Source organism: Schistocerca cancellata, unplaced genomic scaffold (assembly GCF_023864275.1).
Source record: "Schistocerca cancellata isolate TAMUIC-IGC-003103 unplaced genomic scaffold, iqSchCanc2.1 HiC_scaffold_1147, whole genome shotgun sequence".
Lineage (NCBI taxonomy): Eukaryota > Metazoa > Arthropoda > Insecta > Orthoptera > Acrididae > Schistocerca > Schistocerca cancellata.
In genome coordinates this window covers 1116385-1404742 of record NW_026047146.1, presented here as the reverse complement: position 1 = coordinate 1404742, position 288358 = coordinate 1116385, and the positions used below count along the sequence as shown (strand labels likewise).

Below are 288358 nucleotides of genomic sequence, written 5' to 3'. Positions count from 1 at the left end.
TAGAAACGTTCCACGATTTAGAAGGTGAATTCCTATAACCCATAGTATTTCATAGCGACGCAATTTCTGTGTCAATTCGTCAATGTGAGGGAGCGAGACATGCAGTAAAGAAGGAATTGTGCATCGGATCGAGATACCCGTATCGCAAAAGATAATCCGGTCGTTTCCATATAATCGTTCCTCCATTTTGAAGGAGATGTTATTGAACCCATAGTATTTCATAGCGACGCAATTTCTGTGTAAATTCGTCAATGTGAGGGAGCGAGAGGTGCAGTAAAGAAGGAATAGCTCATCGGAAAGGAGATACTCGTATCCCAAAAGAAAATCCTGTCGTTTGCATAGAAACGTTCCTCGATTTAGAAGGAGAATTCCTATAACCCATAGTATTTCATAACGACGCAATTTCTGTGTTAATTCGTCAATGTGAGAAAGCGAGAGATGCAGTAAAGAAGGAATAGTGCATCGGAAAGGAGATACCCGTATCCCAAAAGAAAATCCTGTCGTTTCCATTGTAACGTTCCTCGTTTTAGAAGGAGAATTCCTATAACCCATAGTAATTCATAGCGACGAAATTTCTGTGTAATTCGTCAATAAGAGGGAGCGAGAGATGCAGAAAAGAAGAAATAGTGCATCGAAAAGGAGATACTCGTATCCCAAAAGAAAATCCTGTCGTTTCCATAGAAACGTTCCTCGATTTAGAAGGAGAATTCCTATAACCCATAGTATTCCATACGGACGCAATTTCTGTGTTAATTCGTCAATGCGAGGGAGCGAGAGATGCAGTAAACAAGGAATAGTGCATCGGAAAGGAGATACTCGTATCCCAAAAGAAAATCCTGTCGTTTCCATAGAAACGTTCCCCGATTTAGAAGGAAAATTACCATAAGCCATGGTATTTCATAGCGACGCAATTTCTGTGTTAAGTCGTCAATGTGAGGGAGCGAGAGATGCAGTAAAGAAGGAATAGTGCATCGGAAAGGAGATACTCGTATCCCAAAAGAAAATCCTGCCGTTTCCATAGAAACGTTCCTCGATTTAGTAGGAGAATTCCTATAACACATAGTATTTCATAGCGACGAAATTTCTGTGTTAATTCGTCAATGTGAGGGAGCAAGATATGCAGTAAAGATGGAATAGTGCATCGGAAAGGAGATACTCGTATCCCAAAAGGAAATCCTATCGTTTCCATAGAAACGTTCCTCGATTTAGAAGGAGAATTCCTATAAACCATAGTATTTCATAGCGACGCATTTTCTGTGTTAATTCGTCAATAAGATGGAGCGAGAGATGCAGTAAAGAAGGAATAGTGCATCGAATCGAGATACCCGTATCGCAATAGATAATCCGGTCGTTTCCATATAAACGTTCCTCCATTTTGAAGGAGAAGTCATAGAACCAATAGTATTTCATAGCGACGCAATTTCTGTGTAAATTCGTCAATGTGAGGGAGCGAGAGATGCAGTAAAGAAGGAATAGTGCATCGGAAAGGAGATACTCGTATCCCAAAAGGAAATCCTGTCGTTTCCATAGAAATGTTCCTCGATTTAGAAGGAGAATTCCTATAACCCATAGTATTTCATAACGACGCAATTTCTGTGTTAATTCGACAATGTGAGAAAGCGAGAGATGCAGTAAAGAAGGAATAGTGCATCGAAAAGGAGATACTCGTATCCCAAAAGGTATTCCTGTCGTTTCCATAGAAACAATCCTCGATTTAGAAGGAGAATTACTATAACCCATAGTATTTCTTAGCGACGAAATTTCTGTGTTAATTCGTCAATAAGAGGCAGCGAGAGTTGCAGTAAAGAAGGAAGAGTGCATCGGAAAGGAGATACTCGTATCCCAAAAGAAAATCCTCTCGTTTCCATAGAAATGTTCCTCGTTTTAGATGGAGAATTCCTATAACCCATAGTATTTCATAGCGACGCAATTTCTGTGTAATTCGTCAATAAGAGGAAGCGAGAGATGCAGTAAAGAAGGAATAGTGCATCGGAAAGGAGATACTCGTATCCCAAAAGAAAATCCTGTCGTTTCCATAGAAACATTCCTCGATTTTGAAGGAGAATTACTATAACCCATAGTATTTCTTAGCGACGAAATTTCTGTGTTAATTCGTCAATAAGAGGCAGCGAGAGTTGCAGTAAAGAAGGAAGAGTGCATCGGAAAGGAGATACTCGTATCCGAAAGGATAATCCTGTCGTTTCCATAGAAACGTTTCTCGAGTTAGAAGGAGAACTCCTATAACACATAGTGTTTCATAGCGACGCAATTTCTGCGTAATTCGTCAATAAGAGGGAGCGAGAGATGCAGTAAAGAAGGAATAGTGCATCGAAAAGGAGATACTTGTATCCCAAAAGAAAATCCTGTCGTTTCCATAGAAACGTTTCTCGATTTAGCAGGAGAATTCCTATAAATCATAGTATTTCATAGCGACGAAATTTCTGTGTTAATTCGTCAATGTGAGGGAGCGTGAGATGCAGTAAAGAAGGAATCGTGCATCGAAAAGGAGATACTCGTATCCCAAAAGGTATTCCTGTCGTTTCCATAGAAACGTTCCTCGATTTCGAAGGAGAATTCCTATAAACCATAGTATTTCATAGCGACGCATTTTCTGTGATAATTCGTCAATAAGAGGGAGCGAGAGATGCAGTAAAGAAGGAATAGTGCATCGGATGGAGATACCCATATCCCAAATGATAATCCGGTCGTTTCCATTTAAACGTTCCTCCATTTTGAAGGAGAAGTCATAGAACCCATAGTATTTCATAGCGACGCAATTTGTGTGTCAATTCGTCGATGTGAGGAAGCGTGAGATGCAGTAAAGAAGGAATAGTGCATCGGAAAGGAGATACTCGTATCCCAAAAAAAAATCCTGTCGTTTCCATAGAAACGTTCCTCGATGTAGAAGGAGAATTCCTATGACCCATAGTATTTCATAGCGACGCAATTTCTTTGTAAATTCGTCAATGTGCGGGAGCGAGAGATGCAGTAAAGAAGGAATAGTGCATCGGAAAGGAGATACTCGTATCCCAAAATAAAATCCGGTCGTTTCCATATAAACGTTCCTCGATTTAGAAGGAGAATTCCTATAAACCATAGTATTACATAGCGACGCATTTTCTGTGTTAATTCGTCAATAAGAGGGTGCGCGAGATGCAGTAAAGAAGGAATAGTGCATCGGATGGAGATACCCGTATCCCAAAAGATAATACGGTCGTTTCCATATAAACGTTCCTCCATTTTGAAGGAGAAGTCATAGAACCAACAGTATTTCATAGCGACGCAAATTCTGTGTAAATTCGTCAATGTGAGGGAGCGAGAGATGCAGTAAAGAAGGAATAGTGCATCGGAAAGGAGATACTCGTATCCCAAAAGAAAATCCTGTCGTTTCCATAGAGACGTTCCTCGATTTACAAGGAGAATTCCTATAACCCATAGTATTTCATAGCGACGAAATTTCTGTGTTAATTCGTCAATGTGAGGGAGCTAGAGATGCAATAAAGAAGGAATAGTGCATCGAAAAGGAGATACTCGTATCCCAAAAGAAAATCCTGTCGTTTACATAGAAACGTTCCTCGATTTAGAAGGACAATTCCTATAAACCATAGTATTTCATAGCGACGCATTTTCTGTGTTAATTCGTCAATAAGAGGCAGCGAGAGTTGCAGTAAACAAGGAAGAGTGCATCGGAATGGAGATACTCGTATCCGAAAGGATAATCCTGTCGTTTCCATAGAAACGTTCCTCGATTTAGAAGGAGAACTCCTACAACACATAGTGTTTCATAGCGACGCAATTTCTGTGTTAAGTCGTCAATGTGAGGGAGCGTGAGAATCAGTAAAGCAGGAATAGTGCATCAGAAAGGAGATAATCGTATCCCAAAAGAAAATCCTGTCGTTTCCATAGAAACATTCCTCGATATAGAAGGAGAATTCCTATGACCAATAGTATTTCATAGCGACATAATTTCTGTGTAAATTCGTCAATGTAAGGGAGCGAGTGATGCAGTAAACAAGGAATAGTGCATCGAAAATGAGATACTTGTATCCCAAATCAAAATCCTGTCGTTTCCATAGGAACGTTCCTCGATGTAGGAGGAGAATTCCTGTGACCCATAGTATTTCATAGCGACGCAATTTCTGTGTAAATTCGTCAATGTGAGGGAGCGAGAGATGCAGTAAAGAAGGAATAGTGCATCGGAAAGGAGATACTCGAATCCCAAAAGAAAATCGTGTCGTTTCCATAGAAACGTTCCTCGATTTAGAAGGAGAATTCCTACAACCCATAGTATTGCATAGCGACGCAATTTCTGTGTTAATTCGTCAATAAGAGGGAGTGAGAGATGCAGTAAAGATGGAATAGTTCAGCGGAAAGCTGATACTCGTATCCCAAAAAAAAAATCCAGTCGTTTCCATAGAAACGTTCCTCGATTTAGAAGGAGAAATCCTATAACCCATAGTATTTCATAGCGACGCAATTTCTGTGTCAATTCGTTAATGTGAGGGAGCGAGAGATGCAGTAAAGAAGGAATAGTGCAACGAAAAGGAGATACTCGCATCCCAAAAGAAAATCCTGTCGTTTCCATAGAAATGTTCTTCGATTTACAAGGAGATTTCGTATAACCCATAGTATTCCATAGCGATGCAATTTCCGTGTTAATTCGTCAATAAGAGGGAGCGAGAGATGCAGTAAAGAAGGAATAGTGCATCGGAATGGAGATACTCGTATCCCAAAAGAAAATCCTGTCGTTTCCAAAGAAACGTTCCTCGATTTAGAAGGAGAATTCCTATAACCAATAGTATTTCATAGCGATGCAATTTCTGTGTTAATTCGTCAATGCGAGGGAGCGAGAGATGCAGTAAAGAAGGAATAGAGCATCGAGAAGGAGATACTCGTATCCCAAAAGAAAATCCTGTCGTTTCCATAGAAACGTACCTTGATTTAGAAGGAGAATTCCTATAACCCATAGTATTTCGTAGCGACGCAATTTCTCTGTTAATTCGTCAATAAGAGGGAGTGAGAGATGCAGTAAAGAAGGAATAGTTCATCGGAAAGGAGATACTCGTATCCCAAAAGAAAATCCTGTCTTTTCCATAGAAACGTTCCTCGATTTAGAAGGAGAATTCCTATAACCCATAGTATTTCATAGCGACGCAATTTCTGTGTTAATTCGTCAATGCGAGGGAGCGAGAGATGCAGTAAAGAAGGAATAGTGCATCGGAAAGGAGATACTCGTATCCCAGAAGAAAATCCTGTCGTTTCCATAGAAACGTTCCCCGATTTAGAAGGAAAATTCCCATAAGCCATGGTATATCATAGCGACGCAATTTCTGTGTTAAGTCGTCAATGTGAGGGAGCGAGAGATCCAGTAAAGAAGGAATAGTGCATCGGAAAAGAGATACTCGTATCCAAAAAGAAAATCCTGCCGTTTCCATAGAAACGTTCCTCGATTTAGAAGGAGAATTCCTATAACCCATAGTATTTCATAGCGACGAAATTTCTGTGTTAATTCGTCAATGTGAGGGAGCAAGATATGCAGTAAAGAAGGAATAGTGCATCGGAAAGGAGATACTCGTATCCCAAAAGGAAGTCCTATCGTTTCCATAGATACGTTCCTCGATTTAGAAGGAGAATTCCTATAAACCATAGTATTTCATAGCGACGCATTTTCTGTGTTAATTCGTCAATAAGAGGGAGCGAGAGATGCTGTAAAGAAGGAATAGTGCATCGGATCGAGATACCCGTATCGCAAAAGATAATCCGGTCGTTTCCATATAAACGTTCCTCCAATTTGAATTAGAAGTCATTGAACCCATAGTATTTCATAGCGACGCAATTTCTGTGTAAATTCGTCAATGTGAGGGAGCGAGAGATGCAGTAAAGAAGGAATAGTGCATCGGAAAGGAGATACTCGTATCCCAAATGAAAATCCTGTCGTTTCCATAGAAACGTTCCTCGATTTAGAAGGAGAATTCCTATAACCCATAGTATTTCATAACGACGCAATTTCTGTGTTAATTCGTCAATGTGAGAAAGCGAGAGATGCAGTAATGAAGGAATAGTGCATCGGAAAGGAGATACCCGTATCCCAAAAGAAAATCCAGTCGTTTCCATTGATACGTTCCTCGTTTTAGAAGGAGAATTCCTATAACCCATAGTATTTCATAGCGACGCAATTTCTGTGTAATTCGTCAATAAGAGGGAGCGAGAGATGCAGTAAAGAAGGAATAGTGCATCGAAAAGGAGATACTCGTATCCCAAAAGAAAATCCTGTCGTTTCCATAGAAACGTTCCTCGAATTAGAGGGAGAATTCCTATAACCCATAGTATTCCATACGGACGCAATTTCTGTGTTAATTCGTCAATGCGAGGGAGCGAGAGATGCAGTAAAGAAGGAATAGTGCATCGGAAAGGAGATACTCGTATCACAAAAAAAAAATCCTGTCGTTTCCATAGAAACGTTCCCCGATTTAGAAGGAAAATTCCCGTAAGCCATGGTATATCATAGCGACGCAATTTCCGTGTTAAGTCGTCAATGTGAGGGAGAGAGAGATCCAGTAAAGAAGGAATAGTGCATCGGAAAGGAGATACTCGTATCCCAAAAGAAAATTCTGTCGTTTCCATAGAAACGTTCCTCGATTTAGAAGGAGAATTCCTATATCACATAGTATTTCATAGCGACGAGATTTCTGTGTTAATTCGTCAATAAGAGGGAGCGAGAGATGCAGTAAAGAAGGAATAGTGCATCGAATCGAGATACCCGTATCGCAATAGATGATCCGGTCGTTTCCATATAAACGTTTCTCCATTTTAAGGAGAAATCCTATAACCCATAGTATTTCATAGCGACCCAATTTCTGTGTTAATTCGTCAATGCGAGGGAGCGAGAGATGCAGTAAAGAAGGATTAGTGCATCGGAAAGGAGTTACTCATATCCCAAAAGAAAATCCTGTCGTTTCCATAGAAACGTTCCTCGATTTAGAAAGAGAATTCCTATAACTCATAGTATTTCATAGCGACGAAATTTCTGTGTTTAGTCGTCAATGTGAGGGAGCGAGAGATGCAGTAAAGAAGGAATAGTGCATCGGATGGAGATACCCGTATCCCAGAAGATAATACGGTCGTTTCCATATAAACGTTCCTCCATTTTGAAGGAGAATTCCTATAACCCATAGTATTCCATAGCGACGCAATTTCTGTGTTAAATCGTCAATGTGAGGGAACGAGAGATGCAGTAAAGAAGGAATAGTGCATCGAAAAGGAGATACTCGTATCCCAAAAGAAAATCCTGTCGTTTCCATAGAAACGTTCCACGATTTACAAGGAGATTTCGTATAACCCATAGTATTCCATAGCGATTCAATTTCCGTGTTAATTCGTCAATAAGAGGGAGCGAGAGATGCAGTAAAGAAGGAATAGTGCATCGGAATGGAGATACTCGTATCCCGAAAGAAAATCCTGACGTTTCCATAGAAAAGTTCCCCGATTTAGAAGGAAAATTCCTATAGCGAATGGTATTTCATAGCGACGCAATTTCTGTGTTTAGTCGTCAATGTGAGGAAGCGAGAGATGCAGTAAAGATGGAATAGTGCATCGGAAAGGAGATACTCATATCCCAAAAGAGAATCCTGTCGTTTCCATTGAAACGTTCCTCGTTTTAGAAGGAGAATTCCTATAACCCATAGTTTTTCATAGCGACGCAATTCCTGTGTTAATTCGTCAATGTCAGGGAGCGAGAGATGCAGTAAAGAAGGAATAGTGCATCGACAAGGAGATACTCGTATCCCAAAAGAAAATCCTGTCGTTTCCATAGAAACGTTCCACGATTTACAAGGAGATTTCGTATAACCTATAGTATTCCATAGCGATGCAATTTCCGTGTTAATTCGTCAATAAGAGGGAGCGAGAGATGCAGTAAAGAAGGAATAGGGCATCGGAATGGAGATACTCGTATCCCGAAAGAAAATCCTGACGTTTCCATAGAAAAGTTCCCCGATTTAGAAGGAAAATTCCTATAGCGAATGGTATTTCATAGCGACGCAATTTCTGTGTTTAGTCGTCAATGTGAGGGAGCGAGAGATGCAGTAAAGAAGGAATAGTGCATCGGAAAGGAGATACTCGTATCCCAAAAGAAAATCCTGTCGTTTCCATAGAAACGTTTCTCGATTTAGAAGGAGAATTCCTATAACCCATAGTATTTCAAAGCGACGCATTTTCTGTGTTAATTCGTCAATGGGAGGGAGCGAGAGATGCAGTAAAGAAGGAATAGTGCATCGAAATGGAGATACTCGTATCCCAAAAGAAAATCCTGTCGTTTCCATATAAACGTTCCACGATTTAGAAGGAGAATTCCTATAACCCATAGTATTCCATAGGGACGCAATTTCTGTGTTAATTCGTCAATGCGAGGGAGCGAGAGATGCAGTAGAGAAGGAATAGTGCATCGGAATGGAGATACTCGTATCCCAAAAGAAAATCCTGTCGTTTCCATAGAAACGTTCGCCGATTTAGAAGGAAAATTCCCATAAACCATGGTATTTCATAGCGACGCAATTTCTGTGTTAAGTCGTCAATGTGAGGGGGCGAGAGATGCAGTAAAGAAGGAATAGTGCATCGGAAAGGAGATACTCGTATCCCAAAAGAAAATCCTGTCGTTTCCATAGAAACGTTTCTTGATTTAGAAGGAGAATTCCTATAACCCATAGTATTTCATAGCGGTGCATTTTCTGTGTTAATTCGTCAATGGGCGGGAGCGAGAGATGCAGTAAAGAAGGAATAGTGCATCGAAAAGGAGATACTCGTATCCCAAAAGAAAATCCTGTCGTTTACATAGAAACGTTCCTCGTTTTAGAAGGAGAATTCCAATAACCCATAGTACATCATAGCGACGCAATTTCTGTGTTAATTCGTCAATGCGAGGGAGCGAGAGATGCAGTAAAGAAGGAATAGTGCATCGGAAAGGAGATACTCGTATCCCAAAAGAAAATCCTGTCGTTTACATAGAAACGTTCCCCGATTTAGAAGTAAAATTCCCATAAACCATGGTATTTCATAGCGACGCAATTTCTGTGTTAAGTCGTGAATGTGAGGGAGCGAGAGATCCAGTAAAGAAGGAATAGTGCATCGGAAAGGAGATACTCGTATCCCAAAAGAGAATCCTGCCATTTCCATAGAAACGTTCCTCGATTTAGAAGGAGAATTCCTATAACTCTTAGTATTTCATAGCGACGTAATTTCTGTGTTAATTCGTCAATGTGAGGGAGCAAGATATGCAGTGAAGAAGGAATAGTGCATCGGATCGAGATACCCGTATCGCAAAAGATAATCTGGTCGTTTCCATATAAACGTTCCTCCATTTTGAAGGAGAAGTCATAGAACCCATAATATTTCATAGCGACGGAATTTCTGTGTAAATTCGTCAATGTGAGGGAGCGAGAGATGCAGTAAAGAAGGAATAGTGCATCGGAAAGGAGATACTCGTATCCCAAAAGAAAATCCTGTCGTTTCCATTGAAACGTTCCTCGTTTTAGAAGGAGAATTCCAATAACCCATAGTATATCATAGCGACGCAATTTCTGTGTAATTCGTCAATAAGAGGGAGCGAGAGATGCAGTAAAGAAGGAATAGTGCATCGACAAGGAGATACTCGAATCCCAAAAGAAAATCCTGTCGTTTCCATAGAATCGTTCCTCGATTTAGAAGGAGAATTCCTATAACCCATAGTATTCCATAGGGACGCAATTTCTGTGTTAATTCGTCAATGCGAGAGAGCGAGAGATGCAGTAAAGAAGGAATAGTGCATCGGAAAAGAGATACTCGTATCCCAAAAGATAATCCTGTCGTTTCCATAGAAACGTTCCCCGATTTAGAAGGAAAATTCCCATAAGCCATGGTATTTCATAGCGACGCAATTTCTGTGTTAAGTCGTCAATGTGAGGGAGCGAGAGATCCAGTAAAGAAGGAATAGTGCATCGGGAAGGAAATACTCGTATCCCAAAAGAAAATCCAGCCGTTTCCATAGAAACATTCCTCGATTTAGAAGGAGAATTCCTATAACACATAGTATTTCTAGCGACGAAATTTCTGTGTTAATTCGTCAATGTGAGGGAGCAAGATATGCAGTAAAGAAGGAATACTGCATCGGAAAGGAGATACTCGTATCCCAAAAGGAAATCCTATCGTTTCCATAGAAACGTTCCTCGATTTAGAAGGAGAATTCCTACAAAACATAGTATTTCATAGCGACCCATTTTCTGTGTTAATTCGTCAATAAGAGGGAGCGAGAGATGCAGTAAAGAAGGAATAGTGCATCGGATCGAGATACCCGTATCGCAAAAGATAATCTGGTCGTTTCCATATAAACGTTCCTCCATTTTGAAGGAGAAGTCATAGAACCCATAGTATTTCATAGCGACGCAATTTCTGTGTAAATTCGTCAATGTGAGGGAGCGAGAGACGCAGCAGAGAAGGAATAGTGCATCGGAAAGGAGATACTCGTATCCCAAAAGAAAATCCTGTCGTTTACATAGAAACGTTCCTCGATTTAGAAGGAGAATTCCTATAACCCATAGTATTTCATAACGACGCAGTTTCTGTGTTAATTCGTCAATGTGAGAAAGCGAGAGATGCAGTAAAGAAGGAATAGTGCATCGGAAAGGAGATACTCGTATCCCAAAAGAAAATCCTGTCTTTTCCATTGAAACGTTCCTCGTTTTAGATGGAGAATTCCTATTACCCATACTATTTCATAGCGACGCAATTTCTGTGTAATTCGTCAATAAGAGGGAGCGAGAGATGCAGAAAAGAAGGAATAGTGCATCGGAAAGGAGATACTCGTATCCCAAAAGAAAATCCTGTCGTTTCCATAGAAACGTTCCTCGATTTAGAAGGGGAATTCCTATAACCCATAGTATTTCAAAGCGACGCAATTTCTGTGTTAATTCGTCAATGTGAGGGATCGAGACATGCAGTAAAGAAGGAATAGTGCATCGGAAAGGAGATATTCGTATCCCAAAAGAAAATCCTGTCGTTTCCATAGAAACGTTAATGGATTTACAAGGAGAATTCCTATAACCCATAGTATTTCATAGCGACGCAATTTCTGTGTTAATTCGTCAATGTGAGGGAGCTAGAGATGCAATAAAGAAGGAATAGTGCATCGAAAAGTTGATACTCGTATCCCAAAAGAAAATCCTGTCGTTTACATAGAAACGTTCCTCGATTTAGAAGGAGAATTCCTATAAACCGTAGTATTTCATAGCGACGCATTTTCTGTGTTAATTCGTCAATAAGAGGCAGTGAGAGTTGTAGTAAAGAAGGAATAGTGCATCGGAAAGGAGATACTCGTATCCGAAAGGATAATCCTGTCGTTTCCATAGAAACGTTCCTCGATTTAGAAGGAGAACTCCTATAACACATAGTGTTTCATAGCGACGCAATTTCTGTGTTAATTCGTCAATGTGAGGGAGCGAGAGATCCAGTAAAGAAGGAATAGTGCATCGGAAAGGAGATACTCGTATCCCAAAAGAAAATCCTGCCATTTCCATAGAAACGTTCCTCGATTTAGAAGGAGAATTCCTATAACTCTTAGTATTTCATAGCGACGAAATTTCTGTGTTTAGTCGTCAATGTGAGGGAGCAAGATATGCAGTGAAGAAGGATTAGTGCATCGGATCGAGATACCCGTATCGCAAAAGATAATCCGGTCGTTTCCATATAATCGTTCCTCCATTTTGAAGGAGAAGTCATAGAACCCATAATATTTCATAGCGACGCTATTTCTGTGTAAATTCGTCAATGTGAGGGAGCGAGAGATGCAGTAAAGAAGGAATAGTGCATCGGAAAGGAGATACTCGTATCCCAAAAGAAAATCCTGTCGTTTCCATTGAAACGTTCCTCGTTTTAGAAGGAGAATTCCTATAACCCATAGTATTTCATAGCGATGCAATTTCTGTGTAATTCGTCAATAAGAGGGAGCGAGAGATGCAGTAAAGAAGGAATAGTGCATCGAAAAGGAGATACTGGTATCCCAAAAAAAATCCTGTCGTTTCCATAGAAACGTTCCTCGATTTAGAAGGAGAATTCCTATAAACCATAGTATTTCATAGCGACGCATTTTCTGTGTTAATTCGTCAATAAGAGGGAGCGAGAGATGCAGTAAAGAAGGAATAGTGCATCGGATCGAGATACCCGTATCGCAAAAGATAATCTGGTCGTTTCCATATAAACGTTCCTCCATTTTGAAGGAGAAGTCATAGAACCCATAGTATTTCATAGCGACGCAATTTCTGTGTAAATTCGTCAATGTGAGGGAGCGAGAGATGCAGTAAAGAAGGAATAGTGCATCGGAAAGGAGATACTCGTATCCCAAAAGAAAATCCTGTCGTTTCCATAGAAACGTTCCTCGATTTAGAAGGAGAATTCCTATAACCCATAGTATTTCATAACGACGCAATTTCTGTGTTAATTCGTCAATGTGAGAAAGCGAGAGATGCAGTAAAGAAGCAATAGTGCATCGGAAAGGAGATACTCGTATCCCAAAAGAAAATCCTGTCTTTTCCATTGAAACGTTCCTCGTTTTAGATGGAGAATTCCTGTAACCCATACTATTTCATAGCGACGCAATTTCTGTGTAATTCGTCAATAAGAGGGAGCGAGAGATGCAGAAGAGAAGGAATAGCGCATCGGAAAGGAGATACTCGTATCCCAAAAGAAAATCCTGTCGTTTCCATAGAAACGTACCTCGATTTAGAAGGAGAATTCCTATAACCCATAGAATTTCATAGCGACGAAATTTCTGTGTTAATTCGTCAATGTGAGGCAGCGAGAGATGCAGTAATGAAGGAATAGTGCATCGGAAAGGAGATACTCGTATCCGAAAGGATAATCCTATCGTTTCCATAGAAACGTTCCTCGATTTAGAAGGAGAACTCCTATAACACATAGTGTTTCATAGCGACGCAATTTCTGTGTTAATTCGTCAATGTGAGGGAGCGAGAGATCCAGTAAAGAAGGAATAGTACATCGGAAAGGAGATCCTCGTATCCCAAAAGAAAATCCTGCCATTTCCATAGAAACGTTCCTCGATTTAGATGGAGAATTCCTATAACTCTTAGTATTTCATAGCGACGAAATTTCTGTGTTAATTCGTCAATGTGAGGGAGCAAGATATGCAGTGAAGAAGGAATAGTGAATCGGATCGAGATACCCGTATCGCAAAAGATTATCCGGTCGTTTCCATATAAACGTTCCTCCATTTTGAAGGAGAAGTCATAGAACCCATAATATTTCATAGCGACGCTATTTCTGTGTAAATTCGTCAATGTGAGGGAGCGAGAGATGCAGTATAGAAGGAATAGTGCATCGGAAAGGAGATACTCGTATCCCAAAAGAAATTCCTGTCGTTTCCATTGAAACGTTCCTCGTTTTAGAAGGAGAATTCCTATAACCCATAGTATTTCATAGCGACGCAATTTCTGTGTAATTCGTCAATAAGAGGGAGCGAGAGATGCAGTACAGAAGGAATAGTGCATCGAAAAGGATATACTCGTATCCCAAAAGAAAATCATGTCGTTTCCTTAGAAACTTTCCTCGTTTAGAAGGAGAATTCCTATAAACCATAGTATTTCATAGCGACGCATTTTCTGTGTTAATTCGTCAATAAGAGGGAGCGAGAGATGCAGTAAAGAAGGAATAGTGCATCGGATCGAGATACCCGTATCGCAAAAGATAATCTGGTCGTTTCAATATAAACGTTCCTCCATTTTGAAGGAGAAGTCATAGAACCCATAGTATTTCATAGCGACGCAATTTCTGTGTAAATTCGTCAATGTGAGGGAGCGAGAGATGCAGTAAAGAAGGAATAGTGCATCGGAAAGGAGATACTCGTTTCCCAAAAGAAAATCCTGTCGTTTCCATAGAAACGTTCCTCGATTTAGAAGGAGAATTCCTATAACCCATAGTATTTCATAACGACGCAATTTCTGTGTTAATTCGTCAATGTGAGAAAGCGAGAGATGCAGTAAAGAAGGAATAGTGCATCGGAAAGGAGATACTCGTATCCCAAAAGAAAATCCTGTCTTTTCCATTGAAACGTTCCTCGTTTTAGATGGAGAATTCCTATAACCCATACTATTTCATAGCGACGCAATTTCTGTGTAATTCGTCAATAAGAGGGAGCGAGAGATGCAGAAGAGAAGGAATAGTGCATCGGAAAGGAGATACTCGTATCCCAAAAGAAAATCCTGTCGTTTCCATAGAAACGTACCTCGATTTAGAAGGAGAATTCCTATAACCCATAGTATTTCATAGCGACGAAATTTCTGTGTTAGTTCGTCAATGTGAGGCAGCGAGAGATGCAGTAATGAAGGAATAGTGCATCGGAAAGGAGATACTCGTATCCCAAAAGAAAATCCTGTCGTTTCCATAGAAACGTTCCTCGATGTAGAAGGAGAATTCCTATAACCCATAGTATTTCATAGCGACGCAATTTCTGTGTTAATTCGTCAATGTGAGGGAGCGAGATATGCAGTAAAGAAGGAATAGTGCATCGGAGAGGAGATATTCGTATCCCAAAAGAAAATCCTGTCGTTTCCATAGAAACGTTAATGGATTTACAAAGAGAATTCCTATAACCCATAGTATTTCATAGCGACGAAATTTCTGTGTTAATTCGTCAATGTGAGGGAGGTAGAGATGCAATAAAGAAGGAATAGTGCATCGAAAAGGAGATACTCGTATCCCAAAAGAAAATCCTGTCGTTTACATAGAAACGTTCCTCGATTTAGAAGGAGAATTCCTATAAACCATAGTATTTCATAGCGACGCATTTTCTGTTAATTCGTCAATAAGAGGCAGCGAGAGTTGCAGTAAAGAAAGAATAGTGCATCGGAAAGGAGATACTCGTATCCGAAAGGATAATCCTGTCGTTTCCATAGAAACGTTCCTCGATTTAGAAGGAGAACTCCTATAACACATAGTGTTTCATAGCGACGCAATTTCTGTGTTAATTCGTCAATGTGAGGGAGCGAGAGATCCAGTAAAGAAGGAATAGTGCATCGGAAAGGAGATACTCGTATCCCAAAAGAAAATCCTGCCACTTCCATAGAAACGTTCCTCGATTTAGAAGGAGAATTCCTATAACTCTTAGTATTTCATAGCGACGAAATTTCTGTGTTAATTCGTCAATGTGAGGGAGCAAGATATGCAGTGAAGAAGGAATAGTGCATCGGATCGAGATACCCGTATCGCAAAAGATAATCCGATCGCTTCCATATAAACGTTCCTCCATTTTGAAGGAGAAGTCATAGAACCCATAATATTTCATAGCGACGCTATTTCTGTGTAAATTCGTCAATGTGAGGGAGCGAGAGATGCAGTAAAGAAGGAATAGTGCATCGGAAAGGAGATACTCGTATCCCAAAAGAAAATCCTGTCGTTTCCATTGAAACGTTCCTCGTTTTAGAAGGAGAATTCCTATAACCCATAGTATATCATAGCGACGCAATTTCTGTGTAATTCGTCAATAAGAGGGAGCGAGAGATGCAGTAAAGAACGAATAGTGCATCGAAAAGGAGATACTCGTATCCCAAAAGGAAATCCTGTCGTTTCCATAGAAACGTTCCTCGATTTAGAAGGAGAATTCCTATAACCCATAGTATTCCATAGGGACGCAATTTCTGTGTTAATTCGTCAATGCGAGAGAGCGAGAGATGCAGTAAAGAAGGAATAGTGCATCGGAAAAGAGATACTCGTATCCCAAATAAAACCCTGTCGTTTCCATAGAAACGTTCCTCCATTATGAAGGAGAAGTCATAGAACCCATAGCATATCATAGCGACGCAATTTCTGTGTAAATTCGTCAATGTGAGGGAGCGAGAGATGCAGTAAAGAAGTAATAGTGCATCGGAAAGGAGATACTCGTATCTGAAAAGAAATCCTGTCTATTCCATTGAAACGTTCCTCGTTTTAGCTGGAGAATTCCTATAACCAATACTATTTCATAGCGACGCAATTTCTGTGTAATTCGTCAATAAGAGGGAGCGAGAGATGCAGAAAAGAAGGAATAGTGCATCGGAAAGGAGATACTCGTATCCCAAAAGAAAATCCTGTCGTTTCCATAGAAACGTACCTCGATTTAGAAGGAGAATTCTTATAACCCATAGTATTTCATAGCTACGAAATTTCTGTGTTAATTCGTCAATGTGAGGGAGCGAGAGATGCAGTAATGAAGGAATAGTGCATCGGAAAGGAGATACTCGTATCCCAAAAGAAAATCCTGCCATTTCCATAGAAACGTTCCTCGATTTAGAAGGAGAATTCCTATAACTCTTAGTATTTCATAGCGACGAAATTTCTGTGTTAATTCGTCAATGTGAGGGAGCAAGATATGCAGTGAAGAAGGAATAGTGCATCGGATCGAGATACCCGTATCGCAAAAGATAATCCGATCGTTTCCATATAAACGTTCCTCCATTTTGAAGGAGAAGTCATAGAACCCATAATATTTCATAGCGACGCTATTTCTGTGTAAATTCGTCAATGTGAGGGAGCGAGAGATGCAGTAAAGAAGGAATAGTGCATCGGAAAGGAGATACTCGTATCCCAAAAGAAAATCCTGTCGTTTCCATTGAAACGTTCCTCGTTTTAGAAGGAGAATTCCTATAACCCATAGTATATCATAGCGACGCAATTTCTGTGTAATTCGTCAATAAGAGGGAGCGAGAGATGCAGTAAAGAATGAATAGTGCATCGAAAAGGAGATACTCGTATCCCAAAAGAAAATCCTGTCGTTTCCATAGAAACGTTCCTCGATTTAGAAGGAGAATTCCTATAACCCATTGTATTCCATAGGGACGCAATTTCTGTGTTAATTCGTCAATGCGAGAGAGCGAGAGATGCAGTAAAGAAGGAATAGTGCATCGGAAAAGAGATACTCGTATCCCAAATAAAACCCTGTCGTTTCCATAGAAACGTTCCTCCATTATGAAGGAGAAGTCATAGAACCCATAGCATATCATAGCGACGCAATTTCTGTGTAAATTCGTCAATGTGAGGGAGCGAGAGATGCAGTAAAGAAGGAATAGTGCATCGGAAAGGAGATACTCGTATCCCAAAAGAAAATCCTGTCTATTCCATTGAAACGTTCCTCGTTTTAGCTGGAGAATTCCTATAACCAATACTATTTCATAGCGACGCAATTTCTGTGTAATTCGTCAATAAGAGGGAGCGAGAGATGCAGAAAAGAAGGAATAGTGCATCGGAAAGGAGATACTCGTATCCCAAAAGAAAATCCTGTCGTTTCCATAGAAACGTACCTCGATTTAGAAGGAGAATTCTTATAACCCATAGTATTTCATAGCAACGAAATTTCTGTGTTAATTCGTCAATGTGAGGGAGCGAGAGATGCAGTAATGAAGGAATAGTGCATCGGAAAGGAGATACTCGTATCCCAAAAGAAAATCCTGTCGTTTACATAGAAACGTTCCTCGATTTAGAAGGAGAATTCCTATAACCCATAGTATTTCATAGCGACGCAATTTCTGTGTTAATTCGTCAATGTGAGGGAGCGAGATATGCTGTAAAGAAGGAATAGTGCATCGGAAAGGAGATATTCGTATCCCAAAAGAAAATCCTGTCGTTTCCATAGAAACGTTAATCGATTTACAAGGAGAATTCCTATAACCCATAGTATTTCATAGCGACGAAATTTCTGTGTTAATTCGTCAATGTGAGGGAGCTAGAGATGCAATAAAGAAGGAATAGTGCATCGGAAAGGAGATACTCGTATCCCAAAAGAAAATCCCGCCATTTCCATAGAAACGTTCCTCGATTTAGAAGGAGAATTCCTATAACTCTTAGTATTTCATAGCGACGAAATTTCTGTGTTAATTCGTCAATGTGAGGAAGCAAGATATGCAGTGAAGAAGGAATAGTGCATCGAATCGAGATACCCGTATCGCAAAAGATAATCCGGTCGTTTCCATATAGCCGTTCCTCCATTTTGAAGGAGGAGTCATAGAACCCATAATATTTCATAGCGACGCAATTTCTGTGTAAATTCGTCAATGTGAGGGAGCGAGAGATGCAGTAAAGAAGGAATAGTGCATCGGAAAGGAGATACTCGTATCCCAAAAGAAAATCCTGTCGTTTCCATTGAAACGTTCCTCGTTTTAGAAGGAGAATTCCTATAACCCATAGTATTTCATAGCGACGCAATTTCTGTGTAATTCGTCAATAAGAGGGAGCGAGAGATGCAGTAAAGAAGGAATAGTGCATCGAAAAGGAGATACTCGTATCCCAAAAGAAAATCCTGTCGTTTCCATAGAAACGTTCCTCGTTTAGAAGGAGAATTCCTATAAACCATAGTATTTCATAGCGACGCATTTTCTGTGTTAATTCGTCAATAAGAGGGAGCGAGAGATGCAGTAAAGAAGGAATAGTGCATCGGATCGAGATACCCGTATCGCAAAAGATAATCTGGTCGTTTCCATATAAACGTTCCTCCATTTTGAAGGAGAAGTCATAGAACTCATAGTATTTCATAGCGACGCAATTTCTGTGTAAATTCGTCAATGTGAGGGAGCGAGAGATGCAGTAAAGAAGGAATAGTGCATCGGAAAGGAGATACTCGTATCCCAAAAGAAAATCCTGTCGTTTCCATAGAAACGTTCCTCGATTTAGAAGGAGAATTCCTATAACCCATAGTATTTCATAACGACGCAATTTCTGTGTTAATTCGTCAATGTGAGAAAGCTAGAGAAGCAGTAAAGAAGGAATAGTGCATCCGAAAGGAGATACTCGTATCCCAAAAGAAAATCCTGTCTTTTCCATTGAAACGTTCCTCGTTTTAGATGGAGAATTCCTATAACCCATACTATTTCATAGCGAAGCAATTTCTGTGTAGTTCGTCAATAAGAGGGAGCGAGAGATGCAGAAGAGAAGGAATAGTGCATCGGAAAGGAGATACTCGTATCCCAAAAGAAAATCCTGTCGTTTCCATAGAAACGTACCTCGATTTAGAAGGAGAATTCCTATAACCCATAGTATTTCATAGCGACGAAATTTCTGTGTTAATTCGTCAATGTGAGGCAGCGAGAGATGCAGTAATGAAGGAATAGTGCATCGGAAAGGAGATACTCGTATCCCAAAAGAAAATCCTGTCGTTTCCATAGAAACTTTCCTCGATTTAGAAGGAGAATTTCTATAACCCATAGTATTTCATAGCGACGCAATATCTGTGTTAATTCGTCAATGTGAGGGAGCGAGATATGCAGTAAAGAAGGAATAGTGCATCGGAAAGGAGATATTCGTATCCCAAAAGAAAATCCTGTCGTTTCCATAGAAACGTTAATCGATTTACAAGGAGAATTCCTATAACCCATAGTATTTCATAGCGACGAAATTTCTGTGTTAATTCGTCAATGTGAGGGAGCGAGAGATGCAGTAAAGAAGGAATAGTGCATTGGAAAGGAGATACTCGTATCCCAAAAGAAAATCCTGTCGTTTCCATTGAAACGTTCCTCGTTTTAGAAGGACAATTCCTATAACCCATAGTATATCATAGCGACGCAATTTCTGTGTAATTCGTCAATAAGAGGGAGCGAGAGATACAGTAAAGAACGAATAGTGCATCGAAAAGGAGATACTCGTATCCCAAAAGAAAATCCTGTCGTTTCCATAGAAACGTTCCTCGATTTAGAAGGAGAATTCCTATAACCCATAGTATTCCATAGGGACGCAATTTCTGTGTTAATTCGTCAATGCGAGAGAGCGAGAGATGCAGTAAAGAAGGAATAGTGCATCGGAAAAGAGATACTCGTACCCCAAATAAAACCCTGTCGTTTCCATAGAAACGTTCCCCGATTTAGAAGGAAAATTCCCATAACCCATGGTATTTCATAGGGACGCAATTTCTGTGTTAAGTCGTCAATGTGAGGGAGCGAGAGATCCAGTAAAGAAGGAATAGTGCATCGGGAAGGAGATACTCGTATCCCAAAAGAAAATCCTGCCGTTTCCATAGAACGTTCCTCGATTTAGAAGGAGAATTCCTATAAACCATAGTATTTCATAGCGACGCATTTTCTGTGTTAATTCGTCAATAAGAGGGAGCGAGAGATGCAGTAAAGAAGGAATAGTGCATCGGATCGAGATACCCGTATCGCAAAAGATAATCTGGTCGTTTCCATATAAACGTTCCTCCATTTTGAAGGTGAAGTCATAGAACCCATAGCATATCATAGCGACGCAATTTCTGTGTAAATTCGTCAATGTGAGGGAGCGAGAGATGCAGTAAAGAAGGAATAGTGCATCGGAAAGGAGATACTCGTATCCCAAAAGAAAATCCTGTCTATTCCATTGAAACGTTCCTCGTTTTAGATGGAGAATTCCTATAACCCATACTATTTCATAGCGACGCAATTTCTGTGTAATTCGTCAATAGGAGGGAGCGAGAGATGCAGAAAAGATGGAATAGTGCATCGGAAAGGAGATACTCGTATCCCAAAAGAAAATCCTGTCATTTCCATAGAAACGTACCTCGATTTAGAAGGAGAATTCTTATAACCCATAGTATTTCATAGCAACGAAATTTCTGTGTTAATTCGTCAATGTGAGGGAGCGAGAGATGCAGTAATGAAGGAATAGTGCATCGGAAAGGAGATACTCGTATCCCAAAAGAAAATCCTGTCGTTTCCATAGAAACGTTCCTCGATTTAGAAGGAGAATTCCTATAACCCATAGTATTTCATAGCGACGCAATTTCTGTGTTAATTCGTCAATGTGAGGGAGCGAGATATGCTGTAAAGAAGGAATAGTGCATCGGAATGGAGTTATTCGTATCCCAAAAGAAAATCCTGTCGTTTCCATAGAAACGTTAATCGATTTACAAGGAGAATTCCTATAACCCATAGTATTTCATAGCGACGAAATTTCTGTGTTAATTCGTCAATGTGAGGGAGCTAGAGATGCAATAGAGAAGGAATAGTGCATCGAAAAGGAGATACTCGTATCCCAAAAGAAAATCCTATCGTTTACACAGAAACGTTCCTCGATTTAGAAGGAGAATTACTATAAACCATAGTATTTCATAGCGACGCATTTTCTCTGTTAATTCGTCAATAAGAGGCAGCGAGAGTTGCACTAAAGAAGGAATAGTGCATCGGAAAGGAGATACTCGTATCCGAAAGGATAATCCTGTCGTTTCCATAGAAACGTTCCTCGATTTAGAAGGAGAGCTCCTATAACACATAGTGTTTCATAGCGACGCAATTTCTGTGTTAATTCGTCAATGTGAGATAGCGAGAGATCCAGAAAAGAAGGAATAGTGCATCGGAAAGGAGATACTCGTATCCCAAAAGAAAATCCCGCCATTTCCATAGAAACGTTCCTCGATTTAGAAGGTGAATTCCTATAACACATAGTATATCATTGCGACGAAATTTCTGTGTTAAGTCGTCAATGTGAGGGAGCGAGAGATCCAGTAAAGAAGGAATAGTGCATCGGGAAGGAGATACTCGTATCCCAAAAGAAAATCCTGCCATTTCCATAGAAACGTTCCTCGATTTAGAAGGAGAATTCCTATAACACATAGTATTTCATTGCGACGAAATTTCTGTGTTAATTCGTCAATGTGAGGCAGCAAGATATGCAGTAAAGAAGGAATTGTGCATCGGAAAGGAGATACTCGTATCCCAAAAGGAAATCCTATCGTTTCCATAGAAACGTTACTCGATTTAGAAGGAGAATTCCTATAAACCATAGTATTACATAGCGACGCATTTTCTGTGTTAATTCGTCAATAAGAGGGAGCGAGAGATGCAGTAAAGAAGGAATAGTGCATCGGATCGAGATACCCGTATCGCAAAAGATAATCTGGTCGTTTCCATATAAACGTTCCTCCATTTTGAAGGAGAAGTCATAGAACCCATAGTATTTCATAGCGACGCAATTTCTGTGTAAATTCGTCAATGTGAGGGAGCGAGGGACGCAGTAAAGAAGGAACAGTGCATGGGAAAGGAGATACTCGTATCCCAAAAGAAAATACTGTCGTTTCCATAGAAACGTTCCTCGATTTAGAAGGAGAATTCCTATAACCCATAGTATTTCATAACGACGCAATATCTGTGTTAATTCGTCAATGTGAGAAAGCGAGAGATGCAGTAAAGAAGGAATAGTGCATCGGAAAGGAGATACTCGTATCCCAAAAGAAAATCCTGTCTTTTCCATTGAAACGTTCCTCGTTTTAGATGGAGAATTCCTATAACCCATACTATTTCATAGCGAAGCAATGTCTGTGTAATTCGTCAATAAGAGGGAGCGAGAGATGCAGAAGAGAAGGAATAGTGCATCGGAAAGGAGATACTCTTATCCCAAAAAAAAATCCTGTCGTTTCCATAGAAACGTACCTCGATTTAAAAGGAGAATTCCTATAACCCATAGTATTTCATAGCGACGAAATTTCTGTGTTAATTCGTCAATGTGAGGCAGCGAGAGATGCAGTAATGAAGGAATAGTGCATCGGAAAGGAGATACTCGTATCCCAAAAGAAAATCCTGTCGTTTCAATAGAAACGTTCCTCGATTTAGAAGGAGAATTCCTATAACCCATAGTATTTCATAGCGACGCAATTTCTGTGTTAATTCGTCAATGTGATGGAGCGAGATATGCAGTAAAGAAGGAATAGTGCATCGGAAAGGAGATACTCGTATCCGAAAGGATAATCCTGTCGTTTCCATAGAAACGTTCCTCGATTTAGAAGGAGAACTCCTATAACACATAGTGTTTCATAGCGACGCAATTTCTGTGTTAATTCGTCAATGTGAGGGAGCGAGAGATCCAGTAAAGAAGGAATAGTGCATCGGAAAGGAGATACTCGTATCCCAAAAGAAAATCCTGCCATTTCCATAGAAACGTTCCTCGATTTAGAAGGAGAATTCCTATAACTCTTAGTATTTCATAGCGAAGGAATTTCTGTGTTAATTCGTCAATGTGAGGGAGCAAGATATGCAGTGAAGAAGGAATAGTGCATCGGATCGAGATTACCGTATCGCAAAAGATAATCCGATCGTTTCCATATAAACGTTCCTCCATTTTGAAGGAGAAGTCATAGAACCCATAGTACTCCATAGGGACGCAATTTCTGTGTTAATTCGTCAATGCGAGAGAGCGAGAGATGCAGTAAAGAAGGAATAGTGCATCGGAAAAGAGATACTCGTATCCCAAATAAAACCCTGTCGTTTCCATAGAAACGTTCCCCGATTTAGAAGGAAAATTCCCATAACCCATGGTATTTCATAGCGACGCAATTTCTGTGTTAAGTCGTCAATGTGAGGGAGCGAGGGATCCAGTAAAGAAGGAATAGTGCATCGGGAAGGAGATACTCGTATCCCAAAAGAAAATCCTGCCGTTTCCATAGAAACGTTCCTCGATTTAGAAGGAGAATTCCTATGAACCATAGTATTTCATAGCGACGCATTTTCTGTGTTAATTCGTCAATAAGAGGGAGCGAGAGATGCAGTAAAGAAGGAATAGTGCATCGGATCGAGATACCCGTATCGCAAAAGATAATCTTGTCGTTTCCATATAAACGTTCCTCCATTTTGAAGGAGAAGTCATAGAACCCATAGCATATCATAGCGACGCAATTTCTGTGTAAATTCGTCAATGTGAGGGAGCTAGAGATGCAGTAAAGAAGGAATAGTGCATCGGAAAGGAGATACTCGTATCCCAAAAGAAAATCCTGTCGTTTCCATTGAAACGTCCCTCGTTTTAGAAGGAGAATTCCTATAACCCATAGTATTTCATAGCGACGCAATTTCTGTGTAATTCGTCAATAAGAGGGAGCGAGAGATGCAGTAAAGAAGGAATATTGCATCGAAAAGGAGATACTCGTATCCCAAAAGAAAATCCTGTCTATTCCATTGAACACGTTCCTCGTTTTAGATGGAGAATTCCTATAACCAATACTATTTCATAGCGACGCAATTTCTGTGTAATTCGTCAATAAGAGGGAGCGAGAGATACAGAAAAGAAGGAATAGTGCATCGGAAAGGAGATACTCGTATCCCAAAAGAAAATCCTGTCGTTTCCATAGAAACGTTCCTCGATTTAGAAGGAGAATTCCTATAACCCATAGTATTTCATAGCGACGCAATTTCTGTGTTAATTCGTCAATGTGAGGGAGCGAGATATGCTGTAAAGAAGGAATAGTGCATCGGAATGGAGATATTCGTATCCCAAAAGAAAATCCTGTCGTTTCCATAGAAACGTTAATCGATTTACAAGGAGAATTCCTATAACCCATAGTATTTCATAGCGACGAAATTTCTGTGTTAATTCGTCAATGTGAGGGAGCTAGAGATGCAATAAAGAAGGAATAGTGCATCGAAAAGGAGATACTCGTATCCCAAAAGAAAATCCTATCGTTTACATAGAAACGTTCCTCGATTTAGAAGGAGAATTACTATAACCCATAGTATTTCATAGCGACGAAATTTCTGTGTTAATTCGTCAATGTGAGAAAGCGAGAGATGCAGTAAAGAAGGAATAGTGCATCGGAAAGGAGATACTCGTATCCGAAACGATAATCCTGTCGTTTCCATAGAAACGTTCCTCGATTTAGAAGGAGAACTCCTATAACACATAGTGTTTCATAGCGACGCTATTTCTGTGTCAATTCGTCAATGTGAGGGAGCGAGAGATCCAGTAAAGAAGGAATAGTGCATCGGAAAGGAGATACTCGTATCCCAAAAGAAAATCCCGCCATTTCCATGGAAACGTTCCTCGATTTAGAAGGAGAATTCCTATAACTCTTAGTATTTCGTAGCGACGAAATTTCTGTGTTAATTCGTCAATGTGAGGGAGCAAGATATGCAGTGAAGAAGGAATAGTGCATCGGATCGAGATACCCGTATCGCAAAAGATAATCCGGTCGTTTCCATATAAACGTTCCTCCATTTTGAAGGAGAAGTCATAGAACCCATAATATTTCATAGCGACGCAATTTCTGTGTAAATTCGTCAATGTGAGGGAGCGAGAGATGCAGTAAAGAAGGAATAGTGCATCGGAAAGGAGATACTCGTATCCCAAAAGAAAATCCTGTCGTTTCCATTGAAACGTCCCTCGTTTTAGAAGGAGAATTCCTATAACCCATAGTATTTCATAGCGACGCAATTTCTGTGTAATTCGTCAATAAGAGGGAGCGAGAGATGCAGTAAAGAAGGAATATTGCATCGAAAAGGAGATACTCGTATCCCAAAAGAAAATCCTGTCGTTTCCATAGAAACGTTCCTCGATTTAGAAGGAGAATTCCTGTAACCCATAGTATTCCATAGGGACGCAATTTCTGTGTTAATTCGTCAATGCGAGAGAGCGAGAGATGCAGTAAAGAAGGAATAGTGCATCGGAAAAGAGATACTCGTATCCCAAAAGAAAATCCTGTCGTTTCCATAAAAACGTTCCTCGATTTAGAAGGAGAATTCCCATAAGCCATGGTATTTCATAGCGACGCAATTTCTGTGTTAAGTCGTCAATGTGAGGGAGCGAGAGATCCAGTAAAGAAGGAATAGTGCATCGGGAAGGAGATACTCGTATCCCAAAAGAATATCCTGCCGTATCCATAGAAACGTTCCTCGATTTAGAAGGAGAATTCCTATAACACATAGTATTTCATTGCGACGAAATTTCTGTGTTAATTCGTCAATGTGAGGGAGCAAGATATGCAGTAAAGAAGGAATAGTGCATCGGAAAGGAGATACTCGTATCCCAAAAGGAAATCCTATCGTTTCCATAGAAACGTTCCTCGATTTAGAAGGAGAATTCCTATAAACCATAGTATTACATAGCGACGCATTTTCTGTGTTAATTCGTCAATAAGAGGGAGCGAGAGATGCAGTAAAGAAGGAATAGTGCATCGGATCGAGATACCCGTATCGCAAAAGATAATCTGGTCGTTTCCATATAAACGTTCCTCCATTTTGAAGGAGAAGTCATAGAACCCATAGTATTTCATAGCGACGCAATTTCTGTGTAAATTCGTCAGTGTGAGGGAGCGAGGGACGCAGTAAAGAAGGAATAGTGCATCGGAAAGGAGATACTCGTATCCCAAAAGAAAATCCTGTCGTTTCCATAGAAACGTTCCTCGATTTAGAAGGAGAATTCCTATAACCCATAGTATTTCAAAACGACGCAATTTCTGTGTTAATTCGTCTATGTGAGAAAGCGAGAGATGCAGTAAAGAAGGAATAGTGCATCGGAAAGGAGATACTCGTATCCCAAAAGAAAATCCTGACTTTTCCATTGAAACGTTCCTCGTGTTAGATGGAGAATTCCTATAACCCATACTATTTCATAGCGACGCAATTTCTGTGTAATTCGTCAATAAGAGGGAGCGAGAGACGCAGAAAAGTAGGAATAGTGCATCGGATCGAGATACCCGTATCGCAAAAGATAATCTGGTCCTTTCCATATAAACGTTCCTCCATTTTGAAGGAGAAGTCATAGAACCCATAGCATATCATAGCGACGCAATTTCTGTGTAAATTCGTCAATGTGAGGGAGCGAGAGATGCAGTAAAGAAGGAATAGTGCATCGGAAAGGAGATACTCGTATCCCAAAAGAAAATCCTGTCTATTCCATTGAAACGTTCCTCGTTTTAGATGGAGAATTCCTATAACCCATACTATTTCATAGCGACGCAACTTCTGTGTAATTCGTCAATAAGAGGGAGCGAGAGATGCAGAAAAGAAGGAATAGTGCATCGGAAAGGAGATACTCGTATCCCAAAAGAAAATCCTGTCGTTTCCATAGAAACGTACCTCGATTTAGATGGAGAATTCTTATAACCCACAGTATTTCATAGCAACGAAATTTCTGTGTTAATTCGTCAATGTGAGGGAGCGAGAGATGCAGTAATGAAGGAATAGTGCATCGGAAAGGAGATACTCGTATCCCAAAAGAAAATCCTGTCGTTTCCATAGAAACGTTCCTCGATTTAGAAGGAGAATTCCTATAACCCATAGTATTTCATAGCGTCGCAATTTCTGTGTTAATTCGTCAACGTGAGGGAGCGAGATATGCTGTAGAGAAGGAATAGTGCATCGGAAAGGAGTAATTCGTATCCCAAAAGAAAATCCTGTCGTTTCCATAGCAACGTTAATCGATTTACAAGGAGAATTCCTATAACCCATAGTATTTCATAGCGACGAAATTTCTGTGTTAATTCGTCAATGTGAGGGAGCTAGAGATGCAATAAAGAAGGAATAGTGCATCGGAAAGGAGATACTCGTATCCGAAAGGATAATCCTGTCGTTTCCATAGAAACGTTCCTCGATTTAGAAGGAGAACTCCTATAACACATAGTGTTTCATAGCGACGCTATTTCTGTGTCAATTCGTCAATGTGAGGGAGCGAGAGATCCAGTAAAGAAGGAATAGTGCATCGGAAAGGAGATACTCGTATCCCAAAAGAAAATCCCGCCATTTCCATAGAAACGTTCCTCGATTTAGAAGGAGAATTCCTATAACTCTTAGTATTTCGTAGCGACGAAATTTCTGTGTTAATTCGTCAATGTGAGGGAGCAAGATATGCAGTGAAGAAGGAATAGTGCATCGGATCGAGATACCCGTATCGCAAAAGATAATCCGGTCGTTTCCATATAAACGTTCCTCCATTTTGAAGGAGAAGTCATAGAACCCATAATATTTCATAGCGACGCAATTTCTGTGTAAATTCGTCAATGTGAGGGAGCGAGAGATGCAGTAAAGAAGGAATAGTGCATCGGAAAGGAGATACTCGTATCCCAAAAGAAAATCGTGTCGTTTCCATTGAAACGTCCCTCGTTTTAGAAGGAGAATTCCTATAACCCATAGTATTTCATAGCGACGCAATTTCTGTGTAATTCGTCAATAAGAGGGAGCGAGAGATGCAGTAAAGAAGGAATAGTGCATCGAAAAGGAGATACTCGTATCCCAAAAGAAAATCCTGTCGTTTCCATAGAAACGTTCCTCGATTTAGAAGGAGAATTCCTGTAACCCATAGTATTCCATAGGGACGCAATTTCTATGTTAATTCGTCAATGCGAGAGAGCGAGAGATGCAGTAAAGAAGGAATAGTGCATCGGAAAAGAGATACTCGTATCCCAAAAGAAAATCCTGTCGTTTCCATAAAAACGTTCCCCAATTTAGAAGGAAAATTCCCATAAGCCATGGTATTTCATAGCGACGCAATTTCTGTGTTAAGTCGTCAATGTGAGGGAGCGAGAGATCCAGTAAAGAAGGAATAGCGCATCGGGAAGGAGATACTCGTATCCCAAAAGAAAATCCTGCCGTATCCATAGAAACGTTCCTCGATTTAGAAGGAGAATTCCTATAACACATAGTATTTCATTGCGACGAAATTTCTGTGTTAAATCGTCAATGTGAGGGAGCAAGATATGCAGTAAAGAAGGAATAGTGCATCGGAAAGGAGATACTCGTATCCCAAAAGGAAATCCTATCGTTTCCATAGAAACGTTCCTCGATTTAGAAGGAGAATTCCTATAAACCATAGTATTACATAGCGACGCATTTTCTGTGTTAATTCGTCAATAAGAGGGAGCGAGAGATGCAGTAAAGAAGGAATAGTGCATCGGATCGAGATACCCGTATCGCAAAAGATAATCTGGTCGTTTCCATATAAACGTTCCTCCATTTTGAAGGAGAAGTCATAGAACCCATAGTATTTCATAGCGACGCAATTTCTGTGTAAATTCGTCAGTGTGAGGGAGCGAGGGACGCAGTAAAGAAGGAATAGTGCATCGGAAAGGAGATACTCGTATCCCAAAAGAAAATCCTGTCGTTTCCATAGAAACGTTCCTCGATTTAGAAGGAGAATTCCTATAACCCATAGTATTTCAAAACGACGCAATTTCTGTGTTAATTCGTCTATGTGAGAAAGCGAGAGATGCAGTAAAGAAGGAATAGTGCATCGGAAAGGAGATACTCGTATCCCAAAAGAAAATCCTGACTTTTCCATTGAAACGTTCCTCGTTTTGGATGGAGAATTCCTATAACCCATACTATTTCATAGCGACGCAATTTCTGTGTAATTCGTCAATAAGAGGGAGCGAGAGACGCAGAAAAGAAGGAATAGTGCATCGGAAAGGAGATACTCGTATCCCAAAAGAAAATCCTGTCGTTTCCTTAGAAACGTACCTCGATTTAGAAGGAGAATTCCTATAACCCATAGTATTTCATAGCGACGAAATTTCTGTGTTAATTCGTCAATGTGAGGGAGCGAGAGATGCAGTAATGAAGGAATAGTGCATCGGAAAGGAGATACTCGTATCCCAAAAGAAAATCCTGTCGTTTCCATAGAAACGTTCCTCGATTTAGAAGGAGAATTCCTGTAACCCATAGTATTTCATAGCGACGCAATTTCTGTGTTAATTCGTCAATGTGAGGGAGCGAGATATGCAGTAAAGAAAGAATAGTGCATCGGAAAGGAGATATTCGTATCCCAAAAGAAAATCCTGTCGTTTCCATAGAAACGTTAATCGATTTACAAGGAGAATTCCTATAACCCATAGTATTTCATAGCGACGAAATTTCTGTGTTAATTCGTCAATGTGAGGGAGCTAGAGATGCAATAAAGAAGGAATAGTGCATCGAAAAGGAGATACTCGTATCCCAAAAGAAAATCCTGTCGTTTACATAGAAACGTTCCTCGATTTAGAAGGCGAATACCTATAAACCATAGTATTTCATAGCGACGCATTTTCTGTGTTAATTCGTAATTGTGAGGGAGCTAGAGATGCAATAAAGAAGGAATAGTGCATCGAAAAGGAGATACTCGTATCCCAAAAGAAAATCCTGTCGTTTACATAGAAACGTTCCTCGATTTAGAACGAGAATACCTATAAACCATAGTATTTCATAGCGACGGATTTTCTGTGTTAATTCGTCAATAAGAGGTAGCGAGAGTTGCAGTAAAGAAGGAAGAGTGGATCGGAAAGGAGATACTCGTATCCGAAAGGATAATCCTGTCGTTTCCATAGAAACGTTCCTCGATTTAGAAGGAGAACTCCTATAACACATAGTGTTTCATAGCGACGCAATTTCTGTGTAAATTCGTCAATGTAAAGGAGCGAGAGATGCAGTAAACAAGGAATAGTTCATCGAAAAGGAGATACTTGTATCCCAAAAGGAAATCCTGTCGTTTCCATAGAAACGTTCCTCGATTTAGAAGGAGAATTCCTATAACCCATAGTATCTCATAGCGACGAAATTTCTGTGTTAATTCGTCAATGTGAGGGAGCGAGAGATGCAGTAAAGAAGGAATAGTGCATCGAAAAGGAAATACTCGTATCCCAAAAGGAATTCCTGTCGTTTCCATAGAAACGTTCCTCGATTTTGAAGGAGAATTCCTATAAACCATAGTATTTCGTAGCGACGCATTTCCTATGTTGATTCGTCAATATGAGGGAGCCAGAGATATGGTAAAGAAGGAATAGTGCATCGGATGGAGATACCCATTACTCAAATGATAATCCGGTCGTTTCCATATAAACGTTCCTCCATTTTGAAGGAGAAGTCATAGAACCCATAGTATTTCATAGCGACGCAATTTCTGTGTCAATTCGTCGATGTGAGGAAGCGTGAGATGCAGTAAAGAAGGAATGGTGCATCGGAAAGGAGTTACTCGTATCCCAAAAGAAAATCCTGTCGTTTCCATAGAAACGTTCCTCGATGTAGAAGGAGAATTCCTATGACCAATAGTATTTTATAGCAACGCAATTTCTGTGTTAATTCGTCAATGTGAGAAAGCGAGAGATGCAGTAAAGATGGAATAGTGCATCGGAAAGGAGATACTCGTATCCCAAAAGAAAATCCTGTCGTTTCCATTGAAACGTTCCTCGTTTTAGAAGGAGAATTCCTATAACCCATAGTATTTCATAGCGACGCATTTTCTGTGTTAATTCGTCAATGTCAGGGAGCGAGAGATGCAGTAAAGAAGGAATAGTGCATCGAAAAGGATATACTCGTATCCCAAAAGAAAATCCTGTCGTTTCCATAGAAACGTTCCTCGATTTACAAGGAGATTTCTTATAACCCATAGTATTTCATAACGACGCAATTTCTGTGTTAATTCGTCAATGCGAGAGAGCGAGAGATGCAGTAAAGAAGGAATAGTGCATCGGAAAAGAGATACTCGTATCCCAAAAGAAAATCCTGTCGTTTCCATATAAACGTTCCTCGATTTAGAAGGAAAATTCCCATAAGCCATGGTATTTCATAGCGTCGCAATTTCTGTGTTAAGTCGTCAATGTGAGGGAGCGAGAGATCCAGTAAAGAAGGAATAGTGCATCGGGAAGGAGATACTCGTATCCCAAAAGAAAATCCTGCCGTTTCCATAGAAACGTTCCTCGATTTAGAAGGAGAATGCCTATAACACATAGTATTTCATTGCGACGAAATTTCTGTGTTAATTCGTCAATGTGAGGGAGCAAGATATGCAGTAAAGAAGGAATAGTGCATCAGAAAGGAGATACTCGTATCCCAAAAGGAAATCCTATCGTTTCCATAGAAACGTTCCTCGATTTAGAAGGAGAATTCCTATAAACCATAGTATTACATAGCGACGCATTTTCTGTGTTAATTCGTCAATAAGAGGGAGCGAGAGATGCAGTAAAGAAGGAATAGTGCATCGGAAAGGAGATACTCGTATCCGAAAAGATAATCCTGTCGTTTCCATAGAAACGTTCCTCGAGTTAGAAGAAGATCTCATATAACACATAGTATTACATAGCGACGCATTTTCTGTGTTAATTCGTCAATAAGAGGGAGCGAGAGATGCAGTAAAGGAGGAATAGTGCATCGAAAAGGAGATACACGTATCCCAAAAGAAAATCCTGTCGTTTCCATAGAAACGTTCCTCGATTTAGAAGGAGAATTCCTATAACCCATAGTATTTCATAGCGACGTAATTTCTGTGTTAATTCGTCAATGTGAGGGAGCGAGAGATGCAGTAAAGAAGGAATAATGCATCGAATAGGAGATACTCGTATCCCAAAAGCAAATCCTGTCGTTTCCATAGAAACGATCATCGATTTACAAGAAGAATTCCTATAACCCATAGTATCCCATAGCGACGCAATTTCTGTGTTAATTCGTCAATAAGAGGGAGCGGGAGACGCAGTAAAGAAGGAATAGTGCATCGGAAAGGAGATACTCGTATCCCAAAAGAAAATCCTGTCGTTTCCATAAAAACGTTCCTCGATTAAGAAGGAGAATTCCTATAACCCATAGTATTTTATAGCGACGCAATTTCTGTGTTATTTCGTAAATGTGAGGGAGCGAGAGATGCAGTAAAGAATTAATAGTGCATCGGAAAGGAAACATTCGTATCCCAAAAGAAAATCCTGTCGTTTCGATAGAAACGTTCCTCGATTTAGAAGAATTCCTATAACACATAGTATTTCATAGCGACGAAATTTCTGTGTTAATTCGTCAATGTGAGGGAGCGAGACATGCAGTAAAGAAGCAATAGTGCATCGAAAAGGAGATACTCGTATCCGAAAAGAAAATCCTGTCGTTTCCATAGAAACGTTCCTCGATTTAGAAGAATTCCTATAACACATAGTATTTCATAGCGATGAAATTTCTGTGTAATTCGTCAATAAGAGGGAGCGAGAGATGCAGTATAGAAGGAATAGTGCATCGGAAGGGAGATACTCGTGTCCCAAAAGAAAATCCTGTCGTTTCCATAGAAACGTACCTCGATTTAGAAGGATAATTCTAATAACCTATAGTATTTCATAGCGACGCAATTTCTGTGTTAATTCGTCAATGTCAGGGAGCGAGAGATGCAGTAAAGGAGGAACAGTGCATCCAAACGGAGATGCTCGTATCCCAAAACAAAATCCTGTCGTCTCCATAGAAACGTTTCTCGATTTACAAGGAGAATTCGTATAACACATAGTATTCCATAGCGACGCAATTTCTGTGTTAATTCGTCAATAAGAGGGAGCGAGAGATGCAGTAAAGAAGGAATAGTGCATCGGAAAGGAGATACTCGTATCCCAAAACCAAATCCTGTCGTTTCCATAGAAACGTTCCTCGATTTACAAGGAGAATTCCTATAACCCATAGTATTTCATAGCGACGCAATTTCTGTGTAAATTCGTCAATGTGAGGAAGCGTGAGATGCAGTAAAGAAGGAATAGTGGATCGGAAAGGAGATACTCGTATCCAAAAAGAAAATCCTGTCGTTTCCATAGAGACGTTCCACGATGTAGAAGGAGAATTCCTATGACCCATAGTATTTCATAGCGACGCAATTTCTGTGTAAATTCGTCAATGTGAGGGAGCGAGAGATGCAGTAAAGGAGGAATAGTGCATCGAAAAGGAGATACTCGTATCCCAAAAGGAAATCCTGTCGTTTCCATAGAAACGTTCCTCGATTTTGAAGGAGAATTCCTATAACCCAAAGTATTTCATTGCGACGCAAATTCTGTGTCAATTCGTCAATGTGAGGGAACGAGGGATGCAGTAAAGAAGGAATAGTGCATCGGAAAGGAGATACTCGTATCCCAATTGAAAATCCTGTCGTTTCCATAGAAACATTCCTCGATTTAGAAGGAGAATTCCTATAACCCATAGTATTTCATAGCGACGCAATTTCTGTGTAAATTCGTCAATGTAAGGGAGCGAGAGATGCAGTAAACAAGGAATAGTTCATCGAAAAGGAGATACTTGTATCCCAAAAGGAAATCCTGTCGTTTCCATAGAAACGTTCCTCGATTTAGAAGGAGAATTCCTATAACCCATAGTATCTCATAGCGACGAAATTTCTGTGTTAATTCGTCAATGTGAGGGAGCGAGAGATGCAGTAAAGAAGGAATAGTGCATCGAAAAGGAAATACTCGTATCCCAAAAGGAATTCCTGTCGTTTCCATAGAAACGTTCCTCGATTTTGAAGGAGAATTCCTATAAACCATAGTATTTCATAGCGACGCATTTCCTATGTTGATTCGTCAATAAGAGGGAGCCAGGGATATGGTAAAGAAGGAATAGTGCATCGGATGGAGATTACCCATTACTCAAATGATAATCCGGTCGTTTCCATATAAACGTTTCTCCATTTTGAAGGAGAAGTCATAGAACCCATAGTATTTCATAGCGACGCAATTTCTGTGTCAATTCGTCGATGTGAGGAAGCGTGAGATGCAGTAAAGAAGGAATGCTGCATCGGAAAGGAGTTACTCGTATCCCAAAAGAAAATCCTGTCGTTTCCATAGAAACGTTCCTCGATGTAGAAGGAGAATTCCTATGACCAATAGTATTTTATAGCAACGCAATTTCTGTGTTAATTCGTCAATGTGAGAAAGCGAGAGATGCAGTAAAGATGGAATAGTGCATCGGAAAGGAGATACTCGTATCCCAAAAGAAAATCCTGTCGTTTCCATTGAAACGTTCCTCGTTTTAGAAGGAGAATTCCTATAACCCATAGTATTTCATAGCGACGCATTTTCTGTGTTAATTCGTCAATGTCAGGGAGCGAGAGATGCAGTAAAGAAGGAATAGTGCATCGAAAAGGAGATACTCGTATCCCAAAAGAAAATCCTGTCGTTTCCATAGAAACGTTCCTCGATTTACAAGGAGATTTCTTATAACCCATAGTATTTCATAACGACGCAATTTCTGTGTTAATTCGTCAATGCGAGAGAGCGAGAGCTGCAGTAAAGAAGGAATAGTGCATCGGAAAAGAGATACTCGTATCCCAAAAGAAAATCCTGTCGTTTCCATATAAACGTTCCCCGATTTAGAAGGAGAATTCCCATAAGCCATGGTATTTCATAGCGTCGCAATTTCTGTGTTAAGTCGTCAATGTGAGGGAGCGAGAGATCCAGTAAAGAAGGAATAGTGCATCGGGAAGTAGATACTCGTATCCCAAAAGAAAATCCTGCCGTTTCCATAGAAACGTTCCTCGATTTAGAAGGAGAATGCCTATAACACATAGTATTTCATTGCGACGAAATTTCTGTGTTAATTCGTCAATGTGAGGGAGCAAGATATGCAGTAAAGAAGGAATAGTGCATCAGAAAGGAGATACTCGTATCCCAAAAGGAAATCCTATCGTTTCCATAGAAACGTTCCTCGATTTAGAAGGAGAATTCCTATAAACCATAGTATTACATAGCGACGCATTTTCTGTGTTAATTCGTCAATAAGAGGGAGCGAGAGATGCAGTAAAGAAGGAATAGTGCATCGGAAAGGAGATACTCGTATCCGAAAAGATAATCCTGTCGTTTCCACAGAAACGTTCCTCGAGTTAGAAGAAGATCTCATATAACACATAGTATTTCACAGCGACGCAATTTCTGTGTTAATTCTTCAATGTGAGGGGGCGTGAGATGCAGTAAAGAAGGAATAGTGCATTGGAAAGGAGATACTCGTATCCCAAAAGAAAATCCTGTCGTTTCCATAGAAACGTTCCTCGATTTACAAGGAGATTTCGTATAACCCATAGTATTCCATATCGATGCAATTTCCGTGTTAATTCGTAAATAAGAGGGAGCGAGAGATACTCGTATCCAAAAAGAAAATCCTGTCGTTTCCATAGAAACGTTCCACGATGTAGAAGGAGAATTCCTATGACCCATAGTATTTCATAGCGACGCAATTTCTGTGTAAATTCGTCAATGTGAGGGAGCGAGAGATGCAGTAAAGGAGGAATAGTGCATCGAAAAGGAGATACTCGTATCCCAAAAGGAAATCCTGTCGTTTCCATAGAAACGTTCCTCGATTTTGAAGGAGAATTCCTATAACCCAAAGTATTTCATTGCGACGCAAATTCTGTGTCAATTCGTCAATGTGAGGGAACGAGGGATGCAGTAAAGAAGGAATAGTGCATCGGAAAGGAGATACTCGTATCCCAACTGAAAATCCTGTCGTTTCCATAGAAACGTTTCTCGATTTAGAAGGAGAATTCCTAGAACCCATAGTATTTCATAGCGACGCATTTTCTGTGTTAATTCGTCAATGGGAGGGAGCGAGAGATGCAGTAAAGAAGGAATAGTGCCTCGAAAAGGAGATACTCGTATCCCAAAAGAAAATCCTGTCGTTTCCATAGAAACGTTCCTCGATTAAGAAGGAGAATTCCTATAACCCAAAGTATTTCATTGCGACGAAATTTCTGTGTTAATTCGTCAATAAGTGGGAGCGAGAGATGCAGTAAAGAAGGAATAGTGCATCAGATGGAGATACCCGTATCCCAAAAGATAATCCGGTCGTTTCCATATAAACGTTTCTACATTTTGGAGGAGAAGTCATAGAACCCATAGTATTTCATAGCGACGCAATCTCTGTGTCAATTCGTCAATGTGAGGGAGCGAGAGATGCAGTAAAGAAGGAATAGTGCATCGGAAAGGAGATACTCGTATCCCAAAACCAAATCCTGTCGTTTCCGTAGAAACGTTCCTCGATTTACAAGGAGAATTACTATAACCCATAGTATTTCATAGCGACGCAATTTCTGTGTAAATTCGTCAATGTGAGGAAGCGTGAGATGCAGTAAAGAAGGAATAGTGCATCGGAAAGGAGATAATCGTATCCAAAAAGAAAATCCTGTCGTTTCCACAGAAACATTCATCGATGTAGAAGGAGAATTCCTATGACCCATAGTATTTCATAGCGACGCAATTTCTGTGTTAATTCGTCAATAAGAGGGAGTGAGAGATGCAGTAAAGAAGGAATAGTTAATTGGAAAGGTGATACTCGTATCCCAAAAGAAAATCCTGTCGTTTCCGTAGAATCGTTCCTCGATTTAGAAGGAGAATTCCTATAACCCATAGTATTTCATAGCGACGCAATTTCTGTGTTAATTCGTCAATGCGAGGGAGCGAGAGATGCAGTAAAGGAGGAATAGTGCATCGAAAAGGAGATACTCGTATCCCAAAAGAAAATCCTGTCGTTTCCATAGAAACGTTCCTCGGTTTGAAGGAGAATTCCTATAACCCAAAGTATTTCATTGCGACGCAATTTCTGTGTCAATTCTTCAATGTGAGGGAGCGAGGGACGCAGTAAAGAAGGAATAGTGCATCGGAAAGGAGATACTCGTATCCCAAAAGAAAATCCTGTCGTTTCCATAGAAACGTTCCTCGATTTAGAAGGAGAATTCTTATAACCCATAGTATTTCATAACGACGCAATTTCTGTGTTAATTCGTCAATGTGAGAAAGCGAGAGATGCAGTAAAGAAGGAATAGTGCATCGGAAAGGAGATACTCGTATCCCAAAAGAAAATCCTGACTTTTCCATTGAAACGTTCCTCGATTTAGATGGAGAATTCCTATAACCCATACTATTTCATAGCGACGCAATTTCTGTGTAATTCGTCAATAAGAGGGAGCGAGAGACGCAGAAAAGAAGGAATAGTGCATCGGAAAGGAGATACTCGTATCCCAAAAGGAAATCCTATCGTTTCCAGAGAAACGTTCCTCGATTTAGAAGGAGAATTCCTATAAACCATAGTATTTCATAGCGACGCATTTTCTGTGTTAATTCGTCAATAAGTGGGAGCGAGAGATGCAGTAAAGAAGGAATAGTGTATTGGATGGAGATACCCTTATCCCAAAAGATAATCCGGTAGTTTCCATATAAACCTTCCTAAATTTTGAAGGAGATGTCATAGAACCCATAGTATTTCATAGCGACGCAATTTCTGTGTCAATTCGTCAATGTGAGGGAGCGAGAGATGCAGTAAAGAAGGAATAGTGCATCGGAAAGGAGATACTCGTATCCCAAAAGAAAATCCTGTCGTTTCCATAGAAACGTTCCTCGATTTAGAAAGAGAATTCCTATAACCCATAGTATTTCATAACGACGCAATTTCTGTGTTTAGTCGTCAATGTGAGGGTGCGAGAGATGCAGTAAAGAAGGAATAGTGCGTCGGAAAGGAGATACTCGTGTCCCAAAAGAAAATCCTGTCGTTTCCATACAAACGTTCCTCGATTTAGAAGGAGAATTCCTATAACACATAGTATATCATAGCGACGAAATTTCTGTGTTAATTCGTCAATGTGAAAGAGCGAGAGATGCAGTAAAGAAGGAATAGTGCATCGAAAAGGAGATACTCGTATCCCAAAAGGAAATCCTGTCGTTTCCATAGAAACGTTCCTCGATTTAGAAGGAGAATACCTATAAACCATAGCATTTCATAGCGACGCTTTTTCTGAATTAATTAGTGAATAAGAGGGAGCGAGAAGTGCAGTAAAGAAGGAATAGTGCATCGGATGGAGATACTCGTATCCCAAAAGATAATCCGGTCGTTTCCATATAAACGTTCCTCCATTTTGAAGGAGAAGTCATAGAACCCATAGTATTTCATAGCGACGCAATTTCTGTGTCAATTCGTCAAAGTGAGGAGAGAGAGATTCAGTAAAGAAGGAATAGTGCATCGGAAAGGAGATACTCGTATCCCAAAAGAAAATCCTGTCGTTTCCATAGAAACGTTCCTCGATTTAAAAGGAGAATTCCTATAACCCATAGTATTTCATAACGACTTAATTTCTGTGTTAATTCGTCAATGTGAGAAAGCGAGAGATGCAGTAAAGAAGGTATAGTGCATCGGAAAGGAGATACTCGTCTCCCAAAAGACAATCCTGTCGTTTCCATAAAAACGTTCCTCGATTTAGAAGGAGAATTCCTATAACCCATAGTATTTCATAGCGACGCAATTTCTGTGTTAATTCGTCAATGTGAGGGAGCGAGAGATGCCATAAAGAAGGAATAGTGCATCGAAAAGGAGATACTCGTATCCCAAAAGAAAATCCTGTCGTTTCCATAGAAATGTTCCTCGATTTACAAGAAGAATTCCTATAACACATAGTATCCCATAGCGACGCAATTTCTGTGTTAATTCGTCAATAAGAGGGAGCGAGAGATGCAGTAAAGAAGGAATAGTGCATCGGAAAGGAGATACACGTATCCCAAAACAAAATCCTGTCGTATCCATAGAAACGTTCCTCGATTTAGAAGGATAATTCCTATAACCCATAGTATTTCATAGCGACGCAATTTCTGTGTAGATTCGTCAATGTGAGGAAGTGTGAGATGCAGTAAAGAAGGAATAGTGCATCGGAAAGGAGATAATCGTATCCCAAAAGAAAATCCTGTCCTTTCCATAAAAACGTTCCTCGATGTAGAAAGAGAATTCCTATGACCCATAGTATTTCATAGCGACGCAATTTCTGTGTAAATTCGCCAATGTGAGGGAGCGAGAGATGCAGTAAAGAAGGAATAGTGCATCGAAAAGGAGATACTCGTATACCAAAAGAAAATCCTGTCGTTTCCATAGAAACGTTCCTCGATATAGAAGGAGAATTCCTACAACCCATAGTATTTCATAGCGACGCAATTTCTGTGTTAATTCGTCAATAAGAAGGAGTGAGAGATGCAGTAAAGAAGGAGTAGTTCATCGGAAAGGTGATACTCGTATCTCAAAAGAAAATCCTGTCGTTTCCATAGAAACGTTCCACGATTTAGAAGGAGAATTCCTATAACCCATAGTATTTCATAGCGACGCAATTTCTGTGTTAATTCGTCAATGCGAGGGAGCGAGAGATGCAGTAAAGAAGGAATAGTGCATCGGAAAGGAGATACTCGTATCCCAATAGAAAATCCTGTCGTTTCCATAGAAACGTTCCTCGATTTAGAAGGAGAATTCCTTTAACTCATAGTATTTCATAGCGACGAAATTTCTGTGTTAATTCGTCAATGTGAGGGAGCGAGAGATGCAGTAAAGAAGGAATAGTGCATCGGATGGAGATACCCGTATCCCAAAAGATAATCCGGTCGTTTCCATATAAATGTCCTTCCATTTTGAAGGAGAAGTCATAGAACCCATAGTATTTCATAGCGACGCAATTTCTGTGTCAATTCGTCAAAGTGAGGTAGCGAGAGATGCAGTAAAGAAGGAATAGTGCATCGGAAAGGTGATACTCGTATCCCAAGGGAAAATCCTGTCGTTTCCATAGAAACATTCCTCGATTTAGAAGTACAATTCCTATAACCCATAGTATTTCATAACGACGCAATTTCTGTGTTAAACCGTCAATGTGAGAAAGCGAGAGATGCAGTAAAGAAGGTATAGTGCATCGGAAAGGAGATACTCGTATCCCAAAAGAAAATCCTGTCGTTTCCATAGAAACGTTCCTCGATTTAGAAGAATTCCTATAACACATAGTATTTCATAGCGACGAATATTTCTGTGTAATTCGTCAATAAGAGGGAGCGAGAGATGCAGTAAAGAAGGAATAGTGCATCGGAAAGGAGATACTCGTGTCCCAAAAGAAAATCCTGTCGTTTCCATAGAAACGTACCTCGATTTAGAAGGATAATTCTAATAACCTATAGTATTTCATAGCGACCCAATTTCTGTGTTAATTCGTCAATGTCAGGGAGCGAGAGATGCAGTAAAGGAGGAATAGTGCATCGAAACGGAGATGCTCGTATCCCAAAACAAAATCCTGTCGTCTCCATAGAAACGTTTCCCGATTTACAAGGAGAATTCGTATAACACATAGTATTCCATAGCGACGCAATTTCTGTGTTAATTCGTCAATAAGAGGGAGCGAGAGATGCAGTAAAGAAGGAATAGTGCATCGGAAAGGAGATACTCGTATCCCAAAACCAAATCCTGTCGTTTCCATAGAAACGTTCCTCGATTTACAAGGACAATTCCTATAACCCATAGTATTTCATAGCGACGCAATTTCTGTGTAAATTCGTCAATGTGAGGAAGCGTGAGATGCAGTACAGAAGGAATAGTGCATCGGAAAGGAGATACTCGTATCCAAAAAGAAAATCCTGTCGTTTCCATAGAAACGTTCCACGATGTAGAAGGAGAATTCCTATGACCCATAGTATTTCATAGCGACGCAATTTCTGTGTAAATTCGTCAATGTGAGGGAGCGAGAGATGCAGTAAAGGAGGAATAGTGCATCGAAAAGGAGATACTCGTATCCCAAAAGGAAATCCTGTCGTTTCCATAGAAACGTTCCTCGATTTTGAAGGAGGATTCCTATAACCCAAAGTATTTCATTGCGACGCAAATTCTGTGTCAATTCGTCAATGTGAGGGAACGAGGGATGCAGTAAAGAAGGAATAGTGCATCGGAAAGGAGATACTCGTATCCCAATAGAAAATCCTGTCGTTTCCATAGAAACGTTTCTCGATTTAGAAGGAGAATTCCTAGAACCCATAGTATTTCATAGCGACGCATTTTCTGTGTTAATTCGTCAATGGGAGGGAGCGAGAGATGCAGTAAAGAAGGAATAGTGCCTCGAAAAGGAGATACTCGTATCCCAAAAGAAAATCCTGTCGTTTCCATAGAAACGTTCCTCGATTTAGAAGGAGAATTCCTATAACTCATAGTATTTCATAGCGACGAAATTTCTGTGTTAATTCGTCAATAAGTGGGAGCGAGAGATGCAGTAAAGAAGGAATAGTGCATCGGATGGAGATACCCGTATCCCAAAAGATAATCCGGTCGTTTCCATATAAACGTTTCTACATTTTGGAGGAGAAGTCATAGAACCCATAGTATTTCATAGCGACGCAATTTCTGTGTCAATTCGTCAATGTGAGGGAGCGAGAGATGCAGTAAAGAAGGAATAGTGCATCGGAAAGGAGATACTCGTATCCCAAAACCAAATCCTGTCGTTTCCGTAGAAACGTTCCTCGATTTACAAGGAGAATTACTATAACCCATAGTATTTCATAGCGACGCAATTTCTGTGTAAATTCGTCAATGTGAGGAAGCGTGAGATGCAGTAAAGAAGGAATAGTGCATCGGAAAGGAGATAATCGTATCCAAAAAGAAAATCCTGTCATTTCCACAGAAACATTCATCGATGTAGAAGGAGAATTCCTATAACCCATAGTATTTCATAGCGACGCAATTTCTGTGTTAATTCGTCAATAAGAGGGAGTGAGAGATGCGGTAAAGAAGGAATAGTTAATTGGAAAGGTGATACTCGTATCCCAAAAGAAAATCCTGTCGTTTCCGTAGAAACGTTCCTCGATTTAGAAGGAGAATTCCTATAACCCATAGTATTTCATAGCGACGCAATTTCTGTGTTAATTCGTCAATGCGAGGGAGCGAGAGATGCAGTAAAGGAGGAATAGTGCATCGAAAAGGAGATACTCGCATCCCAAAAGAAAATCCTGTCGTTTCCATAGAAACGTTCCTCGATTTTGAAGGAGATTTCCTATAACCCAAAGTATTTCATTGCGACGCAATTTCTGTGTCAATTCTTCAATGTGAGGGAGCGAGAGATGCAGTAAAGAAGTAATAGTGCATCGGAAAGGAGATACTCGTATCCCAATAGAAAATCCTGTCGTATCCATAGAAAAGTTTCTCGATTTAGAAGGAGAATTCCTAGAATCCATAGTATTTCATAGCGACGCATTTTCTGTGTTAATTCGTCAATGGGAGGGAGCGAGAGATGCAGTAAAGGAGGATTAGTGCCTCGAAAAGGAGATACTCATATCCCAAAAGAAAATCCTGTCGTTTCCATAGAACCGTTCCTCGATTTAGAAGGAGAATTCCTATAACTCATAGAATTTCATAGCGACGAAATTTCTGTGTTAATTCGTCAATGTGAGGGAGCGAGAGATGCAGTAAAGAAGGAATAGTGCATCGGAAAGGAGATACTCGTATCCCAAAAGAAAATCCTGTCGTTTCCATAGAAACGTTCCTCGATTTAGAAAGAGAATTCCTATAACCCATAGTATTTCATAACGACGCAATTTCTGTGTTTAGTCGTCAATGTGAGGAGCGAGAGATGCAGTAAAGAAGGAATAGTGCATCGGAAAGGAGATACTCGTATCCCAAAAGAAAATCCTGTCGTTTCCATTGAAACGTTCCTCGTTTTAGAAGGAGAATTCCTATAACACATAGTATTTCATAGCGACGCAATATCTGTGTTAATTCGTCAATTTCAGGGAGCGAGAGATGCAGTAAAGCAGGAATAGTGCTTCGAAAAGGAGATACTCGTATCCCAAAAAAAAATCCTGTCGTTTCCACAGAAACGTTCCTCGATTTACGAGGAGAAATCGTATAACCCATAGTATTCCATAGCGATGCAATGTCCGTGTTAATTAGTCAATATGAGGGAGCGAGAGATGCAGTAAAGAAGTAATAGTGCATCGGAATCGAGATACTCGTATCCCAAAAGAAAATCCTGTCGTTTCCATAGAAAAGTTCCCCGATTTAGAACGAAAATTCCTATAACCAATGGTATTTCATAGCGACGCAATTTCTGTGTTTAGTCGTCAATGTGAGGGTGCGAGCGATGCAGTAAAGAAGGAATAGTGCGTCGGAAAGGGGATACTCGTGTCCCAAAAGAAAATCCTGTCGTTTCCATACAAACGTTCCTCGATTTAGAAGGAGAATTCCTATAACACATAGTATTTCATAGCGACGAAATTTCTGTGTTAATTCGTCAATGTGAAAGAGCGAGAGATGCAGTAAAGAAGGAATAGTGCATCGAAAAGGAGATACTCGTATCCCAAAAGGTAATCCTGTCGTTTCCATAGAAACGTTCCTCGATTTAGAAGGAGAATACCAATAAACCATAGCATTTCATAGCGACGCATTTTCTGTGTTAATTCGTGAATAAGAGGGAGCGAGAGGTGCAGTAAAGAAGGAATAGTGCATCGGATGGAGATACTCGTATCCCAAAAGATAATCCGGTCGTTTCCATATAAACGTTCCTCCATTTTGAAGGAGAAGTCACAGAACCCATAGTATTTCATAGCGACGCAATTTCTGTGTCAATTCGTCAAAGTGAGGAGAGAGAGATTCAGTAAAGAAGGAATAGTGCATCGGAAAGGAGATACTCGTATCCCAAAAGAAAATCCTGTCGTTTCCATAGAAACGTTCCTCGATTTAAAAGGAGAATTCCTATAACCCATAGTATTTCATAACGACGCAATTTCTGTGTTAATTCGTCAATGTGAGAAAGCGAGAGATGCAGTAAAGAAGGTATAGTGCATCGGAAAGGAGATACTCGTCTCCCAAAAGACGATCCTGTCGTTTCCATAAAAACGTTCCTCGATTTAGAAGGAGAATTCCTATAACCCATAGTATTTCATAGCGACGCAATTTCTGTGTTAATTCGTCAATGTGAGGGAGCGAGAGATGCCATAAAGAAGGAATAGTGCATCGAAAAGGAGATACTCGTATCCCAAAAGAAAATCCTGCCGTTTCCATAGAAATGTTCCTCGATTTACAAGAAGAATTCCTATAACCCATAGTATCCCATAGCGACGCAATTTCTGTGTTAATTCGTCAATAAGAGGGAGCGAGAGATGCAGTAAAGAAGGAATAGTGCATCGGAAAGGAGATACACGTATCCCAAAACAAAATCCTGTCGTATCCATAGAAACGTTCCTCGATTTAGAAGGATAATTCCTATAACCCATAGTATTTCATAGCGACGCAATTTCTGTGTAGATTCGTCAATGTGAGGAAGTGTGAGATGCAGTAAAGAAGGAATAGTGCATCGGAAAGGAGATAATCGTATCCCAAAAGAAAATCCTGTCCTTTCCATAAAAACGTTCCTCGATGTAGAAAGAGAATTCCTATGACCCATAGTATTTCATAGCGACGCAATTTCTGTGTAAATTCGTCAATGTGAGGGAGCGAGAGATGCAGTAAAGAAGGAATAGTGCATCGAAAAGGAGATACTCGTATACCAAAAGAAAATCCTGTCGTTTCCATAGAAACGGTTCTCGATATAGAAGGAGAATTCCTACAACCCATAGTATTTCATAGCGACGCAATTTCTGTGTTAATTCGTCAATAAGAAGGAGTGAGAGATGCAGTAAAGAAGGAGTAGTTCATCGGAAAGGTGATACTCGTATCTCAAAAGAAAATCCTGTCGTTTCCATAGAAACGTTCCTCGATTTAGAAGGAGAATTCCTATAACCCATAGTATTTCATAGCGACGCAATTTCTGTGTTAATTCGTCAATGCGAGGGAGCGAGAGATGCAGTAAAGAAGGAATAGTGCATAGGAAAGGAGATACTCGTATCCCAAAAGAAAATCCGGTCGTTTCCATAGAAACGTTCCTCGATTTAGAAGGAGAATTCCTATAACCCATAGTATTTCATAACGTCGCAATTTCTGTGTTAATTCGACAATGAGAGAAAGCGAGAGATGCAGTAAAGAATGAATTGTGCATCGGAAAGGAGATACTCGTATCCCAAAAGAAAATCCTGTCGTTTCCATTGAAACGTTCCTCGTTTTAGAAGGAGAATTCCTATAACCCATAGTATTTCATAGCGACGCAATTTCTGTGTAATTCGTCAATAATTGGGAGCGAGAGATGCAGTAAAGAAGGAATAGTGTATCGGAAAGGAGATACTCGTATCCCAAAAGAAAATCCTGTCGTTTCCACAGAAACGTACCTCGATTTAGAAGGAGAATTCCTATAACCCGTAGTATTTCATAGCGACGCATTTTCTGTGTTAATTCGTCAATAAGAGGGTGCGACAGGTGCAGCAAAGAAGGAATGGTGCATCAGATGGAGATACTCGTATCCCAAATGATAATCCGGTCGTTTCCATATAAATGTCCTTCCATTTTGAAGGAGAAGTCATAGAACCCATAGTATTTCATAGCGACGCAATTTCTGTGTGAATTCGTCAAAGTGAGGTAGCGAGAGATGCAGTAAAGAAGGAATAGTGCATCGGAAAGGTGATACTCGTATCCCAAAAGAAAATCCTGTCGTTTCCATAGAAACATTCCTCGATTTAGAAGTAGAATTCCTATAACCCATAGTATTTCATAACGACGCAATTTCTGTGTTATACCGTCAATGTGAGAAAGCGAGAGATGCAGTAAAGAAGGTATAGTGCATCAGGAAGGAGATACTCGTATCCCAAAAGAAAATCCTGTCGTTTCCATTGAAACGTTCCTCGTTTTAGAAGGAGAATTCCTATAACACATAGTATTTCATAGCGACGCAATATCTGTGTTAATTCGTCAATTTCAGGGAGGGAGAGATGCAGTAAAGAAGGAATAGTGCATCGCAAAGGAGATACTCGTATCCCAAAAGAAAATCCTGTCGTTTCCATAGAAATGTTCCTCGATTTACAAGAAGAATTCCTATAACCCGTAGTATTCCATAGCGACGCAATTTGTGTGTTAATTCGTCAATAAGGGGGAGCGAGAGATGCAGTAAAGAAGGAATAGTGCATCGGAAAGGAGATACTCGTATGCCAAAATAAAATCCTGTCGTTTCCATAGAACCGTTCCTCGATTTACAAGGAGAATTCCTATAACTCATAGTATTTCATAGCGACGCAATTTCTGTGTTAACTCGTCAATGTGAGGGAGCGAGAGATGCAGTTAAGAAGGAGTAGTGCATCGGAAAGGAGATACTCGTATCCCAAAAGAAAATCCTGTCGTTTCCATAGAAACGTTCCTCGATTAAGTGGGAGAATTCGTATAACCCATAGTATTTCATAACGACGCAATTTCTGTGTTAATTCGTCAATGTGATGGAGCGAGAGATGCAGTAAAGAAGGAATAGTGCATCGGAAAGGAGATATTCGTATCCCAAAAGAAAATCCTGTCGTTTCCATAGAAATGTTCCTCGATTTAGAAGGAGAATTCCTATAAATATAGTATTTCATAGCGACGCATTATCAGTATTAATTCGTCAATATGAGGCAGCGAGAGTTGCAGTAAAGAAGGAATAGTGCATCGAAAAGGAGATACTCGTATCCCAAAAGGAAATACTGTCGTTTCCATAGAAACGTTCCTCGATTTAGAAGAATTCCTATAACCCATAGTATTTCATAGCTACGAGATTTCTGGGTTAATTCGTCAATGTGAGGTAGCGAGAGATGCAGTAAAGAAGGAATAGTTCATCGGAAAGGAGATACTCGTATCCCCATAGAAAATCTTGTCGTTTCCATAGAAACGTTCCTCGATTAAGAAGGAGATTTCCTATAACCCATAGTATTTCATAGCGACGCAATTTCTGTGTTAATTCGTCAATGTGAGGGAGCGAGAGATGCAGTAAAGAAGGAATAGTGCATCGGATGGAGATACCCGTATCCCAAAAGATAATCCGGTCTTTTCCATATAAACGTTCCTCCATTTTGAAGGAGAAATCATAGAACACATAGTATTTCATAGCGACGGAATTTCTGTGTCAATTCGTCAATGTGAGGGAGCGAGAGATGCAGTAAAGAAGGAATAGTGCATCGGAAAGGAGATACTCGTATCCCAAAAGAAAATTCGGTCGTTTCCATAGAAACGTTCCTCGATTTAGAAGGAGAATTCCTATAACCCATAGTATTTCATAACGACGCAATTTCTGTGTTAATTCGACAATGAGAGAAAGCGAGAGATGCAGTAAAGAAGGAATTGTGCATCGGAAAGGAGATACTCGTATCCCAAAAGAAAATCCTGTCGTTTCCATTGAAACGTTCCTCGTTTTAGAAGGAGAATTCCTATAACCCATAGTATTTCATAGCGACGCAATTTCTGTGTAATTCGTCAATAATTGGGAGCGAGAGATGCAGTAAAGAAGGAATAGTGCATCGGAAAGGAGATACTCGTTTCCCAAAAGAAAATCCTGTCGTTTCCACAAAAACGTACCTCGATTTGGAAGGAGTATTCCTATAACCCATAGAATTTCATAGCGACACATTTTCTGTGTTAATTCGTCAATAAGAGGGAGCGACAGGTGCAGCAAAGAAGGAATAGTGCATCAGATGGAGATACTCGTATCCCAAAAGATAATCCGGTCGTTTCCATATAAACGTTCTTCCATTTTGAAGGAAAAGTCATAGAACCCATAGTATTTCATAGCGACGCAATTTCTGTGTCAATTCGTCAAAGTGAGGTAGCGAGAGATGCAGTAAAGAAGGAATAGTGCATCGGAAAGGAGATACTCTTATCCCAAAAGAAAATCCTGTCGTTTCCATAGAAACGTTCCTCGATTTAGAAGTAGAATTCCTGTAACCCATAGTATTTCATAACGACACAATTTCTGTGTTAAATCGTCAATTTGAGAAAGCGAGAGATGCAGTAAAGAAGGTATAATGCATTGGAAAGGAGATACTCGTCTCCCAAAAGACAATCCTGTCGTTTCCATAGAAACGTTCCTCGATTTAGAAGGAGAATTTCTATAACCCATAGTATTTCATAGCGACGAAATTTCTGTGTTAATTCGTCAATGTGAGGGAGCGAGAGATGCAGCAAAGAAGGAATAGTGCATCGAAAAGGAGATACTCGTATCCCAAAAGAAAATCCTGTCGTTTCCATAGAAATGTTCCTCAATTTACAAGAAGAATTCCTATAACCCCTAGTATTCCATAGCGACGCAATTTGTGTGTTAATTCGTCAATAAGGGGGAGCGAGAGATGCAGTAAAGAAGGAATAGTGCATTGGAAAGGAGATACTCGTATGCCAAAATAAAATCCTATCGTTTCCATAGAAACGTTCCTCGATTTACAAGGAGAATTCCTATAACCCATAGTATTTCATAGCGACGCAATTTCTGTGTTAACTCGTCAATGTGAGGGAGCGAGAGATGCAGTAAAGAAGGAGTAGTGCATCGGAAAGGAGATATTCGTATCCCAAAAGAAAATCCTGTCATTTCCATAGAAACGTTCCTCGATTTAGAAGAATTCCTATAACCCATAGTATTTCATAGCTACGAAATTTCTGTGTTAATTCGTCAATGTGAGTGAGCGAGAGATGCAGTAAAGAAGGAATAGTGCATCGGGTGGAGATACCCGTATCCCAAAAGAAAATCCGGTCCTTTCCATATAAACGTTCCTCCATTTTGAAGGAGAAGTCATAGAACACATAGTATTTCATAGCGACGCAACTTCTGTGTCAATTCGTCACTGTGAGGGAGCGAGAGATGCAGTAAAGAAGGAATTGTGCATCGGAAAGGAGATACTCGTATCCCAAAAGAAAAACCTGTCGTTTCCATAGAAACGGTCCTCGATTTAGACGGAGATTTCCTATAACCCATAGTATTTCATAGCAACGTAATTTCTGTATTAATTCGTCAATAAGAGGGAGTGAGAGATGCAGAAAAGAAGAAATAGTTCATCGGAAAGGAGATACTCGTATCCCAAAAGAAAATTTTGTCGTATCCATTCAAAACGTTCCTCGATTAAGAAGGAGAATTCCTATAACCCATAGTATTTCATAGCGACGCAATTTCTGTGTTAATTCGTCAATGTGAGGGAGCGAGAGATGCAGTAAAGAAGGAATAGTGCATCGGAAAGTAGATATTCGTATCCCAAAAGAAAATCCTGTCGTTTCCATAGAAACGTTCCTCGATTTAGAAGAATTCCTATAACCCATAGTATTTCATAGCGACGAAATTTCTGCGTTAATTCGTCAATGTGAGGGAGCGAGAGATGCAGTAAAGAAGGAATAGTGCATCGAAAAGGAGATACTCGTATCCCAAAAGAAAATCCTGTCGTTTCCATTGAAACGTTCCTCGAGTTAGAAGGAGAATTCCTATAAACCATAGTATTTCATAGCGACGCATTTTCAGTTTTAATTCGTCAATAAGTGGCAGCGACAGTTGCAGTAAAGAAGGAATAGTGCATCGCAAAGGAGATACTCGTATCCCAAAAGGTAATCTTGTCGTTTCTATAGAAACGTTCATAGATTTAGAAGGAGAACTCCTATAACACATAGTATTTCATAGCGACGCAATTTCTGTGTTAATTCGTCAATGTGAGGGAGCGTGAGATGCAGTAAAGAAGGAATAGTGCATCGGAAAGGAGATATTCGTATCCCAAAAGAAAATCCTGTCGTTTCCATAGAAACGTTCCTCGATTTAGAAGAATTCCTATAACCCATAGTATTTCATAGCGACGAAATTTCTGCGTTAATTCGTCAATAAGAGGGAGTGAGAAATGCAGAAAAGAAGAAATAGTTCATCGGAAAGGAGATACTTGTATCCCCAAAGAAAATCTTGTCGTTTCCATAGAAACGTTCCTCGATTAAGAAGGAGAATTCCTATAACCCATAGTATTTCATAGCGACGCAATTTCTGTGTTAATTCGTCAATGTGAGGGTGCGAGAGAAGCAGTAAAGAAGGAATAGTGCATCGGAAAGGAGATATTCGTATCCCAAAAGGAAATCCTGTCGTTTCCATAGAAACGTTCCTCGATTTAGAAGGAGAATACCTATAAACCATAGCATTTCATAGCGACGCATTTTCTGTAATAATTCGTGAATAAGAGGGAGCGAGAGGTGCAGTAAAGAAGGAATAATGCATCGGATGGAGATACTCGTATCCCAAAAGATAATCCGGTCGTTTCCATATAAACGTTCCTCCATTTTGATGGAGAAGTCATAGGACCCATAGTATTTCATAGCGACGCAATTTCTGTGTCAATTCGTCAAGGTGAGGAGAGAGAGATGCAGTAAAGAAGGAATAGTGCATCGGAAAGGAGATACTCGTATCCCAAAAGATAATCCTGTCGTTTCCATAGAAACGTTCCTCGATTTAAAAGGAGAATTCCTACAACCCATAGTATTTCATAGCGACACATTTTCTGTGTTAATTCGTCAATAAGAGGGAGCGACAGGTGCAGCAAAGAAGGAATAGTGCATCAGATGGAGATACTCGTATCCCAAAAGATAATCCGGTCGTTTCCATATAAACGTTCTTCCATTTTGAAGGAGAAGTCATAGAACCCATAGTATTTCATAGCGACGCATTTTCTGTGGCAATTCGTCAAAGTGAGGTAGCGAGAGATGCAGTAAGGAAGGAATAGTGCATCGGAAAGGAGATACTCTTATCCCAAAAGAAAATCCTGTCGTTTCCATAGAAACGTTCCTCGATTTATAAGTAGAATTCCTATAACCCATAGTATTTCATAACGACGCAATTTCTGTGTTAAATCGTCAATTTGAGAAAGCGAGAGATGCAGTAAAGAAGGTATAGTGCATCGGAAAGGAGATACTCGTCTCCCAAAAGACAATCCTGTCGTTTCCATAGAAACGTTCCTCGATTTAGAAGGAGAATTTCTATAACCCATAGTATTTCATAGCGACGAAATTTCTGTGTTAATTCGTCAATGTGAGGGAGCAAGAGATGCAGCAAAGAAGGAATAGTGCATCGAAAAGGAGATACTCGTATCCCAAAAGAAAATCCTGTCGTTTCCATAGAAACGTTCCTCGATTAAGAAGGAGAATTCCTATAACCCATAGAATTTCATAACGACGCAATTTCTGTGTTAATTCGTCAATGTGATGGAGCGAGAGATGCAGTAAAGAAGGAATAGTGCATCGGAAAGGAGATACTTGTATCCGAAAAGATAATCCTGTCATTTCCATAGAAACGTTCCTCGATATAGAAGGAGAACTCCTATAACACATAGTATTTCATAGCGACGCAATTTCTGTGTTAATTCGTCAATGTGAGGGAGCCTGAGATGCAGTAAAGAAGGAATAGTACATCGGAAAGGAGATACTCGTATCCCAAAAGAAAAACCTGTCGTTTCCATAGAAACGGTCCTCGATTTAGACGGAGATTTCCTACAACCCATAGTATTTCATAGCGACGTAATTTCTGTATTAATTCGTCAATAAGAGGGAGTGAGATTTGCAGAAAAGAAGAAATAGTTCATCGGAAAGGAGATACTCGTATCCCAAAAGAAAATCCTGTCGTTTCCATAGAAATGGTCCTCAATTTACAAGAAGAATTCCTATAACCCATAGTATTCCATAGCGACGCAATTTGTGTGTTAACTCGACAATGTGAGGGAGCGAGAAATGCAGTAAAGAAGGAGTAGTGCATCGGAAAGGAGATATTCGTATCCCAAAAGAAAATCCTGTCGTTTCCATAGAATCGTTCCTCGATTTAGAAGAATTCCTATAACCCATAGTATTTCACAGCTACCAAATTTCTGTGTTAATTCGTCAATGTGAGGGAGCGAGAGATGCAGTAAAGAAGGAATAGTGCATCGGAAAGGAGATACTCGTATCCCAAAAGAAAATCCTGTCGTTTCCATAGAAACGTTCCTCGATTAAGAAGGAGAATTCCTATAACCCATAGAATTTCATAACGACGCAATTTCTGTGTTAATTCGTCAATGTGATGGAGCGAGAGATGCAGTAAAGAAGGAATAGTGCATCGGAAAGGAGATATTCGTATCCCAAAAGAAAATCCTGTCGTTTCCATAGAAACGTTCCTCGATTTAGCAGAATTCATATAACCGATAGTATTTCATATCCACGAATTTTCTGTGTTAATTCGTCAATGTGACGGAGCGAGAGATGCAGTAAAGAAGGAATAGTGCATCAAAAAGTAGATACCCGTATCCCAAAAGAAAATCCTGTCGTTTCCATAGAAACGTTCCTCGATTTAGAAGGAGAATTCCTATAAACCATAGTATTTCATAGCGACGCATTTTCAGTGTTAATTCGTCAATAAGAGGCAGCGAGAGTTGCAGTAAAGAAGGAATAGTGCATCGGAAAGGAGATACTTGTATCCGAAAAGATAATCCTGTCATTTCCATAGAAACGTTCCTCGATATAGAAGGAGAACTCCTATAACACATAGTATTTCATAGCGACGCAATTTCTGTGTTAATTCGTCAATGTGAGGGAGCCTGAGATGCAGTAAAGAAGGAATAGTACATCGGAAAGGAGATACTCGTATCCCAAAAGAAAAACCTGTCGTTTCCATAGAAACGGTCCTCGATTTAGACGGAGATTTCCTACAACCCATAGTATTTCATAGCGACGTAATTTCTGTATTAATTCGTCAATAAGAGGGAGTGAGATTTGCAGAAAAGAAGAAATAGTTCATCGGAAAGGAGATACTCGTATCCCAAAAGAAAATCTTGTCGTTTCCATTCAAAACGTTCCTCGATTAAGAAGGAGAATTCCTATAACCCATAGTATTTCATAGCGACGCAATTTCTGTGTTAATTCGTCAATGTGAGGGAGCGAGAGATGCAGTAAAGAAGGAATAGTGCATCGGAAAGGAGATATTCGTATCCCAAAAGAAAATCTTGTCGTTTCCATTCAAAACGTTCCTCGATTAAGAAGGAGAATTCCTATAACCCCTAGTATTTCATAGCGACGCAATTTCTGTGTAATTCGTCAATAATTTGGAGCGAGAGATGCAGTAAAGAAGGAATAGTGCATCGGAAAGGAGATACTCGTATCCCAAAAGAAAATCCTGTCGTTTCCACAGAAACGTACCTCGATTTAGAAGGAGTATTCCTATAACCCATAGTATTTCATAGCGACACATTTTCTGTGTTAATTCGTCAAAAAGAGGGAGCGACAGGTGCAGCAAAGAAGGAATAGTGCATCAGATGGAGATACTCGTATCCCAAAAGATAATCCGGTCGTTTCCATATAAACGTTCTTCCATTTTGAAGGAGAAGTCATAGAACCCATAGTATTTCATAGCGACGCATTTTCTGTGGCAATTCGTCAAAGTGAGGTAGCGAGAGATGCAGTAAAGAAGGAATAGTGCATCGGAAAGGAGATACTCTTATCCCAAAAGAAAATCCTGTCGTTTCCATAGAAACGTTCCTCGATTTATAAGTAGAATTCCTATAACCCATAGTATTTCATAACGACGCAATTTCTGTGTTAAATCGTCAATTTGAGAAAGCGAGAGATGCAGTAAAGAAGGTATAGTGCATCGGAAAGGAGATACTCGTCTCCCAAAAGACAATCCTGTCGTTTCCATAGAAACGTTCCTCGATTTAGAAGGAGAATTTCTATAACCCATAGTATTTCATAGCGACGAAATTTCTGTGTTAATTCGTCAATGTGAGGGAGCAAGAGATGCAGCAAAGAAGGAATAGTGCATCGAAAAGGAGATACTCGTATCCCAAAAGAAAATCCTGTCGTTTCCATAGAAATGCTCCTCAATTTACAAGAAGAATTCCTATAACCCATAGTATTCCATAGCGACGCAATTTGTGTGTTAATTCGTCAATAAGGGGGAGCGAGAGATGCAGTAAAGAAGGAATAGTGCATCGGAAAGGAGATACTCGTATGCCAAAATAAAATCCTGTCGTTTCCATAGAAACGTTCCTCAATTTCCAAGAAGAGTTCCTATAACCCATAGTATTTCATAGCGACGCAATTTCTGTGTTAACTCGTCAATGTGAGGGAGCGAGAGATGCAGTAAAGAAGGAGTAGTGCATCGGAAAGGAGATATTCGTATCCCAAAAGAAAATCCTGTCGTTTCCATAGAAACGTTCCTCGATTTAGAAGAATTCCTATAACCCATAGTATTTCACAGCTACGAAATTTCTGTGTTAATTCGTCAATGTGAGGGAGCGAGAGATGCAGTAAAGAAGGAATAGTGCATCGGAAAGGAGATACTCGTATCCCAAAAGAAAATCCTGTCGTTTCCATAGAAACGTTCCTCGATTTAGAAGAATTCATATAACCGATAGTATTTCATATCCACGAATTTTCTGTGTTAATTCGTCAATGTGACGGAGCGAGAGATGCAGTAAAGAAGGAATAGTGCATCAAAAAGTAAATACCCGTATCCCAAAAGAAAATCCTGTCGTTTCCATAGAAACGTTCCTCGATTTAGAAGGAGAATCCCTATAAACCATAGTATTTCATAGCGACGCATTTTCAGTGTTAATTCGTCAATAAGAGGCAGCGAGAGTTGCAGTAAAGAAGGAATAGTGCATCGGAAAGGAGATACTTGTATCCGAAAAGATAATCCTGTCATTTCCATAGAAACGTTCCTCGATATAGAAGGAGAACTCCTATAACACATAGTATTTCATAGCGACGCAATTTCTGTGTTAATTCGTCTATGTGAGGGAGCTTGAGATGCAGTAAAGAAGGAATAGTACATCGGAAAGGAGATACTCGTATCCCAAAAGAAAAACCTGTCGTTTCCATAGAAACGGTCCTCGATTTAGACGGAGATTTCCTATAACCCATAGTATTTCATAGCGACGTAATTTCTGTATTAATTCGTCAATAAGAGGGAGTGAGATTTGCAGAAAAGAAGAAATAGTTCATCGGAAAGGAGATACTCGTATCCCAAAAGAAAATCTTGTCGTTTCCATTCAAAACGTTCCTCGATTAAGAAGGAGAATTCCTATAACCCATAGTATTTCATAGCGACGCAATTTCTGTGTTAATTCGTCAATGTGAGGGAGCGAGAGATGCAGTAAAGAAGGAATAGTGCATCGGAAAGGAGATATTCCTATCCCAAAAGAAAATCCTGTCGTTCCCATAGAAACGTTCCTCGATTTAGAAGAATTCCTATAACCCATAGTATTTCATAGCGACGAAATTTCTGCGTTAATTCGTCAATGTGAGGGAGCGAGAGATGCAGTAAAGAAGGAATAGTGCATCGAAATGGAGATACTCGTATCCCAAAAGAAAATCCTGTCGTTTCCATAGAAACGTTCCTCGATTTAGAAGGAGAATTCCTATAAACCATAGTATTTCATAGCGACGCATTTTCAGTTTTAATTCGTCAATAAGTGGCAGCGAGAGTTGCAGTAAAGAAGGAATAGTGCATCGGAAAGGAGATACTCGTATCCCAAAAGAAAATCCTGTCGTTTCCATAGAAACGTACCTCGATTAAGAAGGAGAATTCCTATAACCCATTGTATTACATAGCGACGCAATTTCTGTGTTAATTCGTCAATGTCAGGTAGCGAGAGATGCAGTAAAGAAGAAATAGTGCATCGAAAAGGAGATACTCGTATCCCAAAAGAAAATCCTGTCGTTTCCATAGAAACGTTCCTCGATTTACAAGGAGAATTCGTATAACCCATAGTATTCCATAGCGACGCAATTTCTATGTTAATTCGTCAATAAGAGGGAACGAGAGATGCAGTAAAGAAGGAATAGTGCATCGGGAAGGTGATACTCGCAACCCAAAAGAAAATCCTGTCGTTTCCATAGAAACGTTCCTCGATTTAGAAGGAGACTTCCTATAAACCACAGTATTTCATAGTGACGCATTTTCTGTGTTAATTCGTCAATAAGAGGGAGCAAGAGATGCAGTAAAGAAGGAATAGTGCATCGGATGGAGATACTCGTATCCTAAAAGATAATCCGGTCGTTTCCATATAAACGTTCCTCCATTTTGAAGGAGAAGTCATAGAACCCATAGTATTTCATAGCGCCGCAATTTCTGTGTCAATCCGTCAAAGTCAGGAGCGAGAGATGCAGTAAGGAAGGAATAGTGCATCGGAAAGGAGATACTCGTATCTCAAAGGAAAATCCTGTCGTTTCCATAGAAACGTTCCTCGATTTAGAAGGAGAATTCCTATTACCCATAGTATTTCATAACGACGAAATTTCTGTGTTAATTCGTCAATGTGAGAAAGCGAGAGATGCAGTAAAGAAGGTATAGTGCATCGGAACGGAGATACTCGTCTCCCAAAAGACAATCCTGTCATTTGCATAGAAACGTTCCTCGATTTAGAAGGAGAATTCCTGTAACCCATAGTATTTCATAGCGACGCAATTTCTGTGTTAATTCGTCAATGTGAGCGAGCGAGAGATGCAGTAAAGAAGGAATAGTGCATCGAAAAGGAGATACACGTATCCCAAAAGAAAATCCTGTCGTTTCCATAGAAATGTTCCTCGATTTACAAGAAGAATTCCTATAACCCATAGCATTCCATAGCGACGCAATTTCTGTGTTAATTCGTCAATAAGAGGGAGCGAGAGTTGCAGTAAAGAAGGAATAGTGCATCGGAAAGGAGATATTCGTATCCCAAAAGAAAATCCTGTCGTTTCCATAGAAACGTTCCTCGATTTTTAAGAATTCCTATAACCCATAGAATTTCATAGCGACGAAATTTCTGTGTTAATTCGTCAATGTGAGGGAGCGAGAGATGCAGTAAAGAAGGAATAGTGCATCGAAAAGGAGATACTCGTATCCCAAAAGAAAATCCTGTCGTTTCCATAGAAATGTTCCTCGATTTACAAGAAGAATTCCTATAACCCATAGTATTCCATAGCGACGCAATTTCTGTGTTAATTCGTCAATAAGAGGGAGCGAGAGATGCAGTAAAGAAGGAATAGTGCATCGGAAAGGAGATATTCGTATCCCAAAAGAAAATCCTGTCGTTTCCATAGAAACGTTCCTCGATTTAGAAGAATTCCTATAACCCATAGTATTTCATAGCGACGAAATTTCTGTGTTAATTCGTCAATGTGAGGGAGCGAGAGATGCAGTAAAGAAGGAATAGTGCATCAAAAAGGAGATACTCGTATCCCAAAAGAAAAACCTGTCGTTTCCATAGAAACGTACCTCGATTTAGAAGGAGAATTCCTATAACCCATTGTAGTACATAGCGACGCAATTTCTGTGTTAATTCGTCAATGTCAGGTAGCGAGAGATGCTGTACAGAAGGAATAGTGCATCGAAAAGGAAATACTCGAATCCCAAAAGAAAATCCTGTCGTTTCCATAGAATCGTTCCTCGATTTACAAGGTGAATTCGTATAACCCATAGTATTCCATAGCGACGCAATTTCTATGTTAATTCGTCAATAGGAGGGAACGGGAGATGCAGTAAAGAAGGAATAGTGCATCGGAAAGGTGATACTCGCAACCCAAAAGAAAATCCTGTCGTTTCCATAGAAACGTTCCTCGATTTAGAAGGAGACTTCCTATCAACCACAGTATTTCATAGTGACGCATTTTCTGTGTTAATTCGTCAATAAGAGGGAGCGAGAGATGCAGTAAAGAAGGAATAGTGCATCGGATGGAGATACCCGTATCCTAAAAGATAATTCGGTCGTTTCCATATAAACGTTCCTTGATTTTGAAGGAGAAGTCATAGAACCCATAGTATTTCATAGCGCCGCAATTTCTGTGTCAATCCGTCAAAGTGAGGAGCGAGAGATGCAGTAAAGAAGGAATAGTGCATCGGAAAGGAGATACTCGTATCCCAATATTAAATCCTGTCGTTTCCATAGAAACGTTCCTCGATTTACAAGGAGAATTCCTATAACCCATAGTATTTCAAAGCGACGCAATTTCTGTGTTAATTCGTCAATGTGAGGGAGCGAGAGATGCAGTAAAGAAGGAATAGTGCATCGAAAAGGAGATACTCGTATCCCAAAAGAAAATCCTGTCGTTTCCATAGAAACGCTCCTCGATTTAGAAGGAGAATTCCTATAAACCATAGTATTTCATAGCGACGAAATTTCTGTGTTAATTCGTCAATGTGAGGGAGCGAGAGATGCAGTAAAGAAGGAATAGTGCATCGAAAAGGAGATACTCGTATCCCAAAAGAAAATCCTGTCGTTTCCATAGAAACGCTCCTCGATTTAGAAGGAGAATTCCTATAAACCATAGTATTTCATAGCGGCGAAATTTCTGTGTTAATTCGTCAATGTGAGGGAGCGAGAGATGCAGTAAAGAAGGAATAGTGCATCGAAAAGGAGATACTCGTATCCCAAAAGAAAATCCAGTCGTTTCCATAGAAACGTTCCTCGATTTAAAAGGAGAATTCCTATAACCCATAGTATTTCATAGCGACGCAATTTCTGTGGTAATTCGTCAATAAGAGGGAGTGAGCGATGCGGTAAAGAAGGAATAGTTCATCGGAAAGGAGATACTCGTATCCCAAAAGAAAGTCCTGTCTTTCCATAGAAACTTTCCCCGATTTAGAAGGAGAATTCCTATAGCCCGTAGTATTTCATAGCGACGCAATTTCTGTGTTAAGTCGTCAATGTGAGGGAGCGAGAGATGCAGTAAAGAAGGAATAGTGCATCGGAAAGACGATACTCGTATCCCAAAAGAAAAACCTGTCGTTTCCATAGAAACGTTCCTCGATTTAGAAGGAGAATTCCTATAACTCATAGTATTTCATAGCGACGAAATTTCTGTGTTAATTCGTCAATGTGAGGGAGCGAGAGATGCAGTAAAGAAGGAATAGTGCATCGAAAAGGAGATACTCGTATCCCAAAAGAAAATCCAGTCATTTCCATAGAAACGTTCCTCGATTTAAAAGGAGAATTCCTATAACCCATAGTATTTCATAGCGACGCAATTTCTGTGGTAATTCGTCAATAAGCGGGAGTGAGCGATGCGGTAAAGAAGGAATAGTTCATCGGAAAGGAGATACTCGTATCCCAAAAGAAAGTCCTGTCTTTCCATAGAAACTTTCCCCGATTTAGAAGGAGAATTCCTATAGCCCGTAGTATTTCATAGCGACGCAATTTCTGTGTTAAGTCGTCAATGTGAGGGAGCGAGAGATGCAGTAAAGAAGGAATAGTGCATCGGATGGAGACACCCGTATCCCAAAAATAATCCGGTCGTTTCCATATAAACTTTCCTCCATTTCGAAGGAGAACTCATAGAACCCTTAGTATTTCATAGCGACGCAATTTCTGTGTTAATTCGTCAATAAGAGGGAGCGAGAGATGCAGTAAAGAAGGAATAGTGCATCAAAAAGGAGATGCTCGTATCCCAAAGGAAAATCCTGTCGTTTCCATAGAAACGTTTCTCGATTTAGAAGGAGAATTCCTATAACCCATAGTATTTCATAGCGACGCATTTTCTGTGTTAATTCGTCAATAAGAGGGAGCGAGAAATGCAATAAAGAAGGAATAGTGCCTCGAAAAGGAGATACTCGTATCCCAAGAGAATATCCTGTCGTTTCCATAGAAACGTTCCTCGATTTAAAAGAGAATTCCTATAACCCATAGTATTCCACAGCGACGCAATTTCTGTGTTAATTCGTCAATAAGAGGGAGCGAGAGATGCAGTGAAGAAGGAATAGTGCATCGGAAAGGAGATACTCGTTTCCCAAAAGAAAATCCTGTCGTTTCCATAGAGACGTTCCCCAATTTAGAAGGAAAATTCCTATAACCCATGGTATTTCATAGCGACGAAATTTCTGTGTTAAGTAGTCAATGTGAGGGAGCGAGAGATGCAGAGTAGAAGGAATAGTGCATCGGAAAGGAGATACTCCTATCCCACAAGAATATCCTGTCGTTTCCATAGAAACGTTCCTCGATTTAAAAGGCGAATTCCTATAAACCATAGTACTTCATAGCGACGCATTTTCTGTGTTAATTCGTCAATAAGAGGGAGCGAGAGATGCAGTAAAGAAGGAATAGTGCATCGGATGGAGATACCCGTATCCCAAAAGATAATCCGGTCGTTTCCATGTAAACTTTCCTCCATTTTGAAGGAGAAGTCATAGAACCAATAGTATTTCATAGCGTCGCAATTTCTGTGTCAATTCGTCAATGTGAGGGAGCGAGAGATGCAGTAAAGAAGGAATAGTGCATCGAAAAGGAGATACTCGTATCCCAAAAGAAAATCCTGTCGTTTCCATAGAAACGTACCTCGATTTAGAAGGAGAATTCCTATAACCCATTGTATCACATAGCGACTTAATTTCTGTGTTAATTCGTCAATGTCAGGTAGCGAAAGATGCTGTAAAGAAGGAATAGTGCATCGAAAAGGAGATACTCGTATCCCAAAAGAAAATCCTGTCGTTTCCATAGAAACGTTCCTCGATTTACAAGATGAATTCGTATAACCCATAGTATTCCATAGCGACGCAATTTCTATGTTAATTCGTCAATAGGAGGGAACGAGAGATGCAGTAAAGAAGGAATAGTGCATCGAAAAGGAGATACTCGTATCCCAAAAGAAAATCCTCTCGTTTCCATAGAAACGTACCTCGATTTAGAAGGAGAATTCCTATAACCCATTGTATTACATAGCGACGCAATTTCTGTGTTAATTCATCAATGTCAGGTAGCGAGAGATGCTGTAAAGATGGAATAGTGCATCGAAAAGGAGATACTCGTATCCCAAAAGAAAATCCTGTCGTTTCCATAGAAACGTTACTCGATTTAGAAGGAGAATTCCTATAACCCATTGTATTACATAGCGACGCAATTTCTGTGTTAATTCGTCAATGTCAGGTAGCGAGAGATGCTGTAAAGAAGGAATAGTGCATCGAAAAGGAGATACTCGTTTCCCAAAAGAAGATCCTGTCGTTTCCATAGAAACGTTCCTCGATTTACAAGGTGAATTCGTATAACCCATAGTATTCCATAGCCACGCAATTTCTATGTTAATTCGTCAATAGGAGGGAACGAGAGATGCAGTAAAGAAGGAATAGTGCATCGAAAAGGAGACACTCGTATCCCAAAAGAAAATCCTGTCGTTTCCATAGAAACGTACCTCGATTTAGAAGGAGAAATCCTATAACCCATTGTATTACATAGCGACGCAATTTCTGTGTTAATTCGTCAATGTCAGGTAGCGAGAGATGCTGTAAAGAAGGAATAGTGCATTGAAAAGGAGATACTCGTATCCCAAAAGAAAATCCTGTCGTTTCCATAGAAACGTTCCTCGATTTACAAGGAGAATTCGTATAACGCATAGTATTCCATAGCGACGCAATTTCAATGTTAATTCGTCAATAGGAGGGAACGAGAGATGCAGTAAAGAAGGAATAGTGCATCGGAAAGGTGATACTCGTATCCTAAAAGATAATCCGGTCGTTTCCATATAAACGTTCCTCCATTTTGAAGGAGAAGTCATAGAACACATAGTATTTCATAGCGCCGCAATTTCTGTGTCAATCCGTCAAAGTGAGGAGCGAGAGATGCAGTAAAGAAGGAATAGTACATCGGAAAGGAGATACTCGTATCTCAAAGTAAAATCCTGTCGTTTCCATAGAAACGTTCCTCGATTTAGAAGGAGAATTCCTATAACCCATAGTATTTCATAACGACGCAATTTCTGTGTTAATTCGTCAATGTGAGAAAGCGAGAGATGCAGTAAAGAAGGTATAGTGCATCGGAACGGAGACACTCGTCTCCCAAAAGACAATCCTGTCGTTTCCATAGAAACGTTCCTCGATTTAGAAGGAGATTTCCTATAACCCATAGTATTTCATAGCGACGCAATTTCTGTGTTAATTTGTCAATGTGAGGGAGCGAGAGATGCAGTAAAGAAGGAATAGTGCATCGAAAAGGAGATACTCGTATCCCAAAAGAAAATCCTGTCGTTTCCATAGAAATGTTTCTCGATTTACAAGAAGAATTCCTATAACCCATAGTATTCCATAGCGACGCAATTTCTGTGTTAATTCGTCAATAAGAGGGAGCGAGAGATGCAGTAAAGAAGGAATAGTGCATCGGAAAGGAGATATTCGTATCCCAAAAGAAGATCCTGTCGTTTCCATAGAAACGCTCCTCGATTTAGAAGAATTCCTATAACCCATAGTATTTCATAGCGACGAAATTTCTGTGTTAATTCGTCAATGTGAGGGAGCGAGAGATGCAGTAAAGAAGGAATAGAGCATCGAAAAGGAGATACTCGTATCCCAAAAGAAAATCCTGTCGTTTCCATAGAAATGTTCCTCGATTTACAAGAAGAATTCCTATAACCCATAGTATTCCATAGCGACGCAATTTCAATGTTAATTCGTCAATAGGAGGGAACGAGAGATGCAGTAAAGAAGGAATAGTGCATCGGAAAGGTGATACTCGTATCCTAAAAGATAATCCGGTCGTTTCCATATAAACGTTCCTCCATTTTGAAGGAGAAGTCATAGAACACATAGTATTTCATAGCGCCGCAATTTCTGTGTCAATCCGTCAAAGTGAGGAGCGAGAGATGCAGTAAAGAAGGAATAGTACATCGGAAAGGAGATACTCGTATCTCAAAGTAAAATCCTGTCGTTTCCATAGAAACGTTCCTCGATTTAGAAGGAGAATTCCTATAACCCATAGTATTTCATAACGACGCAATTTCTGTGTTAATTCGTCAATGTGAGAAAGCGAGAGATGCAGTAAAGAAGGTATAGTGCATCGGAACGGAGATACTCGTCTCCCAAAAGACAATCCTGTCGTTTCCATAGAAACGTTCCTCGATTTAGAAGGAGATTTCCTATAACCCATAGTATTTCATAGCGACGCAATTTCTGTGTTAATTTGTCAATGTGAGGGAGCGAGAGATGCAGTAAAGAAGGAATAGTGCATCGAAAAGGAGATACTCGTATCCCAAAAGAAAATCCTGTCGTTTCCATAGAAATGTTTCTCGATTTACAAGAAGAATTCCTATAACCCATAGTATTCCATAGCGACGCAATTTCTGTGTTAATTCGTCAATAAGAGGGAGCGAGAGATGCAGTAAAGAAGGAATAGTGCATCGGAAAGGAGATATTCGTATCCCAAAAGAAGATCCTGTCGTTTCCATAGAAACGCTCCTCGATTTAGAAGAATTCCTATAACCCATAGTATTTCATAGCGACGAAATTTCTGTGTTAATTCGTCAATGTGAGGGAGCGAGAGATGCAGTAAAGAAGGAATAGAGCATCGAAAAGGAGATACTCGTATCCCAAAAGAAAATCCTGTCGTTTCCATAGAAATGTTCCTCGATTTACAAGAAGAATTCCTATAACCCATAGTATTCCATAGCGACGCAATTTCTGTGTTAATTCGTCAATAAGAGGGAGCGAGAGATGCAGTAAAGAAGGAATAGTGCATCGGAAAGGAGATATTCGTATCCCAAAAGAAAATCCTGTCGTTTCCATAGAAACGTTCCTCGATTTAGAAGAATTCCTATAACCCATAGTATTTCATAGCGACGAAATTTCTGTGTTAATTCGTCAATGTGAGGGAGCGAGAGATGCAGTAAAGAAGGAATAGTGCATCGAAAAGGAGATACTCGTATCCCAAAAGAAAATCCTGTCGTTTCCATAGAAACGTTCCTCGATTTACAAGGTGAATTCGTATAACCCATAGTATTTCATAGCGACGAAATTTCTGTGTTAATTCGTCAATGTGAGGGAGCGAAAGATGCTGTAAAGAAGGAATAGTGCATCGAAAAGGAGATACTCGTATCCCAAAAGAAAATCCTGTCGTTTCCATAGAAACGTTCCTCGATTTACAAGGTGAATTCGTATAACCCATAGTATTCCATAGCGACGCAATTTCTATGTTAATTCGTCAATAGGAGGGAACGAGAGATGCAGTAAAGAAGGAATAGTGCATCGAAAAGGAGATACTCGTATCCCAAAAGAAAATCCTGTCGTTTCCATAGAAACGTACCTCGATTTAGAAGGAGAATTCCTATAACCCATTGTATTACATAGCGACGCAATTTCTGTGTTAATTCATCAATGTCAGGTAGCGAGAGATGCTGTAAAGATGGAATAGTGCATCGAAAAGGAGATACTCGTATCCCAAAAGAAAATCCTGTCGTTTCCATAGAAACGTTCCTCGATTTACAAGGAGAATTCGTATAACCCATAGTATTCCATAGCGACGCAATTTCAATGTTACTTCGCCAATAGGAGGGAACGAGAGATGCAGTAAAGAAGGAATAGTGCATCGGAAAGGTGATACTCGCAACCCAAAAGAAAATCCTGTCGTTTCCATAGAAACGTTCCTCGATTTAGAAGGAGACTTCCTATAAACCACAGTATTTCATACTGACGCATTTTCTGTGTTAATTCGTCAATAAGAGGGAGCGAGAGATGCAGTAAAGAAGGAATAGTGCATCGGAAAGGTAATACTCATATCCCAAAAGAAAATCCTGTCGTTTCCATAGAAACGTTCCCCAATTTAGAAGGAAAATTCCTATAACCCATGGTATTTCATAGCGACGAAATTTCTGTGTTAAGTCGTCAATGTGAGGGAGCGAGAGATGCAGAGTAGAAGGAATAGTGCATCGGAAAGGAGATACTCCTATCCCACAAGAATATCCTGTCGTTTCCATAGAAACGTTCCTCGATTTAAAAGGAGAATTCCTATAAACCATAGTATTTCATAGCGTCGCAATTTCTGTGTCAATTCGTCAATGTGAGGGAGCGAGAGATGCAGTAAAGAAGGAATAGTGCATCGAAAAGGAGATACTCGTATCCCAAAAGAAAATCCTGTCGTTTCCATAGAAACGTTACTCGATTTAGAAGGAGAATTCCTATAACCCATTGTATTACATAGCGACGCAATTTCTGTGTTAATTCGTCAATGTCAGGTAGCGAGAGATGCTGTAAAGAAGGAATAGTGCATCGAAAAGGAGATACTCGTTTCCCAAAAGAAGATCCTGTCGTTTCCATAGAAACGTTCCTCGATTTACAAGGTGAATTCGTATAACCCATAGTATTCCATAGCGACGCAATTTCTATGTTAATTCGTCAATAGGAGGGAACGAGAGATGCAGTAAAGAAGGAATAGTGCATCGAAAAGGAGACACTCGTATCCCAAAAGAAAATCCTGTCGTTTCCATAGAAACGTACCTCGATTTAGAAGGAGAAATCCTATAACCCATTGTATTACATAGCGACGCAATTTCTGCGTTAATTCGTCAATGTCAGGTAGCGAGAGATGCTGTAAAGAAGGAATAGTGCATTGAAAAGGAGATACTCGTATCCCAAAAGAAAATCCTGTCGTTTCCATAGAAACGTTCCTCGATTTACAAGGAGAATTCGTATAACGCATAGTATTCCATAGCGACGCAATTTCAATGTTAATTCGTCAATAGGAGGGAACGAGAGATGCAGTAAAGAAGGAATAGTGCATCGGAAAGGTGATACTCGTATCCTAAAAGATAATCCGGTCGTTTCCATATAAACGTTCCTCCATTTTGAAGGAGAAGTCATAGAACACATAGTATTTCATAGCGCCGCAATTTCTGTGTCAATCCGTCAAAGTGAGGAGCGAGAGATGCAGTAAAGAAGGAATAGTACATCGGAAAGGAGATACTCGTATCTCAAAGTAAAATCCTGTCGTTTCCATAGAAACGTTCCTCGATTTAGAAGGAGAATTCCTATAACCCATAGTATTTCATAACGACGCAATTTCTGTGTTAATTCGTCAATGTGAGAAAGCGAGAGATGCAGTAAAGAAGGTATAGTGCATCGGAACGGAGATACTCGTCTCCCAAAAGACAATCCTGTCCTTTCCATAGAAACGTTCCTCGATTTAGAAGGAGATTTCCTATAACCCATAGTATTTCATAGCGACGCAATTTCTGTGTTAATTTGTCAATGTGAGGGAGCGAGAGATGCAGTAAAGAAGGAATAGTGCATCGAAAAGGAGATACTCGTATCCCAAAAGAAAATCCTGTCGTTTCCATAGAAATGTTTCTCGATTTACAAGAAGAATTCCTATAACCCATAGTATTCCATAGCGACGCAATTTCTGTGTTAATTCGTCAATAAGAGGGAGCGAGAGATGCAGTAAAGAAGGAATAGTGCATCGGAAAGGAGATATTCGTATCCCAAAAGAAGATCCTGTCGTTTCCATAGAAACGCTCCTCGATTTAGAAGAATTCCTATAACCCATAGTATTTCATAGCGACGAAATTTCTGTGTTAATTCGTCAATGTGAGGGAGCGAGAGATGCAGTAAAGAAGGAATAGAGCATCGAAAAGGAGATACTCGTATCCCAAAAGAAAATCCTGTCGTTTCCATAGAAATGTTCCTCGATTTACAAGAAGAATTCCTATAACCCATAGTATTCCATAGCGACGCAATTTCTGTGTTAATTCGTCAATAAGAGGGAGCGAGAGATGCAGTAAAGAAGGAATAGTGCATCGGAAAGGAGATATTCGTATCCCAAAAGAAAATCCTGTCGTTTCCATAGAAACGTTCCTCGATTTAGAAGAATTCCTATAACCCATAGTATTTCATAGCGACGAAATTTCTGTGTTAATTCGTCAATGTGAGGGAGCGAGAGATGCAGTAAAGAAGGAATAGTGCATCGAAAAGGAGATACTCGTATCCCAAAAGAAAATCCTGTCGCTTCCATAGAAACGTACCTCGATTTAGAAGGAGAATTCCTATAACCCATTGTATTACATAGCGACGCAATTTCTGTGTTAATTCGTCAATGTCAGGTAGCGAGAGACGCTGTAAAGAAGGATTAGTGCATCGAAAAGGAAATACTCGTATCCCAAAAGAAAATCCTGTCGTTTCCATAGTAACGTTCCTCGATTTACAAGGTGAATTCGTATAACCCATAGTATTCCATAGCGACGCAATTTCTATGTTAATTCGTCAATAGGAGGGAACGAGAGATGCAGTAAAGAAGGAATAGTGCATCGGAAAGGTGATACTCGCAACCCAAAAGAAAATCCTGTCGTTTCCATAGAAACGTTCCTCGATTTAGAAGGAGACTTCCTATCAACCACAGTATTTCATAGTGACGCATTTTCTGTGTTAATTCGTCAATAAGAGGGAGCGAGAGATGCAGTAAAGAAGGAATAGTGCATCGGATGGAGATACTCGTATCCTAAAAGATAATTCGGTCGTTTCCATATAAACGTTCTTAGATTTTGAAGGAGAAGTCATAGAACCCATAGTATTTCATAGCGCCGCAATTTCTGTGTCAATCCGTCAAAGTGAGGAGCGAGAGATGCAGTAAAGAAGGAATAGTGCATCGGAAAGGAGATACTCGTATCCCAAAACAAAATCCTGTCGTTTCCATAGAAACGTTCCTCGATTTAAAAGGAGAATTCCTATAACCCATAGTATTTCATAGCGACGCAATTTCTGTGGTAATTCGTCAATAAGAGGGAGTGAGCGATGCGGTAAAGAAGGAATAGTTCATCGGAAAGGAGATACTCGTATCCCAAAAGAAAGTCCTGTCTTTCCATAGAAACTTTCCCCGATTTAGAAGGAGAATTCCTATAACCCGTAGTATTTCATAGCGACGCAATTTCTGTGTTAAGTCGTCAATGTGAGGGAGCGAGAGATGCAGTAAAGAAGGAATAGTGCATCGGAAAGACGATACTCGTATCCCAAAAGAAAAACCTGTCGTTTCCATAGAAACGTTCCTCGATTTAGAAGGAGAATTCCTATAACTCATAGTATTTCATAGCGACGAAATTTCTGTGTTAATTCGTCAATGTGAGGGAGCGAGAGATGCAGTAAAGAAGGAATAGTGCATCGAAAAGGAGATACTCGTATCCCAAAAGGAAATCCTATCGTTTCCATAGAAACGTTCTTCGATTTAGAGGGAAAATTCCTATAAACCATAGTATTTCGTAGCGACGCATTTTCTGTGTTAATTTGTCAATAAGAGGGAGCGAGAGATGCAGTAAAGAAGGAATAGTGCATCGGCTGGAGATACCCGTATCCCAAAAATAATCCGGTCGTTTCCATATAAACTTTCCTCCATTTTGAAGGAGAACTCATAGAACCCTTAGTATTTCATAGCGACGCAATTTCTGTGTTAATTCGTCAATAAGAGGGAGCGAGAGATGCAGTAAAGAAGGAATAGTGCATCGTAAAGAAGATACCCGTATCCCAAAACAAAATCCTGTCGTTTCCATAGAAACGTACCCCGATTTAGAAGGAAAATTCCTATAACCCATGGTATTCCATAGCGACGCAATTTCTGTGTTAAGTCGTCAATGTGAGGGAGCGAGAGATGCAGTAAAGAAGGAATAGTGCATCGTAAAGAAGATACCCGTATCCCAAAAGAAAAACCAGTCGTTTCCATAGAAACGTTCCTCGATTTAGAAGGAGAATTCCTATAACTCATGGTATCTCATAGCGACGAAATTTCTGTGTTAATTCGTCAATGTGAGGGAGCGAGAGATGCAGTAAAGAAGGAATAGTGCATCGAAATGGAGATACTAGTATCCCAAAAGGAAATCCTATCGTTTCCATAGAAACGTTCCTCGAATTAGAAGTAGAATTCCTATAAACCATAGTATTTCATAGCGACGCATTTTCTGTGTTAATTTGTCAATAAGAGGGAGCGAGAGATGCAGTAAAGAAGGAATAGTGCATCGGCTGGAGATACCCGTATCCCAAAAATAATCCGGTCGTTTCCATATAAACTTTCCTCCATTTTGAAGGAGAACTCATAGAACCCTTAGTATTTCATAGCGACGCAATTTCTGTGTTAATTCGTCAATATGAGGGAGCGAGAGATGCAGTAAAGAAGGAATAGTGCATCGAAAAGGAGATACTCGTATCCCAAAGGAAAATCCTGTCGTTTCCATAGAAACGTTTCTCGATTTAGAAGGAGAATTCCTATAACCCATAGTATTTCATAGCGACGCATTTTCTGTGTTAATTCGTCAATAAGAGGGAGCGAGAAATGCAGTAAAGAAGGAATAGTGCCTCGAAAAGGAGATACTCGTATCCCAAAAGAATATCCTGTCGTTTCCATAGAAACGTTCCTCGATTTAAAAGAGAATTCCTATAACCCATAGTATTCCACAGCGACGACATTTCTGTGTTAATTCGTCAATGTGAGGGAGCGAGAGATGCAGTAAAGAAGGAATTGTGCATCGGAAAGGAGATACTCGTATCCCAAAAGAAAATCCTGTCGTTTCCATAGAAACGTTCCCCAATTTAGAAGGAAAATTCCTATAACCCATGGTATTTCATAGCGACGAAATTTCTGTGTTAAGTCGTCAATGTGAGGGAGCGAGAGATGCAGAGTAGAAGGAATAGTGCATCGGAAAGGAGATACTCCTATCCCACCAGAATATCCTGTCGTTTCCATAGAAACGTTCCTCGATTTAAAAGGAGAATTCCTATAAACCATAGTATTTCATAGCGACGCATTTTCTGTGTTAATTCGTCAATAAGAGGGAGCGCGAGATGCAGTAAAGAAGGAATAGTGCATCGGATGGAGATACCCGTATCCCAAAAGATAATCCGGTCGTTTCCATGTAAACTTTCCTCCATTTTGAGGGAGAAGTCATAGAACCAATAGTATTTCATAGCGTCGCAATTTCTGTGTCAATTCGTCAATGTGAGGGAGCGAGAGATGCAGTAAAGAAGGAATAGTGCATCGAAAAGGGGATACTCGTATCCCAAAAGAAAATCCTGTCGTTTCCATAGAAACGTTCCTCAATTTAGAAGGAGAATTCCTATAACTCATAGTATTTCATAGCGACGAAATTTCTGTGTTAATTCGTCAATGTGAGGGAGCGAGAGATGCAGTAAAGAAGGAATAGTGCTTCGAAAAGGAGATACTCGTATCCCAAAAGGAAATCCTATCGTTTCCATAGAAACGTTCTTCGATTTAGAGGGAAAATTCCTATAAACCATAGTATTTCGTAGCGACGCATTTTCTGTGTTAATTTGTCAATAAGAGGGAGCGAGAGATGCAGTAAAGAAGGAATAGTGCATCGGATGGAGATACCCGTATCCCAAAAATAATCCGGTCGTTTCCATATAAACTTTCCTCCATTTTGAAGGAGAACTCATAGAACCCATAGTATTTCATAGCGACGCAATTTCTGTGTTAATTCGTCAATAAGAGGGAGCGAGAGATGCAGTAAAGAAGGAATAGTGCATCGAAAAGGTGATACTCGTATCCCAAAGGAAAATCCTGTCGTTTCCATAGAAACGTTTCTCGATTTAGAAGGATAATTCCTATAACCCATAGTATTTCATAGCGACGCATTTTCTGTGTTAATTCGTCAATAAGAGGGAGCGAGAAATGCAGTAAAGAAGGAATAGTGCCTCGAAAAGGAGATACTCGTATCCCAAAAGAATAACCTGTCGTTTCCATAGAAACGTTCCTCGATTTAAAAGAGAATTCCTATAACCCATAGTATTCCACAGCGATGCAATTTCTGTGTTAATTCGTCAATAAGAGGCAGCGAGAGATGCAGTAAAGAAGGAATAGTGCATCGGAAAGGAGATACTCGTATCCCAAAAGAAAATCCTGTCGTTTCCATAGAAACGTTCCCTAATTTAGAAGGAAAATTCCTATAACCCATGGTATTTCATAACGACGAAATTTCTGTGTTAAGTCGTCAATGTGAGGGAGCGAGAGATGCAGAGTAGAAGGAATAGTGCATCGGAAAGGAGATACTCCTATCCCACAAGAATATCCTGTCATTTCCATAGAAACGTTCCTCGATTTAAAAGGAGAATTCCTATAAACCATAGTATTTCATAGCGACGCATTTTCTGTGTTAATTCGTCAATAAGAGGGAGCGAGAGATGCAGTAAAGAAGGAATAGTGCATCGGATGGAGATACCCGTATCCCAAAAGATAATCCGGTCGTTTCCATGTAAACTTTCCTCCATTTTGAAGGAGAAGTCATAGAACCAAATGTATTTCATAGCGACGCAATTTCTGTGTCAATTCGTCAATGTGAGGGAGCGAGAGATGCAGTAAAGAAGGAATAGTGCATCGGAAAGGAGATACTCGTATCCCAAAAGAAAATCCTGTCGTTTCCATAGAAACGTTCCCCGATTTAGAAGGAAAATTCCTATAACCCATGGTATTCCATAGCGACGCAATTTCTGTGTTACGTCGTCAATGTGAGGGAGCGAGAGATGCAGTAAAGAAGGAATAGTGCATCGTAAAGAAGATACCCGTATCCCAAAACAAAATCCTGTCGTTTCCATAGAAACGTACCCCGATTTAGAAGGAAAATTCCTATAACCCATGGTATTCCATAGCGACGCAATTTCTGTGTTAAGTCGTCAATGTGAGGGAGCGAGAGATGCAGTAAAGAAGGAATAGTGCATCGTAAAGAAGATACCCGTATCCCAAAAGAAAAACCAGTCGTTTCCATAGAAACGTTCCTCGATTTAGAAGGAGAATTCCTATAACTCATGGTATCTCATAGCGACGAAATTTCTGTGTTAATTCGTCAATGTGAGGGAGCGAGAGATGCAGTAAAGAAGGAATAGTGCATCGAAATGGAGATACTAGTATCCCAAAAGGAAATCCTATCGTTTCCATAGAAACGTTCCTCGATTTAGAAGTAGAATTCCTATAAACCATAGTATTTCATAGCGACGCATTTTCTGTGTTAATTTGTCAATAAGAGGGAGCGAGAGATGCAGTAAAGAAGGAATAGTGCATCGGCTGGAGATACCCGTATCCCAAAAATAATCCGGTCGTTTCCATATAACCTTTCCTCCATTTTGAAGGAGAACTCATAGAACCCTTAGTATTTCATAGCGACGCAATTTCTGTGTTAATTCGTCAATATGAGGGAGCGAGAGATGCAGTAAAGAAGGAATAGTGCATCGAAAAGGAGATACTCGTATCCCAAAGGAAAATCCTGTCGTTTCCATAGAAACGTTTCTCGATTTAGAAGGAGAATTCCTATAACCCATAGTATTTCATAGCGACGCATTTTCTGTGTTAATTCGTCAATAAGAGGGAGCGAGAAATGCAGTAAAGAAGGAATAGTGCCTCGAAAAGGAGATACTCGTATCCCAAAAGAATATCCTGTCGTTTCCATAGAAACGTTCCTCGATTTAAAAGAGAATTCCTATAACCCATAGTATTCCACAGCGACGACATTTCTGTGTTAATTCGTCAATGTGAGGGAGCGAGAGATGCAGTAAAGAAGGAATTGTGCATCGGAAAGGAGATACTCGTATCCCAAAAGAAAATCCTGTCGTTTCCATAGAAACGTTCCCCAATTTAGAAGGAAAATTCCTATAACCCATGGTATTTCATAGCGACGAAATTTCTGTGTTAAGTCGTCAATGTGAGGGAGCGAGAGATGCAGAGTAGAAGGAATAGTGCATCGGAAAGGAGATACTCCTATCCCACCAGAATATCCTGTCGTTTCCATAGAAACGTTCCTCGATTTAAAAGGAGAATTCCTATAAACCATAGTATTTCATAGCGACGCATTTTCTGTGTTAATTCGTCAATAAGAGGGAGCGCGAGATGCAGTAAAGAAGGAATAGTGCATCGGATGGAGATACCCGTATCCCAAAAGATAATCCGGTCGTTTCCATGTAAACTTTCCTCCATTTTGAGGGAGAAGTCATAGAACCAATAGTATTTCATAGCGTCGCAATTTCTGTGTCAATTCGTCAATGTGAGGGAGCGAGAGATGCAGTAAAGAAGGAATAGTGCATCGAAAAGGAGATACTCGTATCCCAAAAGAAAATCCTGTCGTTTCCATAGAAACGCTCCTCGATTTAGAAGGAGATTTCCTATAAACCATAGTATTTCATAGCGACGAAATTTCTGTGTTAATTCGTCAATGTGAGGGAGCGAGAGATGCAGTAAAGAAGGAATAGTGCATCGAAAAGGAGATACTCGTATCCCAAAAGAAAATCCAGTCGTTTCCATAGAAACGTTCCTCGATTTAAAAGGAGAATTCCTATAACCCATAGTATTTCATAGCGACGCAATTTCTGTGGTAATTCGTCAATAAGTGGGAGTGAGCGATGCGGTAAAGAAGGAATAGGTCATCGGAAAGGAGATACTCGTATCCCAAAAGAAAGTCCTGTCTTTCCATAGAAACTTTCCCCGATTTAGAAGGAGAATTCCTATAACCTGTAGTATTTCATAGCGACGCAATTTCTGTGTTAAGTCGTCAATGTGAGGGAGCGAGAGATGCAGTAAAGAAGGAATAGTGCATCGGAAAGACGATACTCGTATCCCAAAAGAAAAACCTGTCGTTTCCATAGAAACGTTCCTCAATTTAGAAGGAGAATTCCTATAACTCATAGTATTTCATAGCGACGAAATTTCTGTGTTAATTCGTCAATGTGAGGGAGCGAGAGATGCAGTAAAGAAGGAATAGTGCTTCGAAAAGGAGATACTCGTATCCCAAAAGGAAATCCTATCGTTTCCATAGAAACGTTCTTCGATTTAGAGGGAAAATTCCTATAAACCATAGTATTTCGTAGCGACGCATTTTCTGTGTTAATTTGTCAATAAGAGGGAGCGATAGATGCAGTAAAGAAGGAATAGTGCATCGGATGGAGATACCCGTATCCCAAAAATAATCCGGTCGTTTCCATATAAACTTTCCTCCATTTTGAAGGAGAACTCATAGAACCCATAGTATTTCATCGCGACGCAATTTCTGTGTTAATTCGTCAATAAGAGGGAGCGAGAGATGCAGTAAAGAAGGAATAGTGCATCGAAAAGGTGATACTCGTATCCCAAAGGAAAATCCTGTCGTTTCCATAGAAACGTTTCTCGATTTAGAAGGAGAATTCCTATAACCCATAGTATTTCATAGCGACGCATTTTCTGTGTTAATTCGTCAATAAGAGGGAGCGAGAAATGCAGTAAAGAAGGAATAGTGCCTCGAAAAGGAGATACTCGTATCCCAAAAGAATAACCTGTCGTTTCCATAGAAACGTTCCTCGATTTAAAAGAGAATTCCTATAACCCATAGTATTCCACAGCGATGCAATTTCTGTGTTAATTCGTCAATAAGAGGCAGCGAGAGATGCAGTAAAGAAGGAATAGTGCATCGGAAAGGAGATACTCGTATCCCAAAAGAAAATCCTGTCGTTTCCATAGAAACGTTCCCTAATTTAGAAGGAAAATTCCTATAACCCATGGTATTTCATAACGACGAAATTTCTGTGTTAAGTCGTCAATGTGAGGGAGCGAGAGATGCAGAGTAGAAGGAATAGTGCATCGGAAAGGAGATACTCCTATCCCACAAGAATATCCTGTCATTTCCATAGAAACGTTCCTCGATTTAAAAGGAGAATTCCTATAAACCATAGTATTTCATAGCGACGCATTTTCTGTGTTAATTCGTCAATAAGAGGGAGCGAGAGATGCAGTAAAGAAGGAATAGTGCATCGGATGGAGATACCCGTATCCCAAAAGATAATCCGGTCGTTTCCATGTAAACTTTCCTCCATTTTGAAGGAGAAGTCATAGAACCAAATGTATTTCATAGCGACGCAATTTCTGTGTCAATTCGTCAATGTGAGGGAGCGAGAGATGCAGTAAAGAAGGAATAGTGCATCGGAAAGGAGATACTCGTATCCCAAAAGAAAATCCTGTCGTTTCCATAGAAACGTTCCCCGATTTAGAAGGAAAATTCCTATAACCCATGGTATTCCATAGCGACGCAATTTCTGTGTTACGTCGTCAATGTGAGGGAGCGAGAGATGCAGTAAAGAAGGAAAAGTGCATCGTAAAGAAGATACCCGTATCCCAAAACAAAATCCTGTCGTTTCCATAGAAACGTACCCCGATTTAGAAGGAAAATTCCTATAACCCATGGTATTCCATAGCGACGCAATTTCTGTGTTAAGTCGTCAATGTGAGGGAGCGAGAGATGCAGTAAAGAAGGAATAGTGCATCGTAAAGAAGATACCCGTATCCCAAAAGAAAAACCAGTCGTTTCCATAGAAACGTTCCTCGATTTAGAAGGAGAATTCCTATAACTCATGGTATCTCATAGCGACGAAATTTCTGTGTTAATTCGTCAATGTGAGGGAGCGAGAGATGCAGTAAAGAAGGAATAGTGCATCGAAATGGAGATACTAGTATCCCAAAAGGAAATCCTATCGTTTCCATAGAAACGTTCCTCGATTTAGAAGTAGAATTCCTATAAACCATAGTATTTCATAGCGACGCATTTTCTGTGTTAATTTGTCAATAAGAGGGAGCGAGAGATGCAGGAAAGAAGGAATAGTGCATCGGATGGAGATACCCGTATCCCAAAAATAATCCGGTCGTTTCCATATAAACGTTCCTCCATTTTGAAGGAGAATTCCTATAACCCATAGTATTTCATAGCGACGCATTTTCTGTGTTAATTCGTCAATAAGAGGGGGCGACAGATGCAGTAAAGAAGGAATAGTGCATCGAAAAGGAGATACTCGTATCCCAAAAGAAAATCCTGTCGTTTCCATAGAAACGTTTCTCGATTTAGAAGGAGAATTCCTATAACCCATAGTATTTCATAGCGACGCATTTTCTGTCTTAATTCGTCATTGGGAGGGAGCGAGATATGCAGTAAAGAAGGAATAGTGCCTCGAAAAGGAGATACTCGTATCCCAAAAGAAAACCCTGTCGTTTCCATAGAAACGTTCCTCGATTTAAAAGGAGAATTCCTATAACCTATGGTATTCCACAGCGACGCAATTTCTGTGTTAATTCCTCAATAAGAGGGAGCGAGAGATGTAGTAATGAATGAATAGTGCATCGGATGGAGATACCCGTATCCCAAAAGATAATCCTGTCGTCTCCATAGAAACGTTCTTCGATTTAGAAGGAGAATTCCTATAACCCACAGTATTTCATAGCGACGCATTTTCTGTGTTAATTCGTCAATAAGAGGGGGCGACAGATGCAGTAAAGAAGGAATAGTGCATCGAAAAGGAGATACTCGTATCCCAAAAGAAAATCCTGTCGTTTCCATAGAAACGTTCCTCGATTTAAAAGAGAATTCCTATAAACCATAGTATTTCACAGCGACGCATTTTCTGTGTTAATTCGTCAATGTGAGGGAGCGAGAGATGCAGTAAAGAAGGAATAGTGCATCGGAAAGGAGATACTCGTATCCCAAAAGGAAATCCTGTCGTTTCCATAGAGACGTTCCTCGATTTAGAAGGAGAATTGCTATAACCCATAGTGTTTCATAGCGACGCAATTTCTGTGTTAATTCGTAAATGTGAGAAAGCGAGAGATGCAGTAAAGAAGGAATAGTGCATCGGAAAGGAGATACTCGTATCCCAAAAGAAAATCCTATCGTTTCCATAGAAACGTTCCTCGTTTTAGAAGGAGAATTCCTATAACCCATAGTATTTCATAGCGACGCAATTTCTGTGTAATTCGTCAATAAGAGTGAGCGAGAGATGCAGTAAAGAAGGAATAGTGCATCGGAAAGGAGATACTCGTATCCCACAAGAAAATCCTGTCGTTTCCATAGAAACGTACCTCGAATTAGAAATAGAATTCCTATAACCCATAGTATTTCATAGCGACGCAATTTCTGTGTTAATTCGTCAGTGTGAGGGAGCGAGAGATGCAGTAAAGAAGGAATAGTGCATCGAAAAGAGATACTCGTATCCCAAAAGAAATACTTGTCGTTTCCATAGAAACGTTCCTCGATTTACAAGGAGAATTCCTATAACCCATAGTATCCCATAGCGACACAATTTCTGTGTTAATTCGTCAATAAGAGGGAGCGAGAGATGTAGTAATGAATGAATAGTGCATCGGATGGAGATACCCGTATCCCAAAAGATAATCCTGTCGTCTCCATAGAAACGTTCTTCGATTTAGAAGGAGAATTCCTATAACCCACAGTATTTCATAGCGACGCAATTTCTGTGTTAATTCGTGATGTGAGGGAGTAAGAGATGCAGTAAAGAAGGAATAGTGCATCGAAAAGGAGATACTCGTAACCCAAAAGGATGTCCTGTCGTATCCCTAGAAACGTTCCTCGATTTAGAAGGAGAATTCCTATAAACCATAGTATTTCATAGCGACGCATTTTCTGTGTTAATTCGTGAATAAGAGGGAGCGAGAGTTGCAGTAAAGAAGGAATAGTGCATCGGAAAGGAGATACTCGTATCCCAAAAGATAATCCTATCGTTTCCATAGTAACGTTCCTCGATTTAGAAGGAGAATTCCTACAACATATAGTATTTCATAGCGACGCAATTTTTGTGTTAATTCGTCAATGTGAGCGAGCGAGAGATGCAGTAAAGAAAGAATAGTGCATCGGAAAAGAGTTAATCGTATCCCAAAAGAAAAACCTGTCGTTTCCATAGAAACGTTCCTCGATTTAGAAGGAGAATTCCTATGACCCATAGTATTTCATAGCGACTCAATTTCTGTGTTAATTCTTCAATAAGATTGAGTGAGTGGTGCAGTAAAGAAGGTATAGTTCATCGGAAAAGAGATACTTGTATCCCAAAAGAAAATCCTGTCGTTTCCATAGAAACGTTCCTGGATTTACAAGGAGAATTCCTATAACCCATAGTATTTCATAGCGACGCAATTTCTGTGCTAATTCGTCAATGCGAGCGAGCGAGAGATGCAGTAATGAAGGAATAGTGCATCGAAAAGGAGATCCTTGTATCCCAAAAGAAAATCCTGTCGTTTCCATAGAAACGTTCCTGGATATACAAGGAGAATTCCTATAACCCATAGTATTCCATAGCGACGCAATTTCTGTGTTAATTTGTCAATGTGAGGGAGCGAGAGATGCAGTAAAGAAGGAATAGTGCATCGGAAAGGAGATACTCGTATCCCAAAAGAAAATCCTGACGTTTCCATAGCAACGTTCCTCGATTTAGACGGAAAATCCTATAACCCATAGTATTACATAGCGACGCAATATCTGTGTTAAGTCGTCAATGTGAGGGAGCGAGAGATGCAGTAAAGAAGGAGTAGTGCATCGGAAAGGAGATACTTGTATCCCAAATGCAAATCCTGTCGTTTCCATAGAAACATTCCTCGATTTAGAAGGAGAATTCCTATAACACATAGTAATTCATAGCGACGAAATTTCTGTGTTAATTCGTCAATGTGAGAGAGTGAGAGATGCAGTAAAGAAGGAATAATGCATCGAAAAGGAGATACTCGTATCCCAAAAGAAAATCTTGTCGTTTCCATAGAAACGTTCCTCGATTTACAAGGAGAATTCCTATAACCCATAGTATCCCATTGCGACACAATTTCTGTGTTAATTCGTCATTAAGAGGGAGCGAGAGATGCAGTATAGAAGGAATAGTGCATCGGAAAGGAGATACTTGTATCCCAAAAGAAAATCCTGTCGTCTCCATAGAAACGATCCTCGATTTAGATAGAGAATTCCTATAACCCATAGTATTTCATAGCGACGCAATTTCTGTGTTAATTCGTCAATTTGAGGGAGCGAGAGATGCAGTAATGAAGGAATAGTGCATCGGAAAGGAGAAATTCGTATGCCAAAAGAAAATCCTGTCGTTTCCATAGAAACGTTCCTCGATTTACAAGGAGAATTCCTATAACCCATAGTATCCCATAGCGACACAATTTCTGTGTTAATTCGTCATTAAGAGGGAGCGAGAGATGCAGTAAAGAAGCAATAGTGCATCGGAAAGGAGATACCCGTATCCCAAAGAAAATTTTGTCGTTTCCATAGAAACGTTCCTCGATTTACAAGGGGAATTCCTATAACACATAGTATCCCATAGCGACACAATTTCTGTGTTAATTCGTCATTAAGATGGAGCGAGAGATGCAGTAAAGAAGGAATAGTGCATCGGAAAGGAGATACTCGTATCCCAAATGAAAATCCTGTCGTCTGCATAGAAACGTTCCTCGATTTAGAAGGAGAATTCCTATAACCCACAGTATTTCATTCTGACGCAATTTCGGTGTTGATTCGTCAATGTGAGGGAGCGAGAGATGCTGTAAAGAAGGAATAGTGCATCGAAAAGGAGATACTCGTATTCCAAAAGGAAGTCCCGTCGTTTCCATAGAAACGTTCCTCGATTTAGAAGGAGAATTCCTATAAATCATAGTATTTCATAGCGACGTGTGCAGGGAAGAGACCCCCCAAGAGGGATCATTGCCGACAAAATTTTATTTAAATAAATTTTCAGTGCACAATGTTCGGCCGTAGCCGGCTTAGGCATACTGTGGTGGAAGGTGCAGGCCGGAAGACCATGGTCGGCACATTCCTGCCACGTGCTCCTCGGTGAGACTCTAGTCCCACGGGTTGGTTGCGCTGACGGGGGTACGCTACTAGCAAGGTGCGTTGGCGGAATCAACCCTCCAATCAGAGACTAATCGTGTGATCACGTGGGGACGCGGCCGGGAGCGGCGAGGGCGGCTTGGAAACAGCTCCGCGCTCTCTTAGCTTCTGACCTCGGCCCCGAGTAGTCGCTCCTCTAGCCTCTGCCTCACTGATGAACAGACGGCAACCCCTCTTGGGGCTGCTCAGCCCTATGTAGGCACCCCTGTACCATCATTACCAGAATAAATTTGGTCCATTCCACTCAATTAATTGTCATTTTACAACGCCCTCCGCTCCTGACTTCTATCCTGACGAACAAATGGTGTCAGAAGTGGGATGCGACCCACCTTATGGTTGTAAAATTAACTCATCAGTTATGAGTGCTACAAAGGGGCCGAGTCTGAGCAAGTAAAGGAAACTAGACCGAACGTGGCGAGGCTGCAGCGCGCCATGCGCGTGCTAGCCGCTCGCCTGCGTTGCAGAATGTGCGTGGCCGCGCACTAGCGCGCCACAAGCGTGACGCAGTTCGCCGCCGGACGCGAGCCGAGGAGGGTCCGCGATGCAGTCCCGCTCGCCGACGCCACCGCCGCCGCCGCTGTCCGTAGCTGCCACGGGTCACCGCCTGCGCCAGGGTCCGGGGTGCGGCCCTCGCGCCGCCCCGCCGTCGCAGCTGTCCGTGCTGTGGCCCGCCGCCTGCTGCGCCCGCGCGTGATCAACGCGCCTGCCGCCGGTCGTCGACACCGCCGCTGTCCGTCGTCTGCACGCCACCAACTAATGTAAGTCGCTAGCGACGCTACGGTGGTGTAGTTGCCCGTACTATTGTAACATGCCGATCACCAGGCAGCAATCGGAGGCAGGTGCAGCCGGAGCGGATGAAGATCCCCTCTTGGCGCTGCAGTCCCAGTTAAATCAATTAATTCTAACTAACGCGGAGCTTAAGCAACAGATAGATGATCTTAAAATGGATTCCCCGCAATCTAATGTTGCTAAGCCAGTGCTAGTGGAAGAACAGCCGAAGCAGGTGATTCCACCACTCAATAGTGCAGAATCACCTGTGGCAGTAGCCACCTCTACTTTGGTGCAGAGCTTCCCAGCAGTAGCGTTTATCCCGGCGTTCGCTGGAAAGCCGCACGAGGATATTCAAACGCTTGTGCAGAATATCCAGGACATCGGAAAGCTTTGCGGTTGGCCAGATGAATTTCTCTTAAACGTGATGAAAATGAAACTCACCGGCGAAGCGCGGAACTACGTGCAGTCGGTCGAGAGCTTGAAAAATGCCCCTACCTTCCAGTCCCTTGCAACAGGGTTGATTGAAAGGTATACAGACAAACGTGGTACTAGTTACTATCGCGACTTGCTTTCCACCCTTAAGCAAAAAACGGGTGAAGATTTAGAAGCATTCGCGGACAGGATTAGAAGCGTCGCATGCCGCACGTACGCACTAAGTGCCAGTTCTGCTCGTAACGAAGTTCTGTTGGAGGAATCAGAATGTCGTGCGATAGACGTGTTTATTCGTGGCATAAACCCTCAAACAGGGGGTGAAATCGAGGTAGCTTCCCCCCGCACCTTACACGAAGCCGTGCGATTAGCACTCTTGAGAGAGGAGGCGAGCCGATTTGTGGCCGTCTCCGCGCGGCGAAGCGAGCCCCGACGTGTCTTTTCGAACGATACTAAGTGTGGGCGCTGTAACAGACAAGGACATGTGGCAGAGCAATGTCGCGTGCCATATTGTCATCAGTGCAGGAACATGGGTCACCAAAGCGTGCATTGTCCAAATAGTAGGCCACAACCGCCTGCAAATTCCAGGCGAAATGCAAACCAACCACAGAATTCGGGAAACGGCCGCGGGGCAGGAAGTGCCACCCCTCCCGGCCCCCGTTAAAAATAGTGACCCCCCTAGCTTATAAGGGAATCACGCAGGTGGCAAGCGTGGTTGTCGATGGTGTTAGAGGCCGCAAACCAATACGCGTGCTAATTGACACAGGCGCACAGATCAGCTTGGCATTTTTATCGAAGAAGGATAAAAGAACATTGCAACCGCCGCGGTACCATATCAGTGGTATTGGTCCCGGCATAGTGAAACCTGATGGCAGCTGTTGCGTTGAGTTCATGTTGGACTCCACAGAATATGCTTTTACGATGGAGGTTGTACGGAACAGGCGCACGGATTACGACATCATCCTGGGAAGTGACTTTCTGCGTCATTTCCAGGGGGTTATTGACTATAGGTTAAATACCGTCCAATTCGGCGACAACGTGCACCGTTTTGGACGTGACTGCACGTTGCGGGCGAGCGGAGCTGGGAAAAAAGGATCCGTTTCCCAAGTTTCGGAGTCTCCCGTAACGATGCTAAAAGCCGATAATCCCGTGGAGATACCAGAAGGCACAGGAAAGATCCTTTGGGTGCCTGTCGGGATACGTGAATCCGAAAAGGTTCATTTCTTGGTAGATCCACTCTGCCAGAATGAAACTCTTGACCAGATGCAGGTCCACGTAAAACGTAGCCTGTGCAAAGCGCAGCAAGTACAGAAAGAAAATTGCGTACCCGTGTGTTTAGACAATTTTAGTCATAAGCAAGCTTTAATACCGCGTGGTACAGTATTAGCCAGCTTACAGGTTATCACAGAAGATGAGTTGTCAAAGAGAACCCCTTCTCTGAAAAAGAAAAAGACTGCTGCCGCCTCTCAACACCTTTTGACAATCACGTCACATCTGACAGATAAGTTTAAAGCTAAGCTTAGTCACCTCCCATTGCATGAACAAAAGCTAATAAATGAAGTATTGAATGAGTATTCATGGTTGTTTGAAGACAGGAAATATTTACCAGCAACAGATCTAATCCAACATGAGATTCCAACCGGAAATGCTAGGCCAATAGCTCAAAAAGGGTACCGAATTCCCTACCATCTTCAGTCAGTGGTAGAGGAAACTATACAACAGCAACTAGAAGCAGGAATAATACAACCCTCTTCTAGTGCGTGGTCTAGCCCAATTGTAGTCGTTCCAAAGAAATCTATAGACGGAGAAAAATCCTATCGCCTCTGTGTAGACATGCGAGCAGTAAACAAAGTTACTACTCCAGATCATTATCCATTACCCCGGATCGATGAAACACTCGATCGTCTGGGCAATTGCCGGTACTTCACAACATTAGACATGCGCAGTGGGTATCATCAAATTCCAATTGCTCCTCAAGATCGAGCTAAGACAGCTTTTGTAGTTCCTGGTGGCTTATATGAATTCTTAAGGATGCCTTTCGGGCTTCGCAACGCGCCAGCAACCTTTAAGCGATTTGCAGATCTGCTGTTACGTGGGTTGAAACCTACTATGTGCCTTGTGTATCTTGATGATATAATTATATTTTCAAAATCCATTGCTGAACATGCTGAACATCTACGCAGTGTGCTGTTGCGCTTGCAAAATGCTAATTTAAGCTTAAAATTAGAAAAATGTTCTTTTGCTCAATCACAAGTGCAGTATTTAGGTCATGTCATCAGTTCCAGCGGAGTCAAGCCAGATCCACGATTAACTGAAGCAGTAGACACTTTTCCTATTCCAACAAATTTAAAGGAATTACAATCCTTCCTTGGTCTTGCAAATTATTACCGCCGTTTTGTTAAAGATTATGCTACTATTACCAAACCACTTACTAAATTGTTGAAAAAGGATACTCCTTTTGTTTGGACGGATGAATGTTCGACCGCCTTTCAAACAGTGAAAACTCTACTTGTTTACCCAGACTTCGCTGAACCTTTTATTTTATCTTGTGACGCATCTGATTTTGCTGTAGGATGTGTCCTAAGCCAAGTGCAAGATGGTGAGGAAAAACCCGTTGGGTATGCCTCTCGTCAACTGAATAAAGCAGAAACTAATTACAGTACTACAGAAAAGGAATTGCTTGCCCTTCTTTTTGGAATTAATTATTTTAGATGTTACCTTTATGGTCGCAAGTTTACAGTTCTTACCGATCACTCTGCTCTGCAGTGGTTATTGAATCTTAAAGACCCTAGCAGCAAACTTACGCGCTGGGCCATGAAACTGTCAGAATATGATTTTGAAGTTCGGCACAAGCCTGGTCGGTTGCATCAAAATGCTGATGCGTTAAGTAGAAAAGTGCGTGTCATTCAATCAGATGAGGTATCAATTGAAGAGTTAAAAGAAGCACAGCAGGTGGACGTTCAATGTCAAAGATACGCCACCTTGCCAGAATTTGAAGTAATAGACGACCTTTTGTATCGAAGAACTCCCCATGGAAATCGTTTGGTAATACCGGAATGCTTGCAGCAACGTATAATACGGCAATGCCATGATACAATCCAAGCATGTCACAGCGGAAAACGCGCTACGAACGCTCGAATTGCGACACGTTGTTGGTGGCAATACCGACAACGTGACGTGGACAGGTATGTAAGATCTTGCCTGCCGTGTGCACAACGAGCACAAAATAGGCATCCGCGAGTGCCGCTGCAAACACTTCCTCAGGCATCTTCACCCTTCGAAATTCTTGCTTTAGATTTCCAAGGTCCTTTTCCACAGTCGCAACAAGGTAACAAATACATTTTGTCAGTTATTGATCACTTTTCACGTTATCTAATTTTGATTCCCCTCCCCGACATGAGAGCTGAAACTGTGGCGAGAGAGTTTGTAAATCGTGTGATACTACCTTTTGGAAGTCCTGATGCCATTTTAACGGATCAAGGAACCAATTTCATGTCTGCTTTATTTGTACAAGTTTGTAAATTGTTAAGAATCAAAAAATGGCGTACAACTCCCTTCCATCCTAAAGCCAACGGTCGCGTTGAACGCGTACACCGTACAATTTGTAAAATGTTATCCTATTATGTTGCAAAAACGCATGCTGATTGGGACAGATATGTACCGTATATTTCTTCTGCATACAACACCCGAATACTTGAATCCACGGGGTATACCCCTTACGAAGCTGTGTTTGGACGGCCCATGAATTCGCCGTTCGAGATAGACAAACTACCTCAAGGTGTAGAAATAAAGGAAGTAAAAGGTTTAGCCCGCCGACTAAAAGCGATCTGGTATAAGGTAAAGAGGAATAATATCAAAGCTACCAACAAACAGTTGCACAGGCAGAACAAAAATGCCGTTTTACCGACTTATCAAACAGGTGATTTAGTGTTACTACGAAACCCGGCAATCAAAAAGGGACGAACTAAAAAGTTCTCTCCCCGCTTTGAAGGCCCGTATCGGATTGTACGGTTGACCTCACCAGTCAATGCAGAACTGCAATTAACCGATCGTACGGTGATAGTGCACTTTGACCGCCTGCAACCTTACCACGGTAGGGCTGTGTCACCACAACAGGTCGCAGCCCCCGATCCGCCTGTGTCACTTCCACCTCAAGTGGAACAAAGACGAAAGAAAAAACGGAGGAGATTACCTCCACAGGGTTGTAGATACCCTTTGCGGAATCGACACCCTTATGGGTTGAGGTCGCGTGATTAATCACGCCCAATTAGAGTTTATGTTATGTTTTATTGCAGCTTAGTTTAAGTCATTTTCTCCAGGGACTTGGAAGCAAGACGTGCCTGGCCACCACGGAGTTCCCAGCCATTCTCATTTGTCAATTTCCAGTCATGTCATGTAATTTTGCTCATTTTCATATGTATGATTATGTTTTATGTTTTGCAAGCAATGCCACTCATTAGACGTCACGCAACTGACTTGCTTCAAATGCAACCATTACGCTTGGTGTTGGCAGAACCGCGGCTGCTAACTCCGAATAATATTCTTCAATGTGCTCTATTGCCATCTATTTGGCAAACCAGTACATGTGGAGTATTTTTACTCCGAGCTTTTCTTAATACTTGTTACGTTGACGTCTAGTGTATTGTACTATATGTCGTAGTTCTGTATTTGCTGCAGCTGACCGTAAGTAATCGGAACAGATTAAGTCAGGACTTGAAATGCATACGCCTCGTACGCTTTGTTTACGGGACCAGCTGTTGGCGGGGCAACACATCAGCTGTCGCCTCCCCTCCTCTCTTCAGCGCTGTCCCTTCTCCTCGCCAAGTGGCCAGCGGCCATTATTTTTTCTCAGCCAGTAACAGCGCTCCGCGCGATGACGTATCTTATCACCACGTGCGCTGCCGCCTCCAGCGTCTCAACACGCGGCGCGTCCGAGTAGTTACAAAAACAAACCGCAGATTACTGCCCTATCTTCCGTGTATGACGGACTACAATGCATTTACCATCATTTTATATAACTAACAGCCTTTTTTTTAAAAAAAACTCTTATTCTAGATAATTAGCAATTTCTAATTCATCGTTATTTCTTGTACACGCTGAGCGCGTGATATTTGTCGCTGCAGTAGCGGCCGGTCTCTCGCGGCTACACGCCGCCTCACGTGACCGCTGGCGTGCCGGTGCCTACTCCGCAGCTGCGCGTGCGCAGCGCGCTCGCTAACAGCTCCAAGCTGGTTTCTTTCATGCAGCCGGAAGACACGGCAAACAAAATTCATTCAAACATCCCAATAAATCTTAACATAAACATTAAGTAGATGTGATTCATTGTTTAAATTCTTTTCCTTGTTTTGTTTCACATTAGCTGGATAAATCAAACGAAGTTCTTAACGATTTACATTATTCTGCATACCTTAGTCTGCCAGTCCTATAAGTGAAGTTTCACTACTGCTTTGATTCATTGTATAAGGTACAAACTACAGCCCTAACCCTCTTACACATCGAACTATGAGGACATTTAACGTTATCTTCCTTGGACAAGGCCAGATATGGGCAAACCAATGCAATGCCACGGGTTTTTCACGCTACTGACGAGACACAAACGACCAATCGTCCGGGCTGCCGTATATCGGTGGGCGATTGTTCCTTGGTTGCTACGCAGTTATTTTTTGCCCTCCCCATTTATTTTACTCTACCGCCGTGGTCATTGTTCTATCCTGTTTTCCTTCTTCTGTCGATGAGGAGGCCCCTACAACATGTTAAGTACCCTCTTCCGACAGTACCAGTCTTTTAATCTTACCACCTAATTACACCGAGATATTGCTCTCCCTTGTTGCAGTCTTGCCCCAAAATATCGGCTGATGATCCATTGTGAGATACGTACTTTGCCTCTAATTAGCCGGTGATGTAAGCCTAACTGTGCCTAGTTGTCCTTCCAGTTCAATTTGTTGTCGTCAGTTTTAAAACTAACACACACGCAGCCTAGCAGCCAGTCCCAGGTGGCCAGTATTACATGTTAACGTTGAGCGTTCCGACTACTTACAGCGTTATTATTATACATCATTGTGTTTTTATTTTCCTGTCAATATATGTCATTGTGTTTAATTATGTCATTATGCTAGCACTAGTGATTTATAGTTCATGATTTTCATTTTATGTAGTGTTATATACTGCGCGCACAAAAAGTGACGCTATTTATGCATGTATGCTATTCTAGCTTCAGAGCTATTTTTATTGCTTGAACAGTCGACATTTTCCTAGTACAGCAGGTCGCTGATAACGCCGCTGATACTTTTATTCCGTGCATCGCAGGAAACCCATGTGCCTACACTAATTCTTATTAAGTCAGACGGACGCCCTTAGGCCCGCTGAACCACGGTATCGCAGATAGCTCCAATGCACTGCCTACCCCTCAATTATTAGACAGGTTGCCTTAGCACTGTCCGCAGGTTGCTCCATTGCCCTGCAAATTATATAATCATCAATCCAAGTCTGCAGATTGCACTAATGCACTGCTGAACTTAATAGTCGAGTCACTCGCAGGTAGCTCATACGCACCGCGAACTTGTACTTACACGTCACCGAATCCTAGGCTCCTCGGTTGACCACAAAACAATTTATACATTAATTACCGTGAGATAATTTGCACTCACACTACGCCTTTGGCACTCAACCACAAATGAACTGAGCCCCAGACGCTCTTTTATTACATTTTATACAACACCACTTTCTTCTAGATGGCAATTCCGTTGCAAAATCATCGGATTCTGCCAAAGATTCAGATACCGTTCCCCAGATGGCAGCCTTTTCCGTTGCTGAACGGATTAGTTGCTTTGCACCATCTGACAGTGCAAACTGCACTTTCAGGAACAATGTTGTTATATACACACACTGTCGGATTCTACTGACGTAGTACCTTATGCACTTCGTCAACCGACTAAAAAAACAACATCCCCTGACGGATTTCGTATCCGATTCGGAAGTTATGTTCGGGAAATATTCCCTTTATTTTATTTCTTGTCAATTATTATTACTTCAATGTCATGTTTTATTGTTATCAACTTATAGTCATGATTAATGTTAGTACACTTTATGGTTATACGTTATTTTTGTGTCACATTCGGTATTCCCTTTTAACTTTCATTGTTTCTCGACTGGAAGTATCTCTGATAGCACCTATTGGCCTTCAATTCGTATCCGCCATCAGCTACCATTAGTCACACATTTACACAACACTTACAACACACTCACACTGTTCATATCCACACTAGCTTGGTGTAACTTGTTGATGTTACCAAACCTCTATTGTCATATACTAAGTACATGAACAAGGCTTTTATCGTTTATGCCCTCCGCTCTTCGGAAGGGGAAAGGGAAGTACGTACGTATGTACATTATGTTCAGTAGCAGTTTCTTTTAATCAACTGTTGAACACTTAAGTTATTCTGTTAAAATGGAATCAAACGTCTTTGTGACATCACCTATTCGTTTACTATTGCTTTGCAATAGACTGTTACTTTTAAGTTGCACTTACAATGTCTTAGTCTCGGACGCAGAGCCACTAGCGCTCTCCGACGCTGTTATCTGAGCTCAGCTCAGCTCTCTGCCGGCTCAGCGCTGATAAAGCTGCGCTGCGCCGCCTCCACTGCTTCACGCTCAGCCTCTGTTTTTCGCGAGCAACAGACTCGCTCTCGCTAACATTCATTTCCGACTTCAGTACAGTTAATCTCTCTATTGACCACTTCTGTAAGTAAAGATCCTATGATTACTGAGTTAACTCGAATCGTCCTACCCTCATTCGGGTTTTCTACAGCTGAAAAACCACTCAATATTATTTCTGAAATTTATGAAGTACTTCACCTGTCTCGCCGTGTCGAGCCTTAGCGGGGTGGGTGCCCCTGCGTAGTGGCCAATGCGTGGGAGGTACCTAGGCTGTGCAGGTTTACACCGCGATCACAGGATTCCTTCTCATTTTATTCATTTTTTTAAAAAAAAAAAGAACTTTCTTCGTACAAAATCTCCAATTAACTAACGACACTTGGCCTTCGTCCCGTAGCAGGTTGAAAAATTTTTCCAGCGAGTTACGCTTAGTCTGCGCTGCGTAGTACTGCCTCCGCGTTCAGCGTCTTTTTTGCTGACGTGTGATTGATCAGCGGATACTCAGTATTGAATTACACCATTGTCTTGCCGCCTTGCTACCCCCACGGCTGCCAAACTGTTGGTTGCCTGCCGTGGTTCTACTTCGTGGTCTTCTTCAGCAGTAAGATGACTGAACGGGTCCATCGTCGCTACTTACCAGGTAATTATTGCTACAACGTTGTACCCCCTCTGTCATCTCTGAATTACTCATCATGTAAGCCAGGATATTTTTACTTCTAGGGTCACTAATACTTTCTCTCGCAGTCGACCGTTATCAACATTGGAAGCTGAAAGCAACCTCCTCTTTTACTATACTGCGTTGGAGGTCCGACTTACCCGTAATTCGGACGGTATTCGGATGCGAATGAGGTTCCCAATCACGTGCGCAAATTGCGAACACGAATGCTATCAGATACACACTTTTCCAGTCTCTTGGGCCACCCTTCACCACCATGTTGTTTGGCAGACTCAGGAATTTTTAATAGTTAGTCGGGATCGACGAACTCACGCCACTCTCTCCCGCGCTGAACTATCCAGTTGCTTCCACACAACACATTACTTATGCTCCACGCTAATTTTACACACTAACACTACTGAGTGCGAGATGTCACTGTTTCTAACTGAAACTACTACACCTCCATGTCCTCGTGTTGTAGTCTCACTTTGTCAACCAATAATTCAACCTGTCGGCAACAGTTTTCTGTTCGCTGTCCCACAGACTGTCACCGCCACCCTGGTGTGTCACCGTTCAATGTCAGAGACTCAATCGTACCGGGTAACACTGAATAATAGTGGCCTAGTGTATAATAGTTCAAGATGTGACGTATACGCTGCTTCTATGAGGATATCAGCTCAATTGCACTCCGCCTTTCATGTCACCATTCCCACATTTACCTTATACCTTCCTGAACTCTCTTTTAAACTCCATCACAATGAGAAGCTAAAGAATTTACCGAATACCAATGATTCAGATCTCCTCCAATCGATCAATCATCTCCTTACCCAGGAACACAACCAAGTTGCTCTTGACCGAGTAGCCTCACATATTGCTGATTGGCACCAAACCAAGCGATTAACCACCGTTGTATTACCCAGCACTGGTTCGGTAATAATCATTGTAATGATTCTGATTATAGTATCCTAGATACTCTGTAAAAGAGGGTTTTGCAAATGTTTCACTTCCTTCCGAGAAGTAGTACCACCCCCACAACCTGAAGGTGAATATCACACCTGAAACTACCTGCCAACCTTGGTGCATGCGATCAGGCATGACCCCCCCCCCCCTTAGAATTAAGTTGTAGTCTAGGTGTCAGGTCAATGAACTAATTTTGTAATGTATTTGTATTTCTGTGTAAAGTCTATGGAATCACAGTTTAACTATCGAGTTTTAACCCACATGTAAGTAATTTTGTTTTTTCTTTAAATTTTTGTCATTTTGTAATGTTCTCATTCACCCACTTGGGCAATTACCATTGTAATCCTAGATTTAAGAACTCAAAGTAATATTATGGGGAAAAACCCCCTTGTGACTGTTAGGCCTGGGAGCATTCTCTCACCCCCACGAGGGTGGAGTGTTTCAGTGTGCTGTGCTCCGGTGCCCCACATCATCGCCTGGGTGCCCACCACCACTGATACCGCCGACACACACTCACAGCATGGCGCCGCCTCACTGCCGTCGCACCACAAGTTTGTTATTCAAGAGCCTTCCTTCAGGCCCTTCAGGCCACTTTGTAACGTTTGCACATATTGATCATATATATTTTTTTAAATGGAATAATCAACTAGAATAGGCTCATTCATTTTCATTCAGGGAGCCTTCTTCGGAAGGGGAAAGGATGTGCAGGGATGAGACCCCCCAAGAGGGATCATTGCCGACAAAATTTTATTAAGTAAATTTTCAATGCACAATGTTCGGCGTAGCCGGCTTAGGCATACTGTGGTGGAAGGTGCTGGCCGGAAGACCATGGTCGGCACATTCCTGCCACGTGCTCCTCGGTTAGACTCAAGTCCCACGGGTTGGTTGCGCTGACGGGGGTACGCTACTAGCAAGGCGCGTTGGCGGAATAAACCCTCCAATCAGAGACTAGTCGTGTGATCACGTGGGGACGCGGCCGGGAGCGGCGAGGGCGGCTTGGAAACAGCTCTGCGCTCTCTTAGTTTCTGACCTCGGCCCCGAGTAGTCGCTCCTCTAGCCTCTGCCTCACTGATGAGCAGACGGCAACCCCTCTTGGGGCTGCTCAGCCCTACGTAGGCACCCCTGTACCATCATTACCAGAATAAATTGGGTCCATTCCACTCAATTGATTGTCATTTTACAACGCCCTCCGCTCCTGACTTCTATCCTGACGAACAGCAGTATAATATTTCCTGTATAACTGTTTATTGTACTCACTAAATTCTGCTCGTATTTCCCTCAAACTAACAGGAACATCACAGATCTCAGGGATTCCGTTTGTAAATTTAGTGTGGGTGGATTCTGTACCTACCGAAGGAATAGCAGCTTCAGCACTGCATGGATACATTAACTGGAGAATAGTTCTAAGTCATTCACACTTATACTATGCATGCGAAGATAGTTCACAAAGGCAGTGTATACTGCTTAAATGGATGGCAACCAGTGGTTCACTGTCTCTGATACAGGAAATAGCACCATTCCTAGTCGAAATGAGTTCGTAACAGTAGAGTGACGTAAAGAACTGGATAGCTCTCTAGTTTCACTCTGAGCACTGTGCCGTATTACATTGATGTGATAGATAGCGTCAGAACATCACATCTAATGTCCAGGGGAGAAATGGATGGGTTATACTCTATAGTCATTTGAGCACTGATGTACGATACTGTGCCATCTACCTCCCACATTTTGATTCAGTAAACCGTCCTTCATCACATTCTCAATCTCCATCACCACACATCAGCCACTGTCTGCAGCTTCTATCCATATTTTCAGATGTACTGACCCACTAACAGTTAGATTACATGTAGAAGTGAATAGTAGTGGTAGTGCACTGGGAGAAACTGCCATCTTCTCATCCACTGCATCCACACTCTGTCCTTGCAGTACTATTGGAATGTCCTGAGTTTCAATGAATGGTGTGTATGTTGGAGTCCATTAGTCACCTGCACCACGCTGTTTGAGAAACCTGGTGCATTGCCAATGCTGCTCAGCAGGTTCTGGCTGCAGAAACTGAAAACCTCTAGTTCACTTCTGTTGCTCATGGAAAGGTATGTTCATACTCTGCTGTTGGGTGTCTTCATTGATGAGCATAGCAGATTCTGGTCCTGCTCCAACTTGCTGATCAGTTCCACTATAGGACACCACACTTTACAAGTCCCTGCCACGCTGCAGGTCTATAACTGTATCTACATCAACATGACTATTCTACAAATCACACTTAAGTAGCTGGCAGAGGGTTCTTCAAAACACTTTCGTAATAATTCTCTCTTATTCCACTCTCAAACAATGAGTGGAATAATGAACACCTATATCTTTCAATGCAAGCACTGACTTCCTTCTTTTTTCTATGATCATTGTTTCTCCTTACGTAGAGCTCCATTAACAAGATATTTTAGCCTTTGTAGTAGAAAGTTGGTGATTGAAATTTCGTGAGAAGATTCCGACTAGCTTGGCTGTTGTGCTGCTGGAGGGTAGTTGCGCCATTGAACAAAGCAGAAGAAGAACCATTACATGTGATGTTAATAATAGTAACTACAAACATAGATGTAATAGATACAGATGTAATATTACTCAGAAGTGGCACTTATTTCTCTGCTTCTTCTTATTCTGCAGGGAATTGCTGGACCATCTCGGCTCCTGCTGAGATGTTGAGGCCCTACCACTGACTGTAGCTGGAACTGGTGAAGTACTGTGCCAGCCTAATACCTCTGGTGTTGCCAGACTGCATGGTGGTGGTCTCCCACAGACATCAGTCGGCCTGTGTCTGCAGAAGAGGATGGTTGGCTGCAACACTGTCTGTTTGGCTCCATGGAGAGTTATTATTAGTTCAGCTTATTAGTACTGTCGGCGTGATCCTACTCACAGTAAAGTACCTAAGAGTAATATCATTTACCTGTTGAACTGGTAGAAATCGCTTCTTGTGCAGTGGAAGATATCAATTGGCTAGCCACCTCAAACAAAGTCGGCAGTTTGCGCACCAGCAACCATTGTTATCATTTGCAAAGTACATCTTCAAGCATCCCATTGCATCACCATTACCTGCTGAAAAGTATTCTCTTTACACATAATATCTTTCCATTGCTTACGTAGGGAGCTGTGGGCACAGGCCTCAGCCGTGTGCTTACAGGTAACACAGTTAGCAGAGCTCTCTCTGTCTGACACCAACATCTCATCAATATAACACATCAACAGCTCAATGCAGATTGATCTTTTCTCACCAGTTTCCAGGTGTAGCAGGATAGGGCATCGGGAAGAAGGAGGAGTGGGGATGAGATGGTGATGGAGCGGGGTGAGGAAGGCTAGGAATTTGCAGTTCTGGAGGTTAGTGATAAATTTGACAGGAACCAATACGAACACATCTACTGAGTGGTAACATGTGAAATTCCAGGTCTGCAAGTACAGACACGTTTTCGAAATGGGGTGGATCATAAGGTCAGAATTTTTGGCATGTTTCGGTTTGCAAAAAGCATTTGTCTTACCATCCAGGAATATCTTTGAAGCTATTGCTACAACCCAGAATGATTAACAGTTTACAGGTATTTGTGAGACATACATGGCAGGAATTTCGTTTGCAAAGGAAAATAGCTTTCTGGGAAGATGAACTGTTTGGTTTCAACAAGTTACCAGGTGAGGTGACGCATTGGTTAGCACACTGGACTCGCATTCGGGGATACGATGCTTCAAACCCATGTCCAGTCATCATGATTTACGTATTCTGTGATTTCCCTAAATCGCTTCAGGCAGGGCCCAGTATGGTTCCTTCGAAAGGGCACAGCCGATTTCCCCATTCTTCTCTAATTCGATGGAACTGATGACCTTGCTGTTTGGTCCCCTCCCCCATATCAACCAACCAACCAACGTTGACAAGTTGTGACGGGTACTACCTCTCTCTCTGCTGCAGATGCTGCTTGTGAAAGCCAAAACCTTCAGCATTATCCACAATTCTCAGAGCAACTGCATTAAGACGTATTATCCTATGTGGGGAGTTGCTTAAAATGCATTGATAGCTTGGAGTCTTAAGTTCTGAAGCTGACTGATCACCGATCTCATAAATGTTGGCTGCGACTGAGAATTAGATCTTATATATTTAACCACACACTTGCGTTGGATCCTATGGGGACGTCTGACTAGTGTGTGAACCGATGCTGCGGCTGTGACATTTCCTATAAGTGCTGGGCGTGCCAGATGAGAGGCAGTGTACCCGAAGACACAGAATCACGAAACACATACTTCTGTCGACAGTTCCTCCGATCTCCACTAGATCGTGTGCAATGACCGCTAGATGCGGTAGTGCCCGTTCCGAAGAAACGTATACAGTTTTTAGTTTAGAAATCCAATTTTAGAGTTGCATACCGCCTACTAATCTCACAAAAAGTATCATTTCCCATGTTCGTGTTGGTTCGATTGCGACTTGCGATTCGTATTTCTTTCCCCAATGATGTTGCTACATGACTCTCATATATAGGGGCAGGGATTTTTAGGAGCACTGGGACAATGGTTTGCTATTCTACTATTATTACCCACACTTATGTTCTTCCCAGCAACTATTTACTTGTTGATTGGCAGGAGGCCACACACCTTCTCTTTAGTGTCAGTTTACTGTCCTGTTGTCACCAATCCTTATGTCCTTCCTAACAGTTATGTACTTATAGATCGGCAGGAGGCTACTCCCTGTTCTTTAGTGATATTCAGCTGTCCTACTATCATCCACCTCTTCATAGTGCCACTATTGGTTCCCACTAATTTTTCGCCCATCAATGTCACAATTCCGATTGCCTTCCGGTGGTGGAATTGTGAGCTAGAAAGTCAGCCCTCGCACATCAAGGTGAACATACACAAAGCATTTCCCACAAATTTTTCACCCATGACATCACGAACATATGACTGAATTCAGTGTTGTCAGGTCGCGTTATCTGCGCTGTAATAGCTGTATTGTGAACTAGGTCAGTTGATCTTCACATGTCAAGGTGAACACATTTACAAGAAAAAGTTTAGGAAGCATTTTTAGCAGGAAAAATCCCAAAATATTAAATAAAGAAAAAGTCACCCTATGTCCTTCCATACCAACTTAGCGCAGACTGAATGTTTCCCTCCATATTTCCAGGTAGGGAAATAGAGGGTAGGGGATGGGTGTGTGGGTGAGGGGATACCAGAGTGGGAGAGAGGTGAAAAACCAGTGAAATCTCCAGTGACATCATCAGGTTACCTCATTAGTTCGACATTACGGTATCTATGGCCTTGATAAATTTGGCTACAATGCAAAAGTGGCTTTGTATTAGTTTTTTACTTCTTATTTTTACTTCTTCTTTGGGTTTCATGTTGAACACTAGCGCTAATGGCAGTAATGAAAAGTTCTTTATGGGGCCAACACTGCAAGAGCCATAATTTGACAAGTCATATGAAAGGATTTGCTCACTTCTATATGTTTTTAACCACTGAATCTCATTTCGCAAACCGAGTGAGGTAGTGCAGTGGTTAGCACACTACATTTGCATTCGGGAGGATAATGGTTCAAACCCATGTCCAGCCATCCTAATTTAGGTTTTCCTTGAATCCCCTAAATCACTTCATGCAAATTCTGGGACTGTTCCTTTGAAGGGGTACAGCTGACATCCTTCCGCATCTTTCCCTAATTCGATGGGACTGATAACCTTGCTGTTTGGCTCCCTCCCACAATTCCACCAACCAATCATTTCCCAAACTGTTTATAACGGTTTGGAGATTGGCAGTGTCACTCAGCTTGCATTTTGCCATATTGATAGATGTACTCCAACAAAATCACTCTAGTACAGAAAATGTTTTAAAAATCTATGACTGCCTTTCTCCTTGTAGGCAAATTTTACAAGAGCAACCTGAATTCCCACGCTGGATGACCCTTATTGTCTTATGATGCCCCTGTTGGTGCTGCTGCTTCTGATTCGCCATGGAGATATGGCAGGAACTCGTAATTGTGGGAATTTCACACATCGCTCAATTTCCTCGGGACTGCAAGATTTCCATAATTTATCACCATGATGATACCGTTTCTATAAGGTAGTTACAGCTTTTATGTCCTCAACTGACGGTCGCCTTTGATATTTGTCATGATTTTGCAGTTATTGGGTCCATGAGGTACAGAAATGCACGAAAACCGAGTTACTAACCACCACTACTTTATTTTCATAAGAACAATAATAATAACGCGCTAGCTACGTCGACCAGTCATAGCTGTGTCTAACAATTTACAATGAATAAATATAAATGCTTCAAGACTCCATTGTGAGCCAAGAAAGGCATAAATTCGACGTCAAAATCACACAGGTTGCGAACAGTTTTGACTGTGTAAGCAGCCAGAGATATGACACTGCCTGGCCTATACTGACACTCCAATTTGTCAGCATTCTGAAACAGTGTCAACCATTCGTTATTTATTATTTAGAGACAGAGGACCAAGTGGTCTCATTAATGATTGAAGAGATGCACATTTAATCATTGAATTATAAGGCAGGTAATGTTCTAAAGACAACATATAATGGAGACACTACAGCCAGCTATTTATATATTTTCATTATCCAGAGCCTTCTGTCTTCATTTAAAGTACTTGTACACAATCTGTCTGTAAACACTCTTCAGGCATATCATCTTTTCAGTTATGTTAAAAATGTTATAATCGACTTGGGCAATATTGATTTTTAAGTGGTTTGTGTTGTGAGTGGAGAGAATGTATGGCATATTTCTCAACACCACCAAAAAGAGCACTGTTTATTCCCATCCTTTAGACTTCTTCAGCATTATTTTTATCATTGATAGCATGTAGATGTTGAAAAGCACTCGGAAGACTTGGATAAACCAGAAAAATTTCCATCTGGCCTTCACATATCCTAATTTGGGAACACAGGAAAAGTCGTTTCATTTTCTACATTAAAGAAGGTCCATGCCTTGGAAAGTAAACGGATCATAAAAGACTGTAAGACTTTGTGTGTAATCCCTCTATTCATCAAAATTTGAAAGTCAGAATGTAATATAAGGTACAAATATTTTCAGTCCATATGTTGTACAGCTGCTTCTTGCTTCAGATGAGGAACACAATCTGTGTGAATATCAGAGTACTGCAGATATCATTAATTTAATGAAAAGTGGTAGTCAGTGGTGAACGTTAAAACAAAATATAAATGTCTGAGTAAGTTCTTCAACTGGTCCAATGTCTGGGACCAGAAGATGGCCTTGAAGTGCAACTGCCTGCCATGATATACTCATGAGGCATAATTACTCATAGCCAAATTGAAATTTCCAGGTACTGTGTCAATGAACTCAGCTTCAAGTGCTTTTTTGCCAGGTAAAGTACACACAGATGGTCTTGGGTCAAGGTTTGGTAGTTACAGGACATATGCAGATCCACAGTTCTTAGTATCCTTAAGTCAAGTCTTTCAAACAGAATGCAAGACCAAAGTTCAAATCCTTCTTCCATTTCAGTCCAGTATGTTTGGGAATGTACCTGTTCCTCTGACAAGTACTGATGAAAACAACTTCCTTACATGTCCAACCAACTGATCTGGAAACCACTATAGTGTCACCTTTATCTACCATTAGGGACACAGTTCCCATCGAATATTCTCCAGAGATGTGAAGGAGGTGGAGTAACTGCTTTCACCTATTATATATTTATGTTGCTACAGTACTCAGACTGCTCTGAAGAGACTGAAATGTGAGTTTTTGGACAAGGAAGTATTGAATAAATATAGTGCTGGATAGAATATTTTGATAGCAGATATGAGTAGGGAAGGCCTGCCATACCCACACTTAGGTATGGTGAGCGCTGTAGTGTACAACTGCGTAACAATACAGAAGCTAACTGAAAGTACAGGAAGACTGAATTCTTGTGACAAAGTAATCAGAGAGAACTTGTAATTAATTTGGCAATAGACAAAGTGAAGAGAAGAGATTTCATCGAACCACACTTCACTCGTAAAAATTTATATTCTACAGACAGTGAACTAGTCTGCCATCGATATCCAAAGGTGCCAAGGCCATACCCCTAGGTAACACTTTCGTCAGTGTCTCGCTAGGTAGCAGCAGAATCGGACTTGGAGGCTGTAAAGCGCCATACGCAGGCTTCCTCGTGGTCTTGTCACCTGCAGCCGAATGAAAGCGTTAGTGACTCTTGCTGTACATCGGGTAAGCTACTCACATGTGGAGTTGACGCAGCGTGTTCGGCACAGTTGTTACCTTGGACATAATCTCGGCGACATCATTTGCAGTATACGTTCGCAGCTTCACCTGTAAATGAAGTGGAATTTCAGGCTATGTCTTGAGTATAAACGAAGGGGTGAAAGTGCTACTCTTGGTGGGTGCGCTAGTTTTGCATTGAGGGTATGAGCTGTTTAAGCACTTTTGAATGCGCTGTCTGGATTACCTAGAGCTCAACAGGCACATCAAGTACAGCATTTGTCATTTGCTAATTTAGGCTGGTTTCCACAGTATTGCTTGTGGATTTTCATAATATGAAGAGAACTGAGAACGCAAAACAATACATGGCGAGTTCACTCTTTAGTATGGAAACACTTGTTAGCTTCTTGTATTAATGTACACTGCTGATTAACTTTGTTTAACACTCTGACAGTATGTGGGAGCGTCTGTGTTCCATTTGTACACTGCGAATGGTACACTCTGTTGTCAGACTGTTCAGCAACATCTTCAGTATTTAATTTTCACTATGTGACATTTTGCATTTTGATTACTCAGTTCGATGGTTACAGGTGCAGTGTTTTTTAATTACGTATAATCACCCAACTTCATTCATGCAAATTTTTTAAATGTCTTAAAAAGTAAATATGTTTTTATAACTTTCCTGTTTGTTAAGATTAGTAAACTATTTTTGTTTGTTTGTACACAGAGAGATCTTGGCTATCCTGTGATTCATTTGAACCTAGATGCTACTTAAATCATAATGCGAAAAGGTTCATTTTATTTTTTTATCTCTAGTATTTTCGACAAGTATTGGTTAAATCATTTTCATTTAAACCATAGTCAAAGGTTAAATTTTTATCTGATTTAAGTTCTGTTCTACCATAGTTACTTGGTTTTCAAATTATGTTACACAATTTTAAGATACATTTTATTATGATTGCTTCTTATGTGTGTTTTAGGTCAGTGAAGCGTGTCACCCCCACTCTTTAATAATTGGTATGTGTTCAAGAAGCGAACATGTTTCAATAAAGACGTCCAACAAAAAAAAGCTGCATTCTAAGTAGAAGTAAGTGTCCATAATGGATCGAAAATCAGCTGATAGTGAAATAGCCGAAACCCGCAGTGGTGTAATGAATCTCCTCACACTGACCTACGTTTTCTTCTAAAAGACACAGTAATACGATGCTATGACTTTCAGCTGTAGGTAGCGCATAATAATAAAATCAGTGTCACAAAAGAGAACAAAAAAACAAAAAAAATCTGAACTCTTTTGTTCAGAAGTAAGGAAAGTTTACTTGAGCAAGTGATGAGCAGCCCCCTCACGATAATAGTGGGATAGTGGTAGTATGAGGACGCCTTTGATGCCAATTTATATCAAATTAATTACGCAAATTAATAAAATTGATCAACTAATTACCCCCATCTTCTGATGATATCATGCGTTTTCTATAGCTAGTGTCTGTCCCCTTCCCCCAACAACCTTCTGGGAAATCCCTGTTCCTCCCCTCCCCTACTCAGAAAAAATTGTGAAAATTCAAATTTTGGTGGGAAATTTAATATTTCGAGGTAAATTGGAGTTTTAAACTCAAGTGCTAATTACAGTGTATTACAGAGGACATAATAATAATTAATAATAATGTATTCATTACAGAAATTTGGCCTCCTGCTGAGGTACAGGCGAGTAGTTTCTGGGAGGAACATGAGGATGAGTCATAACATTAGAGCAGCGACATGATTTTAGAACAGCGACTTGCTGTCCCAGTGAGACTATAAATCACTGATAATATATAAAGGAATCACGTTGCGACATCATTGGGGAAGGAAACATATTTGTACCTATTACATTTACTAGTCGAAAGTCTTATCTTATGGGAAATACATCGTACAAAATATTTTATGACTGTAGTGCTCATTATCTTACTTGAACATTGCATCTCAAGACGAAAAAGAAAATTGACAAGTCACCCTCAGTGCAGTCCAGCCCATTGAGTAACTGAATAGTAGGCCACTTGGGGTAGCCTTAAGCCACGACTTCCTGTCGCTGATCCCTCGTGACCATTCCTGCCACTGGCTGTGACACAATGCAGCTGGTGTGACATGGCCTAACTGACGTAGACTCCTTAGTTTAGAAAATCCAATTCACTCAGTCTTGTCAATACACCTTGAATATCTCACGACAATTGTGGATAGAAACTGGACCATACACGTGTTTTCACGTAGTTAAAGTATCGTTGTTTATTGTGAAAATCCTGTATAAAATTATGGCATAGGTTACATTTCCTCTAAGCATTATCTGATCAGGTAGAAAAATATGTTATCATCAGCTTAATATCTGCCATGTCCACCACCACAGGACTAGAATATTAAGTTCACTGTTGGTTCATGACGGAGTGATAAGAGCATGCTCCACGTCTGTCACAGGATGTATCCCCACTTTCTAACTAACTTGAAACAACCAAATGACCGTGTTGCCTATGAAGTCTTTCAAGATAGCAGCACAAAGGAGTTGTAAATACCAGATTTATACTACTATCACTTTATAAATTCGGTAATATAGCTGATTTTATTATGATTACCATCTCTCCCTGTGTAGGTGGGATATTGAAGTTCCATTCAAAAGGTCCCGCTGCAACACAAGAAACTCCTCATTGCAACTCCAACTCTCGAATGAGACCTGTGGTACTCTCCCCTCGCTTTCATCGGTCTGGCGGCAGTCATTGACATCAGATTGGTGGTCTAATTAATTAAAATCATGATGACAGTGCCTTTGCATGGTGAGTAATTTCTTTCTCTTGCTGTCGGGGAACAGTTACAGACGCTCCTGTGACATCTTGAGGCTCCCCACAGCCTAGGTAGTAATTTCCACTGATACCAAAATGAGTGCTGACCGCTGTAAAATAGCTGAAGACATCCACTGCTAACGCTTTCTGACTCTCAATTGCCTCGTCACACTTGTGGAAGTAAGTCACTTAGAATTGTGTTATACTGCTTCTGAACTAATCCTGCTGAGACATGGGGAGAGCAGGATGTTTCGCTCTCTTCTCCACCTCTGTGTCGCCTCAACCCCCCCCCCCCCCCCATCCTGCCACTGGGTCGCACGTGAACAGCTGCCGATGCTACATCAGGTCACGAACCTATGCCCTCGTGCCAGGGCTCTGCTGCTCCCATCCAAAAACAAGCACTCGCCATACCAGGCAGCTGTCAATGATTCCACCTCTCAAAAGTTGTCCCATCTTTCCCAGAAGAAGTGGTCGCTTGAATGTCACTGGGGTAAATACCAGGATGCTGAACAGCATGCTCCCCTTCATCCCTTCTGCAAATCGAAACGTTCTGAGACATGTTTTCGAAATATCCTTGAAAGGCTGACCCAGAGAACAGTAGTAAAATAACGAAATAAATCTCGGGTGAACAGCCTGGTATGAGTGTGCATAAGACACAATATTTCGGCAATCGACCACGTTGCCATCATCAGATGCGCTGATGTACTGACCCGCGGTGGGCCGGCGCCATGTATATATAGGACAATCCCCCTCCCGCTCCTCACTCAGACGCTTCCTATGAGTCGGTGCGGTCCTTGATCGTGACAGCGGTTACATCCTTAGCAAGGCGTGGGAACCCGCGATCACCCAGATTAAGAAGAAAAAGGATATTTCCCAGAGTGTACCGACTTCGGGGGAGGAGGGAAGACTAACGAGAGCGGTGCCAGCAGACCCTCCTGAACGAGAAGACCTAGGACGCAGCGCCCAGACGGCGGGAGAACGGACGCTGTACCTGGACGCGCGTGGGGTGCGGACCGCACCGACCCCTAGGCAGCGCCTGAGGGAGGAGTAGGAAGGGGATTGTCCTATATATACATGGGGCCGGCCCATCGCGGGTCAGTACATCAGCGCACCTGATGATGGCAACGTGGTCGATTGCCGAAATATTGTGTCCTATGCACACTCATACGAGGCTGTTCACCAGAGATTTATTTCGTCATAAAATACGCCTGGAGAAATTGAAGAATCACAGTAGCAAAGTACCTGTCTACTGACCGCAACAACCCAAATGTGTAAGAGTCTGCAGATCTAGGTTTCCACCAGAATACAGACCCATAGAAGTGTTTGTATTGGTCCCTGCCAAATTAGTGGGCAGATGCTTCAAGAACTCAAATGGGAATCCTTCGATGGAATATGATGTTCTTCTCAAGCAAACTATTGAGAACCAACATTTGAAGCTGCTTGCAGAAGGATTCTACTGCCGCCAACATATGTTCTGTGTATGTACTACAAAGAGAAGGTATGAAAATTTAGTTCTCATACAGAGCCATATAGATAGTTCTTTTCTTCCTCGCTCTGTTTACGAGTGGAATAGGAAAGGAAAGGATTAGTGGTGGTAAAGGGTACCCTTAGCCACTCGTCGTGCATTGGCTTGTCGGGTATGCCTAGAGATACAGATGAAAATTTAGTCTGCGTATTAAGATGTCAGTTCACGCATTTATAGGCACAAAAAACTCAAGGAAGAATCTTGTTTCTTACTTAGTGAGAAAACCAAAGTGGTAACTTCCGCTGCTGTTTTCCTCTGTGTAGAAACTTTCGTATTAGGTCCTGATTTTCGCACTGAAATCATTTCACGAGATCTACACTCCTGGAAATTGAAATAAGAACACCGTGAATTCATTGTCCCAGGAAGGGGAAACTTTATTGACACATTCCTGGGGTCAGATACATCACATGATCACACTGACAGAACCACAGGCACATAGACACAGGCAACAGAGCATGCACAATGTCGGCACTAGTACAGTGTATATCCACCTTTCGCAGCAATGCAGGCTGCTATTCTCCCATGGAGACGATCGTAGAGATGCTGGACGTAGTCCTGTGGAACGGCTTGCCATGCCATTTCCACCTGGCGCCTCAGTTGGACCAGCGTTCGTGCTGGACGTGCAGACCGCGTGAGACGACGCTTCATCCAGTCCCAAACATGCTCAATGGGGAACAGATCCGGAGATCTTGCTGGCCAGGGTAGTTGACTTACACCTTCTAGAGCACGTTGGGTGGCACGGGATACATGCGGACGTGCATTGTCCTGTTGGAACAGCAAGTTCCCTTGCCGGTCTAGGAATGGTAGAACGATGGGTTCGATGACGGTTTGGATGTACCGTGCACAATTCAGTGTTCCCCTCGACGATCACCAGTAGTGTAAGGCCAGTGTAGGAGATCGTTCACCACACCATGATGTCGGGTGTTGGCCCTGTGTGCCTCGGTCGTATGCAGTCCTGATTGTGGCGCTCACCTGCACGGCGCCAAACACGCATACGACCATCATTGGCACCAAGGCAGAAGCGACTCTCATCGCTGAAGACGACACGTCTCCATTCGTCCCTCCATTCACGCCTGTCGCGACACCACTGGAGGCGGGCCGCACGATGTTGGGGCGTGAGCGGAAGACGGCCTAACGGTGTGCGGGACCGTAGCCCAGCTTCATGGAGACGGTTGCGAATGGTCCTCGCCGATACCCCAGGAGCAACAGTGTCCCTAATTTGCTGGGAAGTGGCGGTGCGGTCCCCTACGGCACAGCGTAGGATCCTACGGTCTTGGCGTGCATCCGTGTGTCGCTACGGTCCGGTCCCAGGTCGACGGGCACGTGCACCTTCCGCCGACCACTGGCGACAACATCGATGTACTGTGGAGACCTCACGCCCCACGTGTTGAGCAATTCGGCGGTACGTCCACCTGGTCTCCCGCATGCCCACTATACGCCCTCGCTCAAAGTCCGTCAAATCCACATACGGTTCACGTCCACGCTGTCACGGCATGCTACCAGTGTTAAAGACTGCGATGGAGCTCCGTATGCCATGGCAAACTGGCTGACACTGACGGTGGCGGTGCACAAATGCTGCGCAGCTAGCGCCATTCGACGGCCAACGCCGCGGTTCCTTGTGTGTCTGCTGTGCCGTGCGTGTGATCCTTGCTTGTACAGCCTTCTCGCAGTGTCTGGAGCAAGTATGTTGGGTCTGACACACCGGTGTCAATGTGTTCTTTTTTCCATTTCCAGGAGTGTATATGAGAGATTATATGTTTGGCCACAATACTTAGAAGATAAGGTGCAGAGCTCACCTTTCGACTCCCCTTCCTCACAATATCTCATACTCTTCCATATTCTCAGGAATCCTCCAGTGCTTGATATATAGTATCTGAATCCACCTGATTTCGAAAGTAAGAGATTTCCCCGGCCTAGTTACAGACCCCTAATAATTATCTCAACAAATTCCAACAGCACTCCTCCATTAGTTACAATTCTGTCAAGTCCTCCACCTTTCGTTGACTCGGTTGAGAGCTATCACAACGAGAAAATTAGCACACTAACGTACAGAAAGAAATTCACAACCATGCAGAGTACATATGGTGTTATAAAGTCCCCAACTTTTATACGAAATTTACCAAAGTAATGTGAGTACAGCATATGCCTCTGGACAATGTACCGATAATCACACAAAGATCATAATGGGTAATTATTATGAATAGTTGTCAAACAAGGGCACCACTCTCTTTTCTTTTTTGCTCTGCTCTTTTGCTCTTTTCTTTTTGCCTTTGTGTTTGTCTCTCTTGATTACCTTGATTCGCATTAAGCAATTAATTCTGACGATTCGATGAAATGGTCATAGCAGACCTTTCTTAGACTGTTACTTAATTATTTACAACTGGAACTGTTTTAAGAAATCAGAATAACAAGTCAATCCGTTTAAATATAGCACGTTTCATGTAGAGCATCTTATGTTTTAAATATTAGGCTGTGTCGAATAGTGTAAGTTGACTTTTAATTTCATAAAATATCCTGTTGAAGTTTAACCATATTTCATTTATAAACCTGCCTTTCCTTTACACACAATTTTGTGTGTTTTCGTAAATACGGAAGCATTTATTTTTGTTATTATAATTTGCGTGCGAGACTTCATACGCCATTGTCCCGTGTTTGTGAAATACGATAGATCAGCACTCATTTTAATGTTAAGAAGTTCGATAATCAGTTTAATACTAAAACTTCCTGGCAGATTAAAACTGTGTGCTGGACTGAGACTCGAACTCGGGGTCTTTGCCTTTCGCAGGCAAGTGTTCTACCATCTGAGCTACCCAAGCGCGACTCACGCCCCGTCCTCACAGCTTTACTTCTGCCAGCACCTCGTCTCCTACCTTCCAAACCTAACAGAAGCTTAATACTAATTTCTGCAGGGAAACATAATTCAATTCACGGTCAGTAACCAATTTTACCAAAATATTTACTTTCCAAGCCAAATCTGTGGGCCATTGCTACTTTCAGAAGACATTGCATTAACTTTTGTAAAAGTTTGAATTATGTCAGTCATTTAATGAAAGAGGTCCCAGCTTCTTTTAACGTTGCTACCATTGCTTTTCGTTTTAACATAAAATAGTTTGCAACCCGAAATAGTTTTCATATTAACAACAAGTAAAATAATTAAATCCCAAATAACAGACAGTGGCGTTGAATTGACGACCTCAGACGAGGACTGCCAAGTAGTAAATCATAAATGAAATTTTTTTGTGTATATAATTGTTACACTTTCATGTTTGTAATTATGTGTATATCCTGTTCCATGTGTGCGACACATAACTAATGTCTGCAATTGAGAAACATCAAGGGAGTGAACCAATAAAAGTAATAATAAAAGCAACAACGCAATAAGAAGTTGCGACTGTAAGGTATGGAAAAACAGTTCAAGGCTAAATCTTGTTCTTCGTCTCAGAAAATAGATGGGCGTCAACTGCTTTCCTGTGTGAATTTATAAAATTATTTCGTGTGACTTTTAGGTATTTATGTATGAAAGTTTCGCGACACAAAATGGCGGAATTTATTTGTAGAATCGCGTAATGGCTATGCGTGCTTAGTTTGTTTAGCTTTGTTGGCAATTACTAAACCTGACAGTAATTTTCGGATGTAGGATATGTGTTTGTAGGAAAGTGTATTTTTGCGTTTACGATTTTGGTCTCTATAACTCATGGATACGGGGAAAGTAGGAGCAGATGCGACAGCTGAGGACGAGGTGAATGCACACGATTCGGAATTAAATACCGACCATCGGCAACTTCTGGAAGTTGAACCAGAGGTATAAGTTCTGCCACAAGCAAAACTGATATGCCAGCAAACGTGGAAGCCGAGACTGAGTGACCAACTCCTGTGTCTTGTTTTGTAGAATGGTATTAGAGACAACAGATCTTATACAGTAAAATTTCGAACAACTTGCAAAAAAATAAAAAAAAATGCAAATGAATGAAAATTTCATACATATTGCACGAGAGCAGACAGTACAAATTAGTACCCTTATTCAGGACAAAATGACCAAAGGTTTTAAGCAATTTGGAAACCAACAGAAGAAACAAATAAGTGGCGAAATTCAATACCAGATGAATGTTGATTTCGGATTCTTAGAGGAAAAGTTCAGTGCAGATTTTCGGCGGATAGCCGAAGAACAGTCTACTGAAATAAGAAAAATAAATTCGAAGGTAGAAACTGTTACCAATAACTTTGCTGAGTACAAATTGCACGAAAAGACATATCCGAGTCGGTAAGGCTAATGAACTCGGAAGGGAGCGACCTAAAAGAAATGCAGTCTGAATTGCAAACTACTGCACAACAGACTGTGTTGCAAAATGGCCAGCGGAATGCAGACTTTGTTACGTGGCTGCACGACAAAGACAACAAGTTTGCCGAGTGCCTAACAGCAGAAAGTGAAAGAATTAATAGCGACTTCGTCAACTGGTAGCATCAAAAGGATTAACATGTTAACAAAGCGCTTAGGATCATATTACACACCATAATTAAAAATTCTAGTGCTCAAGTGTTATCTCAGCCCAATAAGAGGAATATTTGTGCAAAAACAGAATTAGAACAAATTGAAGCTCTGCCGAAATGTGATCTTCCTAAGTGGAAGCATGACGTGGGAGAACATATAGGCAAATTGCACCATGAGTTGTCAGCCATGCTCAGTAATGCAGGTAGAAGCCCAGCAGTCGCAACGAACAATCTGCGTATGCATTTACCGTCTCCACAGACTTATATGTTGTACAGAGAAACACCGTACAATACTTACACGAATGGAGGATAACTCTCGTGTAACACGGGGGGGGGGGGGGGGGGGCGCTATGCTTTGACAAACATTTTGTTGCCAGAGAGTTTGCTCAAGCATCGCCAATTTCAGATGTTGTTGTTGTTGTTGTTGTGGTCTTCGGTCCTGAGACTGGTTTGATGCAGCTCTCCATGCTACTCTATCCTATGCAAGCTTCTTCATCTCCCAGTACCTACTGCAACCTACATCCTTCTGAATCTGCTTAGTGTATTTATCTCTTGGTCTCCCCATACGATTTTTACCCACCACGCTGCCCTCCAATACTAAACTGGTGATCCCTTGATGCCTCAGAACATGTCCTACCAACCAATCCCTTCATCTGGTCAAGTTGTGCCACAAACTCCTGTTCTCCCCAATCCTATTCAGTACCTAATCATTAGTTATGTGATCTACCCATCTAATGTTCAGCATTCTTCTGTAGCAACACATTTCGAAAGCTTCTATTCTCTTCTTGTCCAAACTATTTACCGTCCATGTTTCACTTCCATACATGGCTACACTCCATACAAATACTTTCAGAAATGACTTCCTGACACTTAAATCTATACTCGATGTTAACAAATTTCTCTTCTTCAGAAACGCTTTCCTTGCCATTGCCAGTCTACATTTTACATCCTCTCTACTTCGACCATCATCAGTTATTTTGCTCCCCAAATAGCAAAACACCTTTACTACGTTAAGTGTCTCATTTCCTAATCTAATACCCTCAACATCACCCGACTTAATTCGACTACATTCCATTATCCTCGTTTTGCTTTTGTTGATGTTCATCTTATGTCCTCCCTTCAAAATACCATCCATTCCGTTCAACTGCTCTTCCAAGTCCTTTGCTGTCTCTGACAGAATTACAATGTCATCGGCGAACCTCAAAGTTTTTATTTCTTCTCCATGGATTTTAATACCTACTCCGAATTTTTCTTTTATTTCCTTTACTGCTTGCTCAAAATACAGATTGAATAACATCGGGGAGAGGCTACAACCCTGTCTTACTACCTTCCCAACCACTGCTTCCCTTTCATGTCCCTCGACTCTTATAACTGCTGTCTGGTTTCTGTACAAATTGTAAATAGCCTTTCGCTCCCTGTATTTTACCCCTGCCACCTTTAGAATTTGAAACATTGTCAACATTGTCAAAAGCTTTCTCTAAGTCTACAAATGCTAGAAACGTAGGTTTGCCTTTCCTTAATCTTTCTTCTAAGATAAGTCGTAAGTTCAGTATTGCCTCACGTGTTCCAGTATTTCTATGGAATCCAAATTGATCTTCCCCGAGGTTGGCTTCTACTAGTTTTTCCATTCGTCTGTAAAGAATTCGTGTTAGTATTTTGCAGCTGTGGCTTGTTAAACTGATTGTTCGGTAATTCTCACATCTGCCAACACCTGCTTTCTTTGGGATTGGAATTATTATATTCTTCTTGAAGTCTGAGGGTATTTCGCCTGATTCATACATCTTGCTCACCAGATGGTAGAGTTTTGTCAGGACTGGCTCTCCCAATGCCGTCAGTAGTTACAATGGAATGTTGTCTACCCCTGGGGCCTTGTTTCGACTCAGGTCTTTCAGTGCTCTGTCAAACTCTTCACGCAGTATCGTATCTCCCATTTCATCTTCATCTACATCCTCTTCCATTTCCATAATATTGTCCTCAAGTACATCGCCATTGTATAGACCCTCTATATACTACTTCCACCTTTCTGCTTTCCCTTCTTTGCTTAGAACTGGGTTTCCATTTGAGCTCTTGATGTTCAAACAAGTGGTTCTCTTATCTCCAAAGGTCTCTTTAATTTTCCTATAGGCAGTATCTATCTTACCCCTAGTGAGATAAGCCTCTACATCCTTACATTTGTCCTCTAGCCATCACTGCTTAGCCATTTTGCACTTCTTGTCGATCTCATTTTTGAGACGTTTGTATTCCTTTTTGCCTGCTTCATTTACTGCATTTTTATTTTTTCCCCTTCATCAATTAAATTCAATATTTCTTCTCTTACCCAAGGATTTCTACTAGCCCTCGTCTTTTTACCTACTTGATCCTCAGCTGCCTTCACTACTTCATCCCTCAAAGCTACCCATTCTTCTTCTACTGTATTTCTTTCCCCCATTCCTGTCAATTGTTCCCTTATGCTCTCCCTGAAACTCTGTACAACCTCTGGTTCTATCAGTTTATCCAGGTCCCATCTCCTTAAATTCCCACCTTTTTTCAGTTTCTTCAGTTTTAATCTACAGGTCATAACCAATACATTGAGGTCAGAGTCCACATCTGCCCCTGGAAATGTCTTACAATTTAAAACCTGGTTCCTAAATCTCTGTCTTACCATTATATAATCTATCTGATAACCTTTTAGTATCTCCAGGGTTCTTCCATGTATACAACCTTCTATCATAATTCTTAAACCAAGTGTTAGCTATGATTAAGTTGTGCTCTGTGCAAAATTCTACCAGGGGGTTTCCTCTTTCATTTCTTAGCCCCAATCCATATTCACCTACCACGTTTCCTTCTCTCCCTTTTCCTACACTCGAATTCCAGTCACCCATGACTATTAAATTTTCGTCTCCCTTCACTATCTGAATAATTTCTTTTATTTCATCATACATTTCTTCAATTTCTTCGTCATCTGCAGAGCTAGTTGGCATATAAACTCGTACTACTGTAGTAGGTGTGGGCTTCGTATCTATCTTGGCCACAATAATGCGTTCACTAAGCTGTTTGTAGTAGCTCACCCGTGTTCCTATTTTCCTATTCATTACTAAACCTACTCCTGCATTACCCCTATTGGACTTTGTGTTTATAACCCTGTAGTCACCTGACCAGAAGTCTTGTTCCTCCTGCCACCGAACTTCACTAATTCCCACTATATCTAACTTAAACCTATCCATTTCCCTTTTCAAATTTTCTAACCTACCTGCCCGATTAAGGGACCTGACATTCCACGCTCCGATCCGTAGAACGCCAGTTTTCTTTCTCCTGATAACGACATCCTCTTGAGTAGTCCCCGTCTGGAGATCCGAATGGGGGACTATTTTACCTCTGGAATATTTTACCCAAGAGGACGCCATCATCATTTAATCATACAGTAAAGCTGCATGCCCTCGGGAAAAATTACAGCCGTAGTTTCCCCTTGCTTTCAGCCGTTTGCAGTACCAGCACAGCAAGGCCGTTTTGGTTATTGTTACAAGGCCACATCAGTCAATCATCCAGACTGATGCCCTTGCAACTACTAAAAAGGCTCCTGCCCCTCTTCAGGAACCACACGTTTGTCTGGCCTCTCAACAGATACCCCTCCATTGTGGTTGTACCTACGGTACAGCTATCTGTATCGCTGAGGCACACAAGCCTCCCCACCAATGGCAAGGTCCATGGTTCATGGGGGGGATTTCAGATGTACATCCCAGAAAAGAAAGGGAGTCAACACCCCGTTGTTTTCATAAAGAGTTTCAGAGGGATACTTCCCAGATCCTGGACAGATACCCGAAGAATACAAGGTGAAGGTGCACTGTGGGTACCAGAAATTATACAGGTATGTTAAACATATGAGCAATTCGAGAGAGCGTTTCTACCAAATTACTAAGAGAGATCAAGAAAAGAAGTGCACTCCCCTGAGGTTTACAACAGTAAACAGAGTACTCTACGAAAGTACTTTGAGAAACATATCAGTAAGACAAGATACTGGAATGATCCCACATCAATAAAAGATGTTATTCGAATTTTAAATGAAAAATTACCTTTAAATTTAATAGAAAAGACTATTGCATGCTCCTGAAAATGACATTGAGAAGTTTATGTCTGTTCTTGTCTCAATAGACTTGTTACATGAGTACACAAAGTAGACAATGGGCAGGCTAATAGTAAGGACCATGCATACCACAATAATAGTGCTAACAAGCACCAGAACCAAAACCAAAACAGTAACAGTGTCAATAATGGGAATGGAAACAACGAAATACACCCCAGCGAGGTTACAGAAGTGATCATGCACAGGAAAGTAACTTCCAATAGCACTACAGAATGAAAAGAAGGTATGATAATCAGTTTAATCCTGGTTATCAGAATGGCAATCACAGGAATAATCAGGATAACAACATAACGCCACCAACATGGCCAAACAAGAAACAAGCGAATTGGTAATCGAATACTGCACCATGAAACACTGGGCAACAGTAGAGATACAGAATACCTATCCAAACCAAAGTAATCAGAATAACAACAACAATATTGTGAACTGGTGGGTACAAAATCAACCCGTGAGGCTAACTGAAGTGGTTAAAGGTAATCAACCTTTAAACAGCCTGCCAGCAAACTAATTTCGATGACATCGAGCCCTCGGATAGTGGTCGAGAATAGTGTAGGGGGCAATGCGCAAAAACAGATCAGCCTGATCCGTTATAGTAACGGCGTTGATATACTTGATGACTTGTTCTCTGAGGAAGCTCCAGGCAGAGAGCAAAATAATGTAGTGTTACAGCCTGTAATTGAAGCTCAAGTAGGTGAAGTATCTGTAGTAGTAATAACTGACACCACTCCATTGGCGAACATTATTTCTTATATTTCAACACGTATGTGAGACGAGTATACCTCCCACGTTACCAGTCCAGAATTGTAGAATTATTGGTGCAATATGCATCAGGATGAAGAATATTAGTTGGCAGGCTCAGTTGGAAATATTGACAGGAAACGGAGCTTTTACTGCACGTTCCTGGTGATTGAGAATTTCTCAGCGAACTGTAATATTGCGATAGGATTTCTGCAAGAGGAGGACGCAAAAATCGACTTCTCAGCAGGCAAAGGCTATATTTTAGTTGATGGAAAAAATATAATTCTGGATTTGCTCAAACAAAAACTCGCCATGGCAAATTCAGCCAGCGAATGAAATCAAGTTTTTAGGTATTGGACGCCCACTGACAGGTGGTAATTCAACTGCTCTAGCTTACGTAACCAAGTGTGCTAATGTTGACGACAACAAGAATGATCTCGAGGCAATATTAGCAGGCAAGATTTTAGAATCAGAGAAATGAGCTATGCAGTCTCTTGTACAGATATCTACAGGTCTTTGCCGAAAAACCAGATATAATAAAAGGATACGTATATCGCATGCAAGTTAAGCCTCTATACCTGTAGCCAAGCCAGAAGGTAGTTTATGAATAGTGCTGAATGCATGAGCGATCAATAAGATTACAATACCTTTCAAAACAAGGCCAGAAAACCTAGAACAACAAATACCGGAATTTTATGGTGTGCAATTTCTATCTTCGATAGATTTACAAAGTTCCTTCTGGCAGAGGAATCATGAAAATATACAGCATACATTTTCAGTGGCAGGAGTTGTGAGTTTCGTATACTACCTTTTCAGTTAAATGTGAATGCTGTTGTGTTTATCACCGCTCTAGATATGGTATTAGGTCCCGAGTTACGGGGTAAAGTAACAGTATACGTAGACGATCTGCAGTGCAGATTTAAAGAAATCCAAATTTGGAATACACAAAATAAAATTCTTAGTTCATATCGTAACCCCTTGCGGTATTGAAGAAAATGTCAACTATTTGTACTAAAAAACAGCTAAAGACTTGATTATGATTAGCTTATTTCTTTCGTCGCTTAGTCCTGAGTCAGCTCCTTAACAGTGAAGGACTATTAAGCTTACATCGAAAAAACACACCTTGGTTTTGGACAAGCGGGGGCAGGACTGCATTGAATAAAATCAAATATGCTCCAGTAAATGCATAAATTCTACATTAACTCGATATGAGCAGAGACTTCAGTCTATCGACAGATGCGTCATTCCCCAAACTAGGAGCTTGCCTATTCCACGTGGATACTATTGGTAACAATGTTGACATTAGAGTCATAGTGTTTGCAAGTAGGACTCTATCGGAATGTGAGAGATCTTATTCTGCCACCGAAATCGAGACATTGGCCATAAAATTGTCATGAAATAAATTTCATTGCTATGTGTATGGTAAACACGACAAGGTGTTTTGTGATCGCCAAATCTTGCGTTCCCTCATGAGATGTAAGTTGTTGCATCAGCGTTTGGCGGGCTGGTCACTGTGTGCTTCATGAATACGACCTAGAGATTGTTCACATTAGCAGAAACGAAAACTTGGTAGCAGACGTGCTATCTTGCCAACTGCAAGGATTGCATGAGTATTTAGAACTTGTTGAACAGATTACTGAATTTAAAGTACTGTTGCTCAAAAAACCTAAATACTGGTGGTCATAAATCAATTTCAGTCGTAATGTGCGAGCCTTAAAGAAGGGTGACACAGGGTAGAATACAATGATTGAAGCAATAGGTCAGGGACTAGTAAATTCACATTTTACTTCCACACTTGCATTCTGTTCCAACGTCGTGATACAGGAGAAGATTAATGGTGCGTATGTATTCCATTGGAATATCAAGAGCCTTTGGTAAGGTATACACACTATTCGTGGAGCCACTATGGCATAAACAAATGTAATCACAAACTGAAAAGTTATTGTTATTTTCCCAATATGAAACGGTTTATTCACCAAATACTGAGAAAGTGTATAACATGTCAGAAAATCAAACGCATGAAAGTATGTTCTCTGATTCAATTGCATGCAATATTGCCAACTAAAGTACTCAAGACCATTGCTTCAGCAATAGTTTCTGACAAGGCCAGTAATTTTACCAGCCATAAGAAGAAATCCGTTTTGAAAGTACAAACCATTAAGCAAATTTTAATATCACGCTACCATCTGGAAGTCAATACCACTGCAAGAGTATTCAGGGAATCCAATAGATTTATCAGGACTTATAGACCTCATAGACAGACCAATTGGATAGAATATGTAGAACCCTTCACGGAAATTATCGATAATTTCCCACGCTCATCCACTACTTTTATACCTGCAGAACTTATGTTAAGATACATGAAAATAATGAATGGATTAAATCCCTTCCACAAATGCCTAGATTAGAAATAGCTTGGGAGGAAAAATTAAAATCTGCTGAAGCTTTGTTAGCGCACTAAGCACAGCTTAAAACATAAATATGATAAAACCTTGGGTACAGTACAGAGGTACCGACTTGGGGACAGAGTGTCACTAAAAGCAATTTTTAAACCCTCCCTGTTGAAAAAGAAGAATAAGAAGTGGCAGCTGAAGTAAAATGGTCCACACTAAATTGAGGACATTCCTCATGAAAGAAGCTATTTACCAACAAACTTTCTACCAAATAAAAATACCAACATAAACATCTCAAGAAATTTATTTCATAAATGTAACATTTGTATTGTATATATCTGTGTAAATATTTCATTTGTATTTTATGCATACAGTAGAGTTAGTTGTGAGAACAGATGTCTCAAAGCAGATATATGGATACTGTAAGTAGATAGTGAAATGCATTTAAAGAACACTAAAAAAATCCTGTTAAAACTCAGTTTTACTTGCAAAGCCAAAACCTATGTTATAAATATACCTTATGTAATCAATTGTAAATTGTAGTATAGTTTTCCAAACAAAATTTTTAGATAGTGTGTCAGTTTTAAGATTATTAATTTATACTTCAGGTGCAAAATATGTGATTAGTTGTAAGTAACTGTGTACTATTCATATCAGAAGTATATCTCCTACAAGCTACAAATAAAAGTTTTGAATAACACTATATGTACCCATGTACATAAATACTGCAGGACATATATTCTATAGGATGATGTCCTATGTCATTGCTTTAGCCAGTAGGCAAGGGGTTCAGGTCCTCTATCTTGAAATTAAACTATATGCATATGTTGGCACTTACTGATACCCTGGGGCATTAGTTTTCCATTTTAGAGTTGTTTTTATGCGTGCTTTTTTATCATTATGGTAGAAGACTGGAAATGACCCTTGAACTGGGTTTTCCTTGGGATAAAGAAATTAACCGGTCGCCAAATAGGAACAAAACAAATACATGTAACACGACCACACAACACATAAAATAATGGCCAAATAGTTTGCACAGAGAATTTTCAAACATATTGAAAAAATTGATACAATTAACATTCATGTGCAGAAATATTCCAAAATAAATGTGAAGCAAGTAGTATATAGTGATGTCCTATCCAACGATTCTCGACACAGCAATAAAACAAGCCAATCTGGACGTTAGATGAAATGTGTAGCTTCAGTATCAGCATAATTGACTCAAAAGACTGTATGTAACTGCAAATGAGTAAAAAAACGAATGCCAAAATCAGTGCTATTAAGGACTTTCAAAGAAAGTCATAGTAAGTGGACTTTATGTACAAATAAACAAAACTGTGCAACAGAAGTCGTCAGTGGGAAAAGTGAAAATACTAATGTTGCAAAGTGTGTGATAAAGTTGACACTTAACTTCACTGAAGTGTTCTATCACACGTGCGGCCGCAGCATCCTGTATGCTGCTGCATCCGTTTTTAGTAAGCTACCACAAGACTTTAAAAATCTTAGCAGTAATCCACGTGCTTTCAAATCGGAACTGAAGAGTTTCCTCATGGGTCGCTCCTAGTCTGTCAAGGAATTCCTTGAAAAATTAAGCTGATTCTTCTTGTATTATTGATTGCGTTTACTGAAACTTATGGCATGACTTTTTTCTTTATATTTATCTTCTATTACTTTTATGTTGTAATTTCATGTACTGACAATTTCCATGACCTTGGAGATTTGCTCCTCAAATTGGTCCTACGGGACTTGACGTGTAAATAAATAAAAGTAAAAAAACTGTTAGGTAAAACAGAAGTAGCTGTTCTAGGGAACTTGCACTTCTACGAGCCGAGTGTACACAGAGTGCAATGCAAACCACACCTCAACAATGTTCCGTATGAAGCTCTGGATTGTTGATGTCGAGTGCAAGCTACATGATCCCTCAGTACTCGCAGCAATTCAAAACATATACTTGTCACAACTAAGCTATGAACGCCCTTTTAGTGCAAATAGTGATAGCATGATATACCAATAAATAAACTGCAATGCTCATTGCAAACAAATAACAATCATGATGCAATCGAAAAGAAACGACAACATCGACAATAGTACAGGTATTAAAACCTCACGGCAGCAAACAAAATGCAAACAAAAGAAATAAATGGACAGAACGAACTGTAAACTATCACCACAAACAGAATATACAATCATTATGTCCATCCATAAGACAATATATGTACTAATATATCACGTTTCAGCCAAACTGAATAATTATAAGCTTACATATTAATGCTTAATATATTGTATTCCATGTACCCCATACCCGAGATGCCTGTCCTATGAAAGAGCAAGACCTGTATTCAGTAACTAGCTGTAGATCCTGGCATGTCTTCCAGTGTTCATGTGTGCATCTGAGGGTTATGGCATCAACAACTGTCTACCAGAAAGAACCATCTTTCCAACAATCTATTGGAACATCTATCATCGCAACTACATACGATTGTACTTGATATTCTAAAAATGTGATACTTCTTAATCCTACTCAATTTTGTAAAGACTTACGATTTTGATTTATGAAAAAGAATGTTTATGACAAACTCACATAATGTGACCTTTAAATGAAAATGCTGTATAAGAGACTCTTACATGATAGAACCGATTACAAACTGGACGTTTTATGTAATAATTCTGCTTGACATGTGTTATCATAAACATTTTATGGGTTTCAGAATCTAATGTGTTTTCAAAATGAGAGGACAAAATGCCTTTGAGTTTCTATAATATTTGTGCTGTCTTGTAACATGTTATATATTATTGTACTTTGCTATCCAAATTTCAAATGATTTTCAGTTAAAAAATAGACTGAGGGATGTACATCTATCCCTTGGTTTTTTTGCCCTGTTTTCCTTGGGACCACATCTAAATAGGAGGAATATTAAGTACAGTTGGGTACAAGTTAGAAGACAGGCTTCAATCAAATAACAAGGGCAACAGTAAAGTGTAAACGTAAATGTACTCAAATTATCACCCCTTTTCTGAAATGAAAGAAGTGGTATCCGTGTAACATGTAAAACTATGAATTTATGTACAATGAAAATATCAGATGAAGTGACATTAATGAAATGTTGATCTCCAACGGTTGAAACAGTATCATCTCAACATCTATGGAGCATTTTATAACGTCCACAACTCAAAGTAATGTAACTATGCCAGACACCTCTTGATAATACATCGACAATCATACAAAGATCATAACGTGTAAGTAGTATAAAGGGTCGTCAAACAAGGGCGTCGTTCTCATTTCTATTTTGCTCTGCTCTTTTGCTCTTTTCTTTTTGCCATTGTGTTTGTCTCTCTCGGTTGGCTTGATTCATGTTATACAGCTAATTCTGTGGATTTGAAGAACTGGTTGTAGGAGATCTTTCATACATTGATACTTAATTATTTTCTACTGTTATTAGAAATTAGAATCCCAAGTGTGTGCGTTTGAATATCTCTCATTTCATGTAGAGGATCTTTTGTTTTCAAAATTATGCTGTGTGAAATAGTGTAAATTGACTTTTACTTCCTTAAAATATACTGTTAAAGTTCAATCATATTTCATTTATAAACCTGTCCTCCCTTTACAGATTCACAATTTTGTGTGTTTTCTTAAATATGGAACTTTTCTTTTGGTTATTATATTTCATGGGCCTGAGTCTTTTGTTTGTGAAATACAAGAGATACTGCAATCATTTTAACTTTACAAAGTCTGATAATCAGTTTAATACAAATTTCCGCAAGGAAACATATTTAAATTTACAGTCAGTAACACATTTTACCAAAAGATTTGCTCTCCAAACCAAAGCTGTGGGCCATTTGCTGCTTTCAGACGACATTGCATTAACTTTTGTAAAAGTTCCGAATTAAATTAGTCATTTAATGAAAGGAGCTCCAGTTTCTTTTAATGTAGCTGCTATTGCTTCTCATTTTAATATAAAAATAGTTCACAACCTGAAATTGTCATTCATATTGTGTACATAATTGTTACAATTTCATGTTTGTAATTATCTGTCTCTTCTGTTCCGTGTATGAAACACACACCTTGTGCCTGCAATTGAGAAACATCAGGAGAGTGAACCAAGAAAAGGAATAATTAAAACAATATCACAATAAGAAGTCGCAACTGTAAGGTATGGGAAAACAGTGATTATCACGCTAGAAATACGGCAGTGTAATGTTGACAGCACAGTGCCTCCCACAGCTTTTCTCTCTCTCTCTCTCTCTCTCTCTCTCTCCCTCTCTTTCATACTTATTTTTGTAATAGCAGAGTAAGACTAAAAACTATAAAAACTACACAAACATAACCTGGTAGAGAACTCAACAACATTTTGCCACATTTCTTTCTCCCAATATATCCCAAACAAATTAAATCTGCTTATTAACATCGACCACATGTGGTGATCTCATTAAATATATATATATGTATTGGTCCACTGGTGCAGGCGACCAGTGATCGAAGTCGCTCCAATGGACCTGTGTATGCAGCTCATCTCCTTGTTGTAGCCCCCTGCAAGTTGCTGTTGGAATCAAGTCAGCATGCATAACTGTTTCCAGACTTCTGAGTTCCCATCAACTGTAGTACTACACGAGTGTGCTGACACATTCAATGATGTATCGGTGTCAGACACTGAAATATTTCCAGACTTCGAGTTTTCACTGTATCCTCCGCATGTTGCACTTGTCTCACATAGCTACAAAACAACGATTACTATGCTTTCAGCTATGTAGTTCAATTACTTTCATGCTCATCCCATTGGAAATGGATGGATGTACATCGGAAATAGGGAAATTCGTAGGTATAATTTTGTTAGGTTGATGTATAATACATGTACAAAATCAAACCACACCTGGTTATGTTAGCAACATAAGCATATGCATATAGAAGAAATGTGGAGAAAAGACCTAAAATGGTTAAAAAAAGAACGAAAATTGAGAGAAAGCACTTATAAACTCTGGGGAGATACGAAAAAATGCGGGAAAATTGGGGGAGAATGAGAGAGTACTTAGGTATCTGTTTACTGCTGCCAGAAAAAAATCGAAATTGAAGCACTGTGCCCCAGGGAAACAGTGATCACCGCCTATAGTAAGGCAGCTCAAATAGACTGTTTAACATGGATGACACAGACTTTTATAAAATGTCTGGACATGTGACTACGAAAATCTTTTACGTCCTCCTTAGGTAATGAGTATTGTACTACCAGATTTGGGGCTGTAATATGCAACTACTGAATGGATCGCATATTTGACCTTGTGCAATACTTACTACGTGTTTCAAACTCTAACTACCAGTATTTACAATGTGCTTATCTGTGTCATTTACCAATCATAACCATGTGATCCCGCTAACATTTACTGGTACCTTACAGAAAAGTTACTGAATAGTATTTTTAACAACATTATGCAGTATGTCTACTGAAGTTGTAGGAATACCAACAATTTGACTGCCATCATGGATAACTTTCTAGACAGTTCTGCAGGGAGTGAGTTAGAGTGCTACCTGCAATCATTAACAGCAAACCTCTCCATACCACAGCCAACAGAGAACTTCGAGCGCATGTGTGCCCATTCATGTCCACCAAACAGATGGAAAACCGATTTCAGCATCCTCTTTTAGATGAACGAATATGCACCTGAAGTCCGCCATTTCCTGATCAAAGTTTGGACATGAATCAATTCACCATTTCACTTTTTTTGAGGTACTGTAGACCCTGTGTATACATTTGCTTGCCAGTTGTGTGTGTATCTTTGTCAGAAAGAGAGAGTGTTCTGTATATACAGTTAGTGCAGCATGTCCACCAAACTGATGGAAAACCTATTTTGGACCCCCTCCTTCAGATAAATGAAGATGCATACGATGTACATCATTACCCCATCATGTTTTAGACATGAATCGAGTCATCAGTTTCATAGTCAGTTCTAAGTCACTGACATTGCTTTGTAAGATACGGCTAATCTTGCGTGTGCATTAGCATGACAGTTGTCCTGTTCAGAGAGTTAGTGCATGTTGGTGCATAATTTCACATCTCAAATACTGTTGATATGCATTTGTGTATTTCCTCATGAGATGCATTTTACATTGCTGGTGATCATTTCATAGGGCTGATGCAAGCATAGCATAATTTCTGAACTGTAATCAGTTGTGAACGGTGGGCCCTATACATTCTGGAATCCTATATTACGCATGTATCACAAAAAATCTATGTTTTCTTTGGTGTATAAGGAAGTAGTTTTATCATCATAAAGTCTGTGAATGTAGCAAGTGGGATAAAAAACTTGCAGGGTGGATGAATGTCTGATGTTGGACATATTTGTCCTGCATTAGAGCATTGAGAACATTCCATTCTGCATGACTAACATTTCAGAAACTACATGGTTTTAACATTATAGCATGTTTAAGTGCAGAACTGTATAGTCTTATGAGTGCATGTGTTTATGATCTACTATCATTTTTCTCTTGCCATTACCTTCTTGGTACTGACTCTGACACTAGATCAATAGTCCAGAATTGATATCACAGTTGATTTACATAAAATGTTTCAAACTCCATTCCTCTGGAGTTCCATCATGCAAAAACCACACATTTTTTGTTAACCGTCTGTTACATCACCACAGCACTCTCATATCTACCATACACTGATAAGGGGAGCTCAGCTCCTCGACATGTACACATTTGGAGAGATCTTGTGCACTTGGATGGGTGCTGAGAGTAAGACTGTTGTGGAACACTCTTCTTGAGCAGCTGTTACATACTCCGTTCGAACTCACTCTGTTCCTTCATGAGATGTGGAATGTAGTGTGTATAGTACCCTCCTACCTATGGCCAGTTGCAAATTAAATCGGCGACTGTGTTGCAGAGTGGGTTGGTCAAAGACAATGCAGGGAACTCTTTCAGTCTCCGACTTCGTCCTACAAGTGCAGAATACTTTGCGATTTTCATCCACATAGAATAAGATGGCAAATCGTAATTAAATCTTACAAAATTTATTAAGTGTTTCGCCTAAGGAACGTAGTTTTCGCACCTTCTCTCCGCTGATAGCTATTTCCTACACTCAGAAACAGTATTTGTCTTGTGATGTATGCAGTGTAACAGGGTTCATGATACATCCATATGTATTTAGCCCTCGCAGAGTAATGGCGGGGTGGTTTTGAAATGATACAGAAATTAAGAACCATACTGCAATGTCATTGACTGACAACACCGTGACAGTGACGTGATGAGACATATTGTTCACAACTCGTCGAGAGTGGTTGTTTGGACCTTGAGTAACTGGATAAAGTGTGTTGGAATTACGGAAAACGTGATACGGTTCCTAAATTGCTGGAGGATATGTAATCACTGTAGAAAATGAGATTAAATGTAGAAGACGTCTCCTTTGGACAGGTGTTTGGAAACATTGCACAACGCCACAAACACTTCCAGTTTCCGTATTTTGTAGTCTCTTCCACATTTTTGTCTGTAAGATACACCACCTCTGTCTCTTATTCCAACAAGCCCATGTATTGTGGTACCAGCATAATTTACAACATGGGATGTCTAGTTTTTTGTGTAAGAGTCTATGGATCAAAACGTGTTACTGTTGGATCAAACCTGACATGGACCTCGAAGTTTTGGTAGAAAAACAACATGTATGGCTGTGTACATAACTGTTGTCATGCACTGCTTCAATGTCTTACAGCAAAAAACAATGTATCAAACTGCTTATGAAACAACAACACAAGAACCCTCTCCTTATGACTGATAGTTTGTAGGCTATGGTCTTCCTCCAATACAGACTACAAAACTATACTGAGTTCCATAGAAACGACTTCATCACTGGCCACCTGGTCCCATGTACCAATACATGTAGGTATACATTTAATGGGATCAACACATATGGTTGATGTCAACAATCATATGGTATTTGTCTCTGATATAAAAGGAGAGAGAGAGAGAGAGATGAAGTAAAATGTTATGAGCTCTTTACCAGATAACGTTCGTTAAATTTTTATAGTTTCTGGGTTTACTCTACTGGATGTTACCAAAATAACAAGGACAGAGATGGAGAGAGAGAGAGAGAGAGAGATACACTGTGCCATCAACAATGATTCAGACACCATTACACTGTTGTATTTGTGATGTGGTAATCATCAGAATATGGTAAAAAAATTAGGACATATACAGGGAGATATGTGTAGACTGCTAAATTTCTTTGTGCAGTCCATGCATACTCTGCTTGGTGAGAGAGAGAGAGAGAGAGAGAGAGAGAGAGAGAGAGATACACTGTGCCATCAACAATGATTCAGACACCATTACACTGTAGTATTTGTGATATGGTAATCATAAGAATACGGTAAAAAAAATTAGGACATGTACAGGGAGATATGTGTAGACTGCTAAATTTCTTTGTGCAGTCCATGGTGGTTGTGAATTTCCTCCTGTGCATTAGTGTGCAATTTTTCTCTTTGTGATTGCTCTCTGTCTAGTCAGTGATGGGTGGAGGACTAGACAGCCTTCTAACTAATGGAATAGAGCTCTTGTAATGTGATGAGATTACGAGACAAATAGCAGATGTCTGTAACTTGGCAGACAACATTTCTTACTCTCGGAATCAGGTGTATCCAAACCCTATTATCAAAGACTGGAGGATTTATAATCTGACTAGACACGTTACAACCTCTCACATACATCTCGAGAAGCGACTGCTATGAAAAAATTAGGGGTCAATACAGAGAGACAATCAGCAGCAGATGATCTGTTTTCGTTTTATCGATATATTAGAGACGACGTTCTTCCTTAATTTTTTGTGTGCTTGTAAATGGATGAACTGGCATCTTAATATGTATATTAAATGTACATATACATCTATATTCATACATCACAAGCCATGGTACGGTGAGTGGCTAAGGGTACCCTGTACCGCTGCTGCTCATTTCTTTACCTATTACACTCCCAAACAGAGTGAGGGAGAAAAAGATGCTATATGCCTCCATTTCAGCGCTAATTTTTCTTATCTTATCTTTGTGGTCCATATGCAGAATGTATGTTGGCAGCAGTAGAATCTTTCTGCAGTCAGCTTCAGGTGATGATTTTCAGTAGTTTTCCTTGAAAAGAACATCACATTCCCTCCATGGATTTCCATTTCGAAATTACATCTCAGAACATTTGGTTTGCAGAACACGCGGGGGGAGCATATTGTTGAGCATCCTGGTATTTACCCCAGTGACAATTAAGCTCACACTCCTTTTGAGAAAGATATGACAACTTTTGCAGGTGTGGAATCATCTGCCTGACACAGCGAATAGCAGTAGAGCCCTGATACGAGGGCGGGGGTTCTCAACCCAGTGGTGGGAGTGACAGCTGTTCACATGCAATCCAGTGGCGGTGTGATGATGGGGGCAGAGGCGATGCGGGAGTGGTCAGAGGAGTGAAACATCCTGCTGCACCCGTACACTGACAGGTCTCAGCTTGACTGGGTTATGTGTGGCATACCTGAATTCTAAGTGACTTACTTCCATCAGCATGACAAGGCAACCAGGAGACAGACCATAGCTAGTGTTGGATATCTTCAACTATTTTAAGACAGTTAGCACCCATTTTGGTATCAGAGGAAGTAACTACCTAGACTCTGGAGAGCCTCCAGAGATGACACAGGAGTACCTGTAATGGTTCTCTAAAGAGTGAAATCTGACTACAGGAAAAAAATAATAATCACATTGCAAAGGGACTCTAATGGTCAATTTAATTAAGTAGTCAATCAATTTGATATCAATGACGAGCTACTGGGAGGGTGGAAGCGAGGGCGAGATTACTGCAGATATGATTCGAGAGTTGGATTGGTAATCAGGCGTTTTTTCCTTGTGGTGAAATTTTTTAACGGAATTTCAATCTCCCAACTACACGGGGAGAGAGGAACATATTAAATTTAGCTACAGTACGGAATTTATAAAGTGATATGTAGTATAAACCTGATATTTACAACTCCTTTGTGCTGCTACCTTGAGAGACTTTGAAGGTAATGTGGCATTTGGTTACTTTAAGAGAGTTCGAATATGAGGAGACATTCTGTGACACAGGTAGAGAATTCTTTCAACACCCCATCATGATCCAAAAATCAGCTTAGTGCTCTAGTCCTGTGAAACAGGATGTGGCAGATATTAAGCTGATAATAACATATTTTTCTACCTGATGAGAGGATACTTAGGGGAAATATAGTCTGTGCCAGAGTGCTGTAAAAGATTTTCAATACAAGTGCGGTGATGGTGTCGGAAACCACACAACTTATCCAATTTGTAGAATGATGGTGACTAGAACTGTGGTCCATGGTCCATTGTGATGTGTACCAGGCAGTCAAACCAAGTGGATCATGTAGAAAGAAAAGTCTTGGCTGGTTTTTCCACAGAAATATACATAATTGGAGTCCTATCAGCTCAACCGGTGTAACTCTCAGTTGCCTTGAGGACATACCAGAACCCTTCTGCTGGAGGCAGTAGGCACATAGAGTCAATGTGTACATAGGAAAAATGCTGTGTGGAATCAGAAAAATGACATATTGGCCATAGTGGTCGCTTTTGCTGCCTGAAGTGCAACACATGTTCTATTGGATGATCAACAGCCTTTCTTAGTACTCGGGCAAATGTATCTGTCCTTGACAAGTTTAATTGTGGTATTAGCTCCAAAATGAGTGTTTTTGTACAGCTTGATGAACCCTTGTTTGAGAAAAGCAGCAGCAGCCATGATAAGGTGTGGGACGTAGTTGAGAGGTACTGCACAACAATTAGATTTTTGACTCCCTAAAATACAGCTTTTTTGAGTGGATAAGGTGTGGGACGTAGTTGAGAGGTACTGCACAACAATTAGATTTTTGACTCCCTAAAATACAGCTTTTTTGAGTGGAATTCTCATGTCTCCACTCACATGCATGCTGACTGCTTATTCTGACACGAATTTGGCCAACCAGTGGTACAGAAAATTTCATTGACCTCACAAGGTAATTGGCCACCATATTTTCAGCCCCTTTAACACGTCTCACATATGTGGCAAATTGACTAATAATGCTTACTGCCAAAACTACGTCAGGGAAACGTTTCCTTTGGCCTTGTAAAAGTAAAAGTGATGGGCTTGTTGTCTGTATAACCCATAAATAGTGTCACTCAGGAGGGTAAGGCCAGCTTATTTGTTACCCAGTGACCAACTACCATCTTAGCACCATCACAAAAAGCGATGAGCAATTTCATTGACCCACAAATGACAGCAACACCTACGCCACGATCATATACACAGTCCCTGACACCTGCATGCATATGCATCATTCATCATGTATGCCACAAATTCCCACATATTTTGAATTCTGCTCTAGGACAGAAAAGGGGAGGGGGTGGGTTTGGGGAGTGGCCTTGTAGAAGTAGATATCTCTTGAGATTGACATACAGTATTTGTCAGGCACATTGCATCTCTGTTGTGTGTTAGAAAACTATCAGCTCACTTTGGTACATGTATCCAAACTGTCTCTCTCTTCTGGTACAAGTTAATGGCTGACACATATTTCCAGGTTGTGAATAAATCTTCGTTTTTGATTAGCATTCTTATACATGTTATCTTTGTTACGGTTAAAATACCTACAAGTATGGCCAATGACATGTGGTACATTAAGCATATTACATCTAATAACAGTCTGGTGTATTTAATAATATGTTACCATTACCTAACATGCACTTGATAAGTAACAGGTGATTCAGATTAATATTTCATTCCAGAATATGGCTAGAGTACATATACGGGGTTGGTGGCTCTTGCATTGTGTGCTGATGGAAATTTATTCATGCTGGTCATAGGCAATTGGATGACAGTATATGGAAGCCAATAAGAATCACTTAACATAATTATTCCTTTCAGTGGGTGAAATGAATTGATTACATTCTTTGTAGTATGTAGAGCGCAAAAGTAACTTTTATGTGTCTGTTTATTATGAATTTAAGGTTGGTCAGTGATTTTCATAGTTGTTTGATGAATAGTAAAAACTAGATGTACTGACACAATGACCTGTAGTGAAGCGTGAGGCCTAGGTTAGGGCTGCGCTTTGACCAGCTAACTGTGAGTTGGCGAAGCCAACAAATTTGAATGGATGGAAACGTATGTGTGCTGACAGACTGATCTGCAAAGTATTAGTAGCGTAAGGCCTTGAAACGTTGGAATGTGAAAGTTCAGTTGTGAGTTACAAAGCCAATGAAACACAAGACCGAAGTATGACTGAAACAAAAAACATATGTGTACTGTAGCCTGAGATATATGTTCAACATTGCAGTAATCCACTTGTGTGTCTTATTTCCGATTTTGCCGAAAACTGTGAGCAAGTGATTAAATTGTAACCTAACAGAATAAAATAGCAGCTAACTTTATTTAGGGGCCATAGAAAATTCCGAATGAGCTTCCAGATATGCAGCTGACAGCTACTTTTATCCAGTATTTTTAATTAATATGCTGTTGCTACAGCTGTCATGCTACAAAAAAGACATATTCCATCCAAACAGCCATTTTTATTTTCTTGTGTCTTGTATCAGCAGGTATGTTTTGTCACTAAATTAGTGGACACTAGAATCAACTTTGATTTGGTGTATAATTGAGACATACATTTCTCAGAAAGAAAACTTCATTTCAATTGTAAACTATATTTAGCCTAGTATGAGTAGCATTGCGGTATGTATTTTGCGCTGAGCTTGAACATGAGTCCTTTTTTAAACACTACAGAAGGAGGGAACTTATGGCCTTGCCAAGAAAAGGAAATTAGATAAGTCAGTATGGATGTAGCTTATGTTGCAACTTTCTGTTATTGTATTTTGATACTAATTAATTAATGAATAGACACTGTTGTAACATGTTATCTGTGCTATCATTAATTTGCAAGTATAAAATGTAAACAAAATTTTCGTTACGTGGCAAAATATACATCAACTTTGTGAAAGGAATCTGATTCTATATTTCTGCAATAAGTTTCAATAGATGCTTGTTAGTAAGGTAACACAATTCCGTGTTCCTTCCCAAAGAGTGACAATAATTTTACAGAAACCTCAGTATAGGCACGTAGATATTTACATTACTGCACAACTATCAGTATTTTAAGATTTCTTAGCTCCAACATAATAAATTTATTTTCGTTTTTGGTCACAAATGTTACAATGAAATGGCAACAGAAACTTTATTAGTGCTTTCAGATATTTAAAGCTGAATTGGAACTGAAATCAAATTCCATCAGAACGAAAAACTGTTCTTATAAACACAAACACCGATTTACTACCAAATATCCTATGCAAAGCACTTGCAACTTCCGAAAATTCTCAAAAATGCATTTTGCTTCAAGTTGATATACATTTAAATTCTGGATGAAAGATTTTTTTAACGAGGATGTGATTGCTAAAATGGTATCAAGCTTCCAGATAAAATGTTAAACTGGGATATCATACCTCAATACAGATTAAACTATGTGGAGGCTATTGCCTCTATTTTGTTCATTATATATTTTGTAAGTTATTATTTTTTGCGATATTTTTAATTGAAATTTTCAAATTTTGCTGGCTGCTTTGAAGAAGGTTGAGACCCAGGAAGGCAGGATTGGGTTACGATTGCAGACGGGGTTGTAATCAGTTACTGTTAGTTAATATTTCTAATCAATCAAGTACACTTTACTTAGAAATGACAACGAACTTAAAGTTGACCATAAATTAAACAGTATTCCATGGCTGAAGAACTTAGTAGCCATAAATTAATAACTTTTCATGGCTGAAGGCCCAATAGTAATAATTCCAAATGTTTCAAGGCTGAAGGCCTCATTATTAATCTTTAAAGCAGTTAAACATCTTCAAACTAGAAATTGTAGTTATTACAATATTTTTAACTAAAAACCAATCATCAAAATCTTACAACTCACTATTAGAATACAAATGTTTAAATAAAAATTTAAAACAAATAACACCCATGGATGAAAGCCCTAATGACAACAAAATGAAACTGTTTCTCGGCTGAAGGCCCCAAAAGTAATAATTTAAAACTATTTCATGGCTGAAGGCCTGACTAGCAATCTTTTAAGGAGCAGTTAAACATCTTGAAACTTGAAATTACGGTCATTAAAATATTTTTAATTAAAAAATTCATCAAAATCTTACAACTCACTACTAGAATACAATCGTTTAATTAAAATTTAAAGCAAATAGCACTCACAGCTTAAGGCCCTTATGACAACAAATTTAAACTGTTTCTCAGCAATAACCCAGAACGCCGCAACATCGCCCCAAAGATAGTACTACCATTACTAGATATCGATAACCGCCACTGCTGCCACTATCGGACAGACAATGGTTACAAACGGGGTGGCGCCAGTGAAGACAGAAGAAGATGACAAACATAACTACACCAAGTACAGGGTTATTACAAATGATTGAAGCGATTTCACAGCTCTAAAATAACTTTATTATTTGAGATATTTTCACAATGCTTTGCACACACATACAAAAACTCAAAAAGTTTTTTTAGGCATTCACACATGTTCGATATGTGCCCCTTTAGTGATTCGGCAGACATCAAGCCGATAATCAAGTTCCTCCCACACTCGGAGCAGCATGTCCCCATCAATGAGTTCGAAGCATCGTTGATGCGAGCTCGCAGTTCTGGCACGTTTCTTGGTAGAGGAGGTTTAAACACTGAATCTTTCACATAACCCCACAGAAAGAAATCGCATGGGGTTAAGTCGGGAGAGCGTGGAGACCATGACATGAATTGCTGATCATGATCTCCACCACGACCGATCCATCGGTTTTCCAATATCCTGTTTAAGAAATGCCGAACATCATGATGGAAGTGCGGTGGGGCACTATCCTGTTGAAAGATGAAGTCGGCGCTGTCGGTCTCCAGTTGTGGCATGAGCCAATTTTCCACGGGCTACGCGTGAAACTTGCCCGCACGCGTTCAACCGTTTCTTCACTCACTGCAGGCCGACCCGTTGATTTCCCCTTACAGAGGCATCCAGAAGCTTTAAACTGCGCATACAATCGCCGAATGGAGTTAGCAATTGGTGGATCTTTGTTGAACTTCGTCCTGAAGTGTCATTGCACTGTTATGACTGACTGATGTGAGTGCATTTCAAGCACGACATACGCTTTCTCGGCTCCTGTCGCCATTTTGTCTCACTGCGCTCTCGAGCGCTCTGGCGGCAGAAACCTGAAGTGCGGCTTCAGCCGAACAAAAGCTTTATGAGTTTTTCTACGTATCTGTAGTGTGTTGTGACCATATGTCAATGAGTGGAGCTATAGTGAATTTATGAAATCGCTTCAATCATTTGCAATAGCCCTGTACATGTTGTCAACCTACTAATGGCACCAATGCGAGCTGTAGCATGGCACAAAGGTTATTTTTACTATTGTGGTCATTGGGTCTTTATCTGCTGTGCAGTTATTCATAGTATTTCAACCATTCATTACAACTGCTACAAAATATTGTCACATTAGTTAAATACTAGGTTACTCGATCTTGTGCACCTGTGAGGCGTCACTATTACTCTTCCCGCTGCTACAGTTAGGTATCTCTCAGGATTTACTGTTTCATCACAATACTCACTTCAACAAATATGCAAATATTATATCAGTGAGCATTTCTCTGCTACAGTTAGCTATCTTGGATTGCCCAGATGTTCCTTAATAAGAACTGCCAATGATAAACTGAAATGCCGGAGGCAGAATCTTGAACTACACAAGTGTAACACCTAAACTTCATACACGGAAATTTTTATGTTGTCCGTGTGTGATGGTAACATTGTTTACATTGGTAGCACCGTTTGGTGAGCATATTTCCCATTCTTCCTGGTATTGTCCTGTTTATGCCATAAAGAGTGAAAAATCAGGTGTGTTTGTTTGATTTCAGAGCTCTCCTGTAATATTAATTTGTTAGTTATTAGTTCCAGAGGGAAAATATGATGGAATTTGTTCCATGGAGTATTCAGTCTCTTGCTTGTATGTATAATAATATTCTTCTGAAGGACTGTAGCTTTGAAATCAAATTTTAATGCTTCATTTCTCTTTTCTGTTTCCTTCATTTGCTGTGGACGCTGAGTGGAATTTTGTTTTTTAATTTTCGTCAAACTGACGATTAAGGAAAGTTTGAAATATAGAATACACAATATACCAGAATATGTTTGTAATCTTCTGTAAGTACCTTGATTCTTCATGTTTTCGTAAGTGATAAACCATTCAAATCGGTCACTTTCGCTGTACTTTTCTCACCAGTGACAATAATCGTGATTCATTTTCGCCATTGGGTATCTCTGCTTGTATTTTGGTATATCAACTGACATCTGGTAATGAATCAGATGAAGAGCCACAAAAATGAGCAATTGTTAATTTGAAGCATTTTAAGCCAACTGATGGTGGCAAAGTTCAGAGCTATTGTAGACAGCCAATCAAGATGACATTACTGATGTGCACCCGCTTTAAGGAACAGAATTTAGAGATATAGGAAGACATATTCACAGACAAGCAACACCATAAAAATATATAAACATTCAGAACACAAGGATATAAATGTTTCCAAAATCAGATACCAGTGGAAAGAATCCTACATCTCATCCAGGGAACTCCTTGTTCCAGGAGTTTACATGAAAGATCGATGTTGAGACAACTGCAGAAGAAAATGTCTAGAAGTTTATTCATGCAGAAAGGCTGAACATTATTTAAAGATATTACTAATTAGAGATGTATGAGAGAAGAGGAGGCTTTATTTACAGTAATTCAGATGAGATCTTTAAGAAAACTAGCACACGAATGAACTAAAAAAGGAACTTCCCTGTTATGTTCTACTTGCTATGAAGAACAGAATGAATCCAAGTCTGTAAGACCATGTTTCTGAGTAAACTTGGAATCTGTTAAGGTGTTATTGTTACAGTGATGAAGAGAAGAGCATTTGAAAACACAAGTGAAGTAGGCAGAAGGACCATCGTCTAAGGAATGATAGTTCACCAGAACTTTGTGATGGTGTGAGAAATTACATTGAAAGTTTTTCGGTGGCTCAGTCTTACTACTTCCACTCTGGGGGAAAAAAATCCTAAAATTGTCTCTTATCAAGACACTCATGTGCTCACTGTACAAATCTGTGCATACAGACCATATTTACAGGGAGATAGTTTCAGAGGATTATAGTCTCAGTCTTCAAAAAAAGATCAGTGACGTCTATACATAGCCTAAAGTGCCGCAGGGGTCAATAAAGATGCATTTACATATAATTATAATGCTCACCTTTTAGAAAAAGACAGGACTAGAGAAGAAACAAGAGATGGAGCGAGCCCAAAACTTATAAAGGACTTTTGTAAACTGCAACTTCTGTTTTCAGTAACTTTTGTCGACAACAACTGATCCCATCAAAAATGCTTTGTTTTATAAGCAGCAGCTGCATTTTTTAGTTTTGCAGACAATGACATGAAGTCAATACAAGAAGACTGTTCACGTGCTCGGAAATAGAGGGAAAACGAGGAAGATGTGAGACAGCAAGCTGTTTATATTGATTTTGAAGTCTCTACCTGCTATGATGAAGCTTATTTTAGCGATTGTTGTACAGGACAGAACCTAAACAAATTTGTTGTTGCAATGTGCTCCATCCACTATTCAGGAAATATCTAACCTAGAATTAATCAAACACTGGAAAATCTAACCTAGAATACATTGACTTGAAATTCATGTTTATTCATCACAGTGCAATGGAATGTATCTCATTGCATTTGGTAGTCACTAGAGAATTTTAAAAAAGTTGGTAAAAGTGAACTGGCCTGCTGACTGGAATACTATTGCTGAATATGCGACAAAAAGGGGGTGACAAACCTTATATTGTTCGTGAAACAACCCATGAGAAGATTATCAGTTGGCAGTATCATCTGATTCGCTATGTTGCTGTTACGAAAGATGTTAACAGGAAACCAGTCAGATGGCTAAACCGAGTGAGGTGGTGCAGTGGTTAGCACACTGGACTTGCAATTGGTAGAACGATGGTTCAAACCAGTATCTGACCATAGAGATTTAGGTTTTCCGTGATTTCCCTAAATCGCTCCATGCAAAAGACTGGACATTTCATTTTAAACGGTACGGCCCATTTCCTACCCCGTCCTTAACACAGTCCGAACTTGTGCACTGACTCTAATGACCTGGATGTCGATGGGTCGTTAAATCTAATCTTCCTTCCTTCTTCGAATGAGAATGTCATAAAACAGCGTCCATTTGTTATGTGATTTAAAGAAAACTTTGACGGAGAGTTTAGAGCTCATAACTTTAACAAGAAGACAAAAAAAAATCAACAAGCTATCACTGTCAAGCACCTTGTACATGCCGGTCCTGCATGTAACAAAGGAAAATTACAACGATGTGGTGTCCCTGTTCACATCAAGTGCTTCCCACACAGTAGAGTGAAGATTTAAAGTTCCAAGAAATTTTCAAACGCATTCCTTCAATAATTATTTAAAATTATCTGGTTGTTGTACGAAAATTGTGACAATGATTTACCAAAGGGATAGAATATCCTATGGAATTTAATTTTCGAATTTTATCTTTTCTTTTATTCCATATGCTTTTTCATAGCGCACGGCATAGTGCTTTGTCTTGTTGCAAGCTCTTTGGTTTAGTTCGTTGGTGTGTGTAATCAGCTAAAATGTTGTTTTGCGAAAATTTGTGTGTGACATTCTCCAGGTAATTTATAGGCGTTTATAAACAGTAAACAAGAGTTTGATGAGTGGATTATCCGCGAATATGTTGTGACGCTGTGGTAGTTATTTTTGAGGTTGCTGACTCGTTTTAAAATTTTTAGTGGGTACATTTACATGTCTTTAATTGTGATCATATCACCTGTAGTGTGCTTGGTGACATTTTCAGACGGTCTGTGAATGTTGTAATTTTTAGGTTATGTTCATGGCAACCAAATACCTGAGTTAATAGTGATTTCTGTTTTTAATCTGTTCGGTAAAATCGCTTCGTGTATCTTCGCAAAAGAAACGGCTGAGATTGTGACCTGTTGTTAGGAGCAGTTTGTCTTTGCAGTGATCTCCGTAATGTACTTCGGGACTGACGAGAAAAGGCGGACAGTGAAGTTCAAACATTCACTATGTTAATACGGTTATGGTGACTTACTTAGATGCAATTATCTTCACAAACATAATTTGCTGTTATCTGATATAGACTTATAGCGGCTCCAGATGGTAGGGCGAATGTAAGCATTTCTTCAAGTGCCCACAGCTACTACATCATTTCATGGTTTGAGTATGTTCACATGCAAGGAAAGGCTGTAGAAGATATTAAGTCTGTTGCATTGTGCTAATTTTCGCTGTGCTTTGATTATTCGTGTCGTTAGTATTCGCCTAATCATGTGTAAATACCAGTTTGTTGTAGTGTGTGGCCTTTAATTGGAGTTCTGTATAAGAATACTGTAACATTATTTAGGAACTGGCGAAATACGAGGCACAAATTAACTGTAATTTCTCTAACAAAAAGCATTACATGTCATGAGAACTCAATAGATCATTCGTCATAGTTACAGTTAGTAGAAAGATGTTTCTGGAAATCAGTGTTGTAAGAAAAAGCTCACCAATGTTTAATCTTTATGGTAATCAAGAGTAAGAACTTCCACATTGCAGTGTGCAATCTACAGTACAGGTATATGGTTTTCTTTAATAGCAGGTATAGATGCCAAAATGATGATGTTTACTGTGAATTGAGTGTAGAACTGTAAATGAATTCAGATAAAGAAAGTTTCAGTAATACCTATGTTGAAATTGCATATTCACTGATAAGCAAACAATCCATACGTCTGGATTTTCTTCATGTCCCTATCAGACTGTAAATAACACAACAAACAGTGTAGAATGAAATATTTGGTGTTATTAAGTAATATCACTGCAATCTATTGATTGCTTTGATTGTTTGTAATGCTGAAGTTAGTGCATGCACAAAAAAAGACATATTTTCCATAGTGGTCACAATAGGACAATATCTATAAAGTGTTACAAAGGAGCAGTAGTGACTGTAACTTCTCCGTTTCCAGTGCATATAATTTTATTATTGTTCTCACCCTTCATGACCTGAGAAATGTAAATGAGTTTATATCACTGAACACTCTTTTCCTCAGCCACTTTGAATCAGTTTCCTGTGTAATCACCCATTTACTGCACCCAGTAGATGAGTGAAAATACTGCCTTTGAGTTACACCTCATAGTAACAATGGAAACAGTGTACAGCTGTTCTTATCTGATTGCTTTTTTTTCAGATTGTAGAACTGAAGCCATGTTCCAGGAACCAACTATATGGATAAAAAAAGAGGAAACGGATGAAGTACAAACTGAGTTATGCTCTATGGTAAGTGGCTTATTTGTATTTCTTATAAGTGTCTCATTTTTTTCTGTGTGCAGTATCATGTGTGAATACATACAATTGATGTCATATTGCTGGAAACATGAGTAATACTGTTTACTAAAAAGCTGATGAACTCTCAGTCTTAAATATAACATTTTGCACAGTGCATTGAAATTAGCCTTATATTAAACCCCACATAGAACTGAGCAAGAGTTTCAATGTAATGTTCAGTAAACATGGAAACCTTCAATGCACAACCCAATTATACTGATGAAGTGGTTGCCATAAAGTGGGTATATTCTGCTCTGATACACTTCTTGTAAATGACAACCTTAATGTGCAACTTGAGAATAACTATTGTCATACTGAATGTTAGCAGTGCCATTAAATGTATAAATGGTATGGGTGCAGGTAATGCATGTGTCGTGTTAATGCAGTGTATCGTGCTATGGAATGAGAGTTGTAATTTATTTATTGATGATGTAAAATAAATTAATTGTAAATAATGTTGAAGTGACATTCGCATGGTCAATAATCTGAGAAGTACATTGGGAGTACTATTAACATCAGGTGTTGACTTTGAATATGTGAATAAAGTGGAAGTAGAACTGTCAGCAGTAAATATAAATTTCAGACAGGTGCAGAATTAATTTGTGTTTCAGCAACAAAGTTTTGATGAAGCCATGGAGTTATACATTAAATACTGACAGGTTTGTTCATAACAACTTTCTTCATTTGCTACACATTGTTACACATATTGTTTGTAAAATTACCAGGATGTGCAGTGCAACCATTTGTAGGGTATTCAGCTTCAGCAGGCAAACAGATTCACTTCATGCCACTAGTATTTTTATTCTGACAATCAGAACTGAGGATCCTGACACAATCACACAAACTACTTGTAACTATCTGTTTTGATACCCATTTTGGGTGCAACTGCAGAAGTACTGTGAAAGCACTAATGCTGCATTTGCATTTGAATATACGTGAGTGCTTCATTATAGTTTATACAAACTATGTGAACAGCTTGCAATTCATTTGACAGGCAGTATCACAACAGTAATCCTAAACCATCACTGTGAGGAAATGATAGGAAAGTAAATATACTACATTTTATTAAACACAGCAAAAGAGTGGTTAGACCCAACATAGTTCAGGCTTTGCCTTTGACCCCTGATGTAATGATAGTTTAGCATATAGAATATCTATGCACAACACATAGTGTGTGAATGAAAAGCAGTTTGAACAGTCATTGACCTTGCACCTGAATGTGAGAACTATTCAAAAGCTACATGGTTAAAATGTGGTGATAGATCCCAACCCCCCTTGAAATATATGTTGCGGTGAGAGACTGATCCATATTGTAATTCAAGGCCCTGCCTAGGTTGAAAGGTGGCAGTGTGGCTGTGAGCTGACAAAGCCAAGAAATATGAAAACCAAATCAAGGATGTGGTAACAAATTGACCAGTAGCACAGCCTAATGTTTACCAAAAAATCCAAATGGTGCCCAGAATGTAACTTACACCCACAAGAAGTTTTCTCTTACATTATGTACTATGTTAGTTGAATTTCCCTGTGACCTTAAGAGATGCATGTAGACATTATATCAAATGAAAGCCACCTTCTTTGTCAAATTAATTAATACTTAATTTTTATTGGTGTATATTTTGGGCATGAGGACTTGCTAGAAAGTAATGGCTCAAAATTTTTATTTGCAATTTATTGAAGCATTTTAGTCGAAACAAACCTTACTAACATTTTACATCTTTGTTCTTCATGTTTATATATTTACTTCAAACATAGTCACCATGGCACTGAACACCTTTCTCCCAATGAGACACATGAGGTTGTTGATGTCATCCCTGTTGAATGTTTGACTTTGTTGGCAGAACCCCAGCATCACCTCTGCTCACACCAATTCATCACTATCATCCTTGAAGGTGTTCCTTAAGTTTTGTAAACAGCTGAAAATTCATTGGGTCAAGCTGGGACATTATGGATGATGATCAATAATAATGAATCAAAGGTATCAGACTATTGCAAGTGCAAAAACACTTGTGTATGGTCTGGCATTGTCATGCTGAAGGAGAGGGTGCTCCATGTGTGTATGAACTATTTGAAATATACCCTGTTTACTGAGGGTTTTCTCATGGGCCAACGTGGTTAAGTAACACACACCCATGTTACACACTGCAGTTCAGAACTCTCCAGCAGGAGGGTGCTGCATATTGTGTCAGCAAAGTGGGAAACATCGACAGAGTAATACGCATGACAAGTCATACTTCACTGATATTAAGAACAGAATAAAAATTTTGGAGACATTGTTTTCCAGTACACACTTGTAATAAATTGATGCATTTGACAATTGCCTTGAATGTTGTGGAATGGTTCCCTTGGCATTGCACAGCATTTGTTTGGAAGTGATAATACTATATCCTTATACACATCAGCCAAAACATTATGATCACTGATCTGCTGTTGATATAAACTCATCGAGGCCATAGCACTTCACCTTGTCTGCTAGTCAGGCACACACGCATGGTGCATGAAGTGTCAGTGAGCGTGCTGTACATGTGTAGAATGGGGAATGCACACAATCTGAATTTGACTGAGAGCAGATTCTGGTGGCCGTAAGGCTTGGCATGAGCAGTTGAGCAGTTTGGAAACTGCACAACTTGTTGGGTGTTTGAGGAGTGCTGTGGCGGTTGTCTTCAACACATGGCGAAACAAAGGTGAAACCATGTCCAGACGTTGTGGGATTGGGCAAGCACCCCTCATGACAGATGGTAGACATCATAGGCTGGGCAAACTGGTAAAGCAAGACAGGCAACGAAGTGTGGTGTAACTAACATCAGACTTCAATGCAGGGCAGAGTAAAAGTGTGTCTGAATGCATAATGCTCCAAACACTCCTACTGATGGGTCTGTGCATCTGATGGCCCATGAATGTGCCAGTGTTAACGCCATAACATCGACAATTACAACTGAAATAGGCATGTAACTATTAATACTGGATGTTCGGCACAATGACAGAGCATTGCCTGGTGTGATGAATCGTGATACCTTCTTCATCATGCCTTTGGGAGGGTGCATTTCTGTCACTCACAATGGGAACAGCTTCTTGACTCGGGTACTGGCAGGGCCTCCATTATACTCTGGGAAACATCCATGTGGGCATCCATGGGTCCAGTGGAGCTTGTGTGAAACACTATGTCAGAAAAGGAGTATTGTAAACTGGTTGCAAACCACATCCACCCCTTCTGCTGTTGTGATCTTCAGTCTCAAGGTTGGCTTGATGCAGCTCTCCATGCTACTCTATCCTGTTAAAGTTTCTTTATCTCCAAGTAACTACTGCAACCTACATCCTCCTGTATCTGTTTAGTGCATTCATGACTTGGTCTCCCCCTATGATTTTTACTTTCCGCACTTCCCTCCAGTACTAAATTGATGGTCTCTTGATGCCTCAGAACATGTTCTACCAACTGATCCCTTCTTCTAGTCAAGTTGTGCCACAAATTCCTCTTCTCCCCAATTCTATTCAGTACCTCCTCATGAGTTACGTGATCTACCTATCTAATCGTGAGCATTCTCCTGTAGCACCACATTTCAAAAGCTTCTATTTTCTCCATGTCTAAATTGTTTGTTGTCCATGTTTCACTTCCATACATGGCTACACTCAATACAAACACTTTCAGAAAATACTTCCTGACACTTAAACCTATGCTAGATGTTAACAAATTTCCCTCCTTCAGAAATGCTTTCCATGCCATTGCCAGTCTACATTTTATATCATCTGCTCCCCAAATAGCAAAACCCATCTACTACTTTAAGTGTCTCATTTCCTAATCTAATTCCCTCAGCATCACCCGACGTAATTTGACTACATTCCATTATCCTCGTTTTGCTTTTGTTAATGTTCATCTTATATCCTCGTTCCACGACACTGTCCATTCCGTTGAACTGCTCTTCCAAGTCATTTGCTGTCTCTGACAAAATTACAATGTCATTGGCGAACCTCAAAGTTTATATTTCTTCTCCATGGATTTTAATACCTACTGCGAATTTTTCTTTTGTTTCCTTTACTGCTTGCTCAGTATACAGATTGAACATCATCAGAGATAGGCTACAACCCTGTCTCACTCTCTTCCCAACCACTGCTTACCTTTCATGCCCCTCGACTCTTATAAATGCCATTTGGTTTCTGTACAAATTGTAAATAGTCTTCTGCTCCCTTTATTTGATGACTGCCACCTTCAGAATTTGAACGAGAGTATTCCATTCAAGATTGTCAAAAGCTTTCTCTAAGTCTACAAATGCTAGAAATGTAGGTTTGCCTTTCCTTAATCCACCTTGTAAGATATTGCCTCACATGTTCCAACATTTCTATGGAATCCAAACTAATCTTCCCAGAGGTCGGCTTCTACCAGTCTTTCCTTTCATCTGTAAAGAGTTCATGTTAGTATTTTGCAGCCATGACTTATTAAACTGATAGTTCGGTAATTTTCACATCTGTCAAGACTTGCTTTCTTTTTGATTGCAATTATTATATTCTTCTTGAAGTCTGAGGGTATTTTGCCTGTTTCACACCTCTTGCTTCCTAGATGGTAGAGTTTTGTCATGGGTGGCTCTTCCAAGGCTATCAGTAGTCCTAATGGGTGTTGTCTACTCCCAGGGCTTTGGTTTGACATAGGTCTTTCAGTGATCTATCAAATTTTTTACGCAGTATCATATCACCAATTTCATCTTCATCTACGCCCTATTCCATTTCAGTAATATTGCCTGCAAGTACATTGCCCTTATATAGACCCTCTATATACTTCTTCCACCTTTTTGCCTTCCCTTCTTCTCTTGGAACTGGTTTTCCATCAGAGCTCTTGATATTCTTACTGGTGGTTCTTTTTTCTCCAAAGGCTTCTTTAGTATTCCAGTAGGCAGTATCTATCTTACCCCTAGTCATATATGCCTCTACATCCTTAAATTTGTCCTGTAGCCATCCCTGCTTAGCCATTTTGCACTTTCTGTCGATCACATTTTTGAGATGTTTGTATTCCGTTTTGCCTGCTTCATTTACTGCTTTTTTATATTTTCTCCTTTCATCAATTAAATTTAATATCTCTTCTGTTACCCAATAATTTCTATTAGCCCTCGGCTTTTAACCTAGTTGATCCTCTGCTGCCTTCGGTGTTTCATCTCTCAAAGCTACCCATCCATCTTCTACTGTATCCATTTCCCCTGTTCTTGACAATTGATCCCTGTTGCTCTCTCAAACTCCCTACAACCCCTACTTCTTTCAGATTATCCAGATCTCATCTCCTTAAATTTCTACCTTAACAATGATGATATGCAAAATTCTACCAGGCGGCTTCCTCTTTCATTCCTTACCCACATTCCATATTCACCTACTACATTTCCTTCTCTTCCTTTTCCTAGTATCAAATTACACTCCCGCATGACTATTAAATTTTCATCTCCCTTCACTATCTGAATAATTTATTTCATCTCATCCTTCGTTTTTTTTTTTTTTTTTTTTTTTTCTTCAATGTTTTCTTTATCTGTGGAGCTAGTTGGCGTATAAACTTGTACTACTGTGGTAGGTGTGGGCTTCGTGTGTATCTTGGCTACAACAGTGCGTTCACTATGCTGTTTGTAGTAGCTTACCTGCACTCCTATTTTTATTCATTATTAAACCTACTCCTCCATTACCCCTTTTTGATTTTGTATTTGTAATCCAGTATTCATATGACCAGAAGTCTTGTTCCTCCTGCCACCGAACTTCACTAATTCCCACTATATCTAACTTTAACCCATCCATTTCCCTTTTTAAATTTTCTAACCTACCTGCCCAATTAAGGGATCTGACATTCCATGTTCCAATACGTAGAACGCCAGTTTCATTTCTCCTGATTATGACATTGTCCTGAGCTACCCCCGCCTACAGTTCTGAATGGGGGACTATTGTATGTCTGGAATATTTTACCCAAGAGGATGCCATCATCATTTAACCACACAGTAAATCTGTATACCCTCAGGAAAAATTATGGCTATTTTTTCCCCTTGCTTTCATCTGTTCGCAGTACCAGCAGAGCAAGGCTGTTTTGGTTAATGTTACAGGGGCAGATCAGTCATTCGTCCCGACTTGCCCTTGCAACTACTGAAAAGACTGTTGCCCCTCTTCAGGGACCACATGTTTGTTTGGCCCCTCAGCAGATACCCCTCCATTGGGGTTGCACCAACAGAATGGCTATCTGTTTTGCTGAGGCACACAAGCCTCCCTACCAGTGGCAAGGTCCATGGTTCATGTTAGGTCCACCCCTTCACGACGAGCATATTTCCCACTGGCAGTGGCATTTTTCATCAAAATAATGCACCATTTCCCAAGGCCATGAGTGTGATAGAATGGTTTGAGGAACACAGTGGTGAGTTCCAATTGATGTGATGGCCACTCAACTCACCAACTGTGAACCTGGTTGAAGACATCTGGGATATGATTTAACATAACATCAGAGACCATCCCCCCTTTCAGAATTTATGGGAATGAGGTGACATGAGTGTATAGATATGGTGGCAACTTCCTTCAGTGATCCCCCATTGCTTCTGTGCCACAATGTCTCCCTGCCGTTATCTGTGCCAGAGGTGGACAACACCAGCTTTCAAATGAGTGATAATAATGTATGAGCTGATCAGACTATGGCAGTTACCATTATTGAAAGAAGATTGTTTTATTGTAGTGCTGGTGATAATGAAAGTGGCACAAAGTTCGACCAGACACCACGTGCTGCCCATGAGCCCTGCATAGCTCACACTCCAGTCCAGCTTCAAGACACCAACTGCTCGTGAGATCCACTGCTGTTCCTCTACACCCATTGTGGCTCCACAATGCCCACTGGCACCATGAGCCCCAAGCTGTGAGAAGTGACATCTGCCAAGCACATGGGGCTGGAATTCAAAGAGGGAGCCCACTATGGCTCAGCCTCCCCCACCAAACCAAATTCCCCCTTCCTCACCATTCAGGAGCCCTTTACATCTGACTCTCCTTGGGCTGTGTAGTGTGCATGCATAAGGCTTTACTGGTGCATACATTCAGAACCAGGAGCTTTGCCAGGCTCACCACCCTGACAATCTCATAGGGTCCCAAGAACTGAGGAGCTAGCTTGCTGCTGGCACTCTAACTCCCCTTTTTGAGCAATATTAGGGTTTAAAACTAACACTCTGTTCCCTGATTGTAGCAAATGGCTAGTCTGTAATGTGCAATTTTGGTATTATGCCTAGCCTGGCTCCAGTTGTGCTTTGTTATTGCTAGGGTGACTTGTTCTGGAAGCAAATCATTGATTGACCACAGGTTAACAAGAGGAGAATTGATTGGATGTTCTAGCACAAGGGATACTGGAGCAGCCTCCAGAGACTTGGGTTGTGCAGTGTGAAAGACAAAATTGAGACATGGTTGTGACATGTCCCACTTCGTCTGAGCCTTGTTGTGAAAGATAAGCACAGCCTTCAACTTGCAGTTCACCTGGTCAGCAAAGTATGCTGGTAATAAGGATTTGTGGTCACAACCTTAATTTCATCGTCAAAGCAGAATGTCATGAATAGCTGGGAAACAAAAGCTAACAAGCATCCTGGGTGGCCTGTAAACAGAAAAAAATTGTAACACATGCTGGATAGCTAACAGGATGGTTACTCCTCTGCTCGGAAAGAGTCAAAAAATGAGAAAAGTCATCCATGATAACTAATGGGTGACTAATACCCCCACACACATGAGGAAGCAGACCTACATAATCAATAAGAAATTAATGCATCAGGCATTCCTAATGGATAGACTCTAAAAGCCCATTGAGGAGATTTGGGTTGATCTTAGCTCTCTTATGGCTCTCACACTCCCCCACCAACCTCTGGACATCCTTATACGGGGAAGACCAGGTGACGTATTGTCTGATCGTGTCAACAGTTTTATAAATGCCCAAATGACTGCCTAAGAGGGTGTTATGGAAATAATGAGCCAAAACCTAACTAAGAACTTAATTGTCAGTCTCTAAACAAAATTCCTGGTGTTCCAAATACATTCTGAACTTCTCAAGGGCAAACAAAACAGCCAAGACTTCCCATTCATACATAGAATATTCCATCCCTGCAGGTGAAAGTTTCCAAGATGCATAGGCTATAGGGCATCAACTCGCAACACGTCCCCTCCCATTCTGTTCCTGCAGGAGAACAGCTGCCACTTTCTACTCCAGAAGAATTAGGTGTCTGTCTGCAAGAAGAACAGGAGCTCAAAATTGGGTATGGCTAATACTAGTGGGTTGCTAAGCGCCACCTTAATGACTTAAGAAGATTCCATATGACTTTCATCCCTTTGAAATTGCTGAAATTGTTAAGGCATCCCATTAATTTAGTGAAAATGGGCACAAAATTTAAAAAAAAAATTGTCATGCCTTTGAATCGTGCCACACCTTTCTTATTTCTAGGAGCTGGAAATTTTCACAAATCACTAGTATGCTCCTGGTCAATTCTAATGCAATCAGTGGAACTAAGGTGTCCTAAGAGTGAAACCTATGTGCCAGTGTCATTTTAGATGGTTTCACAGAAAGTCCCACATCCCTCTGGTAAACTAGGACTTCCTTAAGATGTTGCAGGTGTTCAGACAGACTAGAACTGTAAATAACCATGCCATCTAGCTAATTATACACACACTTGAATGCAAAATCACCGATAACACAATCTAGAAGGCAAGACATAATGGCAACTCCCATTGACAAGCCAAATGACACCCTATTATAATCGTGGAGGTTCCAATCTATCCAGAATGCAGTAGTATGCTTGGAACCCTCTGTTAACATGATATGATAATATGCGAAATTGAGATCCAGGACAGTAAAATACTGAGCCCGACTGAACAAAGTAAAAGAATTATGCAGATTGGGAAGTGGCACAAATTCCAAAACTACCTTCTCATTAACCGCATGATAGCCCACGACTGGATGAAACACCCCACTGCTGCCCATAGACACTGAGAATATGGGAGGAGCATAGGCTGAGGTTGAGGGCCCGATGACTCCATCGAACAACATATTATTAATCAAAGCACATATATATTTCATCTTTGATAGAGAAAGCCTGTAAAGATCCTGTCTCTCTGGAATGTCATTTGTAAAGTGAATCTTGTACTGGATTTTATTGGTCACGTTAAGTTTGTTATTTAACATCTGTAGTAACCAGTCAAGAACTTCCAGAACCTGCTTCACTGCTCTACTGGACCAAGGTGTCTCAGCTCAAATGGCGAACATTGCAGTAACACATTATGAATTCCTGACAGGAGCACAATGTGAATTTTTCAGCTCGGTTAAATTTAAAATAAACAACCTTGCCTTGACAATATAACACCAACCTACTACCACATACAAAAACACACCCCAAAATTGAGTTCACTGAAAGTTTTTTAAGTACTATCCACTTTAGAGGCCAAGAAAATTTTGCAACACTCAGTTTTGCCAATCAGAGGCTGCATCTGCCCAGTGACAGCTCGGCATTGGGAGGACAGATGCAAATGAGACAGTTCACAGATATGGCAGAACTCCAAATACCACAGATAATTGGAACAAGAAACTGAACTGCCAGAGTCGAGGAGGGTACACACTGGTTCCTGGTTAAGTTGTGCCCAAAGATAAGTCAGGGGTTCCCCTGCCTTGTACTTGGCACAGAGACAGCACTTTGGCAGTAGGACACTATCATGCCTCTTCCATTCCTTGTGATGTCAGCTGGTTTGACTCTCCTTCCATGGAACCAGACATTATCACACAAAATTCCCTTCTTTGTTACACCAAAAAACATCCTACACTTGTTCCTTATGGGTGGTCCCCTTTTAAATTGCCTGGAATCTTGATCCCCATCCTGATAATGACACTTAAACCCCCATTACTGCTGGTCTGCGGTAGCAAAGGTAATCAGTGAACAGTCCTTTGGCTGCATTTTCTCTAATATATTATTGATTATTTGTATCTCTGTGACTTGCAATTCCAAGGATGGAATAGCTGTAGGCATTCATCTATGTACGTAGGTTAAGGTTCATGAGGAAACTGCACTTGCCAAAAATGTTTAAGCTTGAGCAGCCTCTTAATATGAGGTGACAATGTCAGCCCAATAATTGATTTCCATAGCTCCCTCAATGTTGCACTTTTGTGTAAAATTCGACTAAAAACACGGCTTAACACAGGGGGTACAATGCCTGAACAACAACATTATTTGAGATGGCCAAAGTGTCAGCATGAAGTGTAAATTTGGATGGATTTCAACTGCCTTTAAATTCTAAATTGAAAGTTACATTATAGCTTGAAGTAGTAACATTATTTGTAAGGTCATTTCCCAAATGAATTCCCCCCTGGTCCTTAAAGGTGCCTGTATCATTGCTACTACTTCCAGCAGTTATCTGTTGGTGGGAGAATCTTGTTCACCACCTATTGCTCTTAATTTGTCTAAATCAAATTGACTGACCCCACTTCACAAGTCAGGCACCTACTCCTGTAACTGCAGAGCCAATGTAACCTGCTTAGAATGGAGATTACATTGTGGAATACCCAACAAGTGATTATCCCAATGGATAAATTGTGCCTGAATTGTGTGTATTTGCTTATGGTAGGGCTGACTACTTTCTAAACACTCTACGTTTTGACACAAGGTTGTCATGGCCGGAGCTCAGTCAGCTAGTGCAACTTATACCTCCTCAGTGCAGTTGGTACTAATCACCAAGGGGTATTCTACACCAGCATGCAGATGAGCATCAAGTTTGGCAAAACTCCCCTTACATGGAAGCTGAAACACTTTTAATTTGTAAATTAACTGTTGCTTCTTCAATAAGAACAAACTGGGACAGTCATGGGACCCCATGTTCAGCAGTGGATACTTACACACACACACACACACACACACACACACACACACACACACACACACACACCTCATTTCCTTCCAGGAAAATAACCATCCACTGTTACCAATCAAACATCCAGCAGGAATAGGGAAAATTAAGTGGAAGGACTGGACAGATTCCCCCTTTACTTCCAGGAAAATAACCATCCACTGTTACCAACCAAACATCCAGCAGGAATAGGGAAAATTAAGTGGAAGGACTGGACAGATTGGGATTCACATGAGTCACTATTGTTTATTAAAACATATTTATTTAAGAAAAATAACTAAAATCAGATACATTAGCAGGATTACAAACAACACTCTGAACTTTTCAAATTTAAGTCATTACACACCTGAGTTTAGTGACAATTCAAATAAGGCAATAGTTAAAGACAAAAGCTGTGTCTGACACCACTTCTTAGATTTTAGATTCAAAATTTCCGCCTTCACAAACTTAAACTCAAAAATGCCTCAACAAATGAACAAATAATTATTTGGAAACAGATGTCTCTTTAAGACAACACAGGAACATAACTCATCTCAAAGGTTAAAACTGAATAGCTATACTGGAAGACAGAGGAATTTATAGCTGCCTTGGGACCACTAGAAAAAGGAAATTTTTAAAATACTCTTTCAGGTGCATCTAGATAATTTAATAAAGTAAACAGGTGCACTGATTTCTAGAGCTGCCTTCAGGCAGACAGAGCAAGTCTATTTAAATCTTGCCCCCAATGAGCAGTTAAGTAATTAATAGAGAATGAGTGTGCACAGATTGATATAACCAGCTTTAGACACACAGAAAATTCTATTAAGGTATACTGTAGAAAATGTGTAAGTGATTCAGTAAGTGGATGTGCATGCATGGCAGCTCAAGAACGCCAATTGAAAAGGAAAACCACTAATTAGTATTCAGAACCAACTTTTAGCAGTAAATTAATAAAAGGTGAGAAAAGGTCACCTCATGACAACTTTAAAATAACAAACAGTTGAACAATTAGATCTAGTAAGCAGTAACTATCCCTGAGACGGAATAAATTTCTCTCACTCTCCAGCTCACAAAAGGCCAGTGAATGAACACACACAAAAATGTTCAGAGCTCAGTAACACTTGGCAGTTTTACACTCTTTTGCTGGTTCCAGCCCGTGAGCCTTAAATGTGTCAGTTACTTACCAGCAGGCTGTATTTCCACAAATCTGAATGACATCTCAATATGAAATGTGTGATTAACATAGAGCTGGCCTTCCAAACAGTGCTCAATGGTATGTACAAGAAGAGCACTCAACCCCACAAACCCCCAAACATCAAAATGTACAAAATTTTAGTGCAAATTTCAAATAGTAATTTACATAACTGGAGTGAAGGCAGCCCATTGGTAGCTGGCAGTGGTGCAGTCCATGAGGCTGATGTACAGAGGCAATGTTAACAGCCAAGGTAGATGAGCAAGCCCTGAGTCCAGGTGCCACTACAGCAGGAAACTGGAGCAGACTAAGGGAGCATCTAAATTCCACTGTCATTCTCACTTAATACAACAACATGACCACAGTTGTTGTGCGGATCAATGGACTCGTCAGATGATTCTCATCAAAAACTTGTCTAGGGCTGAACATGATCACACTTAAAACAGTGTTTGGGATTACCAAATCATCAAATCCACTGCTGAACATGCGGAATTGAATAGCAATAACAAGCTTGTCTGGTTGCTAGACATTACCCTAACTCCTTCCAAGGCAACACCACAAGGTATTAAGTCATGCAACACAACCCAAATCAGGCAGTTTTTCAGATGAGAAAGCTCCTTGCATATTGTGACTTCCACAGAGAAGAACCAACAGAAAATGCAGATAGCCAAGACCACACCAATGTTCCATCTTTTGTTAACACCTGTGCCTGCAACTATTAACGGTACAGAACTTTTAAATGTCTACCAGTCATTCCATTCCGTCAATTTTGGCTGAATGGCAAATACTGTCTACGTACCCTGCGTGGCTCTACCATGCCCCATGGCACCACAAGCTCCCAGCAAAAGCTGTGACGTACACCAGGTGCAGGGTGGGAATTCAAAGAGGTAGTCTGCCATGGCTCAGATGGTAACAATAATTAAATCATTACTATCATTACTTGTACTAGTATATTAGTATTATTGTAGGCAGTTAATTAATACAACAATCAGTTAATAAGAGGTTGCTGTATTCTTTCTGTCTTCTGCCCAGCATCTCTCTTCAAGGCATCCTCTTTGCATACACCGTGTTGCTTCATTATTTTGTCGATATGCTCTTTCTTAAAGTTAAGTGGTCTACTTTGTTTCTATCAGTAAGGTGATTTCCAATCAAAAATTATTCTTTGGCTGCTAATTATGTAACATTCTCAACAGATGCAGATATCAGTTTAATGATTTTCTGTCCATGCTATCACTGTTCCAGCACTTCAACATTATGGGTTTTTCAGTCTTGATATGCTGGTGCTGCTCCATAACTAATCTTTACAGAACTTTGTCTCGTTTTGAGATCAGCAAGTAAAACCTATAGTTTAGATCCATAGACTAGGACTGGTTCAGCCTGTAGCCTACGCCCTTTTAATGTACTATTAGAAACGTGCTTGTCCCACCTAAAGAAATTCATAAAGTTAGAATAGTAGTAAGTAGTGTGTGTGTGTGTGTGTGTTTGTGTGTGTGTGTGTGTGTGTGTGTGTGTGTGTGTGTGTGTTTAAATACTTTTATCATAAATAAGCATTCGGTGAAACAAAAGGTTTTGATGTAACTGCTCTAGACATTTTGATCCTGATTGTAAAAGTAGTATGAGTGATGTGGCACTTGACAGCCCAGTTTCTTCTCCCCCACACAGTTGGTGTACACCGCATTGTGTCATTTGATATGAACAACATTGATTTTATGAACAACATTGATTTCATTGTTTCAGGTAGTAGCTGTGTTATTTTATTTGATTACACTACCATTATATGCCTATGAAGATAACCAAGCTAGAAAATATGATTGAAAACAGTTGCATAGGGAGAAGGCTGGAGTTGAAGATCATAATGAATTTTCAAAGGCGTTGTCATTAATCAGTCTTAAAATTTTTGCTGCCTCCCATTGAAATATGCCATAGTGAACTTGTCACACAGAATTTCTGACCCAAAAGAGAACACTTTACAAGACCTACTATTTAGTTATTAAGTATAGTATGATGGTTGGGCTTTATATATGTGATACATTTTATATAATATGGGAGGAGTGTGACTGCTTAAATGTACTTATTACATATGTAGGTTGATTCTTATGCATAAGATTACAGCAACCAAACACATTTTATAATGATATTTATTCACTTAAATAGCGCCGTTATCGTTTTCAAACTGATAGGTCCATCTTCAGATGGTTAGTTCACGTTTTACATTATATTTTGAGTTTTGTTTCGCCATCTGACGAAACTTCTTTGGGGTGGTGAAGCTCTGCAGCCAAAAGAAGACGTGAGGCAGCGTCTTTTTAATTGTAATTGTGCCTCACAATGATTTTAAGTGATGTAAACAAATTGTTGTTATTAAATGGAAGATGTTTTGCTTACTTACAATGAAGAAACTGTACCATTACATTCCACTGCAGGTTGTTTAACATCTTGCAACAAAAAGAAATCGTATAATGCATTTTTTTGTGAATATATATATGCACATAATGTAATGCACCACTTACACAGAAGTTTCATCACATGCATGTATGCATACAAAGATGGTGATATTACAACCATAACAATGCCAAAGACTTCCACTCTTAGAGATATTACATTATGTACTTGCATGTGATGGATATTTACAAATTGCTAATGTTACATTACTTACTACTTACATTGAAAGAGAACTGATCAAAATGAAGATAAGCAAATAGAGTAGTCAGTTATAAAGTGTTACTGCAGTGATGTTATGTAAATATTATGATATACATTGGAACAAAAGTAAATGATAAGGGCGAGACGTACATAAATAAATGTTACAACTATGGACACATTATGGCCTACATTGAAAGCACAGTAAATGGTGTCGGATGGATGCGCATATCTAAATTTTACAAATATTAAAATGTTGACTTTTTTATGTATTTAGTTATTTATATTTATTTTGTACTTTAAATTGGAAAGCAGGCGAATGAAGTTTTGAAGAAAGGCTGCATTGGCTAACTCGGTTTGTTCATTGAGAAGATTTTGTGGTCATTTGCTTTTATGTACAAACATTTCCATCTCCTCAAGCAAAGCTGGTACATTTTGTCGATGATACAAGTATAGCTATCACACCCAACACAAGAATTAACTGGTGAAATTGTAAACGAAGTTTTTCAGAAAATCATTAAGTGGTTCTCTGCAAATTGGCTCTCATTAAACTTTGACAAAACACAGTATATACAGTTCCACACAGTAAATGGAATGACCCCATTAATAAATATAGACTTTGATCAGAAACGGTAGCTAAGGTAGAATATTCAAAATTTCTATGTGTATGCATTGATGAGGGGTTGAACTGGAAAAAAACACACTGAAGATCTGCTGAAACGTTTGAGTTCAGCTACTTATGCTATCAGGGTCATTGCAAATTTTGGCAATATACATCTGAGTAAATTGGCTTACCGCACCTATTTTCATTCTCTGCTTTCGTATGGCATGGTACTCTGGGGTAACTCATCATTGAGTAAAAGAGTGTTCATTGCATGTAATCAGAATAATTGCTGGAGCTCATCCAAGGTCATCCTGCAGACACTTATTTAAAGAGCTAGAAATCTTCACTGTAGCCTTACAATATATATATATTCACTTCTGAAATTTGTTGTTAACAATCCGAATGAATTCAAAAATAGTAGCAGTGTACATGGTTACAACACTAGGAGAAAGGATGATCTTCACTACTCAAGATTAAATCTAACTTTGGCTCAGAAGGGGGTAAGTTATGCTGCCACAAAAGTCTTTGGTCACTTACCTAATAGCATCAAAAGTCTGACAGATAGCCGTATAGCATTTAAAAGGAAATTAAAAGAATTTCTTAATGGAAACTCCTTCTACTCATTGATGAATTTTTGGATATAGTAAGTGGGTATCATGTAATATTTTGTCTAATGTAATATCTTGTATAGACACCTTTTATTAACCTGACATGTTCCACATCATTACGAAGTGTCATATTCATGATCTATGGAACAAGTACTAATCTAATCTACTGCGAACCATGGATGATGGGCAACAGGCTAGAATCCACATTCTTACATTTATGGAAAGAATTTAACACAGTGCCCCACTGCATACTGTCAATGGAGGTATGGGCATATGGAATAGGTTCCCCGATATGTGAATGGCGCGAAGACCTCGCAAGTAACAGAGGCCAGTGCTTTGACCTCAACATCGACTGTTTCTCAGAGACAAGAGTATCATTAATAGTGCCACAGAGATGTTTCATAAGGTCATTCTCATTATGTACACATGAAATGATCTGATGAACAGCATTTTGTGTCTGTTTGCTGATGGCATTGTGTGTGGGATAGGGTCATCACTGAGTGAATACAAGGATACAAGATGACTTGGACAAACTTTTTATTTGGTGTGATGAATGGCAGGTGTAGAAATATTCAAGTGAATGGAGATGAGTAGGAAAAACAATTACATAATGTTAGAATACAACATTGGTACTGTACGGAAAGAAGCTAATCAAGTTCCAGATTCCATGTGGAATGCATTCTCATGCTTTTTAACTTTGGAAAGCCCCTTTGTAAGACCAATAAGTTGTTCACTAGAGTATGTGACAGAGCCAAGGATTGGTCATCTTCTTTTGTCATGAAGGGAATACATGACATAAAAGTAAACATAAAATTAAACTAAAGGTAAAGCTGTCATCAGCCTGGAGGTTTTGAACACTGGAGTTCTCTACTACACACAGTCCTACTGCCTACAATATGCTGTTACCCTCTTTCTGCTTGTGAACTGATTTACCCAACCAGTTACAAAATACCTGATGTCCAATGATCAAGGACCTTTGGATTTGTAGTGTCACAGTTACCGATTGAACCACCAAATACTAGGAAAGGGCAGAAGCATTAAGCAATAAAGTCTAGAGTTATTCTCATTAGGCAATAATAGCGTTGGGGACATCATACAAAAAAGAAACCTGAATAAATAGTTAAATAATTTTGGATTCCATATGGAATGCACACCAAAAGTAGATGCTGAACACAGGGGAGGTCGCATGACCATAAAGTGTTGTTAGCAGATTCAGCTACACAAAAAACGGTGCTGAACTGTCCCCTCTCCGCCATCTGAATTGTTCATTTATGAAACAGTGGTTTGTCACATGTATAGAAAACGGCAAAGGTCATTCCAGTTTGTAAGGAAAGTCAAAAGAAATACATGCAAAACTACAAATATACCTAGTTGGTGTAAAAATCTTTTTGAATGAGTTTGTAATTCTGTATGATGGCTCTTGAAAAAAGTCAGGTCATCTGTAAGAATGGAAATAGATCCCATAATCACTGGTCATGTGAAACTGTTTAGTCTGCTTATTCACAGTGCTGCCACAGTGTAGTCAGCCTGTAAAATGAGGCCATAGTTCTCAAATAGTATCTGTGGGAAAGATAGTTGATGAGCCTTTCAATGACTCAGCACTTCTGCTATGCAGTTAGTTGTTACCTAATGCCTTTAATTACATGCAAGCAGTAAAATACATTAGAACTGAATGGTGCAAATGGATAGGTGTGATGTACCTGCCATTACCTTGCATAAACTGTACAAATACCTTCTCTTGTGATGATGTCCAACAGTCATAGCTATGGAATGAAAATGAATATTTCCATAACTGCCTAGTTATTTGTGGCAAAAAGTATTTTAAGAATAGTTATATGTTGGAAATATAAAAATATTATTGAATCGGAGAATCCTACTTTCACTGAATCGGAGAATCCTACTTTCACTAGTGTTAGAAGGGTTCCCACCAATAGCACGTGCTTTCATTTATAGCACAAATTTTATCCATATTCATTCTTTTCCTTCCTCTCCCCCTCCACTCTTCTGGCACTCCCATCCCAGTGGTGTCTCACCTGTCTGTTCAATGTACATTCATTGCCTTGCTAAATGTTTGAGGGGTTTCTGCTTCAGGTTTCAGCCAGCTTGGAGTTCCAAGAGTATTTTGATCATGACAACTTTCCTGAAGGGCATTAAATTCAGGAACTACAAATACATCAAGAATCTACTGTTAACATTTTGATGGTAGTAAGGTCTTTACTTTGTATGCAGTCTGATTTCTGTATCTCTGCACTGACTAGCATGCAAACTACTGCCTAGCCTAAAAAAAAGCGTGCTTTGTGTAGTGCACCTCTGACCCATCAAGTATTCCTACAATTCTCTACCTTATAATGCATGTTCAGCAGTCTGCAGTCTGGACACTCAAAGAATCGATGAAGCCTTTGGTTGAGACCCTCCAGTCACTCCAAACCAAAGGAATCGAAACAATTCTGGGAATGTTGATACAAAGTGTGTGTGCTGCATGCACTCAATGAGTGGCTCAGGGGCTCTTCACCATTTGTGCTACCTGTCCATATAAACTGAAGATGACCTCTGATCCCAAATGATGGGCATCATTGCATCATTGGTGCCAACATGAGCCACAACTTGCAGACAGCTACACACTGCATGTTTGATAGCCACAGGCAGAACATTCTCCACATCTCAGATGAGGCTCCCTGGCAGACATATTCAGTACACATAGGATTCATTGCCAGTTCTGGACACCATTTCCCTAAGAAGCTCCTTAATGCATTTAACATTGGAGCTCCTGATTAAATCCCAAACTGCTCTCCACTTGTAGCCGTTTCGACCCTAATGAACCTGCCACTCAACTCACTGTGTCAATGGGTGAGACCAGCCTCTGTATTCACTCTCTGCCTCAAACAGCGCTAACAGTTACCGCCCATCCCTCACCATTTGGTGAGGACAACTCAGCCACATTGGGTACACCACAAGGTGTCTTGACAGCAGATCCATTGAGCAAAATAGGTGACACCTCAGGCATCCCATGTGATGAGCCAGATTCTCGCCCACCGCTACTACGATAGGCAGCAGCCTGAACTCTGCTGAACATGGCAAAAAGCATCTTCAGCTGGTTGTGAACTGAGACCAGCTTCTCCAACTGCACACAGCGTGCACACGTTATATCCATTCCAGTACTACTGTTCAAGAATTAACTGTAAAACACACAGAGAAAGCAATATATAACTTGCTACTGCTCTGATATTTCACCAGAGGAGGCTAATGCATTACTGTGCTGTGTAGTCGTTCATTCAAAAGAATTGAGAGCTGTGCAGCAGACTGCAAATACACTTTAAAGTTACTAAAATATGAGAATGCACCTCTTGACTACAAAGACACAGAAGGAACGTAATCATAAAATTAGAGAGAGAGAGAGAGAACACTACATATGTAACTTGATTCTGAAACAACCCCGATTAAATTATGTCCTTGTTAGCAGTCAAATAATGTACCAAATTAATCTTTGTTTTAGATAATGGTAAGCTAATGCATACATGCTAATTGGTTTTGACTGCTATGGGTGTTGTTTCAGCCAGAATTTAGCTGCTCAATAATGCTACATTCAAGGAGCAGAGATTTTTGACTAAACAAGGTTATGAAACTTAGTCCGAAGTAAAGTTACATATTTTTCGTTAAACATAAATGGAAGGAGTCACTATCACTGCAAAATAAATTTTTATTCATGTCTAATCTTGACACATCAAATATGCATGTTTGTCTATTCTTTTGGACATGTCCAAGGGGACAGACAGTATTATGATCCTGCAGCCGCAATGACTCAGGGAACAAAGGAAGTCTGTGAGCATTAATTTACATCAATGGGGAGGGTTGAAAATTTGTGCTGGACTGGGATTTGAACCCGTCTCATGCTGACTAGCCAGATGCACTGACGACTATGCCATCTGGACACAGTGGTCATCACATCTGCATGGACTACTCTAGCATGCTTCCTGTCAGACCCAATTCTCAGCTTATTCATACACCACTGATGCAGTTCTCATGCTCATGATCCTCATTACACATGGTATCTCACTGGTTCCTGTAATAATTTAAGTGTGGTGCATCTACATTGAAAGGATTATTGGCAGACATCACCTTAATTATATATGTGGTGTCTGTTCTTTGAGACATTTCGATGTATCGTCATATCCTGTTCCAACAATCAGAACATATTTTCCTTACTGCAATCCTTTGGCAGTGTTGTGGACATCAATGTGTAATATTGGCATTCCATTTTTATGATCATTTCTTGGTAAATACAATTGTCACAATATGGTATAATTTTGCTTGCTGGGCTTAACCCACAACAATTGGGATAAACATTCAGGCAGTGCAATATTCCTCCTCTCACTGTGCCATTACAGTTAACACTGCATCTGGAAGAAGCAACAATGCATACTGGGAACATTAAGTTATTGACTATCGGTACCTGGTATCTTCTACTGGTGTGAATAAAATAAGCATTTCTTTCAGTAGGTAATTGTGCATCCTGTACAGTGCTCTGCTGGTGTTACATATTGCAGTTTGAAGGTCAGTGACAAGCAGTTGCTGGCCACTCAAAACAAACAAAAGACGACTGTGCAATATACTGCACAAATCCACACATTACAGTTTTGTAAACATGAGATTACTCATTGCCGCTACTTAACTACCCTACCATTTTCCACAGAATACGCAGTGGAGATTGCGAAACTAATAAAAGCTTTGATCTGAGCCTTAAGCTCTCCTCCAAATTAGGTGATAGTTGATCTGCAGCTAGACTCTACAAATTAAAAGATGTTCTGCTTCACTAAGAAATGTTCTTTGCCTCTTCAGCCAACAGCCAAAAAGTAAGCCTAGGATATCCTCAGAGCCCAGCCAACAGATTTCGTTGTTGCAAACTAGCTACAGTTCTGAGGAGGCCAATAGAACTTTCACCAGATCTCATATGAGACAGTGGCAGATACAGAAAAACCTGAAGGAGGTGGCACTAAAGATATCTTGAGCTACCTTTACTTTTACTGTGATTATTTTTTATTAAGTCACAGGGAAAGTTTAAGAAAGTTCTATTTAAACTGATTATACACATACACAAGGCAATGCGATTGTATGGTACAAAGAAGTTACAACTGTGGTTCTCATCCTTAAATGATCAAGTCTATGCACCTATCCTTCCTGGCAAATTGGTTAGGACAATCAGTGTCAGGGTGAGTGCTCAACAGAGCTAAGCCAATAAGTTGATCCTCCTCCATTGTTGAGCTCTGCCATGTCTTTGTACTCTACAAAGTCAAAAAACGTATTTCTACTGTATCAACAGATGTAGGTAGACAGGCAAATATTTTGTACAGCATGTGCAAAGTAGGATAGTCAGATCTTAGGTCACAGACACAATGCGTGCATAACAAAATCACAATCATTAAGGCGTTAATGCTCGTTTTCTTGTATTGAAGAATCTGTCCCATTAGTCTCTTTTTAATCACAAGGTGTGATTCTTCTTTGAAGAATGGTAGTTTAGTTAAGCACTGATTCAGTTTGTGCACCAGATCATTACCATCATGTTTCAGTAGTTGTGAACACAAAAGTATGCTGAATTTTAAATAATAAATATTTTCTTCAGCAAAACATTCTCTCATGCTTGTAACATTGTCCACTGTTGGAATAAAAAGTTTTTTCCCAGTATGTCATAGCATCATAATTATGATCGCAGTTTTCCCTGTGTCTTTGTCTGCCTGTAAGACAAGGAACACTCATCTCCACGTTTAACTCTTCCATAACTGCTTTTGCCTCTCATGCTGTCATACACACTGAACGTCAAATCTAATCTTGCCTTTGCCATTGCGACATCCAAGATAGAGACTTGTAAGATTTTGCTGACTAGATATGTTATGCACATAATGTCACTCAGTGGAAACAGAGTGATAAGAAACTCAATTAGAAAGAGCTCAAAGGAAAATATTTTGTTTTGGCAGCTGTTGTTCTATCCCTTCAACACTGTATTTCTTGAAGAACTTTGCAAAGTGTTCGGAGATCAGCTGTTAATTGAAAAACAGCATCATGTCACTCAACCCATTTCGTTTGACAGTGTGACTGGAGGGAGTGTTATAGGTGACTCCACAAGGTTGCAAACCACTTGCTAGACACTGTAAAGAACGATACTACTTCTTCAATAGTACCAAGTGAGTTTCTCACACTTGTAACTTTCCAACTGTGAGAGACAGTGAGGTTGAGCTGATGACTTCAATATGGTGCTACTTACATGTTGATAGCTTTCTTTATTATTGTAGCCACAGTTCCTTTCAATTCTGACATATTAACTGAGCAACCATCACAGCTTATACCCACTCAGTTCTCCAGGTACAGAGAAAGGCTTTCCATTCTCCTTAGAATCGTGGGTACCTAATACTTCGCCAGTAACACTATGCTCTTCATCTTGACACTCTTGAGGTTCATCATCATTGTTTCCACTATAATCCTTGTCGTCATTGATGTCAATAAAACTCAAAAACCTTTCGTGTAATTTGCCGTCACCATCAACATGTCTTGCAGCTAAACTCAGTTGGGCGATGTGCGCTATGTCCATAGTCTCATCGAAGATTATGCTGTTATAATGAGAAGTTTTGATTTCCTCCAGTAATCTCGATAACATCTCTATTTCACAGCATGAAATAAGTTTGTTATACATTGTTTTATGTAAGTGGCATTTGCTTTAGTGGTTTCTAGGTGATGTTTTAGTTGCAAGTCTCCAGTGTCTATTCTAAATCTTAGAAGAGCTCTCTCCCATCATCTGCATGCTCCCGCAGGGTAATATTTTTCTTTCCATGAAATATAGTTGTTTTTATTATAGGTACAAGACTGTCTCTGTTTTCCCTAATGCTTTCCATTATCTGTCTTGATAATTGATTTATGACCTCAAGTTTGCTTCGCGTTTCCAAAAATAATTTTGCACCTGTTGACACTTCAGTGTGGTACTTGAGCTGAGAGTGAGTCTCGAGGTCACCATCATCAAGTTTGGCAAACTTTGTTAGTGGTTCAGTCACAGGTTTCCTGGCGATAATGGATTTCTTTCCTCCAGCCATTTTATTATTCACAAAAATTGAACAGTTAATGCAAAGTAGTCCCTTTTTAACTCGTACAAACACCAGCCATGGATATTGTTCAAAATGAACCCGACCTCTCTTGCTATGCTCAGAAGTATGAAAGACATAACCTTTTCCAGGTTTCCTTGGGGCTGTGAGAAGCTTGTGTTTTATATCATCACTAATATTTACTGGTGATAATATATCCAAATAATTGCCAATATCCATAGGATTCAAGGAATCAATCGACGAACTTTGTTGTGGAAGTTTTGATGAAGTGCTGGGCTCCATCTTTACATCTAGTGGTATTCTTGTGGCTGACTGGTGACCAGAATCATCAGATGTTTCTACTTTTTTTCTTTATTACATACCGATCCATTTTATTATATTGTTACGATGTAGGTAAATTAGATGCCAATTATTCTCAAATAAACACTTTATTCGCACTGAAAAATGCAACACTGGTACACTTAGCATTAAAACACATTCGTCCATGCCCCCATGTTTCTAATATCACTAAGCACAATACTGACTGAAGTCCGTGGTAATAGCAATAGTGCAGTTGTTCACTTTTTATCACTTCCAATATATCTTGAAGATTGTAGCTTTCAAACTGACTACCTGGCAGCGACTCCGCTTCTCATATATATGTGGCTCAGTTGTTTTGAGAACATTTGCTGCCACAATGTGAAATGTACTTTTGGCCACTTGCAGGTCACACTGGTGATCTCACCCCCCCCCCCCCCCCCCCTCCCACCACAGCTAAGTTTTCAGCAGGTGCTTGTCTAAGTCACATGGCAGTGGCAGCTACAGCAGGGTTAAGATAAATGACAAAATTTGACAAAATTAGTAAATGAGGACACCGCTATCACATTCCCACAAACAAGAAAAAGCTAAATACAGATAGAGAAAAGCTTACAATATTGTGTGGGCTTACAATATTGGTTTCCACACAGGAGGACACACGCAGTAAAAGGAAATTATGAACACAAATATATTTATGCACCTGCTAATATTGCTACTGCAGAAGTGCTGTATTTGTTCCGCACACGTTGTACCACTCAATTAGCTTTTTTCCACCCAAACACCATGAGAATCTTTCAGTTGAATGGACCAAAAAATAAATTTGTTATGCCACTGCTTTTGTAGGGATAAATTTATGATACTGGATATGGTGGATGCAGAGAAAGTCCAATCAGGTAGGAGATTTCAGAAAAATCATAGAAGAACAAATATGGATGTAACAAGAGGGCAGTTGCTGTAAACTTAGCTTTGGTGGCGTGCATAGATGTTCACTGACAGCTATAATTGTACCAAGTGTGTGGCTGCATTACACCATTTGACTAGGGAAAGTGGTGGAGAGTAAACCAGCTGTGAATTTGTATTCTACTGCACATAAAACAATAAAACAAGTGGTCACTGCTTTTTACATCAAAGGCCATTTGTTGTGCTTGTTCATCATCACAGAAATTTTCTCTCTAGTTTTGGATTCCTAGGACAACGACCATATAAGTAGGTTGTTTTCCATGACTTCTGATGGATTGCTAGTGGTGCAAGCAAAACGATTACATTTATTTTTATTTGTAGAAATTTAGGTCTAATTCACAGTTACATTTAATTGTGAAATAAATAAATTTATAACTTTCATAGCACCCATAATTCACCACATCACTGTGACACTGGCGAGAAGCAGAAAGTTGTTACGATATCTTACATGTTTTCTATTTTGTACAATAATGATATGGTACTGTTTTTCAGAATGAAAAAACTTTTATTTAAGGAAAAGTAGTGGACTTCTTGGCTTCACCTGGGTATTCATTTACTCCCAGTTCTAACCTCCTTGACCTCAGTTACCTTTCACTCCATGCTCTGTCCATGTCCCCTCCCCTCCCCTCCCCAAGGGCCTTTTAGGGTGATTCAGTGACTGAGAAGGTCAAGGTGATGTATACTGATGTGATGTGAAATTGTAGGTCTCCCCCCCCCACCCATGTGGTGCTTAAAGTTTCAGGAATTTGGGCACATCTCTACATTGCAGCACTAACTTCATCTGTAGAGATTGTGGATGAGTATCACTTGCAAATGTCGTGGATGCCTCTCTCCCCATCTGTGTCCACTGTGGAAAGCACCACACTCCCTGCTCACCAGATTACACTGTTTTCTAGAGAATGAATCACTTGCAAATGTCCTGTGTGCCCCTTTCCCCATCTGTGTCCACTGTGGAAAGCTCCACACTCCCTGCTGACCAGATTACACTGTTTTCTAGAGAATGAAGAAGGTACAAGAATACAAGACTCAGGACAAGCATACTGACAAAGAGGCCAAAAGGAAGTGCAAACAGTTGCCCTCAGCATGTACATAATGTCATATGCTACAGCTACAAAGACATTTCAGTTACTCTTTCTGTAGTGCGCCCTCAGGGCCACTCAATCATCCCTGCCCCCCTGATGGTTTGGGGGCTCCCCTTTTACTGCTTTCTCTACACCTACTTTGGGATTGATAGCTTCCCATCCACCAGGGACATCTGTCCCCACCTCCCAGCCTCAGACAAATAAGTTTCTTCTGGCTTCTCTTGCCAGAAGGGGTCCTTGGGGACACATTCTTCCCTGGGTTGCACTGGTCTAAAACTGGACACCAGCAAGTGGCTGGAGGAGCCACTGGCTATTGGTTGCACTGCGTTATGATCGTCATCTTTACATGAAACTGATTCTGAGAAGCCCTTGGCATCGTCAAATTCGTCTAAGGATAGGAAAGACAAGAAAAGTGCTTCAAGAAGGAGAAGCTTCCAGTGGACCCTCACACTGGCAAAGCTCACCGGTTCAACTCCTGTGGCCCATACAGGAATCCAGAAACCCCTGAGGCCTCAGTTTGCACCACACAATGGAACTTGGAATGGAGTTTGCACATATGTTCTGGATACACTGTATAGCAAACTTCAGCCCCTTGATACACCTTTGGAGGCTGTGGCTGCTCGGGTAAGTGCATTTGAGCATAGTACTGTCTGCAGTATTTACTTCCCTCCTGATGATAAAGCATCTCTTGACATACTGGTTGTGTTGGTTTCTCAGCTTCCCCCCCCCCCGCCCACCCACCCCATCTTTCCTAATCTTGGACAATTTCAGTACACATAACCCTTTGAGGGTTTTAACCATGATCATCGGTCATCGTAAGGACCTTGGAAACTTATTGGCACAACTTTAACTTTGCCTCTTAAATACTGGTACCGCCACACTTCAGCATGGCACACAGAGTTTTCTCAGCCATTAACCTTTTCATGTGCTGCCCTTGGCTTCTCCCATCCATCCACTGGGGAGTTCATGATGACCTGTGTGGAAGTGACCATCCACAATATTCCTGTCCCTACATCAGCACCACTAGCCTGGATGAATGCCCACATGGGCCCTCAACATTGCTGATGGGAGTGCTTTTTCCTTTGCTGTTGGCCTTGACTCCCCGCCGCATGGAGGCATCAACAAGGCAGTCCAGAATATAATTCAAGCCATTCATTTGGGAGCTGATTTAGCAATCTCCTGTTCCTCAGGCCTGTTCTGACAAGAGTGTACCTTAGTGGTCATCAGAGATTGCAGAGGCCATTAGAGACAGTAGGCATGCTCCAGCACCATAAGTGGCACTGATCAATGGAGCATCTTATTTACTTTATGTGGCTTCATGCCCAGGTCTGCCACCTGATGACATGCCCAGGTCTGCCACCTGATGAAATCATGTAAACAATGACACTGGTAGCAGCATGTTTCAACCATCGGACCATATACCTGTCCTCCGCAGGTTTGACCGAAGATGAGACATGTCGACATATACCAGACACTAGTAGGGCATATCTGCTATTGCCTTGAAATTGCACTGTCTTCACTGACTCAGACACCATTGCCGAACATTTTGCTCTGCAGATGCTTGAGTCTCAGCGTCTGAGAATTATCAACCTGTCTTTCGTGTTCTCAAGCAATGGGTGGAGCAAAAGCAATTATCTTTTACTACATGCCACCTAGAGCTGTATAAAGCTCCATTCATTGAGTGTGAATTCATCAATGTCCTAGCCCTCTGCCCTGATACAGTCCCAGAGCCAGATCACATCCACAACCAAATGATAAAGCAGCTATGAGTAGATTGTCAGCATCATATCCTTGCCATCTGTAACTGTATATAGAGTGAGGGCCAGTTCCCATTGCAACAATACGAAAGCATCATTGTCACATTGCTGAAACTGGGTAAACGCTTTTAGAGTAGAGCAGTTATCACCCAGTAAGTTTCACCAATGTTCTCCGTAAATTACTTGAATGCTCAGCGAGCTGGCAGCTGTGTGGTTCCTTCAGTCTCAGAATCTTCTAACTGCATCCCACTGTGATTTTCGCCAAGGCTGTTCCGCTACTGGTAATCTGGTTTGCCGGCAGTCTGCCAGCCAATCAGCTTTTGCCCAATGCCAATACATTATAGCCGTCTTGTTCAACCCGTAAAAGCTCTGTGCCACCAGGAAGTGATACCATATCCTTGCTGTCTTACACGAGTGGGGTCTGTGGGATCCATTCCCAGTTTTTATCTAGAATTTCCTGTCACAGTGAATGTCCTGGGTTCTAGTTCGTGCTTCCCTCAACACTCCCCATATCAAAGATAATGGAGTCCTGCAGGGCTCTGTACTGAGTGTCCTTGTCTTTCTAAAAGGCATCAATGGTCACCTCCAGCTGTGAGGTCATCAGTGTCACCATCCTTGTATGCTGACTGTTTCTGTCTCTTACTATTGCTTCTCTAGTGTGCGTGTCGCTGAATGTAGACAGCAAGGCACCATATGAAAGACGCTGTCATGGGCACTCACCCATGGATTTTTGTTTTCAGCTGCCAAGACCCATGTCAGTTTTCTGTCAACATCATATGGTTCATCCACAACCAGAACTTTCTTGATGACAAACTACTCAAAGTGGCCGGAACTTAATGCTTTTTAGGACTGGTCTTTGATTCTTAGTTGACATGAATTCCCAGTATTTTGCAGTGTAAGTGAAAGTGCTTGCTGCACCTCAGTACACTTTGTCACCTGAGTAACACCAGCGGGGGTGCATAGTGCACTACCCTGGCTTGGTTATGGGAGTCTGGCATATGGTTCAGCATCATCCTCAGCATTGCGGATACAGGATCTGATGCACCACTGTTGGGTTTGATTTGCAACAGGAGCCTTTTAACTAGTCCTGAAACAGATTACTCATGGAGACTGGGGTCCATTCATTGTGTATCAGGTGCCAACAACAGCTTCTCAGTTATGCTACCTATGTTTGCAACTCTCCTAAGCATCCAAACTATCGTCTCCTCTTTCCAAACACACCACAATGGTGGCTCGGATCAGGGATTTTGATCGCAGTCCACACCCTGTCCCTCCCCTCTGAATTTCAGTTATTTCTCCATCCACATCTCCTCTGGGCCCACTCATGTACACCTCTGTGAGGAACCCATTGGTCACAGCTTTGCCTTGACCCATCATGAGGTCCAAAAGACACAGTCTCTCCTGGGGCCCTCTGTCACCAATTTTTCTCCACCCTCGGTGCATCCTGGAGTTCAGCAGTAGTCCATAATGACTGCTGATCACATGGGCTTTGCTTACACTGTCACGGATCATACTGAACTGCCTTCCTTGCCGGAAGCTGTAATATTGGTAGCCATATCATGTGTTCTTGAGCATATCCTTTCCTCCACTGGTGGGTCCTTCATTCTTCAGCAACCTCTTGATCAGTTTGAAAGCTTTCAACCAGTATTACCCTCAGCATCCATTGGTCATTGCTAACCAATATTCCCAGTTTGCCCTTTAGAAATGTGAATGCTCAGTGACGATTGTTTGGACTCTGGGTCATGTTGGGATGCCTGGGAATGAACTTGTTGATAGCTTGCCCAAACAAGCTACCAGTAAACTGGCTCTGGTAATTAGTAGTCTGGAAACAGAACTCTGATCGGTATTACACCATCAAGTTTTAGGAACCTGAAATATGGAATGGATCACTGTGATTTCAAACAAGCAGTGATAAGGAGACTGAATCTATGGAGGTCCTCCATGCATGCCTCTCACAAACATTCTACCATGCTGTGCCAGCTCCACATCGCCTGTATCCGGTTGATTCACAGTCATCACCTCCAGTGCTACCGCACTTTCGTCATTCCCGTTCAACAGTGGTCTACATTTTCCTGTTCAGTGCAACATAGCCACCCTGTGGCAGAATCTTAGTCTCCCTGACTCGTTACCCACAGGTGTTAGGAGATGATGCCTCAGTGGCTGACTTAGTTTTACGTTTAATTCATGAGGAGGGCTTTTACCAATTTCTTTAAGAGAGGGCAACTTATTAACCCATTGAGGGGTTAGCTGCACACTTTGTTGCCTCCTCTGCCCACACCAGGCTGCAGCTGTCTGGGTGTGGTGAACCAGCCCAGTTCACACACTACCTGCTCTTTTACTCTTCTTCCCTCCTCTCACATTGATCATTTGTCTCTGTACTTCTCTTGCCCTATCTGTGTTGCTAGTCTTTCTTAGGCACTGTCGTACCTCTGGTAAGTGGTGGGGACTGGGGGATGTATGTCCCCCCATTGCATTCTGCACTCTGCTGCTTCTGGCTGCACCTTGCCTGTCTACCATTTTTCTTTTTGTTCCTTGTATCTGTTTCATTGACCTTTCATAGACATTCAGGTTTTCTTCCTCTGGATTGTGTGTGGTAGGCTCTCTCTTACCAACAGTCATGTAGATCTGCCTGCCTGTTTGAGGAAGAGGGGGTGGATGATCTAGTAGTTTGGTGCCTTTAATCATTCAATCAGACAACCACTTCTGTCCACCTGGTATGCTCTCTCTGTCCATTTTTTCCTGCAACCTCCCTCTCTGTCTGTTGTTCTTCCCTGCCTCTTGCCACATCATCCTGCCCACCTCCATAGGAGGTTGCTGCTTCTTACCTTCTTAGTATTTTAGTCTAGATAGTGAGTAATATGTGTACCTGGCGTGGTTGAAGTCGAACCAGTGGTTTAGGAGTTGGTGGAACAAATCCACTTTCATAATATGTATGATTACTGTCTATGCTGGTTGCTGCGTGGTATCTAAGAAATAATTTTGATTGATATTTTTAGTGTCAATAACTTACTGTTGTGCTTGCCTTCAAGAATAAACAAAGCTTTGGTTTCAAATATTTGAATTGTGGCACCAATTTTTCTTGCTGCCTGTTTCTAATTGATGAATATATGTGATTATTAGTGATATGGCCATGACAGCTTCTACACAAGATATGTTTGAAAGTTTCTCTCCCTCTCTCCACAAGTCCACCTAGGAACAAGACTCAGAAGCCTTGATGACTGCGTGGCCGCTATGGTCTTAGGTTCGAATCTGGCCTCGTGCTTGGATGTGTGTGGTGTCCATAGGTTAGTTAGGTTTAAGTAGTTCTGAGTTCTAGGGGACTGATGATCTTAGAAGTTAAGTCCCATAGTGTTCAGAGCCTTGATCACTTCACTTTTTTTGCTTTTTTTTCAGTTTCTTGAAGACCCATTAAAGACTGACAGCCCTAGTGTTTGGGTAAAGCAAGATCCTGAACTGAAACAAGATGCTGATGGATCTGAGCATAATGTAAGTTTTCACACAAGCAGTTTATTGTGCAGAAAGTGTAGTAAGAATGTCATGACACAAAAATGGGGCATTGAAACTAAATTTTCATGGATGGTGAACAGTTGTAACCTATGATACCAGGTATTATCAAGAATGTTCGTGGTCTTCCAGTTGACTCTAGTTAGATGTGTTATTTGTAGGTTATTACGAATGGTATTTTAACTGCATTTGTGACAAGCATATCTTTATGAACCCTTACCCTTTTATTAATTTTTTATTGTGATTCTATGTAATGAATGCCTTAAGTACATATTTGGTGTCAAGGGAGCAAGGAAGACTTCCTCTTGGAAGTAATTGTTAATCTTGTTACATGTCTCTGTGTCACAGTGCTCTAACAGATGATGTGGAACTGTGATATGTGATGGGTGTATATTCTAGAGTTCCCAGTCACTATTCACTGTAGTAGTTACATCATTACTGAAATCTTGCATTGGCTGTATGTAATTCCTTGTGATTTTTCCCCAGTACACATGACATAAATTTTCATTGTTTCCTAAAGAGTGGTCACTGAAAATACAAGGTGACATAGCAAGAAACTGTGTAAATAGCAGTAAATTTGGTTAATTTTGATGATAATGTGTGGAATGCCATATTTATTTGATTAATAACCAAAAAGTCCTCTTGTTTATTGGTTTACAGCTGGATGATTATTTGCAAGTCTATATTATCTGAGTTTAATTTTTAAATGTTGCCCCACACGTATATAAAGTTTGTATATGGGAGTATGACCCCCCGATATGTTGTTGCTGTGGTCTTCAGTCCTGAGACTGGTTTGATGCAGCTCTCCATGCTGCCGATAGAGCAGTCCATAGTGCCTCTGGATTATGTGACAGGAATAGAAAGTGAAAGTATGCCAAATAAATAATACAAAATGGCTGCAAGCAAAATCAGAGACATTAGAACTGATTCAGATTCATTCTGACACTCACTGTTCCCAAGCGATAAGAATCTCTGCCAAGTTGGATGATATTCATAAGAAAGGAATATTGAGAGCTGTGTCATATGTACAGAAGTTAGCAAGCAGTTATAATTCAGATTGTTTTCTTCTTTCAGCCTGTTAAAGACCCACTGGGAATATCTTGGTCCACTGATTTTATCAAGAAGGATCCTGAATTAAATTTGGAAATGAATGTAACAGAGAATATTGTAAGTATTTACATCTCTTATGTATTGCTTTGAGTCAAGTAATAAGTGTTTTGTTAAGTGTGTAGAGTAAAAGGTGCACTGCAGTGGAATTCTCACAGATTGTCAGTTTTCTAGAACATGTTTCTGTTCGTAATTGTAGAGTATTCTTGTACTCCTGCACTTGACTTTCGTATCACCTGGTACATGCGGACTGTTTCAAATAGAAGTGGAATGGGACTGGTGGCTGACCTTGTTGATATCATCTATATTGTATAATGGCTGTGTGTGATGGATGCACAAACTTCACATTTAGATGAAGTGTAGGTCCTTTGAGAAATATTCCTCCTTTCAATAACTTCTGATAAATACAATTAAAAAAAGAAAAAAACATTGACTGTTCTTATCTTGTGTGTGTATCATAGTTATTCTTGAGTTAGTCCTAAAAATTTTTGGGGGTTTGAAAAAGAGAGATAAAATTTGTGTCGTAGGTCAGCCCTGCTACTTTGGCTAAAACCTGTACATGTTGTGGCAGCTTCTGTGGTATTAGTTATAAAATTTTCAGTGATAAAAAAACTCTGTGTGTGGCTTTTGGTGAATAATTGTACATAGATGAAGCCATGTGTGACCTCACCATTCGAGTCATGGCAGATCTAAAGAAGAAATAGCAATTTTTTAAATGTGATTTATGACATTGGTAAGGGAAAGAGATGCTCACAAGAGATGTCACAGGAATGAAATTAGGCAAAGACCGGGGAACATTCAACACACAATTGCAGAATGTTAGGTACTGGCTCACTCTTGATCTTATTGTTCATAAACAGATGTTGCAGTTATAAAGGATTCTTCAGGCACCAAAATGTTGGCTTCTTCAGGCACTGAAATGTGTGGTGATTATACAAACACACAGGTGAAGGAACCAAACTATCATGCTAGGGACAGCTTAGATAGTATGTAAAGGAGTGTAGCTGATTCACAGCTAACAGGCCAACACTTAGTGTCACAAAGACTCATATGCCATTTTAAACAAATTAAATGGATGCATTGGCATCACAAGTAGACAGGACAGTAAGTGAAATGGTAATAATATTGTTCCACAAGAAGGGTTTTGCAGCAATGAGAATGCCACCTATAGTAGTCAGGGGTGTGCATATGAGGAGTTTAACCAAAACAGCGAACTGTAGGGTGTTCTAGGGCATAGCTGTAGTTGTCAAAGTGGCTGGATTGTAGTTGGTGACCACTTACCATGAAAATACAAAAGGTCATACTGGCCTTCATATAGATTCCAAGAGATCACAGGTCGAGCAAGATGGTGCCATGGCACCGGGGCCAGAGTTTCAGGTATAGTGTCCACTGCATGGAGTGCTGCTCCCATGCCAAGTGTGCAGAACAGTGTGTTGCTGGTTGTGTAGTCTGAAAAACCATGTCACGTGGTTATCACTGAAATCACTGATGTGCGTCCCATTTGTTACTTTGAAAATATGTAACTTAGATTAAATAGTGGTAGACACCTGAGCAGCAGCTCCCCCCAGGGAGTCCACAACTCTTTTGTGGATACGTGCATGGCAAGCATGGGAACCTGAGGTAGTGCGGCTCTCTTTCCTTTCCGGGCTGCATACCTTCCTTTTCCACATCCTTCCCCATCCTCCATCCTGCCCCCTCCCCCATTACCTCCGCCTCTATGTTTCGTGCCTATGTCTGGAGACAGATGCGGGATAATTCTGCAATGGTTTCCTCTACGTCTACAATTTCTGATGACAAGCGAAAGTTAAATGAGTCTCAGCTGCGGACAATCCTTCCATCAGTGCCATAGTTCCTTGTTGTTTCTTGTCAGACAAAGGTCAGGACTTCTCCACAGTCAACCCTTTCATTATTCAGAAAGGTGTCGACACAACTGCAGGTCCTGTAAAGTCTTCTTCCCGATTACGAAATAGCACATTGTTAGAAACAGTCAGTGCCCTCCAGGCACAAAAGTTGCTGCGAACTTCACTGCTACAGACCGTTCCTGTCCGGGTGGAAGTGCACCGCATTTAAAATTCATCATGCGGGGTTGGTTTATATATGCTCACTTGACGGATTGTCCAACGAGGAAATTCAAAACTACCTGTCTGACCAGGGCATAACAGCTGTTCATAGAGTCATGAAAAGGGTTGACAAGGACTTGGTACCAACCTGTACTATCTTCTTGACATTTGGCAGTTTATCTTCCATCAAACATTAAATCGGGCTATGAGATGATTTCAGTTCGCCCTTACATCGCCAACTCTACGTGTTGCTATCGGTGTCAGCAGTTTAATCATACCAGCCAGTCGTGTTCCAATCCGGCCAAATGCATTACATGTGGCAAGGATGCCCAAGAGGATGCTTGTCCACCTCCATCACCTTGTTGCATCAACTGTGTGGGTGATGACACTGCTTCCTCTAGAGATCGCTCCATTTTCAAAGATGAACAGCTTATTCAGGAAATCAGAGTGAAGGAAAAGGTGACTACATTTACTGCTCATAAGTTATTCGCCAGTCGAAAGCTCACTGTGCCTCCAGCAGGTAAATATAGCACTGTCCTTGCATCTCCTCAGCCTACTAAGGAGGCAGCCACGCACTCTTGTGATCTCACCTTCAGTGCCACGGTCATCAGATTGGCCAGTGCAAAGATCACCTGTGCAACCTCCACACTATCACCTGCTCACTCTACGGCTTACCCTTCATTGGCTTCTGCTAAATCACGAGCCCCAAAATCAGACACCCGGGCTTCCAAAAAAGAGCCTACTCGCGAAGATTTTGTACGTACCCCGACTTCACAACCATCGAAACCTCCCTCATCTCAACGTCCTCTTTCTAAGAAGGCTCATAAGAAACCACGTTCCTCTCCTTCTCTGCCACGGCATGTGTCATCTACAGCGCCACCTGGAGGTAACCACCCTCGGCCGTCTTCTGTCACCAAGGCGCAGTGCTGGTGGCCGATCATCTGGCCAATCGCTGGTGGCAGGAGCTGCCCCCGAACAACCTATGAATCGGGATCTTATGCCTTTGGCTGAATGCCATTCCACAATGTCGGCTGCCGGCTCTCAGCAGTCGTTGAGTTGAGAGCAACCGTGATAAGATTCTTCCCTTTTCTGTCCACCCTGTGTCAATTATCCATTGGAATATCCACGGCATTAGAGACAATCGGGATGAATTGTCGATCCTCTTATGATGCTACTCGCCGGTCATCTTCTGTCTTCAGTAAGCAAAGCTGCGGCCCCACAATCACTTTGTTTTCCCTCATTTTCAGTAAGTCCGGTTTGATCTCCCCTCTGTTGATGGCACTTCAGCACGTGGTGGACTTACGATTCTTCTCCATGATACTGTCCATTATCACCCAATCCCCTTAAACAGTTCCTTCCAAGCTGTTGCTGTCTGCTGTTCCCTTTCTGGATACACCTTTTTTTCTCTTTGTACCGTATACATTCCATCATCTCCATCATCTCCTTCATCTCCTTGGTCAGCTCCCACCTCCCTATTTGCTGGTTGGGGACTTCAGTGCCCACCACCCACCTTGGGGATCTCCGCGTCCTTGCCCGAGGGGCTCCCTCTTGATTGACGTCTTCCACTAAGTGAATCTTGTTTGCCTCAACACAGGGGAACCTACATTTTTTCTGCCTCCACGGCGAATTTCTCTCATTTGGACCTTTTGGTCGGTACTGTGCAGCTAGCTCGGCGGTTTGAATGATTCGCTCTTGCTGATATACACTCGAGTGACCATTTTCCATGTGTCCTTCGATTGCAGCCACAACTGCCTTCTCTGCGCGTGAGATGCTGGAAGTTTGCCCAAGCTGACTGGGCACTTTTTTCGTCACTAGCGACATTCGATGACCATCACTTTACTAGTGTCAATGATCAGGTCACTCATTTTACAGAAGTTATTCTTACACCCGTGGAACATTCAATACCTCGCATCTCCAATTTGCCCCAGTGCCCCCCAGTTCCTTGGTGGAACAAGGCATGCTATGACGCAATACGTGAGCGGTGACACGCTCTTTGTGTTTTCTGTCACCATCCTACTTTGGCCAACTGTTATGTGTGCCATGCCATCACGTCATCTGCAGTAGCAAGAAGGCAAGCAGGGACTTCTTTACTAGCTCTTTTAACACCTTCATTCCCTCCTCAGAAGTTTGGAGTCAAATCCAACAGTTATCTGGCATGCCTAGTTTCTCGCCGATGTCTGGGCTCACTGTCGCACATGATACCTAAGTGGACCCCGTCGCAATTTCTAACTCTTTGGGTCACCACTTTGGTGAGATTTCAAGCTCTTCAAATTACCTGCCAGCCTTTCTCCCGAAGAAATGTGCAGCGGAAGTGCGACCTCTTACTTTCTCCTCTCAAAATAGCCAAAGCTATAATACTGTCTTCTCCATGCAGGAACTCCAACACACTCTTCTTCTTGATCTTCTGCCCAAGGACTGGATGGTATCCACATCCAAATGTTACTGCATTTATCATTCCATAGTCTGCGCTACCTCCTTTGCCTTTATAATCGAATTTGGACAGACAGTACTTTTCCTAGAAGATGGTGGGCAGCTATCGTCATTCCTGTTCTGAAACCTGGGAAGGACAAACATCTCCCCTCTAGCTATCGCCCCATTTCTCTCATGAGTAGTGTATGTAAGGTTTTGGACCGTATGGTGAATTGCCTTTTAGCCTGGTGGCTGGAGTCGCGAAGTCTTTTAACACGTGCCCAATGCGGTTTCCGAAAGCATCATTCTGCAGCCGACCATCCTGTTGCTCTCTCCACTTATATCATGACCAATTTTCTCAGGAAACGCCAAACAGTAGCAATATTTTTTGATCTGGATAGAGCATACGATACCTGTTGGAGGACAGGCACCTCCACACACTGTTCTCTTCGGGCATTCAAGGTCGTCTGCCCCTTTTTATTAGTGAATTTATGGCTGACCACACATCTAAATTGTGAGTGAACACTACTCTCTCCCATACTTTCTCCCAAGAAAACAGGATACCCCAGAGCTCCGTGCTAAGTGTTGTACTTGTTTGCCATCGCCATAAATCCAATTATCGATTGTCTCCTTCCTGATGTCTTGGGCTCCCTCTTTGTGGACAATTTTGCGATGTACTACAGCTCTCAACAGACCAGTCTTCTTGAATGACGTCTTCAAGGATGTCTCGATCACCTCCACTCTTGGAGCATTGAAACCAGCTTCCGCTTTTCTCCCAGTAAGACTGTTTGTGTCAATTTTTGGTGTCGTACAGAGTTTCTTCCAACATCCCTACATTTAGGACCTGTTGACCTTCTGTTCACAGACGTCGCTAAATTCTTGGGTCTTATGTTTGAAAGAAAACTGTGCTGGTCCTCCCAAGTTTCTTATCTTTCGACTCGCCTTCTCTGCCTCTATTGCACCTTAATGCACTCGAAATTGGGCTATGGAAGCATAGTTTACTCCTCTGCTCGGCCGTCTATTCTTCGGTGTCTCGACTGTGTCCACCACCATGGATTGTGTTTAGCATCTGGAGCTTTTTACACCAGCCCTGTGGAAAGCCTTTATGCGAAGATTGCTGAACCTCTGCTGTCCAATTGGTGAGGTCCTTCTGAGTCGTTTAGCAAGCCATGTCTCCCATGCCTGCTAATCTGGCCCATGACCTTTTTTTCAATGCCGCCTTGGATTTAGGGTATGCAGGCCACCCTTCCTCTCTACTACCACCAGGTTTCCATTTCCGTAAAGTGCTACATTCTCTTTCCTTCCTTTTTCCTAAAACTTGCTTGACAGCTGGGGGTACAGCACTGCCTTGGCTGTGCCGCCAGACCTGCCTGCTCCGTGACCTTTGTCAGCTTCCCAAGGATGGTACCCCTTCTCTCATTTATCATCGGGCATTTGCTACTCTATGCGCACAAATGAAGGATGCCACAGTTATTTACACTGACGGCTCAAAAACATCATTTGGTGTTCGGAGTGTCTATATTGTTGGCGACACCCATAATCAATTTCAGCTTCCTGACCAGTGTTTGGTTTTCACTGCGGAGCTTTACGCTGTTCTCCAGGCTGTCCAATACATCTGTCGCCATCAGTGGGTACGGTATATTATATGCTCAGGTTCGCTCAGCTCTCTCCTCAGTCTCCAAGGTCTTTACCCTGTCCACCCTCTGGTCCACCGGATTCAGGACTGCCTCCACTTGGGAGGGGGGAGGGGGGGGGAATCTCTGTGACATTCCTCTGGATCCCAGGACACATTGGTATCCGTGGAAACGAGATGGCCGATATAGCGGCCAAAGCTGCAGTCTCTCTTCTTCAACGTGCTGTTCGCATGGTTCCCTTCACCGATCTACAGAGTGTTTTATGTCTTCGTGTTGCTCTTTTATGGCATGCACATTAGTCTGCACTTCTCAATAATAAATTGTGGGATGTGAAATCTCTTTCCTGTATTTGGACCTCTTCCTCCCGAAGTCGTCATCTGGAGAAGGTAATTTTAACTAGACTCCGGATAGGGCACTGTCTTTTTGGCCATTGACACCATTTAAGTGGCGATCCTCCCCCACTTTGTCTCCACTGCTCTTAACTGTGGACGGTGAGACACTTTTTACTTCAGTGCCTCAGTGACCCTATTTTACTCCACTACGTGCCTGTTTACAGCTGTTACCTGACATATCTTCCATTTTAGCAGATGACACTCGATCAGCCGATCACGTCCTCGGGTTTATCAGTGTCACTGAGATGATGGTCATTTGAAGCTCTTTTTGGGGAAAACAACCCCCCCCCCCCTCTTCTGTAGTGGTTTTCTAAGCTTTCCTTCTTTTTTTAGTTTCCCCACTTTTTAAGTTTCACTCCCATTGCTGCTAATTTCCAATTTGTTTCTTTTTTTTTTTTAACCTTTCCCTAAGCCACAAACTGGACACTAATGACTGTAGCAGTTTTGCGCCTTAAAACTATATAAAAAAAGGAAAACATGAGTAGCAAATCTAAGTGTAGGATATGTGACCATAACAGTGAACCTGAGTAGAACATGCAGCTGTGCAGTGAACATCTTAGCTCTGTCAGCTAGAGCAACATACAGTCTTCGTGGTATCAGGAGCATAAAATGCTAGGGCTTAATAATGATGCAGAAAAATAGGGCTGACGATTTTGATACTGGCACATGGCCAGCAAGATTGTGTATTAATTGCAGAATTGGGAATTTTATTAAGTAATTCTATGAGAAGCTAGAGCAAGCTAGCAATATAGCAAGTAACATTTTGTTGGAGAAGCAATTCAGTGGCAGGCTGCTACACCTGTTACTGGTAGGCTCAAACAACACACAAGTGTTACGGAGATGCTTCAGGAACTCAAATGACAATTCCCAGAGGGAAGGTGATATTCTTAGGAGGAATGCTATTGGGAAATTTAGAGGACTGCCATTTGAAGCTGACTGTTGAACGATTTTGTTGTTTCCAACATACATTGCACATAAGGACTATGGAGATAAAATTTGAGAAATCATGTCTGAGATGGAGGCACACATACAGTCTTCTTCCCTTGTATTTGCGAGTGGAATGGGAAAGGAAATGACCAGCAGGGTTAAGTGGTACCCTTTGCCACGCGCCATTGGGTGGATAGCAAAGTATCAATGTATTTGGAGATACTAGGTAAAATAAGTAGCTGATTAATGTAGTAGGAGCTGCAGTGATAGTTTTAATAGTAGTAAAAGTACTCGTACATACATACATACATACATACAAAATAATCTATTAGCAGTTCCCATAATTAGCAGTGTGAGTAGATTAGCACTAGTCACAAACAGCTGGTTGTAAATATTTTTTACAGCCGGTAAATTCCTGTGGGAGTTTCTGCCTCCAGATTTGCAGCCTGGCTCATCCCACATCCATCCACATCTTCATTTACGGAATGCAATGTGTAAATCAAAGAATGAACAAATGAATAACATTTTAATTTTATGAAAAAAAATCAGAAACATTCAATAATAGGTGCAACCCATCAAAACAAATTAAGGTTATCATATTTTACTGGAAGAAGTTATACCTGTGTAAGCAATTCCTCAGGCTGTTTAAAATCATCAGATTTTACAAGGTTATAACTGTGTCATAAATAAAGGTACAGAATTGGGGTCAGTTTTTTTACTGCTATACATGCCTGAAAAGTCTTTATTTACAAAGGAACCATATGATTTTTCCATTTCTTACATTTTATATGTGTGCACATACAACATTAAGGTGCTTTTAATAGCTGTGTTTAGGATCAGAATCGTCATTTACTGATCACAAATATCTAAATTCCTTTCAACGCATTAAAGCATCCAGGCAATAGACTTGATCATGCATTTGCAAGCATGTCAGTTTACGAAACTCACTGCTGTTCCCATGTAGCATCATAGTTCATCCAAAGTTGTTGGAAGAGGAGGCACATAGGTGGAGCCTTTCACAAACTCCCACCAATAAAAAGGTACCATACTGTGAGATGAAGCAAATTTCAAGGCCGGGTCTGCAGCCCCTTTAGCTGATCAATCCCTCAGGCAGCTAATTGTTAAGATGTGCTCTTTTGTGCAGGTTCCAATGCAGTGGTACACCATCCATATGAAAAATTATAGTTCTGATAGTTTTCCATCTCTTCTGTTTTTGGTCCATCTATGTGTTCTCTAATATTTTCAACTTTCTTCAATTTGTTACAGAATTCCTTTCTTTTCAGATTCAGTTCAGTACTAATCTCACTAAACTGTTCATCACATTACATAAATTGAATAATAAACCATGATCACTACCAAGAAACTTCCTGTCCCATATTGCACAGCACATTACCCTTATTAATGTTGCAGCTACCAGTTCAAGTCATCTCTGGAAGACTCATTTTATAAGATGTAAAGCAGTCAGAAACGGCCTGCTACTGGAAGCAGTAGACATTACTGGTAGGTGCAAGATTCCGTAGGTCAATGAAGAGGTTTATGCAAGGTGTTCAGTTGTCAACATCACATCACATTCCTACTACAAGCTTGTATAGGGTAAATACTAATTGGTACATAGTAACTGCCATGCCCTATAAGATTATTCGATAGGATACTACTGAGTGAAAGTATGCTAGGAAGCATTTCAGCATGTTGACACTCTGGAAGAACATTCATTAATTGTAAGGCAGACAGATATGAGCTTTTTGGTTCACTCATTCTCATGCTGGTCCCTCCCGAATTTATTATTGATCTGAATGGCCAAGAACTTAACTCATGGAACCTCATCCAGTGTCTGTCATTGATATCTCCTTGCATCTGTAAGTCATTTGGATTTGTTTGGAATTGCATGATGTATGTTTTTGTAATTATAAATGTTGAATTTTTGTTCTGTTGCCTGTAAACCAGTTGAAAGCATGTTCCATTATTCTACTGGCTGTTTCTAGTAAGAATGTGTTTGCCAGTTATAAATGCACTTGTCATCGGCAAGCATTGCAGATTTTGAAGGCACCTCCAATGGTTTTAGCACAACATTTATGTAGGTTGGGATAAATCAAATGCTGAACCCTGTGGGACATTGTATGTATTATTTCCCCATTTTGTATATAGGTTTCCTCCCAAGGTATCATTTATTACTGTGACCCAGTTTTTTATTGCTAAGCTAAGATTCAGATCTTGTAAATGTAATTCTTTTAACACAATAACAGTGTAGTTTCCCCGAGTAAAGAGAGATTAAGTTTGTAATGTGTTGCCAATAAGTTTTCTCCACTTCTACTGCATGTTTCAGTCATGCTGTAAATTCAGCACTATATTTTAGTAATTAGATTGTTATGATCATAAGAAGAAGAGTTCCTTCTTCTGTCACCTGATGATTCTTGTGACTGATTTGACCATTCATCTGATGGAACTGATGTCTGGTCAAGTATAGACTTCCTTACTGAGTCTTATGGATCTAATTTCAGTGATCACTTTTCCTCCCAGTTTTTTCAGCTACTATTAAGAAAGTATTCATGGCCTGATATTTCAGTTTTTCCTAAATATTAAGCTGGTGCATAAATTGATAGCACTTTCATTTTGCATGTTGGTATTCCAGTTGCTGAGGGTTTATTTATCAATTGTCATTTTTTTATTTGTAGTTCACTGTTGCTCTTTGAGTTTACATATTGTCATTTTGTCATTTGGAGATAGTGAGTGGAACTGTGGTCACTAGAAAGAGGAGTGCCAAGTGGAGAAATTGGAGCACTGTTGATATATTCATCTGTTTGGGTTTTGTACAGCTGTAGTAGCAGTGGAGGAAGCCAGAAACATTTGCGCTCTGTTTATGTTTAATGCCATTGGACAGTGCTTGGCAAGAAAATGGTTTTGTAATTCTAAGGAGAATTGTTTTGCCATTAGTGACTTACCTTCAGGCTTTGATGAAGGTCATTTAAATGCATTCATTCACAATGATCCATGTCATTGTACTTGAGAACTGGCAAATTCAATGAACTGTGGGCATTTCATGACCCTCTGACATTTGCGTGCAATGGGGAAGGGTCAGAAATAGGGTGTACCAGTACCACATGCACTAAACCAAAATCACAAAATTGGATGGCCATATGTGCATCTTTGCTTGCCTGTCAAAAGTTGCTTGTGAACAACACTAATCATTCCTGCCCTGTATCATTATGCTGATAAGATATGGTGGCTGTTTGCTAAGGAAAAGAAAAGAATGGTTGAGCCCAAACAAAGCAGCAACAAAAGGCATCTGCAAAAGATAATGTTGTATATCCTGTGTGGTTTACTATCAATTGTGTCCTTGAAATGTAACCACTGATTACTGCTGACATTTACTGTCAACAACTGAGATGTGTTACATTTGCAGTACACGAACAACGGCCAGGAAGACACTACTCCAGGATAACACCTGCCCAAAAAACAGTGCACAGAAGTTGTGTTTCGAAATCATTGCACACCCACATAATTCAAATGATTTTGCACCCTCAGATTTTCTCCCTTTCTGCTCTATTGAACAACCTTCAAGGGACTTCCTTCAAGATGTAAATACACTCTGAACCTTGTTCAAAGTGTTCTTCACCTTAAAACCATGTGACTTCTACAGTTGCAGAATGAAAGTCATCCCAACATTGTGAGACTTCTGGAAATAATGAAGGAGAACATTTCGTTCATTATTTAAGTCTCCCTTATTTGTATCTGTTATCTATTAAACTTATGAAAAAATGCCATGAACCATATACCAAGCAAATACTTGGTGCACATGGGTACATATGCATAACCTTTTTTCATTTTGCTGGTAAACTGTTTCCTTTCATCTCTGTCTAACCAATATGTATAATGTTCAAAATAACATGGTCTCTTAAGCCCAGTGTCTGAGTACAGATGTTGCTAACACAGATTTGTATTGTACATATCTGTTGCAACACAGTTAACTCAGTTCATGTGTGCTAAGTTTTCAGTGATGAATCATATTGTCTTTAGTTGCCAAGTTTATAAAGAATTTAATATTTTCTCAAAATAATTCTGATCCCCAACTGAGTAAATGTCAGAAGATTCTTAATTTCTTGTTATAAAGTGATGTGGCTCTATTGAGAGGTTAATGTAATCTGTGCACCATTGTTTCTCAGAAAATTTGAGTAGTAGTGATGGGTCAGCTGTGTTGCAGTAGTTATCCAACATAAAAACTAATTACTCTTGTTCTGAGGTATTGGTTGAAATAATTTTAATGAATACCCTAAAGGGTGCATTGAAATATTATTAAAAGTGAGCACCGCTTCTAAAAGTAATTTCATATGAAGAAAATGCAATGAAGAATTGGCAGAACCTGTAAATTAGTTAATAAATACATTTACTTCATTGTAGAAATGACTGAAGCACTAAATATCCACCAATTGATATAGGAAATTTTGAACTTGTTGTATGATCAGTAGGCCTCGTAGTTTCAGTGGATAGAGATAAAATTATTTTTAGTGGAATACAACAGTATACTTACTCATTAAAGGTCAGTTGAATCAAAAAGTACAATTCAGCTGAGGAAAGGGTGATTCCAAGTTTCCTCTTGGGCAATCATCCATATGAAAAGTGAGTTTCATTAATTGTTATAGTAACATTTCGTTTTCTAAATGATTGATAATGTGTTCACACAGTCAGCTATGTGGAATGAAAGATAGCTCCTGAAAGAATTTTTTTCAAAATTTTGTTTAAATCATAAATTATTTAAATTGTTCCCTTCCTTTAAAATGCAAATACATAAGGAATGTGTTAAATTAGGCATGCAATAATCGTATCAAAAACTTGAAATCTTGATGATAAAAGTCAAAAACTAATTGCATTTGGGACATTATAGATTCTGTACATGGCTCACACAAATAGCATCATTCATAATGTAATTTTGGATACTCTAAGAAACTAAAACTATACATAAATCGTACAGTTTAAACACAAGTCTTTCAATTTTTCATTGTATTACATTTTGTTATAAAAAAAATTCATCTTGCAACACAGTTGTAGATCCCAATTCTAAAGACATGAGTAATATCTTTTCCTTTTTAAATAATCATTGGTTAATTTGTTAATGTTCAAATTTGTTCAGTTATAACAAAAAGTGCTGTCACTTTCGTATTTTGTGAATGTATTGTATCCTTTGTAATGGGTTTCAAAGACATTACCATAGCTTCTGCATTTTCAGAGATGCCATAGAAATTTTTATATACCTATCTCATTTAAAATTTCTACAATGACAAACAATCGAGGATTTATCAGATCAACATGCACATCCTTGCCAGCATCTGATGCAATTGCCTTCATCCGCAGCATTTGATCCCCGCAAGAATCATTTTACACCTCTGAATACGCAGCACATCTTTGATTGGTTGCATCCTCAGTTATGAGAAGATGTTTTATTTTTTCAAGCTTCAGGGTGGTTTTGACAAGAATATTATGATAGCTTAAGGTAAAAAATAATAATAGTTTCGAATATGAGCAAAAAGTTTGACCTGAATGTAAGATATGCACACTCAGTTGTACAGGTCTTCCAGTACCATAAAACATGGTTTTTGCTTGAATCTGAGTTTGTGCACATTTATAAAAATCTGTAGCTCAGCCAGCATAGCGTTTTCTGTCTTTCATCTGGTTCCACACTTCTCTCTTCATTGTACCACCAATAGCATCCATCACAACTTTATCATGACATGCTGCAAAGAATAACAGTCCATTTCCACTTTAAATACTTTCAAACACAAGCTGGATAACATGTACTTGTTTTCAAATAGGGGAGTACAGCCATCTCAACAAATTGTCAGCTTTTTTGAAGCAAGAGTTCTTCTTCTTTAAATCAGCTGTAATCTATATTAGAACACAGCAATAGAAACATTCATGTGTTAGATCTCATTAGTGATTATGGCATAATAAAATGTTTCTGCAACATCCAGGCAAAACCTATGAAGCCTGTACTTGTTCATGTGATGATGAGCACTTTGACTTTTGTCTTCATTAATCAGAGAAACATTATCTACAAAGTCTGTTTGTAGATTCCAGATTTGAGAGATCCATTTTGCACATATCCCCAATTCAGCAGATTGTGAGTTTTTTTTAATGAAGCAGTGATATATTAAATATAAAATGTGCTTATCAGTTTCTGACACTGCATCAGCAATGGTACCATTACCTTCTGCATATTTTTGTTGCATGTTAACATTAATCCATTTTTTCCATTTTACTTCTTTGCCAGTCAACTTCATTATTAAATGTGGAGTGAAGTTTATGAGTGACAGTTTTTACACTTCATACATGAGTTCGTAGTACACATGAATTAACAGTAGACTACATGTTCCAGTAACTCCCTACCTCATGAAAAAATGCTTTTTTTCTGTGTCACTTTCAGTGCATTCACCAGATAGTTGGCATGATACTTTCATGCATATATTGAGGTGCATTGTAAACCAACAAAATATGTAATGAATGAAAGTAATTTTTATTTGCCCCATTTCTGTGTCTACGTGAAATTGCTTATAAGCTCCCCGAGATGAAAATACTATGTAGTGTTTTTGCACAACTCTGTGCATCTTAGTCTTCAGATCTTTAAATAATTCAGTATCCTATCCATCAGGTGCTTACAAATTGTCCTCTGTGTTGTAAAAAGAAATCAGTTGTTTGCTTCTCTTTTTCTGAAACCTTGTTATTCAGTTTGTGTTGTTAATGTATGCTTAAACATTACAGAAGCTGTTGCATTGGAACAATTAATTTGTTTGTTACTGCATATTTCCAAGTGTGGATGTAGCTTTTACTGAAGTTTGTGGGGATTTGTGTGAACCTAATAAGGGTTCTGATTATTACACTCTAGTGACATGAGTGGTTGTGCATTTACTTTCTTTGTACATACTCTTCACAACTCTCTCATCCTCTTTTCCTTTACTTTAAATCTAGACATTTGCTAAGTGGCTCTCTTTCCTTTCTTCTGAAGACTTGTGATATTTTCTTGTCATTTTCTCTACATTGAACCAACTGTAATTGATTTGCTTATAGTTTTGATACATCTCTCTCTCTCTCTCTCTCTCTCTCTCTCTCTCTCATTTACTATTCATTATCTTTAGCAGAAAGCTAGTACAAATGTGTAGCAATGCACCAGCATTCATATACAGATGCATTACTATGGAAATTATTCAGCAAATGAAACTTTTATTGTTTCATCCACAAAATAATCCCCCTATAAAACCTTTGCTTTACAAAACCATTTAAAAAAAAAATTGTTTAGGTTTATGTTAACTAACTTGACCTACCTTCTGTGTAGTAAGAATCCTTGACATTAAATTCTTCTTCAGATATCAAAACTTAATCAGTGTTTTTAGTTGCATATCTGGCAGCAAACATTATGAATTCAAACTTAAAATACCAATAACACTGTAGCCAAACAAAATGTACTTTGTAACATAGTCTACACAGTTCAAATCAGCACACAGGAAGTGTCATATTGATCAGCATGTTAGGTATATATTTTGGAGACAAAGATTCTTCCTATCATTGTAACCTCTATTTGTAGCTTTCAAAAAATAGATGTGGGAAATCATTTACATTTTTCCTCCTCAGACAGGAAAATAGATACTACAGATGCAAAAACAAAGATAATGTTGAGAAAATTATATCTTAGTCTTATGCTTACATTTTGGAATGGTTCAAAACTACTAATTTGTCAGGCAAAATGGCTGACCTCCACTTAACTTCAGGAGGTGAAATCGCTAGTACCGACAATACATACACACACAGGTACAAGGAACTTCCCTAGCTTTTGGAATTATTAGTTCCTTCATCTGGAAAGAGTTAGTAATAGATACAGGAAGGTTAGGAAAGAAGGGCAGGTCACTGAGACCCAAAGAGTGTCACTCACAAGGAAACATCATCAATTTGACCTTATATTTTAGAGGGAACAAAAGCATTCCATACTTCATGGAGTATGGCACACTTTTTTCTTCAAAAAATTTCCTACAACATTCAGGTGTGTCTTATACTCAAAATTAATGTATAATGTCCAGCATTTGATTTAAAATTCCTTCCAACCTTAAGAAAGGCCATATATTCAATGCTGTGGGAAACCTATCTCTATCTGGCAACATTGGATTCAACTGGCAGCAGCATTGCACTGATGTCACGAACATGAGTTTTGGAGCTTCGCAAGCTTGCTGCAGCTTCACAAGCTTGCTAACACTGCCCCCCTCCCCCTCCTGCCCTGGCATCACAAAACCATAACACTGTCTAGCCTAAGATGTGTCACTGCAGTCTACAGTGCCAGTGAACTTGAACTGAAAGTGATTCGTGTTATCGGTAACAGAATAGTATTTTCTTTAGTGGTTTCCTAATGGAAAAAAAGGTTTCATATGATGTGGGCTATAAATTGAAGGTAATAACATATGCAGAACAACATGGAGACAGAGCAGCTGAGTGGCATTTTGTCCTCCTCCACCAAAAATAGCCATTCTTGATTGGCTTGCTAGTAAGGAAGAACTAAAAAATTAAAAAGACTACATGTGCGAATTTAGGACTGAATGTAAAATGACCAAAGCAACATTCACATATGCAGTTAAAGCAACAAACAACTACTTCCCTGTCCTGTGTTTAATTCACGATACAATCCTACAAACATTCAACCAGATATCTGTACAATCATGGTCTGCATTGAAGATAGCATTCTGGTCAACTGACAACTATGCCAGTGATTTCAGGGCACGTATGAAATGAGGTAGTGTTTGTTGGGTAGCCCCACATCCACAATTGCTGTGTACACAGCTACAGATAGTGCAGTTTGACACAGAGAAAATGCCTACCAGACTCGTCAGTGGAGGGCCATAGAAAGAAGCAGGACAGTCAAAAATTGATGTGGCCTGATGGCTTAGTGTGAATTGTTCTGTTGTTTCGTGGATGTGGTGACTGTTCATAGAGACAGAAATGTATCCCAAAGCCCACTGCTGGGTTGACCACGTGTGACTTCAGCAGAGAGGACTGTTATTTGGCTGTAAGGTCACAACAGACTGCCTTAGTACTGCACGGCAACGGGCATATGAGCTTGGAGCACTTGCTGGACATGTTGGATCAAGGTAATCTGTGTGCAGATTGCTTTGGCAGAGTGGCCTTTGTTGTCGGAGACCTGCTGTATGTCTAACTCTGACACTTCACAGAAGGCAATGTCTAGAGTGAGCAGGCAGCTTGCTTGTGACCCAGGGCAGGCTGCTTTGTCTTGTGTTCAAAAGGTGGACCCCATGCTGCATTCCAGGATGTCACTCTGTGTGTCACAGTCATTTGGTGTAGGCTGTAAGGGTGGGACAAGAATCATGTAGTGCATAAACTGCTTATTACTTCTCTGCTCCAGATTATGTTTGTTTGATGAAAAGCTTCTGTCTTTCCACTAGCATGTTGCAGCATTGGCTGTTGCTATACTATGCCTAGCTGGCTCTGCTTTGCAAAGCCAGTTGGCCATGTTTTGCTTTCCAATGCATAACTCGCCCATCGGCAGCTGGCCCTGTTTCAACTCACTTCTGCTGTGGCATGTTTTTTTTTACCAATTATTGTAAATACATTACACTGACCTTTTTATAAAGACTCTGTCCCTTGGATTGACCAAACTATACTACCCATTACACCAGAGTTACTGGCGACCAGTATTTCCATCCTTATTTCGCTTCTTAAGTATCATTCTAACAATTAGTTGCCTTAACCCTTTCACTGAATCTTACTCATTTCCATAGGGCCCCTTTCCCTGCACCTTAACTCAAACACCATGGAACTAATTTCATTACTGTGCTTCCTACACAATTTTTTCTAACTCTCTACCTTCCACTTAAAAGTGAAAATAAATCGATTATTCTTCATACTGTATCACAGTGCATTGTGCTTCATTCTACTGCTTTTATGCTCAGGTTATCCAACCCAGTGGAATGTGAACTATAGCTCTGTCCGAACTCAGTCATGTTCTTTGTCTTTTATGTACCAGAAGAACATCAGGCCCAGCAGAACAAGTGCCACTGCAGTGGTTGGTATGACAACAGTGTTGTCTCTTTCTGGTGCTGATTTTCGCAATATTAATTTACATGCCGCAATAAGGTTTCCACAGAGATTGGTCCCTCCTTGTTCAGAAATGTGTTCATAGATGACATTAGTTCTGGCCCTAGAGTTATATTTAAGCTGCTTAGGTTTACGGCAGGTGGCACTTCCATGGGCTCTTCTGGCCAGTACAAATGTGGCTGTGAAATGCTGAAGTGAGTTCTCCCAGCAGTCGTGGTGGACATGCAGAAAGTAGACCCCATTATGTTGCATGCTGTTCCATTTAATTAGAAAGCATTCACCTTTCATCCTACCCTCATTGCTGATGTACCCCTCCACTTCTTGAAACAGCTAGATCCTACTACCATCTTGTCAAAGCTAGGGTCCAACCCACGTGCCTCTACTTGCTGAAAGTACAATTCTGTGTGGACCTCTTCTTTATTGCACTCTCTTTCCTCCCCTGTCCCATTAGCAATTTCACTGCACAGGAATCCTGCCCCGCTCTTATTACCATACTCAGACTGACTGTGATTTCCTCTCAGTGACATTTTTGTAACTTTGCTTTCTCCATTTCCACATAACTTCCTTTGTCTTTTGCAGTTAATAACAGTCACTGAGTTTTTACTCTTACAAGTTTCTTCAATATTCCCCACTTGAAGAGTTATGCATGAATTATGTATCACTCATGATGTGCTTGTTTCCATGCTACTGTTACAGAAGTGGATATGGAAACTTCGATCAGTTCCGACTGTTGCTGTTTCTACTCCAAATTAAAGGACAAGTCTTTGTGCTCAGGTTCTGAAACCAACGTCAGCTTTGGTGATAGTTCCTTCTGTACTTTCCTTAGACCCTTTAAATACTGGTCTTCTTGTGACAAATTTACCCCTAGCTGAAACACTATCTTCTACGGACTGCAACCATTTTAACAACTACTTCCCTCTCTAAGACTTGTACTTGGGTTTGTAGTTCCCTGATATTCCTACTAGTATGTAATACTGCTGCTTTTGTACTTCAGCTGTCTACATGTCCATGCTTCTTCTCAGTTTTATGTGTAAGTTCAAAATCAAATTTGCTTAGGCTTGCTGCCCATGATGTCAACCTATTGGTAAGGTTTCTTTAACCCCAACAACCATTTTAATGCCATGTGATCTGTTGTTACTCTAAATGTTTTACCATACAGATAAAATTTGAAATATGTGAGTTCATAAATAAGATTAACATCCCACTCTCCCTTGTGGAATAATTTCATTCTGCAGAATTCAGTTGCCTTGAGCATAAGCTACTAGATGTTCTATTCATTCCACCTCTTATAATAAGACAGCCTGGTGCATGGTTTTATGTGTCACATAACAAAATAGATTCTCTATTAAAATCTGAAAATACCAGTTTTGGGCTGGATGTTAAAGCTTGTTTTAACTCCTCAAAAGCATGTTGGTACTGTTGTGACCACACAAATTTAGTACCCTTCTTTTAACAATTGTGTAACCTTCTGGCAATATCTGCATTTCCTTTTATCAACTGGTGGTAATAGTTCACAAGTCCAGAATGATTGCTACTCTTTTACAGATTATGTTACAGGAAATTAACATACAGCTCTAATTAATCTTGGGTCTGCCTTAACTCCATCTTGTCATATGTCCTAGGTATGCTATCTTTTCCGTTGCAAAATCACACTTTTCTGTACTCAGTGTCAACTTCACTTCTTTTAACCGTAGGAATACTTCCCTTAATCACTTCATATGCTGTTTGATATCACTTCCATAGACGATTATGTCATCAAGATACACAGAGCATTGCTATGGTTTCAAACTTTTGAGTATTGCGTCCAACAATCTCTGAAATGTTACAGGTCCTTTTCTTTAATGAGGATGGCATCCTTCTGATTTGGTAGTGTCCCCAGGGTGCCAGAAATGCGGTTTTGTTTCAGTCCTGTGGTGCATGCTCTATCTGGTGATAATCACTCTTCAAATCCATTGTTGTAAAATATTAGCATTGCTCTGAATGATCCATAGTTTCTGTGATGTGTGGGAAAGGGTAGGCATCCATTATGGTTTTTGCATTTAGGTGTCTGTAATCAAACCAAAACCTATATTTCTGGCACAACTATTCCTGCCCACCATTGACTATCACATTCTTCAGTTATTCCATCATTCAGCTGTTCATCAGTTTAGAACTCCAAAATTGGGTGAAAGTTGCTAGCTATTCCATATGGTTTGTGTTAGACTGATGATTCATTTCCTATTGGTATGCAGTGTTGTGCAATATGCGTACCTGATAATGGTCCTTTTGGAAAAAAATAAATCATTGAATTCCAAAAGTAGTTTTTTCATCTGTTCCCTATTGTTTCCCTCTAGGTGCTTTACTTTTGCTTCCCATACAGTTTCAGTGATGTCTGTCAATTCTCCGTGGCTGACCCCTAAATGCCCCATTCTTCTTCCTCCAAGATATTCATGTTAGCAATTAACAACTGGTTTGTTAATCATATGCCCTCCATGCTGAAATGTTACATAGAAACAGGTACGTGCATGATACATCTGTTAAATAAATAACCCACCTGATCTAATACTTCATTCTCTTCTAATGGTTCCTTCACACACAAAATTCCTACTGGCAAACTAGACTCAGCACTGACCCAAAGTAATTTCAGAGTACCCTTAGATACATAATCATGAAAATCAAGTCTTAATGGTTGTTCAAGGTTTAATTGGTTCATCTTTTGCAACACACTCTCCTTGCCACCTCTGTACCATAACTTAACCTAACTGAAGCATCTTTCTGCCACGTTCCACCCTATGTAGTTTGAAGTTGATTATGGCACAATGCTGATAAAAGAAATCTAATTCAAGAATCATGTCGTAGCCCTCATTTGCAAGTGGCACAATCTCTAATTGTAGTTTATCTTGAGCAGTATCTGGGTGAATGCTTATGTCCACCATCCTAATGGTGTGATGTCTTTATTCCCACTCAATGCAGTGTGTACTGTGGTGGGTCCAATTGCTTACATTTCACCAGATCTGTACTGGCAACTGAAACATGTCCCCTGTGTCCAGTAATATCATGGAATCCATTTTTTCCTGCTATTCTTCTTACTGCACGCAGTTTTCATCACATCCACTTCTCCATACAGTTATGTACACTCCTGGAAATGGAAAAAAGAACACATTGACACCGGTGTGTCAGACCCACCATACTTGCTCCGGACACTGCGAGAGGGCTGTAAAAGCAATGATCACACGCACGGCACAGCGGACACACCAGGAACCGCGGTGTTGGCCGTCAAATGGCGCTAGCTGCGCAGCATTTGTGCACCGCCGCCGTCAGTGTCAGCCAGTTTGCCGTGGCATACGGAGCTCCATCACAGTCTTTAACACTGGTAGCATGCCGCGACAGCGTGGACGTGAACCGTATGTGCAGTTGACGGACTTTGAGCGAGGGCGTATAGTGGGCATGCGGGAGGCCGGGTGGACGTACCGCCGAATTGCTCAACACGTGGGGCGTGAGGTCTCCACAGTACATCGATGTTGTCGCCAGTGGTCGGCGGAAGGTGCACGTGCCTGTCGACCTGGGACCGGACCGCAGCGACGCACGGATGCACGCCAAGACCGTAGGATCCTACGCAGTGCCTACGCACCGCCACTTCCCAGCAAATTAGGGACACTGTTGCTCCTGGGGTATCGGCGAGGACCATTCGCAACCGTCTCCATGAAGCTGGGCTACGGTCCCGCACACCGTTAGGCCGTCTTCCGCTCACGCCCCAACATCGTGCAGCCCGCCTCCAGTGGTGTCGCGACAGGCGTGAATGGAGGGACGAATGGAGACGTGTCGTCTTCAGCGATGAGAGTCGCTTCTGCCTTGGTGCCAATGATGGTCGTATGCGTGTTTGGCGCCGTGCAGGTGAGCGCCACAATCAGGACTGCATGCGACCGAGGCACACAGGGCCAACACCCGGCATCATGGTGTGGGGAGCGATCTCCTACACTGGCCGTACACCACTGGTGATCGTTGAGGGGACACTGAATAGTGTACGGTACATCCAAACCGTCATCGAACCCATCGTTCTACCATTCCTAGACCGGCAAGGGAACTTGCTGTTCCAACAGGACAATGCACGTCCGCATGTATCCCGTGCCACCCAACGTGCTCTAGAAGGTGTAAGTCAACTACCCTGGCCAGCAAGATCTCCGGATCTGTCCCCCATTGAGCATGTTTGGGACTGGATGAAGCGTCGTCTCACGCGGTCTGCACGTCCAGCACGAACGCTGGTCCAGCTGAGGCGCCAGGTGGAAATGGCATGGCAAGCCGTTCCACAGGACTACATCCAGCATCTCTATGATCGTCTCCATGGGAGAATAGCAGCCTGCATTGCTGCGAAAGGTGGATATACACTGTACTAGTGCCGACATTGTGCATGCTCTGTTGCCTGTGTCTATGTGCCTGTGGTTCTGTCAGTGTGATCATGTGATGTATCTGACCCCAGGAATGTGTCAATAAAGTTTCCCCTTCCTGGGACAATGAATTCACGGTGTTCTTATTTCAATTTCCAGGAGTGTAGCATCTAGTCTTACTGGGAATCACCATAGATGGACTAGGGGTCCCACCTAGTGTTTAATACTTTATTCACGTCACCCTGAGGTTGGTGACACTTCATCCTTACATGGCCTGTTTGTCCAAACTTGAAATGTTGTATACTGGCTGCAAACACTGTCCATTTGTTCTGCATTCCAGTCAGCAAATTGATCTTCTCACACACTGTAGTTACCATACTGCTGTGCGCAAATCTGTCAGACACCCTGTCCACACACATTATGACATTTCCGCATGCAGCCCTCTTAAAAAAAGCATTGAAGACCCCCTGCTCTGCTTCTTGCGAAATAATGTCATTGACTTCGGCATCCTGCCCCAATGCACAGGTATGTCCATTAATTTTCCTTATCCTATCTGCAAATTATTCCATAGTTTGTGTATTTTTCTTAGTCATTACTGATAATTTTTCCCTGTAGTGTCTGGCACTATTTTGATCCCTAAATCTTTGAATTAACCCTTCTTTAAATTCTTCGAATGTTGTGGCTCCCTTCAGAGCTTCTGTATACCCTAAATACGTTTTTACTTCCCCCGTGAGCCTGAGTTTTGTAACAGTCAATAGTACTTCATGAGACCAACCTTGCATCTGAGCCAGATATCGCAGGTGAAGACCTGCTCATTGTCAGTTGTTTTACCAGGACAAGGAGCAATTAAACTTTTGTCTGACAAATTTACACTCTGTTTAACGATAGTGATCTTGTCAACCCACGTAGTTCTTTATAATCTGCTGGTATTTGTGCTACATTTCCTAACAATATGCATACTGCTTCTGGCTGTGGCACACCTTGTGTCACTGGTTCTATTGAAGCTTTGTCCGTCACAACACTCTTTTCAAGAACTAACATTCATAAGACAAGAAGACAACATACATTAACTTACTTCTTACATGTAATTATGAGCCATATTGACTCCCAGCACTGCATACACATATGGCCCAAATGATTACATGCGTAACATTTTCCTAGAGGTGATTTCATACATTGCACTTAGTGACCCTCGACGTTACACTGTGCACATCTAACAGTCACTAACTAATCATGCCTTCCATTACCTGTAAGGGTAGAAAAATCCACTGGTTCTCTATTTGCAATAAAATGTACTTCATAAAATTCATTACTGTCAGATGTTTCTTCCATGACTAAAATATAAGAATTTTCTTTTTGTTTGTGATTCACTGTAACATAGGGTGTAGCTTAAAACATTGCTCTAAGAAGAAGGCAGTGTTCTGACATCAGTGTTGCATGGCCCTTGGATTGTCACACGTGGAGAGTGAAATGAGATGTCAGGGCAACTGTAGATATGTTTAATTACTTTCTTATTCTAACCCTCAGGAACAGCTTTTTAGAGGCTTCCAATTGCCTCTCAAGTGAAATAGTAGACATCTGGCATTGCTGACAGTGAAAGGCTGAATATGGGGTCACTCAGTGCTGCTGTCAGCAGTCTCTCTGGCTGTGACAGTGATGAAACTGCAGTGGTGCAGCTGATGATCGCCGTGAACTTCCTCCAGTGAGCAACCAGCTCCCTTGTGCATCACGGCAGGCTGTGTAATGGTGAAACGGCAGACCCCATACTACATTCTAGGATATCACTCTGGGTGTCACAGGCTTGTGGGTGTTGTTGGCTCTGATATTGAGAAAAGAATCATTTAGTACACGAATGGCTGAATGCTTACACATTCCAGACTATGTTCATTGAGGGCTTCAGGCACAACTGGTGGCAAGTGAGGAAAGTCTCCCGACATTCCACTAAAGCACAGCAGCATTGGCTGATGCTATAACACACCCAACTGACTCAGCTTCGCAACGCCAGTTGGTCATGTTTTTCTGTGCAGCATCTAATACTCCCACCCACCTGCAGCTGGCTCTGTTGCAGCTCACTTCTGCTCTGGCGTATTTTCTGCCCATATTCAATTGACATGCTACAGACAAAACCCAACAAGGACTCACACCAGAGAGATAATTGAAAGGACCTACAATCAAACAAGTGTATCAATGGAAAAAAGTGGTGGTGTAGAGTAAGAGAAGACATTATGGTCAAATATTTCAAGAAGTACAGCCTAAGTAATGCTCTGGTGGGCAGTGAAGACCATCTCTTACATGAAGAAAATAGTGGTCATGACGGAGAAGCTAAATTTGGATATTCAGGGGCCTTTAGGTCAGTTCGGTTTTAAACACAAAGAATTTTTTTTTTTAGCCTGGCTTTGCAATCTCATATTAAAAATTGTAAAAATGTTACTTTTTAAAAAGTGGTTAAAATGGAAGTGTGCCTTATAGCCCATAGCATCTTATAGTCTGTAAAATATACTGAGGTTCTCACTGAAGCCTTCACTGATCATAATTATCCTCCCAATCTTGTACAATAACAAATCTCTCATGCCTTATCTTTCCAGTAACCCATTCTCTGGCCTAAGAGGAGCATTCCCCTTGTAACTCAGTACCACCCAGGACTGGAGCAACTGAATTACATTCTCCAGTAGGGTTTTGATTACGTCTCATTGTGCCCTGAAGTGAGAAAGGTTCTGCCCACTATTCTTCACACACCTCGCACAGTGGTATTCCACCGTCCACCAAACCTACACAATCTACTCATCCATTCCTACACAACCCCTGCTCCCAACCCCTTACCTCATGGCTCACACCCCTGTAATAGACCTAGATGCAAGACCTGTCCCATACATCCCACCACCATTAGAAACATCACCTATGCCATCAAAGACAGGGCTACCTGTGAAACCCGTCATGTGATCTACAAGCTAAGCTGCAACCACTGTGCTACATTCTATCTGGGCATGACAACCAACTAGCCATCTATCCACATGGTTGGCCACCAAAAAAAGTGGACCACTTGGTTGCTGAGCATGCTGCCCAGCATGACATTCTACATTTCAATGACTGCTTTACATTCTATGCCCTATGGAACCTTCCCACTAACACCAGCTTTCCTGAATTGTGCAATTGGGAACTTACCCTACATTCATGTAACCCTCGTGGCCTCAATCTTCATTAGTCCTTGTCCTCACCCATCCAGCTTCCTGTTCCATTCTAGCACCATACAGCCCTCATTCCACCATCGCACCCAGTCATTTCACTTCTCTCCTTGTTTGGTAGCCACCTCCCCACCTCTCACCTGCCCACCATTTAACTGCCTGATAGCACACAGCTGCAATACCCTCTTTCCACCTCATCCTTGCATACTCCCCAGCAGCACTGCACTGTACGTCACCCCTCCCCTACTATGCCTTCCCACCCCAGTCTTCTCGTTACCCCTGCCCAGTCAACACTCCCATCATGCAGTGATGCTGCTGCTCACAGTGTGGCTAGAGTTGCCTGACTGCAGTCGTGTGTGTGTGTGTGTGTGTGTGTGTGTGATCTAATTTTGATGGAAGACTTACGGGCCAAAAGTTTTATTTGTGACACTCTTTTTGTTGTGCCTATCTGTGACTTAGCATCTTCACAATATGGCGAGTGTCAACTTTGCTTCCCCCTGCTGGTCGAGGGGTTAGAATAGGCTTGAGGTATCCCTGCCTGTTGTAAGAGGTGACTAACAGGAGTCTCTCACTTTTTGGCCCCATAAGTTCAGGCCCCATTTTATCATTTGACCTGCCTCTTTACAAATTCTACAGAAGTGCAGGCCATATAGGGAAGGATGCCTTACGTGGTGCATGAGTTACCATAGTGCGCTCTCCGGAGCCTCTTGTCATGGCTTTGCATCTCCACCTGCAATTCAACTATTTGAGCATGGACACTTTCCGGGGTATGTCATCTTCTTCCGTTGTCTCCTGTACTCTTTCGCCCCCATGACAGTATTGGATTTCTCTGTGCCCAATATCCAGCATGGTAGCCAGTCTGTTGTGGTAGAGCCATCATGTACCCCTTTGGTGGTAGTCCCCTGACAACACAGGGATTGCACTGCTGATGCCTGAGCTGCAAACTCCCCACATATGCCAAGCAGTAGATACCAATCTTCCTGGGGCACCAGGACTCCCAGCAACGGCCATCGTGCCAAGTGGCCTATGCTGGGGCTGTGTGGGGCCCATGCGGAGATCCCCTGATATAGGAGTGGGTGGCATCATGGCAGATGACCCGCAATGAAGCAGAGTAAGTCACATCTTGCTGGTGACTGTATAGCGCCAGCAGTCTCTTATGAAGGGCAAGATTGAGTACAATGCTGACAGATATGATCTTAAATCGCTTCCCTCCCTTGCTATACCATGGGTTTGTCATAGGGCTACAGAAAGAAGAGAGCCATATTCGCCTTGGTATTTAGCCTGTAGCAGAATGTACAAGGACTCCTTTCTATGCACGAAGCCTCAATTTTTTGTTAAACATCTTGAGGGTAAGTTTGAGGAAGTGACAGTACTGTCCAAGATGAGAAGCGGTGCAGTCTCGATTCAGACAGCATCCCCAGCCCAATCCCGGGTGTCACTCACTTGTGACCAGCTGGGTGATATTCCTGTTTCCGTCACTCCCCATAAAACCCTCAACATGGTCCAGGGAATTATTTTCCATTGCGACCTCATCTTGCAGTCTGACAAAAGCTCCACGCCAATCTAGAATGCGGGGTGTTCATTTCATCTGGCGCATTTACAGGGGACCCAAAGACAACAGGGGTGCTGCCGGTGCCTTCATCTTGGCCTTTGAGGGTGATTCATTGCCTGAGAAGGTCAAGGTGACAGTTTACTGTTGTGATGTGAAACCATACGTCCCTCCCCCTATGCGGTGCTCTAAGTGCTGGAAATTTGGGCACATGTCTTCCTGGAGCACTTCCAACACCACATGTCGAGATTGCGGGTGTCCACTGCAGCCAGGTACTTCCCATGAGCCTCCTCCACCTCATATCAACTGTGGAGAGCAGCACTCCCCCAGCTCGCCAGACTGCACAGTACTCCAAAAGGAGCAGAAAATCATAGAGTACAAGACCCAGGACCAGTTGACTTACCAAGAGGCTAAACGTAAATTGGAGTGATTACACCCCATTTGGTTGACATCAACATGTGCTGCAGCTATATTACAACTGCCATCACAAGTACCTACTTTGGGAGCAAGGACTCCCCCTAAATGCAGGGGACATCGATCCCTTCCCCCCAGCCAGAGAAGCAACAACCTCCTCCAGTTCGTCTCATGCGGAAGAGGTGCTTTGGGACCCTCTCTCCCAAGGTCTCCACTAATGCCACAGCAGACACTCCACTCCATAGAGTGTCAGGTCTAAGTCGCGTCTATGGCCTGAACTCAGTATGCAGTTAACCTGTGCCCCTTCAAACCACTCTTGATGCTGTGGCTGTTAGGATAAGGATGACACAGGAAATAACTGTCTGCAATGTATATCTTCCTCCATATGGTGCAGTACCCCTGAATGCATTGGCTGCACTGATTCATCAACTCTCTGACCTTTCCTACTTTTGGGAGATATTGAGGTCCTTAACCCCTTGGCACTGTGCGTACTGGATGTAGAGATGTCGAAACTTTAGTGTCTCAACTCGACCTCTGCCTCTTAAATACTGGGGCCCCCCCACACATTTCAGTGTGGCTCATGGCATTTACTTGGCCACTGATTTATCCCAGGACCTCTCCCTGTCCACTGGGGAGCCCACGATGACTTGTGTGGTAGTGACCACCTTCCCATCTTCCTGTCACTCCCCTACTACCATTCCCAAGGACGTCTACCAAGATGGTCTTTAAACAAGGAAGAGTGGGAAGCTTTCACCTCTGCTGTCACCATTGAAACTCCTCCACATGGTATCATGGATGTGGTAGTTGAGCAGGTCACTAGAACGATCGTTTCTGTGGCAGAAAAAACAATCCCTTGTTCTTTAGGGTGGCCCCGGCAAAAGTTGTTACTACCTTGGTGGTCGCCGGAGATCGCTGAGGCCATTAAAGAGCATCGGCGAGCTCTACAGCGACGTAAGTGGCACCCTTCCCTAGAGCAGCTAATAGCCTTTAAAGGGCTTGTACCTGTATTTGCCAGCTTATAAAAAGACGGAAACAGGTGTGTTAGGAGATTAACATCTCGGCCATTGGGTGCCTATGCGTCCCCTTCCCAAGTCAATATGAGAATCAGATGTGTTTGTGAGTACAAGACCCCAACAGGTGTTACTGGCATTAACATCAATGGCATGATATCTATGGACGCAAACACAATTGTCGAGCACTTTACTGAGCACTCTGGTTGAGCCTCCATGTCAGAGAATTAACCCCCAGCATTTCGCACCCTCAAATGGTGGATGGAAAGGAAAGCCCTCCAGTTCACTGAATGTTACGTTGAACACTATAATGCTCGATTTACAGAGTGGGAACTCCTCAGTGTCCTTGCACATTGCCCTGACACAGCTCCTGGGCCAGATTGGATCCACAGTCAGATTATGAAACATCTCTTGTTGTACAAGCAACATCTCATCATCTCCAACAACCTCTGGTGCGATGGCATCTTTCCATCGCAATAGTGGAAGAACACCATTATTTCAGTGATCAAATCCAGTAAAAACCCACTTGATGGGGATAGCTATCAGCCCATCAGCTTCACAACGTTCTTTGTAAGCTGTTAGGACATACGGTAAGTCATCAGTTGTGTTGGGTCCTGGAGTCACATGGACTACTGGCTGCATGACAGGGCAGTTTCTGCCAGGGCAGTTTCTGCCAGGGTCACTCTACCATTGATAGTTTCTCTCGAGTCTGCCATCAGAACAGCCTTTTGCAGATGCCAACACCGTGTTGCCATCTTCTTTGATTTTTGGAAAGCTTAAGACATGACCTGGCAACATCGTATCCTTGCCACATTGTATGAGTGGGGTCTCTGGGGCCCACTCCCGATTTTTATCCAAAATTTCCTATCGCTCCGTATTTTCCATGTCCAAGTTGTTGGTGCCTCCCATATTTTCCCCCATATCCAGGAGAATGGGGTCGTGCAGGGGTCCGTATTGAGTGTCTCTCTATTTTTAGTTTCCATTAACGGTCTTGCAGCAGCTGTCAAACCGTTGGTTTCACCTTCTCTGCATGCAGACGACTTCTGCATTTCGTACTACTCCTCCAATACTGGTGTTGCTGAGCAGCGCCTACAGAGAACCATTCACAAGATGCAATCACGGGCTCTAGCTCACGGCTTCCAGTTTTCAGCTGTGAAGTCGTGTGTCATGCACTTCTGTCAGCGTCGCACCATTCATCGAGAGCCAGAATTTTACCTTAATGATGATCCACTCACTGTAATGGAGACATATCGATTCTTGTGACTGGATTTCGATGCCTGATTGACATAGCTTCCTCATCTCCATCAGCTGAAATGGAAGTGCTGGTATCACCTCAATGCCCTCTGCTGCCTGAATAACACCAGCTGGGGTGCAGATCGCTCTATGGTGTTGCAGCTCTACAGAGCCCTTGTTCAACCCCATCTTGACTATGGGAGTCTGGTTTATTCTTTGGCAGCTCCTTCGGCGTTACGTTTACTCGACCCAGTGCACCACTGTGGTGTTGACTGCCAACAGGAGGCTTCAGGGCAAGTCCAGTGACCAGACTGGTGTCCCTCCATTGAAGGTTAGATGTGCACAACTGCTCGCCAGTTACGTTGCATACATTCATAGTTCTCCTGAGCATCCGAATTACCATATTATTTTCCCATCCATGGCGTTTCGTCTCCTGCATTAGAGGCCCAGGTTAGGGTTTAAGATGGTGGTTTGCATCCGATCTCTTGTGTGTGAAGTGGAATCTTTGCTTTTACCACCTGTGCTCAAGGTCTTTTCACGTAAACCTCCATGGTGTTCACTGAGGCTGAAGCTTTGCCTGGACATTTCACAGGGCCCTAAGGACTCAGTTAACCCTGCAGCTCTCTGCTGTCACTTCCTCTCGATTCTGACATGTACTGCGACCATGAAGTGGTTTACACGGACAGGTCAGTGGATGATGGTCACGTTGGCTTCGTGTATGTTCATGGGGAACATATTGAACAGCACTCCTTGCCAGACAGCTGCAGTGTTTTGACTGCAGAGCTGGCAGCCATTTCTCGTGCTCTTGAGTGCATCCACTCATGCCCTGTCGAGTCGTTTCTTCTATGTACCAAATCATTGAGCTGCCTACAAGCTATTGACTAGTGCTACCCCCACTGTCCTTTGGTAGCATCCATCCAGGAGTCTATGTATGCCCTGTAATGGTCCAGTCGTTTTGTGTTGTTTGTGTGGACCCCAGGCCATGTCGGAATCCCAGGAAATGAACTTCCAGACAGGCTGGAAACGCCGTCTGGTGATCAACATCCCTGTAACTGACCTGCGATCATTATTACACCACAAGATTTTCCAGGTTTGGGAGACGGAATGGCATAATCTCAGTATGCATAAGAAACTGTGTGCACTTAAGAAGACTATGAATGTGTGGAAGTCCTCCATGTGAGCCTTTTGCACATGGCCACCTCCAGTCGGATAGACCCACTTCGGTGTCACTGTGGCTGACATATGACTGTCATCCACACCTTGCTGGACTGCCCACTTTTAGCCACTCTGTGGTGGACTTTTAACCTTCACAGCACACTACCCTCGTTGTTGGGCAACAGTGCTTCAACAGCAGATTTAGTTTCACGTTTTATTCATGAGGGGGGTTTTATCGTACCATTTAAGGATGGGCATTTAGCCTTCCTCTGAGGTAATCACCCTCCCTCCATTCTAACTGTCGCACTTTCTTTGCATTTGTTTCTCTTTGTGGTCATCTTTTCCCTACATAAGTTCATCTCGCCTTGTCTTTCTTGGGGTGGACATTTTAATGTGTTGCAGAGTGGCTGGCACATCCTCGTTTACTATTGTGATCAGCCAGCCCAGACCACATGCTCTATGGTTTTTATACCTTCTTCTACTTTTCCTTGTGGTGTATGTTTTCCCCGTTTTCTGTTCATTCCATTCGTTTGTGTGTGTGTGTGTGTGTGTGTGTGTGTGTGTGTGTGGTGTTGGGTGTTTTTGTACCTTGAGCCTTGCTTCTGTCAGGAAAAAAGGTGCTGATGACCCTGTAGTTTGGTTCCTTTATACCCAAAATCAACCAAAAAATCGACTTTGCTCTTCATAATATTGTTACATTCCATGCAGGATTTTCCATTACGTGATTCCATAAAATATGATGCTTGCAAGACATCAGCGCTGCAGTTGATCTGACATTGAAATTTGGGCTGTAATTCTAATATTTTACAGTTACGACCCTCCAAAGTACAGCTTTTGATGATGCACGTTCATAAGTTTTCTGTTACTCCACCCCACTGGAGCCACATAATGCCTGAGCAACAAGTACTACACTGTTGAATGGGTAAAGGGTTTGCGAAATACTGTTTTGGTGTTGCTTTTATACTTCATTCATTGTGCAAAAGTGTGTGGTTTCTAACTTGTAAGTGGGACAGAGATCTCATTACTTAAAATATTCTTATGTTGCAATTCACAAATGTAGTGTAAATGATTGAAGGCCATGTTGTAGTAGTATAGCTCTCAGTCTGTTTCTCTAGAATTAACAGCTGGCACTGTTAAAGCGAGGTACATTTTGCAGGAGGTGCACTGTTCTTAACATAATTGGGATGATCAAAATGTAGATCAAAAGTAGGTAAATTAATTTCATAATAATTCTGAAGTTGGCTAGGTTACTTACTTTCATCTTGATGTTTGTATCTGTAGCTCCAGAATATGGATACAGAAATAATGTTAAAATACAGAGTGTAGATAAAGTCCAGGAACACTTTCAATTATTTATTGCACAAGAACTAAAAATTGGACAGATTTCATACATATTGCATTTTAAAAAATTACTCTGAAAGTTTTTTTACAAACACTTGATATGTGAACCATGAGTAACCCAGCAGACATCAATACAGTAATCGAATTCTTGCCCTATCCATCTCAGCATCTCTCTCTTATGTGCTCCACATTCACTTCACTCACACTGGGATGTCCACTTCTCTTTGCCAGGCACAAGCAACCTTTTGTAATGATTTTGTTGTGTCAGTGGTAAATGGCCTTCCTTGTTGGTGTCGTCTTACTGTACTTGGTTCTAAACATCTGTTGAACAGCTGTAGCAGACTTATTTTTGTCAAAATCCAACACACACAAAGATTGCTCCGTATCTGATTTTGCCATGTTTGCAACTAGTGCCAACTATCGCCATATTACCAAATTATGCTGTGGTGACAGACATAAAAAAAAACATTTTGGTGTTTCTCTTCAAAATGACATATGTATGATATGTGTACAGTGTTTGGTACTCGTGCAATAAATAATTGAAAGTGTTCCAGGACTTTATGAACACACTGAAGCAGTGGTTTGCACCATGCCATAGTAAAAGGTCTGTACAACAGTAGAAACGTAATACATGATTTAAATGCCAGTGAGGTGATGTGCCCATAGGCCCAGTATTGCCATCTTTTGTGTGATAGGACAGGTCAGTGTTACACAGCACTTGGTGAAGAGATGTCATATGAAATAGGAACATGTAATCAAGTGCCACTATTCCTTGCCAGTTCCACAAGTTGGAATATCAGGATGTGTGTGTTTTCAAATGGGGCAGCATTATTGGTCATTCTGTCATGTTTTGGTTCACACAAGGCAAGCTGCGTCAACAGTGAGGCAGATAATGAACCAATGGAAACAAGGTAGTGGAGGACATGATGTGACGACAGTGTGAGATGACCACCATATTGTCTGCTTGCAAGGTGTTACAAGAATTACACAGTGTAGCAAGGTGATGGTTACAGCAAGTGATTTAAAAAGTGCAAATAATGCAACAAAAAGAAAATTAACTTGGGTAATTGGCAGGATATTAAGAGAAAAAGACTTCATGATGATGGATTGGAACATAAATCACAAAAGGAAAGGTAGTTCTTGCGAAACAGCCACCAATGCAAGTGAGTTGAATAATGTTGGATTGGTTCGATTGGTTTTGTAAAAGGACATATGTTAATAGAATAACAAGTGTCCTGAATGGCAGCATGTGTGTCCTGTAGAGTACATGGCTCTAACAACATACCTTATGTGCGTCTTCTGACAATATTACAGTAAAAATAATTAACATGGATAAAACTAACTACAGCTCTGTCTTTATGATTAAAAAGTAGAATCACACTGCTATATTATTAAAACAGAATGTGAAGTATGATACTTCAGTTGAATATTGGGTAGTAGCATTGACAGCATGATTCACGATCATGTACGCAATACAGAAGTGTGGTCAAAAGAAGGATTATAGGACATAAATATGTAAATTAAGTTAAAGCTGTACAAAGAATACCATGCCTTGATGCACAATGAAAAGTCAATTTGCTTGATAAACTCCACATAAATGGGTGTGCCACGCAGACAAAAGGAAGGTAAGACAGACGGTACTTCGTGTAAACAAGCCACTTCCAAATATGAAGTCCAGTCAAAAGAAGGGTGCCAAAAAACATTTTTTGACATATTCTGCATCAACCAGCAATGAAAACTCTCTCTTCAACATAAACTGGAAAGTGGAGTGACCACTCAGTTTGAGTTTCTCAAAGTAGGGATAAATCTTCAAAAGAATGTCTGTACCGCAATCTCAATCTCTGCTGAATGTATAGATTCTTTACGATTGCAGCTTCGGATGAGATACAAATGCACAACATAGAAGTTACATCAGTAGTGTCATGCAAAAGCAGACTGAGCATACAAACTGCTAAAAAACAATACAGAAATGGCTGAACAGGAACAACAACATATATGTTACATATGTGGACCTTCAACAGGTTCTACTTTGTCATACATTGGCACATTCCATGGTATTCTGCCAGAGACAGCTGCTGTTTTCATGGTTCATGACTTTGGTACTTCAGTAACACGGTAAATTTAGGGGATGGATCTGATGCAAGGTGTGGTTCAGCCAAAATAGTTTCCTATCTTATTAAATTTGTGATGCTTGAAGAAGTTATGGAACACAAACTAATTCTATGGTCTGAGCACCATGTTGGGCAGAACAATAACTGGTGAATTTTAGAACTTCATTTCTATCTGGTCAACTGCAACTACTGTGTAGAAATACATAAAAAGCTTTTATGTTTGAGTCACAGTTTCTTATCTTGTGACAGGAACTTTGCAGTATTTGAGAAAAGAAAGTGTCAGAAGTTATGGCTCGTTTAGAATGGAAACATGTCGTATCTTAGGCCTCTGTAGCACCTTCAAAATTGACCATTCAGGAGATGATGGAGGAATTAAAGGGCATATGATCTGTTGAGCTGGTTCTCAAAACACCACCTGCTTTGAAAATTATTGGTGTGCTCTGGTTGAAGCTATGCAGTGACTATCCTTCAGGCATAAGCATGTTTTCATCCATGTGAAAAACATTTTATTGTGAAACATGGTTGTGAACATGAATTAAAAGAAATTCTGTTGCGTTTTGATTTTTGGTTGCTCTACAGTGGGTACTGAAACTGGCAAGGAGAAGAAAAGCGATCTGTTGGACATGAAATACATGGAATCAAAATTCAGGCATTTTATGAAAACATTAAGTGTGCCAACTGTGTGTAATGTGCCAGCTTTGGCTCTCAACTTGATAACAAACTCATGTTCTATTACGTTTTGAAGACCATTTAATCAATTTACAATAAATATTACTTTGTATCTGGTTATAATTTTCTTATTTAAAACTTTCATATAATAGGCAACCTTATCCTTACAGCAGAATACAGAGTGATTTGCAGTAATGCTATACACTATATTTCTGTTTTAATAGTCATGTTTTTTTTTAGACCTATCCTTAGCACAGTTTTAAAAAGCACAACCCACTATTTTCAACAGTCTGTATCTGCAAACAATACATATCTGCTATTACATTTTTATTAACGGTTTTTTTCGATTTCCTGAAAACTCCGATATGTGCCATGCAGCATTATTCATGCACACACTTCATTTTGCTATGATTATGTGCATCCATGAGGTGACACTAATTGAGAATACGATTGATTGGTGCCTTCTTCCAGTCACTAGGAAAATTTCATGGCCTTAGAGATGTTTTATATGTTAGTGTTACAGAAGGAAGAAGTTCAGTGTAATATGAGCGGTATTGTACAGCCATCTCATACATTCCAGGTGCCTTTTTTCTATTAAGTGGCTACACAGTAGAAAATCAACAGAAATTGATCATCTCAAAATCTGTCATTTTGATGTTGATGTCAGTACTGAAAGAAGGAACTCCATTACAATGTTCCATGATGAATTAGGTTTGGAAGAGCAAATTGAATATTTGGGCCTTGTGTGTGTTATCTTCAGTTTGTGTGCCAGTAGGGTGACTGATGGTGACTTCAGTCCAGCTGCTGACACTGTGAGCTAACTCCTTATTGAGAATAACAATCAAGATGCGTAATGTTAATGTTTTGAAATTGGCCCTATGACGTATTGAGTTTCAGGCTAGTGAACAGATCTGATGTCAGAGTGTCCCTCTACAGTCCCATGCATGGGTCAAGGCCATCCACCACTGAGTATCTACCCTGTTAAAATCACCAGCTGTCTACACTAGGTTTTGTCAGTCAAGCACCATTTAAAAGTATGAAGTTAGGCATATATTGCAATAGTTAATGTATACTTAAACAAGTTGTTTAAACAGAAATTAAATGCAGTGAAAACTAAATAAGGAAATTTAAACACAGTGACAGAGTTAAGTTGCATGGTGTGTACTGTCAATGTAAGACACAAAAATAGAAATTGCCATACTTAAAATAATTAAATTGAATTATATAGGTTCATATAGCAAGGTTGAACACTTCAGACTGAAGATCAATGCAGTTAACTTACATGAATAATTAAGAATATATGACAGATTCCCCCGTTACATAAAGGTTGAACACTTCAGACTGAAGATCAATGCAGTTGACTTATGTGAATAATTAAGAATACATGACAGATTCCCCATTACATAAGCTACTGTGAAATCAGAACTAAAATGAAAGTTCCAACTGTGTGTTAATAAAAGTTCATTGGTGATGCTGTGTCACTGTCCATCAAAGTTCAGCAAAAAACAGAATTATCAGTTGCGCAAAGTGAAAGTTTGTCAGTCACAATAACGCACAACTACTGAAAGTAATGAGAAAATGCAAAAATTCTCACATTTTGCTCAAAATCCTATTGTCCATACACTTTTAGAGAGCTGAAACGGCACAACTGGTTGACTGCCCAGAGACTTGTGTACAACTAATGTCAAGACCTATGCAGAATGAACAGTAACTGTTCACCAGCACAGACTATGTGAGAAACATAAATATATTATGAAAGACTGAGGCACAGCAGCACTGCTTATTTAAAACCTCATAAAACCATACCATGCTAGTCACCTTCAAAACATCTTACAAAAGTAAATGAAAATAACAATGAGTGAAAGTACATAGTTTTTGTTGAAACTAAACAACTTGAAATAAGCACCTCCCCATGCTGGTCACTTTAAAAGCTTACCAAACATTCTAAGATAAATATTACATTAAATATCAGTAAAAACATGATAAACTCCCCTCATGTGCCGTTGTTAAAATAACTAAATACAAGGAAATATTTCTATACAAACAAGTGGTTCATATCAGGTGAGATCATAATTTCCTGCTCATGTACATGGTGCTTTAGGTTACTATGTAGCACATACCAAATTTGAATTACAACCAATTAAATTGGACCCATTTGCATCACACTGCACAATAGTCAATTCGTCAAAAAAAACAACCTAAACAAAAATTCACTAAGGATGATTGATTTGATTTAATTTTTGTAGGTAATCTAAAACAGCTGTGGTCTAAACTGGCACTGCCCACACCTAAACAGTTTATTGTGCGGTATTGCTCCCTGTATATCTAGTAATGCCAGCCAGTGCCCTTAGATAGTGCAAGGAGTCCCTTTACCAGTTATTTGATAGACCCAATTTCTTCACTTCTAGTTGCCCCGAAAATTCTGTCTGTCTTGCTCTCCAATACCGTGCAGCAGTTTCTTCACTCTCATCACAGATGCTACATTTAGGGTCTTCTTTCATTATACCCATTGCATGTAGGTGTTTTTTCAAATTCCCATGGCTGGTCATCAGTCCAACCACGAGTTTAATCTCTTTCCTATTGAAGCCCAGAATTAGAAAGCTTCTTTCAAAACACGGCTTTGACATCATTACCTTACCATGTTTTTGCCTATAGTCCTTGGTTCAGTGTTCTATGTGCTATCTTCTAAGCCAGTTCTGTAGTTCTAGTTTGATCAAAGCCTTGGTGATTGTCAGGACACATTCTGGTCCAATGAATGGAGTCTTTGCCACCATTCTGGCCATCTGCTGGCTCGTTCATTGCCACCAATCCCTGAGTGGCCAGGGACCCACATTAGGTTTACCCTATTGCTTCCCCCTAGCTCCACCAGAGCATTGTGACATTCTGCAATAATCTTAGATGTTGTTGCAGGAGCTGCCAATGATTTCAGAGCTGCCTGGGTGTCTAAATAGATGTAGATGCTACGGTCGTTGTAGCACCTATGTATATTCTCCTCCACACACACCCTGATTGTAGTAATTTTAGCTTGGAATACTGAGACCAGTTTTCATGGCTGAACCTCATACACTCCGGTCCCAGCACCTTGGTCTGATTTCGACCCGTCAGTGAATCACACAGTGTCACCTGTATTGTGTCAAACTGTTTTCTTCCCACTGCTCCCTGCTTCCAATTATTATATTGTAAGGCTTTTGAAGGATTTGGGAGTTGTTATATAGTTGGCCGGCATTTCCCCAGCCATTCCTATATTTGCCTCACTCACTATTTTAGTGTGTGGGTCTGGATATCCCAATGAGATCTGCATGCACCAGCTGCTGCCTTCATTGTAACCCAAAGGTGTAGTGGAGGCATCTCCAGCATGGTGTCCATCCCAGCAGTTGGTGTGCTACTAATTCTGCTTGTTATGGCAGAGCAGGCCAGTCTCTGCAACTTAGCAAGCTCCTTAGCTGCAACCTGCTGTTCTACCTTCTTCCCCAATATTACAGCCCCATAGGAGATCCTAAGTATAACCACCGTGGCTTATATCCAGTGCATACCTCAGTGTCTTAGGCCACAGTTTTTGCCACAAGCCCTTTTGGTAATCACTAGAGTACCTTTCACCTTCGAGCAGATGTGAGGTGTCCATGTTAGTTTCTCATCTAAGGTTACCCCTAGATCTTTCACTATCCCCTTCACAGGTAAAGTTTCATCGAAAAGCTTCAGATTCCAGCTTGAGTGTTGGATATGCTTCTTCGTGAATGGTACCACAACTGTCTTCTTAGGATTAACCCTTAGATCCTTTTTAATGCACTAGTCTGGCACAATGTCCAGCACATCTTGTGCCATGTTCCTAACTGTGTCAGTAAATTTGCCATTTATTTATATAACAAGGTCATCTATGTATCCTTGGCTGAAGCATTGTCTGGAATTTAGTTCCTCAATGAGTTTGCTCACCACTAGATTCCACAATAAAGTGGACAAAACTCCTCCTTGTGGACAACCTCTAGTGGTGTTAATTACCATCTTTTCATTTATCATGGTGACCTCTACTCTCCTTCCACTAAGTATGGCCCTAGGCCACCTACATATAGTGGTCAGTAGGTCATGCACCTCTGCTGCCCTAACCATGGAATCGAAGACTGTCTTACTAAAGGCCCCCTCAATAAGCCAGGAGGATGCAGAGGGCTATTTCTTGAAAGTGAAGTGCTTTCTCCACCCTCCAACAAGTTGACAGAGAGCCATCTCACATGATTTATATGGTTGATATGTGTGTTGGTTTGAATGTAGAGGAGCCCCAGTTAGCTTGCTCTCCCCAACATGTACATCAACCAGACTAATTGGTCTCATATCCTTGGTCTTGGTATGATCAATTCTCCTTGGCTTTGGAATAAAGACAACCTTCACTGCCCTCCAGACATTGGGAATGACTCCCGCTGCTGGGTTAACCCTGGATAACCTGCACAGGGCTCTTACAGGGTTCTCTCCTGCTTGTTTCAGGTGAGCTGAAAAGATTCCATCTGGGCCAGGTGACTTGACCAGTCAAAATGTTCCCACTGCCCATTGGATTTTACTGAAATTGACACATGCCTTGGCCAGTCCCAGTCCTCTCTTTGGGTGGCTGAGGACCATTGTCTTTCAGGTTTTGCGTTCTGGTCTGTTATTTGCCAGAGCATATTGAGTGTCTCATGTGTTGTGTTTGTATATTCCCCATCCCCCTTCCTCGATATACCTTCTAGATTAATTGCCACTCTAGTGAGGATTTTGTGAAGCCTGGCTTGAGATAAGCACCTCCCCATGCTGGTCCCTTTAGAACCTTTTGAAACATTCTAAGAAAAATATTACATTATACATCCGGAAAGCATGATAAACTGCCATCATACGCAACTGTTAAAATAAGTAAATACAAGGAATATAAGGGTATGAAAAGGTTATGGGTAAATTTGGAGAGGATATGGAGGCCAACAGGAACAGGAAACAACTCTTGGATTTCTGTGCCAGTATGGGCTTAGTAATCACAAACTCCTTTTTTAAACATATGAACATTCACCGGTATACTTGGGAAGGCAGGGGAACCAGATCTGTCATTGACCTATATAATAACAGATCAGGAATTCAGGAAGGCTGTGAGGGACACACGTGTATTCAGGGGATTCTTTGATGACACTCATCATTATTTAATCTGCAGTGAAATTGGGATTGTGAGGCCAAAACTGCAGGAGGTCAGGTCCATATGTATGAGGATAAGAGTGGAGAAACTTCAGGATAAGGAAATCAGGCACAAGTACATAACAGCGATCTCAGAAAGGTACCAGTTAGTTGAATGTAGTCAATTACAGTTATTGGAAAAGGAATGGACAAGGTACAGGGACACAGTACTAGAAGTGGCTAAAGAATGTCTTGGAACAGTAGTATGTAAAAATAGGATGAAGCAAACAGCTTGGTGGAATGATACAGTCAAGGCAGCCTGTAAAAGGAAAAAGAAGGCGTATCAAAAATGGCTACATACCAGAACCCAGGTAGACAGAGAAAGTTATGTTGAAGAAAGAAACAAAGCCAAACAGATAATTGCAGCATCCAAGAAGAAATCGTGGGAAGACTTTGGAAACAGGTTGGAGACTATGGGTCAAGCTGCTGGAAAACCATTCTGGAGTGTAATTAGCAGTCTTCGAAAGGGAGGTAAGAAGGAAATGACAAGTATTTTGGACAGGTCAGGAAAACTGCTGGTGAATCCTGTGGATGCCTTGGGCAGATGGAGGGAATATTTTGAAGAGTTGTTCAATGTAGGTGAAAATGCGATCAGTAATGTTTCAGATTTCGAGGTAGAATGGGATAGGAATGATGATGGAAATAGGATCACATTTGAGGAAGTGGAAAAAATGGTCAATAGATCGCAGTGCAATAAAGCGGCTGGGGTGGATGAAATTAAGTCAGAACTCATCAAATACAGTGGAATGTCAAGTCTTAAATGGCTACACAGGATAATTGAAATGGCGTGGGAGTTGGGACAGGTTCCATCAGACTGGACAAAAGCAGTAATCACACCAATCTTTAAACATGGAAACAGAAAAGATTGTAACAACTACAGAGGTATCTCTTTAATCAGCGTTGTGGGTAAAATCTTCTCAGGTATTGTTGAAAGGAAAGTGCGGGTATTAGTTGAGGAAGAATTGGATGAAAATCAGTGTGGGTTTAGGTCTCTTAGAGGTTGTCAGGACCAGATCTTTAGCTTACGGTAAATAATGGAGAAGTGTTATGAGTGCAACAGGGAATTGTATCTATGCTTTATAGATCTAGAAAAGGCATATGACCGGGTTCCTAGGAAGAAGTTATTGTCTATTCTACAAGATTATGGAATTGGAGGCAAACTTTTGCAAGCAATTAAAGGTCTTTACATGGATAGTCAGGCAGCAGTTAGAGTTGACGGTAAATTGAGTTCATGGTTCAGAGTAGTTTCAGGGGTAAGACAAGGCTGCAACCTGTCTCCACTGTTGTTCATATTATTTATGGATCATATGTTGAAAACAATAGACTGGCTGGGTGAGATTAAGATATGTGAACACAAAATAAGCAGTCTTGCAAATGCGGATGACTTAGTTGTGATGGCAGATTCGATTGAAAGTTTGCAAAGTAATATTTCAGAGCTAGATCAGAAATGTAAGGACTATGGTATGAAGATTAGCATCTCCAAAACGAAAGTAATGTCAGTGGGAAAGAAATATAAACGGATTGAGTGCCAAATAGGAGGAACAAAGTTAGAACAGGTGGACGGTTTCAAGTACTTAGGATGCATATTCTCACAGGATGGCAACTTAGTGAAAGAACTGGAAGCGAGGTGTAGCAAAGCTAATGCAGTGAGCGCTCAGCTACGATCTACTCTCTTCTGCAAGAAGGAAGTCAGTACCAAGACTAAGTTATCTGTGCACCGTTCAATCTTTCGACCAACTTTGTTGTATGGGAGCGAAAGCTGGGTGGATTCAGGTTACCTTATCAACAAGGTTGAGGTTACGGATATGAAAGTAGCTAGGATGATTGCAGGTACTAGTAGATGGGAACAATGGCAGGAGGGTGTCCACAATGAGGAAATCAAAGAAAAACTGGGAATGAACTCTATAGTTGTAGCAGTCAGGGCGAACAGGCTTAGATGGTGGGGTCATGTCACATGCATGGGAGAAGCAAGGTTACCCAAGAGACTCATGGATTCAGCAGTAGAGGGTAGGAGGAGTCGGGGCAGACCAAGCAGAAGGTACCTGGATTCGGTTAAGAATGATTTTGAAGTAATAGGTTTAACATCAGAAGAGGCACCAATGTTAGCACTGAATAGGGGATCATGGAGGAACTGTATAAGGGGGCCTATGCTCCAGACTGAACGCTGAAAGGCATAATCAGTCTTAAATGATGATGATGATAATGATGATGGTTTTAGTGAACTTGTAGATACCTGGAATCCAATTGAGTTCTAGAAAAACTATGTATTCAGTGTACAGCTTGGTGTTTCTTTTTTTGTTTGTGGCAGGTTTGGCTTACCACCAGTACAATTTAGCGTTATTGTAATCAGTGTTTATAAAAAAATAATTAATGAGAAATTCTACAGCAGTTGTGATCTAAGGCGAGAGAAAATATCATTGTTAAATCTTTCAAGGTCGGCATAAATAATGCTCTTAATATTAGTGAAAACCATCCTATATATAAAGAGGACAGTGATGCTGAGGAAAGATGAAAGTTCAGATAATGAATTTCAGTGATTTTAAAGGTCATTTTGGTTTTATAAACTAAGAAATTTTTAAGCTGACTTGGCACTCTAATAAAAAAATGGAAAAAAATGTAATTTTCTTAAAAATTGCTTGAAAATTAAGGTGCACCTTACAGTCTGTAAAATATGGTAGCTATTTCTTTGAATGCATTTTGATTTGATCTGATGAGATCACATAAAACAATGTACTTAAATATTATTGCTGCTGTCCAAATGGTCATCAGATTGTCTACAGTGATCTGCAGAACAAAACAGTATTTGTACTCTGCCTTTGTTGTTTACTATCTGCTGCTTTCATTTCACCATGATTCTTAATGCAATCCTATTATAGTAACACTCAAAAATGTTTTACAGAAAGCATTAGTTACAACTACATAAACATAACGATGTAATAGAAAAAACTGCGTTGGGTAATTGAAAAATATGAAATTGTAATCTATTTAGTACAAGTCTGCATATAGTTTAAACAATGTTATGTTATATCAAGAGAGAAGTAATTCTTTTGAATCAAAGGCAATTTGTAGGTCTAAGTGTATAAAAATAAAGCTATTTTGGGATCTGAAGAACAAGTGAGCATTTATTGCATACACATGGGCTTTGATCACAGCTGCACATCAATTTGGCATTGAATCCATAAGCTTTTGTAACAGGTCAATTGGGAGTTCATACCACAGGTCCAATAAGATACCAACAAATTGATCCTTGTTTTAGTAGCTTCTACCATGAACACATCAATTCAGTGCATATCAGAGGTGTTCAGTTGGATTTAGATCCAGGCTCTGGCTTAGGCACTCAAAATTTTCCGCTTTTGGTCAGAAAAGAATTTTTTAGAAAATAGACAGAGGTGTGTTTCGAATTGTTGACCTGCTGAAATATCCAGTTATATGACATATGCTGCCTCCTACATGAAATCATATTCTTTTCTAAAATGTGACTGTACAGGAAACATCCCCACACCATAACCTCTCCACCACCATGCTTAGTGATCTATTCCCGACCCTTGTTTCGTCCCTTTACCTTTTTATTGTGTATACAGTTGAATAACTATTGCCACCTAGAATAACTCCGACAGTATGAGATTAACTGAAAAGTTTGTGGGACAAATGTTGCATGGGACAACGGAGCCATAATATGGCATTGGTGTTTTGTTGCTAGTAGGATAGCATCAGATATATGGTCAACTTTGTTTTCTAATGGTATGGTATAGTTTGGTACTTACTTTCTAATAGCAGCTATCGAGACAAATCAGTGATCTGCAGCATTGTCTTTGAAGGTCAACCAAGGTCAAAAAGGTGTCATGAATGTCCATTTACAGTAGATGTTCGAAGTGATGACCATTGGTATCAATGCAGTGCTGCAAACTTCTTATCATGGATTGAGTGGTATTCCTCATCACATCAGCACTTATTGAAGCACATGCTCTCATATCTTGTGCAAATAGTAAATATTCACTACAGAGGACATATTCATCTAACGTGCCATTGACAAGTAAACACCATTCAACGATTTGGCAGTAAAACACTTACAGGAACAGTAAGACTAGTATCGTTGAATCAAACGAATGTGAATGAGGTATTCCTTTGAAGAACAAGTCGATATTCTTGTCATTTACAGAGAATGCCAACAAAATTCAGTGAGAGCTGGTACCGTTGCACTGTGGTTCAAGATCCTTGTGTTAGTTTGCGTCAGATCGCAAGGAAATCTGGCATGAGCCAGAGTAGTATTGCTCATGTTCTGCCTCACCATAAATATCACCCTTACCATATCAGTCTCCACCAAGAATTAACTGGTATGGATTTTATGCATCTCATTAAATTCTGCTGATGGGCTCAACATCAGATTCAGTGGGAATTAATTTAATTTAATTTACTGACAAGGCTACAGTCTTGAACCATGGAAATGTTAATTTGCATAACATTCCTTATTGCGCAACTGAAAATCCATGTTGGTTGCTCCAAGGTGCACACAAGGTCAGTGGTGGTATAATGCGGGATTCTGGAGGACAGAATTATAGGCCCCTATTTCATTGAAGGCAGTCTTAATATCTTAATAGTAGGAAGTACACCACATTCCTGCAAGGAACAGTAGGTCTGTTATTGGAAGCATAATATGGTATCAGCACGATGGGTGTCCAGCAGATTTTTCGCTGATGGCTAGAAATGAGTTGCAGAGACCAAATCATTGGATTGGACACGGACGTGATGTGTCATGGCTGGCTAGTTTGCCAAACTTGATCCCTGTGGATTATTTATTCTATTTTTTTATTTTATTTACACGTCAAGTTCCGTAGGACCAAATTGAGGAACAAATCTCCAAGGTCACGGAACATGTCAGTACATGAAATTACAACATAAAAGTAATAACAGATAAAAATAAATGTTCATGAACGTGAAAAGTCAGTCCATAAGTGTAAGTAAACGCTATCAACAATACTATAAGAATCAGCTTAAGTTTTCAAGGAACTCCTCAACAGAATAGAAAGAGTGACAGATGAGGAAACTCTTCAGTTTCTATTTGAAAGTGCGTGGATTACTGCTAAGATTTTTGAATTCGAGTGGTAGTTTATTGAAAACAGATGCAGCAGTATACTGCACACCATTTTGCACAAGAGTTAAGGAAGTCCGATCCGAATGCAGGTTTGATTTCTGCCGAGTATTAACCGAGTGAAAGCTGCTTATTCTTGGAAATAAACTAATATTGGTAACAAGAATCGACAATAAGGAATATACATATTGACAGGCCAATGTCAAAATACCCAGACTTGTGAACAGGGGTTGACAAGATGTTCGTGAACTCACACCACTTATTGCCCGAACCGCCCGTTTATGAGCCAAAAATATCTTTTTAGAAAGGGAAGTTACCCCAGAATATAATACCGTACAACATAAGCGAACGAAAATAAGCAAAGTACATTAATTTTCGTGTCGATCGATTACTCACTTCTGATACCGTTAGAATAGTAAAAATGGCAGTATTAACTCTTCGAACAAGATCATGAACTTGGGCTTTCCACAACAGTTTACTATCTATCTGAACACCTAGAAATTTGAACTGTTCAGTTTCACTAATCGTATGCCCTTCCTGTGAAATTAAAGGTCAGGTTATGTTGAATTGTGTGTTAGAAACTGTAAAAACTGAGTCTTACTGTGATTTAGCATTAGTTTATTTTCTACAAGCCATGAACTGAGGTCATGTACTGCACTATTTGAAACCAAGCCAATGTTTCATACAACATCCTTTACTACCAAGCTAGTGTCATCAGCAAACAGAAATATTTTACAGTTACCCATATAACTAGAAGGCATATCATTTATATAAATAAGGAACAGGAGTGGCCCCAACACTGATACCCGGGTATTCATAAAAGACATAGTTTATAAAGATATTCCAACTACACCTGAAACAATGCGAGAGAGAATTGTCAGAGCATGTGCTTCGATAAGTGCCAATGTGATAAGGAATACCACTCACTCCATGATAAGACCTAGTAGATAGTGTCGGAAGTTCCATGCTGCTTTTTGCGGATGATGCTGTAGTATACAGAGAAGTTGCAGCATTAGAAAATAGCAGTGAAATGTAGGAAGATCTACAGTGGATAGGCACTTGGTGCAGTGAGTGGGAACTGACCCTTAAAATGTAAAAATGTAATGCATTGCGAATACATAGAAAGAAGGATCCTTTATTGTATGATTATATGATAGCAGAACAAACACTTGTAGCAGTTACTTCTGTGAAATATCTAGGAGTATGCGTACAGAACGATTTGAAGTGGAACGATCATATACAATTAATTGTTGGTAAGGCGGGTACCAGGTTGAGATTCAGTGGGAGAGTCCTTAGAAAATGTAGTCCATCAACAAAGGAGGTGGCTTACAAAACACTCGTTTGACCTATACTTGAGTATTGCTCATCAGTGTGGGTTCCATACCAGGTCGGGTCGACAGAGGAGATAGAGAAGATCCAAAGAAGAGCAGCACGTTTCGTCACAGGATTATTTGGTAAGCATGATAACGTTACGGAGATGTTTAGCAAACTCAAGTGGCAGACTGCAAGAGAGGTGCTCTGCATTGCGGTGTAGCTTGCTGTCCAGGTTTCGAGAGAGTGCGTTTCTGGATGAGGTATCGAATATATTGCTTCCCCCTACTTATACCTCCCGAGGAGATCACGAATGTAAAATTAGAGAGATTCGAGTGCGCATGGAGGCTTTGCGGCAGTCGTTCTTCCTGCGAACCATACGCAACTGGAAAAGGAAAGGGAGGTAATGACAGTGGCACGTAAAGTGCCCTCCGCCACACACCGTTGGGTGGCTTGCGGTGTATAAATGTAGATGTAGATAAGAAGATTGCAGCACTACATTCATACCAAAGATCATCACTTCGAACACCTTCTGGAAATGGATGTTCATGCCACCTTTACGACCTTTGTTGCCTTCAAAGACCTTACTGTTACACATCATTGGATTCGACTCAGTAGCCACTATCAGAAAATATGTAACAAATTACAGCATCCCATTTAAAAAAGCAAAGTTTTCCTTTATATCTCTGAAGCAACAAAAAAACCAATGTCATATTAGGGCCCCTGTTGTATCGTGCAACTTTTGTCTCACAAACTTCTCAACTCTACAATACTTTCAGAGTTATTCTTAGTGGCAATAGTTAGTGACTCACCCTGTATAATCCACACCATCAGAGAATAAATACGTCAAATTAATTTTTGTTACTCCATAAAACCTTACGCTTATCTTTGGCATTCCAAGTTTGGGGTTTCCTTGGAAACTCTATGCTGTCCCTATTTTTTGAATATATGAGTGGGTTTATGTCATTCATTATGTAAATCACCTGTTACTAACTGACTTTTTACAGTAGACGTGTGTCGACTTATTCCATTGTGTTGCTTCAGATCATCCCTGATGTGATGAGATGTTTCTCTTTGAGCAGCAGCTGATTGCTTGCAAATCATTCTGTCCTTTCTCCTCGCTCTTCTTCAAGGATGACCTGACCTTGGCTTATTGGTTACTGTTGTTTCCTGTTCTTGTCATTGACTGTGCACACTCGTTAGTGGTTGTGATATGCCCTACTGCTAGACTACTACCTCCCAATCTAGAAGACATGCAAAACAGCTTGTCTCACATCAAGCAAGTGTTCTGTTTTGCTATACTTCTGGTTCTCTACAAGTAAATAATCACTGAATGATTACCTGAGTCATACTGTTTAATGAATACCATACCATCAAGGCAAGTTACATACTTTTAAGCTAAAGGAATATATACTTACATTGTTGTTGTATGATCGTGCTCATTCACTAGATATGTAACAACAGCAGCATGAAGCTCTTGGTGTTACACTTACATGCTTTCCTGTTTTGTGACTGCATGCAAGCAATACTGACACCATAACAACGCAACTGCAAAATACTTCTGAACATTGCTGTAGCTTAACAAAACATTCCAAATACTGTTATCTGCATACTTGCAGAGACTCTTTGACCTCCTTGATGTAATTTGTTTGCAGTACATGTACAGTCACTGTGCCTTTCTGAGGAGATACTACAAATGTAGAACAATTTTATTTTTCTCCTGCCCAGTTTCAGGGCAGCTAAGGTTTTACATTTCTTTATGCTACTCCTTCATCTGTACACTTTTTTCTTTCCACTCACCTGACGTCCAATTTCTACCTTGTCTTTTTGGAACTACACTCCTGGAAATTGAAATAAGAACACCGTGAATTCATTGTCCCAGGAAGGGGAAACTTTATTGACACATTCCTGGGGTCAGATACATCACATGATCTCACTGACAGAACCACAGGCACATAGACACAGGCAACAGAGCATGTACAATGTCGGCACTAGTACAGTGTATATCCACCTTTCGCAGCAATGTAGGCTGCTATTCTCCCATGGAGACGATCGTAGAGATGCTGGATGTAGTCCTGTGGAACGGCTTGCCATGCCATTTCCACCTGGCGCCTCAGTTGGACCAGCGTTCGTGCTGGACGTGCAGACCGCGTGAGACGACGCTTCATCCAGTCCCAAACATGCTCAATGGGGGACAGATCCGGAGATCTTGCTGGCCAGGGTAGTTGACTTACACCTTCTAGAGCACGTTGGGTGGCACGGGATACATGCGGACGTGCATTGTCCTGTTGGAACAGCAAGTTCCCTTGCCGGTCTAGGAATGGTAGAACGATGGGTTCGATAACGGTTTGGATGTACCGTGCACTATTCAGTGTCCCCTCGACGATCACCAGTGGTGTACGGCCAGTGTAGGAGATCGCTCCCCACACCATGATGCCGGGTGTTGGCCCTGTGTGCCTCGGTCGTATGCAGTCCTGATTGTGGCGCTCACCTGCACGGCGCCAAACACGCATACGACCATCATTGGCACCAAGGCAGAAGCGACTCTCATCGCTGAAGACGACACGTCTCCATTCGTCCCTCCATTCACGCCTGTCGCGACACCACTGGAGGCGGGCTGCACGATGTTGGGGCGTGAGCGGAAGACGGCCTAACGGTGTGCGGGACCGTAGCCCAGCTTCATGGAGACGGTTGCGAATGGTCCTCGCCGATACCCCAGGAGCAACAGTGTCCCTAATTTGCTGGGAAGTGGCGGTGCGGTCTCCTACGGCACTGCGTAGGATCCTACGGTCTTGGCGTGCATCCGTGCGTCGCTGCGGTCCGGTCTCAGGTCGACGGGCACGTGCACCTTCCGCCGACCACTGGCGACAACATCGATGTACTGTGGAGACCTCACGCCCCACGTGTTGAGCAATTAGGCGGTACGTCCACCCGGCCTCCCGCATGCCCACTATACGCCCTCGCTCAAAGTCCGTCAACTGCACATACGGTTCACGTCCACGCTGTCGCGGCATGCTACCAGTGTTAAAGACTGCGATGGAGCTCCGTATGCCACGGCAAACTGGCTGACACTGACGGCGGCGGTGCACAAATGCTGCGCAGCTAGCGCCATTCGACGGCCAACACCGCGGTTCCTGGTGTGTCCGCTGTGCCGTGCGTGTGATCATTGCTTGTACAGCCCTCTCGCAGTGTCCGGAGCAAGTATGGTGGGTCTGACACACCAATGTCAATGTGTTCTTTTTTCCATTTCCAGGAGTGTATTTTGCTGTGGAGAATTTATCAACTCAATACTGTTTCTGTATTTGGTGTGGTTTTCTATTTCTTGCTTATTTATGCAAGTTCCTTGGAGGTCTTTGTGCGGTTGTGTAAGCCAATGAGTTCTCTTTTTTAAGTTTTTAGTTCTACTGCACAGTTTTTGGTTTCAGTATGCTGAGTCATTAGCCTTCTTTGCCAAATTTTGTCTGCGGTTATTTTCTTAAATATTTATCTATACTTCAGTATTGTTTCTGAATTTCAATGTGTGTACAGGTGTTCTGTTGCCTAATATCTTTTCTTTTTTTTGTAATTTTCACACTCTATTGTTGATTCTAAAATTAGTGTCTGTGATGCAGATGTGTACTCTGGCCAAATGACTGCCTTTCAAGTTGGATGTTCTGCAATTTTGGAGAACGAATTTTTACTGTAAACATCATCTGTTAACAGAAATGCAAAGTCCATCTTTCATAGTCTTCCCCTTGTGGCTCCATTTTCCCCACCATTTGGCTACATGACTTATCATAGATCCTTAAATTTGTCTTCCCCTGATACTCCGATGCTTCGTATTTGATTGGGATGTTGCAGTACTATTGTTAACCACTACTGCTTCTTATCAGAGGAGACGAGTAGTCATGCTTTTCACACTGTTTTTCTTTCTCTCTGTTTTGTGCTTTCTCTACACCATCAGTATTGCTAAATTAGCTACGAAAGTTGAACAGACAATTTTGACATTATCCATTTTTTAACCAAGTAGTATTCAACGTCTGTTATTAGATTCGGACAACTGCTCCATCTGTTCAATGTTCACTTTTCTAGTATGGTCTGAAAGAAGAATGGAGTTAGTCCATTGCCTTGGCTAAAGTCTGTTCTTATCTATAATGAGGCTCAAGTTCTTTTAAGAGGACTGGTGTTGTCTTCTGTATTTCAGATTCTTTAAGAATTTTTAATAAAAGCAGTCTTGCTTTATAGTCATAATCCTTCCAAAATTTTACAGAGGTATTCCAATAGTATTTTGCTCCTTTAGTCCTTTATCAATTTGCCATTTACAGCACCATCCTGTCCTAAGCCATCCATTATATATCTAGTATTTTAGAATTTCTGCTACTGTTTTCTCCTTAACCTTTTCATGGAATTTCATTGAATCTTCTGTGAACATGGTTATCACTTATTCTAGGCCAGGAATCTTACTTTTATTATTAAGTAGTAATGGTCAATTTCAACAGTTATCTATGTCTGACTCTGGAATTCATCGCCTTTTTGGAATTGTGCTTTGTTATTGGCACATAAGCTATCTGATACTCTCAAATCATATTATTGTTGACCTCATATGCTTGGTGAGGTATGTGGTGGTGGGGGAGGGGGGGGGGTTACCTGCCAACAATTTAGCTAAATGTCTTTTTCTTACAATTTGTCCCGTTTTCTTACATCCACAGTCAGGCAGACATTTATAAATGAAAACATTTTCTCCCTGGATTGTTATGGAATGTATTTATTCAAAATTAATTTGGCAGCTGCATAATTCTGAAGTGGTAGGTCAGTGTGATGTCTGAATCCTTTATAATTCCTTATGAAGTAATACCTTCCTTGTGTTAACCATGTTTACAAATTCCATAGTCATTACAAGACGAGATTCTTCGTAACCTGTATGCCCAGACAATGTTAGTCCTTCATGTACTAATTTCTGTCAAAGTCATGTCATACTGCACGTCTTAATATCCACTCCCCCAAGCAGTAGGGATGACATATAATAACTTTTACTTAGTTGATAGTAAGCTGCCACTTGAGAATGGCATAACAGGCAAAATTCTAGTTGTGAATAAATATATTTAGTAGGCTCAGTGTAGGCAGATTATGTTCTCATCTCCATTCTGTACCAGTCTGAAGATAGAAGTTAAATAAAATTTATATGTTTTCCTCTGGAACTTTTTCAGATGCTTCTCATCATTGTTCGCAGGACTGTTTTAGCTTCTGCATTGTTCTTGTTATCGTGATTTATTGCTGTGTGTGCATTAATTATTGTGTACCTCTCATCTAAATATTGAATTGTTGCAGGAGAGACTCTTCCTGGACGTAATGAAAAATTTTGTACCATTTGCAACATAATTGCCATTATGAATGCAGAGTGTAGCTCTGGAGTAGTTTTGCTAATTTCTTCCCAGTGTTCTCTGTGAAGAATCTACAGTTCTCTGGCTGTGGTATTTCTTCATCTGTGAATGTGCTATTTTGTAATGCCAATTTTAACTTATTGTCCATTTACAATGTCTGAAAGTATGTTCAGTTTGACAATATTTATTAATGTTTGTATATTTAATGGTCCAAGCCCATATATTGTCTTGGGTATGAACTTATGGTTCAGTTTAGAACTCACTCCTCACTTCTGCAGGTTGGTCTGGGCTGCCCAGAGCACAAAGGCACAAATGTGTCACAAATGATGATCGATTTATCTGTCAGTGAATGTCAGTTTCAATAATTAAAAAAAGTGAATGAAATTTTACACAAGGTGTAAGTGTATGACGGGCTAAAGATGCTTTTGGTCACTTTTCTTTGTGAAGTGTCTTGTAGGAAGTACTGCTACAACCAAATTATTGGCTTCTGTAGTGATTCACAGTACTGAAAACAAAGTGAGAAAATGGACAATGAATTCTTAATAACATTCTTTTTCATTAACTGCAACAGTTTGTGTCCTCTTTAATAATATTTTCAAGCCTCACTTACAGCATTTTGTGGACCAATCACATGTTGGTGGGCGTTAATAGAAATCTATTTACTGTCATATCTTTTCTAAAACACTGGCCATTTCTTCAAATATTTCAGGTGGAAACCTCAACAAGATACACATCTGCTACAGCAAGGTAAGTTTTCAAAATTCACTGCAGAACTTTTTGAGAAATATAAATTGTTATTTATTAATTGTGAGAGTACTTCAGATATAAAATGCACTACTGTATTTATTCAGTATTACCGATAAGCAACAACATTACAAGACAGTTTGGTCAGTAATGCTATTCTCTGCAACAACCGTTATGTGACTGTTCCTAGAGAAATAGAGCAAAGTCTACTATCCGTACAGGAAAATAAAAGTTCAGGTGGAATGTCAGCAGCTGTATTGTGCTTAATGAAGAACATCACATGAAAATCACTGAAATTCAACAGATTCATGATTATGGGCACAAGCTAATATCATATTGCAGTAGAACAAGTAAGAAGAAAGGGCGAGTGGCTATATACCGAAAAATTGGAGCCGATTCCCAGCCTTCTAGTTTAATGAATATAGTGTTGAACAGCTCTCTCAATGCTGTTGCACAGTGGTGCTCAGGAAACACACAATCTTCTAGTGGTGACAGTTTATGGGCCACCATGAAGAAGAAATGTAAGTAGCTGGTGCCAGTTTCAGTAAGGTTGTGAAGACTTAGCTGGTGAATCCGCATTCTCTTAGTTTCCTGTTCATCCCGGTGTGTTCCTGAAGGCTTGCCCATTCATTAGACACATTACAGGTCACAAGGTAATGCATAATTCACAAGGTAATGCATAATTCCCAGCTCCAGGTCAATCGGTAGGATTCGCACATACCCTCTGTTACAGGCCTGGCCCAGAGAGGGGTGACTTCTTAAGCTGTTACCTTCCCAAATGCCAATTGGTCCCTCTGTCAGGAGTTCAGGAGGCGTGGCCTGAGCTGTCAACAGTCATTTACAGTGGGTGAATCCCCCTCTGAGGGGGGCCCAGTTGGAAGGAGCATGCCATTGGAGACGTTGACAATTATGGTTTTTTTTTCAGTGACTCAATCACCATATTAGTGTACGTCTACAAAATGGAAACAGAATGAGGCTGAAGATTTGAAGGCCCTACCAGCTGCACATCAGTTCTTCATGGTATCATGTACCAGAGGTGATCAGTCCTTTGCTACGGTTTATGCAAGCATTATTCTGAAAGATGTTGTTGCAGTTGCAGGCCCTGTGAAATTCTTTCCTCATTTATGTAATGCAACTTTGCTCCTGAAGACTTTTTGCAATTTTCAAGCCCAACAACTCCTTATAGCAACACTCCTCCAGAGTTACCCTGTACGTGTTGAGGACCATCGATGGCCTCACCAAGGGAGAAATCCACATGTACCTCTCTAATCATGGCATCGCTGCAGCCCATTGAGTAATGAAAAAGATGGATGCAAACTTAATGCCCACATGCACCCAGTTTCTACTATTTGCTCAAGTAGTGTTTGCCTCAAACATTAAGGCAGGCTATGAAGGCATCACGATCCAACCATACATTCCAAACCAGATGAGTTCCTACAAGTGTCAACATTATAATAAAACACGTGTCCTGTCAAAACATGGCCAAAAGTGTTACTCTCGGCAGAGATGCTTATGAGGGCAGCTGTTTGCCTCCTCTCTGCATAGCAATTGTCATCCCGTAAATGTCCCATGTGTCTTACATAGCGAGCCATCCAGGAAATCTGAGTGAAGGACATCAAACCCCACCGTGTTACTTGCAGTTGTTAGCTAGTGGAAATCCGTGCATTTTACCATTTGGCATTTATGGTACCGTTTTTGCTATGCCATGCATAGTGGAGGATATGCCCAGCCAGACTTGCAACTTCAAGTTCGGTATTGCAGTAGTGAAATCACCCATGTCACAGTAGCATCCCCATCTCCTCCTACAGCTGCGCAACAAGCCATCAGATCTTTGCCCCTGGGGGCGAAATCACCTGCTACAAACTGTCAGCTGAAAGGATAAAAGCAATGCTCTTGCAAAGACTTCCTGCAGCTAAAAACATATTCTTCATCTGCCAACTAGAAATGTTTAAGAACTCTAACAAAAACAAACGGTTTTCTCCTTTCCTGACTTGGAGATCCCCTTCAGTGCTGTAGGCACATATACCCTCACCTGGCTGGCCTCTGTTTTGCTGATGCCCATTGCCTACCGATTTTACGCCATGGAATTCACTGGCTGACCCAGGGAGAAAGCCAGTATGTTTGTAGATCTCATGGAATGGGATTCTCCACCCTCTGCCCCCTGTAGCAGTGAATTTTTGAAGGCTGACACTCAGCAGCAACCAGGGTGAATAATCTTCATTTCTTCCCTCCCCCCAATCCCCATTATATTTCTTCTCCAATGGAACATTCATGGCATTAGATCCAAAAACGAGGAATTACAGCTGCTCTTGGAATTGCAGTGTCCTGTTCTTTTCTGCTTCCAAGAAAAAAATTGTCCTCACAACCTCTTTGACCTCTCATGTTTCCTTCTGGTCCTCTGTAACCTTTCCCCCAAGGACACCATTCCATGTAATTGGGAAGCCATGCTGGTCATCCATCACATTGAACACTCCACTGCTAACTGTTGCAGTCTGCACTTTCCTTCCTCATTTCACCTTTTCTCTTTGAAACATCTACCACCCTTCCATTATTTGCTGTTACCAAGTTGGACCTACTCCAGCTCATTGGTCAGCTCCCGTACTCCTTTTTGCTGCTTGGCGACTGTAATGCCCACCATTTGGGGCTCTTGGAGAACTTGTCGAAGAGCTTCCCTTTTAGCTGACCTTCTGAATCATCTCTCTTACCATTGTAGCACACACTTTCCTTTCAATTCCATGCACATTTATTACCATTTGGATCTCTTGTTCTGCGCTGTTCAGCTCGCCCATCGTCTTGAATGGCTCATTCCATCTCATACTCAAGTGATCACTTTCTGTGTGCTATCCATTCGCCGACTCCTATCCTACCTGAGTACAAATCCAATTAGCAGCTTTCTAAGGCCGACTGGACGCTTTTTACTCCTCCCTCACGACCTGTACACAGATGTGATGACCAGGTAAAGTATCTTCCAAACGTTATCCTTGCCGCCGCAGGAAGTTCCATACCATGCACTTAAAGTGTCCTGGTACCTGCTGGACTGAGGCATGCAGCGATGTGATTTGCTTGCAGAGATTTGCTCTCCACATTTTGAACCATCATCCTGATGCATCTGCTGGAGGGCTGGTATCCTCTGTAGTCTATATGTGTGGGGCTTCAGAGGTATCTGCTCCATTTACTAGAGGAAGTTTTGAAAGACAAAGTTTTATCAACGTTCATATGGTTTAGTTTTGTCAGACACATTTATCCAGGAAATGTGATGCCTGAATGCTCGTACTGAGTATCATTGTCTTTGCTGTTCCCATAATCATATTGTGGACTCTCCCACCAAGCATCTCAGCTCCCTTTTCGTCAAGGATTTTACAATCTGTTGCAGTTCTACATCCTTCACTTTTCCACTGCCAAAACCTTTTATTTGAATATTTGGAGGCAGAATGAGTTTGTTACACCCTCTTTACATTTTGCGCCTTTTGTTCTTCCATTCGCTGAAACTAGAAAATTCGTGGGGCTCATGTCTGATAGGAAACTTCCTTGGTCATCCCGTGTATTCTTACCTGGCTGTACATAGTACCCAGTCCCTCAGTGTCCTACTTCTCTTAAGTGGTACTTCCAGGGGAGCACATCAGACCACCCTCCTCCATTTTTTTAAAATTCCATGTCCATTCATAAATAGACTGTGAGTGTTTAGTTCATTCCTCTGCACCTCTGTCCATCATATGCTGTCTTAACACCCTCCACCATCATGGAATATGTTTCGCCTCTGGCGACTTTTTCACCAGCCCGATTGAGTGTCTATGGAGGACATGTTGAACTACTAGTCATACTGGCATGATGTCCTCAGTGGTTAGGCATGCCATTTCTCTTTCACGCCTGGCCACTCATCCTATTCCCTCTTATTCAATGACTCCCTTGCCTGCCAGTATGGGGCACGCCATACTGCTGTTACCATCCGGAGTTCACTTTTGGCTTCTGCTTCGGCAGCTTAACTTCACGGTACCTGCCACATTCTTGATGGTTGTGAACTCTTCGCCATCTTGGCTTCATGTAGCAGCCCATGTTCATTGTGGACTTCATTTTGTTCACTTTTATAAGCAGGACCCACTGTAGGAAAAAATGCATAAATAGTATGGACTAATCTGTCGTGGAGGTAAAAAATTCGTTGCAATATTACACTCTACACGAATTGTAGTGACTGGCAGTATGGCCACTAGTTGATAACTCACAAATTTTATCAGTATTACGCACCATCACTTGTCCATACGAGAAACCTAGTAGCCATCCTATTGAATATTTGTGGCTGAAGTCCGCAATGTGTTTTGTTTTTATCTCTGGTTTAAACATATTAACGTTTGCATGTACCTCAAATCCTTTAACAAAAATACATATGAATTGTCAGTGTCCCAAGAGCCTGGAGGTATTTCCGCAACTTCCACATGCCCGAGATGCAATTTAATATTAATTCAGTGACGTTATCCATGCTTTTGTGTGTTTCCATACCAGTCAATGCTGCCCATCACTACCCGCTGCTCATATATTGGAGGAAAGTAGTTTGCTTTCAATTTCTTTCAGAATTAAAGTGAACGTCATTACATTGCAGATTCAAATGATGTGGAGACTTGCATACTGCTTGTTTTTATACAATTTTCAGGATAAATATCATGCAGAAATGTCCTCAGAGGTATGAACTGACGTCATGGTAGAGTCGAACATTGTACAACAGCTGGTTCTTATTGGTGAAGTGACAACACAATTCTTAAATTACCAAGAGCTCCATACCCCAAACATCTAAATTGACAGTTCCACGTTTCTTGGATTTCCACATTGTCTCAGGCAATGTATCCTACATAAACACGCTGTAAAATCTCGTGATTTTAGGTTTTCTGGCGAGTTTAAGCATATATATGTTTTTAATGCTTCTTTCCAGTACAATTGCCGTGGGCATTTTTTTAATGTACAACCCAATCCATTTCCTGTATTGTAAATATAGGCCTTTACCGATAGCGATGCCTCCATGGTCATATTATGCCTTTTAGCTGCTTGTGATAACTTTTCGCTTTTTCGGGCGTTCTGTATTGCTTGAAAAACGTTAGCTCTCCTAGCTAATGAAACCAATGGCTGGCAGCGCAGCAAACGGAGGTGTCATAAACAGAATTATTTCACCAGATGTCTTTGGTATTGGTAGGAACCTGGGCGTTTTAACACATCGTTTCCTTCCTCCTTTCTGCCTCAAGGTACCTTTTGCCGCTGTTAACAATTTTTAAACATCCCGTAGGTTTTTCTTCTTATTTTGTGTGCAGTGAGCTGCATTCAGTGTTTCTTGAAGGTTAGTCCAGTACCCAATTTAAGTTCGGGCATACATTGCCTTATCAACCACGTATGCAGAAATGGGTTGTCCTACATGAATATCCGTCCCTTGACAATCCTGTGCAGCCTTATCAATGAACATTTGGTCTGCAATATAATGGTGTTTATTTGAAGTGTAGCCATTGTTGTCCCCTTTGCATACGTTGTTCACAACCTTAAAGCCCTTATCACCATAAGCTAAGTGCTATTTCAATTTTGTTCCTGCTCCACAGAAACTGTATCCAGAGATGCAAATTTCGAATGGCAGATTCTCGAGAATACCTCCTGCAACTTTGTTGTTACATTTCCTAGCTTTCATGTCACACTACTGCATGGTTTAAGCTTTGCTTTTCGTATTACATAGGACATTGCAAGTATTCACGTAGCTGTTGAGCTTAGATGAGAAACTAAGCCATTTCATCAATGCCCTGTTCCCTCGACATCATATGACCTGCTCTATGAGGAACATATTGGGTTAAAAGCATTTCTGTAATTCATTTCTGACATGAATAGGTTTGTTCTTAATACTGTGTTGAATAATGCGATTATACTTGTCAATGGTTTGTGGCTGTATGTTCAGCCATTTGCGCATATGTTGAAGATTAATTGCTTCTCATTCGGTTTTTGATTGTCCAGTTCAACCATTTGGCAATACTAGGTTCCAAGTGGGAGAATGTTTGAATAGTGATTTACCCCACATCATTCCAATTCTGCTTTGAACTGCCTGTCGTAAAATTCACTTCCATCATATGTCTCAAAGTTGTTGGGCAGTCGATTTAGTCCTGTCTGCAACAATTGTTCAGAAACCTCTCAAACCTCCTTCCCTGTCTTTCCTTCCAAAGGTAAGGCCCTAGCGAAATTGGAATGTATCTGTAACCATGAGAATGTACTTGAAACCATTATTTGATTGTAAGTAGCATTGCGTATCTGAGACCAGCCTGCCATGCATAATCCATTCCTCGTATTATCAGAAATATTCTGCATGCATGTCTGTAAAGCTCACGAACAACTCACTCCTCAATTACTCAACGATGCAAGTTTTTTAAGCTCAGGGAAGATCGATATTATTTTGTTCCTGTGATCTGGTCTTCACCAGCTGGAGCCGTAAGGAGTCGTAATCGATCTATGATTACATTTAGTTACCATAATTTATCTACTCTAGACATAGATTGTTCAGTCTCTCAGGCTCAACAACGACTATTTTACCTGGACTATGTGGAGCTGCTACTGCTGGTTCAGTTAAAATCCTGTATTTGTCTCTCTATGACACTTCTGTTCATCCTTTTTGGGTTTTACATGCGTTGGTCATGTGTAATATTGGGCCACATGTTTTTATAGTTTCAGGGTATATTTTTATCATTTGACATTTTCAAAAGTATTAAATGTAACAGCCTAGGCAATCTTTCAAATTCTTTGTTCCCTATTCTTATTGCCTTCTTGGTTAAACATATTGAGTGCTTACCTAACATACATGGTTTTGCCCTGATGACCCCATATGTTCTGTCTTAACTCAGCATTACTCCTCCTCCTCCTGTTTCTGCTTTTGTCCATAGTCTCTTTCAGCCTGTCAGTTACTGGCTTACCTGTTACTGGGAGATACTGGTCTCGTTGCAGTTGACCTAACCTTTACAAATGTAACTTTTGTCAAATTGCCCTCCGCACCTCAGTTTTTAGCATTACACTTTTTCGACAACATGCTGCTGTATACTAAGCCATTTTTGAGACAGTTTACAACTTATGTATACTTTGAGACAATCGGTGGTGATGGGGGTGAAGTGCCTTGGCTATCACATTGTTGTTCCACACATACATTAGTTTTGCATTGATTTGTTTAATTTCTCGTTGACACACAGTTCACATCACTGTATTTGAGCATTCAACACCTCAACATTCATAGCACCTCCCTTGACAAGACCTTGAGTTCCATTAATTTAGTGTTGATTGCCTCCATTTTTTTGTCAAATGCACGTCCTTTGCGTCCTCTGAATGAATGTGCAACACATGTGCATAGTGTGCAATATACTGACATGTGCTTTTTGGTGCTTTGCCTTTCTGAAGAATCTTGTTGAAGTTTTGTTTCTATTGATCCTCATTCAATTTACTAGTTTTATCTGTAACCAGCAAGCTATACTGAGAGTTACTCTGGCAATCCTCACATATAACGAATTCATTGAGTGACATGTCAGTACCTGTAGGTGCTTGGAAAATATGCATTAAATTCACATTGTCCTATTTAAAAGTTAGAAGGTTGGTGTATCTCAGACCAAGGGCTGTGGTATGCTTAAGTATGTCTCACTGAAATAAAACACATTGACTTGCATGTGGCGAGCAAAGCAGAAATATCTGCAGATATCCTGATTTTCCACTGATGTTGCCAAATAAGAATGTGGTGTTTGGTTTTACATTGTCAGATGGTGGAATATCACTGCTTTTTATGGCTGCCTAGTATGTTACTCCCTTATAACTCCATGCAAAACCTCCTACAGTAGCTGATATTTTGAGTGAAACAGAATTTTTGGAAAATATATACATGCTCTTAGTGGACTCCCACAGAATGTCAACAGTGTAAAAACTATATTATTTTCCGCAGCATGAAGCTTCAATAACCAAAGCACTTCTAATATCGGGAAGTAATGATCCATTTGTCTTGTTCTCCTGGTTTCTACCTTCATCATTGCAGGACTAGTCATTTAAAGACCCTTCTGGTGAGACTGTTTCATCCACTTGGTTACGGTGGTAACTTTTTGTTTACATTGAAATGGAGTTGTTTTATAAACTCTTCTTTACAGCTGGGTATATCAACAAAACTTAAATAAGATTGTAATTCAGTGCCCACATCTGGTAATGATGAATCATACTTATCCACTTCCATCAATGCATAGAATGCACCATGGAGTCAAGCTATTGTGCCGGCCCGGGGTGACCAAGTGGTTCTAGGCTCTACAGTCTGGAACCGTGCACCCGCTTTAGTCGCAGGTTCGATTCCTGCCCCGGGCATAAGTCCCATAGTGCTCAGAGCCATTTTTTTCAAGCTATGTTAGTTTACAATGGGTGGAGAATTTGGCAAGTGATCAACTGTAGATTACTGCACAATGTGCCGTAGAATTGGAAGGTATGTGACTGCCTTCTTTGCCAACACGTTAGCTCATAGTGTACTGCATTTCATTAAAATGTTGAAAATCTGTTCCTGTAGATCTGTGGTCCCTCTGTTAACTATTTTAACTGTACCAACTTAATCCCCTACAGAGATGGTATGATCACCTCATAGCATCAGGGGAGAGCAAACTTTTCTGTGGAACAAGGCTGAAATCTTCTTTGACACATTGCATGCTCAATGTCATTAATCCAAGGAGAATATTACTTTGTCATCACTAAATAGATGGTTTTCAAGTAATGCCATTTATTAGACCTCCCTCTTCGATATTACACTGAGACTAACATGCTTACACCCACTGGTATTCAAACAATAGGTTTGACTGAATAGCATTATGTTGAAAGCATGTGCCTGCTGCTGCAACGACTTGACCTCTCCTGCAAGAAAAGCACATAGTGTTAGTTAGAGGCTTATTTGCTCATTTTCTCTGTTCATCAGCATCAGCGTTAATACTTAAACTGGCTCAAAACAGGGACTTTTGATGCATGATTTGACATCTTTATCCTTCGATGTTTGTCACAAGTGAGCAAATTATTTATCAATTGCTGTAAGTATATTTTCGCGAAATCTACTACTATTATAGTTATAATTGAGTAATAATAATAATAATAATAATAATAATAATAATAATAAAACCCGTGGAGGCCCGGGAAAAGAATAGGCCTCCGGTATGTTCTGCCAGTCGTAAAAGGCGACGAAAAGAACAAACCACTAATAGGGCTAACCCCCCTTTTAGTGTGATTACTTGGTTCAGGACAGAACTAAAGAAGCCTCGGACAAGCGCCGTCATGGTCGGGGACGACGCTTGAACCCTATGCCCGCCCACAATGGTAACGACACTGCTAGCCAACTGGAAAATGATTTAAATCCAAATAGAGGTGTTTTGCAGGATATGCTTCCTGCAACCACCATAGAAGGAAAACAAAGACAGAGGATGAGATGGTCAGATGAAGTTAATCGACACCTCATGTTCTGTTATTACCAAGCAACAAACCTAGGAACCAACACAACTGGATACAGATCACAAGTATACACAACATTTATTACCAGATACCCGGAATTAAAATTTTTAACAGAACAACGACTAGCTGATCAGATCCGTGTAATAATCAAAAATAACAGGATACCCCAGTCAGAATTAGAAAACATCAAACAACAAGTACAACAAATACTGGAACAAAATAATGTGCAATCAGAAGAAGAAGAAAACACAGTAATGGACTCAAACATCCCAGAGCAAACAAACAAAGACCAACACGCATCAATTAAACAATCAGAGGAAAACGAAATCTTAAGACAGCCACCAGAACAAGCACAAATAGAACACGAAGAGACACATGTGTTAGATATAGAAGAGAAATTTCAGCTGACATATATAGAATACAAAGACACAAATACAGACATTAGACCATTCTTGCATAGACCGCCAAATAACCCACAAGTCGAAACAACAATAAAAACTATCAACACAATGATACACAACAAAATAAATGAAAACACAACTATGGAAGAGTTACAACTACTGGTTTATATAGGAGCACTCACTACACTAAATATACACACTAGGCAGAGATCAGAACAAACCAACACACAGAAGAAACCCACAAAACCAGCATGGCAACACAGGCTACAGATCAGAATAGAAAAACTGAGAAAAGACATCGGACAGCTAACACAATTTATAAGAAATGAACTATCAGACAAAAAACGAAAAAGGTTAGCTAAAATCTCACAACAAGAAGCAATAGAGCAATTAGATGAAAAAAAGCAGAAATTGCAAGCATTGGCCAAACGACTTAGAAGATACAAAAAAAGTGAAAATAGAAGGAAACAAAACCAAACATTCAACACAAACCAAAAGAGATTTTACCAAACAATGGATAACACACACATTAAAATAGACAATCCACCAAACATAACAGACATGGAACACTTCTGGAGCAGCATATGGTCAAACCCGGTACAACATAACAGGCATGCACGGTGGATACAAGCAGAAACAGACACATACAAGATGATACCACAAATGCCTGAAGTGATAATTTTGCAACATGAAGTCACCCGAGCAATTAATTCTACACACAATTGGAAAGCCCCTGGAAATGATAAAATAGCAAATTACTGGCTAAAGAAGTTCACCTCAACACATTCACATCTTACTAAATTATTTAACAGTTACATTGCAGACCCATACACATTCCCTGATACACTTGCACATGGAATAACCTATCTGAAACCTAAAGATCAAGCAGACACAGCAAACCCAGCTAAATATCGCCCCATAACATGCCTACCAACAATATACAAAATATTAACTTCAGTCATCACACAGAAATTAATGACACATACAACACAGAACAAAATTATAAATGAAGAACAAAAAGGCTGCTCCAAAGGAGCACGAGGATGTAAAGAGCAACTGATAATAGATACAGAGGTGACATATCAAGCGAAAACTAAACAAAGGTCCCTACACTACGCATACATTGATTACCAAAAAGCCTTTGATAGTGTACCCCACTCATGGTTACTACAGATATTGGAAATATACAAAGTAGATCCTAAATTGATACAGTTTCTAAACAGAGTAATGAAAAACTGGAAAACCACACTTAATATCCAAACAAATTCAGATAACATCACATCACAGCCAATACAGATTAAGCGTGGAATATACCAAGGAGACTCATTAAGCCCTTTCTGGTTCTGTCTTGCTCTGAACCCACTATCCAATATGCTAAATAATACAAATTATGGATACAATATTACTGGAACATACCCACACAAAATCACACATTTGCTATACATGGATGATCTAAAACTACTGGCAGCAACAAATCAACAACTCAACCAATTACTAAAGATAACAGAAGTATTCAGCAATGATATAAATATGGCTTTTGGAACAGACAAATGTAAGAAAAATAGCATAGTCAAGGGCAAACACACTAAACAAGAAGATTACATATTGGATAACCACAGCGACTGCATAGAAGCGATGGAAAAAACAGATGCCTATAAATACCTAGGATACAGACAAAAAATAGGAATAGATAATACAAATATTAAAGAACAACTAAAAGAAAAATATAGACAAAGACTAACAAAAATACTGAAAACAGAATTGACAGCAAGAAACAAGACAAAAGCTATAAATACTTATGCTATACCAGTATTGACCTACTCATTTGGAGTAGTGAAATGGAGTGACACAGACCTAGAAGCACTCAATACACTTACACGATCACAATGCCACAAATATAGAATACATCACATACATTCAGCAACAGAAAGATTCACATTAAGCAGAAAGGAAGGTGGAAGGGGATTTATAGATATAAAAAACCTACATTATGGACAGGTAGACAATTTAAGAAAATTCTTTCTAGAACGAGCAGAAACTAGCAAAATACACAAAGCAATCACTCATATAAATACATCAGCTACACCATTGCAATTTCATAACCACTTCTACAACCCTTTAGATCACATAACATCAACAGATACAAAGAAAGTAAATTGGAAAAAGAAAACACTACACGGCAAGCACCCGTATCATCTGACACAGCCACACATAGATCAAGACGCATCCAACACATGGCTAAGAAACGGCAATATATACAGTGAGACGGAAGGATTCATGATCGCAATACAGGATCAAACAATAAACACCAGATATTACAGCAAGCATATTATTAAAGATCCCAATACCACAACAGATAAATGCAGACTTTGCAAACAACAAATAGAAACAGTAGATCACATCACAAGCGGATGTACAATACTAGCAAATACAGAATACCCCAGAAGACATGACAATGTAGCAAAAATAATACATCAACAACTTGCCATAAAACATAAACTAATAAAACAACACGTTCCCACATACAAGTACATACCACAAAATGTACTGGAGAATGATGAATACAAATTATACTGGAACAGAACGATTATAACAGATAAAACAACACCACATAACAAGCCTGACATCATACTCACCAATAAAAAGAAGAAATTAACACAACTAATTGAAATATCCATACCCAACACAACAAATATACAGAAGAAAACAGGAGAAAAAATTGAAAAATACATCCAACTGGCTGAGGAAGTAAAGGACATGTGGCATCTGGATAAAGTCGACATTATCCCAATTATACTATCAACTACAGGAGTCATACCTCACAATATCCACCAGTACATCAATGCAATACAGCTACAGCCAAACATATATATACAACTACAAAAATCTGTAATTATTGATACATGTTCAATTACCCGAAAGTTCCTAAATGCAATATAACATATACCATACAGTTACAAGGAAGTCACGCTTGACCGAGGTCCGCGTCACGTTCCATTTTTAACCAGACTTAAGTCTGAGAAAAAAAAGTCAATAATAATAATAATAATAATAATAATAATAATAATAATAATAATAATAATTGTAATAATAATGACTATTATTATTATTTAACTTCAAATCCCGTTTTTTGTTCACAAATGTGTATTTATCAGGCACATTCTACGCTTTATTAACTGTGTAGTGCATAGAACCACTGTCTGCATCCCATCACTCATTTGGTTTGTGTTACCTGCAGTACTTAGATTGACCAATCCAGTAGTAGCTCTCATAGTAGCAACAGTAGCACGTTAGAGTACTGTGAGCTGACACTTTTCATAAGAAGTGACTTATTTTAAATTTTCTCAGTGTTCCTTGCCTTCAACTCGTATATTTCGTATATGTCTGTGTATTTACCATGCCAATTCTGATATGGACAGATATAGTCATTGCTGTGTTCAGATGTAAATCAATTTAGTGATTCTTTGCTCACAGCTCCAGGCAGTGTTGTCCACCAATTAGTCCACTGCTGCAGTCACCTTGGGCACTGCCCACTCTGAGATTGACTTCTAACTTGTTGTTGAGTGGGAAGTCATTCCAGCATGTGGGTGGTAGTGAAAGAATTACCATGTTTCCAATCGGAGAACCTGCTCAGTTAGCCTGATGAACAGATTTGGGTGCTGTCTATGGCTGATGAAATCCATGAGCCAGATGAAGTTACTTGCCATGTTCCAGAGGAAACCTCTCAGTGTGCAAGACTGGGCATTCTAAGAGGGTAGTATTATTGGTAATTGGAAGCTCTGATGTTAGGTGTGTAATGGCACCATTTAGAGATACGACTGCATAAGAGGGGAAGAAATCCAGTGTGCAATCTGTGTGCATACTAGATGCGTAATGGGTGCTTCCGGATGCCATGAAAAGCATGGCATAGCCATTGTAGGTGGTAGCTCACATTGGTGTTAACAATATGTGCCACATTGGTTTGGAAGAGGTTCTCTCTGGTTCAGGCGACTAGCTAGTGCAGACTGCCAGTCTTGCTTGTGAGATGAAGGTGCAGCTCACCATCTGTAGCATCATGGGCAGAACTGAAAGTGGTTCCTTGGTGCAGAGTGGAGTGAAGGTCTGAATCAGAGTCCCAGACAAATCTAATGATTCAAATGGCTCTGAGCACTATGGGACTTAACAGCAGAGGTCATCAGTCCCCTAGAACTTAGAACTAGTTAAACCTAACTAACCTAAGGACAGCACACACATCCATGCCCGAGGCAGGATTCGTACCTGCGACCGTAGCGGTCGCGCGGTTCGAAACTGAAGCGCCTAGAACCGCAATTGTGTAAGTAGCACATTCCTCGACTAGCGCCAAAAGGTGGGGGATTCGTGGGTTCTGCTTAGTGGGTCAAGAGTCAATTACACGAAGGAAGCACGCCCATGCGTATTGGGGATGTGTAGGGGAGACTGGGCTTTTGTTAGGTTATAGGGTCTCACATAAGTGCAGAAAGGGCTACAGTTTCAAAGGCTGCAAGTACAACACCGAAAGAGGGTAGATACAACCATAATAAAGGTATGGAAATAAGTTCAGCTGAAATTTTTGAAGGGTCCTAACCATGTTCCCAAAGAATAGATGAAATACAGTTGGTGGTGTAGTGTTCATTTCTGTTCGATGTAGTTTACCTTGTAGTGAAATTTAAATAGATCGTTCCCTTGAGGTAGTACAAGTGCTCAATTAAAAGTTACGGGCTGAGGGTCTGTGGTCTGTCTGTAAAACTACTACTTCCTGACGTTTCGTTGCTAACTGCGGGCAGCATCTTCGGAAGTGAGTCAACAATGGCTGCCAGGCCATGGACTTCCCGATTATACAGAGTGCATAGAGGGCAGCAACATATGTCACGTATGGCCGACTGTAAGTCTATCTCTGACTAATGTCATTATTCTCGATTGAAAGTAATCGATCGTCACGTTGTTGATGCAAAGTCGACCACCATATCCTGTCTAACTTTAAGCCTTCCTCTTTTCTGTTGAAATTATTGTGGTGTTCCTGAATCTCTATAGCTTCACTATACATACGTGCATAATAATCGATGTCCTGGCTAATACGCTTGTCTCAATAAATTATTGTTCATGATCAGTGTCTTTAAAAACATGTTCGGCTACAGCTGATTTGTCGGTACATCCCAGTCGACAGTTCCTTTTGTGTCCGGTTTAGTGGGTATCGACACTTCTTATCTTTGTTCCAATATAACCTTCCCACAGCCACACGGAATTTTATACGCCTTAGGAGTTGCTAAGAGGTGTCGTGCATCTTTCGCCGATCTTAAACACTCACTAATCTTGGTCAGTAAAATTCTTCTGGGTTTGAGGTCGCATTGTCAACTATAAAATTCCGACGTTTCGGCGACTGTTGCAAGACCCCTTCCTCAGACACCTTGCAGTAGTCGCCGAAACGTCGGAATTTTATAGTTGACAATATGCCCTCAAACCCAGAAGAATTTTATTGACTGTGACAACGGCCACAGAAGCCTACGTTTACATGCACTAATCTTCTTTGTGGGTCTAAAGATTGTTTCAACTAGAAACTTGGCCAGAACTTTCCCAGTAGGGTCCGTAATATATATTAATAAATAAATGGAACAAAAACTTTTCCAGCTGACAGTTGTTCTTGCTGAATGTTGTCACACACTTTTCTTAACAGCCGTTTGCAAATGATTTAGATAATCTTGCGGATAAACTGGCGCACAGATTTTATTAGCTCTTTCGACCAGTGGTGTAATGACACTTCTCTTCTGCCTGGGATGATGGTTCAAATCCATGTGGAGGTAATGGCCGCTGTGTCTTTCTTGTCTGTACGTTTTATGCCATAGACTCCCATCTGCCCATTTAATTACTGATACGTCCAAAAAATTTAATTGTACATTTCTCTTTTTCTCTGTAGTAAATTGTATCTTTGGATTAATACTATTCAGATACACCAAGAAACTATACAATTCCTCTTTACCGCGATTCCGTATCACAAAAGTCTCATTCACATACCGATACCACTTTAAAGGCCTTTTACTGCCAGACTGCAGTGCCTGTTTAAAAAATTCTGTGAAAAGATTATCAACAGCTGGACTAAGAGGGCTGCCCGTAGCCATGCCTTCTGTTTGTTCGTGAAACTCATTATCATACTGGAAATAAGTCATGGACAGGCAATGTTGGGACCTGCTTGGCCTGGCAGACAGTCATTGACTCAACTCGGAAGTTGTTGCCCGCAGTTGGCAACAAATCTTTACGAAGTAGTAGTTTCACAGATTGACCACGGCCTCTCAGGCCGGACGTTTTAACTAATGAAGACGCTGACTGAAAGCCAACACATTATGATTAGTATGGGTGGAGCTTATACTCACCAACAGGAGTAAATTAATAAGTTCCCTTTACCTACGCTGTGACTTCGATGAAACAGTTGGTGAACAGTTCATAGAAAACTTGAGTGTCATTTCAAATAGGTATCCCACTTGTACAATTACAGTTAGTGGGAATTTCAGTCTACCATCGATATAGTGGCGAAAATAAATTTTTAATGTCAGTGGTAGGCATAAAACGTCGTCTGGAACCGTACTGAATGGCGTCTCTGAAAATTATTTTGAACAAAGAGTTCAGAAGCGCACTCAAAGTGTAAATGGTTGCGAAAACATACTTGACATCTTGATAACCCTGACCAAACTGGGAACATAGCAGGTACAGTGATTAGTGACCACAATGTTGTTGAGTCATGAAGAGTTCACAAGAGTGAATACTGTAACATCGAAACTCACCAAAATAAATGCAAAATTTTTGCCCCTGAAAAAGCAGATAAAAATTCACTTGATACAATCCGAAGAGACAGTTTCCAGTCGTTCAGATAATTCTTTCTAAACATAGTCCATATGCAGTTTAAATCAAAATAAGTAATAACTTAGAAATACGTGTCAAATAAATTAATAAGAGGTGGTAATGACACACAACAGGTCAGACTTTTGGTGCAGAAACAATACAAAACACATGCTAAATTTAAAAGAACGCAAAATCCACAAGTTTTACAGAAGCTCGAAATTTAGCGCAAACTTCTATGAGAGAGGCTTTTAATAGTTTCCAGAACGACACTCTGTCTCGAAATTGGTAGAAAACCCAAAGAAAGTCTGATTATATGTAAAGTATACAAATGAAGGTGCATTAACACCATCACTGCGTAATAAAAATGGTAAAGTTAGTGACCACAGTGCTACTAAAGCGAGTTAGTGAAAGCGAATTTCCTAAATTCCTTCACAGGAAAAGCAAAGTATTCCAGAATTCTAATAAGGAATAACTGCCAACATGAGTTAACTTTGAAGTAGGTATCGTAAATGTAGTGGAGCAGCTTAACACTTAAGAAAGGCAATGCCTCTGGTCCAGATTGTATACCATTCAGGTTCCTTTCAGAATATGCTGATACAATAGCTCCATACTGAGCAGTCATATACAGCTCTTCAACTGCAGAAAGATCGGTACCCAAAGACAGGAAAGTTGCACAAGTCACACTAGGACCCAAGTCGCTTTGCTATAGGATTTTGGAAAATATAATCTGTTTGAACATTATGAATTACCTTCAAGACATGATTCATTGACCAGTAGCCAACACATATTCGGAAAACATAATTCTTGTGAAACACAAGCTCTTTATTCTCACAAAGTAATGACAGATATGGACAGACGACATTACATTGATTCCATAATTTTCGATTTTCAGAAGACTTTTGACTCAATTCCTCACAAGTGACATCCAATTACATTGTGTGCCTGTGGAGCATCATCCTAGTTGTGTGAACTGATTCATGATTTTGTACCAGGAAGGTCACAGTTCGTAATAACTGAGAATGTCATCGAAGTAATATCTGACGTTTCCCAAGTAAGTGTTGCAGGACCTCTCTTGTCACTGATCTACATACACGATTTAGGAGACAATCTGAGCAGCTCTCTTCGATTGTTTGCATATTATGCTGTCATTTACCTTATTGTAAAGTCATCAGATGATCAAAACGAATTATGAAGTGATAGACAGGATACCTGTATGATGTGAAAAATAACAGTTGACTGTAAATGATGAAAGTATGAAGTCAACCACATGAGTACTGAAACGAATGTGCTAAATGTCGTTCACACGATAAATCATACAAACCTAAAATCTGTGAACTCAACTAAATACGTAGGAATTACACTTATGAATAAATTACATCATAACATTCATGTAGATAATGCTCTGGAGAAAGCAAACAAAAGACCGATTTCCAGGCAGACCACTTTGAAAACGTAACAGGTCTGGTAAAGAAACGGCTTACACTATGCTTATCTGCCCTCTTGTGGAGTATTGCTGTGTGGTGTGGGACATCAAAGAAATTCAAAATAGGACAGCTCGTTTTGTGTTATCGTGAAATGGGGGTGTGAGTGCTATAGATATGCTACATGAACTGGGGTGATGGTAATTAAAACAAAGGCGTTTTTCACTATGGGAAGACTTTTCGTGAAATTTCAAATACGAATTTTGTCATCAGTGTGATAATATTTTATTGGTGCCCATTACGTAGGGAGAAATTGTCATAGTAAAGTACGAAGTATCAGAGCTCACATGGAAAGTTGTAAGTGTTCGTTTTCCCAGCACACAGTGAGAGTGGAATGGTAGAGAAGTAGATTAAAAACGAGGGTTCCATGACCCTCTGTCAGGCCCTTTGTTGTGAGTTGCAGAGTAATCATGTAGATATAGATTACTAGGCATCATCGTCATCTTACATATGTCTATGCTTGTGGGCTTAGGACGTTTAGGTGCAGTGGCTGATAATTGTCTCAGAGCCAGTTGCTCTTCACATATTTACCAACAATATTCCCATTACATTTTCTGGAATACCACAGCAACAGCAGAAAGATGCTTCAATATCTTCATCAGCACTCCCATTACAGCGTGCCACGGACAAGAAATATATTAACTGAATAGAGCAAATCAAATGCTTAGCAGTGCAATTTCTTTTTTGTTTCTAATACATAGTCGACGTTATCATCAGTCATTATCAACATGCAAATGCTGAGAGAGTGCTGTGCATAGATATTTTAAAAAAGAAAGTACAACCTGCTAATGATACAGTAGTAACAAAACATAATAAGAGTTGCAGCTACATCAGTTCTTAAATGTTCCTTGTGTGGACAGGCATTTTAAACAATTCAAACAATGCAACACTTCATACATATTAGTTGTAGTAACGTGATATAACATAATGGGCCCAGAGATGTGATGAACACAGGACAGTGTGCGCTTTTATAAGTTGCTGGAGCACTGGCCATGGGCGTGGAGGTGATTATGGCTGGATGCTTATGCTGATACCAGTGAAATATCACATGCATCTCAACTGTAGTGGAATTTTCGTGCTGTAAATGCAGAGCAGAGGGCAATTGGAATATTAGCTGCTACATGTGCAATTAGCAGAAGCACATGGAGGAGGCAGCTGGGTCCTCTCATCCCTTTCCTTCCAAACTCCCCTTACATATCTCCATTCCATCCTGTGCGCCTCGTGCCCTAGCTCATAACTGTCTTCTTGTCCTCTCTCTCTCCCCCTCCCTCCCTCCCTCCCCCCCATCCCTCCCTCCCTCCCTCCTGTCTCTCTCTCTCTCTCTCTCTCTCTCTCTCTCTCTCTCTCTCTCTCTCTCCCCCTCCCCACTGTCTCCCTCCCTCCCTCCCTTCCACTCTCTCTGCCTGTCGCCCCCAGGCCAGTCTGTCGCCGCCCCCAGGCCAGTCTGTCGCCCCCCCCCCCCTGAGGCCAGTCTGTCCTCCCCCCCCAGGGTAGTCTGTCCCCACTATTCCCCCACCTGTGTCCCCACCTCCCAAATTTCAATTGCGGCAAACCTAACCAAAAGGAAGCAGCAACCAAGCCCGCATTTGTGACATTCGTTATAGATGCTATTTTAGCAGGTCATATGCCAGTTTTCTCAGCTTTTATCTTCCCTCCATGTTTTGAATGCCAACAAGCACCCTTTGACTTATTTTGGCTTGGTCCATGTCCCTAAGCTCATACCTTCGCCACAGGGTCATTTCCACCACAGGTGCTTTCTGAGTAGCATAATAAGCAGTGGTTACCAGACAGACAATGTCATATGGTAATGCTTTGCTTAATTCAAGCTGCTGCTGACATGGCTTTGCAGATTTTTTGACACTCACTACCCATCATTCACTTGTGTCCATTGGACAGAAGCATATGCTTGCTAAGAGAGCAAACATTTTCATTTATTAGTATTGCAGTTTTTATTTCTGAGTTAAGATGACTTGGTTCCAAAACACACAGAACCAGCAGACAGTGTTATATACATGTTAAAAGAATTTCTTCATGACCTTTAAGACAAAGCGAAAAGGGACAAAATCTTATCAGCTCTGCACACTTCAACAACATAGGTATCTGGTAATCATTGAGAATATTTGCAGAAGTGCAGTCAATGGAAACCTGAATCCAGGAAATGGATTTGGAAGATCTCTAGAAAGATGTCCTTCATTGTAGTATATTGAAATTTCAGGACCGTGGCGAGTTTCCTACAAGGCAAAATGTAGGTGTGGTTTTAAATTGTAAGATAGCTTTCACAGGGGGTGACCTATCAAGTGGAAGAATTCGGAAACCTTTGGCATACACATACAATGATGAAAGATGCACTCCGATGGAGGATCTGATACTGTAGTAAATATTGCTATTTCTTGTAGAAAAATTCACAGCATCACGGAAAGAAATAATCGTTTCCGTAATATTTATTTCGATCAGATGTGGCTCAAACAAAATAGTGCAATGAACAACATGCAACAAGCTTCAAAAAGCAATGATGGGTTGAAAGTACTGTACTTGAGATGAAGCACCTACTGTCTGTCAAGCAGATCTATGAAAAATTTAGAAACTAAGAAAAATGTTGCTTAGAGCAACATGCAGACGCATGTGCCTGTGAGCTTAAACTAAATGGCACTTTTATAATTGTAGCTGTGTGTAGGTCTCCATTCAGAAATTTTCAACGGTTTCTGAAATACTTTGATCCTTTATTGAGCCATCTGGCGCTCAGAGAGAAGCAATTATTGTTCGTTGGGGTTGTCAATGTAGATTATCTGAAAGAATGTGATAGAAAGGGGAACCTTGAAGTATTACTTGGATCTTTCAATTTGACATCAGTTAGTTATTTTGCTGCATGGGTAGTGCAGGAAAGCAGCACTCAGAGAGAGATTTTATAGATTGAATATAAATTTTATCAAATAAATACTTTTCCCTTGGAGAAGGGTCCTTATGATCATGATGCACAGCTAGTTATTCTATATGACATAGTTCCATGCAAGTAGTTCAAAGCAGTACTCCAAAACAGAGCATTCTATTTAACAATTGCAAAGCTAGCAACAGAATGGGATGAGATCTACAAGGAACCTGATGCTAATTTCAAATGTAATGCGAAAATAATTTCCCTAAGGAAACATCAAAATGTAATCTTAAGAAACAATCTAAAAAGCTGTGCCTTATTAAAGAGATAAAAATATGTTGTATACAGAAAATCGAAATTTATTTTACAGCCAGAAGGAGTAATTGTCCAGAAAGAGCCAAACATCACAAAAACTGTTGCACTGTATTAAGAAAAGGTATTAAAAAGTCAAGAAGTGTGTGCATTATGTCTTGAATTAGCACCTCTGACAATAAAATTAAAACGATTTGGGACAGTCGAAACAGGACAGTCGAAATAACAGGAAGAGTGTATTCCTATCAAACTCGATGAAAAGTTTAACAAAAAACAGAAGTAAGAAGTAATTTCAATAATCATGTTGTAAATGTTGTAGAGAAAATAGGATCCAGTCGTTCATTAGGAAATAACAGTTTGTACAGGGAAGAAGCAATACCTATGCAATTTGATAAAATTGAAATTCAACCCACCTCTAACTGAAATTAGGAAAATAATAAATTCACTCAAAGTAAAAAGCTTTCATGGAATTCATAGCACTTCCAACAGAGTACTAAAATCCTGTTGTAGGAAGGACATGCATGACCGGTTTAATTAATAATTATGTAAGTGGAAGAATGCAGAAGGTTGAAATTAACAGTAGAGATAGTGTGCAAAAGGCAGCAGTATTCTAAATGAAGAGGTGTCAAGAATGGTGTTCCACAGTCTTCAGTTCTATTCCTCATATTTTTCATAATGCATGTTAATGACTTGGCACTCCACATTCATGAAAATGCAAAGCTAGTTCTCTTTCTGATAGTACAGTAATCACACCCAAGAAACAATAATTAGCTGAGGAAATTGTGAATTGTGTCTTTCAGGGAATTAAGTGGTTGCCTGCAGATAGTCTCACAATAAATTCTGAGTAAACAGTATATACTGTACTGTGCAGTAAATGGCATAATACCATTGATAAATGTACATTTTGAACAGAAATCTGTTGCTAAGCAGGATATTCGATATTTCTGGGAGTGTGTATTGATGAGAAATTAATTTGGAGAAGCACATCAATCAGTTGATGAAACATTTCAGTTCAACATCTTACACTATTAGGGTTATAGCAAATTTTGGTGACAAACATATCTGTAAATTAACTCATCATTAAGAGAAAAAGTATTCATTGCACAAAAGCGTATAATCAGAATAATAGCTGGAGAACACACAAGATCACCTCGTAGACACTTATTTAAGAAACTGGAAATATCCACAGTACATTCACAGTACGTACATTCACTTACAGAATATGTTATTAATGACAAATCACAGTTCAAAAGTAACAGCAAAGTGCAGTGGGCTAAATCTGACTTTGGCACAGATAGAGATGAATTGTGCTGCTGCAAAATTGTTTGATCATTTACCAGGTACCATTAACAGTCTGACAGATAGCTAACAAGCATCTAAAAACAAATCAAGAATTTATGAATGACAACATTGTCTACTCAGTAGATGAATTTTTAAATATGAAATAGTAATTGTTAAAAACAATTCATTGTGTAAAGAAATGTAGACTGAAACTCACAAGTTCCACATTGCAAAATGTCATATTCATGATATGTGGAACACGTATTGATGTAATGTAGTGTAATATGACACCAGGCAAGGACTGTACACTACTTAGACATTTAGAGTATATGGTTCTAAAGTATGTGTACATGGATGATGTACACTCTCCAGTAAAGAAATCCACCAAAAGCGGAAAGCTTCAATCAGTAGTCCCTTAATTTTTCTTTTTACTACAAATTGTTTACATGAAAGAACGAGAAGTGAAAGAGAGAGGGTTACTGGGGGGGAAAGGATGATAAACATTCACAGTGATTTCAACTTTCTATGAATTATGACAAAGGAAATAATAACCTCACTCTTAACTTGGGCAGAAAACCACACCAAGACACGTAATTGAATTGCTCAGTCAAAAGACAGGTTGCAGTGACGGATATGCATCCCAGTGCCCAATCTGTCACCTAGCAAACATACAAGGTTAAAATTATTGAACTATATAATAAATGGTAAATCAGTTACCAACTACAGCGTTGACACACTTTATTCAACATGTAAACTTAACTACAGAAATCCGGATTTAGGGCATGACATGTTCGACATGCCTGCCATCATTGTTGATGATGTGGCACAGTCAAATAGCAAAATTCTGCAATACTCACTGAAGTGTAGGAACATCAATGTCGTCGATGACCACCGGAGTGTCAGTTTTCAGCTCAACAATGGTTTTGGGGTTACTGCTGTACATCTTGTCTTTAATATAGCCACACAAAAAGAACTCGGACCTGCTCAGATCCAGTAATTTTTTTATTACTTTATTTTTCAGTTTAATTTCTGTAATTCTGATGGCTAAGAACTGATCCACTAATAAAATATTTTAGTTTAGCCCGCCACTGCAGAATAATACTGTAGCAATAAAACATAAACGAGGGAACATCAGCGAAATAAATCTTTTGTTGCAAAGAAAATGCGCCATTCAAAACAACAAAACGAGTGCACATACAGGCATCTGCCGACAGCAATGTTAAAAATTCTACAATATTTTGTAACAACAAACTGCTTTCAGTATGTCTCATTCCTGGACTCATTTTGATGAGTAACGTCACAACTGGTTACAATTCTAACAGGACGCGGTGAAATATCGCGAATGTTGGTTTCAGAGGTGTTCCTTTCAAAGTAAATTTCCTTTTATGCAAGATGATGATGCGTGTCAGAATGTGTGATGAATTTCTTAAATCATGGAGCATTATATTTTCCTTCAAGACTTAACGCTTAGGACCAGTCATGTGTAAAAATTTTGGGCCCATAAGACCAGCCATTTATGCCATAATTTAAAATGTTGGCGGCACACTAGCGTATCATATATCTTGAAAAGATAAGACACACATAAAATGACCTAGTTTCGGGTTTAGTCTTTCATAATTATTATAGTCCTTTCATTGATTACAGATTAAGCAGTAATACTGGCAGAAAGTATAGTTTCCTTTCAAAAACAAGAGCGACGACGCAAGTTCTCGATTTCACATGTAACTGGCTTCACTATGGGAAAAGTCAAAGTGCTCTACAGAACATGTATTCAGCCACGTAACCCACGAAGTGTCCAGTGCACATTAGTGAAATTTATAATAAATATAGAAATTTAAATCTGCTAGAATTGAAGCATATGCTCTTAGAGTCCAGCCTAATCACACTCTCGGAAAAACAACAAAAGCTTTTCGAAAGTCAATATTATATATGTAGTTGTACTGATGTATATTAATTTAAACCATTAACTTCTTCCGTTTGTTTGTTTGCATGGCTTAACATTCATGTTGTCATTGGCTGACTACATCGTTTCCTATGCACTGAATATTTGCTGTCATCTATGGTGAGATCATGTGACATGAGCTATGCTTTGCTGACAAAAGCACGTCACAATCTTGATTTCAGTGCTTTGGAAGCTACTGTGATGTAATTGGAGGATTTCGTGTTCGTACTTTCGTGATACGAAAGTTTGTAGTGTACATGTTTCCATGCATCGAAGATATTTCAAAAATGCTTTGATTTTGCTAAGTTGAGATTCCTAAACTGCCACAAAGTTCTACACAGGTTTATAAATCCATAACCATTCAAAGGAGGTTTACAGCTCCTAGGGAAATGATACCATCTTTTGACATGGGAAAATGTACTTCCTACCCAGTAAAACGTTTTTCACCCTAGAAAACGCGTTTCTAACTGGTAAATCCAGGCAATTTTTTCTTGTCCAAGTATACACCCTAGTTAAGAATGTTTAAGCCTTCCATATGAAATGAGGTGGCTATTGACAAGAAACGCCATGCACTGGTGGTACAGTTGTTTTATCAGAACAGTGGCACTGCGTTGGAGGAATATTACTGAAATAAATGGCTGAGAAGAGGCCCCATGTCAATAAATGTGTTGAACACAATCAAGATATTTGAAGAAATAGGTGAATTGAGTCTTGCAGCAGATTCCAATATCAGTTGGTGAAGTTGCTTTTAGCTACAGCTGACCATAAAGCAGATGCCTCAAATTCTGTAGTAAGTGCTATAGTGGTCATAGGATCTCTCTCTCTCTCTCTCTCTCTCTCTCTCTCTCTCTCTCTCTCTCTCTATCTATCTCACACACACACACACACACACACACACACATCTCTACAAGGCTCAGAATGTGCTGCTGTAGAAGCCCCAAGATGGGCTACAACACTGTGACTTTGCTTTCATTTTTGGCATGCATGGTAATGAGTGACTGTTGGCTGGGGAATATTCTTTGGATGGACAAGGCATATTTTACTCTGCATGTGGCTGTGAATGCACAGAACTGTCACATATGGGGTTGTCCTCCCAAATCTTGTGCTGGAACACCCACTGCAATCAGCTTATGTGACAGTGTGGTGTGATTTCACAAGCCCCTTCATTCTCAGTCTGTGTTCTTTGCAGATAATATCATGTCATGCAGCTCTTAGGTGTACAGTGACATCTGAACTTTATAAGGATTTTGTTATGTTACGTGATTCCAGCATTTCAAGAACACAACAGTGTCTGCGACATTATTTTGATGTGAGATGGGGTAGCATGATATGTCAGTTGTTGAATGAATGATTGGTTTCATGAAACCTTCGTTATCATCCGCATTATATCTAGGTAGTTGAAAGATATGTGGCCTTCGAGATCCCCTGACCTAAATTCATGCAACATGTGGATGTTGGGATATATGAAAGATTTATTGCGGATGTATCCAGATATACGTGATCAGAAGGATATCATATGATGACAGCCAATTTTATTACACTGGATATGCTGTAGGCAACTGTTAAACATGTCATGTCATGGATCAGCATGTTGCAGAGTCAGTAGACCATTTTGAACATGTAACATCTGATCATATCCTAATAAACGTTATTAGAACAACCATTATCATTGGTCAGATCGTTTCTCCTCTTTTCCTGCACTGATACCTCATTTTCACTGCTTATAGCGCCATATTTTCACATGGTGGCGGAAAGTGAAAAATTATTTTTCAGCATACTTGGTGAGGACATCAGTTAATCAACAGCCTACAATGTTACAGCATCCTGCAAAGTGTAGAGCCCACAGCACTGTCAGTTTAATTATAATCACTTGAAATGCCTTGTGTTGACATCTTGTCATGAAAACATGGTGCTGCTCCGACAATTTTTTTCCTCAGTAGATTCATAATAAAGTTGCTATGATGTCTTGCAAATATACTACATGATTGATACTCAGCAGGGATTTTTATCAACAGCTTGTGTTTATTGTTGTTATTACAGTGTAATAACTATGGTGCCTGCTGTCACTGTCTTTTACAATATGCAGAGTGTTCCACGTCTCTCTAACCATTCAAACTAGCCTGAACAGACGTATTATTCTCCAAGAGTTCTGTCTGCAGCTTGTGGTCTAGTAGCATTGCTGCTTCTAGATCATGGGGTTCCGGGATTGATTCCTTGTTGGGTTGGTGACTTTCTCTGCCTGGTGACCAAGTGTTTGCATTGTTTTCATTTCATCATCATCATCATCATCATCATCATCATCTGTGACTGGCTACATTTGACTGTGTAAGAAAATAGAGTGTGTAAAACTTTGGACTTTTTACAGGTACTGATGACTGTGCAGTTGAGTGCTCCACAAACCAATCATCATCATCATCATCCATGAGTTCTGAGAGTAAGAGAACCGTACTTCAACGTATATTTCGGATAAATGATTATGTTCTGGTTGACAGTAATATTCATCGAGATTACACAATGGAAATTGGTGATACAAATTCAGAAGAGGGTCTGGGTGGTGGTGGTGGTGGTGATGGAAATGATTATGATAACAAAGGACATAGTCATGTCAACATGATTCCTGCTTTTATGGTAGGGGAAACTCTTTCAAATGGACAAATGCACAACCTAAGCAATGTTTGCGCTAGACAATATAACATTGCTTTGCAGATTCCTGCCCTGTGACTTAGTGGTGAAGCGTTGGGTCGAACTTGAGACATTGAACAAGAAATCAGGTGTACTTTTCGCTCAAGGTGTTTTACATGAGATTCAACAGTGATGAAACAGAATGTTGATAATATTAAAATGTTCAAAAGAACATACCTTCTCGGCATCATGATGATTTTGAGATAAAAGCTTTAATAGGCTTGCTTGTATTCACAGCCATCTCCAAGTTTGGCATCAAATGCATTGACAATCTTTCCTTAATAATTGAAACTAGATGTAATATATTCACAGTAATGTAAGGAATCACCTGCCAGTGTAGCCGAGACCACACTAATGCACTGCTTCCTGGATTCAGGTCGGTGTGCTGAACCCAGATCGAATCTGCCTGTCAGATTAACTATGAAGGGCTGGTGTGCTGGCCATCCTGGATGTTGTTTTTGGCAGTTCTCCACATCCCACTAGGTGAATACTGGGCTGGTCCCCACATTCCACATCAGTTAGACAGGTTACAAAAATTTGCAGACATTCACACTTTCCCGTGGATTACACAGGACACAGACAGTTGCAGTGCACTAATTCTGTCCTGGGGGTTGGGGAGGGGGGAGTCTTTGGGAGTGGCGACCACATCGTAATACTAGCCTATATATGCAATGGCACTTTGCAACCAGTTTCTGCAGAAAGACCGAATAAAGACAGCAAAGTCCTATTAGTCCCCCGACTTGACTAGTTGTTGGATAGAGGGGTACCTGCTGGATAGACAGAATTTAGTAAAGGGTTTTTGTTCATAATGACAGCTCTTTGGTTTGAGAATCGAGACAACGAAGAAATAAAGTGGAGCTAAGAGCTATACTCACAAAATTTTTAACATATGTAGTGTAAACCATTATCAGTGTTACTGACCAGGCTGTAGTATGTTCATAAAATATATGTGCACTTCAGTCAACACTGCATGAATAGTTTATGATTATACCTGCCACAAAAATTGTTATGCAGTAAAGATTAGACAAGTACGCAGTACCTACACAATGCTTACATGGAGGTCTCAAAATAATTAATACATAATTAACATCGAAATTTATTTATTGTTAAACATTCCAACAGATTCTCTTTCTTATACTGGTTTGTTTACGGTTGACTGGCATAGCATAAAATTTTAATTGGAAGTTTTATTTCTAGTACTTTGAGACACAGAAAGGTATTTCTTTGAAATCTTACTTGCATATTTTTTCGATTTCTTTCTTTATTATTAATATTCAGTTACTTCACTTTCCTATGTTGTATCTAATTGAGTTAAAAAGAAATTACAATATTTAGTGATTCAGTTGTCAACTTGTAGAATCTGACACACGCCGTGATAGAAGTTACGTTATAAAATCGTGTGGTCCCAATTACGAGTTTAGAAACACTCGAAATTTACCAGAACAAGGTCAAACAAAAGTATATACCCAACACAATGCAAAAAGTCAAAAGTTACAGTCAGAACAAAAGAAAATACTGGAGCATACACACCTTCAGTAGTTCGTAATATTTCATTTCCAACATGCTGCACATACTGCAGACCTGAAAGGCATCACAGTTCTGATCTGTGGGAAAGGGTTATCTGCAGGTGGAATAATGGGACCCAGATACTACGGGGTATCTTATGCATCAACTGTTATAACTGCCACTCAATATGTGCCAGCAGTGTCTAATGGGTGATCAAGTGGCCATTTATGTGTGTGTCCTTCAGTCAATGGTGTTCTGCAATGGCAGGTGACCAGATGTTGGGAAGACGTAAAAATTTTCAAAAATGTACTGGAAAATTTACAACCATTTCCATCCTTTCAGACGGTATTTCCATTTGTGCAAAGCTTCATATAAATTGTAGTGCCAAAAACAGTCTTCGATTAAAACCATCTTCAAGTGTGCCATTCACATTCATTTATCAGTTTGCAAATTTTTTTTCCCTTGATTGCTGTGACATTGATTCTTGTTCATGAACAGTCTTTATCCACCTAATTAACATCCATACTAGATACCTAATCAAAATATTGAAGCTTGCACTAGTTCTTGACTCATTGGGAATCAAACAAAAAAATCTCTTTACTAGGTGAAATAAATTTATCATTTCCACAGGTGATACTGCAAAACAAAGAAAAGGCAGTTACAGAGCTAAGATAGTGGAAAAGGAACAATTAAAAATTATTTCTCTTAATTGAATCTGAAATGCCTTGAACTTACGAATATTGAATGATAACATGTAACTGATACATTTTTTGATACATTTAATAAATTGGTGTAGACCATTAACTTGTAGCACTGTATTTTAAAAAGATTGTAACACGTGAAATTATTTTAATTCTGATCTCAAATTTCAAATCAAGTTGTCAGTTACTCAGATTAATCGTAATTGAATTTGTTCTGGTTATTTTCGTTTTAAACCACTTTTACCTTATCAGTTCTTTCCTTCTGGTGGAACTTCATAACTTTAAATCACTAGTTACTAAATATGTAATTTCATATGCACTTTTGTGACCTCTGGCCTATAGTACTGTATTTATGGACACTCAAATATTGTTTCTTTGTTGTATATATATCATTATGTAACATTCTGCTCCTCACTCTTCAGATTGACTCAGAGTGCTGGTGGGAGGTGTGAAGTATCATGTGAAGAAACATGTCACCATACACAGGATGAGTTTGTGATAGACATGGAGAAGTCAACACACGAGTTTCGTACCTATACAGAAGATGTGACTGTTGATAAGGAATGCTCAGTTGCCACCAGATATGACTGTAGTACGAGGGAAAGGGAATTTCATGTATATAGCTGTAATTCCTGCCAACAGAGCTTTCCTTCAAAATACAGACTCATAATGCATGTGTTTATGCACATGGATGGCACACAACCACCTTTGTATGTTTGTAAGTGGTGTGGTGAGGTATTTCACAGTAATGTTAGTTTGAAAAAACATTTAAGAATGAGTGAGAATTATCATGTCTTAATTGCTGGCAACCATGAAAAATATGGCTATATTGATGAGCATCAAAGCAGTATCTTCTTGGATTGTTTGCCAGACATTTCTGCTACACAACACAATGAGCAGTCTTCATGTAAGGAAACTTGGAAAGCTTCAAAGAAGTCCTCTAATGACATGTTTAACACACACATGACAAATGATGCAGAGAAAACAGTTGATTATGGAAATTTATCGACAGCTGTTAATTTCAGTGCCCAGGCTGATCTAATTACTGCAAACAGAACCGACAAATATGGTAATTGTGGCAACTTGTTTGGTAGGTCACATCATCTCAAGAGAGAGAAAGTAATTCACATCGGAAAGAAATCCCACAAATGTGAGATTCGTGGGGAATCGTTTGCTCAGTCAAGTCATGTCAATACACAAACATTAATTCACACTGTAAAGAAACCTCATAATTGTGAGATTTGTGGAAGGTGTTTATCTTCGTCTAACAATCTCAAGAGACATGAATTAATTCACGCTGAAAAGAAACCTCACAAATGTGAGATTTGCGGGAAATCTTTTGTTAGGTCAGACGATCTCAAGAGACATGGATTAATTCACACTGGAAAGAAACCTCAAAAATGTGAGCAGTGTGGGAAATCTTTTGCTCGGGCAGGCAATCTCAAGTTACACTTATTAATTCACACTGGACAGAAACCTCACAAATGTGAGTTTTGTGGGAAATCTTTTACTGTGTTATGCTATCTCAAGAAACACACATTAATTCACACTGGAAAGAAACCACACAAATGCGACATTTGTGGGAAATCATTTGCTAGATCAGGCGATCTCAAGATACATGGATTAATTCACACTGGAAAGAAACCTCACCAATGTGAGATTTGTGGGAAATCTTTTGTTAGGTCAGGCGATCTCAAGATACATGGATTAATTCACAGTGGAAAGAAACCTCACAAATGTGAGATGTGTGGGAAATATTTTGCTCAGGCAGGCAATCTCAAGTTACATTTATTAATTCACACTGGACAGAAACCTCACAAATGTGAGTTTTGTGGGAGATGTTTTACTTTGTCCCACCAGCTCAAGACACATGAATTAATTCACACTGGAAAGAAACCTAACAAATGTGAGATTTGTGGGAAATCTTTTGCTGGAGTAGGCGGTCTCAAAAGACACACATTAATTCACACTGGGGAAAAACCCCACAAATGTGAGATTTGTGTGAAATCTTTTAGTAGGTTATGCCATCTCAAGGCACACTATGTAATTCACACTGGAAATAAACCTCACAAATGTGAGACTTGTGGGAAATCTTTTAATAGGGCACGCAATCTCAAGACACATAGGTTAATTCACACTGGAAAGAAACCTCACAAATGTGAGATGTGTGGGAAATCTTTTGCTCAGGCAGGCAATCTTAAGTTACATTTATTAATTCACACTGGACAGAAACCTCACAAATGTGAGTTTTGTGGGAGATGTTTTACTTTGTCCCACCAGCTCAAGACACATGAATTAATTCACACTGGAAAGAAACCTAACAAATGTGAGATTTGTGGGAAATCTTTTGCTGGAGTAGGCGGTCTCAAAAGACACACATTAATTCACACTGAGGAAAAACCCCACAAATGTGAGATTTGTGTGAAATCTTTTAGTATGTTATGCCATCTCAAGGCACAAAATGTAATTCACACTGGAAATAAACCTCACAAATGTGAGACTTGTGGGAAATCTTTTAATAGGGCACGCAATCTCAAGACACATGAATTAATTCACACTGGAAAGAAACCTCACAAATGTGAGATGTGTGGGAAATCTTTTGCTCAGGCAGGCAGTCTCAAGAAACATTTATTAATTCACACTGGAAAGAAACCTCACAAATGTGAGATGTGTGGGAAATCTTTTACTCAGGCAGGCAGTCTCAAGACACATGCATTAGAACACATTGGAAGGGGACATCACAAATGTGGTATCTGTGCCAAAAGTTTCACTTTATTGGGTACTCCCAAGACACATGCATTACCTCACATAAGAAATAAAATACAAGTAAGTGTTTGTTTACGCAAATAGGTTTTCCTGGTTTGTGCCCTCAAGGCCTGTAAAATAATGGATGTAACAGGGGGACAATAAATTGTAATGCCTGTGAAATAACATTAAAATGTGTTAGAAAAAAAAGTGTGCAATGATACGTACTATAGAGTGGCAACAGATAATGTGTCAATATAAAAGTCCATATCAGCAGATCGAGATGTCAAGAAATTCTATTAGTAAATACTCCTGAAACATGAATCAAATATGTTTTTGTCATTAACACTACAGCTTTTCCCAGTCAATATTGAGACAAAAAGATTGTGAATTGTGATAAATCCTTACCTTCTTCAGTAATCATAAGTACCATGCAATATTCAGTAGAAGGCCAAGAAAATGTGATGACTTCCTGCTTGTTATACGAAATGTAGTACTTGTAGCTCTGCATTTTAGAAATAGCGAGAGCAAGAATGTATTTATAGCATTTCTTTCACTCAGGCTAGTAAACTCATCACTGGAGAAACATAATTATGGCAATTATTTTACTCAGGTATGTTTTCTCAAGTCATTTGGTATATATATTATTAATAGTGTGTGCATTTATGTTCTGTTGTTACTAATTCTGCATTAGTAAACTTAACAAGAAATATAGCAACCTGCTTACTAGCATGTTTGTCCACATTTGGAACACAATACATCGACAGTTCTACATGAAATGGACTTGACACATTGTTTTCATGTCTCTGGATGTATATTGCACCAGTTGTATTCCACACATTCAAATCCGCAAAATGGTGTGGTCGAGACATCAGTGTTAGTTACCATGCTACTCAGGCCACTGTGGAGTCGTTCTGCACATGACATGGACAGTTATCCTGCTGAAAGCTGCCTTCACTATGGGAGAGCACATCAGTCATGAAAGAATCCTTGTAGTTCCAATAAAGATGACATAGTCTGCAACTGTCATGTTGCCTTAAATTATTACCAGATGTCCCAAAGCAGCCCATATCATAATGGGCCTCCCATCTGGTGCCATTCACCTAGTTGACTGTTATGCACCAAAGCTCCTAATTATTTGTTCACCATGTAATACTGTGTAAGTTATACACAAAATGAAATTGGAAAACAAACATTAGGTGTTACAGATTGATTCCATGTATTTGTATACACAAGAACAACACATGGGAGAGCTGCGGGCATGAGTACTAAATGCCTTGTGTTATATTCAAAGATGTTTCCATTCTAAATATTTTTCTTAATTTGTGTAAATAAACATGACGTTTTAGGAAATCTGTACTTATGCTTCATTTTTAATTTCAGAACGATTGTTTTTATTTTTGATTCCCTACCTATTTGTTATTGGTAAAAGTGCTTTAGTATGTCCCATCATCCGCGTAACAACTGGTGATAATTACAATTAAGTGATTGGCACTGTTCTGTTTTGCTACAAAAAATGGCTCTGAGCACTATGGGACGCAACATCTTAGGTCATAAGTCCCCTAGAACTTAGAACTACTTAAACCTAACTAACCTAAGGACATCACACACACCCATGCCCGAGGCAGGATTCGAACCTGCGACCGTAGCAGTCCCGCGGTTCCGGACTGCAGCGCCAGAACCGCTAGACCACCGCGGCCGGCTGTTTTGCTACACTTTAGCTATGAGACTTTGTAGTGATGTGATTTCATTTACTCCATCTTTCTCATGATACCATGGACCTTGCCTTTGGTGGGGAGGCTTGCATGCCTCACCGATACAGATAGCTGTACCATAGGTGTAACCACAACAGAGACGTATCTGTTAAGAGGCCAGACAAACGTGTGGTTCCTGAAGAGGAGCAGCAGCCTTTTCAGTAGTTGCAGGGGCCACAGTCTAGATGATTGACTGATCTGGCCTTGTAACACTAACCAAAATGGTCTTGCTGTGCTGGTACTGGGAATGGCTGAAAACAAGGAGAAGCTTCAGCCATAATTTTCCCAGGGGCATTCAGCTTTACTGTATGGTTAAATGATGATGACGTCCTCTTCAGTGAAATATTCCGGAGGTAAAATAGTCCTGTAGTTGTATCTCCAGTCAGGGACTACTCGAGAGGATGTCGTTATCAGGAGAAAGAAAACTGGCATTCTACAGGTCGGTGCATGGAATGTCAGATCCCTTAATCGGGCAGGTAGGTTAGAAAATTTAAAAAGGGAAATGGATAGGTTAAAGTTAGATATAGTGGGAATTAGTGAAGGTTATTGGCAGGAGGAACAAGACTTATGGTCAGGTGACTACTGGGTTATAAATACAAAATCAAATAGAGGTAATGCAGGAGTAGGTTTAATAATGAATAAAAAATAGGAATGCGGGTAAGCTACTACAAATAGCATAGTGAACACATTATTGTGGCCAAGATAGACACAAACACCATGCCTACTAGAGTAGTACAGGTTTATATGCCAACTAGCTCTGCAGATGACGAAGAAGTTGATGAAATGTATGATGAGGTAAAAGAAATTATTCAGGTAGTGAAGGGAGGCAAAAATTTAATAGTCATGGGTGACTGGAATTCGAGAGTAGGAAAAGGAATAGAAGGAAACGTAGTACTTGAATATGAATTGGAGGTAAGAAATGAAAGAGGAAGGCACCTGGTAGAATTATGCACAGAGCATAACTTAATCATAGCTAACACTTGGTTCAAGAACCACGAAAGAAGGTTGTATACATGGAAGAAGCTTGGAGATACTCAAAAGTATCAGATAGACTATATAATGGTAACACAGAGATTTAGGAACCAGGTTTTAAATTGTAAGACATTTCCCAGGGCAGATGTGGACTCATACCACAATCTATTGGCTATGGACTGTATTTTAAAACTGAAGAGGCTGCAAAAAGGCGGGAATTTGAGGATATGGGACCTGGATAAACTGAAAGAACCAGAGGTTGTACAGAGCATAAGAGAACAATTGACAGGAATGGGGGAAAGAAATACAGTAGAAGAAGAATGGGTAGCTTTGAGGGATGAAGTAGTAAATGCCGCCGAGGATCAAGTAGGAAAAAAGACGAGGGCTAGTAGAAATCCTTGGATAACAGAAGAAATATTGAATTTTGTTTATGAAAGGAGAAAATATAAAAATGCAGTAAATGAAGCAGGCAAAAAGGAATACAAACGTCTCATAAATAAGATTGACAGGAAGTGAAAAATGGCTAAGCAGGGATGGCTAGAGGACAAATGTAACGATGTAGAGGCTTATCTCACTAGGGGTAAGGTAGATACTGTCCACAGGAAAAGTAAAGAGACCTTTGGAGAAAAGAGGACCACTTGTATAAATATCAGGAGCTTAGATGGAAAACCAGTGCTAAGCAAAGAAGGTAAGGCAGAACAGTGGAAGGAGTATATAGAGGGTCTATACAATGGCGATGTACTTAAGGACAATATTGTGGAAGAGGATGTAGATGAAGATGAAATGGGAGATACGATACTGTGGGAAGAGTTTGACAAAGCACTGATAGACCTGATTCGAATCAAGACCCCGGGAGTAGACAACATTCTATTAGAACTACTGACAGTCTTGGGAGAGGCAGTCCTGACAAAATTCTACCATCTGGTGATCAAGGCGAAATACCCTCAGACTTCAAGAAAAATTTAATTATTCCAATCCCAAAGAAAGCAGGTGTTGACAGGTGTGATAATTACCAAACTATCAGTTTAATAAGTCACAGCTGCAAAATACTAACGCAAATTCTTTATAGAGAATGGAAACACTGGTAGAAACTGACCTTGGGGATGATCAGTTTGGATTCCATAGAAATATTGGAACACATGAGGCAATACTGACCCTACGACTTTTCTTAGAAAATAGATTAAAGAAAGGCAAACCTCCGTTTCTAGGATTTGTAGACTTAGAGAAAGGTTTTGACAATGTTAACTGGAATACTCTCTTTCAAATTCTGAAGGTGGCAGGGGTAAAATACAGGGAGCGAAAGGCTATTTACAGTTTGTACAGAAACCAGATGGCAGTTATAAGAGTCGAGGGGCATGAAAGGGAAGCAGTGGTTGGGAAAGGAATAAGACAGGGTTGTAGCCTCTCCCTGATGTTATTCAATCTGTATATTGAGCAAGCAGTAAAGGAAACAAAAGAAAAATTCGGAGTAGGTATTAAAATTCATGGAGAAGAAGTAAAAACTTTGAGGTTCGCCGATGACATTGTAATTCTGTCAGAGACAGCTAAGGACTTGGAAGAGCAGTTGAACGGATTGGACAGTGTCTTGAAAGGAGGATATAAGATGAACATCAACAAAAGCAAAACGAGGATAATGGAATGTAGTCGAATTAAGTCAGGCGATGCTGAGGGAATTAGATTAGGAAATGAGACACTTAAAGTAGTAAAGGAGTTTTGCTATTTAGGGAGTAAAATAACCGATGATGGTCGAAGTAGAGAGGATATAAAATGTAAACTGGCAATGGCGTTTCGCAAGAAGAGAAATTTGTTAACATCGAGTATGGATTTAAGTGTCAGGAGGTCGTTTCTGAAAGTATTTGTATGGAGTGTAGCCATGTATGGAAGTGAAACATAGACGATAATACTTTGGACAAGAAGAGAATAGAAGCTTTCGAAATGTGGTGCTGCAGAAGAATGCTGATGATTAGATGGGTAGATCACGTAACTCATGAGGAGGTATTGAATAGAATTGCGGAGAAGAAGAGTTTGTGGCACAACTTGACTAGAAGGGATCAGTTGGACATGTTCTGAGGCATCAAGGGATCACCAGTTTAATACTGGAGGGCAGTGAGGAGAGAGAAAATCGTAGAGGGAGTCCAAGAGATGAGTACACTAAGCAGATTCAGAAGGATGTAGGTTGCAGTAGGTGCTGGGAGATGAAGAGGCTTACACAGGCAGAGTAGCTGCATCAAACTAGTCTCAGCACTGAAGACAACAGCAACAACGTGATAGGACATCCACACACATTTTATTAAATATTATTTTCCAATACAAGCAAAGAAAAACCAGGCTTCTTGACAATAGCCTTTTATTCAGACTAATCCGAAAATATAGTACCAAATGTGGCGACTATACATATTATGAATCTCTAAGTAAACAGTAAGATTTGTAGTAACATGTTAAAAAAGGTACACAATATGGACTGAATATCTATATGTGTCCGCTAAATATGGGTCATGTAGCTTTTCTCTGTACAAGAGATGTAAGCAGAAAATAAACATACTCAGTGGTTGTGTGGTAAACCACCCAAAGAACTGAGTCTACATAAACACAGTAGATACCCATAAATTAAAGAGTGTAACTGTAACTAATAAAATCATAACCTAAGCTAATCATGACAGAATAAACTGTTGCCAAAGAATTGTCAAGGACAATCTAATTGTTGGATGTGGATTCAGGAACACATGGCAATCAAGCATATTGTTTAAAAGGACAACAATGGAGAATGCTTTAAAACAACTCACTGGTGTTTTCATCAGAACTCTACCTCTAAGGCCACTAACAGACTGAGGGGCATAGTGCTGGATAATGGGATGGAAGGGCACATCTGATCAGACTGAAAGCTGGTTGCCAAGAGTGAGCCAAATTGAACCTGGGTATGCTCTATGACCCTGTGTGACCATTAAAAGGTGTCTGATTGGTTGCTGGATGGGTTTCTAGAAGCTTTTCCTCACTAGCGATGCTTATTGGAAGTGTCACCCTGTCAGCATCCTCACTGTCAGAATGGTATGAATTGGAAAAAGGCATATACAGTGGTAACTGGTACAGAACCATCGCCTGCCTAGCCACAGCTCTGCAGTGAAACATATTTCATAAAGCTTTTCCCACTCCGTCTGTCAGTCCACCATGCACACTTCACTTCCCCTGCATAGCAGCAGTCTAATTACTTCAGAATTGCAAAAGTAGTAGTTTAATGGTTGAAAATGAACCTTTGGATGGGTGGCTCTTGCTAAGGGATGCAAGGTTATAATAGGGCAAACAAATAATTTCCAAAATGTAGTAAGAAATGTGGACAGGAGTAGAAAACTCAAAAGTATTTAAGAAGTTACAGGTAATAGCACAATAATTTTGAGTTAGATTTGCCCGATTTTGCTATTGTAGAAATATATGCAGCCAACTGAGATGATGTACTGGTACAGTGGTGTGGTAGTGCAGAGGCAACAGATGTGTTGACCACATTGTGAGCCAGCAGGGACAGCATGAGGGCTGTCAAGATGCATCAGCTGGGCAGTGGCTAGGCTGCTGCAATGGTGATGCCTGTGGGTGGTGGTGGAGTATTGTGGTCGGCAATGACAGCATTGGGGCCACCAAATGTTCCCAGTTCTGAGGGTCCGGCCTTGCAGTTCATGAAAGACTGTAACTCTGCATCAAAGGGGTGCATCAGCGAAGCCTGGCTGTGTATTTCAATACAAAAGGAGGTTAAGTTAAAATTACGAGGTTATTGAAGGATACCTCACAAGCCTGATTATATATCCATAATAAACTAATCTGATTAAGACAACTGTAACACTATCATTGTTTTATTAAATCTTATTTCATGTACTTAATTGATATTGATTGTTAAATCCTATGTCATTTGTTTGGTCCGTAACTAAGTGGAATGTAATGCTCTCCCACGTTACAAAATCAGCAAAATGACAAAATTGTACAATGGAAACAAACTAATACATATTAGCATCCCATCTCCTAATGCTTAGTGATAAAGGAGAGTCATGACAGAATTGCGCCAGGATCGAAAATTCACTGAAGTAAAACATTACCCAACAGTTGCTGCTCGTGCACCACTGGTTTTGGTGATCTGAATAGTTCACAATATCCTTGATTGCATATGATCCATGTAACCATTCTGAGGACAACTACAGTGACTGCAAGAGAGATGACACCAGAGCAACCACTGTATGTTGGTATTCCAGCTTACTCCACTCAGTGAAGTGTGCATTGCTGTGGTCAGTGGAGGCTTGCAATATTCCCAAGTTAGTATTCGTCAGTGGTTTGCAGAAGGCAAGTCTTTGATTTGTTTTGGTAGCGTAGGCAGACTGTCTGTTAGGTGTCATCACAAAACGTGTTTCAGGCAAATTAGCAGAAAATGTTCAAAGCTGTTGTGTGTGTAAGTTAAATGAGCAGATAACCTAATGGTGGTTGTGATACATCATAATAAGAACGTTGAATAAAATTGTACGCTTAGAGAAACGCAGTAAGTCGGAAGTGTAAATGTATGGTCACAGTAGAGAACTGCTACTATAGTTTACTGTGCTACCATATACGGTAATCTGTTCCCAATGGGCATAAATAAATATTTGTGCATTGCAACAACAGTGAAAGAGCAAGGGAATTCTTTAGTTTCCTCTAAAAGCAATGCAATTTCACAATTCACGACACTAGTGCAGAGTAATAAAGTGGGACGCTTGTAATAATTAGTATGAATGCAGAGTTGAAACTCGAACTACATGACAGTCTGATGCACAACCCTTGAAAACAAACAGGATGTCCATTTGCCAAACATTACGTTCATAAGCAGCTACACAGGCGACAAGGAAAGAGAAGGTGACAATACTGAAATTAGCAACTGGTGCAAGTTATGGGCAGGGATATCTGCACATTTAACACATCTATAGATCATGACAGTTGTACAATAGCAGCAGTGCAGTAATACAGCAAGGTTGATTCCTACATGGAGTAGATCATTTGCATTTCCACTGATGCATGAAATGAATTTTAGTTATGGTTTGCTGGAAGGTTTCAGCTGGCACTAAGTTAGGGCTGAGTCTCTATTGCAGTCTTGGCTGAATGATAGTGAGTAGGGTGTTAACATGCAACTGCGGCATGGGTGTTATAATACAAGATCTGTAAGGATTTGGTTACTTCCAGAGTAGCAGTCAGTTTGCACAGTTCCCTGTGTGTAGTTATTAAGTCACGCTGGGTCGCGTTTTTAACTCCCTAATATTGCAGTATTAGCACAGTGACTATATTATGGGTTTGTCAGTTGGTAGCCAAAAGGTTGTCTTCATTGTCAGTAAGCCATACATGCAGAACTAGATCAACAGTTGGCTAATGTGTATGATTTACTGTAATTGTGCTAATTCTATATGTGAGTTTTTATCCCCACTTTTCTGAAAATCCAATAAGAATGAAACCACATTTTGGAAGTGTCCATTATGTAAACTGGCATGAATATGGAAATGTTAGATGTAGGACAAGGATGTCAAAGTAAGGAGCCAGTAGGCCTACTCAGTAGTGATAACTTTCTTGGTGAGCTATGGGAAAGGGTAGAGGGCTAAGCTGTTAGGAAAATGGCCAAACCAGACTCAATTGTCTGTAACGTAATTAAAGTTGAGAGTATTGGTTACATTTATGTTTATAATGTATTAAAATATAACGGATGGTGCAATAAGGATGGGAGATGAACTAGAAAGGGAATCATGATCAACTTTCCAAGATCGTGATGTCTCAAGCAAACTGGCATGTTGTGCACCACACAGGGCAGCTTATGTAATGAACTGGAAACAGGTGTTCACAATAGTCAATTTTTGAAAAGGACTGTAGTCTTGTGACTGTTGAGGGACCTAAGTGGTCCATGCCAGTCGTAAATAAATTAGGTGATAAAAATAGATGGCAGAACATGACAGTTGTTGTTGTTGTTGTTGTTGTTGTTGTGGGCTTCAGTCCTGAGACTGATTTGAAGCAGTTCTCCATGCTACTCTAGCCTGTGCAAGTTGCTTCATCTCCCAGTACCTACTGCAACCTACATCCTTCTGAATCTGCTTAGTATATTCATCTCTTGGTCTCCCTCTACGACTTATACCCTCCACACTGCCTTCCAGTGCTAAATTGGTGATCCCTTGATGCCTCAGAACATGTCCAACTGATCCCTTCTTCTAGTCAAGTTGTGCCACAAACTCCTCTTCTCCGCAATTCTATTCAATACCTCCTCATTAATTATGTGACCTACCCATCTACTCTTCAGCATTCTTCTGTAGCACCACATTTCTAAATCTTCTATTTTCTTCTTGTCCAAACTATTTATGGTCCATGTTTCACTTCCATACATTGTTACACTCCATACAAATACTATGAGAAACGACTTCCTGACACTTAAATCCATACTCGATGTTAACAAATTTCTCTTCTTCAGAAACGCTTTGCTTGCCATTGCCAGTCTACATTTTATATGCTCTGTACTTTGACCATCATCAGTTATTTTGCTTCCCAAACAGCAAAACTCCTTTACTACTTTAAGTGTCTAATTTCCTAATCTAATTCCCTCAGCATCGCCTGACTTAATTCGACTACATTCCATTATCCTCGTTTTGCTTTTGTTGATGTTCATCTTATATCCTCCTTTCAAGACACTGTCCATTCCTTTCAACTGCTCTTCCAAGTCCTTTGCTGTGTCTGACAGAATTACACTGTCATCGCCGAACCTCAAAGTTTTTATTTCTGCTGCATGGATTTTAATACCGACTCCGAATTTTTCTTTTGTTTCCTTAACTGCTTGCTCAATATACAGATTGAATGACATCAGGGAGAGGCTACAACCCTGCCTCACTCCCTTCACCACTGATGCTTCCCTTTCATGCCCTTCAACTGTTATAACTGTTATCTGGTTTCTGTACAAATTGGAAATAGCCTTTCACTCCCTGTATTTGACGACTGCCACCTTCAGAATTTGAAAGAGAGTATTCTCACATCAGTTAGTTGAGTTCCAAGATTTATTTAATGCAGAAGGTCCACTGCCAGCAACAGATATCAGACAGCATAGGATCCCAACAGGAAATAGCCCCCCAGTTTATAGGAAGGCTTAAAGAGTTCCGCATCACTTACAGCCAGTACTGGATGAATTATTAGAACAGCATCTAAAAGATGGAATTATAGAATATTCTGATTCGTCTTATAATTCAAATATTGTAATTATTCCAAAGAAGTCACCCAACAGTAGGAAACGATGTAGATTTTGTTGTGACTACAGACACCTTAACAAACAAACTATCTCAGATGTTTATCCTCTACCAAACATTACAGATATCGTTGACAGTTTTGGTAACAGTAAATACTTTTCAACAATCGATTTATGTAGCAGATACCATCAATTGGAAGTTGCACCTGAAGATAGGCACAAAACAGCATTTTCTACCCCTGGAGGCCATTGGCAATTTAAAAGAATGCCTTTCGGTTAGAAAATGCACCAGCAACTTTTCAAAGACCACTCGATGGAGTATTGCGAGGACTCAAAACTCAGCAATGTTGTGTATAACTAGACGATATTATAGTATTCTCCAAACACATTAATGAACATGCTGTGTGACTGCGTACTGTTTTTCAGAGACTTAGGGAAGCTAAATTAACATTAAATATGGAAAAATGTAGTTTTGCATTGACAGAGGTTACATACCTAGGGCATGTCATTAGTGAAACAGGAATTAAAACAGATCCTAGATTAATTTCGGCAGTTAAGGACTTCTCAACACCACAATGCGTTAAGGAAGTACAAAGTTTCATTGGTCTCGCATCGTATTAAGTAAAATATGTTCAAAATTTTGCTGAAATTGCCTAACCCTTAACCCAATTATTGAAAAGGGGAGCAAAATTTCATTGGTCTGAAGATTGTCAATCAGCATTTCAAACCCTTAAAGATAAGTTAACACACAGTCCAGTATTACCCTATCCAGATTATAATAATTTATTTTATCCTGTGACGCAAGTGGTCATTCAGTAGGAGTTGTTTTGAGTCAGAATATTAATGGCGCGGAACACCCCATAGCCTATGCTTCGAGACAACTAACAACAGCAGAAAGAAATTATTCCACAGTGGAGAAACTGTTGTTAAGTGTTATTTATGACATCAGATACTTTAAATGCTACTTGTATGGTAGGAAATTCAAGGTTATTACAGACCATGCAGCTTTAAAATGGTTGCTTGGGTTAAAGGATCCATCTAGTTGTCTCATCTGATGGACCCTATGTCTTTCCGAAATGGATTTGGAAGTTATCCATAAACCAGGCAAAAAGTATATGAATGCAGATTGCCTAAGTCATAAAATAGCACTTTTGGAAGCAACAGGCCGAGATACTGAGGACTGGAGAAAATCACGAGATGAGGATACAGAATGCAAAAAATACTTAACTCAAAAACAATTTTGCTCTGAACATGGTGTATTATGCTGTAAAACAACTTGGGCCGCGAACTGTTGTTCCCCATCACCTTTGACAAGAAATAATGGCAGCGGCCCACGATCATATCCTTGCAGGACATGGTAGACAGCGGACAACTGAAAGACGCATAGCAGAGTGATTTTGGTGGCAAACCAGAAACCAGGATGTTGCGCAGTACGTTCATAATTGCATTGCAGGCTTCATGTCCATTTCAAATCTGTGGACTAGATCTCTACGGGTCATTTCATAAAACACCTGTTGGTGACAAGTATGTTCTTACAATTATAGATCACTTTTCACACTATCTAGCTATGGTGAGTCTCCCAGATCAGCAAGCAAATACCGTTGCCCAAGCTTTAGTTAACAACTGGATACATAAATTTGGCGTACCTGAAGCTATTATCACAGATCAGGGATCTAATTTTATGTCTGAATTAATGCAACTGCTATGCCACTTACTAAAAATACGTAAATTATGCACAACTCTGTTACACCCTCACTGCAACAGACTCACAGGAAGAGTTCATCAGACAATTGGCAAGATGCTTAGTTATCATATTAATGACAACATTCTAATTGGGATATGTATTTACCAATAATTGTGTCGGTATACAACGCCGAAACACATGAAGCAACTGGCATGTCACCTTATGAAGTGGTCTGCGGGAGAAAAATGCCGTCCCCTTTTGATGTAATCAGGCAGCAAAACGGAGAAGTCGGAGAAACAGTCAAAGGTTTCTGTCAAAGGATGAAGGATGTATGGAAAAAGGTTCAAAATTCTAATACAAAGTCTTTGGAACGACAGGAAAGATCAGGTAATGCCCGAGCTAAATATCCAAATTACAAAATCGGTCAGTGGGTGATGCTGTCATCCCCACACATTGTGAAAGGAAAACCGAAGAAATTCGTAACAAACTACAGAGGTCCTTATAAACTTATTGAGATCACTTCACCAGTCAACGTTAAACTGCAACTGTCCACCCGAACCACTATTGTCCATGCAAGTCATTTAAAACCTTTTAAGGGTGCTCCAGATGTAAGTCCTTTAACAATAGTGTCTGCTTTTCCGAAGGGTTGAGGAAGTTCCCAAAGAGGAAAAAAGAGTGGCCACGCCAGCACAACATACAGACTTGGCACCATACAATCTTCAAGCAAGGGTGCGAATGTCCTAATTTAATCCTAGTAGACTGTGGATAGCATACAAATGTTAATTCATCCTTCCCTCTAATTTATTGGTCAGACAACGTCATGCAAGCATTTCCTACACAAAACCTATCCTACCTCAATGACTCCCTTGACAATTCCCTTCTGAAGTCATAAGATATGTTCATAAACTCACAGCAAGACAAAATTGATGCCAATGTTATGATGCAACATGTCTTAAAATTAAATAGTGAATACCAAACTGAAATTATAATGCTAGGAACGGGTATATATGGAACCTTTGTGTTGGTGTTTCTGCTTTGTACAGTTTTGTTTTATTTACACGAAAAAATAAGCCAAATAATAATATACCACTTCATCAAATCCCTGTTAATTGCATACCACACTCTTAACTGGCGTACTTCAGTGGATACTTGTGAGCATTAGTGTATTAATTTTGTTTATTGTACTTCAGTCTCTATTAAACAGTCTCATGTTAAAATAAACAATACTGTAGAATAGATATTCTTGCATTACTATAGGGTAGATTAAACAGGTGTTGCTATGTAATTTTCTAAGTGAAAAATCTATTTTTGTTTATTCATTGTCATAAAGATTTGTTACACTTATTATAACGATTTATGTGTGAACTATGTGATTAATGAGCGTACAGTGCTTTAGTAAAGTGATAAGTATTTTCAACATACGTAATGTGAAGCGTATGTAATCGTCTAAGTCGAGAGTTTTCATTGTTTGTGTTAGTGCTTTTGCCATGTGAAGAGTGGAGGAATGTCGAGTCGTAAATTCGAGGGCGAATTTCTCCGAAGAGTGGAGGAATGTTGAGTGGTACGTAAGATAGATAAATAAATTAGTGAAATCAATGTGAAGTGAAGTAGAAATTAGAAAATAAGTGAAAAACTTAGTTCAGTTTAGAAGAATTACACACTGGCAAACAGCGGTCAGAGCAGCAGTGGTGGTTGCAAGTCATAACATTCAAGAGAAGCCATCGCCCTCCCCACATAAGTGGACTCTGTCGATTCAGCCGCCACGGCATTGCCTGACCGGCTCACGTGTTGCTCAATTGTCACATGTGATCACAGGCCCTCACCTACATTCCAAGAGCCAATGACCGATGATAACAAGATTATTCAAGAAGCTTTTCAACGTGACAGAAGAGGCAATGACCATGAAGTCGTTCCCCTCCAATGAACTGAAGTGAATAAATCTACGAGACGCAGTGGACCCCAAAAGGGTAGTAGTTTTCAATTCAGTTTCGGTTCTAAAGAGTGTCATGCAGGAAGAGACTACATCGTACCCAGAAACACCAAGTCTGCCACTGTGATGGAATAGCAAGCAGCAGCCTCGCCGCCAGAAGACAGAAGTTAAAAGGTATTTGAAGACTGATTTTTACGTACCCACGTGACTCGTGAGGATGGGAAGGAGATGGCCTCACATCAGTAGTTACCTTTGAGCTGGGACGAAGATCTGACAGTCGAAGATTGGCAAGCTGGAGTCCGTTGTTCGAGTCCAGGACACTGGCCTTCCCCCGCCGCGCCGCTCCGCTGGCCGACGCACAACACTGACACACACGGCCGCTTAGAGAAGAGAAACACTGGGACGCCACATCCAAGATATAAACATTAAACATAGATTTTAAAAATCTTCAATTAATATTTTTTCATCTCTATTAAATGTTCGCAAAATATGATGAAGAAGTTATTAAAAAAGCTAGGAGAAATAGAAGAGTAAAAGAAGAGTTAAACAAATGGAATAAACAACCAAGAACAGAGTACGAAAAATATGAAAAAGATCAACCAGTTATCAATGCAATTCAAATCGTTAAACAAGGTAGCAAAGGAGTAGGTGATAATGTTATGAAAGCTATTGATGAAAATGGAGAAGTAGAAAATCAAATAGTTCCTTTTTCTCATTGTCAATTAGAAGGATTTAATGAAATACCACCAATTAAAGACTATGAAAGACTACAGCATGATTATACTGTAAGTGAACCAGAAATACAATATTTATTAACGAAGTATGGAGAAGAGAGAAAGAAAAAAGGATACAGATATTAGAAAAATAAATGTAAGTGAAAAAATGTTAGAATATATTAATCACAGTGAAGATAAATTTTTTGGATTAAGACCTGTTGTTTCATATAAATTCGTTGGTAAATTACCAGTAATATTTGATGAAGATAAGTAAACTATGGTGATAGGGCATATGAAGGTACAGATGGATTAATGAATCTTTTAACTAAAAAACAGGTAGCTATGGAAGACATGAATACATTATTTACAGGTTCTCATTTATCAAATTATGAAGATATATTATACAATTCAGAAGCATTGTATTCTAATAATAATCCAAATGAAATAAAATCGAATGGAGGAAATAAATACAAACATTTGATAAAAGAAATTGATAATGATTTTTTCCTGCACTGAGAAAAAGAATTAGGAGATTTATTGCAAAGTGATGGAGAAAAAGTTGGTGAAGACTTAGTAAAAAAAATCCAGAAAAACCAATCGAATATTCCTGGATAAATGATGTCTGCCAATTAATTGATAGATCTGCTGTGATACATGGGGAGGAATTAGGCAGAAATAAAAATGAACGAGTCAGAATAATGATGAAGTTGACAAATAAATTTAGTGATTTCATCGTTAACAATCCAAAAGGAATTCCACATCTGATAAGAATTTTGAATAATCTTCCTCACACATTCTGGAAAAGTGAAGAACATGGGAAAGGATTAGTCAATTGAGTTTTAAATAATGTACCAATGACTGAGCTCCATTTTTCAGGCTATAAATTTTGCTGGTCTATCACTAAGCTTGAAGGAAGATCAGCACGTGGAGATTAAGGAACAATTCCATTAGACGAAACTTGTGAACAACATGACACCTATTGTGATCATAGATATTTAGAAAAAAGACATGAAACTGATAAAGAACTTCAATTAGCTGTGAAGGAAAGAATGCCTGCAAGTGAAGCAACTTTAGGAAAAGAAATTTCAGCCACTGTTGTTAGAAGCATTATGGGTGGAAAAAGAAAATTAGGAATTGGCTTATACATGGATGACAGTGGCGTGTTAAGTGTAAAAATTTCAATAGCGGTAAAATACTGCCATCTAAAAAATATTAATTCTTATAAATTTTTTAATATCTGTAAATGAATAATTAATATTTTACCATGTATTTTTTATTTCATTTATGAGCTTGCAGTACAATACACGCTTCATAATAAAGAAATTGTAATCTATAATGACACACTCTTAAGGAATTTGTCAGTGTGGCAAAATTTCCGCTGAACCTCGACTGTTCATCCCCTCCACAAAAATTCAATTTTAATAACTGCAGGCAGTAAGGATTTACCAGATGAAAAATTTGATCTTTTATTAAGTATGTAATTAGAGGCTTGATAAGCATCAACCCTGAAAAATTAACAGTGTTATAGAATTATAGTGACCAGTCTCATGGCAACTGAAAGTGCTATAGAGTTTTAATTTATCTGCTATATTTTTATTCTATATAAATGGATATTCTTCCGAAGAAGCTAAATATTGCAAGCAATTCTAATTTGTCTATGAGGATTAGTGAGCTAAAAGTAAATGAATTGTATTACGTTACTGATTGTGAACGGTTAAAAACTAGATATGGGGAGAAAATTTGTATGATGGTTGATACTAAATTTAAAATTATTTTGCAAGGCAGGTTTAAGAAAATAATAAGTAACTGAGACTTTCAATTCTCTGAAGGTGGCAATATTAAACTAAAACATAAAGGAATGAAGAGAACTAAAAATAATGGTAACGAAATTCATGATCTGGAGTTCATTGCTTGAATAAATTTTTATTGATTTAATTTTTTATATCTTATTTTCTGGGTGGGTTGGGTTCGCTCAGAAATAATCCCCTAGTGCACCCAACATACCCAGTTACTACTACTGTTTCGTTTTTAAGCCGTATAACACACTATCCAACAAAAGCTGGAAGGTTGCCGGTGCGTTTTTGACTCCAAAAGGCGTGCAACGAAATTAAAAATGCACAGTTGGCGTTGAGAACGTAGTTTTCGATTGCTCCTCTGATGGTACTACCAACTTGGGGTAACCACTATTCAAATACAGCGTTGTGAAATAGCGACAATGACACAACTTGTCCAATGTCTCAGTTACGTTTGGCATAGGATACACATCTGCTGACACCGTTTTCTGGTTGAGGAAACGTTAGTCACAACAGAAACGATATGCTTTGCCACCATTCGGTGATGTTTTGGTTACAATTACAATGGGAGCAGCCAGGAACCACAACTAGGTTCTATGATGTTATATCTGAATTGCTGTTCTATTAACTCATAAATAATTGACTGTAAATGCCTCGGAACTCGATATGGTCGTTTGTAGATGGATGCGTCACTTCCAGTAGAAATATGGTGCCAAACAAGCAGGGTTGCTGGTAATAGACCCAATGGATTAAATAATTCCACGTATTCATTCAACAGTGTTTTCATTAATGATATGTCCTGTGCTTCCAGATGTACTACCTTACTCATAGTGCTGATCAGTCGATAGACCCTCTCGGCATTGCGTAATTTACTGTAAAATCACGGTCTAGTTCATGCTCATGCAACATTTCTAAATTCGCAACCAGGGTATCATGCGATAAGTTTACTTCCTCAGGGCTAAAATTATCAATACTGACAGGCAGTACCTTCATGGTATGTACCTCCTGAATGCAGGACATGGTATGGAGTATAAAACAATTAATTGAATCTAGTATTTTGTTATCTGCCAAAGGTTCAACGATACACATTGAGTTCAGTGGCAGGTCAGTGCCAACATCAATCCACATGACCTTTCCTGTACCTTCTGGTATGCAGCTCCCAATTTGACCATAAGGGACATAGTTTAATTGGTTTCACTTGGCCATGAGGTAGACCCTGTGACAGCAGAGGTCTTCCGGCTGCAGAGCCTAGGTGAAGCAGAGTTCCGTCCAGTTCTGCCATATGCCATTCCAGGTCAATTCTCGCATGGTGTGCAACCAGGAAATCAAAACTGTGAATCATGTTGTACCTATCACTAACCACGGGAAGAACTCTTACATCCACTTGGAAGTAAACCTCCTCCACTCAGAACTTCAACATTCCAACATAGAGTGAATTTACATGTTCTCCATCTACACCACTTAAAGTCCACCTTGGTGCACTTAAGCCTTTTGCCTCAAATACTCCATTGCTTGCTACTGATACCTGATAACTGGTATCCAACAACATGTTACATAATTTATCCACCCGCACAGCCAATCAGAAAAAAGTTTGCCACTGTTTTCTTACATGATCTGACTCATACTGAAAGTGTGGCACATTGGACACCCCACCCCCTGCGTCATTTAACTGCTGCCCGAAAGATCTACCATGTGAGTGAAACTTCTGTTGTTGCTGATTCCTGTTACGGCATTGCCGATCCGATTGACCAAATTTCTTACAATACCTGCAACATTGCTATGTGCAGTCTGTTTGTACATGTTCCTTTCAGCCAGAGCAAAAATAATTTACATCCACAGCCAACACTGATGGACATTCATGTGACGTAGCCTATGACCCAATTTCTTCTAATGATAATTCAACGCTCACAGGTTCGAATGCTGCCTCAAGCATGGATGTGTGTGATGTCCTTAGTTTGGTTAGGTTTAGGTAGTCCTACGTTTAGGGGACTGATGACCTCAGATGTTAAGTCCCATTGTGCTTGTTGACCTCAGATGTTAAGTCCCATTGTGCTTAGAGCCATTTGAACCATTTGATAATTCAATATCCATTGCTTCACACAGATACTTACAAAACTCCAAACCAACCTTTCTTGATATTTCCGGTGGTAGCCCCATCCAAAATAGGTTAGGAGACCCCTGCTCTGCTCACTGCAAAATTATCGATTTAACTCTATCATCAGCCATGAGCTCATTGGTACCTACATTGATTTTATGAAAGTGCTCTGCAAAAGTTTCGGTGTGTTTATCCTCCTTATGAAAAGCCTAGTAAGTTGTAGCCAACAATATCTTGCAAGGTTCTTCTTCTACTAAATCGCTATTAACCCTTCCTGAAAATCCTCAAATGTTTTAGCCTTCCTCAGATTCTCATTACACATATCATGTGCTCTAGCATGTCCGGTTAACTTCATTCTAGCAACACGTAGTAAATCCTCCTTACTTCAGCCCCCCAATCTGTGAGCTGTAGCCAAATTGTCAAAAAACATCTTCCCTGTTTCACTGAAAATGGGGTAACCAATCCCACAGCAGTGCCATCAAGGGTAGGTGGGTTGTGATGTAAGCGCTACCACTCTGTTGTTCTGAACTTATTTACTTGCATATGTAATTTATCTGCCTGATCCCTGAGTTGCTCAGCAACCTTAGAAGTTGAAAGTTCCTTTGCTATGATTACGATTTAATCGAGAGAAAAGTATACAAAAAGGATATAGTAAATGAGCCAGGCAAAAGAAAGGAAATGGACAACCTAACAGGCTCAAAACCAAAATAACTGAAATTGGCACTAACTTCCTTTAATGTGTGTCACACCATCGCTGTAGGAGCTTTGTACTGCTTAACCCTACACAATCTGTCCTCCACGATGCCTCAGCACTGTACCAATTGTAATTGCTCACATCTAAATGGATCGTGTTTACAGGCATGGACCTCCAGTGCCCATTGCCGGGATCAAATGGGGGTTGTCTGCTGGGTGTGACGAAGGGGATGGTAGAGGAGTTTCCACGGATGGCTTCTGATGAAAGAACAACATTTATTTTTCAACTGCAGTACATAGATTGTGTGCCCTCTGGATGATGTAATATTCTCAGTGGCGTTGAAAGTGACAGTGTACGCTCATTCGGGCTATGTTGACGCAACTAAAAATCTACTGTCTCAACATTGGGACTCCAGCCTTGCTGGGTCCTACTGCAGTGGCTGGAAGAGCACTTCACAGACCTCTCTTCGATCATGGCTGGGGACGTAGTGAGAGAGGGGTAGGTTAGTGCCCCTTCTCAGTGGCCATCCCAAGTAGCGGCTGTCTGGTGTCGGTGGGCCAGGGTCCCTAGCTCTGACTTCAGTCATGACGTTTGTGGAGGCAGCGCTCCAGGATGGTGGCAACAGTGCCTTATCACAATGCACCCCAAGCAATGGCTCCTATGACAGGCGCTACCTGTTGATGGCGTCTGACGATAGTTACGGCAGCGACATCACAACAGCGCCTTCTACGATAGTGACTATTACAATGTCTCCAGTGGCAGTGGTGACTCCGAACTGGTGGCAGCGCTAAGTGGCACAGACTCTGTGTCATTTCAGTACTTCACGATGGTCGATGTAAATGAACTGGCTGCTGGTAATTGAATACAGCTTTCTACCACTGATGTCGGTGGTTCTTGTTCCCCAGTAGGTATGTGGAATATTCTGGTGCTGCTCAGCTGGCGTAATTGACCTGATTACTGCCCTTGATATTCATAACCAGGTGTGTGGCGAACTTGATGGTGACACAGCGCTCTCCCTTATGTTGCTAAACTTGTCGCTCTGCCGACCCAATTACGCCACAGTATCATAGGATTGGACCATATTCAAATTAACACATGTACAGTCAGACGCATTTTGTGATGGCCCTAGTGCAATCGTCATGTTTCCAGGAATGGTAACGGTCACAAAACTACCTTCATCCCATCATCTACAGTAACGAGCAATAGTAATGGATTAAATTTTTAGATGATAATGTTTGAGGCATCATAGGAGCGTTAGGTATATTTTAAGTATTTTTGTTGTTTAGGATTAGTAAGATAAATAGAAACTGCTGCCAATGCAGATGTAAGAAAGACAAAGTGAAGCAGAAAATCACAGATGGGCTTTTACCATCAGAAGTCGAGGAGCCAGCCAGAAGGAGGAGTGATGACAGCCATGCACAAAAGTTAAACTGTTGTTAAAAAGGAACAAAAAATTACGCAACTCTCTCGTTGTTTATAAAAAGTTTCTTAATTCCTTCTGTATTGTACTAGATGGTATAACTGTGAACAGAAGCGTATTGGCAGTTTGGATAGTGAGTCTGATCTGAAAGAAGATTCTGATCCTAAAGGATGAGTCACAGTTTCGAAATTGTTTTGGTCAGACAATACCACTGATAAAATGCTGGTCTGTGGGAGACATCTTGTTCATTAGTTACCATAGTCCCAATATAGAGAATGCAAAGTGTAATTCTGACATGCTAAAGTGACCACTCATATTAACTAGTTGACTGGATTATCTAAATTCATCTAATGAAATTTATGTGTTGAAAATATCTAAGTTCTTGAGGGAATCCAACTAAAATCGAGCTGAAGAGGAAGGGTTTGGTTAAGTATGATTAAAGCAGAAAACGTTTGTGGTGATTAGGGTTTTCTCTTATTTTCATACTAACATAGATCTAATGACACAATTAATGGAGACAACACTGAACAATTCGATTTCGGTAGTGTTCAGTTAAAAAGGAGAAAAAAAGTCAGCCTTGATAAGTTAAGACAGGAAAGGTGTACATGACTGTTTATGATTATTCACGGTTTTAGGTGTGAATAAACTTATTAATTTTCTTTTTATCGCACATATATGCATATTTTGAAAGGAAGAAGGAAAGAAAAGGCATAAATATGGTGTATAGAAAGAAGAATACGTTATCAAAAATTTAATATACTGGTAAAATCCGGATTGACAGGAAAGAGTGCTCATATGGAGCCATATCTGTGACCATTGTTTGTTTTTAAAACAAAAATGTTCAAATGTGTGTGAAATCTTATGGGACTTAACTGCTAAGGTCATCAGTCCCTAAGCTTACACACTACTTAACCTAAACTATCCTAAGGACAAGCACACACACCCATGCCTGAGGCAGGACTTGAACCTCCGCTGGGACCAGCCACACAGTCCATGACTGCAGCGCCTTAGACCACTCGGCTAATTCCGTGCAGCTTTGTTTTTTATCTGTTTGTATGTAACAAAGGAATGAGCAGTATTAAAACTTGTCAAGATTTTGCATATAAATAGACTGATAAAATATCAAGAAGAATTCTTGATAGATACTGTTGAGAGGTAAATGTGAAAGAATTTCATCACAGAAGAAAACTTGGGAGAATTCATATGATTACAGGCATAACTGTTCTGAAATAAGAAACATCACAGAATGCTTATGCAGGGAAACAGTGCATCAGTTGAAATTTAAATGAACTAATGCTCACAATCAGATTATCAAAAATACTGAGTAGTCATAAAAATTAAAATTTATATTAAGATAAAATGATAGGGAATCAGTGACTCAATAACTCCAGTGGACCATATGGCAAATGAGAAGTTTGTAACTGACCCTCTATAACGCCTGATAGTAAGTGCACAGAAAATATAGAATGGCATTTAAGAACTGGCAACTCTGTTAAGCTCTCTGGAAAATACACTCCTGGAAATTGAAATAAGAACACCGTGATTTCATATTCCCAGGAAGGGGAAACTTTATTGACACATTCCTGGGGTCAGATACATCACATGATCACACTGACAGAACCACAGGCACATAGACACAGGCAACAGAGCATGCACAATGTCGGCACTAGTACAGTGTATATCTACCTTTCGCAGCAATGCAGGCTGCTATTCTCCCATGGAGACAATCGTAGAGATGCTGGATGTAGTCCTGTGGAACGGCTTGCCATGCCATTTCCACCTGGCGCCTCAGTTGGACCAGCGTTCGTGCTGGACCTGCAGACCGCGTGAGACGACGCTACATCCAGTCCCAAACATGCTCAATGGGGGACAGATCTGGAGATCTTGCTGGCCAGGGTAGTTGACTTACACCTTCTAGAGCACGTTGGGTGGCACGGGATACATGCGGACGTGCATTGTCCTGTTGGAACAGCAAGTTCCCTTGCCGGTCTAGGAATGGTAGAACGATGGGTTCGATGATGGTTTGGATGTACCGTGCACTATTCAGTGTCCCCTCGACGATCACCAGTGGTGTACGGCCAGTATAGGAGATCGCTCCCCACACCATGATGCCGGGTGTTGGCCCTGTGTGCCTTGGTCGTATGCAGTCCTGATTGTGGCGCTCACCTGCACGGCGCCAAACACGCATACGACCATCATTGGCACCAAGGCAGAAGCGACTCTCATCGCTGAAGACGACACGTCTCCATTCGTCCCTCCATTCACGCCTGTCGCGACACCACTGGAGGCGGGCTGCACGATGTTGGGGCGTGAGCGGAAGACGGCCTAACGGTGTGCGGGACCATAGCCCAGCTTCATGGAGACGGTTGCGAATGGTCCTCGCCGATACCCCAGGAGCAACAGTGTCCCTAATTTGCTGGGAAGTGGCAGTGCGGTCCCCTACGGCACTGCGTAGGATCCTACGGTCTTGGCGTGCATCCGTGCATCGCTGTGGTCCGGTCCCAGGTCAACGGGCACGTGCACCTTCCGCCGACCACTGGCGACAACATCGATGTACTGTGGAGACCTCACGCCCCACGTGTTGAGCAATTCGGCGGTACGTCCACCGGGCCTCCCGCATGCCCACTATACGCCCTCGCTCAGAGTCCGTGAACTGCACATACGGTTCACATCCACGCTGTCGCGGCATGCTACCAGTGTTAAAGACTGCGATGGAGCTCCGTATGCCACGGCAAACTGGCTGACACTGACGGCGGCGGTGCACAAATGCTGCGCAGCTAGCGCCATTCGACGGCCAACACCGCGGTTCCTGGTGTGTCCGCTGTGCCGTGCGTGTGATCATTGCTTGTACAGCCCTCTCGCAGTGTCCGGAGCAAGTATGGTGGGTCTGACACACCGGTGTCAATGTGTTCTTTTTTCCATTTCCAGGAGTGTATATTAAGTGCACAGTTTCTAGTCTGTATGTACTGAGGGCTGTGTACAGGAATGAGGAAGCTGTGAGGTGAACCCAGCCTGATCACAAGTGGAAGATGATAAATATATCATTGCCAACAGCCTGCATGAATCAACAAGACGACATGTCAACCAAGCATAATTGTAGCCCTCTAACTATCAGGACAATATTATATTTTTCAATAGGAATTTTTCACTATTATTTGTTTCTCATGGATTTTTAGATTATTGTAGTTCTAACTGAGAGAAGGATGTATTACTACTACCATAGTGTGTTTCTTCTTATTCTTCTTGTGCATGTTTTTTTCATTGGCCTGATCATATGATGATTGTCGTCGGTGGAGGTATGTGAGATAAAGAGGAAACTTTATGTCTAATGAAAAGCAGTAAATTTTTGTTTTTGGAAAAGTAAGGATCTGAGGATCATGTTTGATATGGTGCCTGAAGGACAGGAACAGTTAGTACAAAAACTTGAAGAAATAGTGAAAACTAACCAGAGGAAGATACACAGCAGTGTTAAGAGATATAATAAAAAGAAGGAAGATAATCTTTTGTTGATGTAATATATCAGAAATAAATTTCAAGAACAAATTGCATTTTTTGGACTGTGGTAAATGCAAATTTGTAGAAAACCCATTAACAATTATTTGAGAGGGTGAGAGAAGGTAACATACCTTTCAAACAAGGAATTCCTTTGAGAAGGGTAAAATGTATATTAATGAAACAAATTCAATTGGCAGATGCTTCGGGGCTTCAGCAGAAAGTAGTGTGTAGTAAGAATACTAGTAGTAAGAGTATCGATACAGAAATAAAGAATTACAGAAAGGAGTACTACTAGGTGTGAGAAGAAAGTCTAGTGATTTGCCAAAATAAGAAATTTGCTCTATTTTGGTAGTGATAGCGACAAAAGGTTTTGAAAATGGACGAGATCGGCTATAAGATCAATTTTGAGTAGAGAAAATAGTAATGAGGAGTTGGAGAGTATAACGATAAGGGAGATAAACAAATTGGTGATGAAATAAAGTATTGGAGAATGTTAAAGACTCTTTCAACATGCAAAAAGTAAAATGAAGGAAATGTGTAATTAATGTGTCAACTAAGATTCAGTGCATACAAGTGGAGAAGAATTGTAAGAAAAAGCATGAGGAAGAAAAAGTTCGAAATAGAAGGTGAAAGACATTGAGCATACATGAAGTCAGGTAGGAACTGTGGACAGGTAGGTTTATCTTGTACTGGATCAAGATAAACTTATTGGTCCCAGGGTTATCGTTTTCTTAAAGAGAAGTGATGATGGAATAAGTTAATTCGAAATAGTGGAGAACACTGGATATTAACACAGAGTGACAATAATAGAACTTTAGTTAGACAACATAAGTAGAGAATCTCACAATAATTCATCGAATTAAAGAGAATCCTGGATAGAATTGATATGTGTGAGGTAGTTACACAAAGAGGCCACTGGAAGAAATAGAAAGTGTTCTGCAATAGAATAAAGAATGAAAATTTTGAAGGTGAGTTTCGTAAATACCAACATCTAACTATTGTAGAGATCTGGAAGATGAAGAATAATTGTCTAATCATCTTTTCATAAAAAATTTTAGTTGTTCAGAGCATTGTTTGTGTGATTAGATGTAGGGTGATTGGATGTATTTCTCCTAGGGGAATGGAAACCGATTATTAATTAGGAAGGAAAGATGCGCTGTTTTGATGGTTCGTACTTAAGTAAATAAATTAGAAAATAAATGAAAAACTTGGTTTAGTTTAGAGAGTTACATACTGAAAAACAGCGGGCAGAGCAGAAGAGACAATGACCGTGAAGTCAGCCAGTTCAGGAGAAGCCATCCCCCTCTCCGCATAAGCACCCGCTGTCGATTTAGCTGTCAGGGCATCGCCCAACTGTATCACGTATTTCTCAGTTGTCACATGTGAGCAAAGGCCCTCGCCTACATTCCAAGAACCAATGACCGACGTTAAGAAGATTCTTCAAGAAGCTTTTCAACATGACAGAAGAGGCAATGACCGTGAAGTCGTTCACCTCCAGTGAACTGAAGTGAATAAATACGCAAGACACAGTGGGCCCGACAAGAGAGTAGCAGTAGTTTTCAGTCAGTTTCGGTGCTGAAGACCGTCATGCAAGAAGAGACTACATCATACACAGACACACCAAGTCCACCGCAGTAATGGAATAGCAAGCAGCAGCCTTGTCGCCAGAAGACAGAAGTTAAAAGGTATTAGAAGTCGGATTGTTATGTACCCGGGTGACTCGTGAGGATGGGAAGGAGACGGCCTCGCATCAGCAGTCACCTGTGAGCTGGTGATGAAGATCTGACAGCCGAAGACTGGCAAGCTGGAGTCCGTTGTTCGAGTCCCAGACACTGGCCTTCCCCCGCCGCGCCACTCCGCTGGCCGACGCACAACACTGACACACGCGGCCGCTTACAGAAGAGAAACACTGGGATGCCACATCCAAGGTATCACCATCCGATTCACGACTTCATTCTCAATAATTAAATGACCCACAGCACGATACGCATCTCCAGTCAACCGGGCGAGACGGCGACACGAGATACACACCGCCACGCGTAATCAGACGCCACCACTGCCGCAGGAGAAGGCTTCGCAAACGACACAGCTGCCGTTCTCCCAGCCAGAACAGTCCAGTAAGATAACTGTTGTACAAATCTTCAATAAAAGTTATCTTATATAAAAATGCTGTTTCATTCTACCTCATACCCAAGCCAAGGAAGATCCCACCCTGCCCACGTGTTGTTAAGAGAGAAAAATTAATTTATTTAGTATTTTTACCCTGACATAATGCTTTAGAATTAAATACCCATTGCAATAATGCTCATCCTGACAACAGAACAGAGCCTCCTCCACTGTTATGATTGCTGTGCTTAGCAATGGAGTCGATCTTCTCATGCAAGATGTGAAAAATCTCGAAACCCCTGATTATTGAATAGTGATTGTCGGCGAGTGAGGCAGTTCCTTTGCTTTGTGGAGTGGTGCAATCCTCTTCTACTGGTTCCTGTATTTAGCCACACCAGTTTGCAATCTCCACAGTTGCTGGTAACACATGCTGGAGCTCAATGGCTCTGGATGTGTGCTTTTGGTCAAGACAATGAAACCATTCTTGTCTGGCTGACACAGAGATGTAGAGATTCCCCACACTCTCATCTTCTACTTTGGCCTGTGCACTCAAGCCTGTGTGGGGGGAGATTCCAGATTACTCTGTGACCACAGCAGTATGCTTCCACGAGGTCTGAGGAACCTCCATGTCCTCTCGCTGAGTGGAAAAGTTTCTAAATGGCTCAAATGGCTCTGAGCACAATGGGACTTAACATCTGAGGTCATCAGTCCCCTAGAACTTAGAACTACTTAAACCTAACTAACCTAAGGACATCACACACATCCATGCCCGAGGCAGGATTCAAACCTGTGGCTGTAGCAGTCGAGCTATTCCAGACTGAAGTGCCTGTGTGAGATGTGATGTCGGGCAGAAATACAGACTTGTCATGAGCCTCGCCAGATGCAGCAATTAGCGTCCTGCTAACGTGCTGAGACATTATGTCAGCAGGGATGGCAGCAGCAGTCGGCACCTTAGTGGTGTAGCTTACTGGATTGTTAACAGTACATGATAAAAACAGTCGCCTCATCATACCATTAGATATTCCCCCCCCCCCTCCCCCCCCCCCCCAGTAGCAAGGTGGTGCATCTTCATCTCCATGTCTGCTGAACCTGCCAACTTCATTTGGTCTCAGTGCTGTATTTTCACTGCACTATCGAACGAATTAACGATCTACTCATGGTTCCCATCTCCAGGTAGTCTGCAGTAAGATCTTTTACTGACAAGCTTTTACTCCTGCACTCCAGGGAGTCAATGTGGCAGCAGTGAGTTCACAACATGAGAAGAGTGCCGATCTTGTCTGTCTCATTGTTCGTGTCAGGCTCTGTATCTGTCATAGGTGGGGTCCAGATGTGGGCACTGGCACAAAAACTTCCGCCAGACAGCGACTCATCTCTCACTTTACCTTAGCGCTATGAGAAAACCTGGTAGGTCGCTCTCTCATGACATGTTTCGCCAAACAGTTGGCCACACACATTAGCTTTGCTCCATACTGCGGATAGAGAGGAGTACAATGGGGTGATGCCACCTTCATGCCAGCCGGCGTGGCCGAGCGGTTCTAGGCGCTTCAGTCTGGAACTGTGCAACCACTACAGTCGCAGGTTCGAATCCTGCCTCGGGTGTGGATGGGTTTGATGTTCTTAGTTTAGTTAGGTTTAAGTAGTTCTAAGTTCTGCGGGAATGATGACCTCAGATGTTAAGTCCGATAGTGCTCAGAGCCATTTGAACCATTTTGAGCCACCTTTACATCTTCTCTCTCCCATCCCCATTTCACCGCCTCCAGACGGCGCCGCAAGGCGTGGACCTGCTACGGGCTTGGGGGAGGCACAATATTTGACTGTCACGATGGGAGCATAATTCCACACAGACTGCCGCTGTGCTAAGGTCATGTGCAAGACTGGGTCCGAGGCCTTGCTTAATTGAAAACCGCTTTTCTTATTCATTGGTCCATCATATGGGGAGATCTCTATAGCTTCTGTGAGAATAAATCCTAGAAGTTGTTAGACTGTTGCAACAACTTGGTGCCTTAGTAATTCATGGTATGTCTATGGCAGATACAGTGCTCCGCCACAGTGGTCTTTGTTGGCTGAATGTGTGACGATTATGCCCAGTGCATCTCTCCTATATTGTCCACATAGTCTGGCATACAAACAGTTTCCCACACGGGCAAGGGTTGCATTACGAGTAGGATCCCTGTTTCTGGAGTCCTAGGTCATCCTTAACTGATCATAAGGTTTTCGTCTTGGCTGGTGGTGGAGCATCCACGTGCAATTTGATGTTGTGGAGCAGCAAATTCAGGAGTTGAAGAGAGTCTTGTAAGTGTCACCACCCATGTGGCCAGGTTAATGACATGTAATCTACACATCGAAAAAAAGCATGATGCTTTGTAGATTGTTGAATCTTGGTTCATTCTTCAAATGCCTCCATAAACATACACTGTGGAGACAAAAGTCATAGGATATCTCCTAATATCGTGTCGGCCTCCTCTAGCCTGGTGTAGTGCAACCAACTCGACGTGGCATGGACTGAACAAGTCGTTGGAAGCCTGCAGCAGAAATATTGAGTTATGCAGCCACTACAGCTGTCCATAATTTTTAAAGTGTTACCAATGTAGGATATTGTGCACAAACTTACCTCTTGGTTATGTTCCATAAATGTTTGATGGGATTCATTTTGGGCAAACTGTATGGCCAAATCAAACTCTCCAGAATGTTCTTCAAACCAATGGAGAAAAACTGTGGCCAGGTGACATGGTCCATTGTCATCCACAAAAATTGCATCATTGTTAAGGAACATAAACTCTGTAACTGGCAGAAAACGGTCTCCAAGCAGCCAAACATAACCACAGCCCTGTCTATTCCATGTCAGCTCAGCCCACACCATTATGGAGCCAGTGCCAGTTTGCACTGTGACTTGTTGACAACTTGGGTCCATGGCTCTATGGAATCCACACCACACTTGAACCCCACCACCTGCTCTTACCAACTGAAACAGGACTCATCTGAACATGCCACAGTTCTTTAGTCATCTAATGTTCAACTGACATGGCCATGAGCTCAGAAGATGCGCTGCAGGTGATGTCATGCTCTTAGCAAAGGGACTCATGCCGTTCGTCTACTACCACAGCCGATTAACGACATATTTCTCCGCACTTTCCTCATGGATACGTTCGCCTTATATCCCACATTCCTTTCTGCCGTTATTGCACGTAAATCACTTGTCTGTTAGCATTGACAACTCTACGCCAACGCTGCTGCTCTCGCTCATTAAGTGAAGGCCATCAATTACTATGTAGTCTGTGGTAAGTAAGGCCTGAAATTTGGTGTTGTCGGCATAGTATCGACGCTGTGAATCTCAGAACATTGAATTCCACACATTGAATACATCTATCTCCAACTATCATCTGCATTTAAAGTATATTAACGCCCCTGTTGAAGCCATAATCACGTAGGAAACCTTTTCACGTGAATCACCGTTCAAATGACAGCTCCACCAACGTGCTGCCCATTCCAGCATAATTCCATGTCCAGCACCAGTCGTGGTGCTACTGAAGGCCATGAATCGACACCCCAATCTGTACTTTCCCCATGAATGTACCAGGCCCATGCACTGCTGAGCTTGCTGGGGGTGGTGGAAGGGAAAGCCATGAATGAGAGGATGTAAATGTGGTGTCCAACAGATGTCACTTAGTTATCAGGAATGCCTGAAGACGGCGGGAAATTGGCTTGCTGAATACTGCGACTTTAAGAAAATGTCACCTGGCTGAATACCCAAGAAATGAGGAAATCTAAAATCACGCATCAAGTACAGGATGAAATGAAACTCAAAATTATAAAGCTAGACAAGCTTCAGAACAGGAAGAAGTACCTTTTGGCTTCCCCTGTGTTTCTGCTGAGATGCTGAGAAGACCAAATTATACCAGGTTTTGCAAAGGTGGTTCATCACATCAGAACTCCAGCTGCCAACCACATCACCAGCAGTTCCAGCCTGACCCCAGTCAGAGAGAGGATGCAATTCACTCAGTGCAGACTTGACGAAATCTCAAAAGAACTGTACTCTTTCCACCAGCAGCTGGCGTGAGCTCTTTCACTTCACTCAGGGGAGTGGATAGATCCAGTTAGCTGGTATCAACCCATTATTGCAGGGCAGTCAGCCACCTGCAGACAAAGTGTTAAATACAAACGCCTTAGTGCTACACCGTTGCAAGAAGATCCCCAGAGAAATATCATTAACTGTACAGAGACAGTAATTGACGATGTTACCTAGTCTGTAATAGGAAAGGGGCTAACTTTTGCACCTTCACTGACAACTATACCAGCAGCAGAATTTATCAGGACTGTGGAACAGGCTGCTCTTTTCCTTCCATAGGACGTTGTACGATGTGAAACAAGCCATATGCCATACATTTACCAGGGCAGTTCCACCAAGGCCGAACATCTGCAGGGAGGAGACAAGTACTCTTAAGCAACTACGAAAAGATCTGAGACAGTCATTCTCCAAGCAGACAAAGGGAATTCAGGAGTCCTGCTACCACATCACGTTTACAAACAAAAACTATATGACTTATTACAGGATGAAACATAACGGAGAACTAATGATTATCCTAATAACTGAGTGTAAAGGGAGACCATCGAATTTCTTCAACACACATTCCCAAACAAGAAGATGGTGAAGAAACTTTGTTAATGGGCAGCTGCGCCACCCAGACAGTAAGGACTATCTTAAGTCCACAAGCAGGAAATGCCTCTTTACCCAATTATTATAACAATGGTGCACCAATATATGAATTAACGAAACACCTGCCCATGATGCTCAACCCTTTTCTGAGCAAACGCCAAATGCCAAACACACGCTAGACATTAATCAGTTACCATATTCGTTGGCTTCACCAACTCAACGAAATTATCCTTCAACTGACCTAGACGTTACAGAGCAGTCTGTGACCAAAATCAGAATTTCGGTTCAAAAATGGCTCAAATGGCACTATGGGACTTAACATCTGAGGTCATCAGTCCTCTAGAACTTAGAACTGCTTAAACCTGACTAACCTAAGGACATCACACACATCCATCCCCGAGGCAGAACTCGAACCTGCGACCATAGCGGTCACGCAGTTCCAGACTGAAGTGCCTAGAACCGCTCGGCCACACCAGCAGGCCCTAAAGCTTATTATCAGTGAGAAAATCGGATATGAAAACTGAAAGTGAAGCTGTCGAAAGGGCGCAAAAAGGACTGATGTGTTTGTAATCTCAGCTATGGACATTTGAAGTATGAAATACCAATAGACGTGGCTAGGACTAAAGCCTAGTGTTGTATTTAAAGAACTTACGAAAATTAAAAATTTTTTTTATGTACAACATTTGATATTTTGCCCAGAAGAGCCATTATAAACAAATTATCGGAGCTAGTGACCCACAAGCAAGCTATGTAGAGTTCTCCATTTGAGAAACAATTCGTTCTGAAGTCGACGCCAGCAGCTTGAAACGTCTGTCCTTGCTACTTCTTGATGGTCATGGTGAAGCATATGCTCACGGGAGACTGCAACTGTTTGAATTGGAAAGTGCAATTGTTGGGAAAGAGGGGTGTGTGGCTGGTGTGATAACTATTTTAGCAGCTCCACAGCCTGTGAGAATTTCAGCTTCCATAATATTATGACAAAGTCACGTCACTCTAAAGCGAGTTCCATTACACAGCTTCAGAGACGTTAAGTTCCGAAACAGCATAACCGGAATACCCACTTTCAGAGCGACATTGAGCATGGGGAGGGCCAAAACGCACGAAGAAACTGGCATTTCACCTTATGAAGTGGTCTATGGGAGAAAAATGCCATCCCCTTTTGATGTAATCAGGCAGAAAAACGGAAAAGTCGGAGAAACAGTAAAAAATTTCTGTCGGATGATGAAGGATGTATGGAAAAAGGTTCAAAAATCTGATACAAAGGCTTTGGAACGACAGGAAAGGTAGTGCCCAAGCTAAATATCCAAATTACAAAATCGGTCAGTGGGTGATGCTGTCAACCTCATACATTGAGAAAGGAAAAACGAAGAAATTAGTAACAAACTACAGAGGTCCTTACCAAATTATTGAGATCATGTCACCAGTCAACGTTAAACTGAAACTGCCCACCCGAACTACTATTGTCCATGCAAATCGTTTAAAACCTTTTAAGAGCGCTCCAGATGTAATTCCTTCAACAATAGTGTCTGCTTTTCTGAAGGGTGGAGGAAGTGCCTGAAAAGGAAAAAAGAGTGGCCACGCCAGCACAACATACAGACATGGCACTATACAATGTTCGACCAAGGGTGCGAATATCCTAGTTGAATCATAGTAGACTGTGGGTAGTATACAAATGTAAATAATTAATTAATGATAATGGTTTATTTTTTAAGGAAAAAAAAGTTGAACATAGAAACATGTAGATCTTGTATGCAACAATGTATTCCTTCTTTTCTTTGTTTTTGCTTTTACTTGCTAATACAAACAACGGACTACAGATCAACCAGTTGATGAGTGGTGTAATTCTTGTAAAACAGGGTACTGTAATTCTGACCAATCACAAGTGGACTATTTCATTAGAGTATAATTTATGGGCTTAGGAACCTTGAATTAGAATTTGATACACTACATGAAAGGGCAAGTTCACCAGAGATATTTCAAGAAATAGTCAGTGGTTTTAAAAGATTACACTACTCATACGAGCAGTTGAGATGACAGTTGCGTCAGTTACAAGATATACTTCCACAGACCGTTAAACGAGCTAAACATGGATGGGTGGACGCAGGAGGTAAACTACTAAAGACCATTTTCAGTACAGCGGATAACAAAGATATTAATCAGTTGAATCATTCATTACAGAACATAGAGAGTACCGTGGAATTAAGTAAAGGCACTATAGAATGGCACACAAGATTAAACGCATTGGAGCAAACAGTTTTTACTAATACCAAGGTCATCAGGAACCTCACCCAAGAATTAAACGATTATCTTCTAGCTACTACTGCTACACTGAATGAAGACTTAAAAGTCATACAAACAAGGCTCGATATTGTGGATAAGAAACTTGCAGTAGCAAGATCGCTTAGGCTACTCACTGATCAAGTGATAGATGCACTAGCCGTGCATCGGAGGAATTAAAGGAAGCCACCCACTATGCAGTACAGGGACATTTGTCACCCACATTACTATCGCCGGTTACACTCATCTCATTATTAGTTAAAATTGAAAAACAATTGCCAGAATCACTAAAGTTAATATTTCCTGCAGATATGAAACATTTACGACAGTATTACCACTTAGATACAGTACTAGTGGACACAGATAATGCAGGAATACGAGTTCATATACCTTTCCCTGTTACAGATAAAATGGGTATATATGACTGTTACAGAGTACACTCGTTTCCGGTAAAATGGGGCAAAGTAAATAAATCTGTACAGTTCCAAACACACCAAGTATTTTTAGCCTCCCAAACAACCAATACCAGCACGGTAATGACAACTTCGGAATTAAATAGTTGCCTATCCAAACAAGTTATTATATGTATATCGCACAATAGAATTACATACCAATAGTTGTGAATCTCAATTATTTTTCGAACAATCTGACGCCACCAATTGCCCACGCGATATATTAACTTCTACATCATGTTTTTTCGAGCAAGTAGAAAATCACTGGTTCTATGCAGTCAGGAAACCAACTGATACTTTTGCGCAATGTTACGAGAATGAAGTAGCTACAAGATTACAACATTTTGAACTTCATGGAAGCGAACTAATAATTAACAGCACGTTTTGTTCCATATCATGAGTGAATTTTCATTTACCCGCAACAATCACTGGTACAACTAATGTTAATTCATCCATCCCTCTAATTTATTGGCCAGAAAACTACACAAAACCTATCCTACTTCAATGAATCCCTTGACAGTTCCCTTCCAAAGACATTAGACATGTTCATAAACTCACAGCAAGGCAAAATTGATGCCAATGTTATAATGCAACATGCCTTAAAGTTAAAAAGTGAACACAAAACTGAAATTATAATGCTAGGAACGGGTATATCTGGAACCTTTGTGTTGGTGTTGCTGCTTTGTACAGTTTTGTTTTATTTAAAACGAAAAAATAAGCCAAATAATAATATACCACTTCATCAAATCCCTGTTAACTGGATACCACACTCTTAACTGGTGTAATTCCGTGGTTACTTTTGAGCATTAGTGTATTAATTTTGTTTATTGTACTTCAGTCTTTATTAAACAGTCTCATGTAAAAATAAACAATACTGTAGAATTGATATTCTTGCATTAATGCAGGGTATATTAAACAGGTGTTGCTATGTAATTTTCAAAGTGAAAAATCTATTTTTGTTTATTCATTGTCATCAAGAATTGTTACACTTATTATAACGATTTATGTGTGAACTATGTGATTCATGAGCGTACAGTGCTTTAGTAAAGTGATAAAGTATTTTCAACATACTTAATGTTAAGTGTGTGTAATCATCGAAGTCGAGAATTTTTCATTGCTTGTGTTAGTGCTTTTGCCATGTGGAGAGTGGAGGGATGTCGAGTGGTAAATTCGAGGGCGAATTTCTCTGAAGAGTGGAGGAATCTTGAGTGGTACTTAAGATAGGTAAATAATGCAGAGAGAGGGAGTTAATATTCTATCAAAAAAGCGATAGCACCGGTCCCATCCAGAACTCCACTTATGGGCCAATACACCACAACTACCCCATTTATTTTTTCCAAAATGATGTGGTTTATAGCAAACCACTTGGTCATTTTTGGACGTCACTGTTGCTCTTTCACGAAGGCAAGAATTCTTCTAGCATTATTTGGTACACCTCTCAATAAACAATACGAGAAAGTTCCTCCAGGATAGGAAAAACTAGAAAAATGCTGCCCAGTAGAGTTAACCCATTGTACTTTGACAATAAATCCCCGCCGATTTTTAATAAAACGTCCGAGAATTCCTGCATGTGGGGATTGCCACACAGCCGAGCCCTGATGTTCCACATTACACACACTTTCTGTACCCACGGCCAGGGCATGGAGTGTTTTGGACATCTGCTCACCTCATCTGGTCTAGTTCCTCGAAATATAACTGGTTGAATCTGGCGGAAATTGCCAAAAAATAAAACAGTGACACCTCCCATAATGCAATAGCTTTGCTGCATGTCATTCAGAGTGCGATTGTCTGCTTCCATGGCTTTTTTGTGCATCATGGTGCATTCGTCCCAAGCGATTAGGCTACAGTCTGCAACGATCTTTGCCTTGTCACTGTTTTGTGACACTACACACACAGAGGTTTCATTTATGCCTAGGTCCAAAGATATCTGGACCATAGTGTGCGCAGTTTTCCCTCCAAGGAGTAAGGTGGCAGCTGTACCAGAAGATGGAACAGCTAGTATTGTCTTCCCTTGCCTTCTGATTTCTGCCAGTGGTAACAGACTCTAGAAGATTTTGCCTGTACCACCAGGGGCGTCAAGGAAAAAGGATTCACCCTGCTATTGATTAACACCCCATAATACTTTGTCTCATGATGACTTTTGCTCATCGGGAAGGATCCCAATATTATTATTCACGATCTCAGCCGTATCATACTCCCGAATAACTTGTGCACTGTCAGCGGTTTCTTGAGCTTTTGGAAGACCATAGGGCAGTTGTGGCCAAGATTTTGGCCCGAGTGCCAAAGCGCTGAGGCTCACTTCAAATTTCCCCCACCACCATGCCAGGCTGTCTGAGTGCAAGGAGGGGGAAGAGGGGAAAACAGTGAAGAGCCGCATTTAAATGCAAATCCAGTCGCACTGCATGTGACTTGGTTTTATATGTCACATATTTCAGCAACAAAGATTACAAACAAAACAAGTTTCCATATTAATTAATTATTTTTGCCACACTGAAGACATAACTTAGTTTTTATCTGGTACAAACTATTGGCATACGCACAGATGCAGACAGTTTCACGAAGTTTCGCATGTTAACACGTAACTATGACTTATTTACTTTCATAATCGAGAAAGGTCCTTCACAGAAATATGACGTACATAATAATGAATCCAATCTGTCGATGATTGTAATTTTTTGCTCTTTCATTGTCACCTAAATGTTTACATTCTCGCTGTATGGTATTGTAATTTCATTTCAGAGCAAATAACGAGTACCTGTGACTTACACAAATTGAAAATTCCCGTCCCCCTCTTCTGTCGTTCTCATTTATTTTGAAGGATTGTGACGATATATCGGTAGACTGCCTCTTTTTTTGCAAACAACCACTGGACATGTGAACTTCCTTCATACCACTACCAAATATCGAAGGGTAAACACCGCAATCCTGCCGAACTCAGAGAGCTGCACGGAGCGAGAAATGGCGCACCGCAGTGCTGAGTGAAACGCCGCGCTGTTCCGGCTACTTGTGAGAAGGGCTGAGCAAAGCCGAGTGGCGGGCCGAGCCGCGGCACACCCACGGCCCACACAGGCTGCACGCGTCAAGTCTGGCGCGCCGTGGCCGGCCCTGCCGTAATCATCCAGAGGGCCGCTGCCAGCGGAAAAACGATGTCTTAAAACGAGTAAAGGAAACAATTGACAAATTGACAACACTCTCATCAAATTATGCTGTGCCCCCAGCCACAAAAGGAAAATCTTCTAATAGTTGTCTCTGGTATTTCTTCCGCAACTGCACAGGATGGGAAGGTCCGCGAAACATCACCGTAACTGCAAACAAATGGCGTAGTCGACGGTGACTTTCACCGATTACGGCGTCTTCGACCGTTTTTTCGCATTTTCGGTCGTCATTTAGCAGGCATATCGCACTGTAAGCTGCGTGAAACGATGAATGTTCAACGCCATTTGCAGCTCTCAGAAATGTGAAAGATGTGGCTCTGTCGACCATCTGCAGCAAAAGGTGCGAGTAATAGCGCTTGCTGTTACCTGGATGCAGAGTGTGTACTCTATGTAATGTATGGTTCCGGTAAATGCACGGAAACCCTTACGCTGGTTGACTGCATCTGCGTCTATTAAAAACGCCTGTGTACGTCATAAGTGTAGCAGGATGGCACATTGTTGTACGGAAGAGTTTGAGCAAAACTATCTTCCTGGCAGAGATTCAAATAATCTAAAAGTGTGGTACGGTGAGGATTTTCTGAAGGCTCCTGCACATTTCCTGGTGTTTAATAGATTCGCTCACCGCATTGTAAATGAAGATTTAAGCGCATAATAGTAGGGTGCCGTTCGTGAATAGGAAACCCTTTACCAGCCACACCTTCTAAAATAGCGACCTGACTGATATTTGGTCACCTCGTCACGATCAGCACTCTGAAAACGAAACGTGACCTGGTCACTTCCCTATTCCTGTACTTGGAAAGGTATTTGATCGACTCTACGTTAGTGCGGTACTCGACATTCAGGTGAGCTGCAAATTCATGGGAGCATGGTACTGCTAACCGATTGTCTACTGACCGCGACACACTCACCACGCATATTAACTTCAGCTGTGAAACCGGCACTTTTACGCGTCTGGCGGCAATACGATGGATACCAGTAGCGTTTACACCAGCATGTTTCGTTAAACAAGTTTTTCGAAAACCTCTTCATACAACGGCATTCTTACTTGCAAGGCGAACTGGTATTTAATGAGCCACATGGGCCATGCACCAGTTGGTTTTGACATTCCTGCGCAGAACGGGGCTTGTCTCGGAATTTGGTATATCGGCGCTAATAATTCGATCAATGTCGTTGGGGCATAGCTTCTTCGAGACAGAAAACGTGAAAGGCCAACCTCACTTTTGTCACTCTGTCGAATACTTGTGGCATCCGACTGCTTCAAATACATTTTCGTT

General features: G+C 40.5%; 1 protein-coding gene across 7 annotated transcripts; it reads left to right on the top strand.

Annotated features, from left to right (window-relative positions):
* Window positions 1-132772: 132772 nt before the first annotated feature.
* On the top strand, window positions 132773-251952 carry LOC126159803 (zinc finger protein 729-like). 7 transcript variants are annotated; one of them, XM_049916591.1, is made up of 6 exons: window positions 132773-132876; window positions 134447-134535; window positions 165035-165127; window positions 166220-166312; window positions 218436-218473; window positions 248352-251951. In XM_049916591.1, the coding sequence occupies exons 2-6, from the start codon at window positions 134464-134466 to the stop codon at window positions 250777-250779; spliced, it is 2724 nt and encodes a 907-aa protein (XP_049772548.1). In that variant the 5' UTR covers window positions 132773-132876; window positions 134447-134463; the 3' UTR covers window positions 250780-251951. The 7 variants fall into 7 exon arrangements, with proteins under 7 accessions (XP_049772548.1, XP_049772552.1, XP_049772554.1 ...); XM_049916595.1 differs by lacking the exon at window positions 248352-251951 and adding an exon at window positions 245406-245865; XM_049916592.1 differs by lacking the exon at window positions 132773-132876 and adding an exon at window positions 133382-133836.
* The last annotated feature ends 36406 nt before the right edge of the window (window positions 251953-288358 follow it).

What these genes read in the sequence shown, in the direction of transcription:
- LOC126159803 (XM_049916591.1), top strand. Translation starts at nt 134,464, where the DNA reads ATGTTCCAGGAACCAACTATATGGATAAAAAAAGAGGAAACGGATGAA. An exon ending in CTGATGGATCTGAGCATAAT is followed by an intron (nt 165,128 to 166,219) that starts GTAAGTTTTCAC and finishes TTCTTCTTTCAG; the next exon opens with CCTGTTAAAGACCCACTGGG. An exon ending in TACACATCTGCTACAGCAAG is followed by an intron (nt 218,474 to 248,351) that starts GTAAGTTTTCAA and finishes CTCACTCTTCAG; the next exon opens with ATTGACTCAGAGTGCTGGTG.